Source organism: Camarhynchus parvulus, chromosome 1, assembly GCF_901933205.1.
Source record: "Camarhynchus parvulus chromosome 1, STF_HiC, whole genome shotgun sequence".
NCBI classification, from domain to species: Eukaryota; Metazoa; Chordata; class Aves; order Passeriformes; family Thraupidae; genus Camarhynchus; species Camarhynchus parvulus.
The window spans coordinates 16,049,874-16,306,654 of NC_044571.1; the positions used below are offsets into that span (position 1 = coordinate 16,049,874).

The 256,781-nt window shown below is 39.8% G+C and overlaps 4 protein-coding genes and 1 non-coding gene across 8 annotated transcripts; 3 read left to right on the forward strand and 2 right to left on the reverse strand.

The window, feature by feature from the left end:
• Positions 1–277: 277 nt before the first annotated feature.
• On the forward strand, positions 278–43,687 carry PHKA2 (phosphorylase kinase regulatory subunit alpha 2). Of its 4 annotated transcripts, XM_030946085.1 has the most exons (32): positions 278–429; positions 4,590–4,748; positions 6,083–6,130; positions 6,616–6,784; positions 7,610–7,692; positions 8,270–8,350; positions 9,380–9,478; positions 9,795–9,941; positions 10,154–10,207; positions 10,776–10,898; positions 13,202–13,297; positions 14,669–14,776; positions 15,471–15,549; positions 16,990–17,124; positions 18,905–19,014; positions 21,434–21,578; positions 22,035–22,113; positions 23,576–23,739; positions 24,405–24,578; positions 25,708–25,796; positions 26,912–27,045; positions 28,584–28,740; positions 30,213–30,292; positions 30,503–30,581; positions 30,703–30,832; positions 31,420–31,521; positions 32,147–32,265; positions 34,480–34,527; positions 36,025–36,192; positions 37,679–37,732; positions 39,109–39,309; positions 39,832–43,687. In XM_030946085.1, the coding sequence occupies exons 1-32, from the start codon at positions 352–354 to the stop codon at positions 40,003–40,005; spliced, it is 3,666 nt and encodes a 1,221-aa protein (XP_030801945.1). In that variant the 5' UTR covers positions 278–351; the 3' UTR covers positions 40,006–43,687. The 4 variants fall into 4 exon arrangements, with proteins under 4 accessions (XP_030801945.1, XP_030801920.1, XP_030801935.1 ...); XM_030946060.1 differs by lacking the exon at positions 34,480–34,527; XM_030946067.1 differs by lacking the exons at positions 278–429; positions 34,480–34,527 and having other exon boundaries at positions 4,667–4,748; positions 6,620–6,784.
• A 1,236-nt stretch (positions 43,688–44,923) lies between these two features.
• PPEF1 (protein phosphatase with EF-hand domain 1) lies at positions 44,924–73,629 on the reverse strand. The gene is made up of 17 exons (XM_030950921.1): positions 73,587–73,629; positions 70,448–70,575; positions 69,531–69,632; positions 65,400–65,427; positions 63,678–63,787; positions 61,903–62,017; positions 60,093–60,139; positions 56,011–56,177; positions 54,245–54,281; positions 53,634–53,783; positions 51,228–51,428; positions 49,703–49,888; positions 48,936–49,078; positions 48,194–48,300; positions 47,036–47,199; positions 46,111–46,195; positions 44,924–45,648 (listed from the first exon to the last, which is right to left on the reverse strand). The coding sequence occupies exons 1-17, from the start codon at positions 73,627–73,629 to the stop codon at positions 45,455–45,457; spliced, it is 2,007 nt and encodes a 668-aa protein (XP_030806781.1). The 3' UTR covers positions 44,924–45,454.
• Positions 73,630–84,010: 10,381 nt separating this feature from the next.
• TRNAV-UAC lies at positions 84,011–84,083 on the forward strand. Its single transcript has one exon. It is a non-coding gene; the product is annotated as a tRNA-Val (tRNA).
• Positions 84,084–88,768: 4,685 nt separating this feature from the next.
• RS1 (retinoschisin 1) lies at positions 88,769–101,979 on the forward strand. Its single transcript, XM_030956688.1, has 6 exons — positions 88,769–88,836; positions 97,178–97,203; positions 97,520–97,625; positions 100,267–100,408; positions 100,536–100,731; positions 101,827–101,979. Exons 1-6 carry the CDS (start codon positions 88,785–88,787, stop codon positions 101,977–101,979), a joined length of 675 nt encoding a protein of 224 aa, XP_030812548.1. The 5' UTR covers positions 88,769–88,784.
• Positions 101,980–113,249: 11,270 nt separating this feature from the next.
• Positions 113,250–237,550, reverse strand: CDKL5 (cyclin dependent kinase like 5). Its single transcript, XM_030957525.1, has 18 exons — positions 237,500–237,550; positions 188,952–189,182; positions 188,393–188,427; positions 161,955–162,000; positions 158,815–158,951; positions 155,739–155,859; positions 154,565–154,624; positions 149,083–149,173; positions 144,689–144,878; positions 141,465–141,545; positions 137,018–137,178; positions 133,736–134,759; positions 130,249–130,354; positions 128,120–128,243; positions 120,731–120,833; positions 116,931–117,053; positions 115,714–115,833; positions 113,250–114,467 (listed from the first exon to the last, which is right to left on the reverse strand). Exons 2-18 carry the CDS (start codon positions 189,013–189,015, stop codon positions 114,084–114,086), a joined length of 2,970 nt encoding a protein of 989 aa, XP_030813385.1. The 5' UTR covers positions 189,016–189,182; positions 237,500–237,550; the 3' UTR covers positions 113,250–114,083.
• Positions 237,551–256,781: the final 19,231 nt, after the last annotated feature.

The following is a 256,781-nucleotide window of genomic DNA, read 5'->3' on the forward strand; positions in this document are numbered from 1 at the left end:
GCTTTCATTCGATCAGATCTCAAAACGGTGGGGTTTTTTTAAGGCTGGGGGAAAGAAAAGCTTCCAACAAATATTTTGGTATTCTAAGCTTTTTTAAACGAACTTACGAAGAGGTTCTGTAAAATCAACACTATTTTTTACAAACGCAGCCGAGCTTTTGTCACGCCAGGCGGCCCCCCCTCCGCTCGGTCCTTGAGCAGTGCTGTCCCCGCGTCCCCGCAGTGCCTGAGGGCGGAGGCCGCTGCCGCCCCGCCCCGCTCCGCCGTGAGGGCGGGGAGAGGCCGCCGCCATCTCCGGGTGCAGCCGCCCCGAGCGCGGCCGGGCCGGGTTAGCCGGGCCCGCCGTGGGGCCATGAGGAGCCGCAGCAACTCGGGGGTGCGCCTGGACGGCTACGCCCGCCTGGTCCAGCGGACCATCCTCTGCCACCAGGTGAGCAGCAGCCGCCGCTTTGGGACGCCTGCTCGGGGCTGGGGGCGCCGGGCGCGGTGGGGCCGTGCCGGGGGCGTGGGGCGGCTGCCGGGGCCGGGGGCTGCGGGAGGGACACGAACATCCCTGCTCCGGCGGCCTCCTGTCCGCGCGTCCTGCCCCCGCCTGCGGAACAGCGCGGGGAATGCTGAGGCGGTGCGGATCCTGGGGGTGCTCGTGTAAGTGCACCTTGGAAATCGTGTGGAAAACACAGAGAGTCTGGGCTTGTAAATAATGATAGTATTGTGTATACAATGTCTTTATGGCCGTATGGTACACACCCAGCCGTTGTGCACACTTTATCTATCTAGGTAGACAGATGGATACGCACTGCATACTATGTATATGTGTGTATATATATGTATATATCTATATATATATATATTGTACATATATACGCACACACGTTAACAGCAGCATTCCGCCCTGGTGACATGAGAGCCCCGAGCAGGACTTTGTGCCGCGCCTGTCAGCGCAGCGCGGTGCGGGTCCTGTGCGCTCCCCCAGCCCGTGTGTGCGGCGGGGCACGTCCCAGAGCTTCCAGTCTGTTCTCCCGCTGTCCGCACTGCTGAGCCTCTGGAGCGTCAGGCGGGGCTGCCTGCACAGGCGAGCAGCGAAAGAAAGAAAATAACAGCGGTGGTTCCGGGAGGTTGTTGTGCACCTTGTGTTTTTTGGTCAGCACAGTGCTCTCTGCTAAGTGTGCTTGCTTTACCCAGGTGGGCACTGAGGACTCAGAAGGTGTTCACCAGTGTCATGCTTGGGTTTAAACAATCCAGTGTATAAAGATGAGCAGCAGGGTTTTCTGCACAGATCGGTTACCAGATATGCTTTGTTGATGAGAGTTGAAAGAAACTGGTGAGCAGTGAAAGAAGAGGCTGGGCCCCAAATGTGCTTTGGTCAGTAAGATTTTTGTCACATTGTTTTGAACACAGGGTTGAAACACCTGTGAATTGTTGTTTGTGTACTAATTATTGTAGACTCAGTAGAAACAAATGCAAGAGCATGAGAATATAATTTTTGGCTCTTCCTGTGCTGGGGCGCAGGAGAAGCTTTTAGTTGTGTTCCCATCTCTGCCTATTGTCAGCAAGATGACCTTGGGTAAGTCACTTTGGCTTACAGTGCCTGCTTTGATTTCCTTGTTTATAAGATAAGGATGCTGATAATAGCTTCCATTAGGGGAGATATGGAGTCTCTAAGATCCTGAGCTCGAGCATGCCCCATGAAAGCCTTGATGATATTAATATTTAACAATAGGAAAAAACATAAGTAAATGGTAATATAGGGGTTCATACTGGTGACCAAAATTTTTGTAATTGCTATTTAAAGCAATAGGATGAATGTTCATGACTGTGCCTTTTCCACTGAGGGCTCAGTGTCTGGGAGAATTCAGAGGTGGGGAAAGGAGGTTTTCTTTGTGAGGAAAGCAATTTGCAGGCTAGCAGCAAGGCAGAGGATCAGTGGTATCTCAAGAGGACCCAGAGAAATGCTAGAGGCAAGTTTCTAGATTTTAAAAAAATATTTCTTTATAGTCTTCCTGGTTTTTTCACTGCAATAGTTTGAAAATACTGTGTTCAGCCAGGTGAAGAGAGGCAGTGCTTGGGCAAGTTAGGAAGGTTGTCTTTGGGCCACATGCAACTGTGTCTTTCTTGTGAGCAGAAAGTCTGTGGCTGAATGGGCTTGGATGCTGCTGCTTCACTGCTGCTGGTGCCTTCTTAGTGCCTCTCAGGAAGGAGCCAGGGGCCAGGGAAGTGAGTTTTAGCCATGGAGCAGCCTGGCAGAAGAACCAGAAGGTGTTTAAAATGCTTCTGAGGTGCCACTGCTCAGCAGGGGCTGATGTGTGACTGTGACCCTGCACCTCACGTCCTCAGCTGAACCTCACTGGTTTTGTGCCTGTCCTGCTGAAGTTCTTATTGACACTTGCTGCCCTGTAGGAACTGGTGTGTGTTTTGGTTTGGGTTGTTGGGGGTGCCTTTTTCTCTCCAGATTGATGGATAGATTTAAAAATAGGTTTGGGCATGATACAGCAGTTTAAAGTCTTAGTCCAGCAATCAGCTTTCTGTTCAGTGCTCTCAGCTGGCAGCCCATGGTGCTGATAAAATTCTTTGCTCCGTGGATCTTCTGAGCAGTGTGATTTGCAGGATGAGACCTGCTAGTCTGATTAGCCATCACTGCATAGATGGAATGCTTGAAGTACTAGCTAAGCTAAAATCCCTTTGACATCAGGGAGATTAAGTGCCCTCAATGTTTCTGTGGGTTCTTTAGCACCTTGTAAACATTGTAGTTTTCATATGGTGTCAGCAGGTAACAAAAAAAAGTAATTGTAGTTTTTAATAGAAAACACTTCTAAAAAGCTGAAACAAAGCCACTTAAAATATTAATTAGTATATTGCATTGTTCTGCTAACATTCTGAATGTGCATAAGGAAAGACATTAATGTGTTTTCAGTTCATGAGAGCCAGCCCCAGTGCACCCCAAAAGCTGGGACCAACTTGTAGAGGAGTCAAAGGTGGTGAAATGGTGATAGCTACCCATGGATGTGCTTAATACAACCTCTTGAGCTAGACAAGTCCCTCCCTGGGAGCTGAATAGTCTTTTAAAGTCTTGGATGGGCCATTTCTCTGGGATTCCAATTTGATACACAGAGACATTTTTATTTTTCAAGTGGCAGCTAGCCAGCATGGAGAGTAGGGAAAAGAAACCAAAAGGAGCATTTTTTTCGACAGCAGAGTGATCTCTATCAAGGCAGGGCTGCAGGTGAGTAGATGTTTGTTGTCCTGCATTGGAGGGAGGGAAACAAAGTGTCCTCTGTGAATGTTGGGAGTATGTGGTCTGCCTTTTGGGACCCTGAGTTTTGTCATGTGGGCACAGTGCTGAACTGGGACTTCTGTTACTCCCTGTTTGACTTCTCAAGATCAAAGAGAAGTTTTTTAAGCTGTTTGCATTCATATGTGCTACTTTCCCCATCAGACAGGTGAGTAGGGGTCCTTCAGCTGTTACTTGGTTTATGAAGACCTTGCTGAGGCAGGGCTGTTGCAACAGAACTTCATTTCTACTCTGAGGGCGTCACTAAACAGTGCTGTATTAATCCATAACAAAACATGTGCCAGGTCATGTCTGTCAGGCTGTCACCCATGTGCTGCTCACATGCAGAGACCAGGAAATTGTAACTAAATCCCCTCCCCCTCAAGCCAGCTTTTTAAAAAGTAGAGTTGAGTGAACCAGTGTATGAGAGAAATGAAAAATTGGTGGATGTATCCTTTTAAATTTTACTTTTGTAAAAGTAGTCTTTACTATTGTAATCTTTGCCCCTTGTCACACCAGCCCCACCAATTGGTCTTCATTCACTGAAATTTTCTTTAAAGGCTTGATTTGATTGAAAATTCTATTGACTTTTGCCTCTTTGTCTCATTTCTTTGTTAGTCAAGAAGGTACAGCCAAGAAAGATGGTCTAAAAAAATTAAGGATAGTGAAGTGATGGGAATTAATGATGCAATTAAAAATTTAATGGAATATTTGGGATACAGGAGACTACTCAGTGCTCTGCTTTTCAGACAGTACTGCTTTTCAACACCTTCACATTTTTTTTCCTGTACATTTTCCAAAGGAGGATATAAAAAGGCTTTACATTCATTTAGCTGTCATAAACCCAGTGGGCAGATGTATAGAAATACTTTTTTAATCTCCTTGAAGATCACTAGTGGTTTTTTACTTTCTAAAGATTAGGCCACAGAGCACTTACATAGAGAAGCATATATCCCACACTTAATTTCTAGTGTTAACTCAGTACCTTCTTTTCCTCATAAATATGTAAAATTTAAATTTCCATTTCCTTGGTGTATTCTGCATTTCACTCAGTGACTTAGCTACTAATCCTGAGTGGATGAAGATGCCCAGCTGGATGCTGTAAACTTTGCAGCCTGAAGTGTTCAAATAAATTTTGTATTTCACTTGTGTGAGTTTGGGAAAGAAGGATGGGATCTCACTTGTGTTGTGAATTCATGAGCAGCCGCAGTGTGCACTTAGCGTGAAATCATCTTTAGTTTGTTACCCTTTCATACAGAAAGAAGCAATGGGGCTTGAGGTGGTGATGTTTGTGTGTTCTTTATTCCTTCTGCCATGGTTAGAACCCAGTGACGGGGCTGCTTTCAGCCGGGGCCGACCATAAGGATGCCTGGGTACGGGACAACGTCTACAGCATCCTGGCCGTGTGGGGGCTGGGGATGGCCTATCGGAAGAACGCGGACCGGGATGAGGATAAAGCTAAAGCCTACGAGCTCGAGCAGGTGCGTCAAGGCTCGGCATGAGCTCGTTCCACTGTTTGGGTTTTCTTACTGGTGTGGTTTTGGAGAGTGCATTCGCACTGCTGCTGTGTCTAGAATCTGGCAGGGTTTTCCCAGCTTGGAGTAAGTATTCCAAAGACAGCAGCATCCATGCAGTGTGTGGTGTGCAGTATCCCTGGCAAATTTCTGGCAAGGAGGATTTGAGGAACGGGATTGCAGAGAGGCTAACATCTGAATTTAAATACAAACAAAACAAAAATATGTAAAGTCAAACTTCCATCGGTTGGCTGATTGTTGAAAATTAGGCTTCTGAGAGGTTTTGTGCCCCAATTTACAAGGCTCTCTCTGATTAAACCTTGAGGCCCTTCATGAGGTGTGTTATGGTGCAGAAAATCAGGCCTAGGCTGCTTGATCTTCCAGCAATTTGTCTGCAAGACCTTTCTTCACTGTAAAGAGAAGCATGCCATTTAAAGTAGAAGTCTTTGGAATGAGCATGGAGGTTGTACGTGGTGTGTAGGCATGTTTGATCATAGCAGAGAAGGTATCAATCTCCAGACTGATGAGATCTGTGCTGGAGAATTGGAAGGGGACATAACTCACACAGTTAAATACTAAAGTCTGCAGCTGGGAATGTGAGTATCAGAAATGAGAATGTAAACAGAAGTGGGTTAAATGTGAAGTGAGGGACTGTTCGTGTCCTGCTGTTGTTTTGGAGTCACTGGGTAAATTTTTTGCTGGTATGTCCTACTTGAACCAGGGAGGTCCATGGTAACGCAATAAGCTTGACTCAGTTTGCATGATCATATTTTGAGGCTATATTTTTGGGGTGAAAAGATAGGGTTGATTATATAATGCACAAGCTTGCACTTCTCTACATTCCCACTTACGGCCCTTTCTCTACAAGTCACTTGATTTTTGCTGTACTGTATAAAGAATGGAAGAAACTCTGCAGGTTTTGCAGCCACATCAATGTCTTGGTGTCACCTACCAGTGTTCCCTAGATCTGTCATTCAAAAATTTTATTGTTAGTATTAATATTCTTACAAGACATAGCATTCTTCTTACTTTCTTTAGCTGGATAGAAGGACCATGGAGAGTTGTTCCACTGTTTAGAGAGGACCTTTGGGAAAAGAGTTCTCCTAGATAGGAATGAAGGAATGAAATCTGATCAGTGTATTTAAAAAAAAAAACAAACATGCAAAACATTTTGGGCAAATACACGTTCTTTTTTACCTTTGGCAGGACATTAGTAGAGGGTATGAACTTTACCACTTTTGAATGTTGTTTGTAAGAGGTGATGAGGCTGGAAGTGTCACTGGTCTGTTTTGTTCCTGCAGAATGTTGTGAAGCTGATGCGGGGACTCTTGCAGTGCATGATGAGACAGGTAATGCCATAGAATTGAGTTGCATCAGTAGATGTTGTATTTACAAAGCATTTCATTGAAATGTGTGGTTCTTGTCTCTTCTGTGGAGTGATTTAATCTGTGTGAGTGCCAGTGATGGTGTGGGACTCTTCTTAAAACTCTTGAGCAAAACTAACCTTGCTTCCACTTACTGTCCAAGTAATGTTTTGAGACTGTGCTTGTAGCAAGTCAGAGTTTTACCTGTGCAAAGCAATTTTCACCAAGATGGATAGTTTAGATCTGAACTCAACAAGGTGATTTAATCGTATTCTTTCCTGTAGAGGTATGGATTTAACTGGAGTCTAAAGTCAGAGTTGTGTTTAAACCCTCTGATCAATCAAAACTGAGTGTGGTAACAGGATTAAGACCTCAATATTCTCCTCACCTTAGAAAAGTTGTTAATTTTGAAATAGTTTGGAGAGTTTCTTCCAAAATGTTTCAGATTTGAGATTTGTGATGTTTTTTAGGTAGATAAGGTAGAGAAGTTCAAGCGCACTCAGAGTACCAAAGACTGCCTCCATGCCAAGTATAACTCTGCAACTTGTGCCACGGTGGTTGGGGACGACCAGTGGGGGCATCTACAAGTGGATGCAACTTCCCTCTACCTGCTCTTCTTGGCACAGATGACTGCATCAGGTAAGCAGAAGATATTTTTGCCTTTTGTTGCAGCCTTTTCTATTCCAGCTTTTATTTTAAAAGGAAAAAAAAGAGCTAGTAATCAGCTTCAAAGGTCTTTACATAATTATTACTCAGAAGCAAGTCATGTTTCTCTGGAAAAGAGATATGCCTTACATGGAATATAGTAATTGGCAGTGTCTATGCCCTTAATCAAGGCATCAAATACATGAGATATTTAGAAACATGTCAGAGAAGTCTCATGTTTAAAGACTTCATAGGGGACAACCACGTTTCTTCAGAGAGTGGCAACATCAAGTCAGGTGCACTTGTGCCATCAGTGTTTCTTCTCTTACTGGTGCTGTTTTATCTTGTGTTCTTCATAATCATACTCTTCCTGTGAGGATAAGCATTTGTTTCCTTACATGTTTTTCTGTCCTTGAAGCCCCTTGCAATTGATCCCTGCAGAGCAGGCGCCTGTTTGTCTTGAAGGTTCCTAGGTAGAGCACTGAGCAGGCAGAGGGCTGGGGAGCTGCAGGAATTGGTATGCACTGTTCTGGAGAGCCAGAGCTGGCTCAGGTGCCTCTGCTTTTTACCCATGGTCTGGGTGTCACCCTCACAGTTTTGGTTGGTCTTTGAAACAGTCTATATTGGTGGGGTTTGAAGTATTTTGTCAGTAGCAAGTATTGAGGCTTGCTGCCTGACCTTTGGAAATCAGTATGAGTTTTTCCTTTGATTTCAGTGGGCAGGGGTTGGTAGCAAATAAACAAAAGCATGAAACTCAGTGAAGAGTAGCTATTGCAGTTCTGATACAATATAATTATTCTCTTTCCTTCTTTTCATCAGGGCTACGTATTATCTTCACCCTTGATGAAGTTACCTTTATCCAGAATCTTGTTTTTTACATAGAAGCTGCCTACAAAGTTGCTGTAAGTAGTTATTTATATGTAAATGATCTGAACACTCCTCAAGTGTGGGTGGAAAATTATTTATTGCTGGAGAAGTTAAATAGGGACTTGTTTTTTCCACGAGAAAATATCAGAACCTGTCAGGATTTTACAGTGCAAGCAGCATCTTTGGAGATGTTGGGAGGGCTGTGGAGGATTTACTGCTGTGTGGGTGAGGTATACTTGTTCTATCATAATAATAGGAGGGTTTATTGATAATTAGTAATATTTCCTGATGTCTAATTATAAGTCTTCTAGGCCTTTCTGGAAAGGGCAGGTTGTTAGCAAACCAAGTTGAAGGGACATGGGGAGAAACATGCACAGGAGGGATAAAGGGCTTTGTGTGTTCTGTGAAGGCAGTGATTTGTGATTGTACACATGGCCCTGCTGGGGTGTATTTTTATGTGTTGCTTTTCAAACATGAGCAGGGTCTCTTTTGAAACTTGGAGCCCCTTTTTTTTTCCTTTTTTTTAAGGGAAATAATAAACTAATTTAATGTAGGGGGCAAAACATTGCTTTTGTATATAATCATGCCATTTTTTTCTTGATGATATTGCAGGATTATGGAATTTGGGAACGTGGTGATAAGACAAACCAAGGAATCCCTGAACTAAATGCGAGCTCCGTGGGAATGGCCAAAGTGAGAATGTCTTCCTGACACCTCCTTCATGGCTGCTGTGTTAAGTTTGAGGGCTCTGACAAACCTGATGGCTTCCTTTGTATGGTCTTCTTGACCACTGCAATAGTTAGTTGATTGTATAAGAACTTTTGTTTAGGTGTAAGTATTTTCTAGTGTAAAATTTTTGAGATAATGGCTCTCATTGAAGGACCTCAGCACAGTTGTCCCAGGGATTGCAAGAAGGGTACCAGATTAACTGAACCATGAATCTGACAGATTCAGTGAGATGCAATCTTATAAAGTGTCCTCTTGGTTTTTTTCCCTCCTCCTTCATTCTTCAGCCTCAGTGTCATATATATTGTCATTATAAGACCAAGTCAAATGTAAATTCAAAAAAACAGCAGAATATCAGTTTAAGAAATTTTATACAAGTAGTTTAAAGAGAAAAATAAATGAAGATATACTTAAAAGAAGGTGGATAATTCTGGTTCCCTCATAGCACAAGGTCACAGAGATACTAAATGAAGCTCAGAAGGCCATAATGTAAATGTGTAATTGACAACTACCCCATTACATGGTGTCTGAAGGACAGACAGAAGACAAATATCATTAAGGTTAAAGGTGTATTTGCCTTTCAGCAGGATTTGTAAGATCTTGTGTGCACTGCAAGAGGGAGAGACTGCTGGTGTTGGCCCCACACTGATACAGGAGGCTATTTTGAAATGTAGGGCAGGACAAGCATTTTTTACTAAGTACGTCAGTGTTTAGATGATGTCTCTCTGGAAACCCATCTCCCATTTTTTTTGCATTGCCCTTAAATTATAGGAAGGATCACCACTACATCAATGCTCTGTCGTACTAGTTGAAAACCAGAAATAGTTACTTTTTCTAAAATGTTGCCAAGCTTCCCTTTAAAGATGAAAAAAGTATTGGTGGGGCAAATTGCTGTCTCACGTAATTTCCTTCAGAGGGTAAATACAGGTGCTAGGGTACATACTTGGTTTAAAAGGTATTTATTGATTTTGAGTTGTGGTTTGGTTTTCTTTGAAGGCTGCTTTGGAAGCAATTGATGAACTAGATCTTTTTGGAGCTCATGGAGGACACAAATCAGTGATTCATGTTCTTCCTGATGAAGTGGAACACTGTCAGGTAAAAATTAGTCTCCTCTTTGCTTTACTAGGGGAAAACCTAACACCCTCTCCCCTTTGTTTTTAAATGAAATGTTGATTTACTAAGCCAAGAATGTAACGTAATAAGGATGGCTTCAGGCTATGCTGCTCATCCTGTTTCTCGTAGATCATGTGAAACTGAATAGAGTGAAACATTCTCATTCTAACTCAGTTAAAAATAACTGCCCAGACTTCTCTGTCAGTTTGCAAATAGTGTAGTCTCATTTGCATTTGACATAGCTTTTGAAGTAGGCAAATTGTTTTACATCCCTCTCTCCTGTTCTTGTTTTGCTCAGTCTATTCTGTACTCCATGTTGCCAAGGGCATCCACGTCCAAGGAGATAGATGCTGGCCTTCTGTCTGTTATTTCTTACCCAGCTTTTGCAGTGGAGGATGTAAACCTTGTTAATGTAACCAAGAGTGAAATCATATCCAAACTGCAGGTAAGGATTCACTTTTGTTTTCCAAAGAGAGAAGCAGAACTTCTTGCTAAACCAAAAATCCTAATTAAACAAGAGTTGCCAGGTTGGTTCATGTGTGCATGAGGAGAGAGAGGAAGATCCCTAATAAAACTCAGCACACACCTTAATGCTGATATTAGTCTGTGAGGAAGAAGTGTATGGGAAATTTCCTACAATGTTGTCTGTTTTTGCAGGGCCGCTATGGCTGCTGTCGCTTTCTCCGAGATGGTTACAAGACACCCAGAGAGGTACTTCTGATGTATATTTATGATGTATATTTTCAGTAAGCACATGGGAAGAATTTTATCTCTTCTTTATAGACATATTTTGTTTTATTTACATGAAGGGGTGAAGATCTCCATCACTGCTAAGACATCTTAGTGGATTTGGGGGTAATCCGGGTATCCACCCTGGAAAGGACACATATTTGAGGGAGGCTAAGGGTTTAAAAAACAGTTATTAAGGACAGAATTTAATTCATAATTTTGTAAACAATTAACCCTTAGATATGCTTATGGTGTCTAAGAGGAAGTGGTATCTCTGAAACATCCCAAAATATCTTTGAACTGAGGCACAGCCACGATCATTTGGGAGACACTTAGATCCTGAGACTAGGAAGGATGGATTTGTCTAGAGAACCATTAAATGAGTTTGAGAGTGAATGTGACAAAGAAGTCAAGAGACTGCATGGAAACTGTTTCTGATGGGTTTATTGGTTTCTGTGTTATAATCTGTATTAAATAGGCTGCCATTATGATTGGAATATGAGTGACTAATTTAGCACTGTGATTAAATGAGTGTGGTTGAATTTTTTAGGATCCAAGCAGGCTGCACTATGATCCTGCTGAGCTCAAGCTCTTTGAGAATATTGAATGTGAGTGGCCAGTATTCTGGACATACTTCCTAATTGATGGAATATTTAATGAGGACAAAATCCAGGTGAGGAAAGAAGAAATTGCTTTCAAATTGCAAAACCATTTACCCACAGTATTTTGTAATTGTGTTCCATGTTTGTTTTGGATATTATTTAGATACACCATTAGCAGAGTGGAATAGTCTTCAGCCAGTTTCACCTTCCTGGGGAGTTCATGGTGTGGTAAAGGCAGCAGGGTTGTGCACACTGGGGCCTGGTTTCCCTCTCCCTACCAGGTTGAATGGCTCTGTTAGCTGGGGTGGTAAAACAGGGCTAAACAGGGTTTATTTTGCTGGTTTTGTCTTATCACCAATCTTGATGCCCCTTTCACAATTTCTTCAGGATGCAATAAGCTTCTTTTTCCCCAGCCTGTCTGGCTTGGCTGCTGAGAACAAGATTCATAGTACTTTCAGTCTTTTTGTACATTCAAAGAGATTTGGGATTGGCTTATGTGGGGCAATTTCATTTTCACTAGTTCCCCAAGTCACTTCATGCTATTACTGTGCCAGACATCCAGTTGTCAGTAGAGCTAAATTGATTGTAGCCCTCCAAAGGTTATGGTGGCCCCTGGGGAGTACTGGTGATATAAAGAGCAGCAAGTAACCAGGACATTCATACGAGAACTTCTGCAGATCGGTAGCTTGAAAGAAATTTAAAATTTATGTGATTTAAAATTGCCTGATATGCAGAGGGATAGGAGATTGCTGAGCTCCTTTAAAAATTGAAATGACATCAGAAACTATTCAGAGAATTTCAGACCAAAAAGCCCTCTTTCTGTATCAGTTGTGCAAATCAAGTGAAATTCCTCCCACACTAGACACATAAAATATTTTCCTGAACACAGTAAAAGTAGTCTGATGAAGAGAGAAATGGCATTATTTCACGAGGGGGAAAATCAGAAAGTTTACTGAAACTTCAGTCCTGCCAATAAAATACCACTTCCTGAAGCAGGCTCTAGGCCTTAGTTGGATTATCTGGGACATTTTGTACCTGCTTGTTTTTTTTTGTTTTTTTTTTTTGGTGTGCAGATGGACTGTTCTAGGGCATGGTCAGGGCAATTGCTCCCAGTCTCCACTGTTCAAACAGAGTTGAATGAGTCACTGAGACGCTCAGGTGAGTGTCTAGTCCCCAGTTACTGCTGCAAACAAATGGTTTTGCTAGAAAAATAAGCACCCTGAGGACTCAAAAAAAGTGGAGTGGGACAGGATACTGAAAATGTCAGTGTATGTGAACCTGTGAGTACCATACTTTGAGTGATCCACTTTATTCAGGAATAGCAGAAAAAAGGATTTCTGTGGCAGATGCTGGTAGTGCTTGAAAAGTTTCCCTCTAAGTATACATCAGACTCTTTTTCCCTGTAACTTGTTGAAAGTATGGGGAGATAGTGTTCAAATTGTAGATATGAGCAAAGGCCTCTATGCTAAAGTAAGCAAATACTGAAGTAGCTGTGATCCCATGAGAAGTTTGAACAGAGAGAGAGAAGAGTGATGAAGATCCTTTGTGCCAGGGAAAGAAGAAGACTTCTGTTCTCAGAGACGAAGATGAAGATGATCTCAGAGATAGATAAAGAGAACCTTTGCTCTTGAACAGCTCATCCTTAAACTAATACCCCATAAGTTGACGTGGCCCATAAACACAGCTGTTGGAACTGTTGTGAAAAATGGGAGGGACTTCAAGATTGCAGATTTCTGGGCAGCTGCTGTTTGTGGAAATTAAAAGCCACAAGAGAACTTTCTTGTGGAGGAGTCTCCATAAATTGACAAGAGGGACTCCTCTCCCTAAGTGAACGGAAGAAAGACTATTCTAGAAGTGATAAACTGGCTGAATTGGTTCTGTACATTGTTAATGAGAAAAAAAAAGTTGTAGGGAGAGAAGTGTTCTAAAGGTTTTATTCTGATTCTTATTATTCTTTCTTTTAGTTACTGTTAATAAAGTTTTCTTTATACACTTTTAAAGTTTTGAGCCTGCTTTGCCTTCCTCCTAATCCTGTCTCACAGCAGGAAATGAGTAAGTATATTCTAAAGGGTGTACTGTTGTTTGGTCAGCACTAGACCCACCACACTTCTCAGTAGGAATATATTGGAAGTTTTGTAGCAATGTGTAACAATTTGAAGACAAGTGTTCATGTTCTCATAACACTGGGATGCTGGAGGAGTCTCTGATAATTTGAACCCTGTTCTTTCATCAGCAAGTCATGATTCCTCCACCCCTTTTTTTCTTTTTTAAATATATTAACTTTCAGTAAAAAAGTACTGTTTAAAAGTACTTTGTTGTTTCAGTTTTGCTGACTGTAATGTGAATTTTCACTCTCTTTTAAAAATAATTCCAGGTACAAGAGTACAGAGAGGCTCTGGAAGGAATACTTATTAGAGAGAAGAATGGATTAGTGCTAATGCCTGAACTGTACGCAGTCCCTCCAGAAAAGGTATTGTGAAAATGCAGTGTCCACTTCAGTATGCAAAGTAGAGAGAGCAAGAGGAATGTCAGTCTCATAGTTTTTCTGTGTCTAATGAATCTACACCAACAATAAAAAAGACTATTGCACATTATTTTAAAAAGTAAGAGACTTCTCACAGCTCCTGCTGAGAAATGGTAAACTTCAGGCTTCCAGATGGTCACGTTTTTCACTTGTAAATTTGATTGTCTGTGGAAATATCACAGCAGGTCTAAAGTTTTACATCTTTAGAGCAAGACATATATTTAAGAAGTCTTGATACTGGCTTAGGAACTGAAGCTCAAAGACGAAATAAAGCATAGACTGTCCTACTTGTCTTGTCTATTGACTGATTGTGCTGCCCTTTTCCAGAGCATGTATGGGAGACAGGTTTCAAGTGGATTAGGGTTTGGGCTGGGATTTTGGTTTGGGTATTTTCTTTTCCCCCATCTTCGCTGTTACTGTTTATCTCATTCTCCCGTTGTGACAGAGAAATTCAGACGAGCTTATGTGCTCTTCCATGCTATTTGCCTTTGTATCCCTCCCTGCCAACTTCTTCTCCCACTCCAGACTTCTCAGCCCTCACTCACTAAGGGTGTGGAGCCTCCTGGGTTGGTCTGAGTTGCTCAGCTGATGCCTTGCTCGCAGATCTGAGGTGGAAACTGAATTGCCTTCCTAGTGGGAACAAGCGTGTAAGAGTCCAGAGCCTTCTTGTGAATTTTGATATAATGATAATGATCTGAAAAAACATGCCCCATCAACAGGGTAGATTTTGTCTCTCTGTAAAAGAAGTATGAAATGGCTGCCTGAAGATGTAATCTGGGAGGGTTTTTGCCCTGCCCTCAATAGATCTGTATACTGCAAAACTAAGGCAGTTTTTCTAAATTAATAAGTCTACTCCTAATTTTTCTATTGACCATCCTTGCTAACGCAGGAAAAGTGGAATAATCTTAATATTGGAAAGCAGCTTTGCTTCAGAAAGCTGGGTAGACATCAGTGAATTTAAAGTGTCATCTTGGAAGGGGTTGGAAAGCAGACACCCAGTTACCTATGCTCAGCCCAGAGGGAAGGCAGCAAAGGCATGGTGAGAAGAAAGTGGAAGAGCTAATACCAAAGCTATAATTGCATGCACAGTCCCCATTCATCCTCCAGCTTTGAAGGGTGGGAAGAGGTACAAAAAGGAAGTGTAGTTCTTGTCCCTGAAAATGCATAGCCTTAGAAGTGAAACCATTACATCTCTGTGTCAGTAGTAAGGGCAGTTGAAAGGGTTGATGTTAGACTGTATATCTCAAGTACTTACATGTTATTGATTGTTCTTCACAACTTTTGGGTAATTTTTCTTGCTTATGTATTTGCTTTCAGGTGGACGAGGAGTATGAAAATCCTCACTCCGTGGATCGTGTCCCAATGGGAAAGTTGCCCCATCTTTGGGGGCAATCATTGTATGTCCTGAGCTGCCTGTTAGCAGAGGTCATTATTCCTTGCATAGTAGATAAACTTGTATTTCATTTTGTTTGAGATGTCTTGGGCTTTAAGTACAGTTTGGTTGACAGGTAGAGGCCAGTGTGTTTTACAGTAGAAACATGTACATGAACCATGAAAGGCTGACTCTAAACTTGCAGGACCTTTTTTTTTAATATAGCTAAGCAATTGTCTAATTGTTTCTAATCAAGCTGAGTAAGTTTTCACATGGTCTGGAATATGGTTAGAATAGAGGAGTAAGCCCAAGCTGATTTGGCTGTTCCAGAGCCAGCATTTTGGGCCATTTCAGCTTTACTAGGCTATTCCTTGCTCTGTGGCATGATGTATCTACTAGTCAGACACATTAAAATCAGACTAGTTAAAAGAAGCACAAATATCTCAGTGGAGCTACAAAAAAAATCACTTTCTTGGTAAAATTATGTCAGTTGCTGTAACTCTGAAATAGGAATTCTGAATGCAGATTGTGTCAGTCAGAAGCATTTTCTTGTTGTTCCAAAAAATTATTGCAGCCATTGTTTTTATTGAATGTCCTACTTTGTGGACATGGTAGACAAACCAGGCTTTAAATTCTGCTGTCCTGAAAAATATGAAAATTGGTTAGGATTTATTCCATATGTCAGAAGCCTTTTGCTTAAATTCTGTTTGTTTCCTTATTTTTTTCTTTCTTTTGCATTTGTTCTAGGGATTTCTTGCTGCAGGTGAAATTGATCCCTTAAACAGGAGATTTTCCACGGGATTTAAACCTGATGTTGTGGTACAAGGTGAGGGAATTTCTGTGAACATTCTGTCTGAATTGAATCATGTGGTGGCAAAGTCCCTGTGTACAGGAGAGGTGAAAGATGTGTTTAAAAATAATGTGGATTTTTTTTTTTTGCATGGGATATAGATACTTTGACGACACTGTGAGAAGGAGAAAGAGTTGTTTGCTCAGCTGCCTTTTTCCAGGAAGGAAGATCAGGTTTAAGGCACTTTAAAAAAATTGTTAAAAATTTAAGACTTGTCTAGAATTGGAGAGTGGCAAACTTAATCTTGTAGTGAAAAGGAAAATCTTGGTAGTTTCTAGAGAGAAGAAGCAGAACTGACAGGAGATGGATCAGGTTAATCAGGTTTCATGTAGCCCCTTTTCAGAGAAACCAGAGAGCACTGAGTGAGGAGCATCCCTGTACACAGAGGTGAGGCAGCCAGAGTTACCAGCTTTTGGCTGCTGCAGGGAGTGGTCTCTTTAGTTTGTGCAAGAACAGCCAAAACCAGAAATTAAGTAGAGAGCAAACACCAGCAGATCAGGTCTTAAAGACTTTTCCAGTGCCTGGGCCACACTGAAAGAGCAACCAGCTCATTTATCAGGAGCAGCCTTTGTCAAGGATCCTGTGACCTGGGCTGGTGCTTGTTTACCCACTGTTGGTGCCTCATGGGAGTAGCATTTCATTATTCCAAAGTGCTTAATTTCCAACAGAAATAAAAGTGCTTGCTTATTTTTAGCATTCTTTGGCAAGTATTCACAATACAAAGAAGAATACTGCATTATTAGTCCCAAATCAATAAGCCACTTATCGTGGGCAAAACCTCAAGTGGGACAAGAGATGGGTTCTGGGCCTGGATTGTAAATTCCTCTATTAGGGAATTTTTTTTCTTCCCTACCTCTGCCATTTTGTGTCCTCTGAAATATCTATTGCTGCACAAGTGACAGCACCTGCTCCCCAGTGACTTGGCTGCATTGTTATGGTGTGCTGTGTTAAAAGAACAAAGATTTTCAAGTCATCTTTCCCTCTGTTCTATGGGGGGAAAGCACTAAAATATACTCTTTTCTAAAAGAGACTGTGTGATCCAAACTAGTGGTACTCAAAGAAATCAGAAGCAACTGATTAAGTCCCCAGGAACGTGCTTTAACCTCAGCTTTGACCCTGCTTTGAGTGGGAGGTTTGAGTAGAGACCTCAGAGGACTCTTCTGACCCTTCTGACCACCACTGTTGTCCAAAGTGGACAGGAATGGCAAGAAATACTGAGAAACAGAGAATTAAAATCTGTCAGGTGCCCTATTATAATCCCTTTTGATTTAATGAATCCATAAATTAAGAAAAAAGTGAGGTCTTCATGCCTTTTTAGTTAGCTAAATGCATTTGTTGAGAGGTGACAGTAGAGACAGTCAGTTAAAAAGAGTAGAACATTGGTTTTTACTTGTGTTTTTGTTTTCTGTTACACAGTAACTGTTTTGGCAGAATCTAATCAAATTAAGAATCTGTTGCAAGACCGTGGAATCAATGTTCAGAGCATTGCTGATATCCATCCCCTCAGGGTGCAGCCAGCTCGCATCCTCAGCAACCTCTACACCATGTTGGGTAAGTATTTCAACATGGAAGTCTCTCTGCTGCCAGGCAAATATTTTAAGAAGCTTAACCAACTTAGAACTTCTGTCTTAAATAAGGGACTCAAAGAGGTGGAAAAATTACCTCATTAGAAATGGTGGAGAAAATACAAATTTTCCTGTGCCCTTGGAGTTAGACAAAAACTGACTCTTCATTTGTCCTCCAGAAACTACTTCCACAGAGAAACTGGTTTTTGAAAAAATGCCTGGTAAAACACAGAAGAAAAAAATCAAGTATTTTTCCTTTGAGAAGTCATTTGAGTGTGGAAACTGGGAAGTATGATTTTCATTTTCTGAGCAGGCAGTCTGGGAACTTTTCTGCTCCAAATCAGGGAAGCTGTGCTGCTATCAGAGCGTCATTGGGCTGTCAGGTTCTTGCTAAAGTTCCTTCCAACCCAGAGCTGAGATAAGCTGTTGAAGCTCTCTGTCTCTGTTGCAAGCCCAGAAGCCTTTAGGGCTTTTCTAAACACAGGACTTTAAATACATTCCAGTTCCTCAGCAGTGGCTCTCAAGTCCTGTTTTCCTCAGAGCCTGAATTGACTTAAATAAATGCTCCAAAGCTCTGACTGGTTCTAGTTGTTAAGTCTTTTTATAAATCCTTGATGGAATTATTTGGGTCTTGGTGGAAAGTTTGTTACATGTATTCCTAATTTAACTTAGTTTTACTTCATCAGGCATGCCAGCAACTCATGACTCAAAACTGTGGATACTGCTATAAAATAAAATTGAGATGGGGTGACTCAGCACCGGTAGATTCCTTTGCTGTCTGGACAAGGGGAGCTGTATCCTGCTTCTCTGGCAGTCTGGAGCACGTTCCCATGGCAATTTGGTTACAGATAATGCTGAGGCTGCTCATGGGGTGAATTTTTTTTGTTGTGGTGGTTTTTGTTTGTAAGCTTGTTTTTTTATTTTAACAAGAAGCTTTTTTTGGAATCATTCAAAGTAATGGGGCCTCCAGATAAATTTTAGAAAGCATGCCTTTTACACAGAGAAATTGTATATGTTGCTTCTGCAAAAGAATCTGCCTCTTCATCTCAAAAGTTCTTTAAAAAAAATGAAACATTTGCAAGGCTTTGCTGAGGCTTACATTAATTTGATTATAACCCGTAGTAGCTTTCTTTCACTAGTGGGGGAGTGTGAGTAGGATGATTTGATACATTGTTTTTAACAGTGACTTCCTTGGGAATGTTCACAATAGTGTTTTTTCAGGCACGTGGTTGTTTGGTTTTTGTCAGAAAGATTCAAGACAGCTCCTGGCTGCTGGTGCCGAGGCTGTAGTGTGGATCATTGCTAATAAGCTCTACTGAGAAAAGTGAAGCTTACTAAAGCTTGATGAAAATCTTTTGTTGTATTTGGATGTACTTTGTATGTTGATTTAGCCTGCAGGCATGAGCCTGCAGGTCCTATATTTGAAAGCACTGGAATTTCTGGGTTATATTGATGGCCTTTTTTTTTTGTAATATCACATCTTCACCTTCTTGGTGGGGAAGCTTTGGGTGCTGAGCGATTACTGTAATTATAAGACCAAATCCATGGCCAGTGTAGCCAAAATTTTAATTTTTAATCAGGCCTTTGAAGGACTCTAGTTATTATATTGCTGCTTGCTACAAAACCAGTTTGTAGCCTCACACTCTGTTACTGGTTTTCTACCTTACTGGTATTAGTGGAGTAAATTTTCCTGTCTAAAGTGGTTATTTTGGAAAACAACACAGGAGATGTTAGTTGAGATTCTTTTCTTTCCCTTCCCTTTCCAGGCCGGAACAAGAACATGAAATTAAGTGGCCGACCGCACCGGCACATAGGAGTGTTGGGCACCTCCAAGCTCTACGTGATAAGAAATCAAATATTTGCTTTTACCCCTCAGGTAAGCATATAAAGCTGGCAGGAAAATCACTCCTTTCTTAATGGTGAATCATTAGTGAAGCACTTTGCTTTTCCCTGCTGTCATTGTACCTTAGGTGGAACAGGGCTGAAACCGCACATGGGCTTTACTTTGTCGGGTTTTTAAGAGCCTGGGATGATCAGCATGGTAGAACTGCTGATAAATCTCTTTTCAGTCATACAGAGTCTGGTTTCTTTGGCTTCTGGCTTAGGAGAACACAGTGAATCAATAGTACAGAGTTGTTACTGATCTCTGCCCACACCAACATTCTAATCAATGAAAGAGTTTCTGCAGAAATACATCACTTATATCTTTCTACCAATTGCTTTGATGAAAAATTTAGTACCACATAAGTGTGCCAAATACTGTAACCCCTAGGAAGTGAAGGTGTGATCTTTTCATTATGTTGTTGAAAGGGAAGTAGTGCTGAGAAATGGATGTTCTGTCTTTTTTTTCTCTTTAGTGTGTTTTTTCAATGTTGCTGAAAGTTTGGATCCTCATATAATCAATGGCTCCTATTGATACATTTAATGAAATGCAACACACTTATTTCAATAGAATTATTCCACCTAGATGGCCAGGGAGTCCCCTGCTCCAAGCATGTACAACTGATGCAGGGTAAAGAATGAATCCACCCTTCTAAACAGATGTTTGACTAATGAAGTCTTTAAACTTCAGCTGAAGGCATTCAGTGGACTCTGTAGAAGGCTTCTGTAGTGCTTCATAATGTCCAAACAAATCAGATTTACTGCAAAAAATGTAGATCCTTTCTCATTCTTCCCCATGTCAGTTGATCACAAGCAGCTTTATAAAATGTTAGTTGTTGTGTTACTTCCCTGTACCAATTTTCACTTTTGCAAATAAGGGAAAAATTCCTTAGAGATGTGATTTTTTGTTTTCAAAATGCCTCTTAGCTCACATCTTACTATGTAAGTAGGACCAAATATTCCTGCTAAAATCTTGTCATGTATCAAATCAGGACATACTTACTAGGATATTCCAAAATGGCATTTATCTTTACATTAGCAACACAGTAACAATTCCTGCTTATTCTAAATTTTACTAAAACCTCCATAACATTTTCCATTGTACTTTGAAGCCAGATACTTCCCCTGACTTTTTTTCTTTTTTTGAGGTGGATGGAGTTAATGTTTAATGTCACCTTCCTAAGATTAACAATTAAATCATCTTGTTGATCTTGACTAGTGTCCACAAAATTTGTGATTTTGTCATTTGTATTTCATTCTCTTTTCTAGTGAAAACATTGATTAGGTGTGGGGCAAAGGCTGACTTCATTCAGATACAGTAATTCTGAAAAAACAGTTAATAACTACCTTCTGAGAACAATTTTAAAAGTAGTTCTGCTTCCTAGGAATTTTTTTCAGCTCACTAGTGTGAGCTGAATTTTGCAGAAGCTGGCAGGTGTCAGCCACTTTCTTATACTTACCATCTGGCTGCTCCAAAGAAGGAAACTGGACTAATCTGCTGAGATTGGTTTTTGACCATCTTACTTTATAATTTTGTAATTATCTTGTCTGTCTCAAATTGGCTTTGTTTTCCTTTGCTTCCACGCACTGGAATTGGCCTGACTTTTTGAATGGCTCTTCTTTTTTAAAGATGGGCAATGTATTTCCTTGTCTCTGGATTTCTGGGACTTTTTCTTCCTGAATTACCAAAATTAACTGTGAGTGGCTCAAGGATTGTTTTGGCTAGTTCCTAATTCCTTCTGTGAAAAAATTTCTCAGAACTTCCATGTTCTTTATGCACTTACCCCTCCTCAAAGCTTATGGGTTTGCTGAACTTTTGTTGTGGCTGCTTTGACATACTTTCCATTATTTGTCCAGCTTCTTTGGTTCCAGCTCCTGAAGTAGCCACAGTAGTCTCTTACTGTGGTTCTTGGCTTCCTGCTGCAGTGGGAACAGCACTTTGCCATTGCACATTTCATGTGCCTTTTTTCCTCAGCAACTGCCAGCTTTTCTGTGTTCTGCCTGACTTTCAAATGGTTCCCAAGAGACCTACAGTTACTGGCTCCCCAGTGTGCACTTAAGCCTGTTAATTGTTACTATTGTTAGTTTTTTTCCACATTTAGAGTACTTCCATCTTCCAGATCATAGGTCAGTGTAGTTGGTCAGTGGGAAGGTTCTGCTTCATGGCTGTGATTGCCCAGGTCATGTTTGTACAGCTTACTTTGATGGTCAGCCTACAGGTGTAAGGAAATGGACTCTTGCACAAGCATGGATTTCTTTGTGACAGTCTGAGGCCTTGTTAGGTTAATTCAGGTCATTTGTGTTGTGGTCAGGAGAAGCTCATATGGCTTTTGTGAGTGATTTAAGAAAGGAAAAAAAAAAAAAAAAGGAAAGCACTAACAACTACCCCTATGTTGTGTTTTTCTCCTCTCTAGTTTACTGACCAGCATCACTTCTATCTGGCTCTAGACAATCAGATGATTGTGGAGATGCTCAAGACAGAGCTGGCTTACCTCACTTCTTGCTGGAGGATGACAGGGAGACCAACCTTGACGTTTCCCATCACCCACACAATGCTTGGTAAACTTAATTTTCTGTTTCAAGCAGTTTACTGCAGGAGGATAGAATGGATGTTGGTTTGAGAGGAGACAGGTAGCAGGGCTTCTAACATCAGAAGTACAGTTTAATTTTCTCATGTGTATGCTGAATTTGGATTTCATGGTAATATTTAATTTTGGTTTTATTCCCTCTTCATATGCTTCCATCACTAACCATTTCCATGTTATTTCTGTCTAAAGAAATTTCATAGAAATCCCTTTGGAACTTGTCTTGAGCGGGTTGGTGTTTGCCTTTAGAACTTCTCCAGGGGTTGTGTTTTGTTTGCTTGTTTGAATAAGCTAGTATTGATAGCAGTTGTGAGTTCTGCTTAAAATTTGCCTTTTACATTGTAGACAACACCCAGTAATACACTGTATTTGGATGAGATAATTTAAGAATGTGTTGATGAGCTTCAATTCTTCCATTATTCTTTTTTAGTTGATGATGGTACTGACATTCATCCAGCAGTTCTTGCCACAATAAGAAAGTTGGAAGATGGTTATTTTGGAGGTGCAAGGTAATGTCAAAATAGCCAAATTATTATCTCCATGATTTTTTACATTAAATCCTGTAAAAGTCTCAGTTTTGAACTTGTGATAGTGCACAGACTTTGTACTAGAATACTGCAGAGAAGGAAGTTTCAGCTTTAATTATTATGTGGCAATCAAATGGTTGCTCAGCCTCAGGTGCAATGGAAAAGATCTGTCTCCTAAAAGTGTACCATCTCTGACTGCCATTCATGGATAAAGAAAACAGACATCAAATCTTTGGAAACATGAAGTCTTGAAATATGAAATCTTTGAAATGTGAATCAGGCTGGCCTTCTATTACTAAAAAGTAAATTACTTTCACAGTTACTGGACATGTTTTAAACATTGATTGCATGTAGTACTTGTAAGATGGAATGTTCCATTCATCTGTGTGTAAAATATGATGCCACAGTATCTCTCTATTCTTTTTCTGCTTTCCCTCTCAATCAGTATCTTCCTTTGACAATCAAATATTGTCATGGTTTAACTCCAGTCAACAACTCAGCCCCACATGGCCACTCACCCACGCTCCCCTTAGTGGGACGGGGGAGAGAACTGGAAGAATACAAGTGAGAAAACGCACGAGTTGTGATAAAGAGAGTTTAGTAAGTAGAGCAAAAACCACATATGGAGGCAAAGCAAAATGGGAAATTCATTCACCACTTTCCATGGGCAGTTGTTCAGCCATCTTCAGGAAAGCTGTACTCCATCAAATGTAACTGTGGTTTGGGAAGACAAACTTCTGTATCCCTGAGCATCCTCCCCATTATCCTTTTTCCCCCAGCTTTATAAGCTGAACATGGCACCCTATGGTATGGATATCCCTGTGGTCAGCAGGGGTCAGCTGTCTGGCTGTGTCCCCTCCCAGCTCCTTGTGCACCCCCAGCCTGTGCTGGTGGGGTGAGGTGAGAAGCAGGAAAGGCTGGGATGTTGTGTAAGCCCTGCTTAGCAGTAACTAATACATCCCTGTGTTACAGCACTGTTTCCAGCACAAATCCAAAGCACAGCCCCATCATTCAGTCTTATCCCTAAAACCAGCACAGATGGTTTAGCAGCCTCCAGTTCTGTGAAAAGACATATTTATGGGGCCTTCTCAGCCCCAGTTTCTTATCCTTGGAGCATTATCCTTGGAGCTCAGGTCCTTGGAGTTCAGGGTCTCTCTTCATATGAACATACAGCACCCTGCATAATTAGTCTTTGAGTTAGGCCTATTACCATAGCACAGTTAAAATCAATTAGTACCTAGAGCAGTAAGTACCCAGCTGGATGTGCAACTGTTGTTTTCTTTTTTTACTTTTCCATGTCAGTTTCTGTGACTGTACAGGTGCCAAAGGTGGATTGAACAGTAGGTTTCATAGCTTTCAACAGCTCCTCCAAAATTTAAGTGAGCATTAATCAGTATCAGAATGGTGGATGTTAATGCTCTTTGGCATGTGTCCCCTTTTGCAGGGTGAAGATAGGCAAGCTATCAGAATTTCTTACCACCTCTTTTCATACATATCTGAGCTTCCTGGATCCAGATTGTGACCTAAAACTGTTTGATGACCATAATGACAACTGTAATAGTCCTGACAGTGAATATGGAGACTACCCAGCAGATTTCTGTGAAAAAGGTAGTAGTGTTCTTTCACTTGGTATTTTTTTCTCTGTCGAGTTCTATCAGCAGAGTCTGGGTTTGCCTGCAGTGCAGAGTCTGTTCAGTGCACAGCTGATAGTCATTTGGTTTTCTTGTGCATCCATCTGGGGACAGGACCTGCATGACTCAGTTTGGAGAATGAATTCATGTGTGTTCTTCCTGCATTTGTGGTATGGCATTGACTGGCAACTGCTACAGCAAAGCTGAGTCTGGAGAGTCAGCAGGTGGGGAGGTGTGGAAGAGGTTAGAGGGAAAAGGACTCTGAAGAATTGTGGACAAGAGCTTGTGTGGAAGAGATGATAGAGTCCTAGAATCATACAAGTTGGAAGAGACTTTTACAATCATCAAGTCCAGCTGTGTTTTATGATCTACCAGCAAAATAAAACCCCTTTTGATTCCTTTCACAGGCAAAGCTAGCTTCTAAATCTGTTTTCAGTGTCAAAAATGGGTTTTTTCTTTTGTTTCCAATTTTTTTTTGCTTAAAAAATCTCTTCCTTGCACTATTTTTGCATATTTGAGTGCCCTACTAAATAAGCAATAATATAGTGATGTGTTTGAGTAAGAAAGTGATAAAAGCGATAATGATAAATAGTGATATTTTACCTTTAGGAAACCTTTATTTTTTTATGTATGTTACACTAGATAGCCAGGATGAGCTGGATCAGTATATAAATGATGTCCTGCAGAGCACAGCCCTGAAGTCATACCTTCCTCCAACTTCAAAGACAACAAGTGAACCACCTGTGTTCAGTGCAAATCATTCCACAGAAGAGATACTGTCCATAATGGCCAAGACAAAGGGCTTGGAAGTTCCAGGTATTTCTCCCTATTGTTTATTTAGTGAAATAATTAAAAAACCTGGTTTGGCTGCTACAAGGGGTAAGTTCAAGTATTTAAAAATGATACCTTTTGGCATACTTGTGCCACTAGTTCTTTCCTTATAGAGAAGAAATAAGAAATTCCTTAACAAGTAAGAGTGACTGAAGTTGTTGCTGTCATGTTCCCGCTGTATCCCATGTCATGGTGTACACACAGAAAACCCGCAATGAAATGTAACATTTAATCAAAATTAATGTTATGGAAGCTGCTACAACTTCCTAGTTGGATAGAATTTTAGAACCCAAATCAGTTAATTAATTGTTTTGTCTTTGCTTGTATAAAGACAGACAAAATGTACTTTTTAATTTTAATAAAGTTGCTATGAAATGAAATGTTTCAATACTAGAAAAACATAAATATTCACATGTACTTTCTAAATTTGTAAGAACAAATAGAGTAGAGAGGGATCACAGTCTTTCTAACTATGCTGCATTTCTGATAGCCTGATTGGAGGATATATACCAAAATAAGATTTGGCTGAATTTGTAACTAGATTCCATGTGCATTGTTTTATATATAGATATGTAGTATTCAACACCCTGGTCAATGAAACTTAACTTCAGTGTAAATTAATAACTTCCAAGCTTTTCTGTTAGTTTTTTCTGCTATCTTTCATGTGCCACACCATCTGATCCTTCATTTAATTCAGCATAGGAAGTTAACAGAGCATTAACCTGCGTTTAGCATTATAATTTTAATTATGAAATCTTACCAGTTAGGCCATTTTCTCCACTCATTTCCTGTTGAAATTTTTAAAACACTTGGCAGGGTCAGGTCATTGGGCTGCAGGATTTTGGAGTCACAGGCCAAGTAAGAGGTATCAGTTGAGCATGTAGCCCCTGAGTCTCTGGCAAGCTGAAATCAGAAGCTCTCAGAGCAAACCTGCAAGGAGAGAAAGTTCAGAACATGAGCTTGTCTCAGTTCCATGCACAGCATCTCAGAAGCACTGCCTCTGTATTTTGACTCTTGGAGATATTTTTGTTGTTTTTACCTAGTCAAGCTGCTTCATGTAGGTGTTTTTGATTTTCATGTTACTGAAACAATCATTTTTTTCATTGCTTTCCAGCTGTGTCTATGTCTCTTCCCACTAAAGTTCTGAACACACACCGAAAGTCTCTGAATCTTGTTGATAATCCTCATTTCTTTGGGACAAAGGTAAAGTGTGGGAATTTTTATGCTGTTTGTGGATTTAGGATGCAATGCTGTAGCCTTTCCTCGTGTTTTCCTTCCAAACCCTATGCCAGGTCTCATTTTTCTTCACAGACAAGCCATTCTGTCCAAGGCACTCCCTTGTTTTGGAAATTATTTTTTTGGCTGGATGAAGGTTTTTTAGTCAAATAGACACTATCAAGTGGAAAGTTTTTAATTGAATGTGCAAAACAGAAAAGAACATAATGATTGCTTTATTTTTAAAAGCCAAAAATTAAGTCATTGTCTTTAGTTCTAGCTGAACACAAGGGGAAGGACAGGACGTTCACAGGCTTTAGAGATGTTTTCCAAGAAATGCTGCTTATAGGAACATCTGGGCAAGAGGGAATGTGTGAATGTCATTAAGGCACCAGCCAAATCCCTCAAGGCATGAAGATGGGGTTGTGCTGGGCACTTGTTTTGTCTTGGTAGATGTGACCAGCTGCTAAGAATGGCTAAAAGAGGGATCTCCCTGAGGAATTCTGCTCTGCACAAGGTTCTATTTGTGGAAATGGTATTTTAGGATTATATAAAGTGCTGAACAGCTTGTTAAACAGCTTGTTAAACAAAACTTCTTTTCATCCAAGAATTCGCCATAAGATTACATCATCTGATTGGTTATCATTTTACTTTGATAAGCTTGGAAAACTTAAAATGGCAATATTTGCATTCATAAAGTGCCACTTATATACAGGTTGGAGATGGAACTCAAAAAGCTCTAAATTATTTCAACCAAAAAAAGGATGGTATCTCTCTGCTTTTCTCTTTACAAGTAACATAAGATGACAGGAAAAGTAAGCAGATAAAAGTATGCAGTATCCAGATTTCTTTGTTTTGTCAAAAAAGAAAAATAGATACAAGGTTCCATTCTAGGGATTAGGTTTCTTGGGGTTAGTCTCCTTTCTGTGCCTGCAGTACCCTGGCAAGAACTAAGTGATGTGTCAATATTCTAAGTGCAGAGCTTTGTTGCAAGTCTGTTGTGATTTTTTTAATGCCATTTTAATTGAAGTTACAGGAAGTTACAGATCTGCTACTTTTTTCAAGGCCATGTCTTGTGATTTTTCATCCATCTTTGTTATCAGGACCATGAAAATGTTTTGCACTTACCTAAAGATGCTCATGGTGATTTGGATTGCAGGAAGCTTGTTGATCAGCTGAAGGAATGTCCAACACTCCATGATCAAGCAGATATCTTGTACATCTTGCATATACTCAAGTAAGTTGCCTGAGTATGAACTGTAGCATTTTTAAGTTTGGTCACAGCTATCTGATTATTCTTGTGCAAAAGGTTTCCACTGTTCAGGTTGTGTTTTGAGGGGACAGTGGAAATATTTTGTGCTTTAACAAGCGTATTTTCAGTTAGTTTGATTACAGAAATTATTTGGATATAAAAGAAGACTTGTGCATATTCTAGAGTTTATTGGTTCACAGTTACAAATACATAAAGTCTCCAGGCCTCACAAATTAGATGCACAAATCCTTTCCATGAGTGAGAACACACCCTGCTATATTTGTGGTACTCCATTTGAAGTTCACAAAGATTTGGTGTGATTTTCATACACAAGAATGAAAGTGGAGGGAAAATTCATCTTGTCATTTTCTAACTAAAGGGAAAATGCAATTTTAATGAGTGTTCACTATTTTTCCTCTAATCCCTTTTCATATTTAAGTTTACAACTGGCTAAACTTTGGTACTTTTTAAAACATTCTTAGAAGCAGTCTGGGCCCATCTGCTGGAGTTAGTAAACACCTGCTATTTAATTGGTTTGATGGGAACAAAGTGCAAATAGAAACAACAGAATCATCTTCTGAAGTGTGTTTATTGAGCTTGGGTTTTTTTCCTGTGCAGGAGAATACTGCTGGAACCTGTCAGGTAGTTAGCTTTTGGTGCAAAGACAAGTATGTGTTAATCACAGATGGTCTTCCCTACTGCTACAAAGACTGCATTTTGTTTATTTTAGTCTGTCTCCTGTGTGGACATCTTCTTTGATCTTCTTGATTTCCCAAGCAAAATGTTTAGCATCCTCTCTTAAAGAGTAAAGGAAATCCTATAAAAAATATGTTTTGTTGTTTAACTGCATGTAACACCAGTAATTTCATCAAGGGAGACTCTGTTGAGCAGGCAGATGGACCTTTGGTGGACTCTGTCAGCAGGAGTTGAAAAGTCATTCTGTGACAGTTCAAAACATTACCAAAGAGAAGCCATAATGTAGTGAATTTCAAAAGTGAATTTCAAAGGAGAGGAAGAGAAATCTCCTTTGCTTTTTTCAGTAATGGCATAAGCAAGACAGAAGTTTAGTTAATGGCTAAGAAAGAGGAATGGCTAAAAAATTCCCCTGAAGAATCTGGAAAATGGGTGTAGTCTTCAGCAGCACTTAAGATATTGTTGAATTCTGTTGAATATTGTTGAATTCTGTTGAATATTGTTGAATTCTGCTCTGACAAAGCACTACATGGAGTGTTCCTCCAGCAAACTGTCCATGTGAATGCTCAATTTAAAATCTAGTAGGAAATCCTTCAGGTGGTTCCTTTTCAAGATGCTGGCTCACAGCTGAGTGAGTGCTCAAGTTAGTGTGAAAGTTCCTGGTATCAAGAGGATTTTGTCCACATGTAGTCAGTCTGTGGTGAAGGCACAGATGTCCCATTTGGTATTTAATTCTGTCACCACCATGAGCAAGGCAGTCAAAATCCAGCCATGTGGTAAAGTTCAGTGTTGTGCCTGATGACAATTCCCTCCTGTTTGTTTTGTGGCAGAGGTGCTGACTGGGACACAGAGCTGGATGGACAGTATGGGGTCACTGTTCACTGCCTCCTCAATGAGCTCTACAGAAAGGCAGGCCTCAATCAGGAATGGGGCTTAATCCGTTACATTTCTGGCATACTCAAAAAGAGAGTTGAAGTCCTGGCTGAGGTATGAAATACAAATAATCCTGCTTCAGCTTCCTGCCTGGGAACAGAGATAAAACTACCAGTTTGCTGTTGGGGTTTGTGCTTGCCCTTCTTCTGGTTTTACTTTACAGCATACATATTGCAGCATTTTAAATTAAATATTTGTTGTTTTTCTGATCTAGAGTCTTACTACATCTTTATCTTTCATCTGTACTGCAAACTGTGCTAATGTTGGCATGGACTGAGAATGCCACACTGTAAATAGTTGTGAAGGCTTAATTTCATCTCTGTTCATTGGAGAAGCTTAATTGTGTGCTTTGAATGCTGCAGTTGTCACTGGTAATTGTCTATTGCTGTTGTGATGGTATGAACACTTTAGGAGCACTGCTATGTCAGGGTGCTAGTGATGACACAAAAACATGTTCTGCCCATTTCCATCCCCTTGGGTCAACAGTCTGCCTTGTGAATGGATGTTTGGAACCATTTAAATATCCATGACTATTAAGTGGTAACAAGAAAAATCCACTGTTAAGAGTACAGATATGATTTTGATCATTACAAAAAGGTTTCCTCACAAGTATTCTGAAAGTATTTGTTTAATTTTCTAGTAATCCCTTGCATATTTCTGAGAAGCTTTTTCTGTAATTCCTGACCATTTTCAAGGCTCTGTGTCATATCTAGGATGCCTTATTTTAGTGACAGTCCTGCCTGTGGGGAGCAGTTTGTGATAATCACTGTGCATGGTGCTTTATTAAACACAGAACTTTTTGCCTTCTCAAGACAAGGATGAGCAGTACAGACATGCTCACAAAAAGCCATGTATGTTAACTTGAGAAGGTATTGGCAAAGAATTGGGGAGGAGGAATAGAGATTATCTGTTTTCTTTCATGTTAAGGGAGTGAAAATAGACTTCAAAATCAGAGGAACACTGCTCTGTGATGTTTTTTGATTCAGGATACTAAAACAGGTAAACTGAACATCCACTTTTAAAGGAGGTCAGTATGAAAGAGTAAACACTGTGGTACTGGGGAAAGTACCTATTTCAGACTGTATCAGGAATGTGATGCAGTATGCTGGGTGTTTGTTTTAGGAGATATGTTAGTACACAGGATTTTTTTAACTAATGCTGCCAAACTTTTCATTGATTAAAAATATGGTTGTCTTAAATAAAGAACAAAACTTCATCATATGATAAAGGATGAAAGCCTTTATTGATCTGTCAGCCCCACTAGAGTTCCTAATCTTATCATTATGCTGCTGATTTCACTGAGCAGGGAAACAGGCTACTTTCAAACTCTCATAACCCTGTTGACCTCAGGAGATCTTTGGCAGCTATTTTACAGCATTCTGCTGGATTTGCATGTCTGGTAATTAATAGAAATGCATTTAAATATTGCTAAAGAAATGTAATTAACTTGATTTGGTGAATTAAAAGCCATATCACTTTCACATGACACACAGAAAGGTCTCTTGCTTTTTGTCCCCTGATGACAGGCATGCACAGACCTTCTGTCACACCACAAGCAACTTACAGTGGGCCTGCCCCCAGAACCCCGTGAGAAAATCATCACCACGTAAGTTGGAGCTCTGCCTCGGGCACAGGCTGCCCGTCATCTTCCTGCTGGTACCTTTCTGCTGCTATTTTCTTCTTTCAAACCTTACTCCTTGCCCTCAAAGGGATTTGCAGCCACCTAGGTAGAATTGTAGGCACCTTTGTTCTGGGTGATTTGATGCCAGTGCTTGCTCAAGAATTTAATAACTGCTTGTGGTTTGACTTCTTGCAGCCCACTGCCCCCTGAGGAGCTCACAGATCTCATTTATGAAGCCAGTGGCCAAGACATCAGCATTGCAGTCCTGACACAGGTATGCAGCCTGTGCCAAAAGGCTTCTTGGACTGTGCCCAGTGCTGTGCCAGTTTGCTCTGAGGCAGAGAAAGCCATGAAGACCCACTCTGACAGGGGCCTTTCTGGATCTGTGCTTACAGGAGATAATTATGTACCTGGCCATGTACGTCCGCTCACAGCCCAGCCTTTTTGTGGAGATGCTCCGGCTCCGCATTGGTCTGATAATCCAGGTGATGGCCACTGAGCTGGCACGAAGTCTCAAATGCTCAGGTAGGAAGCAGCTTCATTGTAAGGGTACTTATGGTAGCATTTTTGCTTCACCCTTCATGGTTGATCTTTTCATTGATATGTGTTAAATCCTTCTATTAACCTCTTAGTTCATATGTGCAGTTACAAACCTTGAAAATCACTTTTTTATTATTTAAGGAAAGATTTCTCTCCCCCCAGCACCCAGTTATTCAAAGAATATCAGAGGATATTCTTTATGGAATAACTCTGTCTCTGGAATTTAGGTCCATGTGTCACCTGCTGTTGGGAGATGGCTGTCATACCTTTCCAAGGGATCTTGTTCTGTAAGGGAGCAACTGCTTTCTCATCATGAGCTTCAGTGAAATTTTGTACAAGCTAGGACATAATAAAGACTAATGTAAATAATGTTATTTCTGTGGAGCGTTTGTTGTTTAGTCCTGAAATATATTTTCTATGAAATGTGACTACATATTAATTTTTTAGAGGAAGGGCTAGCAAAAGAGTTAAATGTGATTGGACTTCATTCACACTTTCCTTAGCTGGCTTTATAGCTTGTTGTCTTCCCAGTGACATTTGTCATTTTGTTTTGCTTTATTTTGTTTAACTAGGTGAAGAAGCTTCAGAGAGCTTGATGAATCTAAGCCCCTTTGATATGAAAAGTCTCCTCCATCATATTCTCAGTGGGAAAGAGTTTGGAGTGGAAAGAAGCTGTAAGTTGTTCATTTTTATATGTTAAGTTAGATTGTCTTACAAGTGGGGATCTATTCTTTCTGCATCTGAAGTAAAGGCATAGGTAATGTATTAATCATGGGTGACCAGTACATGTGTGTGTCTGCTGGGAAATAAACAAAACACATATGGCGTTAAAGCAAAACACATATGGAAGCTATCCTGCACTGAAACAAGATTGTATCAAGTTTTCAGTAATAGGAAGGCAAACTTTTAAAATGAAGAAATTTTATGGAACCAGAACAAAAGCCATTAAAAATCATATCTAACCTGTCTTCAAGAGGCATGTCTTTGATGCCCACATATTCCTGACTGGCACATCAGCTGTCTCCTGGGCTCTTCTGTAGACCCTCAGAGACTCATTGCAATTCTGACTAAATTTACAATTGCTCACTGTCTTGGAAAATCAGTTTCTGGATATCCAAGAATGGATTGAGGCCCCTTGCTTGATACAATCAGATTTGAACTCTTGATGTGATTCTGTGAAAGGGTGCTGTCACCAAGAGCATTGCACATTTCTGAAATGATTTGTGTTTAACTTCTTAGATAGAATTTAATCTATTTTTCTACCCCTAGAATGTTAAAAATATCCATTTGCTTCTTTAGTGCGACCTGTAGATTCTTCTTCATCCAGCCCTGCAATTTCTATTCATGAGATGGGGCATTCTGGAGCAACCAAAACAGAAAGAAGTGGTATTACTAAATTGAAGAGTGAGATGAAGCAGGTGAGGGTTTTCTCTCAATGCTCATCAGAAAGTACAGCTGTTCTGGAACTGTGGTATGTCAGGTTTTATTCCTGCTAAATAACAGACATTTCCAAAGTTACTTTGATTTTAAAACTGATCATTAAATAGAAGGCAGTTAAGGGATGTTTCCTCCAAAAATGTTGTTCCTCTTTTGTTCTTGTTTCACATGCTGAATGTAGAAGAACTTGAACAAACTGTAATGCATTCATGGCGTCCACTGTAAAAACAGCTCTTCTATCATGTTTAGCTAAGGGAAAGTCAGATGAACAAAGAGAAGCTTTTATACAGTGTTTGTTCTTGTACTTGGCCCAAGTGGCAAAACTGGACCACATGCCTTTTGGAAAAGATCCATGGGGAAAAGGAAACTTGTTTTGTTTTCTTCAGGTTCTGTTTCTTCAGCAATGGAGGATGATTACTGCTAGAATTTATACATACATATTCAAGTCCAATAGTTTAAATTATACTTCAGCTGAGTATATGGAGAGATCACAGAAAACACAACCAAAATACTCTGAATGAATGTGACTGATGGCTTTATTATGAGTGGTTTGATTTCTCTATTTTGTGTCTCTATTAGTAATTTTCTTTTGCTTTAAATAAATAGGAAGGTAGTGGTCAAATAAAATACATTTGTAGGAATGGTGTTATTTTTCCTCATGGGTTATTCAAACTAGGGAGAGAAGGTTCCAAGAGACCTTATTGCAGCCTTGCAATATATAAAGGAGGCTTACAGGAAAGATGAAGAAATGCTTTTTGCCAAGGCCTGTAGTGACAGGATAAGGGGCAACAGTTTGAAACTGAAAGGGTGGGCTTAGATTAGATACAAGGACACTTTTTTAATGAAGGAGGAGAGGCAGTGGAACAGATTGCCCAATGAAGTTGTGGATACCTTGTCCCTGGGAATGTGTAAGGTCAGATTGGATGGGGTTTTGAGCAGCCTCATCTAAGGAAGTATTTGATGTTTTCCTTTGATTGATGAAACAGATTGAATAAACCTTCAGAAAGGAGTAGCATTTTTACATGGTCTTGACATGAAGCATTTGCTGGTGGCAGTAATGGGACATGGTCAGGCAGGGAAGCAGAGACCCCAGACCTGGTTGCTGTGTTTGAGCTGTGCCACTGCTGCAGCATCGTCGTGGATGTGGGGAGGCTGTGAAGGTGCTGCCAACTGTGCTGCACTGGCCCCGAGGTGGCCTTGGAGGTCAGTCTGAGCAGGGCTCCCAGTCAAACGGGGTGTCTGGAATCGGGGCCATTCCAGGACGAGGCACTAGATGGCAGCATTATTTTGTTTGAAACACAGAGGTGGGCCTGAGCTGCAGTACTTGGACCTCTCTTGACATTAGGAACACTGTTCTTTGTTGTTTTCACATTCCACGGAAACTTGGTATTTTGCACAGATGAGGAGTTGGCTGGGTTTATTTTTGTACCCCCCCTCTACTTTGCCTTTCCTGCTGCTTCCTGCCACATTCACTGCATTCTCTGAATAATTGACTAGCAGCTAATCGGCAGGGGGTGGGGTGGGGTGGTGCAGAATACTCCTTGTTATTACAAGGAGTATTTCAAGTACTTGTACTAACATCTCTGGAGTGTTGAGCAAATGCAGCTCCCTGTTTTGTGGCTGCTCTTTCTTCACTCAGAGCCATTAACACTGAATGTGAAGGCATGGCTTGGGGTGGGCAGTTAGAGGAAAGTGCTTATCTAAGGTGCTGCATCCACATTTCAGCAAAAAATTTGCCTTGCAGCTTTTTGTTTACTGCTGCCCATCCAGTTGGCAGCCTGCTGTCTCTCCAGCAAGATGACCTCATGCAAAGAGAAGCTGGTGGCATTGCAACAAATGGGGAATGGAAGTAGGGAGTCAGTTTTTACCTCAGCCCCAAGCCACAGGGAAGCTTTGGCTTGCATCTTAAACTGGTGGTTTGTGCTGGCCATGCTGGGAGCTCCATGGGTGGCATGGGCTGCCAGACAGGCTCCTGGCATGGTGGGCTCTGCCTCATGGTGGCCCTGGGAATCAGCAGCAGCTGCCCTGGTATCAGCTGAAGTGCAGCACTGCACAAGGCCAGGGGTTGCTGCAGTTTTTCTCTGAGTACCCGAGGTTATTCTGTATTTCTTGTCTTTGCACCTGTATGTTACCTGACCTTGTCTGTGTTCTGTTCTCCTGCCTGTCTGACGTTGGTGTCTGGTTTTGTTTTGTAGTTCTTTCATGAGGGGCACTCCATGTCCAGCAGCATGTTTGCTTCCACGGTAAAACACCATCTGTAGCTCTGCACCTGCTCTTCACCCTGTATGTGTCTGTGTGTAAGGGTCTTGGTTCCAGATACTTCCTCTGTCTTCTCCTGCCTAAAACCTTGTTTTCAAACCCTACCTCTTTGTCTTGTCTCCACTGGGAACCAATCCTTATTAGTAATGTTCTAATAGAAGTTGAGTCTCACATTTAGATCCACTTAGTTCTTTTGAAGCTTAAGCAGTTGTAGCAGATAAAGTACTATAGCAGATTTAGCTACTTGATAGTGGATTATTACAGGTGTCTTCAGCATGTAAAAGTAATGCAGTGTTGATAAATGCTGACAGCCTCTGCACAGTGGGGAGCCCAGAATAGCTTCCAGTTGCTGAGATAGGAGTTGCATGGGTATCTCTTCAAGAAGTCATCTTCTTCCAAGGCAGAGAACTGTAGCTCTTCTTAAGCTCTCACTGTCTGCATCTTCAGACTTACTGTCAGTGGCACACCTCCCAAATGCCCTAAAAACACAGCTACAGGGAGTTCTGTGTGTCACGGTCAGTTTGCAGGGCAAAGGAACAGCAAACATTGGAACATCAAAGGAACACCACATGTGTCTCATGGACACTAGTAGCAGTGGAAATGGACTGTTTGCTGCTGGGGACTTTTTTGCAGAACTTGGCTATGTAGAGTCTATGAGCCTGCACTTTCCAAACATGCAGTTTGCAGTCATTCTCCTCCACTACATTGCTCAGGTAGCTTCTTATTTGGAGATAAGGGGATTTAAGATGGCACTTTCAGTGAAGTCCTTTCTGGGCTGAAAGTAGCAGGTATCAAAAAAGGAAGGAGAACACAGAAGAGTACAGTTTCTGGGAATGCAAGGAATGGGCGGGCTGTGTGTGTGAAAATCACAATGGCAATTTGGTGGTATTGCCCCAACTTTGAAAATTATCTGCTGCCTAACTTAGTGTTCAGACCTGGTAGAGTGAAATAATAGAGCAACAAGGGCAATAAAGGAAACAAGGCTAATACTTACAGAGAGGCAGGCATGATGATTTTGTGGCCTCATTAAATCAATTTTTAATCTGCTTACTTTAATGGAGCTTTTGCATGAGGGCCTCTCTTGCTGGACTCATGAACCCTTTGATGCTTTTACAGCACTGAGCCCCATGTCCAAGTGAATAGGACATACCTGCAGATCCTCTCACCTTGCACACCAGTGACACTGCCCTGGAGGCAGCTTGGGCCTGTTAAAATAGTCAGATGTTGCGTTAAACCAAGCAGTGAAGTTGACTGGGTTATGCCATGTTGAAGTGCTTGCCTGTTTTGTTGAGAAATGATGGAAATACTGGAGAAATGAAGCTTGTTGCAAAGGGGAGAGATGGGGAGAGATCATCCTGTGTGACACCAAGGCCTGTATTTTTTCCCTGGTTCTGAGGTAGCATTATAACAGAAATGTATTGGCCAGGAATGGCACTTGGGATGGTAGAAAGCAACTAACCAAAGCTTTAATGTCCTTACAGAGGGGCAGTACTCCATCCTCTCCCACCAGTTCTTCTCCGACTGGCTCCAGCGGGGACATGAGCTGGGGTGACAGAAAAGGGCAGTGGCTGCGCAGAAGGAGGCTGGATGGTGCTATTAACAGAGTTCCTGTTGGCTTTTATGAGAAAGTGTGGAAGATCCTTCAGAAGGTAAGCTGAATGCTGTGGAGGAAGCAAGCAAGCTGTAACCTGGGAAGGTGGTATCCAGGGGTGGCATCTTGTTACGAGTGGAAGTTGGTTGACAGGTGGAAACCAGAGTCACTGGTAGAAGGCTGTCTCTTGAGCATGAAAGGGCTCCATTAACACAAGCTCATGTATTTCTTTGAAAGTTTGTTTTTCTCTGAAACCACGAATGCTGAATTTTGGCTGAATGACTCTGTTCCATCGCTGCCTGTTGTGCATGCCCTGGCCTAATGCACATTGTCAGTGCACCTAAAGGGCACTGCAGTGCAATGCAGCTCTGTGCTCCAGGCCAGAAAGGCTGTGAGAAATGAAGCAGGAAACTGCTCTAACTCTTCCAGAATATACTGAGACCTGTTGCTAGATCTTCTGAGCTGTATGGCATTCTTAATGGTTTTTGTTAGTTTGGTTTTAAATGAAAAGTCCTTGCCCGCAGCTTGGATATCAGGGGTATAGAAAATAAATGCAACTCTCCAGGAAGAAGGAGAAGGGAATTACAAATTTTAACTTATTTCAAAGTGATTATGCACCTGCTTTTCTGCTTTGCTGGATTCAGGCCAGCATTTGGCACCTTGCAGCCCTGAGCTGTTCATGCTTGCTTAGTTGGGAAAAGAGTGCACCACCAATTTAGGTTGGTTTGTCCTTCTAAAATCCCTTGCACTGAAGCTGTTAGTGTTGATGTCAGCCAAGACAAATCATATATGACCTCTTGGCTATTTACTAATAGGATCTTCCAGCAGAGTGAGCATCACTTCTGACCTGATGTAATAGCTGGAAGTAATTGTATGTTTTTTCTGGCTGTTAAAATGAATTGTGCTTATCTTCAGTATTTCATTCTTAAAATCTTTTTTATTTTAAAATCTGTCTCCTCTTCTTGGTATGTTTCTATTCTATACCTCACATAGCCAGATGTGTCCCTCTTTAACCTGCCTTTTCACCATTAAGGTTTTATCATTGTTTCCTTTATACCGCTTGTTATTTCTCTCCCCCAGTGGTTACATCCTGAGGTGTGGTGTCCTGGATCTGAAACACATAACTAAATGTTGTTCTAGTGAAAATGAAAAAAGGTTCTTGCTTTTGTGGTCTGTTGTCTTGCTCTTGTGTTATCTTTTATTTCCAAACCCCTTCCAGCAGAATGCTCCCATTGATTTGTTCCCTCCTTTGTGTGCCTTTGCTGTAGTGGCTCCTGAAGTGCTCTGCTTCGTTAGCTGGGCTGGAGCACAGCATGCTCTGGTGTGTCATGTCAGGCTATTTCTAATCTTTGCCAGTTACATAATAACTTCTTCAGGAAGGATAAAATAATATTTTTGAACAGGGCTTTTTGTGTCATTTGGGTTTTTTTGCTTTCTTTTTTTTTTTTTCCTAACTGAAAATTGTTACATATTGGCTTAGAACAGAGAACCCTCAGATTGACTTGCAAGAACTGTAATTTTTGTTCACTCTTGAAATGTTTCAGTGCCATGGTCTGTCCATTGATGGGTATGTCCTTCCTTCTTCAACCACCAGAGAGGTACAGTAAAATGCCCATGATTTTCTAGCCACATGTCTAAATACTTGGATTGACAGTGTAAGATGCAGCAGGGCCTCTGTTACAGATCCTTGGTTTTACTTTTAGAACATCTGGACATTCCTCCAGCACCTGTGCCAGCTTCTCTGGGTGTGTGCAGGTGAATTCCTGCCAGGCAGGCCTGGGAGGAGGCTTGTGACAGGTTTTCCCTTTGCTGAACCTGCCTTTTCACACCCTCACTGTCCCCCTGTGCCCACTGGGAGGCTCCAGAGAGGGTGGCTGACCCAGCCCTTAGGGGGGAAGGTGAGGCAGCACGGACTTGCTGGAATAAAGAGGACATGTTACTTGCCACTTATTTTTTTTTATATGCTGCAACAGCAGGCAGTGTATTTTGGCTTCACAGTCTCAGAAGTAAATACCAGTTAAGGATGATTGTTTCTAACCAAAGCTTTAGCTTTTTAAATCCATAATATTTCCTTGCATTTTTTTCTTAGCTGGATTCTGTCTTTAGGTGCTCTGGCAAATTTTGAATTCACATCTATAAAACAAACTCTTGTGAATAGGAATCCATCAGTGCAAGAGTGCTGCTTTGTGTGCCCAAGACTGTTTTCCTGAGTGTTTCCCTCAGATTTGTCTCTGGCTTCCTTCTTTTCTGAGGAACTGTGGTAACAGTGGTAACAGCTGAAGAGAGGAGCTGAAATCTTCTGCCAAATTTAAATGGTGGGGTTTGTGGCTTTTTTTTCAGAAAGGAGAGCTTTATTTATCCCTATTGTGTAGATAAAGAGCCTTCTATTTTTAGCCTGTCAGACCTGGACAGTATCTAATTTTGCTGTTTAAAGCAATTGAATAAAATAAGCACAAGCTTCCTAAGGCAACATAACATCCACAGAGCTATGCCAGTGCAAATTAAGCTGCTCTGCAAACACAATAGTGATATTCCTGCACGGCAAAGCGCAGGGGTTATTTAAAAATCACTCCTCTAAGCAGGTGGTTGTTTTTAAAACTCAGTGCTAAGTTTGCTTTTGCAACTCACCTGCAATGCCAGAAAGATATGTGCAAGGCAGAGTGTGTGAGATCACAGCCTGAGGAGCAAAGAGTTAATGTGCCAGCTAAGCCTCAGCAGCACTGAGTGCAAGTGAGATGTGTGTGATGGGTGCAGGGCTGGAGCAGGCTCTGGACATTGTGTAACTGTTTGCAGAATCAGGTCTAGCGACACGAAAACTTTCTGTAAGTGCTAAAGCTGCACAAACACTTTGTTCGCTTCAGTCAGTCTGCCCCCATGTGCAGAGAGGAGCATATGTTCCAGTGCTTGCAGGAGGTGAGGAGCTAGTCTTTTGGATTTGTCAGTTTGTCTTTCCATTTCCACTCAAACTTGCCAGATGACCCCGTGTGAAATCAAGTTTGCAGTGCACGTGGAGTCGGTGCTGAACCACGTCCCCCAGCCCGAGTACAGGCAGCTGCTGGTGGAGGCCATTCTGGTCCTGACGTTCCTGTCGGACATCGAGGTGAACAGCATCGGGGGCATCATCCACGTGGACAGAATCGTGCACATGGCCAATGACCTCTTTCTGCAGGAGCTGGTGAGCTCAAAGGGCAGTGGGGGGAAACCTCCCCCTTTCAAAATTATCCCCTGCTCTTTTTTTAATGTGTGTGATGAACTTGATTTTGTCCTGGCTCTTCCTCCTACAAAGGCAGACCAAATCACTTAAGTATCTTCTGGAAATATATTTGGGAAAATTAATGTAAGAATCAGGGGAGATTTAAAGGGAATAAATTTGCAGTGGCTAACAAGCTCTGAAGTACAAGGGTAGATTGAAGTGAAGTCCTGCTTTATCAAGGCATTACTATTACCAATATTTGAGTAATCCCACCCATTCCCCCCAAAGGACAAAAATCCATGAAGTTATATGTTCTTCATTTACTTGCACTGATCCAACTAAGTCATGTGGGTCCTATTGTAATCCTGATTAGGGTTTTCATGAGGGGAAAGAGAATTGCCTTCAGTATTCAGCACAAATCAAAAATCATAATGTGGTGGGGTTTTTTCCCAATAAATAAGCATGCATGCCTAACTTGCTCTATTTTTGCTTGTGTCTTTACAGAAATCATTTGGAGCTACTGGCAGTATCTTGGAGAAAGACGCAGCCACAGGAATTTGCCACTTTTTTTATGATAGTGCTCCCAGCGGAGCCTATGGCACCATGACTTACCTAACAAAAGCCATAATAATTTATTTACACGATTTCCTGCCTAGCACAGGCTGTGCAATGCAGTAAGTGAAGCCTCACATGGGAGGAAAGGCTCAGAGGTTCTTCCTCCCCCGTTCCCTGTCACAACCCTCTTGGCTGCTGCCTGTGTGTGTGCCATGCACTCACTCAGCATTTGGCACTGCTGGGGATGCTCTGTGCACACCTGCTGCTGGGGACAGGGAGCTGGAATTTGGCCTGGTTTTAGGAGAGTGTGTGAGAAATAACAAATAGTGAGGCTTATTCTGCCCAAAGTGCATAAATGTAATTCGTATTAAATTAGCAAGAATTATACAGTTCTGCCAAGGGGAAAACAGATTACTCTGTGGAGATCAAAAGGCATAATAAAACAAGGGAACTGCATCTCAGGCATAGAGTCTCACAAATAAGGGAAGTGATGGAATTCATTAATTTTTCTCCTGCTGTGTGTAAATGTACATCGTTGTGAATCACTAATGCAAAGTGTGAAACATCCAGGGAAATGTAAATTAGAGGAGTAAGAGTAACTTGAAATAACGTGGTGATATTTCTAATACACTTTTATCCTGATTCTCTTCTCATTTGCACCTAGTCAGTGCAGGGCTAATGCCAGCAGGGACAAACATCCTACAATATCCACTAATTTGGGAGGATAGCCTATGTCAGGAAGCTGCATCTGTCTTTAATCTGAATAGCTTCCTTCCCTGCTTCCCCAGGACTTTGGAGGCAAAATCTCAAGACTCTAGCTTCTCCAGTGTGACACTTTTATGCCTGTAATCCTTTCCTCTGAATGGAGCAAGATAAACCCCATCCACTTGAGCGCCCTTTCCAAGTCTCCTGATCATTTCCCTCACAAACAGCCTCAGAGTTAAGAATGGCATAATTGTGGCTTTTCCAGTGTAGTATTAGTTTATGGAAGGCTTTGATGTTTCTCTTTGTTTTTGTGTGTTTCTTTTTTCCTTTTTTTTTATTTCCTTTGCCATTTTTTCTTTCTTCTTTTTAGTTTGAAGTCACATTGGTCTCATGTAATTAGGGGTTGGGCTGCCTGCAAGTCGCCCTGCAGACAGTTCGCAGGTTAATGCTGTCAGCTGGAAGCTCTGAGGTGCTGCAGGGAGTAGGTGCATCCTGCATGGAAATGACTCCATGGCCATTTAAACTGAAAACAGAGTTTGGCAGCCTCTGGAGAGGGAAACCCTGCCTTACCCCAGGCACTGGCTGTGGTTTTCCTTGTGCCTGTGCTGCTGGCTTTGCCACCAGCCACATGTCAGCATCTGGCTAACAGCTTAGGAAAGTGGCAGTAGCTTCAGCATCCCATGGCCACAGACAGGCTCCCTCAGTAGCACTGCAGCCATATGAGCAGAAAGGATCAGAGCAATTCTGTCTTGCCAGGTAGAGGTGAAAGGAGCAGATAGGCCTGTAAAGATAAGTACTTTCTGAGCTATATAAGCCTGGCAGCCTGCCTGCTGTCCCTCTACACAGTCACTGCTGCTATAGCAGCACCTGGGAACTGACTCAAGAGAGTGGAGGTGTAGGAGGCCTCAGTGTGAGGGGATTTAATGTTTTTTCAGAGACCAGAGGAGTTTGGTAGTCCAGAGGACCAGGAGTCCTGTGTTAGCCACCATGGGAACCATGGGCCTGTGCAGGGGCCAGTATAAAGTGACAGTTCAGGTACAATTAGCACTTGGGTGTGGAAGTTATTTTATTGGCGTGGTGCCTGTTTTGTAAGGGTTTGCCTTTGTTATTATTTGGTGTGGGTTTTTTAACTTTTTATATGTATTGTGAGAGCTCACTTGGCTCTTTCCCAGTGAAAGGAAGTAAAATCCTTTGTCTTGTTTAAGCAGACAGTGCAGAGCAAAAGCACAACAAGAGCAAGGTGATGTTTTTTTATTTTACCCGGTATCATACAAAAAGTAGTAGCAGTTATTTTTGCTTTTCTTCTTGAATCCTAGATTGAGAGAGATGCAAGATGATTTTTTGCTCAGATTTCTATTTGATTTTTTTTAACCTACTGTGTGAATTTGTTTTCAGAAGAAGGCTGATGTTTTCCATGCAGCTACATTGAAGTCTAAAGCAATGAAATGTATGGCCTAACATACCTAGACACCCCTTAACACTTCTTTGTTTTTAAATGGGAGTGTCATTGGTGTCTTTACCATCAAATTCACAGTATGACCTAGGTTATGGTATATTCATGATGATCACAATAAATTACCTCATGGAATGCAGGCAATTGGAAAGTATTTATACTCTTCAAATTTGAAGAGTTTAGGTATCTGTCTGGTGGTGAAGGGTGGTACTCAAACACAAGGCCAGTGGAAGGCAAACTTAGGTTACTTGCAGGGTCAGGCACAGCTGCACAGGAGCTGGCAGAATAAGGACCTGTGTCCAGCTCAGAGCTCACACCACATGCTGGCCCCAGGCCAGTGTCCCCCCTGCTCACACCATTGCCTTCCCCCTGCTGCTGACAGGGACGTGGGTTTGTCAAACTAAACAGATCAAAAGTGCCATTGATCTCCCTGAGCTGCTGGTCCCACAGGTTACTGTGAAAGCTGAATGGGTGGAGTACAAAGTTTGTCTGGCTTCTCTCCTGCTAATTGTACTCTCCTTTCTCAGGAAAAGTCCTGCTTGTTCCTGGAAGGTGCAGGTGAGCCACACAGTCCTTGGCTGCCCTGCAAAGGGGCAGCCACTTTCTGTGGGGTAGTGAAACACCTGGCCTGCCCCATGTGGTACGGGACACTGCAGGAATGTGTCCCCCCTCTGGCAGCAGCCAGGCCCTTGAGTGAAGTGAGAGCTTCACTGAGACAGTCCAAGTCCAACCTTGGGCACTTTTTGGAGTGGTTGGCAGGTAGGAGCAGAGTTGGCCAGAAAGCAGGAGAGAGATGCTGCCAGTGGTGGCAGCTGTAGCTGTAGGGTGAGAGCTTGGCACTCATCTGCAGGCTGATTCAGGCACTGCTTAAAGGACCACTCACATCTGGAATATTAAGTGGCTGCTGCACAGAATCATGACTAAAAAGAAGGGATTGAGGATGTGGGTTATAGAAGAAGAGCTTCTGCTCAAACAGTTTGGATTTAAGTACAAGCAGCAGGGCTTTTTCCCCACTCCCAGTTTCAGTCGCAAGTGGCATTTATTCCCAGCGTTAGATGTTTCACAGTTACTCCCCATGCCACTCCCCTTCTGTCAGGGGCCAGGGGCCCTTTGTGCCACCAGCAGCTGACAGGACAGGCTTTCTGGTTTGGCTCAGTGATTCAGTTCCTCTCATACCTCAGTCCTGCATCCCCAAAAGGCTCTCACTGCCTGCTGAGTGAAGCTGTGCTGCGACTGTAGCTTGGCATCCCCTCTCAGGAAGTAGTCCCTCGAGGCCAGTCCTCTTCATGCCAGGTTCAGGAATGTGTCCTTAGTGGGGGACATCCACACTGGAGGCTGCCAGCCATCCTTCAGAGCTCCTGTGTCTCACTGTACAGCCTGGCTTTGTCCTCTTTACTGGGGCAGGTGGCAAAGGGGGACTCCGGAGCTGCAGTGTCCAGTCCCACCTTGTCACTTCACACCCACTGCATGGAAGCCAACAGTGGGAAGCAAGATCCCACCACACACAGAGGTGTTTGCCCATTGTAAGTGGAGCCATTTTGTAACTCCACTGGAATAAGGTGGGACTGATCATCACAGTGCATAGATCAGAATGCTAAAAATATACATTGTGTATTACCAACACCATTAAAGTTTCAATGTAAATTTTGTTTGTACTATTAAAGATTTTTCTTTCCCCTCCTCCAAGGCAGTAGAAATAAGTGTGTACATGTTTGTTCATTCATCTGTCAAGTTACAAAATACTTCTGGAGAAGTGTTCTGTATTTAATAGTAGAAAATAAGATTTAAGAGAGACAGCAGTGCCTTAAGCTGGGGCTGCTGTTACATTCTGGGATGATAAACTTGGAAGGATGCTTTTTTTGTACTTTCAACACTTCTATTAAATGAAACCGAGCTGCTTTACTTAGCTCATCTTTAGCTATTAAATTTTAAAGAGGGACTAGGTTGGAACTTTTTCCTACCCAAAAAGCACTTTATGTGCTTTGGATTTATTGAGGCTGAATGAGGTAATACAGTTGCCAAAAAGCTCCTGACCTGATGTTGCTTTCAGAGTGTAAGATGCAAGAGAATTAGGTCCTGATCTCCTGACTTCTCCCCCTTGGGAACTGACAGGGTGGTATTGGCAGGAATGGGAATATTGACTTGCAGTCAGGGAATGGAGACAGGAATGTGAGTGCAAGGGTCTTCAATCTTGCTGCCTCCCAAAAACTCAATTTCAGATTTCTCAGTTTCCTTTTCTTGGTCAAGAATTTATGTTTAACCATGTGCAAGAATATTTAGATTGGGTAGTATCAAAATATGTTTACTCTTGTGTTCTTACTCATTTCTGCTTTTAAGAAACCCAGTTCATCTTCAGGAAGAGTGTTCTATGGTGATTGGGGCAGGCTACAAAACACAGGCAGAGACACCCCCCTTAGGCATTGCTCAGAAAGCTGAAGCTTTATTCTGTGATCTATCATGTGTTGCATTAACATGCTGTGGATTTAGCCTTCATCAAGGTCATGAGTTAGCACAGAATCACCAAATCCCAGAATGGGTCATGCTGGAAGAGACCACAATGAATCATCTGGTCCAACCTCCCTGCTCAGACAGGTCATCCCATAACACAGAGCACAGGACTACATCCAGATGGTTCTGGAATATCTCCAGTGAGGGAGACTCCACACCTTCTCTGGGCATTCTGTTCCTGTGCATCAGTTTCTGCCCATTGTCTCTTGTCCTGCTGCTCAGCACTACTGTGAAGAGCCTGGCTCCATCTCAGAAACAGTTATTATTGTTTCAGAGCTCCAAATCCCAACAAATATGGTGAAAAGTAACCAGAGGCAAGAGGAAATCTAGTGCAAGTGTAAACATCTTTCAACCAAGATCCTCTAAGTTGTGCCTGTAAACTTTTAGAAGGATAAGAGATTGACCTGGAATAATTTAATTTTTCTGCATCATGCAAAGAGCAAGATTAAATGCAGAACTATCCATTTTAACCAGATGCTTCCTCCCTGTTTTCCTCTCCTGCAATGGACACCCCACAGCCAGCTCTCTCGTGCCTGTTCCATCACCAGGGTGGCTCTGATATGTTCCTTGTGGTTATTAGCTCTCAGCTAAGGACTGCTGGCAGACACTTACCAAAGCCTCTCTCCCTACACAGCTGCAGGCATGACCTTGGCAATGTTCAGGGATTAGATTGATGGGGGAGATGCCAAGAGGAGGGGATGAATTGTAAGGTCCTGGCAGTGTGTGGCAGTGACACAGTAATACTGTAAGTGTGGGTTTTCATCTCCTCTATCCCATTATTAGCAGGTACAGATCATCCAGGAAGGGCTAAATAAAGGCTTGCACTGTGACCCTATCAAGCAGCCCTTTTATGACTAATGACAGCAAGCTGAGCTTCCAAGACAACCCACAAGAAGTTCTGCCTTTTCAAGAGGTTGCCTTTTTCTCAAGTCTGTGAACAACATGAAAGGCCTCTAAAAATTCATTGAAGTCAATGTGGCCATCTTTGTTGTAGTCTATGCTGAGGACTAACTTGTCAATGGAGTCATCCTGTATATCAATGCCCAGGTGAGAAGTGAACAGTCTCCATGTCTGGCTGAATTCCTCAAGAGAAATCAAACCTAAAGGAGACAGACAAGAGGTTACTTTTGACAGTGCTGTTTTCCCTTCCTGTATAAACACACACATGCACTCCACTGCAAGAAAGTTACCTGCCTGCCATGCTGGGGCTAGTGCTTTCATTATTGAAGCACATTTTTACTTTAGGTAATGATTGAATGCTTTTGACAGTGGAATTGAGAAAGCAGTAAAGAGTAAGACTTGAGTGGAAGGGAGAAAAAGCCCCCAAAAGAGTGAAGCCAATACTGGAGCTGGGGTATGTGAGAACCTTTTCTTGTTAGGCTCTGTGCACTGTCCCTTATATGACTGCAGCCTGACTGCTTAAAGTAGGTTCCACCAAACTGGAGAAATGATATCACCTCTGGTTCCTCTATATTTAGAAGCCTTAAGGAGGAAACACAGTGGGGGAAAGATAACTGGTATAGGCTCCCTAGAGCTGACACAGTGAAGATACCTGGACTTACCTGAGTGATCTTTGTCAATGATGTTAAAGATGATCTCCAGATCCTTTCTGTATCTGCACAGTGTTTCTGCCAAAGCTGGCTGAGCCTGATTTTGAAATCACAGACAAGAAGCTATTCAGACCTTGGTTTGAGTTAATTTAACCAACAGAATATCTACTATGCAATTTCCATTTTCCCAGTTTAACTTGTCAAATGTAAAAAACAAAATCTTTATGCTTGAGTTCTCTGGAATGACACTTTTGTGTCTTACCCTGAGGAATAATCAGACGAAACCCATCACTTTCAGATGGTAGGGCAAGGGGGAAAGGAGCCCTTCACATCTCCTACCTGCAGTAGTTATTTGTGGAAATAATCTTGGTTAATCTAGGGAAGATGGTGTAGACCATACATCATACAAAGCACTCACTGCACAGATGTGAATGGATCCTGCTGTTTAGGAAAATTATGGTGATACCTCTGTTCCAAAGCACTGTGCAGCATTTGGTAACAACTGGGCTCTGTAGAAGTGACCTCAGATACCACAATATACATCTAAAAGTCCATCTATAAATGTGACTCCCAGAGGGGCCTGAACTGCCTCTGGAGCTTGTTTGAAATGCTCATTTCAAAGAGCGAGGGTTGAGTGCTCTGGGCAGGATTTGTCACATCTCCTCAGCTCCGTTATCTAAACGCCCTCGAGAGCCAAGAGAAAGTAAGAAGCAGTTCTAGCATGTGATTCATCCAACCTATTTTAAGCATCTACCTTAGCAGGGAATGATGATTCGTACCCTAGCAGTGCTCATTTTCCTCCAGTGACTATAAAAGGAAGCTCAGCAACTAGTTCAGCTGTGGATGTCTATTTGTTGGGCCAAACAACTGTCTTGTGCTTCAATTTGCACCCAAAGTTGTTCCTCCAAGAATTGCAAGGAGGTGTTTTCCTCTTTACCTCTTTTATAGGTTGACCCATTTTCAAATCATAAAAACAAGATATGAAGTCAACTTCTCCATCTGGGTTCATCTGTGCTAGCTGAGACCGCAGCATCCTCCAGGGCAGTTCCAGCTGTAGGACAGACTCCATCGCTGCAGCCCAGTCGTTGACAGAAATCCTGCCTGCCAGAAGGGGTCAGGTCATGGTTAAAAGTACAGAACACAGCCCACATCAGTCACCAGCACAAAGGGTTACAAAACACAAGGATTTTCTCTGAACCCTGGGATAAAAACCCTCACAGCAAAGAAGCAGTGGGATTGGACTAGGCATTTCCACAGGTCCCTTCCAGCCACGAAGTTGTGATGCTGTTATGATGTTCAGCATGTTTTAACACATTTTGAGAAAGCCAGATTATGCCATGAAGAGTACTTCAGGTTTCAGCTGAGCTGCAGTTAGAGTGACATGTGGCTGAAAACTCAACCACACAGACATATGTGAAACAGCTGTTCAGTGGCCAAAGAAACAACATCATGTTATTGAGTGCCCTTGTAAGGGCACTGTCAAGTGAGAAGCCATCACAAGGAAAACTTGTATTTGTGGCAGAAATCAACTTCTTGCTTCTGCATAAAAGGTTCATCTATTAACTTAGCAGTGACTTTTCTTCAGCTGAGAGGTGAATGTGTGTCTGCTAGAGGCAGAGGCAGGCTGTGTGTCTGCTGGAGACATGGGCAGGCACCTTTCCTCAGATACCTCCCAGACTCAAAAGGAGACCCATTCCACATCCCCCCAGTTCCCTGAGACCCCTGATACATTCCTTCCATTCCATGTAGGAGAAGACACTCCTACATGAAGGTGGTGGTGACCTTTAAGCTTCTGGAACTGGATTTGCCTGCCCAAGCTATCCAACAGCAAACATAATTTCTTTATTTGCCCATGTCTTTCAGTTTTCTTTTTCCTCCTTCAAGCTTCATCCCCTCAAGCTGTTTGGGCTAAGCCCTTCCCAACGCCTTCCCTCCTCTGTGGTCATGAAAAACAAGGTCAACCAGCCTCTGCTGCCCTCAGCCTGACAGTGGCAGGCAGGCAGGACTCCTCTCCATGGGGCTTGTCCCCTCTGCCTCCCACACACATGGAAGCTGTTTTCCTCATGGTGGCAACTGGACAGAGAGGGAGTAGTACCTGTGCCATTGAGGTCGTATTGTGCAAAAGCACTGATCAGTTCAGACCTGTGTGCATAAATCTTCTCTCGTAAGGACTTTAAGGCAGATGATTCAATTGTACCTACCCTAGGAAGAAAAAAATAGCAGATTATTAAAGGATTAAACTCCTCTTGCATGTTATACTTTTCAACACTCCTTACAAAATTCTTACATCCTTTACCAAGTATGTTTAGGGTCTAGCATGTTTAAGCAGGATGACCCAAAACACACAGCATTCAGCAGGGGGAAACCCCAAACGAAACAAAACCAACAATGCTCCATAAGAATAAACTGAGTTTATGAGATAATTGAGTTTATGCAGGTAATTCTAAGCTGCTTTCCTTTAGTAATCTGACCACACTACTAGGCATGGCAAAGCTGTCATGATAAACTTATGAGACTCAAGTCATAACAGGATTTGTCCAGATTAACACTGCAGCCTTAAAGCAGACAGGTGCAGGCCATTTATGAGTCCCTGACAATTGTCTGTTCTAACTGCTTACCTCACCTAATTACCTCTGGGAAATTTTCTCAGGAAACCAAGTTAAGCAGCCAGAACATGTTTTGTCTACTGTATTAATTTTTAAATTGTAAAACAGAAAACCAGTGAGAATCAAGGAAAATGGATGCCTATTCAGTTATTCAGTGAAGCTCTAAATTGGTGGCAGGTACAGTTACTGTGAGGTGAGTCCATGCTCACTGCATGCAACACAGAGCTTTACCTCTCCTGGAGATTCTGCCTGCGCGTGAGCTTGCTGACCTGGTACTGCACAAAGCGCGGGGTCAGCTCGGGATTCAGCTTGATGTAAGCGCCCCGGTTACTGCCCTCTTCATAATAGTTAGAGGCAGAGAATATGGTGATAACCTGACATAGGAAACACAGAAACTGGATTGGCCTGAACAGCTCTTCTGGACACTTATTTCTGAAAGTGATCTGAGAAAAAATTCCAGGTTACAAAATTATGTGTCTACATATATAAAACTCTGTCATTCACCAAATTGCTTTTGGTGAATGAGTCAGAGCTCTGGGCCTTTATTTTTGACCTGTCAAACTTCAGAGAGCAGTGAGATATAACATGCTGTTTAAGAGAAACCTCATTCTAAGAGAGACCTGATTTTCAGGATTCTTGTTGGCCTCCCAATGCAGCATGGTAGAAAGCAGGACCAGAAGAGAAATCAGTAAGTTAAAGGCTTCTAGAGACTTAGAGCATGTCTTGAACTGTATTTACACACAACTAATGTTGGGGATTTTGTTGGTGTCCATTTGTTTTCATGTAAGTAATAAATTGGTCTTCACTCCCTAAAGATGTAAAGAATTTTGTTACTCGGAACTCAGTAATTTGTGGTAACATCTATCTAGGACAAATTTCCCCAAACCCAGTTTAACAAAGTGACTGTCTTTTTTTAAAATAAATTTTGGAGAAAAACCTACTGTGGATGTTCCTGTGAAATTCACAGGAGTATTCTACTTTACATGGAAGCATCTTACCTTCCCATCATGACTGATCTCATAACCTTCTGGCTTAAATTCATGAGACCTGATGAGCATCTTCAGATTATATCTCTCAAACAGCTTGGCAGTGACATCAGGACCAAAGTAACAGCCTCCTCCTCGACACTTGTTTGGTGTACAGCCATTTTGGCTCCTTGGATCACTCCACAGAATGTCAAGGATCTATAAATAGCAAACTCAAGCAAGTGAGGACTGATAGTAGGGGAAGACTAACAGGGTATGGCTGTCTAAAGTCGTGGCCACAGCAAAAGCCCCACAGTACAGGGAGAAAACACAAAGGTCTTGAGGTTTTTCCTTCCTTTCAGGAGTACATTCTTTTGGGCTGGGACTTTTGTTCCACTTTTTAAGAAACATTATCTAGATTTTAGATTAACTTTTTTGTTTCAGGAGAAATATCATTTCAGCAATGTACCTCCTTTCACAGCTGAGGTTTTCAGATTTGGGCAGGGGCACCAGAAACTTTACCTGGGCTAATTCAAAGAGAAGAAAAGCTGCCTTCTTCACAGGTCAGTAGGACAGGCAATTTCTATTTCCCAGCACAGACTGGACAACCACATTGGTCAGTGGTTTTACCTTGGGAGTACCTGCTCTAAACATGAAAAGAGTTGCCTTTGGCTTTGTTGTCTTCAGTTAGCTCATATTTCAAACTGACATTTTACATATTAGTATTTTAGCAGGGTTCAGACACGAAGATGAATTATCATGGTTTCATTCTAGTCAGTAGCAAACATTATTCAAAATGTGCTTGTTGAAACTTTTTTGGGCAAGGTTTGTACTAACACATTGCACTTCACGTTTGTGAGCATGGCTTAGTGGATGCTTGATTAGCTGGGGGAGTGCCAGATTTGGGGAGAAAGGGGAGCCTTGCTTGTGCTTATTATGTTAGTTTGTAGGTCAGATAGGTATCTTGGGAAATCAGATTTTCAGAAAAATTAAGCTTTCCATATTGTCACAATTTATTAAATTACAGTATAACAAAAGCTCTATATTTGCTCTGATATTCAAGATGAAATGAACAGCCAAAGGACAAAAACTTCCCACTTCTGAGTAATCTGCCTGTATGTCTCAGGAGCTGGGTGGGTTTTTTTGGGCTATATCAGCATTCAACTGCCAAAAGCACAGCCAAAAAAAGGTGCTTTATCTCACCAACAATTGCAGTCTGACCCGTTTCAACCAACAACAAATTTTGTACAAACAGATCCAACCACATGAGGGCAGGCAAACCCATTTCCTACTGAACAGTTTCCTCCTCCTAACGGCTATGAAAAGAAAATATTGGGTGAATTTTACTTGTAAGGGATAAAATCCCTTTTTAGCTTTTATTACCAGGTCTACAAAAAGCATCAAAAAAAGCTAATAGGTATCTAATATATTCCTTAGAATGACTGTTTTCCTGTTGAGAGGCAGTTCACTCAGACGCATGAACACACTGCTGGAACAGAACACCGGCTGAGTTTGTGCGGGAGGGGTTTGGTATCAGAGAGTTTTTGGTTTCACCTACTTGTTTCCATTCCTTCAGGGCGGGGTCTGGAGGCAAATTTGAACCTGAAGTCTCAGTGAAGCCCGATGAAGAGATGTGCTGTGTCTTCCCTGCAACATGCTGGTTGGCAATGTGTTTACTGAGTTTGGTCGTGGGAATTATCTTCTTCACTTGGTCCTGTCTGTTTCTCACTGACTTTGGTGGCCGCATCAAAGATTTCAACTTAAAAAAAAAAAAGTTCACAACAACAAAAGTTGATACAGAGAAGTTGGCTGCAAGGCACATCAGCTCATGTTTCCTGTACTCAGGAGAACTCCTTGAGGGTTCAACTAATGTTAACTCCCATAATGTTGTGATTTCACAGGTTTGGGAGAAGCTGCAGGTATTTGGCACTTGCAGAAATTTTGCTTTATACCTATCAGAAACCACGCTCTTCAGAGCTCCTTTCATATTTTTATCCAGACACACACACTCATTCCAAACACAGTAAATCTTAGGGTCTCACTATACAGCAAGTAGGACCTAGGCTCAGGGAAGACACTTCAGTGCACAGCTTCCCTGGAATATACATTCATATTGAATGGAAGGTGAAACTCCATTCACTTCTGCTCTGACACAGTACCATGCTGTTAGATTAATTTGGCTAAATTAAATGGAGTATCAGGAAGACAGTAGTGAAACTGATGGAATATTACACCACATGATACTGTTAAATCAAACCCCTCAAACATGCATGGGCGTTTGCTTTTCTGGAGTGCTGCACTATGGTTCCACAAATGATCATTAACATGGTTTCTCTCCAGGGAATGTCTTCTCATTTGAAATTCTCTCATAGTAGGTTATTTCTAGAACAAAGCCAAAATAAACCCCAAAACCAAACCAACCAACCAACCCAAAAAACCCAAAGCAAAACAAAAAATCCCAAACAAAAAAAAAACACCCCCACCAATAAAACATATACAGTCAGCAGACCCCTGGATTTTACTCTCTAACAAAGAAAAGGACTAATTCAAAACAAATGCACAACACAGGGTTATTCACCAGTGCACTGACTAGTATTTGAAACCTGTCAGCTGCCAGCTGTACCAATTTAAATACATCACTTGGCCTAGACTGACACTGCCCTGGGTTGTGGCCCACACATGTCTCATTAGCAACACTCTCCTGTGGCAGCTACTTTGACCTGTTAATTCTGCATCTCACAGATACTGCATTTCACAGAAACATGCAGAGCTGAGCCCTGGTGAAAGTATGAGCAGAACTCAACTGATGGTTAGGACACCTCTATCTGTAGTTAGGCACCCAGTTTTAGGGCACAGTGGTGCAGCCAATGGAGCCTAGACTCCAATGATCAGAAGTATTCATGCCTTTTTTCATATCTTTAAAAAAGAGACACAACTGACTGTCCTGCAAAGCATTTATTTCTGCTTTAGAAAATATGAGGATGACAAAAACAGCTCTAGATTTCACAGACATTGATGCCAGGGTACATTAAGTTGCTCAAACATTGGTCTCCTACGCCATCTGAGATGCTCCAGTATGGCTGTGAATTAGTGTGAGGGGGGCAGACACAAATCTGGCCTAAAAGGGGACTGGCGGAGGGGACCTACAGAGAAGACTTTCTTCAGAGGCAGGCTAAGGCCAAAGGGGACATCCCTAGCCAATGGGGCACTTCCTTGAATAGCACTGGAGACATGTGCCTAAGTAATGATCTCCACCAAATCTCCTGGATCTCCATTGACTATAAGGAGTCTCAGCACCCTGATCACAAGCAGACATCTTGATTTAGTGGTTCAAATTGAGACCAAATCCCCCACCATTTTCAGCTGATTTGAAGGGTCTGTGTTTGCTCATAATTTCAGAAAATAAAACATGAACATTTTTGGCTTCTAAATCCCTGAAAAGCAGTGGATTCTGTTTTATCAAGGTTCTTGAATTTTGATCCTTCTGGAAAGGCTCTCCCACATGTACAATGTTCAGCTGCTGCCAAGGGAGTGCCTCACAGGTGGAGAACTTCCCCCACACAACAGATGGCAGAAGCACAGCCCCAGGAAAAAAGGCAGTGCTGGAAATATGTGGCTGAATTGATTTCTAGAAGTGTTTGAAGGAAATGTCCAAGAATCAAGTAGTTTTCATACTTTCTGGCTAATATGTCATCATTGCAGGAGGAGGCATCTAAAGTGGCTTTAGCTATTTTAAGGTCAAAAGACCCATATTATGTGGAGAGCCAGACAACTGGCTCTCAACACCTACTGCAACCTGCCTTCCTAAGCCCTGATTTTGAAGAAAAATTGGACTATTATTTTTCTTACATGCCGTATACTGCTGCCATTTCCTTTCCTAATGCAAATGACCTGATCCTAGCATTCATACCACAAAATTTTTAAAAGAAAACAAAATTACCCTCACATGAATATGATCTCTTACCTTATTTCTCTCAAGTGCATTCAGGAAATCCAAATCTGTGGTGTCTGAAATCCCCCCATGTAGGATAAGAACTTTGCTATCAATTATAGTGGCAAGGGGAAGCCAGCTAAAAACATCTCGCAGAAGACTCAAAATCTGTTTCCAATGGTCCTGTAAAATATACTCTTACATTAGATTCTATTTCTGGCAGATTCTGTTGCCTCTAAGTTCAAGATTTTGCTGAAGTGCCTGCTACAGTTTATATGATCAGTTTTGTTCAGGTGATATCCTGAAGTGCAACCCTGACAAACATGTTCTGACATTTACTTTAGGGCCATTTGATTGTCTCTGTAGTGTTTAGTTTTTTCTTTTATGTTCGCCTCTTTTTTTGTGCTCTTGATTGTTCTTATGGATGGTACTTATTTAATCCCATAGATCTCTCTTTTAATAGACAAGCACTTAAAATTGTTTTGTTAGTTATTCCACTGATAGGCCAAAATAATTTCATCTACATCACTAAAGTAATGCTCTGCTACACCTAAATAGTGTATGACTTTTTCTTGTTTACACAGCTTTCATTTTACATGAGCAAGACTACAAAAAAAATATAGAGGAAGGAGGAGGAATCTTACCTTGTACTTCTTTGAAACTTCTTTTGTGAATCCATATCTGAAAACAGGACAGCATCATGAACTGGTTTTCAGTATGCCCCTTCTGCATGGTTTCCTGTGCTATGGTGTTTTACTGGAGTTTTCTAGCCCCCTTTCTCATCTGCCATTCCATCTCACCTCAGCTGAAATTTGCTTTCCTCCACTCTGTCTTGAGATTGAGTTAAACTTATTTCTTGTGTGGAACAGAGGTTGGGAACAGAATCCGGCCTAGTAATTATTAAGAGGTCTTTTTGCCAGCTCTACCTTTTAGATACCAGAGAGAAATTCCAAAGGAACTGATGATGGGCAAAAATTCCCACAAAACCTTCAGAGAACTTTTGTCTTAAATATCATATATTCATGGAATCATATCACAGAATGGTTTGGGTTGGAAGGGGCCTTAAAGATCATCTCATTCCAACCCTCTGCCATGGGCAAGGGACACTTTCCACCAGACCAGATTGCTCAGAGCTTCATCCAACTGTCATGTCTTTTCCCCCAAAAGGGACAAGGATTTTGATACCTAATTCTTTTAACACCAAGATATCCTTCATCAAGGGGCATTTTCACAATACTCAGCTTTCAAATTTACCAATGTGCAGCACTGCTAATCAAAACGCACAGCAAAGACACATCTGTGCGCTCCATACCATCACAGACTTAGTTAATATTTTTTTGCTATTTTGGGGAGGAATTTTCCTACCTTGTAGATTAAGTAACTGATCTTGGTTTATGTTGCTTTTTGGAGTGTTTTCAATTATGTGCTGAAAAAGTAACTGTCATGGGAAACTGATTCCCTTTTGTGGATCTTTAGTAGGACTTGCCTATGGGCCTCTGACCCAGGTGCTAACACAGAGGCCTGTGTTAAAACAGCAATACATTCTGTGTGCCACATCAAATGATCCAAGGGCTACAGCAGGTAGTCAACCAAAGGCTTTCTGGGGCAGTTTAGAATTGTAGGGAGTAGGACTGAGGAGTTCTCACATTTCGGAGACACTTTTTGTCTCCAAGTCACACTTTAACTACAGCCAGAGCCACTGGCTGTGCTCACTCCCTTGGCTGCACTGCACAGCTGAGTGCAAATGTCTGTGTTAGAAAACAGCATCAGCTTTCCTGCACTGACACCTCCAACTGGTGAAGCTCCTCTGAGTAGAGGGTGTTTTATTGCACTGAATAGTTATTTAGTTATTTGCACTGGGTGTTTGGTAATTTGCACTGTACACATGATTTGTATCCTATCACTACACGGTGCTCCCCTTTTCCCCCATCAGTGTTAGCAGCCTCTTCCTGGTTTTCCCCTCCCCTTGCCCCTCCTCACTTGTATCCCATTGACTGTTGCCCTTTTCTTCTTACCTGCCCCTTGTATTAGAGACCTGAAATCTTAGTTCAAAGTTAACTGAAATATGTTCTTTAATGTGCTTTAACTAATGTGCTTTAATGTGCTTTAACTAAAACATCATCCTTTCATCCATCCTTCCCCAATTTTGATACTCTGGAAGCTGCACTAAGCCCTCTGACTTCAATGGATTATGATTAGATCAAAGACAGGACATGACTGCCATTCAAATGTCTGTGTGTAGCAAGTATGTTCTTTTCCCACACATATGCTGAAAAGGCCAAGCTCCACCTGATTACTTAATAAAACATTATTTCAGTTTTAGGGTGTCACAGTGGTTAAAGTAGCATTCAAATGCTCAAATATTTCTAGTGACAGGCCAGATATTACCTGCCCCACCCCCAAAATCTACCTCAGGTTCATGATGTAGTCTTCATGGTTTCCTCTATTCAAGTGTAAATCATTGGGATAGATAAGAAGAAATGCAAATAGGATTATAAGTATTTCCATAGAATTTTTCCCTCTGTCGACAAAATCACCATTAAAGACATAGGGGTTTTGTTCTGAAGGCAGACCATTCTGCAAAAAGAAAAAAAAAGGGGGCATTTAGAGAGGCTGCTATGCTAGTGTAATAGAGGAAATAGCATTTAAATGAAATCCCATTGCTAGAAATTCTGAAAAAAATCCTGCATAATATAGAGATCTAAAAAGCAGCACTTCTTTATTTCCACTGTTTAGAATAAAAACCTTCATATCAGGCAACCTGAGCCATTAGAGTAGAGAGGACCTGTCTGGCTGTTCTTACAATGCCATCTCTAATCCTTTCTTCTACCTATTAAATTAAATTGAAAGGGACCAAAAGAAACATCAGTCTTGTAGTAAAATATACATTTTTGTTAATGCAACTGTTGCCAGGAAATGCAAACAGAAGGGAGTCATTCAGTTTGAATGGAAGATAAGAAACATGAAAAATTATCTTCTGATGTAGATTTGAATGGATTTCATATATTTACATTGTTTGTGGTGTATGCTTCCAAAACTCCTGAGAAGGACTATAGTCCAGAGGATATAAAATTTTAAGACAGATCTTAAGACTTGAAGAGTTTGATTTCAGTTGCTTTAATCCTGAAAGCACTGCTTGAATTTTACTCATGAGAGCCAAGATATACTTGAAAGCACACAAACATGAGAGGTTGTATATACAGGTATTTCTTACCTTATTTTTTTCGTGAAGATACAGAGAAATGCTTTATTATAAATGGTGACTTAGTAAAGACAAGTATTTTGAACTGATGGCTTGTTTTATTAGATAAATTACCAACACATCAATGGGTGCCATCAGCTTACAGAAAATACAGCACCACATATATGTAGCTTCATCATTTCCAGTCATCAGTATCAGAAATAGTATTTCAGCTTTGACTTGCCAGAAAAGGGAAACCTCTGTTTTCTCAATTGATATGCACAAGAAATACCAATAGAACATCTATAACATTACATTATAACTGTGGAAGCCAATCTTAAAAGTTCTGGCAGCATTGCAAGACATCCCACTTCTTGAATATATCTATGGTGTCAGTGTTTCTTGTGTTCCTATGGCATTACTGGTATTCTGCCTTAGTGGGTTTATTGCAGGATGTGTACTGTGGCCAGGGACTCAATGTAATGTGTAATTTGAATTCTTATGAGAATATATATTTTTTTATCCCAATCAGTGTTCTGTGCTTTCATGTTAGGTTGCAGTAGTGAACCCTGGTCTCTCCATCCTGGCTGCTGTAAATTCAGCTCCCTTGGATTTTGCTATAGCCTGTCCTGAGCCCTTTCCAAGTTAACTTAGAAGGGGCCTGTGCTTGCTCTGTGCTCAGAGGCGTGGCAATGTATGAGGCTCTTCTAGTGCAGTGGTTGAAGTGATTTTAGAAAGGAGAGGATGGATTTCAGGAGTGGAACAGACAGCAGAAACTCAGCAGCAGTTCTAGAAAGATAGATAAATAATAAATAAATAAAAGCTTTGCCTTAAAACCAATAGGCATGTGGATCCACCAGCAGATTGTGAGTATACCCACAACCACTCTAACTGCAGTCCTCGTGGAAAGACACATCTACTGGAGCACTCTCCAGACACTATCACCCTTCTTTTGGAAAAGATTACACACAGTTTGAGTTTTAAACAAGTTTGGTTTGGACTTCCAACTTAAATGTGACATTTTAATTTTGTTCCACACTCATGCACTTTCCTTTTCTGTGGATTCAACCAACAATGAGAACAAAACTAAATTAAAGGCTGTTGCAGCCTCTGACATGTTAGAGAGGCAAACAAGGCCCTCTAATGATTAGCAACTTGCTGCTGGGCATCATTACTGTTTCTCCTGGGTTAGTGATTAATTAACTTCCGTTTGTTGTTGGCATTTTCTACCCCTTCAGGCCATTTCTATCTATAGCATCCCTTTAACAATCTAACTTAGCAATATGTAATTTAAAATTCAAGTTTCAAGGAATATCAGGAAATGCTGTAATTTAATGAAGATTAATGCAGGGTTTGAATGAACCTTACAAAGTGGTTATTGAGGAAAAAAGAGTAAGTGTCTTAGCTTCAGCCAAACCAGGTGTAAGGATTATACACCATCTGCAGCATTGTATCAATATGCTGTAGATTGCCAGCTCTGTGTGTTTGCTGGGGGTGGTCTGTGGAAGTGACAAGCCTGGTCTGCATGCAGGCCTCCAGAATCCATTGCAGCTCTGCACAGCCCTGTGCAGACCAAGATCACTCCCATGGCATTGTTTAGGATTGCACCCTCTTGTTTAAGGTAGTTTGTACCAGCTTGGAGGATGAAATCCCTTCCAGCTGAAACAGAGTTTAGGAAGGATTAAAATGGATCCCAGAAGCCAACTGGGTTCACTGCTCATCTGAGTAAACTGCTCAGAGGGGACAGAAAACAGTGTGATTTAATTTGCTTCTAAAAAACTAATCAGCTATATCATATGCTCTCTATATTCTCCACTACTTTAAAATGACAAAACATTTGCCCATTTTATTTGGTTTGATGGAAGGGACTTCCCTAGAAATTTAACAGAGAACAACTGAGTGTTATCTCTAGTCTGAAGTCAGTGGGAGTTTTGGCTCTGAATTTACTGAAGTCAGGATGAGAGTTGCTTTTTTTTTTCTCTTTATAGCATCCATTAGAGGGGGGGGAAGAATTGGCATCTGTTTACTCCAAAAAAATAAAATGCAGGCTGATTGCAGTTGTAAATATAATTATATCTGAGCATTTATCTCCAAAATATTTCCCAATTCCAGGTTCTGTGTATGAAACCAATATGTATCATACTTATTCCAGTTTTAAAAAGAGAGCTTAACAACCAAAAGACTGCAAGCCAAGGACCAGCTAAAGATGGTTGATTAGTAAGAAAAGCAGGACTCTGTAGAAAGGTGTGATTATATTTTAACTATACTTCAACAGTCTTCAGGTGTGCACTTGGGCAAAACAACCACATTTACGTTGAACAAGTCTCAGATGAAGTGTACCAAAGCTGGAATCAGGGGGAGAATGACATTGAAACACCTGGTTTAGCTCACTGCAGTCTCCATTCAGTGCAGATGAACGTGTAAGGATCTGACACAAACCCTTCCCCCCTGCCCCGGAAAGCTCAAATCAAAGAGAGTACCTGCTCAATCAAAGGTGGTGATTCATCCTGAAGATAAATGTGAAACTAAATACACAACATTTCCTGCATCTTCAGTTAAACACACAATCCTGCAAAAGCTAGCCTAGAGCTTAATTTGTCTTACACATCAGTAAAACAGAGCTATGCATTTTTAGCAAGATAAAAAAGGATATGTAAAGGGTGCACAAAGCACTTCTATTTTGTGCAGACCGTATGATTGCTTCCAAGGCTTAAACAGCTTTTAAACACCACACTTTCTTGTTTCCTGATAAAAACAAAAACACCCCCTCCCAAAAAAACCCCAACAACAATAAAAAACCTGACAAATCCAAGAAACCAAACCAAACCAAAAAAATACCCAACCAAACAACAAAAACCCCCAAACCGACCCAAAAGCAAACAAAAAACCTGCAGGTATCAGTGGAAAGCCTAAATGAAAGCTTCTGCATTTTTTCTTGAATGTTAAAATTATCCATGGTGTAGTGTTACATCAGGAACTCAGCTCCTGATTTTAGCAGACTTCAGTCAATATGGAATTTAAAACAGCGGCAGAACTTTGGAGACTGTGCAAGGTGTCCTCTTATGTTTTGGTTCATGCTGCAGTTCAGCATTCAGGAAAATAATAATCTCCTCAATCTCCTTCACAGTGAGCAGGAGGATATGAAGAAGGAAAAGCTCTGACAAAGACACTAAATTGTTCCAGGATTTGTGTGTGTGGTGTATGGACACCACATGAGCAGTTCTAATGGTGATAAATCTGTCACATACAAATATCTGTTCTTAATAACAAGCCATAAAGTGAAAACGCTACATCTCAGAGTACCTACTTACCTTGTAGAATATCAGCAAAAGATCATCCAGGTTTCCATGCAAATCTCCTACAGGAAACAAAAACTTTTTTTAAAAAAATTTTCTCCCAGAGGAGGAAGAAACTGAAATTAGTTGGATCTAATACCTTTTTATACTGCACAATAGAACCTGTTTCAGGGACAGGTTTTGATTACTACCAGCAGGAAATGATGGAGAGTGTCAAGAACTGTCCATGCCTGTGTGCCTCAGTGCTAAGGCCACAGGAATGACAGATTGGGCCCTTTTTGAGAGGTAGGTTTGGTCTGCCTCAGGAACAGGCAAGGAGGATTTGACCCCAACACAAAGCATCACTGCAGCACAGATCCCCTGTGCATCTGACTGCATTTCATGCTCACAAAGCCAACTTTCTCATGTCTGTGACTCACCACCACAAAGCTGCAGAACAGTTTCAAAACATATCTTGTGATAATATGCTTTTACCACCAATAATTAGGAAAAGAGAAGTGACATTTTTATGTGTATATGTTTTCTGTGCTCTTGATTAATTATGAGCCTGCTGAATTTGTTCTAAGTCATCTTTCAAGCTATGATAGATATTTATCACATATGTGGATTCAAACATTTCAGGTATATATTTAATCTGCATTATTAATTTGAAATTATAAGGAATTGAGATGATACCTTAAGGAAATCAACATTTTGGACTGATTATGTTTAAAAAATGGGTTATCTGTCTTCTGCAGAGGCTCTTTCTGTTGACAAAAGCTTTTCGTTTCAGTACAGGAGAGGGATCCCTTTTGGTGCTGCTTACATAGTGCAAATGCAATAGAAACATGAAGAGGAATGTTTATTTAGGGAGAACATGTATTGTGAACAAGCATGAATCTGTGTTTCCTTGGTTTGAAAAAGGGTCTTGATGGCTTGGTTAATAAATTATTGTTTATACAAAACCTCATTTAAACAAACCCCTTCCTGGCAATCAAAGTAGGTCCATAACCACATCTTAAAAAATATTATTTATTTTGTATGTCTCACAATACCTCCCTTATACCTCTTTACTACTACAAACAGCACACACTGATAGATGTCAAGAGTTATGTCACCATTATTGTTCTGTTTTGCAGCTACTGCATTCTGTATCAAGTCAGGATACTGCATCCCATTATCCATAATTTACAAAAATGTAACAAAATAGATGGGCAAAGAGCTCTTAGTTCCTTAGTACTGTGTGACACATCATTCTGTGAGACTAAATTGTTGGTTGTAAAAAGACTTATCCATCCTCTTGGGTCTCCTTAGAAATGAGGGGTTATTATAGTTTCAATTTATTCTAGATAGTTATGCTGTTGCTGAAAGGTCTTTTTTGCCACCCATATTAAACCCTCATTAAAATCATTACCGAGTAAATTATGATTAAAATCATTAAAATCATTACTGAGTAAGGTTTTTTCTCAGTGAGAGGAGAAAGAGGTGAGACTTACAGCCAGTGATCAAAATACTTGGTGGCAATTTAAAGGTGGAAGTGCAGGAGTATTTAAGCTGCACTGCAGTGTTAGCTGATTTAATACTGACTCATTCAGAAATGTTAAGAACAGGAAAGAGGAGGTGAGGGAATTTCCTAAAATATACTTTATGACTCAGGAACTTTATTTTTTTTTATTTGTTTGCTCCAATTTATGCATTTGTGGGGAAAAATAAATAAAAAGAAATAATTTTTTAGGGCATTGAGAACTTTGTTCTAATGGCAAAATTTGGAAATGTCAGTATCATTGTCTAACCACTTAGAATATCAACCCATAGCCCAAAGCAGTTTTCTTCTCTGGCACCTTACCACAGACAGTTATCTCCTTGGAGTAGGAAGTTGAAAGATGGGTGATATTTGGCATCTCCTTGAGAACCCTCCTAGTTTCACTGAGCAGCTGCAGCACATAGCGGGCATGAAGCAGCTGTTAGAAGAAAAAGCAGGTAGAAAAGGAAGACTTATTTGAATTAGCAATAGGTCTGTCTGCTTTATTAATATCAGACATGAACTGCCAAGGTTATTTATGTGCAGACCTCCAGACATGAGTACAGGCTGTCTGGCCTAGTGCTGGGAATTAGGAGCGTTCATAGCTTTGCATTTGCTTCCCGGTGAGTGGATATGGAGCCCTTACTGAACTTGTTTTACAGATTTTCCCACTTTATTTATACTGTACTGTTTCTATTCTTCCTGTCTGTCAGAACAGATAAGACTTATAGAGCACTCAAAATCACTGCGTAAGGCCATCTGTTTAAAGTAACTGGGAAAAAATTGAAAATCATGTCATTCTAGATGTGAATAAAAAACAAACAAAAAAATCTCACAACCTCCAAAACACAAGCCAACAAAAAAAAAACCCCAAAGGCCATAAATGATATTTCAGCAAATTGCAAAAACAATGACAAGAAAACTCCAGTAAGGGCTGCCTTGGCATGGGTTATCTTCCTGTTCACAGTGAAGAAATGATAACAGTGCAACATTGAAGCTTCTGGTCTTCTCTCCTGAAGTTTTTTATGAAAATTTTGTCGGTTGGTGATTTTTAAAGTTTTTAATTTCAACAGAGTAGTAGAGGAGATAGATGAGCTACAGAATGACCTTTCAAGATTCATGTCTTTAAGCAATCAAAAAGGCCAAATACATATGACCATTTCCTTAATAAAATGCCAGCCATAGTAAGAGAAGGGAGAGTGGACAGTAAGGTGAAGTCTGGGTTGGCTCATTTATCATATGCTTTATATTTGATATTTTACAATCAGCCTCCACAGAAAATTACTAGAGAAAAATATTCTTATTAGTAAATTAAAAAGCATGATAGACCCTTGCAGCTTTTATACAGCATATTATTAAGCACAAATAATTACAAGTTCCAAGAAAGCTGTCCTGTTTAATGCCTCCCTGCTCCACCCTCACCTTGTGGGCAACAAAAGGGCTTGCTCAGGAATATAGAAAATGAGGAACAGCCTCCTCAGTGCCTTGGAAGCTGCAGCCTGAGCTCCAGACATTTGTGCTATCACTCTGTTCTGCTACATTACTAATGCTTTATAGTCACTCCACTGTTATGGTGGAGGCTTGCACCCTGCAATGAGGTGATTAACCCTTACACCTCAATTCCTCTAAAAGAATGAGGTGGGGGACAAAAGACAGAGGAACATACAGTGAACACTTTTAACCCATAAAAAGATGATAGTTAGTTTCTATTTTAGCTTAGGACACCTTCCCCAGTCACTGAGAACCCCTGCCTTGCAGCTGCTAAGGGTTGCCATTCCATTTCACCAGTCCCTGCCTCCTCCCCAGGGCTGGGCCTGGTGATCATGCAGCAAAGTAGTGAATCAAATGTGGGAACTCATCTGCCTGAGAACTGTCTGCTTTTGATTTTATTGTGTTAGCTTACAGCCAGCTCAATTTCCCAAGGCAGCTTACCATGCACATTTATGATCACATTGGCCTAGCAGGAAAAAGTAATGAGATGTAAAAGAAGGGTGAAATATCTCTTTGGGCACCAGTTTAGCTTTACATTGGATTGTGGAACTACAACCTGACAGATGTAAAATAAGTTAAAAAAAGAAAACAAGGTAGTTGCAAATTACCTGTTCATTCCTGAAAGCATGAAGGAGAGCATTGGCATCTTCAACAGTAAGGGGGAATGAGAGTCGTGGTCCATAATAGGAGTCTGGAACATCAATCTCCTTTTCAAATTCTTTTAAAGATAAGTCTTCATCCACCACCTGAGAAGCACTAGGGCTGGTGAAAATTTGAGAAACTGGAACAAGATAGAAGGAAAACAAAAATGTAGAAACTCCACCAGCCCCCCACAGAGCTGTAACAGCATGGCCAGAACTGGTTGAACACAACAGCTTTAACTGCTGCAGTATTACAGTGGCTGACTCCTGCCTCCTTATTGTGGAAAAGCTCCAGGCCTCCCCAGATTGTCTCACAATACTAAAACCAACCAACCAATCAACCACAACAAGGGAAAAAAGACCAAACCAAAGTTAAAAACAGGCAAAAACTCTTTTCCAACTGCTAGTAACTGTGGTCAGGGTGCAAAACATTTTGCACTGAAGTTGTGGAGTAGTCTGCTCACAGGTAAAGAGAACCATCACCTGGTACAAACTTCCTTCTCCTTCCCCCTGATGCAAGAAGACACAAAAATCATGGCTGATCATTTAATGACCATCATCTTTTTAAAGTTCAATATTACACTTTTAATACAGGTTATGAAGATTCCCCTCTATTGCTTTTATTTTCTACTTAAAATTTTTAGGCGCAATACCAGCAGGTCACAGTGATTATTTTAAAAGTCATCAACAAAATTATATTTATTCACAGCAGATTGCAAATCACTTCTTTCTGGTACAGCTAGGAAACAATGCCAGCTTTTGGTCAGTTGCCATAAAACTATTGGATGAAACAAAGTAAACAAAAGCAGAGTGGTGAAAGTAGAGCACAGCTTCTAATTTTCCTGGAACATGAAGGAAGCAGGAATGCTGTTAATTGCTTCAATCCAATATTTTTCTTGACATAACCTTGAAATATAACTAACTGTTCAGCAGATTTCAGAGTTTTTTCCTTGCAGATTGTCTTGGTCACATATTATTCTAAAAGAGAGAACCAGTCCCTAAATGAAAGTGTTCTAGCAGATGTTGTTGCAGAGAGATGATTGTTGCTCTTGTGACATGATTGTTGTAAACACTTTTTGCTGGGCTACAGTTAAGTTTTCTGTAACCTTGATTTCCTGCAACTGCAAATAAAAATGTATTATTTACAGCTGTGTAGCTGCATTATTTATTGCTGATTTACAGCTGACCTTTAGCTGTGACTCAAAACTCACAGTAGCCAAAACCAGAATGTGGCTCATAAATTATGAGATTCATAAAGGCAAACTTGTCTTGCAACTGGATAAAATCAATATTAAAGAAATAAATAGATAAACATGTAATCTGGATTTTTAAAAGTCCCCTTTTACTATCAGCACTTCAGCTGTGAGCTGATTAGCACTTTCAGTGCTAGTGCAATGTTATACTCAGCCATTTAAATGGATTAAGGCATCAAGTAACAGCAAGGTGCTCAGGGTTCACCATTTTCACCAAGTGCAGTTTGATTTGCAGTCCTCCACCACAGTTACAGCTTTGTCTGGCTGGACACCAGAATGTCACCATGGACTGAAATTGCTGATTTTTCTCATAGTGATCAGCCAAGCCCATTTGCACCAATTCTTGCTCCAGCTCTAGCAGCAGGCCTCTGGACATGTATCTCCCTCTGCACCCCACTTCCCAAGAAGTGGGTACTACAGAACCAACTCCTCAGACCACCCAAATGCCTCATTTCTTGCCTGTTCTAACCAGCTGTCCTCCTCTGACTTGACTCCTTCAGAGTCAGTGATCTCCTCAGCATTTCAAGCCAGGCAGACATCTGCCCAAGCCTGCTCCTACTCTTGTCTTCCCTTCCAAGCACACAGTAGGCCATCCATCCATCCATCCATCCATCCATCCATCCATCCATCCATCCATCCATCCATCCATCCATCCATCCATCCATCCATCCCTCACTTTACCTCTGAATATGAACTTGCCTTCCTCACAGACTCACCTCTATTTTGGCACATGCTCAGGCTGGGAAACTCAACCCTTCCCTGTAGGGCATATCTCTGCAAAGTGTACCCCATTTTCCATCTGGAAGACTTGTCAAAAGCCAGCCATGGTCATTACCCTTAGAGTGTGCTTATGGCTCCTCAGGCTGTCTTTCAGCTGGATTTTAAGGCTTCTTCCTGCACAGCATGGCTGTCCCATCTCTGAACAGTCAGTAATGGATGACCTAATGCAGCCTGGGGAACCACCACACTGTCCAGCAAGCACCCCAGCTCACCACATGCCCCATGTAGGACTAATTCTGAAGGGTTCAGCATCCTTCACATTCTGCTGTTCTAGTCAAAACTGTCAAGGCTCTTTCAGTTCATACTGAAAGACTGGGATGAAAAGTCTTGGCATGCCTGGTTCAGGCACACATGTCAAGACAGAATGAAACATTCTCTATCAGCATCTGCATCTCTCCACTGACGAGAGGGAGCACAGGCAATGACCTATTTTGTACTCTGACCCAAGAGTTTAGCCCAGGCTCAGAGAGTTGAGCCTTCACTATTAACAAAACACAAACAACTACAGCCATATTCCATGTTAAACACAAATGCCCAGAGCTAAGTGGAGTCAATTTGGCCACAGAAAGCCCAAATACCTGATTTTCCTGACTAGATCACCTTGCCATGGGAGTTTTTCAAGGCAAGTCAAAGCTGCCACTGCCAAGGATGTACTCACTATCAGGGTAACCAGGAATCAGCTACTTCTGCAGCTCTGAAATCACTTCTCTGTTCTGCCACCATCTGTGTGCCTTCAGCCTGACCGTTGGGATACTTGAGAGCACCTCTGACTCCTGAGAAGTGCTCTTACATAAGCCAGATACTGATCCACAGCTCTCAGGTCAAAGCCAAATGGACACTGAGCCTACAAAGAGGAAGGAGATTTCTAAAATGCTTCAAACATTTCTTCCTTCACACCATTCCTGGTGCTACAAACTGCAAGCAGCTATAACTTATTCCCCACTGCAAGAATCACTCTGTGTAAAACATCTTAGAAGGGTGTTAAAGCTGTAAGGGAGGCATCATGGGGAGTGAAGCTGCAGAAAACAACACTTTTTTTTTGTTTCCCTTTGAAGGAAGGCTCCTGGGGGTGCCCTGGTGACCTTGAGAGGAACAGGTTTAGATTCCCAGTCCCACCGTTTTTCTCAGGATGCATCTGCAGTCTTCTCACCCTCAATGTACCCATAAAAGAGTGAGTAAATGGGTCACCTTTTGCTGGAAAGGCAGCTTCCAGCTTTCTCTGACCAGAGAGCTTTCCATTGAAAGCTGAGAAAGTAGGAAGATTTTTTTCAGGAAATGAGGGATAAAAGTGTAAGGTAGAAATGGGTTTAATTCTTATTTTCCACAAACCCTTGCAAAATAGCCTTTAATAAGAAGCAGAACAAGACACTCAGCTATGTAATATTCCAATCACAAACTACACTAGCATCTTAAGGAGAATGAGAGGATGAAAAAAGCTTTAGGGTATAACAGATAAACAATCACTTCAAAAGCACTACCCTGTTAATGAGATGGCAGCTGCTTGCTTTCTTTGAAAAACATAATCTGAAAAAAACAGATTAAAAAGAGGAAAATAACAAGATTAATGGGGGGGGGCTGAGTAGTTTATAATGTAAGGAAAACCACAGACCACAAAATTTTCTGGTAACTTTCTTATCATATGCTGAGAAGAACAGGCAACCCATTCTTTGGTAAGAATATTACATATTGTCTTTTGGAGACAGCATTTGAAGCATATGCTATCACTCTAATTTAAGTGAGCACACATTGATGAAAAAGATAAAAAGCCAGAGAATTGCAGGTTTTAGAAAGTGCCTGAGAATAACAAAGTCAATTTGAAGCCTCTCTCGTTGTTATGTTTACATTCACTCTGGTTCACATCTTAAGATGGTGATTCAGCAGAAGTGGAAGAAGTTCTTTAAGAATCCCTCTATTCAGCACTGATTTTGCTTACACCAGTGGGGCTGGCATGAGTGCTGCAAAGGTCACTTCCAGGGGCAAGCAATCAAGAGCTTAAAGCAAAGAATGCACACAGCCAGCAGTTGGAAAAATAACCACAACCCACGTAATACACATTTTGTATGCAATTAAAAAAAAAAATCTAAGCTCCTTTGCACAGGCAGCCTTGGCCATCTCTTTATTAAACATACACCAGATTTTTTCTGTTTTGTTTTGGGTTGTGGTATCTGTAACACACAATGTTAGAAAGGGGGAACAAACCAAGACAAAAATTAAGCCTTTGGAGAAGTTATCAAGTCTTAACAATGTCAGTCCTAAAAGATGGAAGTTTTAAGCCAGGAAGACAAAGGGATGCTTTACTATAAACCATATACACTTTATCATGTGTTTCAGCCTTAACCACATCTGCAATTCCCAATATCTACAAGACCAAGAAACAGGTCACCTGTGCAGTGATGATGAGGTGCAGCCCACAGGACCTTCCATCTCCCTCCCTGTGCACAGGTGAGGCTTGGATCTCCACCTGCACATGAACAGCCCATGCATGTAGCAGCGTGCTCTGCCATGTCCTGAGCCCTAGCAAGTCATCTGTGACACCTCACCTTTATTGCTTCTGTCAGTAGACACAGTTAATAAAGGTGGATAAATCATATCTACAACAAGCAGCTGTAAAATTCCATTTTAATATTATAATAAAAATAGAGATTAACAATATTTTGCCAAATCTCAGACCTAGCACTACTGTTTTCTTTCCCATTCAAGTGGAAAAGCTGAACAGAGGTGCATCATCAGCATGAAGAAGTACATGAAGTGAGCAGTATCTGTTTTTCTTCAAGTTTGCCAATTCCTTCCCAGGAAGTTAAATGACTAAAGCAGATTTTTTTTCACAGAATATGGCAGTAATGGGAAAAAAATCAAAGGGAGGACTGTTGAATCATCTGCCTTGCCTTTGGAGCAAGGCTCAAATGTAATTTATTTTTCTGCAGAGCACAGAGAGCATTAGGCACTCTAAAGTATTTAAGAGAGAAAAATTGCAATTTCTACCGGTTGTCATTAGAACACTGAACCACTTAAGGTTTTGATGGTGGTTTTCTCCTGCTATCAAAGTATCTTGTGCAAATTTTAATTGGAATAACCCGTGGCTAGACCAGATGAAAGAGAAAGGGCATTTTCTTTTAATGCAGTAAGAAGGGGACAGCCTCATTTTTAACTCCACTGAGATTAGATCTATTCTGAATTTGTTCAGGGAAGTCATATTTGTTTTCTGGACTTAAGAATCACTTTCAGTCTGTCCTTCTGTTGAGCTTGACCTCAAAAGTAAGTTATGTCCAAGGATCCCAAAATACTTCAAAAATTAAAGGTTATTCCTTGAATAACTGAAGCTTAATTGAGATGGTTTCTAACGATTTATCTCCAGCAGTTTAAATTTATTTCTATTTTTATCATTCACATACTGATATGTGTTTCAGTGAAATCTAGAACAAATTAAATTAAAACAGCAGAGAAAGAGCAACCTCTTTGATTATACCTGCCTTAAACCAACTGAACACAATCTTTCTGAATAATCACATCTCATAATTTAAGAAAACATGAACAGAAAGCTGTGAAAATTGGATTCTGTAGGATGGGTAGTAACACATAAGAAAGCACTCTGAACACCTCTGAATATTCTCATAAGGACCACAGACACCTGTTCTGACTTACTGACTGCTTTGACTCACTAAGTAGATAGTGAGCAGTGTCAACACTTAGAGGATCAAATTCATATTACAGTATTTAGGATATCAAACCTCAACCCCAGCACATGCCATATGCTGTAAATATCACATTGGAAATTAACTTTCCTCACATCAAGTTTTTCAAATACAATCTCCACATTACTTTTATTTTTATTGTTACCTGAATCAGGATGAGTACAATGATCCAGCATGAATGTAAAAAAGTTGGATAGCTGAATATGAAAAAGAAAAGAACAAACACACTGATCAGTTTAGGGGATCCAACAAGCATTAATATCTTTCTTACTCAATTACTTGCAATTTCCCATTTAGGGGGATATAAGTCACTACTGTATATTCCCATAGTACCAGCCTGCAACAATGACACAATTTGTGTCCTACTACAAAAATAGCTCCCTTTCCTTTTTTTGCCATGAATTCGCCACTGACACTTCATGAATACATAAAATGTTTCAGGGCTGTTTCAGTGCTGCTGATGCTTCTAGGTGTTATTCATCTTGCCCACCACCCAGACTATTTGCTTAGACTTCCTTCAGAATCAACAGAAACAACTGCTACAATGCAGTGAACTGAATTTAGACACAGATGCTGGGATGAACACAAGGGCCTGTAAGTTCCAAATGTCCTATACTGACCCTAAAGGAAGCCTGGGGTGATACTGATACTGACACTGGGCTGAAACACTGATATCTCTGTTGCACATATATTGCCTCACAGACAGTTAAGATCACCCATAGTGATCTGTAAATGACCTGCAATCCCTGGCTAACAGAGCTGCTATACAGGAACTTATACCCTAGATATGCTGTATGGGCAGAATGGTGTCCTGATGCCCATGTAGTTACATTCGTCTGTATGTCTGTGTATGTATACACACAACTTAATTCATGTGTCAGGCAGGGAAACAGTTTTATTAATCAAGATCCAGCATTGTAAAAGAAATCACCTACACAACCATTTTGTTTGTGCAGCCACAGTGCTGGGGACAACATAACTGCTTGAATAGGAAGAATGGAAGATCACAAACCTGCAGCTGATCCTGCTCATCGGCATATTCGATTGACTGAAAGATGCTGAGGGAATAGCGGCGCCTCATCTCCAGGCGGGCCATGGTGAGGCGGTACCACTTCTGGATGAGGATTGCAGCTCTAATGACTGTCAAAACAGAAACACTGCAGTACACATGGATGCAAGGAAATCTACAAGGAAAATATGCATGCTGCCTTTGCAGAATTTTGCAATCAGATGAGAAATTCTGTCCATTGTGCATAGTCAACAATAAGATGAAACCCAGTAAAAGTGAGACTGAAAAAATACATGATGCCTTTACTGTTTCTTCCAACACAGATCCCAGCTGACTGGCTCAGACCTAAGTAGTCAGTAACCTTTCCCATTTAGTTGTCTTGAAGACCAGGTCACTTTCAGCTGATGGGTGCTATAGGGGTTTCGGGAAGGTGAAAGAAGAACAGTTTGCCCTATCAACAATGTATTTCTATATCAAGCTGCAGTAAAAATCTTTGATTTTGCAAGCTGTGACATGAACAATGATCTAATGACAGTATTTGCAATAGCCTCTTCTACCAGAAAGTTTTGCCTGCAGAGCTGCATCAGCAAGGCAGTAAAATTCAAATCCTAGGATAAAAAGTTAACAAATGGTATTGAAGGGTAGAATATGTTGCTTAAATAGACAAGCCAAAAGGCAATGAGGTACAGTTTTAGCTAGATTGGTTAACAAAACACTCACCCCAAAGTCAATGGAACATGCCACACGACCATTTTTGACTATGTGCTGAATATGCATTTCACTCAGCACTTTAAGAAGTTGTGTCTACCATGGTCTCAGTCTGGAAAACTGCTGGAAGCTTCACTGAAGGACAATCATCAAGACTGCAACCTGGAAGAAAGAGCCTGCTGCCTTCAGGCCTCATTCATGCCACAAAGAGATCACATTCCTTTAACTGCTCAGATAAAAATTTATTAAGCAGAGAAACATCTGGTGGCAGAAAGAGATCCTGGAGTGGGCACTGTCCTGCACTGCAAAACAGTAAAGAAAAGCTCTGTACTAGAGGGACAACAGTTTACACCAGTCAATTATTGTAACTGATCATAAATACCAGGAAGTTCTATACTAGGATGAGTAGAATCTGAATGAGAATGTTTTTTTCTTACTGTTAGTTATGCAGGTAAGGACAAATATTGATGGGAAAGTGATTCTATTAAGAGTATAACATAAAGGAAACATTTTTATAAAAATGCTTACAGATGCTATAACAACATGTTGTTTGCTTATTTTACCATTAATGAGTACACATTATAGTTAAAATGGTAAAATTTTCTAGTCTAGACAAGAGCAAAATCCAGAAAGACTCCCATCCTGTAGATATTGCATACATGCTAGAAAAATCCTTCTGCCTGAAGGAAATGTGATCCTTATATGACTAAGAGCATCCTTCAGACCCTACATAAACTCTGAGATCTCTCTTTTCTGTCCTTTCTGGAAGTCCCCACCACTACAGACCTGAAAGCCTGACACATTACAGCAAGGCTGTCACCAACATTTCTGTTTAGAAGAGTTCCTAAGGGGCAAAGCACAATCACCAGCACAGAAACAGATTTCCAGCATCGGAGCCATTAAACTTCCCATTAAAGCCCCCTGGGTTGCTTAATGGTCCAGAGCACTTAACATGGCACAGTTCCATTGCTATCACATAAGACAGATACATGTCAATCACTGTGGTTAATGTTGCAAATCTAACAGAATGTTTCCTGTCTTTTTTTTTTTAATTGTACTTATTACAGCACTGTTACTCTCAGGACTGAATCAGAACATGATTTTCACACTAGGCTAAGCTGCATCTCTAAACGAAATTGTTATCAGTTGCAGAAGGTCTCTATACCAACAAATATCTGTTAAATTCATGTTATTAATGCATTAGAGAAATGTACAGCCTCAGGCTGCAGATAGAATGATGGTTCAGCATCACTTGACTACTGTTGAAGAGCAGAAAGGAAACCATCCAGCAGCTCCAGAAGACAAAACACAATCCAGGAAGCATACAAAATCCTAAGCCCCACATTAATGTGTGTTGATGGTTGTTGATCAAGAAAGAATACAGCTCCTCATGCCCACTCCAAGCTTTTATAGAAATATTCCCAAGTAGCACATCCCTAAGGTCTTGCAAGGCACATGTAGGCAGAGCATGCAAACCCAAAGAGGAAGAGCTGCCTCACAGTTACAGGTAGGTCTGGGATTCTGGATGATTCCATTCTACTTTCACTACTGTGATACAGCACTGATGCTGCTTTGTAGTAGCACACACAAAGCTGAGGGCTGCTCTCAAACCAGTCAGCTGGGATCCCTGTAGCCATGACAAAGTGCTCCTGCTTCTTAGGCACAATCAGCATAATAACGTCCTAAACTATGCACAGTATCATGTAACATGGCTCTCTGCTGACCAAAAAATTCTGCTTTAATGAAAAATATTGAAAGAGAACACAGAGGGTCTGAAAAAAGGTCTGAGTTAATCCTGGAACACACCTGCCTGTGCAAAAACTGCTGAGTTCATACCAAGGTGGGGTATGATTAAAAGGAGGGTGATAATCCATTAGTTTAATTAAACATTTAACCAGGTCCTGTGGAGACTTTCATCTGACAGCCTCACTAATTGTCAGGGAGAATGTCAGGCCAGGCACTTGGTAGGCCAGAAAACTGATTTTGAAGTCATTGTAATAGCCCTGCTTTATTACACTTGTTTCATAATTGGGGTCACACAACCGCAGGGAAATTGGGGCGGTTTGCCCAGGAATCCTGTGGTGTGAAAAGCCATAAAAGGTCCCACTCAATACCCCACCCTCTAAGCTTTGCCAGTGACAGAGCAAGCACAGGCACCTCTGAAATTCAGCTTCTGTCCCAGATGCTGTGAACCTTTTACAACCCAATCTGTCAATGTTAGAGGTGGCCTAAAGCTGCTTCCTGACCTCAGCCAGCATCTAAAAGCTATGCACAGTTTTAAAAAGAAAATCATTAGAAAATAATTTTCCCTAAGCAAATATTTTGACAACAGGACTGGGCAGGGGTTGTGGAGGAGAGGAACATAATCTTGCAATCCTCTACTGGTGTTAGAGAGAGAACAACCACCTGCCCTGAAGACAAAGGCAACACTCACCATTCTCTGACCTTCTGTCAGCTACAGAACTGCTGCACCCCATGGTTCCAATGATGCTGCCCATCCGTTTAATTGCCGCTGATATGAAGCATGTTTCTCTCAGCTGTTAGCATTATACACATTTCCTGTGTTGTTTCTTCAGGGATGAGGGTTATACTCCTTAAGGCTCCTGGGCTCTTCCCAGTACTCCTAACAGGGATGAGATTGGGAAGGAGGGATAGGGAGAAAAAAAATGGTGCTTGACAAGACAGAATCGGAAGTACCTTCAGCCCATAACAAATTATTGTACAGCACATCCTACCTAAACTGGACCACGCCAGGGATTTTTTTTCCCCAGATCTGATTACTGTCAACTTGTAGTCAAGAGAAATTAACTTAGTAATAATACAGTTTACTCCTTACATATTAGCTTAATGTTAATGTGCAGCAGAGGTTTCTTATATGAAGAATAGCTATTTAAAGCCTTACTACTAGGGACAAGGGACTATGGAGACACATTACTCTTCATTCTTATGATTTGAAAATTGGAACAGCAGAATTGTAAAGATTTTAAATTACATGTGATAATACTGCTAAAAAACCCCAATCCTCCTAACACTCCATTGATTTGAAAGGTTGACTTACCACCCCATTTATCATTTTATCGCTCAGTGTTACCACTACCAAATTTACCAGGACAGACAGTACCATAGCAAATCACTTCATTATCAGATTTCATTTAAATAAAATATCCCGTTTTCTGTTGCACTTCTACTGAAAACAATCCAAGGAAAATATTTTTTTCATTAAATAGATAGAACAAAATAGAACAAAATATATTTTGAAGTGAAGTCTTTTGGGTTTTCTCCTGGCACTTGCTCAGTTCTTCACTAAATAGTATCACTCACTAATGCAATACACTCTCTAATCAACAAATTCAAATGAATACAATTCCTCTGAGATACAAAATGGATCAATTTCTAAGCAACAAGAAATTCACTGATGCTCTTAGATACTGAACTTTGTTTTAGCTAAAGATTTCTTATATGATCACACTGACCCCTCTCTCTCTGTCTCCAGGGATACATGTGACATCTAAATTATTTTATCTGTTGTTTTGTTTCATTTATATTCCTTTTCTTTTAACTTGAGTTTTAAAACAAAGAAGAAATTCATCAGCATAAAATGAAAGCTTAGCTACTATTTTCCTTTGGCTTTACTAGCAGAAATCAAAATAAAAGAAGGATACAAAAGAAAAAAACCATAAATCCATAACTAGGTGATTTTCAATTTCAATAATTAGACAACACTTATATTTGTGTGTTGGTATGACCAGATTTCAACATTTATTATTATATATGATATCCTGTCCTGTCATGTTAATATAACACAACTCTTTGTAGTTCTGGGGCTTTTATTCAGGGTCCCACAAAACAAGGGTCTCCTACACTTGAGCTGGGTCTGACTCCTTATGAGTCAGTAATTAATTCAGAAAATAAGGATTTTAAGGTTTTTTCCCACAAATGAACTGCTTTATTTCCCTCAGAAGGAGCTATCATGAAAGCAAAAAAAAGTGCTCTTACATTAATTTTGAACCCATCAATGGCTTTGGCATCATCACATGCAGCACTGATATTGCTAATAGCTGAAATTTGTCTTCTCTCCAAAAAATTCTTGCTCTCCTGGTTACCATCTCCTCACTTACCCTCTTAAAAGAATCTCAAGCCTTCATTACTCCATCTCAAACAAGCCAGCCATGACTTGAATTGTGATCTGAAGACTGGCACCAAGGGCACCAAGAATAGACCTTACAATCTAAGTTCTACTTAGACTCTTGATTAAAGGGCAGGTCAGCCTGTGCCCAGCAAGGGGCAATAGGAGCCCTAAACAGAACCATCACACCTCTCAGGACTCCCTCCGAACCACAGCAAGCAATGGGCTGACCCAAGAAATGGGGGGCTGAATTGTGATCATAACCTCTTTCAATTACTTCAGCTTTCCTCCCAGTCATCACCACTCTCCTCCACATACACCTAAACTCATGGACTTCTAGAACCTCCTTGAGCAAAAAAATTAAAAGATAGAGGCATAGGGACAGAAATTTTATTGTGACAGCAGCGAACGAAGACTCAAACATACACTCAGAGCTTGGAGGAAAACTTGCCCAGATATATTCTGTCATTAAACCTCCTAAAAAGGCCAAATCTGGCCATCAAAGGGCTAGTCCAGGGTAATAACCACCACCTTCAGTCCCAAACATCTGCATTCTAAAATGGACGGGGTGAACATTCAACTGCCTTTTCATGACAACTTCCCAAGTGGCTACGGAACCATCCTCACTGCCAACCTGCACAGCCAGACTCCAGGCCAGGAGAGTAATTTCTGTGAGCTACTGACTACACACAGTGTAGCAGTGTCTGGTGAAAAATCATTTGTCATTACAAAATTCCCCCCAAATGCTGGCTAGGCTTTTTACCAAGGTATTGCAAGAGACACAAGGTAGCTAGAGGAGAATTTGAAATATAACGCTGTGTTAATATTCTGGATATTATACCACTGATTTACCTTTAAGAGAGAATCTGTCATGTTGACTAAAAAGCAAGCATTCAATTTCTACAAGTCAGTAATCTGCCCCACTTTTGGACATAATTCAAAAAATTGCTAGATTTCTGTCAGTTTAGCAAAAAAGCCAGTTTTTGTGATAGACAGGCACTAAAAGCACAACCCATCCACTGAAGCAAAACAAAATGTCTTTGCAATCATGCCTTTAGACATGCACAAAGCTAAGCCAGAGTGGCACATGCTGCTCTTTCCTGGACAGGAGTCACTGAAGGTTACACACAGCAAGTACTCCAAAATCTGGGGTTGAGAACCCGAGCTGTTGAGAGCCTGATTTACAGAGAATATGGCTCAGCATCATTTGGTCTGGATGTAATAAGTGCTGCCACAATTCAATCATGCCTCCAGTTTGTCAGTCACATAAAGACCAGGCTGCCTCAGCCTCAAGGAAATGGAAATCCTGTAAAGATTTATAGCTGACTTTCGATGAAATCAGACAGCAGGGTCTTTGGGCAGAGAGACATCCTTTAAAGCACACCTTATCTTTTAAAATTATTTGAGCTGCTCTCCTGGCACACAAGTGTAAACTAGGTTAAACCTGAGGATATGGGAGCCATACAAATAAGAGCCACTAGGATTTAAGTTCTTACTCTTCTGTCTTTTCATTTGTTTCTTACCTTTGAAAAACAAAAATGAAAGGCTCCTCCTTTTATTTTTGTTGAGATGGGGCTTTCATAATTATGCTACTTCCCCTAGAAGTTGTTTCAACAGTTGTCTCCAGCAATATGCCTCCTTTCACTACTCACCCCTTTTCTCAATCACATTTTTGAAGAGGTAGCTAGGATCTCCTCCCATAACATGTCTTAGGAGGTACATGTACATGGAAAGGTGATAAGATATAGACAGTTTTCTGCATAAAGATCAGATGGATGGATGGATGCTTCTAATGACAGAGGCTTTCCATTGATGCTATCTTGTATAAGTTTTTTATTTTACTGTGACTCACAGATTTCCTTTAGAATTGTTTTCCTTTGGAAACTAGGACTGCAGAGAATGAAGAAATGACATAATATGGTTTTGTGATGGATTTGCTTCTGTGCATTGCTGAGGGAATGAAGCTGGAAAGACTAAAATACCCTAGAGAAGAGAACCAAGACATTAAATCACAACACTCAGGTCAGAACCTGCAGAAGAACAGGTCTCCAAAACTGTCTTGTTGCGATTGTCAAGGATGAGAATCTGGAGATGAGTTGAAGATCTCATTAGCTAAAAGACCCACCCTGCAGAAAGTAGGATGAAGCAGTCACAGTCAGCTAGCAGAGTAAAATGGAACCTGGCTATGGCACAGGAGCTGTAATTTTGAGACCAACCCCTAATTTGATCTGCCAAGGGGTAGATATGAGAACATCAAACATAAATCAATTCGTGATTAGGTCTCCATCATTTTACATCCATGGAATAATCTAACATTTCTGATAAGTGATTTTCAGTGATTATAAAGAGGTGAAAGATAGAACTGAGAAAGGCTTTTTGTTAACAGATAATTTCCTCTGCCTGCTCAGAGAAGCAAGGCTAAGCTCAATATAGACTTGATGGAAAGATTGCTGTAAGTGGCCATGTTGACAGACCTCAGTGTTGGGGCCAGGAATCAATACGGAATGGGATGCATGTGGTGGCTTGAGCATTGGCCAAATGTTAGTAAGATACCAGGAAGCCAGCAAAGCCTGGGAGAGAATAGGATGAAGAATAGGATGAAGTTTTAAGGTGGACTCATATTCCTGAGCCAAAAAATGCACTGCAAAAAGAAATAAAAGCAGGAGTAGCAAAGGTGTGAACATGCAGATAATTCAAGCAATCCCTGAGCTCAGGAACTGCATGCAAACCCAAAGGGAATATGTAGAAAAAAATGGTGGGAAAATACCAGTTCATGTTACTTATAATCAATAAGGGTACATTTACTTTTGGTTTTTCTTTTGTTTTTTGGGGGGGCAGAAAATAAACAAAGCAAGCAGCCTCATTTTTTTGTACAGCAAGGCTTTAGACAGATTTTGTTTTAAAAAGAGGAGGAACAGCAAATACAAGGGGACAAATGTGGTACAAATTCTTCTTCACCTTGAATAAGCAAACCCATCATATCACTTTCCAGAAATGTTAAACACCTCTAGGGGGAGATTGCTTTAGGCAACAAGGGGAAAACTGAAAATTCTGAAGCAAATTTGGTTCTAGTAAACTGAACCCAACTGGAGCATAAAAGTTAACACCCTTTAAGCAAAAAGCTGGATCACATACTGTTCTGAAGTTAATGAGTTGGTTCACATACTATCCTGCACTTGATGAGCAGGGTCTTAATGACATCCTGAAAAAGCAAATCTTCGGAATAAACATGTGTTGAAATTTGAGCCAGTTTAAAAATTAAATTTGTGCTTCAGCATGGTTTTCATAAAATTTAAATTAAGCATCAGAATAAAGTTCAAAATAGAATAAAATTATTTTTCCTAAAACAAAAATTACATTAAATACAGTAGTCTCAAAGCTATTTGATTTCATCTGTACTCAGAAGTTCTGGATAACTGATTCTGTCCAGGTCAAACTATAGTTTCAAGCACAGTGATTTTTCTTATGGTAAAATCATAAATAATGCGACATACATCTTTCATTTTGTCAATTTGCTCTTTAAAAGTGAGCTAAATATATATCTATATATACCCCACCCAAAGATATTACCTTTTTTTCTTTCTGCTTCAGCAATACCGAGATTTTTTTGCACAAGAGTACCTTTAGAAGATTCTTTTTTTAAAAGAAAGCAACCCCTGAGGAGCGCAGCTCTGCAGAACAGGTGCTCCAATTCTCTCTGGGGCTCTGGAGCTCAGGAGCTGCAATGCACTTGCTTTCCACCTACTTACACAGCTTTCCGAGAGGAAATTTCTTGAATGCTGCTCTTCAGAAACAGTCAGGGGAAAATGTTGTTTTCATTGTCCAACTTGATGTGAAAGCTCATGGCTGCAGCCCTCCAGCTGTGCTGTTTCCGTGTTGAAAAGCTGTTTTGTCACCATGCCTCCTGAATCTCAGGCAGAGAAAGGGATGGGCTGAAGTTATCTGCCTCGCATCTGAAGTCACATGATCTCTTTCGGCCTTTCTGCTGTGTTGAGGCAATGATTTGCATTTTAGCTGATCTAGCACACTGGAAAAAAACATAAGGCTATCCAGGTTATTTGGCTATCTGATGTGACTGGCACAGTTATGAAAGCCCTTAAGGAAAGCAATACTGAATTTACCACAAGGCATTGCACCTGCATGCAAGTGATATATATGTGTGTTCTCCAAATCACTCAGTCATACCCAGATAATGCACAAGTATGAAGCACTCAGATCTTGTGTCTCTCACTGTTCAAATACCAAATTCAAAACTGTGAATACCACAGGGACCCACTGTGCTAATGCCTTCAGTTAATTTCTTCATGCATGCACATGTTCTCACCATAAATGTGTGACTGGAATTCTGTGGACTCAGTTCATGTTTTGGCTCATCTTCTCCTTGTGTGACGGCTGGGAAGGGATTGGAGAAGCTGAGAACAGCCCAGCCTTGCTCTGGTCAGAAAGCCACGATTTGAAATCCAACCCTGACCCCTGGCAGCACGTCCCACATCTCTGACCCAGATCCTGACCATGCTGACCCCTGACTCACAGTAACTGCACAGGGTCCCTAGGGAAGGGCAGAGCCATCATGGTGATTTGTTACTGCCCACTGCTCACACAACAGCCCCTGAGGAATCTGCTCCACTGGCAGTGCATGGATAGCATGGGGACACTGTGATTACAAACACGTATCCCACCAAACCACTCAAAACTAGGAGATGTCTATAGAAGCATGGTAGTGTACTATCACCACTAGTCTTGGGCCCAGTCCTCATCAGCATTTATGCTCATCAGGATACCACTGCCCCACTCCAAAAGCCAGGGAGGGGTTGCTTGCTGCTGTGCAGTGATGGAACCATTTCTGTGGGGTCAGGGTGGGGCCTGTGGGTCCAAAGAGGACCACAGGTTATAAAGCATGCTGTGGTGGGAGAAAGCTCCATGTGCACGGCACAAGATGAAGACCACTGTGCCCTTGCTCTGAAGCCTCTTCAGGTGATGGAGCCCCACCAGGACTGGATAGAAACAAAAGATTTCTGAGAATACAGGCAAAGTAATATCTTCATCCTGTGCCCTGCTCCACAGGTCTAATAATACCATAAGATGCTATTTTCAGAAATTTTTTTGTCATCAGTATGGTGCAATTCTAAAGGCATCAACCACCACTCTGAAGGACAGAGTGATCAAATCCCCTTTTGAAACAGACTTTTATTAAGGTGCAAAAGATATTTAAAATGCCAAACCAGCAAAGCAGAAGGCATTTGATTGACTGAGCTAGTCCTCTGAGGTTCTGGAGTCCCAGACATAAGGTTCCACTTTCAAAGCTGTTCCTCTCCTGTGAGACAAGACAGTAAATGGAAAGCATACCAAGCGCAATAATTCTGCATGACCCAGAAGAGTTTTGATGTTTGTTTTTTCTGGCAGGATGTACTTTCCCTGATCTGAGTTACAGCAGCTAATCTTTTATGTATGATCACGCTGCTCTGCCAAAATGCATGCAAGCAAAAATACATCACAACCTCTTTCCACTGTACTCTTGGGATACACATTATTTATAAACATTTACTGTACCTGATAAGTTCATCTCTATTGGCATTTACCAAGTTCACTGCATAATGAGAGGTTTGCTCCAATTGCCAATAAATCCATCAGAAACATTTCATCCAAGATCAGTGGGAGAGGGATAACCTTAGCAGTTAGGTTCTTTAGGACATGTTTTCTTTTGTTTCTCTTTGTCCTCTGTCTCAGTGATCTGACATGACAAAGCAACCTGATAAAGAGTCAGTGTTGCTGGACTGAGCCACCTCTCCAGTTACTTGTGGGGATCACAATAACATGCAACTTGAGGAAACACAAATGTCCTTTCCAAATTAACCTTTCCAGTTCAAGTCCAGGGAGACAACACCATTTTCCTTTCTACAAAGGGCAAAGAGAACATACCAGTCCCATCAACAAGGTCACACATACTACTGCTTTTTTGCTCAGCAGTCATGTATCACACACACACACTTAATATGCTGAGTAGACTTTTAGCATCAACAGCTGCAACAGTAAGTAGGCCAAAAACTCTGACAGTGTATGACTGAGCAGTCTAGCATGACAAGAAAAAACCCAGTCATGGTGCAAGTGTAGAAATCAGGGCATCCCTCTAAAAGCAGCCCTTCTTGATGTAATTGCACCTATTCTGTTTTCCAAATACTTTAGAAACATTAACCTCCTGAGCAAGGCTTCATGCAGGCATTCTACATACATAATTCAAATTCTGCTTCAGGCTTATTTCTCAGAAGCACCCACTACAAAGTGATGTAACCGATATTTCTCAAAAAGGATGAAGATAATCACAGTTGAAGGGAGTGTGCTCCTTTTAAGCTCTGACCATGGTTTCCCTCTTCTTGCCCTACCAAGCTTAAAAAAGTATTTTATGTGACCCAGCAAAGTATTTTAGAGTACTAGCCAGGGAAGAAGTTCCTGACTGAGAAACCTGGATGCCTGGAGACAGAAAGGAAAAAAACCTAATAAAAAATGGAGAAATTAATGTCCAGAACAAATTTAAAGTCTGACTCAGTCAGTGAGATGACAGAAATCTGTGCTCACACATTAGAAAAAGTAGGTTAATTTGTGTGAACACAAAAAGAAATGTTCCCCCACTGACAGTTCTGGGTGAGAAGGTGAATAAAAGACATCAAAACTAGCATCCTTGGCAAAAAGCACACCAAATCAGAAATGGGAAAGAAAGGCAGTGGTAGGGCCTCAAAGCTCCTGAAGACCAAGAAACTAGACCAGAACACTATGAAACCATCAGGATACCCTCTGCAAAAAATGGGAACAATTTTTTTTTTTTAAGAAAGTTTCCCAAATTATCAGATGAATGCAGATTATTCTGGGAAGCAATGACTAATGACCCAATTTGCACAATTCTACCTCCCTGACGTTAGCTTCAACCTCCACTTAGAGCTTATAGAAATGATAGCTAGCTATCTACAGCACTCAGGGTTTGACAGATCCTAGTAAAGCAGCATGAGGAAAAATAAGTGGACCTAAGAATTGCCTAACAAAAGCTTGATGTGCATTTTGTTGGTCTGGTGAACCAGAAGCTCCACACACAGTGCAAACCCTACATCCTGATGCCCTCAGGCCTGTCAGGCTGTCTCTTTTCCAAAGGGGCAAAGCCTTTAAATCAGGCTCTCCAGGTCAAATCAGGTTCTCCAGGTCAGGAGAGCACACAGATTTGACTCCCACACTAATGATCAGTATGTAAAAGGATTAAAAAAAATATTTTAAATTGTTTTTTAAAGAATGGAATCTACCAACTAATAAATGCAACCACATACAGGGTAAGGGGTCATCAAGTCTATGAAAATAATTGTCCTTATCTCTATTTTCATCTAATGCTTATTAAACTGCTTTTAATGAAACATTTTCTACTTTGTTAGAGTAAATAAATCTGCTGCTTCAGCAAAACATTATTAATTTCAAAAGTCATGTCAACTATGCTATTTAGCCACAAACAATATCTGTTTTGCTTACAAGCACCACACTTCCGAAAACTCCCCAACTTACCTTTTATATTCCAAATAATAATTTCTATCTGGAACTTTTGACCTGTAAACATAGTACAGGTGCCTTGATTTGTGCTCCTACAAGCCACTCTCTTTGAGATGTGGAGGCGAGGCGCAGTGTGGTGAGGACTGAGGTAGTGCAAGTAGTGCAAAACAGCGGGTAAAACATAACAGACGGAAGACGACGATTATTGTGGGGTGTGAGGGGTGACAAGAAGGTCCATGGATGGATGGATGGACGGAAGGATGGATGGACAGACGGATGGATACCCAAACACCCCCTCACGGACGCGTTTCCCGCACAGGCCCCGGGCCCGAGCGGGGCCTGGGGCGGTGGGCGAGCGCGGGGCGCCCCCTGCCGGAGGCGCGGGCCGCCGCGGGAGCCGCCCCTGGGCGGCCACACACGGTGGAAAACTCTCCGTCCTCTCCGGGGGATTGGAAAGAGACGGGCGGTCCTGCCCCTCGCTTCCTTTTGTGTTTTAAACAGCCTCATGTGCCGAGGAAATCACGTCCCTCCGCCGCCGAGAAGAGAGCTAGAGGGCCCCGCAGTAAGCAGCGAGGCGCTTCCCATGGCCGGTTTAGAGGAAATCCCGCAGCCGGGCTCCCCCGGAGCAGCCGTGGTGTTGCTGCAGCTCTCCCGGAGCTCAAGCCGCCCTTCCCGCACTTGGGCCAACCTGACGTGACAATGCAGCCCAATTCGGGGCGAGCAGAGCAGCTGAGCAAATGCCAGGAGCAGCGGGATGCGCAGGAAGGCTGCCAGCCCTTCCCGAAGCGGGGCTGGTGGCAATGGCGTTGGGAGCACATACCGAAGGCAAAGATTTAGCGAACACGTTCGGTATGCGTGCGCCGAATACATGCAGGGGAAGGGAGCGCTGCCTGCAGCGTGGCCCGCACGCCCCAGGGTCGTTACCTGCTCCTGAGCGCCCTGTGCGGCCGGGCAGAGCGGGGCCCGCCGCTGCCCCCGGCACGCAGCAACACAGGAGCCTCACCGGGAGCTGATTCACCCGCGTCACTGCCCCTCTGTAGCTATCAGAAGGGCAGAAAACGCATTAGGGTAATTTTTAACGTCTACATTTGTTTTGAATCAACCAGCAATTAAAGAGAAAATGCCAGACTTGCGTCATCAACCAGGGAAGGAGGTGTGCCCAGAATGTCGTCGATAGGGGCACTGCTGTAAGAGCTAACGTACGTGGTGGTTCCATAGTGTAGTGGTTATCACGTCTGCTTTACACGCAGAAGGTCCTGGGTTCGAGCCCCAGTGGAACCAGCGCCAAGGCGCGACTTGTTTTTTCTTGCTTCACTCTTGAGTTTTGCATAATTTCTTTTCACGCGGTGAGTTTCGGTTTAGCTGTTTTCTCCACAAGATGGGGAACCTCATAAGCAGTTAAAGAGGGCGCGGGCCCTGCGTGCGGCAGAGGCGGAGCAGCTTCCTGGGGAGCAGAGAGGCGCCTCAAGGGAAGCCCTGCCGCAGGGGATCCCTGTAGGGGAGCCTTTCCCTGCCAGCGCGGGAGGGGTATCCCCACACCGGACCATGGTCCCTCGGAGGGGCACCCGAGGAGAGCACAGAGAGCAGAGGCAGTGGGGAAAGCAGCAGCCTGTGCCTGCTCCCCAGCAGCGAGGGGCAAAGGCAGTGGCGAAGTCTGCAGCCCCATGGGTCCCCAAGGCGTCTCACCGGGACTCACTGGATCCCTGGTCCTTTCGTCTCTGTGCTTGGAGACATGTTTGAGCGCTAGGGAAAGGCTGTGGGTTTTCACAGCACACATCTAGCAAGCACAGTTATCTCCATCCTTGTTTTCCCCTGTACTGTGCATATCGTTTTTATTAACTGGGAAAGAAAGAGCCATCTCAGCTTGCCTCGGAGCAGTTTAATATTTAAATTATAACATGTTGTCTCGTTTTGCACATGCAAGGCTTTAGAAAAGGGTAACCTCTGGGCATGGGTGCTGGCAGAGCATCTGTGCGTGGGAGCCCTATCAAGTGCTGGGGCTAAGACATCTCTGCAGGAGGAGGAGAAGAGTCCTTGAGCTCCACTGACCTGGAATCAGCTCTTGAGTATCTTTGAAGGATCAGAGTGGGAGGGTGTGATTTACCTATCTTAAAGATTAAAGAGAAAAAAATTGGCTTAACTTACTTTAATCAGAGACTTATTAAGAAACTTACCTTAATCATCATCATATGGAGAAAACTATTAACCTTTGTCAGTGCTTGTTCTCACTAAACAAACACTGTGGGGTATGGGCAAACTGCAGTTAGAGATTGCAGACCAATGCAAGGATAACTGGGCCAGGCTACAAGCGCTTTTTTGGGCGGGAAGCAGCTGTACATCCCGTAGTGAGACCTGGCCGGCTAAAGTTGTAACATTAATATCATACTGATGCTAAGGGCCTGTGCATCCCACAACCTGAAAGTGCAGAAGTATTCAGGTCTGGCTTTCCTCTGCCTATTTGCTCAGCAGTGTGTGCACAGCCCACAGGAGGTGAAGCCAAAGCAATGTGGTCCCCCTGTGGGGTAAACCATCTTCCACAGACTGGCTGCTTCCAGGATGCAGGCTCAAAGCTGAGGCAGACATAGCTAGACTTCTCCTGATGTAGGATATGCAAGCCTTTGGTGTAGGTACATCCCATCTAATAGGATGGTGATTCCATGGTGCCCATCCTGCTGTCGACAGCCACAGCACCCCCAAGTGCATGAGTTACAGGGAATGGGCCTGGTGGTCAGCACTGGGTAATTATCTGCCTTGTGTTTTCTTACATTTAGAAAAAGGTCTTCTTTTCAGAAGATGACTTAAGTTTACACTTCAGACTTGTAAAAGGAATGTTTTATTCTGAGAGCCATGTCTTTAGTGTGTGTAGGCCACTGTAGCTCCATCCATGTGAAGGGGATCCAGCTCCTGACTCAGGCTCTAAAAGCTCGACAGTCTTGCCCTCTCCACACATCAGTGTCCTTCTTCTGAGAGATGTCCGTGGTTCACACCCACATGTATAAATGTGTGCTTTGTGCATTCCCTTACTGTGCTAAAACAAAAGTGTGCCGCTCACACATTTTTTGCTGAGACACTGCTCATTGTGTGCATTCAGCTTCCAGACTCATGGATCTGTGTGTGCTGCTCCGACTGAGCCGTCTGGCACTCTGCCTTGGGGAGAAACGTGACACGGCTATGTGGCGTTCCACTTCTCTCTCACACACGAGTACTTTTGCCTCCTGATTCCCCTCTGAGGTCACACACACATGCTGCCAGTTGGACTAAAAGCATCTCCATGGAGCAGGGTGATCTCTGTGGTTTTTCCCAAAATTTGGCAGAGGATTTCTGGGGGCTATGCAAACATAGCAACAAGTCTTAGGGCCAATGGGACATGGGCTAGAGCTGGAGAAGATGTATGGACAAAAGAGTGAACCTGCCCAGGCAGTTCCTATTTTATATAGCAGTGGGAATGTTACCAAACTGTCTTAATTTGGGCCATTTGTACTAGTCTCAGTTTTGTTCTGTAATCAATGCCAGACTAATCTTTATCCTTTTTGAAATTGTATTTTTCTTTTTTATACAGGGCAAATGTAGCCATTTCTGGTGCTATGTTATGTACTGGCCATTAAACTTTTTCTGCCTTCTGTACCTGAAAATATTTCTATGCTTGCTAGGAATTAACTACATGATTCATTTAGCAATGCTGTCTGCAGTGGCAGCATGGTTTTGCTCTTTATAGTTATTAAAATGAAGGACTATCAACACCATTAGACACCAACTGCCTGAACTGCATACTATTTATATAGACTTTAATTTAAATGCTCTTCTAATCTTCATGTGAAACAGTTTGGTTTTTTGAATGCTATAGACCATTTTTTAAAAACAAAGGCTGCCTTTCCTTCTGTGTGGAGGGAGCTTTACAACTGGGCAGCCACCAGTCCTAAAAGTATCCCTTTGGACGGAATGTTCTTTGATAAGAGCTGTGCTGTTTCTGAGCACGTTCCCTGAGCTACTGTGTATTTCTTACACAAAAATGTATTTGAAGGGTGGGGTTGACCATAAACCAAGCTGATTTAAAACTGCATGTGATGATAGGAGATAATTTGGTTTGGCTTTTCTTTAAAACCTGGTAGGTGATTTCTCTTTGTGTGAGTAGCTCTCCTTCTGTGTGACCTGTCCTTATGAGACCATAAGGTGAGAGGCTGAAGCTCAGATCTGGTTTTCCAAGAGATATGTGGATGAAGGTATTTAGGGATTTTTAAGCTGGGATTTTCAAACCCATGAGATTTAGACACCAACTGCTCATCAGTGCTGAGAGGGAATGGATATCTGAGTGTCTTCAGCAGCTCTGAAAAATCTCTGTCTCTGTGGCAGCCCATTTTAGACTCAACCATATAAAGGATACTGTGTAGAGCCTGAAGTGAGATGCTGTACTGCATCAGATGCCCAGAGCCTGCCTTTGTACCCTCAGTGGCTCTCATATTTCTTTAACTCCTGGCTTGACCTTCTGGTGTGTCTCACTGCCCCAGGACAGGAACAGCGTATGTGCATGAGGCATGAGGCCTCTGGCAAAAAAAATCAGGAGCAGCCCTGTGCCCTTAGAAAAATGACCAGGCACCAGAAAAATCCCACCTGGTGCCTGGGATGAGCTGCCCCTCCTGCTTGCCTTGCCATGCTTTGATTCTCCCCCAGTGTTTGGGGTGAGCTGGCCCAGGTCCATGAAGCAGAGTGGCCATGTCTGTGCCTGTGGCCATGTCTGTGCCACAGGGCTCTGCCTGTGGCAACCCTCCTCTCCGTGGAGGAAGAGTAAAGTGGGAGAAGTGTTGGGCTGAGGAAATTAAATTCCTTGAGGCTGAGCAAAGCAGTGAGATCCTTGGTAGGAGACTCCTCCCGTCCATGTCACATACCCTGGTGAGTCTGGGGTGTGCTGATGCTGGAGGTGTGACTGCAGTGGGATGCTGTACCTAACAACAATTTTACAGGGCATTCCAAATTCCAATTCCAAATTCCAGGGTATCTAAAGGCAAGTGAAGTGAATCCTGCGCAGAAGACTGTTTTTGAAAAGCCAGCATCCTTGTTTGCACAGCATTTTTAAATGAATACAAACCAGAAGTGTAGAGACACAGCTGGCTTAACTCAACTGCAACCTATGTGATCTAAACAGTGCCTTAATCTATTCCCAGTGCATATAATCTGAGATCTCTTGCAACAAAGCAAGCTGCTTCTGAAGCAATTGTTTTCAAAAACCTCCATTAAAAATTCACTGCTAATTTCATATAATCAACAGAGATTTGAGGAACAGGTACAAGATCCACTGGAATCACTAGCAGTCTGTTTTTATCTTGAATCAGTCATTCTAAAATCACATCTTTGGTGTAGGCTGGTTGAGAGAATACTGTAAGTAGAAATGTTAGCAAAGAGAGGTTTACATTTTTGGTTAGAGATTTTTGCAGCCTAGCAAGTAAACAACCGAAAACCACTATTTTTGTTTGATCTACAAATTGCAGTTTTCAGCCCTGTGCAATTAGGTGACTGGAAGAGCAGTAAGGCCAGGGCAGATTTCTACACACAACTATTGCTAGGAGAGACATTGCTAGTGTAGAGGTAAATAATTGGGGTGGAAGATAATGAATACAGGCTATATACAACAGACAATATATACTATACATCTCTGAGCATTAGGCATCTGCATTTCTTTAGGGTGTATATGTGGTTGATGCATAGGTATATCCTGGTTTATTTGGACATATGTCTGCATGTACAATCAGATTCACACTCAAGAGTGTCAGTACCTCAGCACTTGTTGCCTTTTAAAAACCATTACAGATGGCACAGCCTCTAGGATGGAGTTTGACAGTAACAGTTGTGTGGTTGGCTTGATGGTGCTTGATAAAACCATGGGAATGGAGGAGAGTAAGGTGCTTAGGCAACGCTTAAGTTAATCTCATGCCTTCCCATCAAGCCAAGCAGTGCACTAAGGAGCTATTCACAAGAGAGGAAGGAAAGATGCCGTTCAAGATGGGGAGCGTCCTGCTGTCTCTTCTTTTCTGGTACAAAGGTACGCACTTTGCCTCCTAAGAGGCCCTTTCAGATATCCCTCTTTGTGTTTCCTGTTCCAGCCACGCTTTCTTCTGCCAGGGGCTGTGGGGTACAGAGCAAGCCCTTCTCTGCATTCTCATGGAAACATAATAATTCGGGGAAAGGCAAAATGTGGAGATGTGTAATTTATGTACATGAGTGAGCAGCATTCTTACAGCTCTATGAATATTCAGTAGTAAAACTCAGTTTCAAAAAATAATTGCAGTGTAAAAAATTTGCCATATAATTTGTCAAAATATGAATTTGCAAAGAAAATTGTAGTGCAGCTGAGCCAGTGTGTAAATAATAATGCTGATTTGAAAAATGAGGTACAGTATAACATGAAGGACTGGTCCTTCATTAATCAAAACTCTTGATTAATCAAAAACTGATCATTTTCTCTAGCAGCAAGACATTGCTGATGAAGATTGCCCATTTTTAAGGCCTTTCAAGGTATTTTGGCTGGAAAAGACTTCCAAAGATACTTTTAGAACAAAAAGCAATTCCTAAGTCTAGAAAATAGGAAAGGTATTTATCAATTTTGAGGCTTTCTCATATTCATTTTTCAGAAAAGTATCAACAAACGTAGGTAAGGGGGAGCTAGAAGGAGACAGAAAATTTAGGGTGACAACTCCTTCCATTTTAATTTACCCAGCTGTGGAGAACAAGGAGATAATTTCCTAGTTCATATTTAAATTTCTGACTTCATCAAAGCCAATGGCAAAGCTATTTTTTTCTTAAATGAGGCTGAGGGCTGCTCTTGGTAAGTGGTGGGCAGTGTCTACCAACATGAATGTGTGATACAAGTATGATCTGTCAGGGTGAGGAACAGATTAATCAGACAGCCCAACTTTTCTCATGTGGGTGTTGAATTCCCAGTGTTTTGGTATGTCTGTTTTTTTCTCTCTTTCTGTGTTTCTGTTGAATATTTTGCTCTACCAAATATCATGAGTAGGAAAATAAGTGCTTCTCAACTAGCCATGCCTTCGTTTCGTCTTGTTATGTTTGGCTGTACCCAGCTCTGCCTAATTAATAGGTCTTTCTTTTAATCTCCCAGCAAATATTTGTACATTCTCCTCGTACCTTATCTTGTCACTCTCCTTTGTTTCACTTGGGAAGGTTACTGGTGCCTGAGCTTCTAGGAAGAGTGTTTTTATACAGACTCCAGCATTTTTTTCCCTATGGGTGGCATAACTGCAATTACTCCTTGGAATAAGTTCATATACCTTGCTCTGAATTCCAGACACAGCTTGCTTTTAATAGACACCCACACATCAGGATATTTTTGGAGAGCCTGCAGTGAAAAATAAGGTGCAAGATCATTTTCCAGGCATCACTCCTTTGGTATTTAACTTATTTTCTTAATTTATTGTATTTCTTAATTTACTGGTTTTCCCTGCTTCGCTAAGTGTCCTCTCGTGGCTAAAAAGAGCAGCCCAGGTGCCCCTCACACCCTGGCTCTCCCAGCACGGAGGTGCCGCTAGGTCAGCGCTCGGAGCTACGTGCGCTGATGCCATGATAAGCTGCTTAGCTGATTTTCCCTGGCAGAGCAAGTGGCTTAGAGGAGCACCCGCGCCTCGGCTGGGCTTGTGTTCGCTGGGGACACAGCAAAGCAGCAGCAGCAGCAGCAGCAGCAGCAGCATATGGTGGGTGCAGCAGGAGGGTCCCGCGGCGGCTGCAGGCGCCCGCCCCGCGCTGCTCCATCCATCCACCCGCGCTCCCTGCGCCTGCAGAACAAGCACACCTCGGCAATTCAAGGGAGGAGATTTCTCTCTTTTCACCTCTGGTTTTTGTAGCTTTGAAAAACAAACAAACAAACAAACAAACAAAACAAAACAAAAAACCCAAACCAACACAAGAACCTCCCCCCCACAAAAAAATAAAGGCTCAAACATGCTTTTTGGATCACTTGGATGTAAATAACATTTTTACATGTGGATGTAAATAACGTTTTTAATAGAGCCGCCCTTTGGCGTAATCAGTGCATCTAATGAAATTACAATGCAGGCAATGTTCTGCGTAGTTCCAAACAGGAAGGAACAAACATGTCAATAAGGTCAGAAAATGCTGAACATTTCTAAGAAACACTTTGAGGAAAAAAAGATAATTAATTGTACATCTCTTAAGAAAAAGGGAGGAAAGGTAGATTTTTTTAAAAACTAGTTTAGCTTTTTTCAAATATTGTCACAACATTTAAAAAATTTAGTGGAAACATTATGGGAAAAGGGAAATTAATATGAATTAAATAGATGTAATTGTGATTACTTAAATATGTTTTTTATTGCCTTCAAATAAATACCAGTAAATATTAAATGAACTGCAATAAAAATGAATGAAAAAGAAAACCTAATGAAAATCATTCAAATAAAGAAAATGAAAGGGAAATTAAAATAATACAAGTGTGAAGAATCCCCGCAAAACGAAGGAGGAAAAGAATAGCCTGGTTTAAATAGCTTGAGAGAGAAGCTTAACACAAAGAATGAGACCTCCCCTTTGCAGGCAGATGTCCTCTTCCCCTGGGTTTGTAGCTCTGGCCGGGCCTGCGGCGGTCAGCAGAGATCAGAGCTCGGTGTGTGCGGGTGCTGGAGCCCAGCAGGGATCAGAGCTCGGTGTGTGCGGGTGCTGGAGCCCAGCAGGGATCAGAGCTCGGTGTGTGCGGATGCTGGAGCCCAGCAGAGATCAGGGCTCGGTGTGTGCGGGTGTTGGAGCCCAGCAGGGATCAGGGCTCGGTGTGTGCAGGATGCTGGAGCCCAGCAGAGATCAGGGCTCGGTGTGTGCGGGTGTTGGAGCCCAGCAGGGATCAGGGCTCGGTGTGTGCAGGATGCTGGAGCCCAGCAGAAATCAGGGCTCGGTGTGTGCGGGTGTTGGAGCCCAGCAGGGATCAGGGCTCGGTGTGTGCAGGATGCTGGAGCCCAGCAGAGATCAGGGCTCGGTGTGTGCAGGATGCTGGAGCCCAGCAGGGATCAGGGCTCGGTGTGTGCGGGGTGTTGGAGCCCTGCTGGCCCTGCTGGGGCCGCAATGTCACCTGCAGGAGAAACAGGCTGAGCATTCGGCCCAGCGCAGCTTTAGGTGCCAGAGTCCCTGGATGGGCACCGCGCTGTTTGTCCCCAGGCCGGGCTGTCTGTCCCCAGGCCAGCCTGGCTGCCGGTGTCTGAGGGTGGACACAGACGTGCGGGTGTCCCGGCGGTGCTTGCCTGCTGGCACAGCTCCCGCGGGCCATTTAAGGCCTGTTAGAGATAAAGGCGCTGTTTGCACAGCACCGGGTCCCGTGGGGCCTGCCCAGCGTGGCGATGGAAAAAGCCCCGGGGGAAAATCAACAAAAGCAATCACGAAGCGTGTTGTGGGCAGGGGGGCTCTGCTTGCCGAGGGGACCTGGGGACCGGCCATAGCTGCAGCAGGGCCACCACTGCCCCCGGCACAGGGGCAAGGAGCGATGGGGAGAACACCACGGATGTGGCAGCTTCCCCAAATGCTCCTCCTTACGGAGGCTGGTGCAACCTGATGTGAGTCACCTCAGCCGCCTGGCACGATTTTCAGGGCTGGGATGTAAAAATAGCTTCAGTTAATAATATAGCAAGGTACAAACGAGCACCCGATGGGCACAGAGGCGCTGCAATGCTTTTTCCAATGTTTCGACCCTCTGTATTGCTCACAGGCTGTTACCTAATTCTGCTCCTGATGCTGTCTAATGCGGTGCTCAGGGAAAAGAAGGCCTTTCAGAAAGCGTGATAAAGCCAGTGCCACCCGTTCCAGCCATGCCTTTCATTTTTGTGACTTTTTGGGGCTATTCTGCGGCTCCAGCCTTATTTTTCTGGGGGGTTAAGATATTTTCCTTTCCTCTACCCCATAACTCACAGGTGCAGATGGGAAGCATGTGACTATCTGTGCAAAAGGAGCCATTGTGCCCAGAAAGCACTGCTGCATCATGGGGACATTGCTCTCTGCTGGGAGGAGAGAAAATAATTTTACCTCTCTAAGCACCATTAAACTGAGATGTTGCTTACAGAGATGAGACAAAAAATCAACTATTTTCCAGGTGAAGCTTCTAGGACACCTATATAATAAAGTAAATAAATAAAAAGATTTAACATTTTCCACATACATTTCCTGTAATGATAAGTTTGTGCAAACTTATTCCAGTAAATGGAATGACTGACATTTATTCTGTGTTATATATTTTTTTTTCATATTTATAATGTGCTTTCTCATGCTTGTATACATGTCATTAATTCCCACACTAAAAAATGACTTGTTTCTCTGACTTTATGGTCAGGATAGTGAATGTAATTCCTCAGAGTTACTGTATTGAACATAGACTTTGGCAGTGTTACTTCTGCCCACGCTTATCTGCCTCCTGTCTTTCTCTTGTTTAACCACATTCCTAATGATTACAATTTTTCTGAGAAACACAGTTACCTGTTCCTGTCATTAAAATGCCAGCAGCTGGGTTTCTTTGCTATTGATTGCCCCTTTTCCCAAGTATCCTTAAGCTGTGACTGCTGCTTTTTCCGACTTCCATCTCAGGAAACCCCATCCTGGCACCCCAGGCTACCTCTGCCAGCTCTTTTCTTTCTGTCCCAAACCTGGACTAGTTCCTGGAGTATCATTCCCCTTCATCCTGCTCAGCAGCAGGTGCCAAGTGGAGACATCTCAGGACCTGGGCTCCAGCCCAGCCTCACCAGCACAGGTTCCCTGGCACAAAATCATGCCCTGGATCTTGTCCCAAGCCCTGGTCCCTAAATCCTGTGCTGTGGGACACCATTTGTGCATGGCAGTGCTCTGGACACACCACACATCAGGGTGGGATGAAGGGATGGGAAAGGCACATGCCTTATCTCTCTGCCTCACACAAACACAGATAATAATTTATTTCACTGAACTGATGGTTTGCTGAAGGTCCTAGGGGGCAGTAAATAGAACTCTTTCCTTTTTACTGTTTTGGGGTTTTTGTCAGTCCTGTGCTTTTAAAACAACAGCCCCTGGCAGCTGTGCAGGCCTTATGACTGTCCCTTGAATTGCAGCAATTGGTTCTGTCTGACCTACAATTACCAATTATCTTTGTAACCTTCCTTGAAGGCAAACATGCTTGCTATAAAAGCATACTGCCCATCACATTTTTAGACTATTGGCAGCCAGCTTTCCTCTTCATTTCCTTTGTAGGACAGGGCCTGTCACAGCTGTAAACACACCAATATATCAATTACTATGTTTTGAGGCCAACTGCAGGCAAGGGCATCTTTCATTTGCCCTCCTCTCCCAAGGCCAGGGGTTATCAGGCTGCACTGCCCAGGCAGGGCATTTGGTTGTCCACTGCTGTGCTTACTTCATACCAAGTTTGCTGCTCTCCTGTGCCATGGTTGGGTGGCTGAGCCCCTTTGGGAGTGAGCCCGTAGCAGTTAACCTCTCCTAGCTGAAAAAGGGGAAGCTGAACTCCTGTTTGAGGGGTTTAAATCAGCAGGTTATGCAGTGAGGAGTGGAGGGGGCTGGGACAGCTAGAGGGGCAGCATTCCAGCACCTGTGCCTTGGCACTGCCTTTGCACTGCTGTGTGTTGCGGGACCGACCCAATAAAACATTGGAAAAAGTTTGTCATTGCATTGAAAAAAAAGGGCTTTTGTGCTTGAAATTCCCACCCTTGCTTGATTTGCAGTGGTGTCCCCTAGCAGATGAGGCTAAAAGCCCTCAAAGCCACTCTTGTAGCTCAGGAGCAGGCACCACTGGCTGAGTGCTGCCACCCACAAAAGGCTGGGTCACCTGGGGAGGAGGATTTATTCTGGGTGCTTGAATTGATGCTACCATACACCCACCCACCTGAAATCTATTCCATTTGTGCCCGTTGTTCACTCACAGGGGTTGAGTTTCCAGCTGCATGTGTCAATGGCATATTCAATTTTGATCTTGGCTCTCAAAGGGGGGGACTGAGGAGGCCTATTGAAGGGCTCAGCATGGTCACACAGCAATATCCTACACCATCCTGGTAACTCACATCCCCTTTCCCCACCCCAGGCATGCAGTGCTTAAGAACAGGCCTCACTCACCACACCAGTCATGGAACATAACTTAGGTTAATGACTCCATGATCCAGAAAAAGCGTTTTCCAACCCCTTTTCCAGGCTAAAGTACATTAAACCACCATAAGAAAAACCAAAAAAACCACAAAAGTTTTCTCCTCAAAAATCAGTCTTTTAAAGATGAAAATCAAGTGGTTAAGCGGATGGGAGGAGCTGAGCCTGTAGCCCTGTGAGCCAGGGATTGCTGGGCAATGGGAACACACAGCAGGCTGTGATGGCTGGGCAGCCTTCCTGGATCTCAGGGTAAGGAAGTTATTGCAGCTGGTGCTCCTGGAGCACCTGTCCTGCTTGGAAAGGACACCCCTCTGTGGGCCAGGGGGGCAGGAGAGGCACCTGCCAGCCTGGATCTCATGCCCCAGGTACCAGTGGCTCTCCTGCACTGGCATCCAACAGCACAGGGCAGGCAGGAGAGGCAAGCACTGCATTACTTTATTGGCGAATATGGTCCAGTTTTGGTAGGTGACAAAATTCGGGTTTCTCTTGTATTGACAGACAGCATTAACATCAATCACTTTCACACAGGTTTAAGTCAAACCTCTTTGCCTCATGTGGCACAGCACAGGGGTGGCTCTGGATTTGCCCCTCTGCCTTGGTTTTCTGACTGCTCGGTGGAGTCCCAGGGCTTGGCTTGGTAACATTTGTGCTGGGGCAGGTGTAGTGCAGTGCAGTGCTGTGTGGGACCCCCAGCCTACACTTTCCAAGATCTCTGGAGATGTACAAGCATGTTTTTCTCATGAGCATGCTGGGCTGTGGGTGATCCCTGCCTCCTTCTTGGGCCTGACTAGAAGCCACAACTTTTGATTGTAGACTGGCGTTTACTTCTTCTGCCAGGGCCAGTGCCAGTGCCATGGGTTAATGTGGTAAGTTCCTGATGCCAGAAATGCCACTCTGGGACACTGAAGCACAGGAGACCATGCCTGTGTTAGAGAAAGGAATTTTTAAAAATTTATCATTTTGCTTTTGAAGGTCTTTCTTTTAGACTCTGGATACATTTAGACTCATTTTGACACCCAAGGAGCAGTTGCATTTCAGTAATAAACCAAGCTTTGTATACAGTTTATATTTCAGCTGATTATAATTGCTCTGTGTTTGTGAGTCTTTTGAGATGAAACTTGCTATAGTAATGTAGGATGTAAATTCCCAGCATTAGCTGCAGCTTCCTAGGTTCAGCAAAGTGACAGTGTATGAATGAATAAATCATAACTAGATTTCAGTGAATAATTCAGAGTCTAATTCATTTGGTGAAAAAAAGTCGTCTTTTCATATTCACAGTACTTCTGGAGATGGCAGGTTTCTCATGGCTCCTGTATGCAAGCTTTTACCTGCTCAATCACTTTTTCCTTACTGGCTTGTAGATTGTCTACATCTCTGAAAAGCTGATGTTTGACATTTGATTTGTGTTGATGAGTTATCAGAAGTCATGGGATTATTTTTTTAAATGATTTTATTTTCATAGCTGTTTGGGAAATATCCTACCAGTCTAAAAGCTATTAACATACTCTGCTTTGGACTTCACTGTGAAGCAAGAAGAGCCATTTCAGTAAGGAAAAAGCCTCATAAAAAAGCCATTGCTCAGTAAGAGGCAGGAGATAAAACAGGTCAGATGTTGCAAAAATAGCAGTCTCTTCCTCCACAGCCACAATTACTGGTTTTCCCTAAGAAAGGAAAAAAAGGTAGTCTTGTCTGTAAAACGGATTAGGAAGGCCTATTTACATTTCTTTTTTCTCCATCACATCCAGAGGAAGTGATCTCAGACCAGCACCTTGTGAGATACCCTATCTCCTCCAAAGACCTTTGGGATCTGCAGTGGCACCAGGGTAGGATTTGACCCTTGAAGCCCATCAGCTTAAACATTTAAGGGGAAAATGTGACAGGAAAAGTGTGGAGCAGAAAGACAGAAAAAATGGATATGAGCAAAATTAGCTGTGAAACAGAGACTGAGGGGTCCAGCATGTGTTTGCCTCAGGGTGATTCAGGTGTAACTGATCAGGAAGAGGAGATGCCAAAGGCATCTGAAGGAAAACCCTATGGAGGAGTAGCGCAGACATGAGCACATGCAGTGCCCTGCTCCTTCCCATGTTCTCTTGCCTTCTCCTGGCAATCAGCTTGGGGAAATGTGGTAGATCCATCAGTCCTTCCTCTATTTATTTGTCTCTATCTCAGGAGTAAATGTTTATTGTATTTTCTGATGTTTGCTTACAGCATTTTTGTTTCTGATCTCTCTCTTTCTTCCCTCCACGCCCACTCCCCAGCTGTGATGGCCCTCTCCCCAGGAGAGGTAAGTCTCTCTGGATGGTTCAGCTGCCAGGTGAATGCTGGGGGTCTGACACTGCCCAGCCCTGGTGCCTTGGGGCAGAAGGAAGGTTGGCACCTGGGCCTCCAAGCTCAGGCACATGCTCTGACCTCTGAAGCCAAGGGGATCCAAGTTGTTCTGTGCTTTGGGTTGAGCTGGCAGCAGGAAAGGGTCTCAGACAAGGTGCAGCAGTCCAGACAGGCACAAGCATTTATCTAAGGTTCAGAATTCAGATATGGCCTTGTGACACTATTGTTGATGACTGTGTAGATTTATTACTTGTTTTTTACCTTTCATTTAGGATGAGAGACTGGAGCTGTGGCACAGCAAGGCTTGCAAATGTGACTGCCAAGGAGGCCCCAACTCGGTGTGGTCCAGCGGGACTAACGGCTTGGAGTGCATGCCAGGTAACAGAGGGACCCTGCAGCTGTGCTTGGTGCCCTCAGCAGCTTCCCCTTGGCACCTGGCATTGCAGAGCTGGCACCTTCCAAATCCAGCTGCCAATGAGGTGGTGGAGCTGAACCACTGTGAGATGAGGGGTGACCCTGCACCATCAGGCAGAGGCAGCCCCCATGCCTGGGCCTTGGGAGGTCACCCTGCTGGCCCATGCTGACCAGGGACAGTGGGCATTTGTCTTTGTCCCTCTGGAGCCCTTGGTGCTGGTGCTTCCAGAAGCCAGCTGGGGCAGCTCCTGCCATGTGTAGGATTTGCTGTAGGAAACCTTTTGTACCATGTAGGCTCATTCTCCCATGCTGCAGTTTAGCTTGTGAAATCTTCTAGACTCTCCAGGGATCAAGAAAAACAGTTTATTCCTTCTTTGCAGCATATTTTTAAATAGGGAAGGGAAGGGAAGGGAAGGGAAGGGAAGGGAAGGGAAGGGAAGGGAAGGGAAGGGAAGGGAAGGGAAGGGAAGGGAAGGGAAGGGAAGGGAAGGGAAGGGAAGGGAAGGGAAGGGAAGGGAAGGGAAGGGAAGGGAAGGGAAGGGAAGGGAAGGGAAGGGAAGGGAAGGTGGCAGGTTTGGTTGATCTGTTCATGGCCAAGGAACATATGGGCAAGGAGCTGAGCTGGGTTTCCTGGCCAGGCCAGGTGTGAGGGGGTGTTTCTCACATTAGCATTATGTAGCTGAGTAATGAAGGCATTTCCCTTGTTTTCCTGAATGAGGAACGTTTCCACTGTAACTTCCAGCTGTCACTGCCCCCAGAGAGGGGCTCTGCATTCTCCTTGCCCAGCCCAGCTCAGCCCAGCCCAGCCAGTGTGATGTGGCCTGGTGTTCCCTGCTGCCCAGGGACAGTTTGCAGAGCAGCCATGCAGAGCTGCCTCTGGCATGGCTGAAGGGAGCAGACAGCCTCACAAACACTGCATGACTTTTCTCTGGCTTGGCAGAACAGTGTTCAATGGTTCAGCTGCTTTGGCTGGGCAGGCACCAGGCATCTGTTTTGGCAGGTCCCTGTGCATGGCACAAATGGACTCAGCAGAAGGTGACCTGCTAATTGCATTACAGTTGTGTGGTTGTGGATTAGTGTTGCTAAAAGTAAAGTTGGGTGGTGTTCGAGATAAGCCTGACGAGTAGTAAACACACAGGCCACCCTCTTGCACAAGGGGAGCAAGGCTTTTAACATGGTGGAAAAGCATGATGTTTCCATGCCTGGAGGAAGGTGGCACAGTGGCTATATGTTTTCATGGAGCAAAACATGTTAATGAGGTTCCAACTGAGCAAGATATGTTAATGAGCTATTGAGGCATGCAATATTGATCTAGTAGAGCTTGCTAATGAGACATCGACCCCGTCTCATTCACAGCAGTGCTGGGGAGTTGCACCGGGGAGGCCACAGTCATGCTGGGCTCTGGGCACCCACTGATGCTCCCCACATGTTGATTGCTTTTGGCACAGGGCACCACGGTGGTTGTTGAGGCACTGATAAGGCAAGGAAACCTCTCACCCCCAAGTGAACTGCACAGAGCTTTGCTTGCTTCTTTTTGCTGAGACCCGTGAAACAGACTATGCTAAACTGGAGAAAGGGACAGAATTACTTCAGGGGACTCCAGAGGCTCCACAGGCTGCAAAATCAGAAAATGCTGCCCATAATATAGATGGTTGCCTAGGAAGTCCCTATGTGACACTTGAGTGCCTTCATTCTGTGTATCTTGATACACAATGATAACCTGATCACATAAAAAAAGATCATAACAAAAACCCCTGCAGCTAGGTCCAGGTAGCATGCAGGTGCTCAGCCTCACTAAAGTCTTGCCTTCCAGAGTACTGTGTGGTGACCCACCACAGAAAGTTTTAATGAGGAGTGAGTATTTCTTTCTCCAGTTGTTTTGTAGCCAGTGGTAGTCATGTTGAATTTCTCACTATTGCAGAAGACAGTTGTGGGGGCAGGATTGTTACCCTGAAGATCTGCAGTCAAACACTGAGATGGAAATCCCTGAGCCAGGGATGATCCCTCAGCAGGGCTGAGCATGACACCTCGCTGGCACCAGAGCACCTGCAAGTTTTCCACAAGCCAAGGCCACCTCCAGATGCAGAGAAATGCAGATCTGAGGGTGCTTGTGGAGGAATGACCTGAGCTGGCTCAGCAATTTTGCCATGCAAGTAGAGCCATAAATCAGACAGTCATTGGAGGAGCAGAAGGAGGTAAAGCCCAGCAAGAAAAGTGCCCAGCATTACTGAAGGCAAAAAGCTGACAGCCTGGAGGCTGGACCCAGGTTGATGCAACCAATCAGGCTCTTCTTCCACATGCTTACAAGAGGGAGATTCAGACTGCAACATCTGAATAAAACCTTTCCTCCAAAGTGTTGCAGTCAGAACAAGTCTAGTAAGTTTGAGGCAGAAAGAACAGCTAGAAATTAACACGAGTGAAGGTTAGAAATGAAAACCCTGTGGCCCCAGGGCAGGTTGTGGTGTAGGATAAGAGCATTCCCAGCATTCTAATCAGGGAGAAGAGAGAGCAATGAAGCCCCAGGAGGTGTTCCCAATATGTGTGCAAACACACCCAGAAAACAGAGCCACTTCTGTCCCTTTAGTGTTTTTCCCTTGTTCTGCAGAGTGTCCCTACCACAAGCCCCTGGGCTTTGAGTCTGGTGCCGTCACCCCAGACCAGATCAGCTGCTCCAACCCCGAGCAGTACACGGGCTGGTACTCCTCCTGGACAGCCAACAAGGCCCGCCTCAACGGCCAAGGCTTTGGGTGAGTTCAGAAATGCCCCCCTGAGGGGTCCTGGGGCTGTGGGGGCTGGGGAGCCATGGCTGTGTGGGACAGGAGGCTCTGCCTGGGAGGGCATGGTGAAGGACAGAGCAGGGTGGTGTCCCCCCAGGTGTGCGTGGCTCTCCAAGTACCAGGACACTGCACAGTGGCTGCAGATCGACCTCAAGGAGGTGAAGGTGATTTCGGGGATCCTGACCCAAGGGCGCTGTGATGCTGACGAGTGGATGACCAAGTACAGCGTGCAGTACCGCACAGACGAGAACCTCAACTGGGTCTACTACAAGGACCAGACCGGGAACAACCGGGTCAGTGACCTTGGCTCTTTGGCCACTGGTGGAAGGGTGGCATGCTTGGTGACAACAGGTCTCAGAGGAAGGTGCATCAAAAGGGGATCCTGTGGGAGCAGCAGGGTGGGTCTCGGTGCTCACTCTGCATCAGGGAGCAGCACAGAGAGGGGCCTGAAGTGAGAGTGTGTCATGCTGACCAGTGCAGAAGGACAAAATACATTATTTATGTTTGCTAATGATCATACTGGAGTCCAGATTAAGCTCAGAGGCATTAACTGGCCTTGCAGAGGAGGCAGCAACTCCATGATAAAACCCCTTTCTCAGCTGTGGCCGCACAACCCAGCCATGCTTCAGCACTGCACAGGGACTTCTGTTATTGCCACGTCCAGGTAATGTGTGTCATCCTGGTGCAGAAAAAGCCCTCAGACAAATCTGCAACTAGTCAAGTCATGACCTACCAAACCATTCTCACGCTGCACTTCTTACTGGTTGACTTGAAACAAAAAACTGCAATGGGGAGATATTAGAGTTGCCTCTGATCCCTGTGCAGTCCAGCTGGGTTGGGGAATGCCACAGCTGCTGCCTCCCAGGTGTCCTCAATGCCCATCTATGGGAATGGCCCTGTCCTAGCATAAGAGGCTTTGCTGGCTTTGCTGAAGCTCCTGCCGCCCTGGGGAGATGCTGAGCTTTCCCAAAACACAGGTCATGGCAGCAGATGTGACACCCAGGCCAAGGAATGGGGAAAGGGACCTCACATATATTTTTTTGTCTATAATGGTTTGTGTAGGAGCCTGGCTCATGAACTCCAAAGAGCCAAAGTCAATCATGCTCACTCCAAACAAGCAAGGCGTTGTCCAAGGAAGACAAATGAGAAAGAATGGGATGAGATTTTCTGGCCTAACTGTAAAAAGTGCAGGACTGATGGGGGAAAACGGCCTACTAAGAAAACTGAATCAGTGTGACAAACACTGTCCACATCAGGCTATTTTTAAATTCTTTTGTTTTGAGGGTGGAGGGGAAGGAGCCTCCTCCTCCTCCTCTGCTCTGCACAGGCACCCCAAAGTCACGAGACAGGATTTCCAGCCCCCTAACCACCCACCCCTGCCTTGACAGGTTTTCTATGGCAACTCGGACCGCTCGTCCTCGGTGCAGAACCTGCTGCGGCCGCCCATCGTGGCGCGCTACATCCGCCTGATCCCGCTGGGCTGGCACGTGCGCATCGCCATCCGCATGGAGCTCCTCGAGTGCCTGGGCAAGTGTGGCTGAGCGACGGCGGGGGCTCCAGGGGCGTCTGCCTGCCCTGCCCTGCCCAGCCCCTCTCCTGTGTGTAAACACCCAGCCTGCAAGGGAAGGGCTGTCTTGAATAAAATGTTACTTCACACCCTGCCTGGTGATAGAGCTGATGGGGGTTGTGGGACACACACTGGGGAAGGGAAAGGTTCAGGGCCATAGCTTGGATCCTGTGAGATGCAAGCGAGATCCTGTGAGATGCAGTGCTTCTGGCCCTGGGTGTTAGGCTGGCTGGGGAAATGATCATCACAATGTGCTATGAACACTGGAATACATGCAGATGAGGTCCACAGGCAGGGCTTGGATTCTCTTCGGGATGTATTGTTGTATGCCAGGACAGACATCTCACCCTCATCCCTGAGACGGGGCTGGGGCCTCATCTGGCCTATCCCTGGTACGAGGGCCCCCATCTGAATATCACACTCTCAAATCACCTCATGTTTGCCTGTATCAGGAGCCCTCTGGCCTGAGCTGCTGTGCCTGGTTTTGGGACAGACATCGGTGCCTTGAGGACCAGCTGGACAAACCCTCTCTGTGTTCTCTCTGGTTTTGCACTGGCACATCTTGCAGACCCCAGCACTTTGCTCCCTGTGGATGTTTGGGCACAGATACAGGGACTCACTCTTCTTAACTGTTTGATCTCCATAGCCCAATCTCCAGCGGGTGTTTAGCATCCAAGGAATTTGGGGCATGTGGATAATGAACCCACCTCCTGAGGTGACAGCCCAATCACTAAGGTTCATGTCCCTGCCTCAGCCCAACACAGCCCAGGTGGGACCTGCAGCCCCCACAGCTCCCATGAGGGAGGGTTGTGGGGAGCTCTGGCGTGACAGCTTTGGTTTGCCTTCCCACACACCTGCAGCTCAAGCCTGGCAGGCACCAGAGGCCTTTTCCCTATTTTCCAACAATCTGTGCATCCATCCCAAAGACCCACAGCAACAGAACCTGAACTGTGTCAGGGAAGAGAGGAGAGGCATGAAGACAGTGGCACTGAGGCAGCCTGTCTGCCTCTCCTGTCCTCTCCTTATCCCTATGGACAGAGAAGTGAATGCTCAGTGTGTAGGGTAGGAGTACAGATATGACTAAAACCAAATGACATGTGACCAAAAACATGAGAAAAGCTTTTGGATGGCTGTCCAATTCATCACATTCATTTGTGAGAGCAGATATTTCTGCCTTGTTTTATTCCTATATGTAGAGGCAAATAATAGTTCTCAGGGAAATAAGCTCTTCTGGCAAGTCTGAAAGCTGCTCCACTAACCAACAGTATGAAGTCTATAGAGATGTAAAAAAGACCAATTCCCATCTGCTGAGATGATTGCTATACACCAGCACTCCCTTGCTTCCCTCCCACCTCCTCATCCATGGGTGGGATTTTTGCCTATCCACAAATTGGTCTAGGGACACATTTTCTCAGTAAGAAATCACCATGTGGGTCCCTTAGTGCTGAACAGTCAAGGCAAGCTCTGCTGAGAGGATCCACTGAGCTCGTGGCACTTCCTCAGCAGCCAAGCTGTGGGACCAGCATGGTGTAGCAGCCTCCCTGGAGGCACTGCACATCCAGCACCAGGGAGACAAGGGCTCCCCAAGCAGCTATCACAGCTCTTGTCTTCCTAACATCAACACTGAAAGCTGAAGCATTTCCAGGCCCTGAAGGCAGTTGCCAACATGTTAAGACAGAGCTCTCCCTGCCCTAAAAGCAGCACAGGCAGCTCTGCTCTGTGATGGATGGTGATGGGGGAAGGAGCCTTGGTGCTGATGTTTTCCTGCATGACTGAAGAGTGGAGGGGGGCTGCGAGGGGCAGAAGGACAAGCAGGTGAGTATTTGTATCACCCCAAAGCTTGACTGTAGCTAGTTAAAGCCTTGTCTGTGACTGGCCTCTGACAAGCTCCTGTGCACAGTCCAGAGTTTTTAACTTGTCTGGTTTTGGAAATGCACCCGATGGCAAAGGCCAGAAGCTCCTGTGAGATTTGGAAGAGCTGGCAGGCTTAATGCGCAGCCTGAATGGATGGACCACATACCATTATACACCAAGGCACCACTCTAAATTATGTATCTTCACATGACTGAGCCTACAGAGAGGATATAATAAAACCTTGGAGGAAAAAAAAATTTCTAGGTAGAAAGGACCTGTGCTATCACTCTTCCAGCCTCCCATCTTCAAAGAAATCACTAGACCTTTGTCTAGATTGAAATGTATGGCAATATGTAAGATGGAACATAGTGCATTTCACAGTTCATTTGCCTCTTGCCTTGCCCTGTCCTTTGTCTGCAGTTCACCTCTCCACTTGCACAGGGAAGGGACTTTTGACTTACAACTAAATGGCTCCTGCTAAAGCAGGAGTTTCTGTTCTGATCCTTGCCATGCAGCTCACTTGCTAATTGACCTCTAGAAATTCACTTAACCTCTGCCTCTTATATAAAGAGTGCTGAGAGGCTTAATTAATTAAGTGGTCCTAAAATGCTTTTAGAATTGCATTTGACTTCTGCATAAATTCAGCATGTTGGAGTAACGGTGTGACTGAGACCATCATGAAAGTGAGACAGTGCCAGCTGAAGTATAATTACATAAATACAAAAGCTTTTCCTCATAATCATAGAATCACAGAATGGTTTGGGTTGGAAGGAACCTTAAATATCATTTAGTTCCTATCTCCCTGCCATGGGCAGGGGCATCTTCCACTAGATCAGGTTTCTCAGAGCCCCATCCAACCTGGTCTTGAACACCTCCAGGGATGGGGAGTCCACAACTTCTCTGGGCATTTTGTCCCAGTGCCTCACCACCCTCACAGTAAAGAATTTCTTCGTAATATCTAATCTAAAGCTGCCCTCCTTTAGCTTAGAGCCAATCCCCCTTGTCCTATAACTACATGTGCTTGTGAAAGTCCCTCTCCAGCCCTATTGCAGCCTCCTGTAGGTTCTGGAAGGTGCTATAAGATCTCACCAGGGCCTTCTCTTCCAGGCCTAAATCTCTCAGCCTGTTTTCATAGGGGAGGTGTGCCAGCCCTGTGAACATATTAGTGACCCTCCTCTGGACATGCTCCAATAGGTTCCCATCTTTCTTGCATTGGGGGCCCCAGACCTGGGCACAGTACTCCAGGTGGAGTCTCACTAGAGCAGAGCAGAGCAGAGCAGAGCAGAGCAGAGCAGAGCAGAGGGAATCCCCTCCCTCACTCTGCTGCCCACACTGCTTTCGATACAGCCCAGGACACAATCGGCCTTCTGGGCTGGAGTTACACTTTGTTGTCTCATGCTGAACTTTTCATCCACCAGCAGCCCCAAGTCCTTCCCCTCAGGAGTGCTCTTGCTCTGTCCCTCCTCCAATCTGTATTTCTTGTGACTTTCTTGACCCACATGCAGGATCTCGCACTTGGCTTTGTTGAACTTCATGGGGTTTGCACAGGCCCAGCTCCCTGCTCAGCTCCCTCTGGATGGGTTTCCTTCCCTCCTGCATGTCAACCACACAACAGGGGCTGGTGAGAGCACACCCAATCCCACTGCCAAAGATGTTAAACAATCCTGCAGAGATAGGGAGACCAATGTATGGCTTTGCAGCCGCATAAAACACAAGGGGTTTGAAACAGGAAGTAGGACCAAGCACGGCTTTCAGCTTTATGGCCTGGATTTTTAGGATGGGATGTGTAGAGAGAAGTGAGGGAACAAACGGTGCTGAGAAGTTTGTACCCAATCTAAGGTACCTGATCAGAGACTGCCTCAGGCCTCCAGACCAGCCATTTAATTTGTAAGTCAACAGTCCCTTTATCTTAATGGAATGCAGGAATTATCCCTTCACTTCCATCCAGAGAAAAATGTCCACTCTGCCCTCCATCCCAAGGGGGTTTAAAACTGACTACACTGGGGATACCACATCAAGGTGCTCAACCTCTTCAAGGAGATGGCCACTCCAGTTTCTAGGGCTCTTCAGGGAGTACAGAAAAGGGGTTACTAAACTAGATTGTTGGAAGAGTAAGAGCCAAGTAAGGTTTTAAGAGTTAAGCTAAGTCCCCAGAGCACTGGACACCTCAAGGAAATGCATTTCAACCCCATTTCTGGATGGAAATATCAAAATGGTGGACTGCTTTTCCTGGTGGAAGTTGAAGCCATTAGCTCAGGCTGGAAGTTTCCCTCTTGGGGAGGTGATGGGCACAGCTCAGTGCAGGCACTGGCAGCAGCCTGGTCTCACCAAGCCTGTGGTTGCTGCACAACCCATCAGGCAGCTGTTTCAGAGGGATCTAACAGACTGCGAGTCCTGGCTTTCAGCAAATCTTGCTGGAGCTCAGAGGGAAAGAAGGGAGACCCAGGAAAAATGGTTCCTATTTAGTTTGTTTCCAATTATCGCAAAAAATGAGAGACTAGCAGGGAAATATTTAAAGTTTTTTTAAAGCTGCACACAGTAACAAAAAAACCTCATAGCCAGGATACATTAAAGAGGAAGCCATCAAAAACTCTTATTGCTGACACCTCAACTCCTCAACATTTGCCTAGAAATGTCTCAGTTTACATGTCACAATGACAAAATGTCATCATGACACTTCTCCTGTGTTGAAGACTCTGGGCTGGAAACTTTCAGGGCCTTTTAATTTCTGGTGGTGCCTGCTAAGGGGCTTGGTGGGTTGGTACTGTTCAAAAAAGAGAACAGCAGACATTCTTGCCCTGAAAGGAAGAATCCATCCTGCAATGAGATTAGAGGAATGGTGGGCAACAAGGTGCTTCAGAGACGTTGCCCTGTGTAGGAAACATCAGGCTTGTGGACAGACACAAGTGGCCTCTCAGACTGGGGAGTCAGCCAGGACCTGGCAGTGACCCACTGGGCACAGGAGTTCTGGTTCTGGTCCATTCCACTCACATGAGCCAAGCTAACATAGGGAGAGGTGCTCTCGAAGAGACGTGTCAGGAATAACATCAGCTGTTGAACAGTGCCAGGGTTCTAGTGCAAAATCTGCATTTTTATTAAAGACATATTTTGGAAGGCCCATTCAAAAATACATTGTGCTCAGTAAAAATTAACCATTTCCATGCTGATAATTAAGGTTACCACAGGATTTTTTTTTTCTCTTTTAGAATATTTACAGCAACAATAGAAATTGTACAGAAGTAAAGAATGGAATACATGCTCAAAAAAAATTTGGTAAGGTGTACCAACAACATGATACAAAGGGTTGTATACAAACACTTTACAAATGGTTTATTAACTTGCATGAAGTCATCCTTAAATATTCAACACATTTTAAAATCAATTTGTATTTCAGGATTAAAAAGGCTAACACCACAACATATCCCTTCCACAACAGAAAGCACGGTAGATTTAAAAGTTTGTGCGCTTTAGATTTCTAAAAGCTGTTAAGAACATCAGGGAATCTTATCCATAAATTTATACGTTTTGAAAGCTGCCTCCCCAGCCTGTTAATCTGTACTGGCAGATAGTGAAAAAAAATCCTAAATTTATTTTTTTTTTCTTCCAAATGTCACAAATTTAAAATGAAACATTCCACAGTGGAGACCTAAGCAGTCCTGGAATTCCTTATCAGATTAACCAGATTTTAAGATGCCTGCATAGAATTTCCAAAAAAAAAATTATGGTTTCTGGAAAGATTTTAGTTTATTGGTCCATATAATCCAAATATAAACTTACTTCTTTCAATTAGTCAAATCCTTCAGTAGTATAAGATGTGCACTATCAAAAAAAAAAAAAAAAAAAAGGAAGGTCGAGAGAGTTCCCTATGCTTAAAGTTTTGCCTTGTAACTACAGACTTAAAAACTGCCACTGGATTTACATGTCAGGAGTTTACACCCAGAGGTTCATATCCTATAGGAAAATTGAACAGCAGCTTCCACCTTGTGCTATGAACATGCTTTATCTTTATGCTAATGGAAAGCTCTGACAACAGCTACTTCACAACACAGCATTTCCACGCCTGTACAATTAAGATGCCACCTTGCATTTCTCAGAACAGATCCAGAGAAACAACGCCCTGTGAAAACAGAGACCTGGTGGAAGGAAAAGCCTGGTAGGCAGTGAGTTTTGGTGGGGGCACAATGAGGTAAGGTATCTCACCCAGATGTAATGGAAAATTAAAATGAAGGAAATCCTGAGCAAGTCTAAGGATAGCTGTTTGAGTAAAACAGCAAATAGGGTGGAGTAGTAGATAAGGCCTCTAACTCCCTGAAAATCTGCACTAGAGAAACAACAAAGAACAAGGCAACTGCAATATTTGAGAACCACAAGGGGAAGGCCAAGGGAAGACTGCAAAGCAGTGCAAAGGATGGCACTAGGATCTAGAGAGAGAGAGCTCAGATGGCTTGGAGGTTTCAGAAGTATTTCAGATGAAGGCCCAACAATATTTTATTACATGGTTGCTAACAGTACCTAGAGGAAGAATCTTTTTAGATGTCTCTTCCAAATTTGGAGTCAACAATAAGCTCAGAATAAACAAACTCAACCTTAACCACATTCTGCAAGAGAGAGGAGGTAGATTGACTTGCAGAGAAGACAAGAGATGTGTAGTCATTCTTAGACTAAGACACAAATTCCATGTTCAGGCTCATGGACCATGGTTCAAGAGTCACTTTTGCCCAGCTGCACATTTTGTTATGTTCTAAAAGAGCCTAAGAAGCAATCTGATTTGGTGGAATGAAAGCATCCAAACATAGTGGGGCCAGTTCCTCTCATACTTCACATGCATCTTCCACAAACCCCAGCTTTTGCACCAAACAACTGGTGCACACAAGGTCACAAATCTGTATCCAAGCAGAACTCAGAACAAGTAAAATGCAGACCTAATCCGTCAGATATACCTGTGCTGTCTCATGTGGTAGTTGTTAAGACACTCCACTGAGAGAACAGATGACCTAATGCAGCTTTTTTCTTACAGCTGAAAGAGGATCTCCTATAAAATCTGCTTTGCTAATTTTAATGGAATTTGCTTTGTGGTAGCAAAATGAGGAATCTTCTGTTTCAGTACAACATTCAGTACAGCACAAGCCTTCACTTGCCTGCTGAGCCTGAGCATTGATGCACTGCTGCTGCTTGACCATTTGAAAAAGGTGCCAACATCTAGAACTTCCAAGTTTTGTTATATTAAAAGGGTTTACTCAAATCACCCCTTTTAAAAAAAGGCCAGAATTTAAATGGCTTTTTTCCTCATTCATTACAAACCCAGTTAAGGAATGGTTAATATCATGATACCATTAGAAAGAGCCGTGTTGGGAAAGGCACCTGTTCTTAAATAGTGTCTTGATTTGAAGGTTATTCAAAAATGGTTACATAGGGCACACCACCTTTCCAACCATCTCCTGTGGCACTCCTCTTTCAAATGGTGGGCCTACTAACATGAACAACAGCCTAGATGCATTGTTTGTGATATTACTCTATTAACAGATGTAGTATGCATGCTAGCTGGAATGGAAAAAGTAAACATTCATTGCCACCCCACAATTTGCAGTATATCATATATGGCTATCCTTTTCACACTCTTTGTGTGACTGGGATGCAAATATTCTCCCAGCTCTACTCTGACAGTGATCAACACATACAGAATTAATTACATGCAAGCATTTTGAAGCATGTCTCACTAACAAATCATTACAAGACAACAAAAAAAAAGAAACATGAATAAAACCCCCAGTACTTCTAGAGCACAGCTCCTCTTTAAAGTGGCTAGGTTTTGCCTTAGCTACCTAGGTCACAACAGTGCTTTCAGAGCTGTATAATCTGTATTCCCATAGGTTCCCTGTGTTCTTATATGGAGATCTGCAGAATTGTTAAGGATTCATAGTTTTTTCTGAGTGAACCTAGGAGTCTACTCAGCTAACACTTCATCTTTTTTGAAGAAAAAAAGAAAAGGCTGGTATGTAGCTTTTTAAACAAGTGAGACTGATCTCCTGAGAGATCTAACTGCAATGACAAGGAAGGGGAAGAGCCTACCACAGGCCACTGTTTCCTGAAGAGTCTTGGTCCCAGAAACAAGTTGGTGTGGTAGAGAGAAAGGTGACAAGCCAAAAGATGATCTGAGGATGCCTCATGAACTTGGAAGTTTGAAGCCTGCTTTAATATTGACCTAAAAGAACAAGTGGTGTTTGGGGAATGTTTTAGGAGACAAATCTGAGATCATTGACTTCCTGCCAAGAACTCTGCCCAGTGCTCTCCTGCAACCTCTCAGAGGGGCAACGAAGCTTGGACTGCCATAAACAGAGCAAAAAGCAGAGAATAGGTCAAAGGGACTGCTCTCTGTGGCCAGGTCTGTTGAAAACAGATGTTGTTCTAAGTAAATACATTTACATTGAAGTTTAAAACAACAGCTTAGACACTTACACAATTTCAGTTAGGATGACCTTAAGGTGCTTTTTTTCAGTTAAAAAGAGCTCAAGAGCTATAACTAAAACATACAGACAAGTTTAGGCAGCTTGATTTCTGCAAAATTACTACAGTTAATTTCTGAAACATAGTTTCTTTTTTATTCACATCATCAGTGATGCCATAAGGCAAAAGATTGCCAAAGAATAAAATACAGTTAAACTAGGATCGTTTATACTAAATAAATCTATAGAGCATGTAGTACAGGACTCACAGACCAGTGCAAAGGAAAGCTCACGCTTACAAGAGAGTTTGTTCTGTAATTCTCTTCCTCTTTATTAAGTCAGAACATCAAGACTCCTTTGAAAATCTCAACAAAATTACATTAGCCATATTCTAAATATTGGGAAGCTAGACCAAGTTAAAAATACAGAATTCATCCCAGCATCAGCTGGCCGAGCTACTGGAACTTCTTTCCAACAGAAGAAAGAATATACTACATACATTCAACACAATTTAGTATTCAACTGAAAGATACTACAGTTTGTTGAATTCAAGAGGAAAATGCAGTATGAAGTAGAAACAAGTTTCTGTAAATAATGGGCCACCAAATACTCAAACATTCCTTGGGTCACCTTTGAAGATTTGCTAACTACTTTAAACAGCTATATGTACAGTCAGGGATCACCCTGATTTAACTTAATGGGTACAGAGAAAAAAAAATCCTTTAGAAACATTTTTCCTCGCTAGAAATCGTAACAACCACATATAGCCCAGTACCATCATCCCCAGCATGAAGATCTTACCAGCAAGCTAAAAACCTTGCAGAGGCAAAAGGATACATATCCACAAAGCACAGGAGAGTCTAGCCTGAACGTTCCCTGTGAGACTGAATGCACAATCATCAAGGTTGGAAGAAATCTTTAGGATCATCCAGTCCAACCATCAACCACCCCAGTCACCTCTAAACCACATCCCCAAGTGCCACATCCAGATGCTCTCAAACACTTCCAGAGTCGGTGACTGCACCGCATCCCTGGACAACTTATTCCAATGCCTGAACACTCTTTCAGTGATCTTTTTTTCCCTAATATCCAATTTGAATCTCTCCTGGCACAACAGAAGGTAATTGCCTCTCATCCTTTCACTTGAGACATGTGAGAAGAGGCTGATCCCCACCTGGCTACACCTTCCTTCCAGGGGGTTGTAGAGAGCAGTGAGGTCCCTCTGAGATTCCCTTTTCCAGACCAAACAGCCCCAGCTCCCTCAGCCACTCTCGTAAGACTTGTGCTCCAGGCCCTTCCCCAGCTCTGTTGCTATAAAAGAGACATTCAAACTGCACTGCCTAGAGCCCCACTCTCTCAGGCAGTGCTTTTGTGAGGGATTTCAGTGGCATCAGCCCATTTCAAAGCAGGGCTAAAAGGGCTCACGTAGCTGTGACCAAGCAATGAATCTAACAGAGACTGCTAAAATAAGCTGCTAAACTCTGACAGGGACAACAAGTAAATATCACAATATCTTTCCTGGATGCCCACTGAACTTAAAAAAAACTGAATACCCTTTCATGTCTATTGTATTTATATATGCTATATATATGATATATCAATACAGTGCATATATCATATATAAAGAGATATTATGTATCATATCTAGCTATAGAAAAATCACATGCATATTTCTTGCAGGCAATTGACAAAGGAAGAATTCCTATTTTTTAATTTTTCAAATTTAGTAGACTTATTTTTAGTCCTGAACAAAACTGATATAACATCCTTCCACACTGTTCTTTCTGACAACAATTTTTACAGTAGTGGTGCCGAATTTGCTGTTGTTAGAACTTTGGTATGACTCGAGGTACTGAACAGCATGTCCAGTTTGCATTGTTATCCAAGTTGGAAGTTCAGCTTTTACTGCCTGGCTGCTTCTGTTAACTTCATTTATGGCGAAATCATTCCATTTACATTCAGGTTAATCTCTTTTTGGAAAAGACAGTGTATTTGCAAGTACAGGTGTCTTACAAAGACAGCATCTAGAAAACAAAGTATGCTGCAGAGTAATGAGGGAGTGGAACTAATGTGTTTAAAAAGGAAAGATTGTATTGTTCTGACACTACAGGCCTGGCTCTCCTCTTATTGCACAAAGTTTAGACTGGCATAACTCTTTTGACTCCTGCTGGCTCACCTCTGATTTACTTTACTGGTAGCAACAGAGGAATCAGGGTGTGTATTTGCTACACGTGACATTCACCAAGGTAAAGGCAGTTTTAACTGTGTTGTACAGGAGACTGGAGCCCAAGATCTAGTATTTTGCTGAGACTGGTAGCTGAACTGGGTATGGGAATATTTGGATAGTAAGACCTAAGGAGAAGTCAAGTTGCATGGCAACCTTCTCCCTCAATATCCAAATATCAGATTTGTAGCTTTAAATATATCCTGAAATGTAATAAAAAGTGCAAGAGTAGTTTAAATTCTAATACAGTGTTTATCTTATTAGTTAATAGATTGCTAGAGATGTAAAATACACATATGCATAAAAGCTTATACCATGATCTGCAGTGCCATGCTATGCTTAAGTGTCAAAGTTTTGCATTTCACTTGCAATTCATGCTGTGTTTCTTTGGTTTTCACCCCTGCTATTAAGTGGAAGAGCACCTGCTTTTGCTTGTAGTAATGGGGCACTTTATCTCTTTAGAAGAAACAAAAATTTGGTACTGGGGCTCTGTGCTCTTGATGCAGATGCAGAAATCCCATTAATATTACTAGGAAAGCTAAGGACAGGGGAGAACATACCACATTTAGATTACTGTACAGTTCTGCAGTCTCTTACATTTAGCCAATACTTCCAACAAAACAGCCCATAATAAAGCTTGGAATCAAATTTTGTCTTTTGTTTGTTATCAATAATGCCTATAATACTGGGCTCTCATAGCCAAGCAAGATCCATACTGTTACAGTCACGTTTATATCCACATTCAGCTTCCTTTTATTAGAAGTATAATACTGCACTTTATATCACAAATGTATAAAAAATATGGCAGATAGTGTCATAACAATACTTTTCTTTTAAATGAGTATATTTAAAAAACAGACAGTTATTTTCCATTTATATATATATATTTATATATAGAATAAAATACTCCTGATGCAATATATAAATGTTACTGTTAGTTTTTTATAGAAACTACTGTAGCTGTTGCACTGCTTCACAATGTTTCAAACAGCTCAAAATAACTTTACATTATAACATAAAAGATATGATTATAACAGTACGATATTAGGTCATCATAAATAAATATTACAAATCCTATCAAATATGGAAGTTTAAAAAACAAATTTAAGACATACAATTTAACTTTAAACCCTTAACAGGGATACACTTTTATCACATAAACCCCACTGTTTTAACTAGGCAGCAAAAAATGTAGTAAGGGCATAGGCCTAGACAATGTTTTCACCCTTTTAAGTGCCAATACATACCAGAAGTCTCCCAGCTTTCAGACAGAGATGTGCACTAAGCTGGAATGTAAATGAGAGAAAATGACAACGCATTTTTCTCCCTGACCGGCACACTCTGCCTGGCGTCCAGTGACATTTCTGATGACTGGAAATTCATAGTTCCACTCGTGCTCCTGTAAATCCCTGACTCTCTCGTGGTGCTGAACAGCATCGCTCCACACGCACATATTGCACACCTGTATACAGCTGAAAATGCAGTCTTACCATCACCAGAGCACCACCGCTCCCCTATGCTGATCTCACCCCTACGCTGGTCTCTTTGTGGGTGCCCCTACAAGGCCGTCTCTTTGAGATCGTTCAGGTTGGGCATGCGCGCGCGGTTGGCGCGGCCGTAGCTGTGCCCGTTCTGGCCGCCCTTGGCCGGCAGCTGGTCCGAGTAGGGGGGCCCGTCGCTCCCGGCCCGGTTCACGGGGGACACGTGCCAGGTGGGCTCCAGCTGGCTGGGGATCTGCAGCGTGGGCCGGCTCTTCGCCGGCGCCTCTGGCCGCACGCTGCTGCTGCCGCTGCTGGAGCTCTGGCTCATGGGATGGATCCGCACTTCGGGAAAAGAGGCTTTGGCTGGCTGGCTGGGTAAGGGCTGGAAGCGGGGCTCGCCAGCCACAGGGTGGTTTGAAGAGAGGTGTAAGAGCTTCCGAAGAGATTTTAAGGGCTGGCTCTGAAAGACACGCAGAAAAACTGCATCACACCAGACCTCCCATGAAAAAGCTGCACTATCCTAAACTGAACATCTTAAACTTTATGGGATTTCTTCACTTTTAGTTCATATTTGTTTGATATATTTCATTCCAAGCTATGACTACACACCTGAGAAAATGTCTTCTCATCACAGTCCAATCTATCAGCTACCTGAAAAGATGGAACCTTTTCTCCCTCAGAAAAAAACTGCTCCTGTCAATGATTTTATCCTTGTTTCATTTGAAAATGCAGGCATAGACAACTGCATTAGCTGTCCATCTGTCTGCTATTAACTTAAGAACCTCAGCCACATTTTATGAGGAACAGATTTCAGAAATACAAGTCCTTAAAAATGTTGTGAACATAAATTAGGGGTTGGAGTGAGTCTTGAGTAACCATCTGCACTGAAAGGAGGTCTGGCAGAACTCAGAAGTTACATATTTTGTTTGCTGGCAGCTGGGTGATAGGCAGCTCCAGTCTCCCACAGCTCCTTTCACTGGTGCGCAGGTTGAAGGTGAATGGTGATAAGGGGTTACTGAAAATGGGTAGCAAAAGCTGGGGAAGTCTGAGTTCACAAAGTAGTATGAAAGCAGTCTTGTTAAATTCCACAGCTCACACAGCAACTTGTTTCTTCAAACACTGCAGCTGCAACAAACCCTCTTCAGTTTCCAATGTGACAACAATGGAGCATGGCACTGACACTCCCTCCCAAACACTGCCCACTGAGCTGGTTTTAGAACTGGAGAAAATGAAGTTGCACTAATGCAGTGCTCTGCTCCAAAAATGTAGCCTGCTGAAACTGCAGTCTGTGCCAGCCACACTGTAACATGGTCTGGATGCTTTGGTGACCACATCAAGTATCAAACTCTGCTGAGCAGCAGCCAACCCTCAAGAGTCACCATTCCTTACAGAGCTGACTTGAGGGCTTTTGTACAGCACTGCATCGCTACCATGGACATGCACTGAAACACTGTTTGCCTATAATACAAAAACATGAGCAATATTTCAAAGGGCTCAAAGACTGACACAGGACATTTAATCTCTCTTTTCCTTGTCATTCATGTCCATATTTTAAAAAAATTATGCAGGACTGCAGGTACATCCAGTGAGCAAGGAACTAGAAAGCTGGGAAATAATGTCAAATGCAATTCTTCTATTCACCAGAGAAAAAAATGTCAAGATGTATCAGTGATATTAATATATAGGGAATTGATAAGGCCACTTACATGAGGCTGGATTTCTGTCATCTTCTCAGGATGCCAATCCTTCTGCCTGCTGCTCTGGTGATTGGAAGAATGAATGGCTTTCTGTAATGCTAAGAGATCCTGACCTTCCGTATTAGGCATCTGCAACAAAATATTAAATACTGGTCTCCTAGCATTTTCTTAAGAATAGCTGTAAATAATTTCCCACAGTTAATTACAGAAAAAAGTGAAGCCCATTACTGCAGCAGAATTGCAATGACCTCTCAATTATTCTCCCCATAGTAAGAGCAAGTGGCTGTGGACATCATGCAGATTTGCTCTACCCTTAGCCCTTAAAGCATTCACATGCTGTTAGTGTTATTTGCTGTAAGAAAGAGCAGTTAAACAAGGCATCAAAAATAAAATTTAAACCAAAATATTGTTGAGCCTGATCTTCATTTAAAAAGCATTCCATACTGCAGTTAAGACCATGGATCAGTTCCATAAATTTGCTCCAGAGTGAAGCAGACCAAAATCCCTCTAAACTGATCTCTTGACTGACATCACAAAACCAAGAGCTTTCTCTATTCGCATCTTCTCCTCCACAAGTATCCCAAACTAAAGCAAAAATTTAAGAAACAGCTGAAACTTTATGGCAGAAAGATAATTTAAAACTTAGATGTAGCTTTTTATCTCATTTCAAGAATTCTAAGTAAAAAGAGGACAGCCAAAATGTAATCTATTTTTAATGCAAGCTGTCTTTTATCATGAACAATTAGGACAAACAAAAATACAACAGACACATGAGCTAAAGTTCTTTCCAGATAATCCATTGTTAGTATTTGATTTATTTAAATTTATATATAAAGGAGTGGTTTGTAAAAAATTATGTATTTACAATATAGTTATAAACCAAACCAGGTTAATTTTTTTCCTGAATGAAACATAATGAGACAGTTTAATTTTAAACATACACAATTTCACAACTATTTCCCTTCCTTAGTCTTACTCCCAAGGCTCATTCTCTCTGGAACTGTGTATGTTACATTTTCACTATATCAAATACTACCAAAATTTTTTCTAGGCACAATCTGTTTCAACAAAACTGCTGATTTTACTTAAATTTATTGAACTGGCCCAAGATACTTAACTGGCATGAAGAGGAAGTGATACCATGAAAATAAACCACATGCTGCTGTAGTCAGTAAAACAAATTTACTGGAGCATTTTACAGTGTTACTGTACTTAAAAATTAATACCATTGGTAGAGTGACTACAGGAAGTTTTTTCAAAGAAGAACTATGCTTTAAATTATTCTTTGAATTAAAAAGAGGAAAGAGGGATTTCTTGATGCTTGGATTCTCGCCGTTGGTTGAGTCTGTCTGCAATATAAGACACAAAAACTAAATGCATAATATTTCAATCCAAGAGATCTGCCCCTTACTAAATTAACTTTTTTTTTGGTAATTCAACAATACATGTTATCAGGCCTATAATTTGCTTTTGGAAAATACAATAATGATTGAAAAAAGCCTATGGAACAAATTCAAGCAATTCAGTGCATAGAAAGCATGTAAAAAAAAGATCAGAACACCTATTTTTATATCCATGTTCATTAGGAATACAGAATGAGTTTATTTTAAAGGCTTTTGGAAATATCTGGTAGCTCTTGTTGACTTTACTGAGCTTTGAATTAAATCCTGTAACTCTGGCAATCATTTGTATTTCTGATAATGACTTAAAGCACGACATTTCTTATTTTTATATAAAGAATTAAAGATCCACTAACAATAATAGGAGATGGTTTCAGAATGAGCAGTTGATAGTTACATTTGGGGAAAAAAAAGCCTTCTATTTTTAACTTGCAATAAGAGCTAAGGCTCCAAGATGAATTATTTCAGTTCTAACATAAATGTGCCATTAGCAGCTTCACGTATAGCTACAAGTACACTGGCTGGTTTATTTTAATTTATGGAGCACAACCACAGAGCTTACCCGTAGATGAATAAACAACAAACAGAACTATAAGGTACTAGAATTATAAATGGGTCTATTTCTCCCCTGCTCAGGTGCAAACAAGCATAGGACACATATATAGTGCCTTGCATTTTCCTGTCTATCAGAAGAAATATTTATTATGGAATAGAATTATTATATGACTAAATACAATGACAACTGCACTACCAAAAGCACGGGCTTTCAAACAGCTTTCCCAGCTTCTAGATTCCATCCAAGTTAATGAGAATCAATAATTAGCATAGCTTATGTCCAGGAACTTTATGGTCAGAAGCATTTCCTGTTTCAAACTCAGTAAATTAAAAGGGAATGAAAGCACTGCTAAGAGAAATGCTCACCTGAAACTGCTTTTTCCAAAGCAGGTAATTTCTTCAGACCCATAGCTTGAATTAAGTGCCAAAATCTGCAAAGCTCAGGCTCCTCTGAAGATAGTGCCTACTGACACTGTGCATAACCCTCATGGATATCAAATTGTTTGGTGGCAAATGACATAAAACTGTGATTCTAACAATCCTCAAAACCTTTTGCTACACTACTAAAACACTTCAAATGATGAAAAGGAGAATGGATAAGAACAGTTTTGCAAAAACAATACTGCAAAGAATTCCCATAACAGGCAGTAACAATTGCTAACCCACGAGGTACTGCACCTGGAGAACTCTAGGGAGAATGATTCATGGGAGCAACCTGCAGGAAGAAGTGTCAGGAACTGGGATCAATTCTAGGCTGTTAGATATTTTGAGAATGATATTACTAAGATGTCATCAATCCAATTTCAGGTATCTTTTACAACTTCTGTGATGATGATCACCAGCAAAATGGGAATTGCCCAAGGATATCAGAAGTAAATCACAGCTAGCTACCATGTGCTTCCTAGCTCTGTGACAGTCCCCAGGTCTAATTTGTTATTTCTTGCTAAAAGTCTGTATTTGAGCTAATAACTGGAATTTCATACTTGTAGGACTCTACATGAATTGTAGGTCTCAGAAAAAAACCCTTGGGTAGTAACAAGCTGTCTATTAAGACTTTTAATAGGAATTCATAGAAAACATTGTATGTGTAATTGAAGAGCTAATACTACAGTGCTGTGAACAACTTTTACTACTAACACCAAATCTGGTGCTGAATTGAAGGCAGTAATTTTGTTTTGTGCTGGAAGATCCTCAAGACTGTCCCAGTGTTTGTCAGGTAGATGTCTTCAACTAAGAGATGAAGAGCAACAAAGACCAGAGTCTGAGCCAGACACTTTTACACACTTGCAGCCTATGCCTAGATACTGTCCTGGCACTCAGATGTAAACAGAAATGAAAGGAGGTTTTTCTGGCTCTGGTTTGATCCAAAACTCAGGTTGATCTCAGCAAGTTTCTACCTGAGGGTGAAAGAGTTGTATCACTATATTATTTCACTAATTTATTCATCTTTTTGTGAGATTCCACCTCTAAGTAGCAAACGCAGTTTTTTCCCTTCTCTCTCTCTCTTCTATTCCTCTCTACCCCTCTTTTTAGAAGTGAGAAGAAACAGGAATAAGGATTTATATATAAATCTGCGTTAGCTTGTAATCAGTGATGGTTTTGGTAGCTATAGATCAAGGAGTTTTTGATTTAGGTGTTTTGTAAATGCCAGATTTTGAGAGGCAACACAATCCAGTATGTATTTCTTTCACACAGTTTGATGTGGAGGTAATCAATACACCATCTTTCAGCTGAGCTATTGCAGTGTTGTCTGCCACTATGTCTGCATGGCTGGAATCAGAGTAGAGTACAGCAATGAAAATTTAACATGTTTTTTTTTTCCCTTGGAAATGCATCACTGGAACCAATGGCCTTAGGTGTTATCCTCACATGGACATTTTGGTATCAAACAGTCCCAGAGCTGTAATGTAGACATTTATTTCAGTTGTTTAATACAAATTATCATATTTGAGCTGCATACAGGTATGAGGGTGAACAAGTTCAGAAGGAGAGGTAGATGTCATTGCTGTAAATCCCACCCAGCAGGAAGGTGAGGTGCATTTCTGAGTGCTAATTAATACACAGATGTACATGTTCCACACAGTTCAAAGAAATTTTAAAAAACCCAAAACAACAAAAAGCCTGATAATCACTCCTCTCTCCAAATTTTCAACAGATCAGCCCTCTACCAACTCTCAATCCTATCACCTCACACCTTGACAATAAATATTTTCATTAAGTCATCCCCTTTGCCAGGAGTAAGCATGATTTACTCAATTCTGAGAATCTTCAAAACTCTAACTACATTTACACTTACAGGAACATTACAATTTTAAATGTTTTACTGTTTCCAGAGCTGTCATTTAAGAATGAGATTATGTTTAGGTTACTTCAGTTATTAGGGATATCTTTATTATAAATACTTGTGAAATGTTAGTATACCACTACTTTCTGATAAAAGAAAGTCCTTTCTCCCTCCCCAAAACTTTATGAAAATGTAAAAAAGTATGAGACACCAAAGACTTATAGCTACAATCCATTTCCTCAGCAAAACATGAAACACTTAAGAATGGTTAAGACTCATCATCCTTATTCCAGTCATGGAATGCAGCAGGAAGACAGAGGCTGTTACCAAGGCACTTGCATGAAAAAGACTGGAAAGAATTCTCATTTGTTACAGTCTCATTTTCTCTGTATGGGTGCCTGAAACTATTCAAGCTCTGGGGACACACAACAATGAAGTTACTATTCTTGGAATGGTATCACCATATCCTGAAAAAGAATTTGTTGCAATATCATCTTAAAACTTGCCTCAAAACTGGCTCTCAAAGGGTCTGAATGAAAACAAAGGTGTAAGTTTGGATTTCTTCACTTTCTAGTCCTAATAAGGGAAGAAATATCTGAAAAGGCAGAAAAATCAACCCTGAACAAAAGAAGAATCTGATTTTCATATAGTGAGGAGAGAAAGTAAAAGAAGTGAATATACATGTAATAATAAATAATACAAAGGCATTGTACTAATCTAGCATACTAAAATGGTATAATTCAAAATGAATAAAAGAATACTTCTACTAGAAATGCTGCATACTTACATTTTGAGATTTCTTCTTTTTCTTTTTTATTGCCCTGAAAAAACCTTGCTTTTCTTTCTCCTTGAGCTGTTCTGAGTGACTGTTAAGGTTTTCAGGACTTTTCCTAAATATGAAATAAGGTATTGTAAGAGAAATTTTATTATGGTATTACTTTGTAAATTCTGTGTAATACTGAGATCTGATGCCAAAGAATGTAAATTATTGATTAAAGTAAAAAAATACTTAAAGTTTTAGCATTCATTGGTTCCAGGGTTACTACACAAATACCAGATAAGAGTTATTACAAGGGATAGGAGGTACACAGTGTTAGGGTAAAATGATTAGTTCAAACCAATGAATAGTTTTATTTAGGGAAAAGGAAAGCATGCATGTGTTCTTTTAAGCCAGAATTTAATACTCAAATCAAAATATCACACATGAGGTCTTTTAGGAAAATGAAAAGCATATCTGAGAGAACATACAAATCAAAGCACAGGTCCAGTTTATCCATTGCTTGCTGGAGAAGCAGGAGTTGCAAAGTTGGCCAGAGAGAACCACTTTCAACTGCACTTCCTGACCCTTGCTGACACGGCTCCAAATCTATCATCAGGGAAGCTGGGGATCTACTGTTGTCCATTTCAACTTAAAACCTTCCATTAGTTTGCTATGCATGAGGCAGTGCTGGCAAAAGGAGGTGACCCAAAAATGGAACAGGTGACTTGCCTGAAGACTGAATTTCTGCCTTTTAACTCTTAACTTACATGTCAGAAGCAACTACAGCTGATAAATAACACATTACTTTCAATATACACAGTATACCATGTATGCAAAGTACTTATATAGGGTAAAAAGATGGTTTACAAGGACAGTGGTGAGACATAACTGATTGCACTTCTAGTGCCCTTTAAAATAGCTTGAAAATTGAAAATGGTGCAGGAAAGCATCACAGAAATATTTTCAGAGATTTCAATCTCTTTAGTGTGTTAAAAAACACACCCAAACCAGCTCAAATATTTTGTTTTCTTGATCATGACGCACAGCTACATATCCAGAAAGAAATTACAGAATACTAGAAAATCTTGGAACTAACAGGCAAAGATATTACAAGAACAAGTAGGTGGATGATGTAGCCTAAGTCATATTAGAAATAAGGCACTGATTTTCACAATAACATCATTAACTGCCAGAACAAGCTCCTTAGTGAAGTGCATTTCCCATCTTTGACATTTCAAATCAGGACCTAATACTTATCTGGGAGAAACACAGCCAACAGGCCTGGATCCCAGAGGATGGACAACACTTCATAGCAACTAACATACAGAAATTCATACTGGGTCATTTAATAGTCCTTTTTCACACTTAAATTGCATTTAAAAAAAGAAAAAAGATTCCACTGTCTTGATGGAAAACCTAAAGCAAAGCCACTGTTTTAAGGGCTCTGCATGACAAACAGGAGCAGCTTTTCTTGGAGCAACTGTAATGTAGCAACATTTAACTGTCTAATATAGTTGTCACTGGCTTCTAATTCTGGCTTTAAATGCTATGCTATCAGCTGGTGATTCAGCTGCTACTACATGCCAGGCTGACTTTTTTTTCCCCCAAATAAATGTGAAAAACATAATTGGGGTAGGATTCACTGGAGTCATCCTCCTTGTTGATAAAACCATCTTCACTCTGATAGGTGGTATCAGTTCTTCAATTTCTACACAAAACCACCTCAAGCTTGAAATGTTACCTGGCTCTAAATATAAATGCATGCAGTGTATAAATCCTGTAATAAAGTGCAACTATTCATTAAGAGAATGGTCTTCGCAAAAAGATTCATAGGCAGAAAGTATGGTAGAAATTTTCCTAATTTAAATTTTTGAGAACTTATATCTAGATGCAGGAATTACATTCAGGTGTATGACAATATATATTTCATGTGGACATTACAACACCACTACAGGGAAAAAAACTTTGGTTTAATGTAATTTTTATACTTATAACAGGTATTTTAAATATACTGGATTGCTAAGGCCTGTTGCTATCACATCCCTGTATTTGGTACTACTGTAAGTAGTGTGACAGGTGTAAGGCATTGTTATACAAGTCACTTAAAGCACCAAGGAGAAAGCCAAAGAGTAAAGACTACTTATTACATTCAGTGAACTCAGGAGTCTGACATAACACAGAACACCTGCTGAATTATTTACTAAATGATTTTTACTTGATTTGTTGGAAAAGTTGGAGAAAACCATATACCCCAAGTATCCTGCTTGTACTCAGTCATGTAAATGGGGTTAAGAATCTGAGCCTTTCCCCAAAGGAGCTCCTGTGCATCCACAGCTGCAAGCATATCCCAAACCATAGTCCCAATGCAAATTATCAACCCAATGATTGCTGTCCACTGTGGAACCAGTGTCAGATCATAAGCAAGATCACAGGAGCTTATTTTATCCTTTAAAATTTTTCAATGTCTTGCTATAGCTTTTCTATTACAAAGTCTATTCCAAATGGAGATGCTGTATTTTAACAGGTGAAGTTAATCTTCAGAGCGAAGCCTGGAACAATTTTTGCCATACTTTTAGACAGAGATTCACTCAAGCGTGATTCTTTTCTTTGGCCCAGTGAACCTGGATGAGAAAACTGCTCTCCACAGCAGCTGAGCATAGAGGAGAGAAATGAAATTCTGCACCATCATTTCCTCTTTATGGCTACAGTGACCAGAGAGAATTGGAAAATAAGGGGCTAAGAACTGCTCATTTTCAATTGCTGCTTACCCAAAAGCCAGTGGTTTTATACTGAATGGTTTATGTCATTAACTCCTATGACTCATATTGCAGTACAGTTGTCTGAAAAAGCATTGACCTTGAAAAGCAACTGCTTCAAAACACATGCTCATTATGTGAAGAGAGTGAACATATATAGCATTATAGCAGGAAGCTTCAACACCAGGATTTTGTACTGAGTAAAAATAGAGCAGAACATTTTGATCGATGATGAAACACTGGGATAATTTAGGCATCCCAAAAGATGATTTTCAGATAATGGACAGTGCAGGAAAAAAATTAGGATTATCAAAAAAATCTGTAGAGTCACACAACACTAAACTCTTACAACATACTGCAATTATCTTGTTATTTTGCATAAAGCTTCAGCTCTTGAAAGCAAACACTTCCACCAGAGTCTTCTTTGTGCTGTCTGTTTTAGGAACAAGTAGGAGTAGCCCTGGAGAAGAGCCTCCACTCAGAGAGCTCATTCTCAAGCAGAAACCAAAGGCAAAATGTGCTGTGCTTTGTTATTTTATCTTTGTGTACCTTTTGCATGCTTAGGACATATAATGCAGAACACATTGTTTATTCTGGTCTGAAACACTTGGAAAAGGCATAAGTACAAACAGAAATTCTGTGATTATCACTTCTATTTATTACCCCTGGTAGGAAAGGTATCCAGCTTCATGCAGGTGCAATGAGGTGCAGCAGCAAACATGCATGTGGCAAGCAAGCTGAGGTGCTTTCACATTAGCTAAAAAGAAAAAATAGGAAGCATGTTGCATTCATGCTGCCATAGAGAGATTTGTATTGCAGACAGCTCTTTTCGGGAGGCAATTGCTCATGCTTGTTTTAGTTATTCTTCAGCAACCCTAATCTCAGCAGGCACCTGGCTTGGAAAGTCTCATGTACTACTCCCTTTACGGATCCAAACACAATTAGTGAGTAAGGTTTTTGTCTAATGAAGGAGTTACTGACATAGCAGAACTTTTCTTTGAAGATAAATGACAAACACTAACTCTCCAAGTTACCTTTTAGTTTTAGTCAAAGTAACACCCTTAAGGGGCAGTCACACAGTTACCATTCAGCAAAGGCAAGAAAATGTCAGAAACAAATGAAAACAATTCAAATAGATAGTTCAAGATAAGAATCTCAATCCCACAAACTGAAACCCACAGTAAAAGGTCATGGTCTAAAAGTCTGGCATTGAAAGCTTAAAATCAAAAGATCAAATCTGAACTCTGTTTGGAGCTGCAATTTTTTTATCATGCGGAAAAGGAGGATTTATTAATTGGAATAAACACCAGATCTATTATCTCATATACAGAATACCATTCAGAATTTGCAATTTCCTGATTTTTTTTACAAATTCCATTAAAGAACTGGAAAATATTTGTAATGCAGCAACAGTCATGCTGCACACACTGCTGAACATGCCCTAAGTAATTTGCTCAGATGCTGGTAACCTTTTACTTTCAGGAATAGGAAGTATGACTATAATGTTACACTGACACTGACACAGCAATATAAAAGTCAGTCATGTCCTGTTTACAAAAAACCTTATTCTGGAACCATGAAACTTGATAGTGGATAAAGTTTTAAGTTTTTTACCCTTGTAAGAATGATTTTTTTTTCTTTTCTTGAATGACAGAGATTTTGTGTATGTTTATATATATAATATACATATAAAAATAGTAATATTATTAATAGAGTTCCTCTTTTTTATTATTTTTGCAGAAATGTATCACTTATGCTTGAGAAGATATGACAAGCTACTTGTCATAGCATGACTACATTTGTATGGACATAAAAGGTCTAAACAAAAATGCTTTCCTGAAGCCCCCAGATATCTTGTAAGCAGTCAATGCAAACACTTCCAATATGATGTGAGATACACTACTGCATGTTGGAATTAATCCTAAAGAGATATTTAGAACTATGACAGTGGTAAAGATAATTCAGGCCAATGTTCTGGACCACTGGCAGAGTAAAATTAAATATCTTGCCTATAACTACTGAATTTGCCCAGCTCAGGACAAAGCTTGTATGAGTAGAAGAGAATAAAACATTTATTCTTGTATCAATAAAAAAATTGAGCAAGTTCAAGGTCATTTACAGGAAATTAAACTGTAGCAAAGAAAAGAATTTCTAGAAGGATAAAAAATTTGCCTTTTTTCAAATCAAGTTGCCGGAAGTTCAGAAATGATCTAGTAATTTAAGAGTAAAATCTGATGACAAAAGTCAAGTTTATAATATCTTTATTTTAAAAGGCAGGACAGTGGGGACAGAGCAGAAAAATGCACACAAAGACAGGGGAACATCTGTGACAATTCAGTCTAGCAAACATTCACAGAATCTTTGACAGAAGAAAGGCAACACAGAGCAATAGTATGAGAAGCAATATTTTACAGTAGTGGCAAGTCCAGGTGGAATACATGTCACTCATAATTCGAGATGAATTGTCATGTACCAGTTAGGTATGTTATTTAAACATCAAATATTTACTTCATCATAAAATTGATGTAAGCAGAATCACATTCCATTAGAGCTTTCAACATTTTCATAAGCATTTACACAACTTCTATACAGAAAATTAGAGGAACACAGACTCTTCACTACTCAGGAATTGGGTTAAGCTGCATTTATGGCACAGAACAATTTTGCAACATTAGACCATTGCCAGGACAACTTGAACAGAGTTAGCAGGTAGAGCTGGGCAGGAAACATTTCAGGAAAATAGGGAGTAGGAAAAGAAAAGATAATGGTAAGCATATGCCAAAATAGCAGTAACTTGGTGTTGCAGCTACTGCTATTTCTTCCATTTCATAAGAAGAAATGCTTATTCTTCTGTGGATTCTTCTCTCAAAGGAGCTGTTCCACTTTGTGAAAATATTTGAGTACTTTGGAGCAAGGACTTAAATCTAACTGTCTCAAAGTTAATGAAGGGCCTTTTTCACAAGGCCATATTCAGCACCTCTGTGGTCCTTTCACTGTTTTAACAAGATGAAACAGCTTCAAGAGAATACATTGAGGGAACCAGACAATGTCCTTCATAATAACCTCTAACTTCTGGTTTAGGGCATTCACTTGTTAGATCTAAGATCTTGGTTCAAGCCTCTGGTTTAAATAACAAAGACCCTGCACTCAAGTTCTTCACATTCTAAAAAATAATGCTGCCTCCAAAATATTTGTTATTTTGAGAGTATCTCTGGTTTTGACTGGCAATTCCATCCTGGAGGTGAAGAATCTTCACAATAAAAGGTTAGTGGTTATCAGTCACTCCCCTCAAAAAGTTTTGGTTTTTGGTAATTTGGCATTATAAACAAAAAAAGTACTTCATAAAAAATATTCCCAACCAGCTCTAATAACACACACTATTTTTTTCAGTTCAGAGTTAAAATAACATTATATTGCTGAATGATATATAAAGCAAAACAAGATTCCAGGTGTCTTATGTTATATGCAAGATAGAAAGATCCAGGTATGAAGGAAAATGTAAAATGGTAAAAGGGTTCAAGAGCAGGAATAAATACCTTCTTTAGCCACACAAGTCACAACATAAGTACCACCGTTTTATATAAATGACCGCTTTCCTCAGCTAATTCCAGAAAATGGATGTAGGTGGAGCTACTGAAGGACAGGAAGCAGACTCTAGTGAATCAGAGCAGGTGAGAAGGGTTCTGGAGTAAACATCTTCTATTACTGACATAGGTATAACACCTGAACACAAGCTGTCCACCACCCACCACCCCCCTTTCTCTTTAAGTACATAATTCTCTGGTTATTTGTGTGAAAACACATTAAGTCAACAAACCACTGAAACAGTTTAGATAGCATGACTTCATGGCCTTTTCAGAGAGAAGTGTTTCAGAGAGTGGTATAAAGCATAGCTGAACCATGCAAATGTATGCAGCCCATTCCTCTCACCAATCCTGTGAGCTCCATCTGCTTATTTTTATTCAATATTCTTTATTGTGATTTTAAAAAGTATAAGACTAAGAGTATTCTAAGCCAAACTCTTTTAAGAGAAACAAAACTATTTCCCTTTGAGTCCTGCAAAGCTATGTATATGCTGTCATTTTATTAGCATAATTAAGGTGCTCTATGTTATATAATGGAGCCATGTGATGCTTTTAATCTTTTAAAATCAATATACACCATTAAGATGTCACTTAATCCATTTTCCCATAGAATGTATTAATTTCCTTCTGTGTATAAACAAAGTGAGCAGCGGTACCCATTGTAGGGTGAAAATATTCTTCATTAATATAGTACTTTATATATGGAAACATGCATTTTGATATTTTTTCCACCTGTATAACAATTCATGCTTCTGGAATCCACAAATTTCTATATATACTACACACACAAGCACTTTGTACTATCTTTACCTAAAGACTAATAGCGGGAAAAAATTGTGAAGGATTGGACAAAACTATATCAACTTTAATGCATTCATGTTATGGGTGCAATGCAGGATTCCTTGCTGCTCAACAGGGGACAGAAAACATGCCATGCTCTGCTGCTATAGCTGGAGGAAGCAACTAAGCACATGGACAATTGCAAATCTTGAGAAAAGCGTGAGGTTTTTGTCCCTCCTGTTAAAACCACATTTTTTCCTGCCATTCTCTACACACGTGTGCACATTACAACTCACCAGGTGTCAAAGGTGGTTTGTCTCTTGGGGTGGTTTGTCACCGTGGTGCTGTCTGCTGGTAACACCGAGGCTCTGTTGGACACATTGTTTTCTATGTAGGTACTCTCTGGACGTGGAGATGGAACTGAACAGGGGAACAGCAAACAATGTACACTGAGCTCTGCCAAAAATCCCAGCTCCCACTTCTCTGCTCCCTCTCTGCCTCTTACAGTGGCAGGAGAGCAAAGACACAGTTGTGTTTTGTGTATGATTGAAAAGAAAGCTGATTTTTGTGATCCTTGTAGGGTAATATTGGTTACAAAATGAGGCCATCATCAGAACTTGGGTAAATTGTTATTAGGTTTGAGAACACTTCTATTGGTAGGGAGCTCTAAGTGTGATTGATATTTAAAAATAGGAAAGAGAATAAGATGTTGCAATCCTGTTACTAAAGACATGAAATACTACAGTTTACATTTGGTCTTCACTTTAGACCTTAAAAAAAGTAGCACCCATCTTGAAAAAAAAATTTGATTTTTGATGTAACTAAGAGATAATGCACTAAAAATTAAAACATCAAAATTAGATATTACGTATTTTTCAAACAGACTTACTGTGCTTTTGAAAATACACAACTATATACAGATCTAGAACATAAATTTATTAGAATTATGAATATTACTAGAAATACCTGCACTGGATTAAAAATTGACCAGACACTAGTTGGAACATTAATGCAGCGTCACATTACACAATTTATCAAAAGAGCATCTGTAAGGTTTTGTTTTGTTCAAGCTGTAACACAAAAGTATATGCTAATAAATACTGCTCTAATACAAAGGTTAAATTTATATAAATAAGGATTTACCCATTTCACAGTAACTTGCATATACTACTATCACCAGTTTTGCATATACTATTATCAAAGTATTATTTTAAATATAATATCATCTTCCCAAAGCAATAATTAAGTCCATTTAAAATATATTTGTTTGATAAAGTTGAAGAGGAAAACCCCTCTTTTTTTATAACAAGGAATTGAATAAATCCCAGCTCTGCAGTTTCTTTAGCACATGACTTATGAAAGTCATTCTTCTTTGAACTTTTGTTTCACTATATATAAAAAAAGAAGGATAACCCATGTACATTTTTAGGAGCTTTTTATGGATTAATGAAGGCAATTCAGGACTGAGACTTCTCAAGCATCCTCTGTTGCATTTGCAACACAAACACTCAAAAGCATCACTCAAAACAGTACAAGCTTTAATTCTGCTCACAGGTTTTAATATTGCAGTGGGACACTGGCAAGGATTGTCAGATTTTAATGTGTCCAAATCAGGTCATCAGCCAAGTGATCAACCTGAAGAGGATCAGAGGGAGATTTGTGACTCTGCTTACGGTTATTAAGTGACTCATAAGCGAATTTCAGCTGATTGGGACTTCTTAAGGTTCAGGGGAGCCCCACAAGCCTCCTAACACTTGCAGGGCAGTAATTAGCCTCTTATCATCTTTTCAAAACAATTACCCAGGTTTAGCCATGAGGCAGCTGCTCAGAAACCACCATCTTTTGTGTGCCATAACAGAACAGTATCTATTTGTGGGTGTCCATACACAGACCTGTTTTATTACTTATTCTGAACTGGAATTATCTAAGTGTGCTCTTGGCTTGTAGGAAACCCTGATCTTTAGTAAGTCTTAACAAAAGAAATGCCACAGGTTTCAAGCCATAAAAGCTAGAGTTACACTTCCATGTAACACAGTGTCTGAAACACATCAGTAAGTATGTCTATGTGCTACAGGTGCATAGGTATAAATAGAGTCTTTATAAGAATTGAAAATAGAAATTTAAAATATTAATTGCCTACTTTGGTAATATAAATTTTGTTCATTTTGCCCTGATAAATTATATTCTGCTTTACAAGGTACTGCAGTGGATGTACTTTCCAATTAAAGGGAGCTATCATTTACAAATAAACAATAGGGTACCAATGCAGTTCCTGCAAACTCACCCTCTGAAAGCTGAGTAACAATTATTTTTCCAATAAGCCTTTGTAGTTGTTCATGTTAATTCTCTGTATCAATTTCTAGTACTTAATTTATATTCCATGCTAAAATTCTGGATTAAATTGGAAGATCCACCATGAAATTACCTCTGTAAAAGCTGCCAACTCTTCTCGGAACAGGGTCATTATACAGAATTCTATTCTCCTTAGTAGATGCTCCATCTTCTGTGTGTGGATCATGATATGCTCCACCCTATGCAAAAGAACAATAATCTTTTTAAAATGAAAGACTGTAAACTGGTTTTCAGTTTTTAACCAATATACATGAGCAAGAAAACTCCAAATTCACCATACAATTTTCCTTTCATATTATTAATAAGTGCAAATATCAAATCACAGACAATGTAATCAATAATTACTTGGTTTTGCTGCTTGCTTGCTTCTTTCCAAAATGACAAAAATGGCATTAACAAAATTTCACCTCTAAGTTGTAATTTTAAAGACATGAATCTGATTTCAGGCCCTCAGAATTTCAACCTGAATGAAACACAGCTGTAACACCTCTGGAGGAATCTTTTACTGGAGGCTTGTTAAATTAATTTCTGATGGAATCTGGTCACTCTGCTACTGGCAAACATTAAAAAGCAGATAGGAATGCATCTAATTTGAGATAATTGCAATACCAAAGCACTATCATAGCATATCATATCATATCATCTCTTGTCTCTTAATATCATTACCTACAGGTACCAATAATCACAAAATCTACTGTATGCAAAATAATAGAAAGTCTCTGAACTAAGAAATCTGTAGGCAAATTTCTTCAGTCACCCAGGATAGCTAAAAGCATTTCATTACCTCTAATTTATTCTATTTTCCTGAAAACAGTACTGGAAGTACTTCAAGTAACAGTTAGTGAGCCAGTAGAAACATTATGCACATAATTAGCCACCAAATATGACTTAACCCCACTCTTAAATGAATCAGAAACTACAATTTTTCCCTCAGTATGGACTGACCACATGAAACTTAATGCTCTCTCAAAGTCCCCTTAGGAAACTACTGAAACCCCTGTACTAACTGAAATCTAGAATGTACAAGAAGGACAAAGGTTAAAAAGCAAAGCCACAAAAAAACCTAATCAAAACTAAAAACTGGGATTTCAATTCCCTGCACAAGTGATTTCCAAAATCTACTTTGCTTTTTGTGGATGAAGTTCTGGTCTCACTCTCTCAGAGAAAACAAACCTTGAAACTGAAGCCAGAACTGCAGCTAAAACAATGCTTCAAATCCCAGCTGGATTCTTCTAAAATTTACCAGAGGCTGAAGCATTTGACTAAATTACTACTTGTATTAGATACCCTTTTTTAATCAGCAGTTAAGTTTCAAATATGAGACAGTAATAGCAACTTGCATTTGATTTTTTTCTGCTTAACCCTTTCCGTGTACATTTAATTTAAATGTAAAAAAAAACAAACCCTTAAAACAAAACTGTTGTGTTGAGACTTGAAAAGTCCTAAAACTAAGACTAGATGAGAGTTTTTTCTTGATTTTTTTCTAAAATAAGATTTAAAGCTTGGCAAAAAAAGAATGTTTTTCTGCAAAAAGCCTTGGTAGAGCTAAAAAGAAAATCAATGAGAAACTAGAAACATGGAAGTGAGGAAACTTCACCAAAGATGAGCAGAGAAAAAAAACCTAGGGGAACTGATCAGAAAAAATAAATATGAAAACAGTAAAGAATCTATGAGAATACACATTATTAATGAGTTTTTAGTTCACTAATCCTGAAGGGAGCGAAGTTTTCTGACTCCTGATGCACAAAGTAGAAAAGGGGGGGGAAATGAGGATAGGAAGAAGCCAAAGAATGACTTCTTTGTGAAAATGCCTTCATGAGGCATAAGAAGATTGACAATTTGATTTGTTACTGAGAGGCGTATAAACAAATAAAAACCAGCTCTGTGAATTCACAGACTTAGCATCCATTTCAGAAAAGTCATTTTCCTTTCATACTTCTAATGGTTGAAATACAGATTTAAAAGCATTAAGTGAAGGCTGAAGTTTTAAAAATACTGACCATAAGAGATAAAGTTCTTTATCTTGAATGAACAGACTTTCCAAAGCAAATGAAAATGAACAAAAACATAAGCATTACAATACATATCGATTTTCCTAATTAAAATAAAAATCTGTCAACCCATTTTCAATGACAAAGAATGATCCAATAAAAACAACTGGCCTCTAAATAGTACGAAATAAAATTAAAATGACTTCAAATTACTATCTGCTGCATAATGCAGAAAATGAACTGAAGAATACAAGGCAGTGTGACCTTTTATTATCAAAAACAGAAACACTGATATTACTGCCCTTCCAAATAATATCCTGAAGAATAAGTAACATTTAATTTGACTGAAATGAGAGAGACAGAAAAATAAGAACACAGGAAAAAACTGTTTTTGAAATGGAGCTGCTGTAATCTCTTCTAGGTAGCTTTTTAAAAATTATTATTCCATTGCACTTCTATTTTGATATTTTCTCATGTTTGATATACATAATCTTGAATGGAGGAGATGTGCAATGGATGAAAAAACATATTATGTCTTTTTTTCTCTGCCGGACTGAGGAGACAACCACTACCTGAAACTCTTCTTTTTATGGTACTCGTAGACTCCTATTAGGTCAGCTACACATATTTTTTAGTGAGCAGAGTATTTTAGTTTCTCATAGTAAACCATAATCTTTGGACATTAAATATTATTTGCAGCTTTTTAACTTTCTTCAAGTTGTCAACAAATCTGAACTAGATGTTCTCTCCTTAGAAGTCAGTTTATCACAGTGTAGGCATAGAGAAACAAACACTCATTTTTGTATTTGTCTCTTTTGTTAATAGAGAAATTTAAAGCTCTGAGAACAAATACAGTCATCTTTATATATCTGATGTGTAAAACATGAGATAATTCAGAAGTGTTGTGTAACAAATGTAAATCAACACCAGAACCAGCCTGTCCTCTCTCTTTAATTAATGCTCACAGAAAAACACAACCAGGTATCCACTGACAGTTACCACTGTGAGGAGTCAATTTACCAGTGGCCACTACAACATTAGATCTCTAGATTACACCAGCTACTTATCATACCAATCTAAAGAAATATTGCTAGTCTTGATATTTCTCTAGTAAATTAGGGTATTTCAGGAATAATAGCCTGCTATACCTGAATGAAACACTGGCTTCAAAAATTAACAACAGCATTTGTAACAGAAATACATATAGGAAAAGCTAAATAAAAACACAAATGAGAAAGATAATTAAGCAAAATGATACAGTAAAAATTACATCAGACCATGTAACCAAGGACTAAAAACAACTAATGAAATTTTAACTTTGGAGACGATTTTTCCATTCTCACATTTCAGTACTTTAAGATAATGGTTTTCATAGCCCATTTTTTAAAAGTACCTTGAAATATTCAGCCCTTCTGAAAAAAAGCCCCCAACAACATCTCCGTATTATACAAGACAAATAAATTAATAACTGCAAAGAAACAAACAGAAGACAGAAAGCAGGCCACTGCCCCACATGAGTTAAAAAGAGAAAGGTAAACCTTCAAGTAAGAGGCAATATTTTGGACTAACCCTATTAGAATCTTCTGTACAGTCTTCTCGTGATGAGCCAACAGACCTGGTGAGTGACTTATGCTGCACCTGTGGAGATAACAGTTGCAGGCTGTTTGCTCTGGCTGCCATCCCTTGCCCTACGCTTAAGCCACCCTCTGAGCCCTTTGACCTCACTCTGTCCCGGCTCACATACATAGAGTGTCTATGAGGGCGCTGCTGGGAAGAAAAAGGACTGGTATAACCTAGACCATAGGAAAAAGATTCATGTGGAGCAGACAGAGAGTGGGAATGGCTTCCATCCATGTGATCTGGCAGTTTTAACTCCTCCATTGTTTTGGAGTGTCTGGTTGGTGGCCTTCGGGTGTCCAGGGTGCCCTCGCTGCGGTTGTTCCTGGCCGATGGACTGAGCATAGTTCTGTTATCGCTGTGCCGGGGAGCGCTCGGACTGGTAGGAGAGTTCAGGTCCATACAGCTGGATGGAAAATACCTACTGGTGTTTGGTTCTGCAGCTTGGGCCCTGGCCTCAGAAAGGTTGCCCACGGATTTAGAGTCTGTCAGAACTCCATGGCTCTTGGATTTTGTCCGATAGGAGGGACTCTTAGAAGACTGTGGGATGGTGTCGATGTAGCTGTGGCGACTGTGCTTGTCGCCAGGCTGCAGCGTCCCAGTTTTGCTTTGAGAAGTTTCCATAAAGGAATGCCGGTTCTGCTGAGATCTGGTGTTAGACTTCAGGTACTTTGTGCCTGAACCATCAGAACTTTTGGTGTCCACATTAAAATCAAACTCTGTTTTTCCCTTTGGTTCCTTGGGGCTGAGAAGATGTGGCATGTTATTATTGGCTATATCCTTGTTGCCAGATCCAGGTGTGTTGCTTGGTTTTTTTGCGTGCATTGGACTAGGTGCAGGTCCAGGAAGGTTTCCATTTAAAAAGCTTTCATTTGCTGGAAGCCCCTCTTCTCTTGGCCCGCCAGCCCCTAGTGGCATATCCTTGCTGTTTGATCTGTGGTGTGACTGCAAAGCAGAACTTTTGCTGGCTTGATTTCTATATTAAAATGCATAAAGAAGCATTAATATATCAGATTACTTATTCATGTATTAATAACTTCAAAAAAGTACACCCATTTCAGTTGCCATTTAAAACCAAAAATTTAACTGCAGTAAGATCAAATATTGCCAACTAAGGCAGCAGAAGGTTCACTAAAATAACAGATTTGCAAGTGTTCGTACATAGTTGTTTCTGGTTATAATCTGATGGCAAACTCTGCTTTGGTTAATGATTTTGCTGACAAAAACCCTGAAGATATCAAATCTAATAATAGAAGTTCCATCATATATTTGCCCATTTATGCATGTGTGTATGATGTGAGTACATCGCTAAGTGAAGCACTGCATTATAAAAATTAGCTGCATATCAATGGAAAAAATCTTAAATACACCTGGTATATCAAAGGAAGGTAGAACAATCATGTATGTCAGCACTGTCAAAAAGCCCTGATACAATCAATGCTCCAGGCTATCTTGTGTATTCCTGGTTTGGAGGAGGAGGGGAGAGGAAAGGAGGGGAAAAGATGGGGTGAGCCTGAGCTAGCCCTGGAACACCAAACCCAAAGCCAGGTCTACCACAGGAAGACAGTTTTTGTGGAACTTGGCACTATCACAGCTTTTGGTACATTAACTCATTCCAAAGCTGCAGCTGAAAGGCTCTGCAACCAGACTGACTTGGTGCAGAGCTACTTGGTTGTGTCCTTATCCTCTACTCTATTTCCTAGCTCTTCTGGTTTTGGGACTACAGGACTGAGATATGAGTTGGCTCTGCAATACCCAAGACTGATTTTTTTTGAGCAGGATTTATTATCTCAGGTTTTCTGGCATTAAACCAGTTCAGCTTCTGGATTTAGGCTGGCACTGCAATAGCCAAGACTGAACAGTACTGGAGCTGTGTTTGTTTGCCTTCATGGACCTAGGCAGGCTATGAGCAATTAACTTATTTCTGCAATTAACTTATTTCTATGATGTAACTCAGATATATTACTGAGGGTTGAAGTGAGAGCTCACTGTACTTTTGTTGATCTTTTTGTTAATTATAATTGGATAATGCTAGCTGTTTATATACCTAGGATTTTTGTATTAATCACTTCCAGTGGTCTCAATCTATTTCATTACACTTCCTAAAACTCAAACAATTTTAATGCTGGTTTAAAATATTTTTCTGTTAACAGCAAGTACATTTTTGAAAACTTCAGAGATAGAGGAACCTAGTATTTTCACTAGGCAAGCCTTTTGGACAAGTTTCCAGTGGATGTAGGTCTTTCTTTCTGCTGCCATATGTCTAATGGTAAAACTTCTACTCTAAGCATCTGTAAAGGCAGCTAAAACTTTTTGGTGTCTATCTTTGCAAAGTATAGATTGTGAATGTCATCCCAAGTCTTAAAATAGAGGAGCAATTTTTTGAATCTCACAGGATAAGCTAAAGAAAAACATGGCCAGGATTAAAAGCCTGCATATAGAATATTAAAATATTCTGCATACTTCAGAGGGTGACCTTTATGAATGCATTTATCAGAGCAATAACAAGAAGCTTTTTGTACTGAAGTATTTCATCTGGCAGTAAACCTGGTTCACTGAGGTATGAAAATTATGTGGCTTCTCTCAAGCTATGTGGGTCCAGCAAGGGAGTCACTGAGCAAACATATCCTGCTATGAGTCTGAGGACAAATAGACGAGACATGATCCACAACTGCAACTGTAGACAAAATTCTGTTCATCTCCAATTTGGAATGTGATCAATGTGCACAATTTTCAGGACATTTAGCTGCTACAAGTCTGTGTGAACTTTAAGCTTTTAAATATCAAAATCTTGGACAGATTTGTACATATACAGCAGTGGTAGCATTCCAAAGAAAAGAGCATTCCTTTGGAATCTTGGGCACCTTCCAAGCCATAAAATTCCTATTGTTCAAGAAAAAGGCTAACATTTTTTTAAGGTGGATCAGCCAATTATTTTTCTTTGTCATACACAGAAATGGCTTCAACATTGTCTCTTTTTTTTTTAAGACACATGAAGCCTGATGCAGAAAGTAAGCAAAAATTTCAGCTTGTGTAGCTGTAAATACTCTGTCTGCTTCCTTTACTCAGTGAGGCAACACAGAACACAACTGCAACACAGAACAGCATACATGTCTCAGTGTGCCTAAGCTGTCAAACAACCACTTTTCTTGTAGGTGATGCTGCATGTGAGCAGGACAACTCACTCACTGGCAGAGCAAATGACAGTGGTAACAGTGACAAGACTACATTTACCTGTTAGATAAAGTGTTGCTGTCTGCATGGTAGGGTTTTCTCTTAGCTGACCGTGAAGGTGAACTTCCACAGCGATCCAAGAGTCTTTGGGTTTGAAACGAAGGGTGGTTCAAACATTGTTCTGTCAAATATCTATCTGCTGGATCCAACTTCAGTAAGTTCTTCGAAAAACAAATGCCAAAATTTAAATGTTAGTATCTGTATTTACAGTAGCAAAAACCCCGCAGAAACCTAAAACAAAAAACCAAAACCAAACCAAACCGAAACAAAAAAACCCACAACAAAATAAAGAACATTAATGGGTAATTTTTTGATCTCCAGAGTTTCTGTGATTAGATGTCACTGCTAGAATAATTTCATGATGCATTAAACTACATATGATACAAAATAAACACATGTGTTTATTTATATAATGCCATATGTGTTATATGTATATAATTATATGCACACATATGTGATAGTATATTTAAAATACAAAGATATCTAAAACATTTAAAATATGTTTTATATCTATCTATATACGTTTCAAATATTTGTATTTTAAACATATTTTTCAGGATAAACATTACAACATTGTTTTGAATCAAAAATATTAAATTTACCAGTAATAAAATGCTGCAATGAAACAGGCTTTACAAACAAACAAAACAACTATATGGGAACATTCTTATTCAAAAACAAACATTATTTTAACATTTAGTATTTTTTAAAATACACAAATATAAGAGTTCTGTTCTTAGCTTATAGAGTTCTAGTCCACCCATATTTTCAAAGAATTCTCTAAACTGTTTACAATGTATTCAGAATAACACTTGCCTTATAATTCTGTTAGACCAGTTGTGATTCTAAATAAAGACACTTCCTGACACGTAGAAAATATTTAATCACAAAACTTGAAAACAGGAGCTTGAGTATTTTGGGAAGTTTGAAAGGTTTCTTGCAGGAAAAGAGCAATACAGAGTTTACACTGGAATATTCAAACAAGCATGACTGTTAGCAAGCTTAAAAGTTTGAATGGCTATTAAGTAGAAAAACCAGCTACTTCTTAAGGGTTGTATATATTTAAGAGAGAAGAAATCAATGTGTGTCTATACTTACACACGCATAAACACACACACACACACACACTGCATTAACACCATATTCAGCCACTCGACCACAAACTGGCTTTCCCTTCACAGGATCCCTGCACTTCAAAATGGAAAATGCTCAGGAAACAAAGCAAGTGGCAAACCAAACTCCTATGCAGTTTGGTCATACAGTATGCAGCATCTTTCTTTCTCAAGGGACACACTGAGATGTATGACATGCTGAATGATTAACAACTTCTTTCCCCCTTTTTTTCTGGTGCTCATCACTACAGTGGCTCAAAAGGCTGAAGAAACATGAGGAGGAGGCCACATTCCCCCTCAGGAGAGAGGATGTCCAGAGGCTTCTCTCAAGTGCCTGTACACTACATTACACAGGCGGGATGACAAGCAAGGAGAACTGGAAGTCCATAAGTTATCACAAGGCTGGGAATCTGCTTGGAGTCACAGAGAGGTAGTGGGACAGGCTTCATGGCTGAGGCATGGTCACTGATGGGTACAACTGGTCTCAGATGGAAGGGGATGGACAGGGAGAGGAGTTACACTCCACAAAATTGACTTCCTGGATCATATCCAATGTCAGCATGGAACAAAAGATTTATCCATGGACCTTCTCTAGGTCAGGATTAGAAGGGAAAGCAACATTTGGCATGTTATGATGGGATTTTGTTACCAACAATGCATTGAAGAGCATGAAGGTGATGAAGAGGAAAACTCTCTATAACAAGAAAAAAAAGCCTCCTGGTCCAAGATCCTCATCCTCACAGCAGACTTCAGCTATCCTGACACCCAACCTGTGTACATGCTCCAGGAGATTTCTAGACTCAGTTGGTGGAAATTTCCTAATGTAGATGCTGGAGAGGCAAATTAACCAAGGAGGAGACTTCAGTTCACTTAAGCTGCTGCTCAACAACAGTAAAGTACTGGTGAGAAATCTGATGAGAGAAGACACTCTGAGCTGTAACAACCATGAGATGATTACAGTTAGGACTGAAAGAAGAGGTGGGAAGGTTAACATCAGGGATAAGACCCAGGACTTCAGGAAAGCAAATTCCATTTTCTATACAAAATTACCAGGCATGATCTCCTGAAAAACTACCATAAGAGGAAAGATGTCCAGGACAGCCACTGATTTTTATGGAAAATTTATCTGGAGTTCAGGAGCAAAGCATCTTACTGTGTAGAAGACCAAAATCTTTTTCATAGGTTCAGGCTGGCTAAACAGGGAATTTCCTAATAAACAAAAATGCAAGGAGTGGGTGAGAACCAGAGTGAAGGACAGGATACAAAGATGGACTATAAAAGCAGTGTATTAGCACAAAGGTTAGGCCACTCTTCAGAAGGCTGAAGTCCAACTGAGGCAAGTGAAAAAACCAAGGGCAAAAAGAAAGGGTTCTACAAGTATTCTCTTTAGCAAACAGCTCAGAGGAAATGCATGTCTGGTGCTGAATGGCAGAGACAACTGAATGGCCAAGTCATAACATGCAAAACCAGTTCCTAACTCCCTAATACTTGCAAACCAGCATGACTTGTGAAGGAGAAAAGAGGTCTGGAGCAACAACAAAGCAACAAGGTCAAATTGGTGCCTCATCATTAATCTAGTCCAGAAGTGCTCTCTAAATAGATATATGTTAATAACTCCCTACTTCAGCTGGCATAAATTGAAGTGTGCGTTATTCAGTAATCTAGTAATCTGACCTGAGGTCCCTGGGAATGCAGATAATGAGGAGCACAAGTGTGGACATGTGTCAGACTGTCCCTTGTCTGCAGAAGAGACAGGCACACAGCAAAGTATGTGCAGCATTTGCAACTTAACCACAAGTCCCTTCTGTTCTCTCCTTGTAGGCGTCTGCACATCGCTTAACAAGGTTCCAATTCTTGAATTAAGAAATGCAGATCAAACACAAAATAACCCCTCTACAGAATTCCTGACCTTTCTCACCTTGTAGGTAGAAATGTCAACAGAAAAGATGAAAATAATGAAATTATTTAGAAACCTGTGCTTCTCTAAAACTCAAGTGCTTCATTTCACAACTTTGCAACTTTTAAATCATATCAAAAGAACCTAAAAGACACTGAAATATTACATAAAACTTAGGATAAAATGAAAATAAACCCTCTCCCAGTACATACAACAATGGCCTTAAGACTGATCTTGACATTTCTGTTCTGCAATATATGCTACCAGATCTTGAGCTGCAGCTAACTATGAAAAAAAATTTACATGAATTAGAAAATAGAGGAGAAAGTATAATACCAAAACAAGTAATTATATGCACTGGAGTGTATCATATGGCAGACTCCTTGAAACCAAGATAAAAGCCATGCTGACTCTCTTCATAAGGCAAGGAGATCAAAGGGATTTGAACTGGCTGTGTTGAAGAAGCGTAGAGCAAATTTCGTGGATTTCTGCTGGCTACAGCAATACTACTAAAAGCAAGTAAACACCCAAGTATTTCCCAAAGCATCTCTGTTTTCCATGACAACTGGTGCAGAGGGGTTTGGGATCATACAATTCATTCAGAGTTGATTAGCCATATCCACACTTCATGTGTGTCCCATATTGCCTTTAATTCTTCGGTGGTTCTATGATTATAAACCTAATTTTGGATACTATGGCTTCTTTCTTCAGCCCACTGGGGATGAAATGATGTGAGGGTTGTACTGCAGTTTACCATGGGAGTATTTCTATAGTACAGTAGTAAGGACAACAACATGTGTTCCACACCAGGAACACAGCACAAATGCAAAGCACAATGTTTTTGTGGGGAATGAGCTTCTCCTGATCCCACATAAAAAGAACTCTCAGGACTATAACCTAGTTTGGCCATGTGTGACTAGCTTACTTGCTCCAAAACAGGACTGAAGAGTAAACTAACATATACACTATGTACAGGTGACAGCAAGCAGATTAAGAGTTTGGATAAAAACCCAGAACTCCTGTGTGTCAACTTTGTTTTTGACAACTGTCCTCACACTTACCCAACAACAAATGGAAAACAACTCAGGTTAGCCCAATACTCTGTGGATGTATCTAAACATGATCACACTCCAGCAGTCAGTGCATGGATGTCAGTATGAATGCACAACCCTGCAAAGGATGGTGATGATGCCTTGTCTGGGCTACATATTCTTTATCAAATCAGTTAAAATTGAACAGACTCTCCTGGCATTTGCAAGGGATATTTTCCTGATTTCTAGGAAATACCAAGTCTTACTACAAACAATGGTGGAATCAAAGTATCTCAAAAGGGAGGCCTCAAAGTCCTTCTAAGATGCATTATGTAAGAAAAAAGGTAAAAAGTTACTTATATATATTCCTACATATCACAGACAGAGAAAAAAAGACATTTTCCTACCTTCATAAGATCAAGCAATACACCACTTAAAATTCCCAAGTATCTTCTCTCTAGAGATTGTGGATGATTGACTGCTGGAAACTGTAAAAAATACACTGTAAATATACTGATCATGAAAACAACGTAATGCATTAATAAAATGTTTAAAAAATAGAAACTAGTGAATCAAGACATGTAATTAATGGCAGTCCTAAGCACTGAAAAATTCAGTTGTTTATGAAAACTGTAAAATATTATAGTGAAACAAATAACTCTAGATGTGTGGTAAGCATCTAGTCAATCAAGGAAAGTATTCTTGATTCTTAGGGCAGCCAATAAATCATTCTCAAGTGAGAAATAATCAACCTAACTTTTTTTTGTGGCACTATGATTGACAGGAGGTTTAAAATAGATTCAGAACTAACATAAGTAACATATTTATTTTAAAAAAAGGTTAAAAATAGCTCAGAGATAATTTGAGAGTGCAAATACAGTACTACTCATTAATAATACTTAACATTAAACTAAACATACTAAATAATACAAAACATTAACATAATACTAAACATTAACGAATAATTCCCAAGTATTTTTAGTGAAAAAAGGCAAAAGCTCAAGGATTTGAGTTTCACGGTAACTGCTGTGGTCATGCTGCTGGCAACACCATGAGAAGCAGTGCACACTGCTGGGGGCATCCATTAGTTGTACTAGTGTTACTTTTCATAAATTACATTTCGTGAACTTCGAAGAAAAATGGAAGAACATTAGTTTGAATGCTTTTATTCCTAAATAGTCTCTGTATTTTTCTTTTGACTTTGCTTTATTTTGAAGTGGTTTATTAATAATTGAGAATTTTTTACAGCCCAAGTCTGCTATATTGATCCTCAACAGTAGCTTAGGTAAAACAAGGCTTCCACGCTTCCTCCAATTTTAACATAAACCAAATTGTAAAATGTTTGTGTCTTCCTGTGGAGTGACAATCATAAAGAAGCTTTTATATCTATAATGATCAGGGAAACAGGAAAATGTGCCAAAGCCATGCAAAGCACCAGTGGCTTGTCACTGTAATTGTTCACATTCTTCATGTAACTTATTGGTAGAACAAATATTTATAGCCCTACATTGCCACTCACACTTTTCTGTAAAGTCATGAGCCTATTGGTAGTTTCTGATCCCGTATTATTTTATTTCCTTATGTCTTCAACATACCCTGGATGTTTTCTTCCTCAAAAGAATTGAAGAGAGATCACTAAATACTCCCTAAATCTCATGAGCAAGGAAAAGTGTGTTATATACATGTATATGGAGGGTATGAGTAGAAAAAAAAGACAAGTTTGCAAATGTGCATCTGCATCCATGCTGGAGTGTTTGAAGAGAATTTTTTAAATCCTATTTTACTATAGGGTAGTATTCACTTAGGATAATGTAGAAATTCACAAAGTCTAAGCATTTGGACAAAAAATTTCACATCCTGGGCCAGTTTCTACCTTGAGATTATCCAGCACCAAATCCAGCTTGTAAGTAATAATTGGCTTGCCAATATGTAAGTAAGAAACAGCATACCTACTATCTGCTCTGCAACAGGAAATCTTTCACTATAAGCGCAACATTCAGAAAATTAAGCTACATTCAGAAAAAATGTACTTTTAAGGCTGTCTTATAGCACAGGATAATTTTTTCCCACGAATTAACTAATGAATATAATATTTCAAACAAATAATTTTTGTATTTTTTTTAATATATTTAGGCCTTTATTCAGACTTTACTTCAATTCTAAAAAGTACTCTCTATGAGGAGCCATCTGGCCCTGTCCACATCAGCAATATCCTGACTTTACAGATGGGACTAAGAAGGCAGGAACATGTCTGAGGCCAAGCACTAAACCACTGATCCGGGATGAGAACAGAGACTCATAACTCTGAACCTTGTGCTAATCACATTAGGTCTGTGCTGTCTTCTTGAATTATTGTATTTTAAAGCTACAAAACAAAGATATTTCATCTTAAGACATCACAGAGCATTTATCCAAACAAGATTACACTGCACCATCAGAAATGCTGTAAAATGATGCTGAAGAGGCAGTAATTTATTTTGCTTACAATTTTTAAAACATTGTTTTCCTGAGAAGAGGTTATAAATTTCTCATACAAAAACACCATCCAACCCACTGTTTTAAACAGGATGAAATACAAACAGGACCTTGCAAGAAATGCTTGTCTAATAATTTTTTTAAACCCTCCACTCTTGAAGAGTCTACAAACGTCAACAAAATCTCTTCAGAATTACTTATTCTTATACCTAAAATAAATACCCTAACACCTTAAGCCAACTCTTTTCTTATCACTGTTAGCTAAAACAAATTTGTGGCAACTTTGAACATGCTTTAAGAGAACTAGGTCCCCATTCCTTCCCTTTCACATTCTCACGTTTTCTCTTTCTCAGAGTAAAACCCACATCTTGAGTCTTTAGCACAGATCAGGTCTCCTAAAACCTTCCTGTGTCTCTTTATATGATTTACACTGCCGATTTCAGAATATTATCAAGATCATAAACTCACCTTTCCAAACAACATTCAACAATAAAGAAAGGACAACCAAAACTGAATTACAAGGAAACATGAGTACAATCACTGACCAGGTACTGTTAAAAGCAACAGAGCTATTACTTATTTATTGATTCTGGTATTTTGCCATATTGCATATCCCAGCTTGGGTAGAACTTCACACTAGTAAGTCTCTGTGATTGTATTATATTGGCAAACCCTTGAAGAGAATGATGCTGTCAGTAGGAAGAGCTTTTTTACTCAAGAGACTTACATAAACTCCCCAGGAATGTAAGTGAAAAGGCAGAAAGTTCTTCTGTCATGATAGTAGCATCTACAGCTACAATTTTCCACTAAACATGGAAACTAAACTGGAACATTTAGAGCTTTGCCACTAAATGTTCCAGTGCAAACCCGGCAAGGCAATGTTAGATTGGGTACAGGAGGTAAATTGCATGCCAAAAATATCAAAGAAATGAAAGAAAATCTTTCAACAACTTTTAACAAGAAAACAAATGTACTTAAAATATTGACTTCTGGTGTAATCAGAATTTGATTTATGAATGCCTTATAATCTCTACATCCTATACTTACCCAGAAACGTAGGCAGCAGATAACGCACAATGCAAACGTAAAGAACCTTTGCAGCACTTCACACAAGTAAATAAGAAAAATGAGAAAAAAGAACAAAGCTTTCCCTTACCCGCAAGCCATGGAAGCGTGGGTTGCTGTAGAAGAGCTTCATCTGCTCGGCTGGCAACGGGCCCAGCACCTTCTGAATGGTGAAGAGCTGGTCAATCTCACTCTCGCCAGGGAACAGCGGCTGCCCGTCGCTCAGCTCCCCCAGGATGCAGCCTACAGACCACATATCCACAGCCTTGCCATAAGGGGCTCTGCCAAGCAAAAAGAAAATGTTTGTCACCCACTGCCACTGCCTTCTTACTGAGCCGCTTCAATTCATTGGCCGTATTTCCCATGGCACTCCTCCTCACAACACAGAAAAACAAACTTCGTTATTAAGCAAACTACCTCAAAAACCAAGCCCTCTGTTTCTGCCCTAGATTTCCTGATGTATCTATCGCTGCTTGAAAAGGTAGGAGATGGATTCTCAAGTGCCCCCAGGGATCTTGTTCTTTCTGGAAAGTCTTATATACAAGAATAATCTTTTTGACTACAAAGCGTATTAAACTACCACTAACTTCCCTTCTCTCTAGAGTTCATGCCTGCACTCTGTTCCTGCATTACATCTCTTGTTTGATTGTACTTAATAGGTGGATGGGCATGCTGGGTCTGGCCACTGGGAGAACAGAAGGTATAAGAAATCTTTATTTCAGCATTTATACACAAAAATTTTAATTAGCAAGAAAACAGAGTTCTCCTGAAAACTATTTGATAGAAAAAACAAGTAAGGAAGCAATGAAAGCATTATAAAGTAATTCCTGTTTGGGAGCAAAGCCACAGGCTGGGGTTTGGGGAGAGCTCTTTTTTATACAACCAAATTCTTGCTTGTTGAATTTGTAAAAAAAATTTGTAAACACCCATATTATTCCAATAATGTCTTTCAAATGTTTAGATTTTGAATAAAATGACTGGGGAATGCTTTTCATGTCAAAAAAAGGCATATAAAACAAAAAAGACTGGAACAAAGATTGAACTGAAAACATATTTCACTGAGTCTCTTCTTTTTGAAACTTGTAATTCAGTAACTGAAACTCTGTTTCAAGAGATTTAAGTTACAGCTGGCTAGCCTTTTTCTGGAATAAAACAGCACCAAGAGCTGCAGGTGACAAATCCTATCCTAAATCTGTGTCATTCACTCCTTCCTTATACTGCTGATTAATGATGTTTAGAGAAAGAACATCCTCAAACTAAAAAAAAAAAAACCAAAAAATTTGACTCTTCCCCACTGATTACTCATGATTATTTACTTCACTTGTGGGGAGTGTGGGAAGGACACTTGGCCAGAGGAACAGTAAACCCTTTAGGTGAAGGTGAGAAAGCATTTCTAGCTGGACAATAGCCCAAGTGAAACTGCTGCAGGACTCTATGGCAGCTGGGAGAGCTGAAGTAAGGCAACAAAATTTTAAGAACCACTTGCCTTAGAGAATGTGCCATGAGACAGTGTACTCTTCTCACAACAACCATCCCAAGATCAAAGGTTTGCCCCACTGGAAGAGACTGCGACAGAGAACCACCAGAGGCAAAGCAGGCCATGTCACAATTCCTCAACACCACTACTGCTCAGTGGGGTTCATCATTTGCTTGGGATTCATAATCCTGCACAGTGGCTCCCTGTGGATTTGCTGAGACTCAGTGTTTGACCCTTCTAGGGTGCTGCTAGTCCAACCCACCCATTAGGTCAGAATGACTGAAAGCAAGGCCCAGTTTGTCTTCTCAGTGCACAAGACAACACAGGCAAAAAATGGACTCCAAAGCCAAGGCTCTGTAGGCAAAACAGTGAGAGTATAGGTAGAAATCTTCCCCTTTTATTATGACAAAAACCCAAATACATCTTTGTTTGCAACTCCTTTAATATACGGTTTTCTCCACTAAAATATGAACTGGGGAAAAGGTTGCTGTAGACTGGGGTACTGTAGAACAAGCTAGGGTTACAACTGAGGGATGGGCTAAAACTTCCTTGAGGCATGGACCATTACCTTTCCTTGCTCTCCAGAATAAAGGAAGCTGAACTACAGTTAAGAACTTTTCACTCTTTAGTCTGTAGTCAAACAAACAAATGAGAAAACAGCCATTTCTTAAGGCAGCACAACCTGCAACATTGTTATTCGAAAAGGCAAACTCGAGACTTCTTTTCTGCTGATTGTCAGGATCAGTCTGGTCAGATCACAACTCGAAAAAATGCAATAGTGACATGGCTGGACAAATGAAAATAACTCCTATAGCACAGACAGACCATACTTGAGAAGCACTACAGTCTATGCCTGAACATATTAGATTCTCCAAAACATGTTTTCACCTAGTAATTTAGCATGCTTTAAAATCTACTGGCTTTTAGCAATATTTTGTCATCAAAGGGTACAGTGTACTCCACTAACAGCACTTACCTAAGGCTCTCCAAAATGAGTAGATTTTAGATGTTCTGTGAATAATTATGGACCAATTTCTTTCGTCTCCTGAAATTTAAGTCTTGAATGTTATCACTAAACAAAAACCTCTCTGGGACACATTTTCAAAATTGAAAAAGTAAAACTGTATTTGTTAAACTGAATGTAGTTAATGAATTTTTGAATATTAGATGCTTATAAAAATTTGGTAAATGTAAGGAAAGGGGGAATGGGAAAGCTGAATGCCTGGGAAATAGAACAGGACTGCCAAGAAACAGGCATCACTTTGCCAGAAAAGCTTGGCTTTAAAAACATACACCAGCACAATTGAAACATTAAATACACAAATGCCCTCCCTTTCTCTACAAGCTAATCAAACAGATTTAGTCACCTACAAACAGACATAATTCCTGCTAAATTTCCTCTGCCAACAAAACAGTTTCAGAAAATGCAGGTCAGACTAATACTATGTCTGTCAAGCTTTTCATGTCTTTCCTCCTAAATCCTCATTACTACTAGAGACAGAAAAAAAAATGGTTTGTATCTAAAAAGGTCAAAATTTATCCTATTTTTCCAAGTCTTTTATTTATACTTATAAATATAGGTACACACTTCACTGGAAGCTTTACTGTTTTCTCCAAAACATGAAAAATTGAGCTTAGAGTTTTTAATAGCGACTTTAAGATACTATTATTCACATAAGAAAACAACTGCCAACAAATTTGATTAAGATTAGCACAGCTCTGGGAACACTGGGATGACTTTATTGACAGAGTAATTATTACTTAATTATTCACCTGTTCAAAAAATATCTAGCTCAGTGTTAATCAAATGTTCCAATAAAGGCTTGTTTCCCAGGAGCACTTAACATGGTGCTTAAAGACTCTTAGGAGTGGCCAGAAATGTTTTGAGTCATCCTGTGGCTAACAGTTCCTTGTTTTAAGAATATGTATATATAAATACACATGCACTGTATATTGGAATTGTATTCTAGGAGAGCGTTCATGTAGTTTAGATTAATGCTCTGTTAAACTTGACTGTAATGGGAAGATCACGTATCACAGATCTCCAGGCTTTTTCTTCTTCTTCCTTGGCCCTTGAATTTGTTCATTTAGTATCTCATGAATTTGTTCACTTAGTATCTCATAAATCTGTTGATTTGGTATCTCAAAATCTGCTTTACCTTATGAGGTAGTAAAATGCTCATTTTATGGATGAATAAAGGAGCAATAGTAAATTTTCTGGCTGAGGCTACTCATGTAACTAATACTTTTGCAGTCAATGCAATGCTAACATGATTTATACAGCCTCCTTCAATAAATTCTTCCTAACTAGTAAAAAATCTAGCACCTTCATTTTGAGAGACTTCAGCAGTGCTGGCAAAGGGTAACTACAAAAGAAAATCAAAGCACAGAATCATAGAAAGTTTTAGGTTGGAAGGGACCTTTGAAGATCATTCATTCCAATCCCCCTCACCTGGGCAGGGTCACTTTCCACCAGATCAGGACGCTCAGAGCCTCATTCAACGTGGCCTTACACTGCCAGGGATGGGGCACCCACAGCTTCTCTAGGCAACCTGTTCAGAACCTCACCACCTCTGAGCAAACAATTTTTTTCCTAATATAGTTCTGACACAAAGGATGATGATAACAAGGAATGTTGCATTGTGAAAGCTGTCCTGCCATTGCTATGTGATGTCCACACAGGGCTGATGGAACATTCCAGGCTAGAGCACTACCATGGAATCCTCTTCTGAAAGAACTGGGGATGGGGTGCAGGAGCTGGACATACATCTTTTATAATTCAGCCTAATATTCTGATCAGTTAAACACTGCTCAGCTCAAGACAGGCCAATATGTTGATGATTCATACTGACTTACTGGAAATGAACAAAAATTAATGAAAATCTGGAAGCTCTTGAAACCTTGCCTTTAAATCAAACTCAGTTCTCCACAGGCAAAGCTTACAAAAGGTACTGAAAACTGATACAGTCAGTAGAGGTTTATTATGGCAGCTCTCAAAGTGTTCTTACCCAAGCAGGAGTTCAGGTGAGCGGTACCATCTGGTAGCCACATATTCTGTATAGTTGGCATTGCTTCCTTCAGAGAGATTCCGAGCAAAGCCTGTCAGAGAGACAGTGAGAAAGACTGTATCCCATTTTAAAAACGATACCTGCATCACCACTGATTTTGGCAGGAAGAGGTCATGTTATTTATACAGAAGCAAATTGTTTACAACCCCTGCTGCAGAATGATGTCTCCAACAACTGCCTGTCTGCTGAAATGCAAGCTTTTATTGATACAACAGTGAAAGTCAGCATGTCTGCTTTATTGACTCCCTTGCTTGTGTACTATCTCACAAGTCAGTGGGGCTTTGCTATTACTCTGCATGCTATTATGTAATCAAAACAGACTGATAAAAGTTAACTGTCAGTATGCCATGTCAGCCATTGAAATATTACACTAAATCTCACTGAGGTGCTGTTTGCAGAAGAAGATTCGTAACTTTAGAAACATTACACACGCATGTGTACTACACTCTTCTGGTCATTGATCCTAACTACTACTGTCTTTGATTTTTTAAACTGGTCCAAAAAATGACCTATTATTCTCATCTAAGGACATTCCCTCCTGGGCTTGGCAAGGAAAATGGCCATGTCCTCAAAAGTGTAAAATGCAGGAGTCTAGGAAAACCATCAATACTGTTTGTATCTCCACTTGGCTCACTCCACAGGTTTTGGCTTCCCAACTGCTTTAGCATCACATTCACAACAAGATTCTTCATGAACTAGGATGAGAAAGCATGTCCAAAGTAACTTCTTTATCTACATAATTTTGTTAAGAATTAAAAAAAAAATTAAAATGTATACTTATTTGCAATTGTACCAAAACTTCCCTACTGTCCTAAGGTGTACAATTATGACCACTGGCTGACAGACAAGTGTCTGGAAAATCTGTTTGTGGGAATAATTTTAACTTTTATTTTCATTCTCCTCCATTCATTAAAAGTCAGCCAAGCACCACAATAATGTTACTGAATTTTTCATGTAGAAGTACTCCAGGACAGATATTGGCACTACTTCCAAAAAGTATCAAGTCTTACTGTTTTCAAATAAATAATTAACAATTAGGTGAGACAGGACAGACAGATCTCAGCAGCAAGGCTCCACATAGGTCAGCTCCTCACTAAAGCTCAAAGTGAGACAAACTTTTGGGACTGAAATGCAGAAGCAGCATTTCCAAGATGCTTTCTTATTGGGATGTGGCATTAAAACACAGTTCAAAATTCCCTTCAATTAAATCACTCTAAATCTTTCCATTATTGCATGAACAATGAAGAAATAGTAAAAATTCCAAAGTGTTGCAGAAGAATAAGGCATAACTTTATTTACTGACTCAGTAAGTCCTACTTAAATGTGATAGATGTTTTTCTTTATATCCGAGTTCCTCTGCAGAAGCTGCCAAAATTGCCTTTTCCATTCACCTATGCTTTGTAAGGTCATAATTTAAAAAGTTTTAAAATTCTTTTTAGTATTCTGAAAGTGTAAAGCTGAGCGTGAAGAAGCCCAATTCCACTCACCCCTGTGGGATACCAGTTTACTACAAGATGAAGTAAAAATTTGGATGCAGATTATTATTATCATTAGACTAGTGATGATAGAAAACAATTATAAATTTGTTAATGACATAGGTTACAGCTATTACTTTTTACAAGATACCTCTGACTTCAAGTGTTAGTAAACTAAAAGATGGGATGAGTATGATGAGAAATGGATATTTCAAAGCTATTCAAACATAAGAATTCATATCTGTTCCCATAAAGTCCAATGACCATAACTGGTGCGGCTGCAGAAAAGCTGGAATGGATTTTTTTCAACTTCTAACATGGGGATTGATTGAATTTTGAAATATTACTATACTTAGAACTGCTTAGGCAGCCCCATTTCTGTTTCAAATTACAAGCTATCTGATTAATCTTGGAAGTGGAAAATCTTTCATTTATGTGTTTAAAGAACAGAGGGAAGATAATCAGGAGCTACACCAAAGAAATGGGACAGTCAAAATGTGGGAAACCCCAGGCTGAAAGGGGGAGGGGAAGAAAGGAAAAAAGTTGTCACATAATGGAAATAAATACATGTGCTGATGTAACACATGAATCTGGTAGCACATGAGCTCCTGTGCATCAGAAGAATAAACAGGTGAAAGTTTCATCCTCCTCCTTCCAGGCCAGTCTGTCTGAACTTGGTCACAGACAGGAGCTATTATGTCCAGAAACAGCTAATGTAGCCTGAAAAATCAACCCCTAAATTTACAGGCCAGGTGCAGCATGGATTTGATGTGGCAAGACAGAAAGCAAAGTTATCATCGTGACCTTCAGTGTCATCTCTTTACTGTCAGGTGATGCCGTTTATAGATGAAATTTGCTCTGACCCCATGACACCATGCAGAAAGATGATGGACAGAACTAACAGTTCAGGAAAACACATCTTTCTATGGGAACAATTATTTCTGGTTATGATGGAGTTTGCTTATTTCTCCTTCTCCTCAATTGTGCTGAGGTATCAGGAATATAGAAATAAGAGAAGGAAGCTAGGGAGATTAGATCAACTCTAAACAGTAAGCAGGAACAGATTAGAAGATGAAGATAGGAGGAGATTTGGCTGAGAGCAACTAGGAAAACAATAGCATTTGCAAAGGCATCACACTGCAGAAAGAAAAAAGCAAAATCAGAAATTTCAGGAAAGGACTTTAAACAACTCAGAACATGGTAGGAGAGATGTCAAGGAAAAAGATGTAAGAAAAAAAAAGGAAGAGGTCACTTTCTTACAGAGAAACAAGGTACATTTAAGTTAGATATAAGGTAAAGCATTCAAATCTTAATGACATCTAAGTACTTTAATAGATGCCTAGGAACACTAGGGGACCTCTATTATTCAGAATTTTAAGAATATACTAAGCAAACACCTGTCAAGAATGACACAGACATTCTTAATCCTTTCTTTGAGTAGGTGGAAAAACTAGAGGATTTCTTGAGGTCTTTTCCAGTCCCTTGTTTCACGATTTCTATGCTTACACACCATAGAGAAATTAAGAGGTTGCTAAAACAAGCAATTTTGAAGCCCTGGTGTTGAAAAAGCAAAACACACTAGTCAGAAAACTGAATTATTTCCAACAGTCAGATGCATCTCCTGTAATCAGCACTTTGTACTGTTCTCTTTTTCCACTTCTATGGGCAGAAATGACACCCACACAACATGTGTCCAGGCAAACACAACAACCAATCTCAATTTTATTTAGCACGGTATGTACAGAACACATGGCACAAGGATTATGAAGAATTATCTCATTAAAAATTTATTATCTTTTCTGTTCAAACTGGTGTTGTCCACTGGGCTATTGCAAAGGGATGCATTATCCTATTCTTTGTATTTGTAATCACATGAGGAATGCGACACTGTATGTAGCACAAATGTGACAGTGTATATGTTCCAAAACATGAATGAAGCAAGGTAGTCAGACAGCATATCATGTCATGCTACAAGGCAAATTCTTATATCCTAATCTCTGCATGTTTAGGAAACACTTGTGGTTAACACCATTCTGACATGTACTTTACAGTAATAGCTTAACCTACTAGCAATTATGTCAATTAGTAATAACACTAAAAAATTAAAACCGATTCCATCTTACAAGAGTTCCTCAGAATTTTAAATTCAACTAAAACTGAAAGGCCAATTAAAATTAAAACTAACCCACATGAACATTAAGAACCACAGAAAAACCCATAACAGTTTGCCTGCCTTGATATTGTGCTGATCACTCTGAGTACACTGTGACTGCACATCTTTTCCAGCAGCAAAAAGAGAATGTGGCTGGAGCACACAGCATGAGCAAGCCAACAGACCACACAGAACAACACTGCTGGCAGAATTCACATCATCTCTATCTGGTGCAAAAACTGAAGTCCAAAACATGACCATACCATTTGTCTGGCTTTTTATTTTCCTTCAATTCTGCTGCACAGTGGATGTTGACACAAGTTCTGTCAGCTGATGTCATGTGACAACTCCAATGGCATTACTTTGAAGCAGGGACATCCCTCACCCAAAAAAAAAGGAGGGAAGGAGGGCATGGGGTGCACAGCTCCCACAAAGACCCACTCCTGCCCCTTACTCCCACTGGCTGCTCCTGCTTGTGCTGAGGTTAGCCCAGACTGGGGTGCGCACTGTGCAGGGCACAGCCTGTGCTGGTTGCTCAGCCCTGTACAGGGCAGTGGGTTCGTTCCTCAGTGAGGTTTGCTTGGCAGGGGCAACACCCTGATAATCAGTGTAAGGTGAGGGAGGGCAACCACAGCAGACAGGAGGCCTGTGGGTGCCAGAAAGGCAAAGGCACCAAGGGCACCACAAAGAGTATCCTGATGTTCTGTCAGATCTGGGCAGTACCTCCTTACACTGCAGAATAAATGGCACAGAATTCAAAGAACTTATGGACCAAATATTCTAAGGTTTTTCCTAGAATGGCTATTGTTTCTGAATGTTTAAGTAAAAATGCCTGTAGGATTAAAAGAAATAAGCAGCACTGCAAATGACAAACACCTTTCTTGTCTTCCTTAAAAACCATTTTGATTTATTTTGTTAGTGGCTCCTCTTTTCATTCAAAATTGCAGAGGTTTGAAATGACAGCTTTCAAACTGTTCTTACTGAAAAGTGCCCTTGGTGTAACACTATGGAATTGGCTTTTATTTACCAAGCCAAACTGTAGGCTTTTCAGAGGGAACAATATTTTATTCTGTGTTTATGTAGCATTTAGAATAAAAATACAGATTGTTGGAACATTCTGCCCTGTTGTCTTCTTGGATTACTCACGTGGGCAAAGTTAGCCTTGTACTTGGGTGATGATTCTTCAAAGCCTTAAAGCTGACATTAAACAGGCATTGGTAGGTCAGAAAACATCAGAGTTAACCTAACATGTACAGCTGTGACTCTGACCTCCAGTTATTCTGTCATTAATCACAGCTGGACATATGACTCCTTAGTTAGGGTAACAAAAAAATCTACAACTACACACATAACATTCCACAAAAGCCAATGGTTCAAAAATACATAGAAAGTACAAGTTTACTGTGTCTTTACTAAACAAGTAATAATTATCTTTTCTTTTAATACGCAGGCCAGGTAAACCTATAGTTTTGCCAGCCTCCTGATCAGCTCATCATCTGTGCTCCTCTCAGCGGAGCCTCAGCAATGTCAGAAGCAGAAACCTTGTCTAATACAGGAAGAGAGAAATGCAGTGTTTCTCTAGACATGTTAACACAGGTATTTCACAGTGTATGCAAATTACGACCAGAATTCTTTCAAATTAAAATACTAGCCCCAAACCTGAAGCAGTAATCAGTTTTGACTGCTAGAAGACTTTTAAACAGTACATACTGTAGAACTCTTACAAAATAAGGCAAAATTGCACTGCGAGAGATTGTCTTTAAAAAGGTAAGTAACAGGTATCTTCCAAACTTACCAAAGTCACACAACTTCAGAACATCATTGTGGCTTATTAAGAGATTCTCTGGCTTGATATCTGAAGTATCAGAGTGGGCGGAAAGAGAAAAAAGCTATTAACTTCTCTCAATTTTGGACTTTGTCAACAAATATTATTTCATTATAACTTATTTAGAGATATTCATGCAATCATAAATGAAGCATTACAAGAGCAACTGCTGAAACAGCTTCCAGCAATTCAGTTTGTGAACAGGCAGAATTAATTTTCTGCCTTTTGAAGTCTTCTAAAGTGTTTCCCAACAAAATATGGAAAGATAAAATGTGCTTACAGATATTCCTGGGCAGAAAACCAATATCCATCTTTCATATTGCAAAATAAAAGAAAGGACTGATATTCAACTACCCAGTTAACCAATAAAATATTAAGTATGTTGTGCTCAACATTTTCAGTTTTAATGACCATTTGATCACCTCTTGTAATTTCTTTAGAAAAAGTGTCTTGCCCAGTTTTAAGCCCTTTTTTCATTCCTCTACTATACATATGGTACATTTTTCAAATTACACTTTAAAAATATTTTCAGAATGATGCTGGTCTTAAATATAAAAAGCACACTATGTGAGGATTTTATCTTATTGGAAATACTAATTAAAAATGTTACTCTTGCAAAGTCACAAAGCAAAATACAATTTTACTGAATCAGGATAAAGTACATAAAACTAGATGAAGTAATTCATCAAGATGTGTATTCTAAGTGCTTGAAGCTTAGGGAGAAAGTAAATATGCAGAGCTGAAACTCAAGGGAGCTGGGAGGAACTGCCTCAAGAAGTAAAACATGATTTTAGTTTTAGGTTATTTTTCTTCTAATATCCTATTATCAGATTCAAATGTGAAATGACTGAGTGCCATGAAATGTTAAAAAAAAATCCTTTTTCTTAGACAATGTCTGTTCCTGCAGTTACAGTTTGCTGTGCTTATCACTTCCCAAAGACAGTGGACAGCAAACTTTTTATGTAGATTAATTTCATTTTAAAACAATCTGGAGCCATGCAGCAGACTTAAGACCCAGCCAAATTTAATTTTTTTTTCTGTTGATAGAAAGCAATTGCTTATATTTATGGTAAATGCAAATTACTTCAAGCTGTAACATGTTTCCCTTTAGAAAGAGCCTTATTCCACGTGGAGAAGTACTCACCTCTATGAACAATATCATTCTTATGGCACCAATGAATTGCTTTAATCAGCTGGTAGATGTAGCTTTTCACTTTTTCTGGTGGAACTCCATTTGGCATTTCTTCTAGCAATTCAAGCATATTCTAAACATTTAAAAGACACATCATTTAAAAGAGCTAAACTCTAGCTGATGGAAGATAACAAGCTTTCAGCCTTCTGAAGCAACATATTTGGGCTAAAGAGCTCAGCTATGGACAATCAGTAGTTTAACATTCAGGGAGTGAATTTTAATCATAAGCACTAATCATAAGCTGTTTTCATTCTGAAGAAAACACTTGTGAAGACAATAATCCTAAAAGGTGAACCACAAATATACCATAAGTCCTTAAAAGACTGCCAGCAAACCACTTTACCTGAAACACCTGAAGAGTCATTGAGCTACAAAACATTGCTTAAACAGAAACACCAGGTCAGGTGTGAGGCCATACAAAAAGTTTAGCAAATCAAAGCATTTTGTAAATATTCAACAAGGGTTTAAAACATTGCTCTCTTCATTAGGTTAATTCTGCCACTTTGACACTATGCAGGGCCACCATGAATCACCATCTGTATCTGTATATGGATGGGTGTAAAACAACACAAGCCTCTTAGTGCAAATGAAGTAACAGATATAAAAATGCCTCACAGGGGCATAAATAGAAACCTAGGGAGTATCCTATAGCTACAGATCAGTTATAGTGATCTTGGACATCTTGGCACTACAGCAACTACGGCCATATCAACTATTTTGTGGATATAAATAAGAAATTAAACTTACTGTTTATACTAGTAAATTTCCTCTTTGAAAAAGAACATTTAGATTCCCATTATGTTAACAGTTGTCTCTAATTTTGCACAATTAGAAGTACAATGAAGTTTGTATGCTGATTTCTGAAATAACAATGGGCAGCAGCAGCCCACTTGAAGAGAGGGAAAAAAGCCTTATTTACTGAACACTGAAATAGGAGTATTTTGGCTATATTGCCTTACACAACTCATTGAATTATGGATCTGAGCATTTGTAGATTTTTCATTAAAAGTAAATTTACCTTGTCTTTGACAAATATTTTCTTTAGCTGTAAAGTAAAAATTTTTGAGGTTTCTCTTGAAAGATGTTTTAATGAACAGTAAAGATTTTGATGATATTTGAAAACATTTCTAACTTTTGCAGTTTGGGAGTAAATATGGTTTGGAACTTGTGCGCTTGAGCATGAGTTTTCTTACAAACACACTTCAGATCTGAGGGAAGGAATTTTCTGTTAAGAAACCATATTGATTTTAGTTAGATTCTTGTCCACACAGAAGGCTGTGGATCTGGATAAGTAAGTCAAGAAGTTAGTGTTACAAATACAAAACAAAATAATAGCATCAACACAGGAAGATATAATCCCACATGAAGACATTAACTAAGGGGATGATGAATAAAGGAGATTAGACTAAATGTGAATTTAAGTAATCTGGATTTCAGTATTGCAGAGTTAACATGCCCTGAAGGACACATAGTGCTCATTACCAGTTAAACAAAAAATTAGTCTACTCTACCACATTTTATTTAATTCTTTCTACTTTTCCCTCATACAAAGAATTCAGAAACATCCTGGTCTTCAAAGAAACTATGGGTGACACTACTTAAGATACCTGAAAATAAGAAATGTTCATTTATTTCAAAGTTTAACTGAAAAGAAAGGTGAACATTAACACAGAAATGACATTATGTACAAAATAGACATGGTGCCTATCTTTATTGCAAAATTCTTTTATTCTGAGGTAAATAATGATAGATATTGCAGCCTGGTGTTTTTACTGATATTAACTGGTTTTTTAATATATACCCCTTATCAGATCAATTAAATATCTTTTATTTATGCTGCTCTTTCAACCCACTTCTCCAGATAGCTTAGTCAAGTCAACTACAACAGAAAATTAAATATATGCTCTAAGTTGGTGCGTGATCAAAGACATTTCATGTGTATGGAACAATTACAATGAACATGGGTGAAACAAGTTAAACTTTGAATGTTAGATCCAAGTAAGATTCACCACATTAGAAGTTTCTCATCTGCTGGTGAAAACCAAAACTGATTTCTGCCAAATTGTGGGCTAATATAGGTCACCTCACATTATGTAGTTAAGTTATACCACAAAAAAGGTTGTCAACTTGATGTAAAAGAGACACCATTTTAGGGTGAGAAATTTTTAGATGAGAAAAAATTGACTGCAGAGGACTAGCACTCAGCTAGACTGCAACACCACACTGGCAGGAAATTAAATGAAAGTTTCAGTCAAAAGAACAGTATCTCATGAAGCCTATAGATGTATTTAAACCTGCATTTTCTTTTACTCTGTGTATCTGAATACCATCTAAGTGTTTCTATGAAGAAAAAATGGTTAGAATTCAGAGGGAAGGTCTACCTTCATCAGGAAGGTTGCAAAAATGACAAAAGACCAATCTGTTCTAGGTTGTTTCTCCCTGGAAACAGATCAGGATGCTTGGCAGCAGTAGGCCAATCTAAAGAAATTTTGGACTTGTTTCAAAATGAGGTCAGGACTGGAGTTAATGACAGTGGTCTTTGCCAAATCCCTCTAAGCAACTATTGATAGTGGCCTTGTTACAGAAATACACAAACAAATCCTATTTTTAACAGGGAAGGGTGGAGAAAGTTGAAAGAGATTCCAAGGTCAAAAGTCTGTGATCTTGTTTTAAAAGACTACGTCAAGACTCATTACACAACATAACAGGACAGTTATCCAGCTTTACAATTAAACTGGATTAAAGAGTTCAGATGGAAATTTTTCATCAAATCATATGTATTCCAGTCTGCATAATTTTTAACATGTTGGCATTCACAAATGGAAGAATTTTTAAAAATAAATACCAAGACATGACATAAAACCACCAGTAATCAGTGTTGCCGTCTCACAACATATTGTATTAAAGTTTCTGCTGCTTCTCTTTAGTGATTAGGATAACTTAATTTTTTTTAAAAAAAGCAATTTTAAAGACATTTTTAGTAAGCTGATAATATAACTGCGGCAAGGATACTACAAACTCAACTCACTTTTTCCACATATTCAAACACTAAGTATAATTTTCCTCTTCTTCTGAAGGCTTCCTTCAGCTCCACAATGTTCTCCTGTTTCAAAGTGCGAAGCATTTTAAGCTCTCGTAAAGTGGTTTCTTTGACTTCTTCATTTTCTAGAGTGTGAAGTAAAAGTGACAGAGTAAGCTGATTAAAAAACAAAACAAACCCTCCAAGTAAAAAGTGTTATAAAGATTTATTTTGAACCACTGATTAAATTCTCTGGTTTTAGACACTACTGGGAAAAAAAAGCTTATTTTCCAGTGTGGACTCTCTGTTTGCATACTTCTGCATTGGAAGAGAGGTAAATGATGACTGTGCTTATTATACAACCCTCACAGATTTCTCATCACTACCATAAAGGTTTTCTGTGGCTGAGAAAGTCATAAGAAACTTCTTTGCATTTCTATCTTTTTTTATTATGAAGGGAAGTAATATGCTTAAAAAAACCATTCATGTGTGTGCACATGCACAGACCCCACAAATACACAACACACACATTAACTACTGGGAAGGCTGTCCTCAGCAGAAACATGGGAATGCAAAGCTCATCTTTGACCAATACCAAATAAATGCATTTGATTCTGAAATAATTTTATTTTCCAAAAGCCATGACAAATTTTAAGACTAAAGATCTTTAAGTTCTGTACGTTCCCCACGTGGCTGTCAAAGAAAATTCAGCAATGCCAGACCGGTGTAGCAGCCACAGGAGGCAGTAGAGTAAGTATTGATGCAACAAAGTCTTGAATCTAATTCAAAGGAGTCAAGAAATCTACATGTTTTGTTAATTTAATTTAATTTTAATTTAACTGATTTGACAATTTAATTGTCTGAAAGGTGTTCAAGAAAGGAGGAGTGCTTCACTAATGCTTCACACACTGCTTATCATTAAGGAGCTCTGAACTAAATAGGTTCTAAAGGATACTAACAATGATATGTGAAGCAAACCTGACTATTAGGTTTTATTTTTCATTTAGTAAAATGAAATCCATTCATTCAGTAAATTTGCTCATGCACATAGAAACAGCCAACTTAATCACATAGGACTGTTATCTACAACAGAGTTACTAAATGGGAAATGCTTGTTTTGAATAAATTCAAAACTAAATCACATTTGCAGGTTGTGTACCACAAAGACAGTTAGAGACAGAGGAAGAAGAAACAAGAAATTGTTTTCCCAAGGCAAAAGGCCAGAAGGTGTTTGCAGCGGAGAGCCAATAACACTGGTCAGGCAAACACACTAATCATCATCAGAAGAGAGAGGGGGAAAATAAAAAATTGAAGTGCAGCAGGAGGGAAAAGGAAAACAAAATACTATAATCACAAATGTTTTGATTAAAAAATATATAATTTAGAGCAATCTAAATCTTTTCATTTTAAAACTGAGTGCTTGATGTTGGCTTGCATCAGCCTGATTGCATAATCTCATCTATAAAGAAGACAGTCACTTTCCAGCACATTTAGTATTCATATGTCAAACAATGGCAAAAATTCAGTGAAACAAAAATGTCAATAGAAACAATTACAGTATATTCAAACTTCTAATGAACGACCATATTAACAAGACAGATGTGAAATGGGCTGAATCAAACCCATCAAAAGAACTTCTGTCATATTTCCAGAAACTCGTAAACAACTAGCTACAAATCTGAAAAGCAGTCATCAGTCATGTAAACTGATATTATGTAACACCCTTGGAAAGCCAGACCTAATGGCAATGCTGTGGTTTTTGTTTTCATTTTTTGGTAGACATGCTAATACAATAATCTTGTTTAGGGCTTAATACTGAGATTGACTTCCTAGGATCTGTACTGAATAGCCACAACAAGTTCCAAAAAGCAATTCTGAGATACTCTTGTGACCTGGTAAAGATGGTCACCACAATTAAACTATCTTCTACATCCCTGACAGGGATTTAAACCAGATATCTGAACAGCAGAGCTAAAACATTTATCAAGTATACTCTTCAAGTGTCTGGGAAAATGACACGCCAAGCAGAGATTGCACTGTGCAAAACAAGATGCAAATCAGACTTTGCTGCATCTGACTGACTGAAAAATATAGCCCTTGTAACCAACACCACCTTCGTGGCCACCAGCAATCCTGTAGGATAGCAAAACCAGAAAGTTTGCTAAAATAAAGTGTCTGCTGTTTCTTTAAACACCATTGCTAACTTTTGGCTAAAGCCTCGGTACACAGCAAACCACAGCAGCATCACCTCACACCAGGATCACTCCTCTCACACCTCACACTTCTGTTTGTGCAGGTCTCTGGGACTCAAGGCTGACTTTTAATGCACACAAGGCACACAGCTGTTCTCATGGCTGACTGCCAGTGCAGCCTATGGATAGAGGATATGGATATGGTGATTCCCTGACCCCAGCAAGCACAGGTCAGAGAACCAGCATGGTCTTGTACAGTCCTTTGGGTTTGTTACTGTTGGGTGAGGAATGTGTGCGTGGAGCACTCCGAGTAATTTCTGTGTGTCCTGCCTTCCCTCTCTGCCAGCAACACTAATCCTTGCAGAAATAATCTCAGCAAACTCAGCAACGCTGCAGAGTACTCAGGGTCTGCTGTGAAGGGGCAAAGAGCAAGTTCCTGAGGAGAGTGAAGCCCACTGAAGTGAGGACACAGCTGCTGCCTCACCACCCAGCTCCCTCCATGGATCCTTGAGAGCTCCCAGATTTATCTTCCTGTGACTGAACTTTTCAACAACTTCTTTCAGTCTCCTCCATTTACAACTTCAAGTTACCCTAGCATTTAGATCCCCTCTCACAGATGAAGGGTGATAAAGTCCAAGGACTCTGCAAGTCACAAGAGGACTTTTCACATTTTCAGGTCACATCCAATCTCCAAATGGCGCATCTTACTACCATGTACAACACCACAATCTCATCCACATTAAGGCAGATGAATCAAATGTAGTTATCTAATTAGAGTGTATAATGCAGTCTCTAGGAAGGTATGAAAGATCAAGTGCCTTGAATATTTACAGAGCTAATAAATCATTATCTTTTAAAAATAATTTCTTGTTACATGAGACTTTTCATTTTAACTAAAAAAATAGATATTAACAATGTAGTTACTGACATTAAAGATCATGCAGCAGAAAATATTACCTTCACTGTCTTTGAATTTCTTGATAGCCACAATTTCATGTGTCTCCTGTAAAATAAAAGCAAATAAATGGAAATGAGCAAGACTTTTTGTGCATTTTCTCTTGCCTTTTTTTCCCCTGAGAATCAGAGGAAGGAATAAAGAAGCATCCAAAAGAAATTTCACAACACAAAGAAATTAATTTAAAATCTGGAAAATACCTCAGTGATCAGGCCAAGTGCAATACAAACCCACACACAGCAGATATGTCACAATTAGGATCCCCAGTACAAAAGCAATAGAGTTAAATGGCAAAAGTTCATATTTGAACACTTTGTGATATATAGCAGAGAAATATTCAGAAGTGTTTTTCCTGTGACTCTTGTTTCTTAGTTATTCTGAAGCTCTAGCAATCCTTTATCTAACCACAGTAAGAATATGGGTGCTTATCTTTATGAGGTGAACTGAAAATACTGTGCCAGTATAAGACTTATAGTTAGACCTGTGATTTTGGCTGCCAAAAGTTTTTGGGCTTCAAAGTTCAAACATTCACAAAAAATACAGTATTAGGAAAGTAGCTCCTCTGTGCCTCCTTTTAAAAATTTGTCACCTTAAGGGAAATCTATCCAAAATGGAAATCAGTAATTGCATGTGGCAGTGTTCAACCATGCTTACTGAACAGTCATAAGGGATAACTTCCTGATGTCCACCTGCCTTTGCATTCCTCTAGCATTCTCTACTCACTAAAACATTTTTCTGTTTCTCTCCTGTGTGAGCAGGAATGCATTTAGCACACGGACAAAAGGCAGCCAACAAATGTAGCCTAGTTCAGGTCTGTTCAGGAGGCTACCTGAGTACTTGATGTGCTAGATCTACCTTACACACCTTTACATCACAGTTTTTAAAAAAACAAACAGCAATATCCCACTATTTATAGCATACAAAGGCCAGACTGGAGGACAGTAATAAAAATGAAGCCATTCTAGAATACCTGAAGACATGTGCATAACCAGTTATGTACGTTTGTGTTACCAGTTGAGTAACACAAATATTTACTCCATTTTTCATTTCATATCATTGTGACACATGAACCTGTAAAATACCCGATCCCAATTAAAATAAAAGCACATGGAAAGAATGGTCTGAAATAAACTGAAAAACTTATTTTACTAATTATATTTCTACTACTGAGTTATAGTATTGTTATATTTATTAATTCCAGTTCTAGCAATAGTAGTAACAGTTACTAGGACTATGAAGGAACATTAAGAGGGTGAGAAAATTTAGTTTATTTGACTTCTGGTATCTACTGATAGGTGGTCTAGCTAATTAAGCCACTGAAAGATTTTTCAGACAAGGAACACTGTAGATGCCCTAAAAAGTCTCTGCTGACTGTATTATGCCTATGCTTAGACAGCCTGCATACCCCACTTTGCAGATGAACCAAATTTATCCATTACTATTACATGTCTATTTCACATGAGGTAAAAGAAAAATTTCTAGATGTTTCAGCTACCACAAAAAGGCTGTGTTTTCATTGTCAAAGTAATAACTGAGTCCACTGAAAGAAATATAGGAGTTGAAACATGTATCTTCACACAGACAGCAATTCTGATTCATTCAAGAAAACCAGTCCACGTGACTTCTCTGCCATATCCTAACATGGAATGTGATTACTTTGGAAATTAAGTTTTAAAAGATCTTGGGTCAAGGTCTTTCAAAGACTTGGGTAAGATATGCTATCAAACATCCTGGACGATTCTAACTATTTACAGTACTTAAAGCATGAGTGGTTCTAGGAACAAAAAGAACAGAACGACCTCAATAACAAGGATGAAAAAGTTACCCAAACAGTTAAAAAAAAAATCTAACATTTAAGAAATTTTCATTTACAAAGCTTAAACCAGTGAAATGATCATTAATGGTGTCATAAACAATTAAGAAGTTGTATGTGACACTTCCCCCGTCTTTAAAAAAACCCCAACAAATAATATTTAAATAACCTGAAGTGAAACAACAGCAAAACGAGACAAGACAATAGGTGCCTTAAGGAGCTGCCCTAGTAACAATATATTCCATCTTATCAAGGAACATTCTTGTCTAGGTTTCTTGGAGAATATCATCCTATGTAAATTATATTCTCTAGGAAAGTGCTACTGGTGAAGCAGTCAAGCCAAGGCTAAAATGGACACAAGGACACTGAAGATTAATATCCATAGATTTTAAAAGACATTGCACCTGCTTGATGAAAAGTCTGTAACCTCCCTATGATGCAGAACACCTCCAGAAGAGCTGGGGTGCTGCATCAGACAGAAGAGAAAATTGCAGCCAAGTGCACATTTCTCAGTTCTTGCTCATGTGCTTTAAAACAACTAAATGGTTTATATGAAGCGGCATAAAAAACAGGCACTCCTGAAAATTTTAAACTAGTTTCAAATGAAAGAACCCATCTGAAATGCCCTGTTCCTCTATTTCCATTACTCCTGCTAATTTTGAACTAGATGTCTGGTTTCCACCAAATTTTAAAAAAGAAATGTAAGAAATAAAAAGCAGAAATTAAAAAAAAATTGTCTCAAATTTGTCATCTAGAATATCCTTCCTTGGGGAAAGGAACCAGCAAGAACTCAGTCTTGTGTACCCTGTATGATTTTGCAGGTTAATAGCACATGTAGACTGTGCAACAGATTCAGCCATTGCACATAATTTTCCTTAACATAAGCTAATACAGAATTGAAAACATGGAATAAATTTTGTATATGGATGAATACAGTAGGCATATAATAGAGGTGGTAAAAATACCCTTCCTGGATTAGGAGAGACAGGCTGGTCAGACACAGGCCAAACCTGAAGTTTCAAACAAATACTGACAGGCACTTGGTGAAAAGTTAACAGACACCACATTGCTTAGCCCTGAGAAGATGGACAGAACAGAGGAATGAAGAGGAATGAAGAAATTCAATAGTGATAATTCAGATTTCTGGGCAAATCTGAAGGGTTCTTTACAGATTGAATTTAGACTTTGTTACTTAAATGTCTACTTACGAGACATCTTGGAGATCTGAACTCTTTTGTGGATCTGGTTTTCTGCTCTTCAAAAACAGGCTAAATTGGAATTCTCCAAAATAGAATTGTCATTCACTAAAGTATATTTTTTTGCATTTGAAGGGGTGTTCTTCCAAGATTGTGCTATGAAACAGAACGCTACTGAAAATAATGTTCAGCCTGATTGTGGAAACCTACTTATACAATAGCTCAGTATCCAACTCCTAGCATGAAAATTGTCATTGAAAATTCAATGTATCACCTAGGTAGATAAGCTGGTACTAGTTGATTCCATGTTTCATTTCAATGAATGCCAAAGAAAGAAAAAACTCATATAATCCTTTCTGATCTCTACTACTTACTACTACCAGCTTATATCATGAAGTAGGAAAGTTTGAGTTTGCTTAGCTGTAATTTTGCTTCACTCAGCTACATCTATTACTAAGCACCTCATTACCATATTCTAATAAAAAAAATATGGCCTCAATATTTGACTTTACAACAACAGCAAATTTGCAAACACAGAAGTCAAATCTCTCTTAACACTGGTATTACCTCTGATTATTGAGCATGTATATTATAAACATGCTGTGTTATAAAACTATAGGAAGAACAGTTTTAAAATTAAACATACAACAACAGATTGGTATTGCTGAAAAGACTTTGTGTAAAAGTTAAGGATGTACAGGAACTGGTTATTCAGACTACATGATAACATGCGTCTAAAATGGGGCAAAATATGTCTCTTCATATTTTGTACAAACCTGCAAATGTCTTTTAATGAGACTAAGACAAAAATTTCTGTTCCATTTTCTCCATATATAAATATAGTGATAGAGAGGAGGAAGGAGATACCTGCTCATGGGAAAAGGGTACCTCCAGCCCTGGAAAGAGGAATCACTTCATATTAAGGTTCAGTCCTTTCCTAGACCTCAAAATATCTGTGGGAATTGCCTCTGGAGAAAGGACATGCCTTACTCTCTGCCCATTTAACCACAGAGGGAGTATGGCTATGAGAGCTGAGCATTTTCACTGTTGTGCTCCTTGCCACCCACAAGTTTCTCTCCGAGGTTTCCTCACAAGATTGTCATAGTTGATGTTTCCTGTCATCACTATCAAACTAGAAGAGTTCCTAATTCAAAACCATTTAATTTTATCTCATTTAAAGGACAGAGGTCCCCTATTTTTCCACTGTCTCTACAAAATTTATATGACAGAAATCACTTTTATTATATGTAATTATATATAGCACAAGACACAAGTGTTAGAAGAGCAGAGTAATGTATCTCTGTTGTTTTCTTGAAAGATCCTTGATGGGAGTACTCAAGGAAAAAGATGCTGCTTAGCATAAATCAACATCTTAGAACTAGAACCACTATTGTCTGGAAGGAGGAAGCATATCCTATTCTTGAAAATGTCATGTTACAAAAAGAAATTCTAAATGACTGCCCTTATTTTATTTCAAAGTTTCTGTAACAGGACTTTTCTTCCTTTTTCTTTTGCAAATCATGGAAAATCTGACACATAGCACAGGTACACAATAAGATTGTTGAAAAACAGGTAAGACTCCAACCTTCTGAAAGTTACATTGTTCACCTCTAATTTTACTGTCTCACCCTGTATGAGTACAAGAATTTCTCAAGCATGGATTTTTTAAGCAACTGAAAGAACAAATGTTTATAAGTATCAACAAATGTGAGCAGAGATAGCAGCACTCAATGCTGAGCACATGCCATGCACAAGCTGCATATTGCTGCCTTTACTCAGGGGGTGCTGCTCAAACCCTATTTAGTACTTCACACCAGGATTTTACACAGGATTTTTACAGGATGTATTAAGTGAAACAATAAAATATGATATGGCAAGTTCTGTGGTTGGCTCATCATTTCCATCTGTACAAGTGTGAGGCTGTTTAGGCCCAAAATCAACTTCAGTTAGAAAAAGTTAAATCAATTGTATTCTCTAATCACAGAGAGCATTCACATGTCAGAAAAATTATTTAGAAGTGAGCAATAACCTGGTTTGACCCTCATTGATCCATTATCACATTTGTACAATTTAGTTTGCCACAACAAAGACACACATTAAAAAAAATCAACAAAAATTCAACCAAACATATCCAATGGCTAATTTCTTTTCATAACAAAGTAGTACAATTTTACTCTGACTTGCATAAACATTGCATAATATGTTCTACAACATTAAAGTATGTAGAACAGATTTTTCAATGATCTTGATTTTGCAAAATCCCAGAACATTAAGCAGTCAGCCACAAGGCAACAAAAGACCAAAAAACCATTACAAAATAGTAAAGTATTTTTCATCAGTTGCTTAAAATGAAGCTTAAAATAAAAAACAAACAACCAAATATTTTTTCAAATTTACTCTCAAAACAGGAACAGAAAATATTAGCATTTTAGTCAGATCAATGTATCATAAATGTGACATCTGTTATAGAAAAGTTTTTAAACTAAGTCAGGAAATGAATGTTCTGAGAGGTCACAGGCATCATTATCTGCAATTATGCCAGGTCCTTAAGTCACTGCCCAGACACTGTCCTGACTCCATCTCCATTCTGCCTTACACCACCACCACTTTCCTGCTGTCTCAACACTTTTGCTGGCAATTACTTTCAAAATCTAGTGGAGTGCATTAAAATATTCTCTAGAGGGAAAGATGTGCAAGATGATGCAATTTCTTTTTTCAAACAGTTTGACAATATGAAGTCACAGCATACTGTGTCTTCTTCTACACATAAAAAACTTTAGAGAACTTCCCTCAAGAGATGCTTCACTGTTTCAACCTTCTGTTTCTCCCTTGAGAAAATTGCAATTCTTCTGTTTATCAGCTAAAACCCTCACACTTGGTTTATCTAAGCAATATAACTCTTAGCATAGGAGAATTTTCAGGAAATTACTTTCTAACCTAAAAGTCCTATTTATTTTTAGGAAGAGACAGAGTCTTTCACAAATAATGACAGAACTGTATGTCTGAGTTATCACAATGCCTTTATTTACTGGAAAATCGCTTAGAATTTTTCCAACACATATATGTTAGAGTTTACTTGAGAAGAAGCACCTAGAGTGAATCACCACAAATCAATTTTTTATCTCTTGAAAGCAGAATGTTATTTACTAACCATCTAAGTGCAGGAGAGGACTCCTAATGGAACAAAGAGTTCTATATTTGATGTGCTACTTTAGGGAAGATGGCCACACTGTCTACTCAGGAAGAACAAGAGGACTAGGGAAAGCTTAAACCACTCTAAAAGATTTTCAAGGGGAACAGCCATATAAGCTCAGCTATTCCACTGGGGAAAGAAGCACAAGAAAAAGTCAGAACCTTGAGCTACAAGTCTGACAGGAAATTACCAGTAAGTGCAGGTAATGATGGAAAGAGACTTTAAAAAAAAAAATCATGCACATTGAAACAGTTTCTCTGATTTCTTTATCTATGTCCTTCAGAAAAACTTGCAACAACTTTACTGTTTGTTCAGATGCCACGAGCAAATGCTTGCATTACCAATCTTACTTATTTGTTTTAAATCAGGTGTGGTATAACAGAGTCATAAACAGCAGGCTTGTCTCATCCATTTATCACATGAATCCATAAGCCAAATGAGGAGCTCATCTGTGTCCTTGGACTCCCAGACTGGGGCTCCAGCCCCAGGGGCAGGCTCAGGTGACAAAGGTGCTGCTGCCAGGTGCTCTCCAGACTGCAGGAATTTACAGGCTCACAGGACAGACAGCTGGGGCTGGAAGGCACTTCTGCTGATTTTGAATGTCGCCATTTGTAGGGATATCCTGAACAGCCTTCAAGGCATTCAAAATCCACCAGGATGAGATCTGGAGCAACGTGCTGGAGCTGATTCTGCTTTGAGCAGTTGTGAAGAGGCACACCTGAATCCTAAGGAGTCACTACAAAGCATGCATTTTACATTCTTCAAGAACTTGCAGTCTACTAATTTATGGTGTACATACTACCCTGAAAAGAACACTTGAAAGCAAGTGAACCCACTCAGTATTTTCTACCAACTATTGGGATGATGATAGTGGTTAGCATCAGAACTTCCATTTTTCCAAGCATATTTTTCATATTCATTCACTATTTTCTCCAACCAAGAAAGTAAATATGCATCTCCAAAGAATGTGCACAATAATGTAATGAAAAGGATCTGGAATAAAAAACAGCTTTAAACACTATAAATGTAGCTATTCTAGCTTTTCATTATAAACTAGTATTATTTTAGCAATTTTAAAAATAATCTGTGTTTCACTTCATTCTGTTGTAGCACAAATCCATATAATTTTAAAATTTGACAGTATTGTTTAATCCAAACCATGGATGCAAAACAGAAACCAAATTCAGTACATGTCTATAAAATTCTTCCAATGCAGAAATGTCAGTAATAGTAATTTCAGTTTCAAACCTCAGTCTTCTCCAAGTTCTATTTGTTTGCAGGTTTTGGGTTTTTTTTTTGGTCTGTTAACACTGGAAATTGTGAAAAGGAAAGCTATTTATAAACAGCATAATACTGCATTGACAGATACCAGCATTATTTAATTACTTTTTATAGCATAATCTTGACACTTGTAATACAAGTGATAACAAAGTAGAAAATGCAGCAAGGCAAACTGTACTTGCTTCATGGCTTCCTTTAAGATATCACTGACTCCACAGACTCAGAGGTCAACAAGACATTTATAATTACATTGTATTTCCTAAATTTTTTTTTGTTATTATAATGCAATGCTCCTTTCCTGGGCACCTTGTAAACCAAGAGTAGGTAGAACTTATTAGAAAATAGTTACTTTGGTTGATTGGTTATTAAAAAATATATCATTGCCAAAGTCCTCAGTGTCAGAGTCAAAACAGTATCCTAAGACTCAGAGTCAAAATAGTTCCAGCATGATTGGCTGAAATTCTGAAGTTTATCACATCTCAAGCTTTAGTTTTGAAATCTTTATTTCTGCAGTGGATACAATTTAGTTTTTATCTGGTACTTTCACATTTAAAATTTTTGGGGCTTGTCTTTTTTCTCATCAACAATCTAACAGGCATTTTCTTTAAACTATAAAACAAGACCTACTGTGAACCAAAGGCAAACTTACCAAGCAGGTTCCTGAGGCTGAAACTCTTCAGATGAAATTCAGTTTCAGATTAAGATATCCATATTCAGATCCCTGTATGTGAGTTGTGTGCTCAAACTTCTAAGAGCTCTACATTGATCAGTCACTCCAGTCACGATTCAGTAGCCTAAACATAGGCATCTAGAAGCATTTAAGATTGCTGAGGTATCTACACCCCTCAGATGGGAATGTCAGAGAGGCCTTTTAGAGCTGCCTCCCTTGAAATCTCCACCTGTCAGTTTTTTGAATACTCTCTATTCAAGGTCTGTACTTTCTAACATATTCTCCTCAATGTACTCATGATCTTGAGCTCCACTATTATGCAAACACTGTAGCCAATTATTCTAATAATCTGGTTGGCCTTTCCATGCATCAAGAAATTTCCCTGATGCCCTCCAGAAATCTCTGGGACTGCTTACATCCCACCACACTGCCTGTCCAGGAAATGCCAGGGAAGTTAAAATAACCCCTGAAAACAAGGGTCTGAGTTCCCCCCCTGAAAAACAAGTGCAGAAACATCATCGGCTGCGTAAAAAAGGCTTTGCCCATTTTTTCACTTTGATCAGGTGGTCTACAGCAAAGACCCAAAATAATGCCACAGTTTCTAGTCTCACCTCTAACTCTGAACCACAGGGTCTCAACCACAGTATCATCCAGCTGCTATGACCCACTTTTCCCTTAAGAGTGGGTCATCACACCATCCCAGAAAATACCACCATACATCTGAGACACTCTTTCTCACAAAGGGAAACTTCATTCCCCTTTCTCTCGAGCTCATCTTTTCTGAAATATCTGTACTCTCCATCCATCCATCCATCCATCCATCCATCCATCCATCCATCCATCCATCCATCCATCCATCCATCCATCCATCCATCCATCCATCCATCATAAAGTACCACTATTAATTCTATGTTAACAATTTTTATATACCAACTAAATTTTTGTTTTAGTGTGCAAGCTACAACAGGATTTCTCAAACTTGGATAACTCAGCTTAGCACTATCTTAGAAAAAAATTGGCTCTCAGTGCTGAAAGAAAAACACCTAAACATAGCAGCAGCTACTGTCATTTCCTTGCTGCACAAGGAGACACAAGGTTTGCCCTAACTTTAACACCTCTCAAGTGCAAATGGCAGCAACAACTCGTCTGTATTCTGCAGTGGGCCTTAAAGAACCAGAGGTGGCAATTGCCTATTCAGATACCAAGCAGCCATTCCAGATCTGTTCTGGAGGAAAAGCAAGAGCCAAGGTGGAGGTTATTTTTGGTTTTAACACGTTAATTAGTTAGTAATGGTAAGCACTCCACTTAGGCTTGGGGGAAAAACCTAAGCTACATTGATCTTCCTGTCCAGAATTCAACTTTCATGTTTATTGCCTCAAATTAAAAATAAAATAAAATATAAAGTTTTAAACTGAAAACTTTTTCTCCTCACATTTTGGGCACACAAATTAGTGTACCACTGTAACCCTGTCTTCTTCATGCAATTTGGTATGTAAAAGGTGTTACCTAATGTAACCATCACTGTTGGTATTTTGATATCAGCTCATTGTTAGGTCTGGCTATGGAACATTTAATAGGTGCCTGCATTAACCCTAGGAATCTGTCATTCCCTTTCACTTATTCCAGATCTTTAATGAGAATATTTTTTGTGTTGTTCTCCAGGGAATGATAAATTTGAACAGGAAATGCCACTTGTATTTTCAAGCTTCAGTTCACATTAGACAACAGCATTACAGAAAGAAAACAATACCCTCCTCTGCCTGTAATGATTTTGTGGCATTTACAAGACATCTTTTTGCTCTCTAGGTCTCTTCCATCAAGAAATATTTTTGTTGACATTACGCTCATACCAAAGCAAATTAAATTTTAGAAGTTTTTTCCAATCTGTATATTGATGGGTAATTAAGTGGAGACCCTAATTTCTTCTCAAAGTTTCTACATTCAGGTTTGCACAGAAAAAAAAAGACTTTTCTTGTCTGGGATTATATAGACAGTGCACTCTCTGGAAAATAAGAGAGAAATTCTTGCCTTCTAAGAAAACTGCAGTTTTTCTCTGTGAAGCATCTAAAAGTGCATTCCTTTTAGAGATTTTCTCTTCTTCATAGAATAGCATTAAGATTAAAATTTATTCTAAAGTGCTAAAAGAAAGACAGCAGGCAAAATTCATAACTCAAACACCCCCTGATCACTGCTGCAGAGGTCAGAGGAACAGGAGGGCTGCCTCTACACAAGACGCATGATAATTTAGCTAACTTGAGAAGCCATCCATACATGTGGAAATAAAGGAATCTGCAGGAAGATTTCTGCTACTACTAACAGATGAAGAAGAAATGGCAGCTAAGTTTTCATAAAAATAGCATTTTCTGCAGATGAAATTTCAACTTAGGAGCTAAATCAAGAAAGAGAGTTTGTGGACTTATTTCAGACAGTTTCTTCAGCATCTGAAAAGTTGTGGCCAGATCAGTGTATCTTCCCTTATATTTCAATAAGGAGAAAAAGAGTCTAAACATCACAGAAATTCTGGGAAGACTAAAAAAAGCTCTTCTAAGAAAAACTGCCCCTACGAGTAAGACCAACATGCTGCCCTTTTACATCTTACACACAACACGTACTTCTGATCCAGGAGAAAAAAAAAAGGATAACCACACAAAATTTAAGTTCACTGTGAAAGTTTGCCCAAGACGACAAACAAATACTTCTTGGAAAAAGGGGAAGGAAAAGTGACCTGATCTCACCAAGTTTATTATCACAAACACTGGAAACACTATGTGGGGAGAAAGGATAAAAAAGTGCAGAGGGAACAGCTAAGGGCCAGGGAATACATGGGCTAAAGAAACTGGGAAAAGAAGGCAGAAAAATGCAGCCTGAGAACAGATTGGAAAAGAGAACTGGGGTAAGGCACCTCGACTGAGAAGTTAGTGCTAAAACCAGCATAACAAATAAATGAATCTGTGAACATTAAAATTTTAGTGGAACCCGATTTAACTGAAAGCAGAGGAACAGTGAGAATTCAGAAATAGCTGCAAACCCACTAAAAGCACAGATGAGTCTCATTCCACAGTGTTCTGGTATGCATGGGGGATGAAGGCAACAGGTTACTAGCTATGCCATCTCAAATACTAGAAGCTGACAGCTGTGTGACAACTGCGTGGGTATCCATATGGTGTTCCATGATGAATTTTGTATTTGAGAAGTCTAGAAAATTATGGGGAAAAAAAAAGTACGTTTATCATAGTATATATAAGCAAGGCAGCATTTGAGGGGAAAAGGCAGCATTCTTTCATTAGAAATACTGGTGTATGCAAAAGAAACTGAAGCCCTTCTCCAGGCCTAAAATAGAAACAGCAACCTCCAAGGCTAAATTAAACTGAGAACAATTATATTCTGTGTTTTAAAAGACTCAATGAATCTACATAAAAGGCCAGATATTTCATAAGGTAGAGCCCATCTCATTTAGCTTTAGCCAGCTAAGAGTTAGATATTCCACGTGAATTGTCATGGCTTTCCCCACAGTCAGTAAAAGCAGGGGAGGGAGAGAAGATCTGGCCAGAAGGTTACTGGTTTTAATAATTTCCAGATGGTAAGAGCTGCTTTTTGGATTTTGGACTCTCTCAACTTATATAAACGAGGGAGATTGGTTATGCAAGACCTAAGCACTGAAACAGTGGGTGAGATTAATTCCACCCAAGTAACTTAACTTTGCAGCCCTTCTGTCTGTATATTTTATTTTTGCATGCACAAACTTACATGCATGCATGTGTTTTTAAGGTAGATTTCCAAATCTTATCAAGACTAGTAACCTCAGGGATATTACTTTCTCTGGATCATTATTCTTTGAGTTGCATTGCTACATTAAGATCATCACAGTTCATTGGATTGTACTTGTAATTAACATGCTAGAAACACAAAGTATTCCAAACTGTGCTACTGAAGTAAGAACATCTCCATTGCCAACGTAACTGCAGCGTCAATTCTCACATCCCACAAAGCAATCTGGCATTAACTAGCAGCAAGACCAGAATTTCTGAAGCTCATCCTTCTTCTTTCACCTGCATATTAGAGAATAAAGTAAATGTTCACTGGTGAGGATCTTCATGAAGCTATAAATATCCCTGCTATGAGCTTTGCATTTCCTTTTCTGGTATAATTAAAGGTACTACCTGAGATCAATAAAACTTTAAATAACTTGCAAATAAGGCCCCATTACAAGCTTCCAGAAGAATGCTTTAGATCAGATCCTTGAGCAAGAGCTCAAATATTTAACTTGAGAGGTTTTCATAAGAAAATTCTGAATTTAGAATGCATGTTGTATATTGACCTCCTAGAGCCCCACTTCTCTCAGTTCTAAGGCATTATAAATATTCATTTAAAAAGAGGTGAAAGAAAAAGTGAACAAATGGAAAAGCTTTATGATTCTTTGTGGAGTAAAGGTTTTGAACCTTTTACTTAGCAAAATTTCTCATTAATGTTCAGTAACAGGACTCCTACTTCAGATTCGATTTAAGATTACTCCAAAAATCCAAAAGCTAAACCTGCGCAAGTAAACTTGGAGCTTCATTGCAGCACTCGGTCTAAACTAGATGCAGATATGGAAAACAAAGCTTCCCCAGAGGAAGGGTGCCTTCTGTCCTCTGTAAACTGATATAGTAGCAAGCCTTCTGGTGGTACAGAGAGTAAACAATAGTTCTAACAGCAGTTTGTTGACTAGCATTTGTGCTTGAATGTGCTAAATCTGACTTGGTTTCATCATAACATGATTCTGGGTGTGATTTCTTTTTTTTTTTTTAAATCCACAATATTGCAGTATAAGATTATATAGCAATGGCTCTGGATATGTAGCAATAAATAAAAAAGTTAGCAAATGAGAAAATTTGTTACTTTAAATGCAGTTGAAATCTTCATAGAAAAGAAAAAAAGAATTAGTCTCATCACACAGGTTTCATTCAGGTAGTACTGTTTGAATAGTAAATTATCATCACCTCTTCAAAAAATGAAGAGGTGGCCTTGAAGAACATTAATTGTTAACCTATCCCAGTCTAAAAATCAAGATAAAAACCTCAAACAAATCCATAGATAAGAGATCCTATACCTAATTATTCCTTTACTTTTGTCTTTCCACATATTTGTTCTTTGCAAGAATAAACTATGCCCTCATAATTTGATTCCTAGCCAGATTTGTTCAGGAAGGGCATGTTCTCCCACTGAAAAATTCTAGGTCTTATTGTTTACTGTAGATACAGAGCTATAAAAATAAACAGAGCTTTCATTTCCATTTTTCTTTTAGTAGCTCCGAAGTGCTAAAAGATGGTCTTTGTTCACACAAACATATTCAGGAAAAAACACAAGACACTTTAACAATAAGGATGAATTTTCAGAAAGTTCTTGAAACACAGTCTTCCGATGAAGAGACAGGTGAAAGCTGAGAAAATATAATCACAAGACTTGGGCTGTGAAATTTTTATTCATATTTCCGTTAAAGCCTTGTACATGCCTGTTCTATACTTTGATAAAAGAAGAGATTTATTGCCATTCATATTTTATACTGAGACACAAGTGTTCAGTTCTCCTTACATCCATAAAAATGAAAAGTGCAACAGTGTGCTAACCAGTACATACAAATACCTTTGCAGAAGCTACAGAAGGAACAGGCTAGTAGCATTTTCTGAAACTGACCAGAAGAGACCACTATGCTGTAACTCATTAATTAAACAAATATGCATATGTGTGTGTGTATGCACACCTGGGCACAGCTCTGTACGTGTGCACACGTGTAATTGGAAGGATGCTGGTAAAGGAAGAGCTCATCTACAACAATACATATTAAACATTATCCATTTCAATGAGAACCCTACTAAATAGAACCAAGAACACTATAGACAGGCTGATCATCCTTGATCTGCTTCTCTGATCCTGCCATCATCTAGACATCTACTCTGCATTCTCTTTTATGTTTTCTGAGGAATATGGATGAAGGGAGCACTATACCCCAGAATTTCTGAGGAGAAATGCCATTCCGTCACTTTTTATTTTTTTTAAACCTGCTAGAGCCCATGGGATGGACATTCTTTGACCTAGGTTTAGCCTTTCTAAAAGACAATGGGGAAGCTTCTACTGATTCTCTTTTACTCCCCAAATAATTCCTTAGCACTGCAACAACATTTATAGCAGTGGAAGCAGGAAGGACTTACAAAATTAGAACAGGTTCAGAGCCCAGGGTGCAAGTCCATCAGATAGTATCTTGTATGTTTCTTAACACCATTCGTCACTAGCTGATGCTTTGAGGGAGAAAAAATGGTAGGCACCACTTGGATGAGTTTTTCACACAAACAGTCACAGAAAACTTGATCCTGTAGAAGCAGCAGCTAGTCAGCTCTGCTCTGCAGATGGCATTGCCTGCAACATATTTCTGTGCATAAACATGGCATTACTCTATCTCTGTTGGAAATGTTAATTGATTTCAAGAAGATAGCTTGCCTCCTGGTCAAGATGCATACTGTCAAAAGAAGAGGTAGGTGGAACCAGTAAAGTTTTTTAAGTCCTACAGAATTTCATCTTTCCACATCTCAGTGCATTATCACACTTAAAAATATCACCTATCACTGTCATACCTCAAAACCACGTTTCTTTAAAAGCCCATCTATAACCTAAAGGAAAATCAATAATGATGATAATCCTGTTCAGCCAAAGTTAAGTCTAAGAAAACTGTTTTGCAAACAATTTTCAGCACACTGGAATCTGTGGTAATCTTCTGTTCTTAGAACTGTATGAAAAATATACTTCATAATATGCAATTGGGAAGGAGTTCTCAGTGTTGCAAGGATTCTTTCTTGACTGAAAGATTAGGAGAGCTGTTTAATAAGGCAGCACACTTCTATGCCAAAAACTGAACAAAGAACAACCACCCTTTCAGAGACATAGGTATCTTGTTTCTGCTGCAGGAGTGTGTAATAGATCAAGGTATGAATAGGATACTGGAGGAAGAACTGAGTGCATGCACAAGCATGCACGAGCATGAGAAGGAACTGCACAGGGTTTCAAGAAAAAACACTGTTGATAATCAAGAATATTGTTCATGGCATGGTGCTTCAAAAGTAAAATTGAGTAAAACATTATGCCAAGCCCAGAAGGTTGCAGCACAGCTGATTCACAAGCAGACCACGCATCCCCCAACAGGAGGATGGCCACAAGGTTGCAGCTTATGACATATGAGCCCATCTTCTGTTGGCCCATCAAGGATTATGAACATACTTGTCAAACTCCAAACAAGGAAAAGCAGAAAACAGACCCATGGAAGTTGAAGAAAGCAAGACTGAAGCTAAGGAATATCCCATAAAAACAGGCAACATCCAAACATTACACATACACAAAAGATGTAAGAACTAGTTTGTCATCAATACCCAGAGAAACTTCAGAGATGAAGTGGGGACATGAGAGCTCCTTACCCTTGTCCTCCATCCTGCATGCTGGAGATACTGCCCAAATCAGACACCTCTCTCTAGCACACACACGTCCCTTTATACTTCCAAGTGTGTGGGTACAAGGGTACAAGAGAATGAAACCATGAAGAAATGGGCATCCATGAGTACAATCAGTTCACTTCAAGACCTGCAAATATTCCCTTTATGCAAGACTGACACTGAACTTCATTATACTGATCTTTGTACACCCAGTACTGTACAGAAATTAGTCTTGAGGAAGAAACAGAAGATGCCTTATCAAAGCTTTTAAGGTGCAAGCAACTATAAATTGGAGAGCAATGCTGGTGGTATCTGTTTCCAAAAAAGAGTTACCTGTTCTGTTCAGAAACAAATCCTCTCTTTGCTACATGTCTGAAAAAGTGAAAATAAAATTGCATAAAATGTGTGATTTCTCATAATGAGCAAAGTAAAGCCATTATGTTCTACGGTGTTAGGGCTTAAAAGGGACTTGTATAAAGATTGATCTAATTTAGCAATTTAAACAAAAATGAATCAGGGATAGCAAAAATGCAAATAGTCTATAAAGCCAGACAGTGTTTTCGTTTTTATCTTAAATAAGAAAATCATAAATAGATATACTTTAGAAAACGAGAAACTAGCATGCAATTGGACTATTCTTGAAAAAAAGCAAGCAGCAGACTCATCGAGCTTCATTGTCCAGGTGCAGGTGCAGCTACACACAGCAAAAAGAAGTGTTTTGAAGAGTTTCAGAATTGTAATATGTGTATAAGGCATAGAGCTCATAAAGAATGACTCCAGTTCTCTGCAAACATTTAACAACTGCTGTTGGTGCAAAAAAGAGCAGAAAGCAGTCTTAGCAAAAGTGGTCCCTATTCAAGAGCTCAGCCTGCCTTCCCACTGTATCCAAAATCTCTTTATCACCACACTCTGATGTCAGGTTTGTCTAGTCCCTTACTTAGGCTTTTAGCTATGATCAAACCACACATTAAAAGTACAATTATTAGGTCCTCTGCACAAGAACTTACAAGTTTGTACAAATTTTAACAGCTGTAATGGTATAAAAGGAAACCACTTTCCTTTTTCCCCATTTATTGTTATCCAGGCTTTGAATGAGAAGTAAATACCACTATACTTCAAAAGAAGTTAAAAAATCCAAGAATTTTTATTCAAAAATAATAAAAAGGGGTTTTTTTTATTTTAGGAGGGTATTCCATGAGTTAGGAATTACGCAGAAGTGAGTAATCAAGGAAATATAAATTGCTTGAACCAGGACATTCAGAGGGACATCTTACTATTTAAAAACACACTGTAATCTTTACTGATGAAAAAACGGAGTGCCAAGAAGAGCCTACAGTTTTCAGAAAAAAAAAGGAGATTATAGGAAAGTTTTCACTGTTATTGTGAATGTTTTACATACACTCTCAAAGCTCATTTTGCAAGACTCCTGAGTTTTAAATAAAAGGACTTTAAATTCACAAAAAAATTTAGGAAAATAAGGTAATGTGAATGGCATATTCAAGACACTTTAGTGTATTTAAATTTTAGATCAACTTGGTTAATATAAATAATTTTTAAAGACAGACAGATGATCCAGACCCATTTTTACTATGGTACATTTAATAATATACATGAATGATCTTCTGAAACACTGAGTTATGCTCTCAGCGGCCTTTGTTTAAATACAGTGTGTCCAGAAATCAATTATTAACCTAGTGCTCTTAGAGCTGCTCATGTGTCCTAAAAAAGTTTAAAAACTCTTCAAGAATCCCTCAGAGGAAAACAATTAGCCTAAAATTTAGAAATACCATTTTGTTTGCATCAATTATGCTACACAGTAATTTGCAATTTGATGACAAGACCAGATTGTAATCCAATATTCAACCAAGTTCATACTATTACAGATGTAGTCCTATAATTAGCCATATGCTGTTCCCTCTCCCATATAATAATGTGCATTAACCGTAAATTCCCTCGCTTGCACCACTACTTTCCTAATGATCCAAAAGTCTACATCAGGTCTCTAAAACTCATCTGTTTAAATTTCTTCTGCTATTGCTTCTAAGAAATATTGTAGTCATGTTCTTAAACTTTAATTATCAGCATAAGATTTTAAACTTTTTGCAAGAAAAAATTATTTGTACATATAGCCTTGCTTGGGGTGCTCATCACATCCACACTTAAAAATAAGATTTCACTTACAAGGACCTTAAAATGAGATACAGCTCTACAAGCTGTTTGCAATTAAGAGCCATTAAGGGCAGCCACAGAACACACTGCTGCAGGTCTGAATATGATTCCTGTATTATTACAAGTGTAATGATATATAATCCCTCTGCAGATGGATTTTGCAGCAACTACTAGGGGGCTTGTTTATTGACTGGCAATCTTCCAAGCAAAGTTCTTAGTTGTGGCATAAGCAGTAACCTTTCACTCAGCAACACCAGCAGCCACAGCAATAACTCATATAAAAGATTATATAAAATAGTATCAGAAATACATATAATTTGTTTAAGAAACAAAAGAAAAAGGGCAAAAGATGTTTGGTTTATCCAGAGATCTTAGCATGACCAACTGGAAGAAACTGTCTGATTAAAAGAAATACTGATCTGAGATACTGTGACTGCAACAAATTGCTTGTCTTTGACTTAATTTAAATTGAAAACCATCAGTAATACATTTTACATATTCTTCCAAAGCAAGATGAATCACTCTTGTTATTTTTAACTCAGGCTTCTATGCTTCTTTCACCTACCTCCATTACTAAAGTACAAGGGTGATTCCCTGTTTGTCTCCCTCACCCTTCTTGTTTTGAAGATCTTCAACATCAGGTGCCTCTGCACCCCAGCTTTGTACTGCATGAAAAGTTATAATGGACAAGCCAACCTAAGCCATCGTAATTTGTGGTACTGAGAGCAAACACTGTACTGCTTTAAACTGAACACATCTGAAAAAAAAAAAATTTAGTATCCCCTTCCACAGAAGTTAATTTCTCCCCTCTGAAAGCTCTGTCTCTTATCTTTGCCCTGCACCTTCCATTTCTAAATATTAGCCATGCGGAGCAAAGGAGGGATGGAATGAGAATTTTTATTACTGAATACCATCCATATCTGAGCAGGGTTCATAACATGACAAGCACAAAGGAGGAAGTATGGGAAAGGAGTATCCTACAAGGGAACTTTCAAACACCAGTCTGGATTGTTAGAAAGGACTCAAAGGGAAACAACACAGCACAACTGTAGACATCAAAGCAGCATCATTCTATCGATATGGCTACAAAGTGACTGATGTTATTAACAAAAAACATTAACTTTCACAAAATCATTGAATATCCTTAGCTGGAAATGACCCACAAGGATCCTGGAATCCAACTCCTGGCCATGCACAGGACACGCCAGGAATCACACCACGTTCCTGAGAGTATTGTCCAAATACCTGTGGAACTCTGTCAGGCTCAGTGCTGTGACCACCTCCCTGGAGAGCCTGTTCCAGAGCCCAGCCAGCCTCTGGGTGAAGAACCTTTTCCTGATATGCAACCTAAACCTCCCTTACCATTCCCTCTGGGAACTTAATGCACTTAAAAATGCATTCAGGCCCACTTTGTTGAACTCTGGCCAGGTCCTCTTATAGAAATCACTGTATGTGATTGATAAGGATAGCAAGGGTTTATATAAGATCAAATTAAATAAAACCCTGAAACAGAGCATATCTTAGCAACATATAGCAGAAGCAACAGACAGAAAACAATAAAAGAAATGAAAGGAAGATCTGGAACTACCTTACTTCATCCCCTCATCCTACATAGCCTTACAAGTGTGAATCCAAATGTTTACTTCAGTTAATCCCAGGACTCAGACTTTGGGAAAATTAGGATAACATCAAAGATCTTTTTTTTTTTTCAGTAGTGTAGGTAAGTCATTTTAGAATCTGATAGTTTCCTCAAAATTAGTGCTTCAATGGTTTTTATTAAGAAATGTATTATGAAAAAACTATTTAAAAATAATTGAAGAACAAGAGAGACTTGGGAATAAGATTTTGAGGAAAAGAAATAAAAGGCAGCAGTATTGTGATATAGAGAATGTTATAGCCCACCTTGGGAGAGAGAGAGAAAACTGAATTAATAGTGGTCTGCTCGAGCTGTGGGAACTCAGCAAGTTCAGTTTCTATGCTCCATTCTGCAAAACTATCTGATCTTTGCAGCACTAACAGTACACACATGAAACTTCCACTTCCTTGAATGTAAATCAGCACTTTATTGACATCAATCATATTAAAAACCACATTGATATAATGCCATCTGATTGTCTGTTTTCCCCTGCCACAGGGGACTGAGAGGACTATGGAAGAGGTTCAGGTGAAAACAAATGTCACAATGCAGCAATGAAAAATGAAAGCTCTACAAACTGCCAATAGCAGATTCACATCTTCAGGCAATGCCTGAAGTGAATCAGCACTAATCAGGTTTGCCTCTCACCGCTGCACTCAAGGAAATGCCATGGAAGTAGAGTTTGGAAGTCCACAAAACAAATATTCTGTATCTAACATTTCACACCAGAATTCTGTAAGGAATTCAAAAGGTAATTCACTGCCTCATAGTGAAGTTGAAGCAAGTGGTTATTAAACAGTTACTATGACTCTCAGCACTATCACTTGCCTAATAGCTCTATTTTCCTCAAGTAATACTTAGGACAGATCTCAACTCTGACTACTGCAAGCATTTAATATTGGCAAACTATTTATCCAGAAGGTCCAAGAAGTCTCATATTCATTGTATGTGTTTCACACAAGTTTTGGCACAAAAAACTAACAGTGATATGATGCTTTAGCCCAAGGAACAACAGCATTAATGGAATAATCTTCCATAGGTAAGCTGCCATTACCGAAAGAAAACAGTATGCTGCACAGAGATTTTACCCTGGCAACAATTAAAACCAAAAATCTTGCCAAAAAGTCAAACCAAATTTCATTAATTAATTGAGAAAATTAGCATATTGCTTTTAATTACATACAAAAAAAAAGAAAAAAAAACCAAAAAATTTGAGGATGAGGGAAAAAACACGGGCAGCAATCTGGTCTCATTTTGAGAACTCAGATTTTTCATTTACTCATCATTTAATTTCTCAATCAACCAAACAGGAACTACTGTCAAATCAGTCACATCCAAAGTAAGACAAAAAAGAGCTGTACCCATTTCAGTACAAAAGATTATACCATAAAAGTTAAACTGCAATGACTGTATTCTTCAGTCCAAGTATTTGACTTAACACAGGCTGGGGAGCTGAGGAACCTTGAGAGCCAAATCTAAAGAAAGTACATGAAAAAATACAACACACTGAAAAAACCTGCAACTTTTACAAACAAGTACACTTATCTTTTAACACTAAAGGGGAACTCAGCAACATAAAAATGGTTAGCAGATTTGAAGTGTGAAGGTATTAATAACATCAGCAGACACAAGAGCTGGAAAAGGGATTCTAACATCCACCAGGGAAATTCAGAACTCTGCTTTTATGACAATATTAGAGAAAACCCAAATGTTCTCATTTGCTCTATTTAAGCAGCATGACCAGATTCCTGGTGCCTGTACATAAAATTTCTGAGAAAAGACCAGGAGAAACTAGGAATGAGTGCACAGTTCTAGAAACATGCATTATCTGAACTACCTGTCATCCTAGATGATGGAACCACTCTTTAGGGGTACAGAAAACATAGTGGAATAGCTTGTGTGATAAGAGCTCTGCCACAACAGACACAGCTCATCTTCTGTTAAATATCCTACAAAGGCAAGGACATCCTTGCAGAGGAGAAGGGGGCTTGAATGCATGTACATTTGCTTTCAAATAGCTGAGATAAAAGTCAAAAGTTCTTGCTCAAGAGTTGGAAGACAGAACAACACAGGTTACATTAGGGGCAACACCTGCTTCAAAGCACCTTGTGAGGAGAGCAAAATAGAGAAAGCCTTTTTAAGGGAAGCCTTACAATAAAGTCCAGTTTTCACAGAGGACTTGGAGCACTCCAACATTTGCTGCTAGGGTAATACAGCATGATGGAGACAATCAGACTTTTGGAAAACAGAGAAGGCAACTGCTTGACACTGATCAATGAACCAACAGGAACATGAAGGCTGATGATAACTTCAGAGGCAAGTGTGTGTGCAGCCTGACAGAAGACCACTGTACAAGGAGGAATTAGTGATGCACATCAGAGCTCACCTGAGCTGGCCCAGACTCAGCTGCCTGGACTGCAGGACAAACTCAGCCAGGTCACTGTAGCAGAGGAGCCTCACTCAGCATCTGAGCTACATAACCTGCGTGGCCTTGCCTTTATCCAGGGATGTAGCAAGAAGTTCTCCTGAGAACATCTTTCTGTTTGACAACAGAATTGCTTAGGAGTTTTCTTTTAAAAGAATTCTGCAATAGCTTGAATAATGAAAATAGTGAAGAAACCCTTCTTACAGACTGGTCTTCACAGTATGCTGCACTCTGATCAGAGGCCATTTTGATGCTGCACAACTGAAGATTCCCAGAATCTGAAGGGATATAAGATGACCTGCTTCATTTTTACTTTATTAGAGTGAAGTTAATACTCACTGAAGAAGCAGTACTTTAAATTACAATTTACAGAGCCTGTGTTCCTTTCTTATAGGTATTACAGCAGACCAGCATCTCCACCATGACAGTGGAATTTAAGATTTTGAAATAATTGAGAGGGGGAATAGAAATACAATCCTGGACTTTCAAAAGAACAGATTTCACCTTGTTCTAGGATCTGCTTGGAGACAGCCCTGAAGAGCAAGGGAGTCTATGAGAGGTGGTTGTTCTACAAGAATTACCTCCTCTAAGCACAGTGATGGCCATGGGAAAATTTTCTCAAGTTGGCCAGCATTGGTAAAAGGGGAATTCCTGACTCTGCTCAAACACAAACAAATAGTGTGACGTGTGAAGAAGTGGGTTACCTGTAGAAACATTAAAAAACCAAAAAGTTTTCAAAGGAAAACTAAGAAAACCATGGCCCTGGCTAGTCCATAGGGATTCTAATAATAAAAGACATGAAAAAGACTGAGATACTCAAAAGAAATGTAATGATTCTGCTACATATGCATATTCACTATACTTTCTAATGAGTAAAATGTACCTTTCTTTAAGGGGTCAGCAAATATTTCTTTCATGTATTCTGAGGCAGACAAACAACTTACCAGAACACAATGCAAAAGTATTACAGAAGTCTCAAACAAGACAAAATTAAATATTAGGCTAAGAAGACATTGCCTGGAAGTATTAAACCTATTCCAGAGGTTATTCTTCATTATTCTTCAATGCACTGACGTGCCAAATAATTCTAACTAACATTTCTTTTTGTTTCTTTTTAATATGGGAACTGAGTTGTGTTTATCTCAAAGAAAAAGGTGTAAAAATGCCTCATGCTATTAACAACCACCAAAACCAGACATATTCCTGAAATAAAAGACAAAAAACCCCTTCTCATTAGGCAGGAGATCCTGGACTTATAAGAACAACAGGCACCAAACTTCCAAATCATTAAACTGTATACCCTCAGGCTCCAGACCTTTGGTAACACACAGCACACTGCAAGAGAAGGAGAAGTCAAGGAGAGTTCATCCATTTCAACTATGCTTTTAGAGAAACTGCATCACCACACACCTTCCTGCACACCTGGCTATCCTAAAAAACCACCATCAATTTATACACACAAATATATGGATACAGGCATAGAATCATAGAATGTCCTGAGAAGAATCACCAAAGTCCAACTCCTGGCCCTGCACATGACACCCCAAGAATCAGAGCATTTGCCTGAGAGCCTTGTCCAAATGCCTCTCATGGTCTGAATGCCTGCTCATAGAACCCATCTTCCTCTCCAGCCTGGCTGTGTGGTGAGCTCTGCCTCATCCTAAGGAACAACCCCTGTTCCAGCATCATCATCTTCTCCACTCACCTCAGGCATCTAAGGATGTATTTACCTCATTTCTATAAACTCTACTTGCAGCTGCAATTGCCAGCGCTCCTCCTACAAACACAGTTTATTATCTCACAGTGCAACATTTCCTTTTCACACTGGTTTTTGGCTAATTTTTTTTCTTTAGGCTTCCTTCTCCGTGTGCCCATCTTTGGAGACCTATGGCTTTGCCACAGCATCTTCCTATCTTATTACTGCCCAACAACTCTGCATGAAGCAGGAAGACCACTTTGTAAAGTAAAAGGGATATTGGTTTTATTTAAAGGGCAAACATTTGACAAGTCTTAAACATTAGCAAAGATTCTTTTCCTCAGCCATGATCTCTGACACTACTGAACTGTTCAAGTGGCTGCTGTTTTCAGAAAACAACCAAAATACAAACAAGCCAAGACAGCCTTTTTAAATAGTTTGTAACTATCAAATGTATTTCCAGTATTTTCAAACACAATGCACTTCAGTGTATTTCCTTAGGAAACATCCTCTGACTAAATGAAAAAATAGGAAGAAGCTTTTCAGAGCACCATCTCTGCTTTTTTCAACATTATTTGCATTAGCTTAGCATCAGAAAAAAAACCCTCAGACAAACAAGTAATCTTTATGCACAAACCACAATTAGCAATGAAGGATTTTGGATAAAAACAGTCTGTATAATAATGTAAACACAGTCATCCTAGAGGACCTAGTTTAGCTTTTCTGGTAATGTTCCTTTACCAAAGGAAAAACACATATAATAATGACAAGGTATTTGTTCCTTATGCCATTCTCTCCTACTTAAATCTATATACATATGCCAGTGAAATGCACTGAGGTAAAAAGCTATATATTTACTGAAGCACTAGTGGATTATATGTTGGAAAATTGCTGCAATTAAGGGCTGGCTCCTCATTTCACACAAAATTTACCCTCTCAACAATACAGTGGAGATATATTGACTTAAAATAGCTGAGAATTTGATCCTGGCATATTACCACTATTTATAAACATTAATATAAATACCTCTATATTCAAAAGTATGCTCACTAAAAAATTAAAAAAAAAAATTAAAAAAAAGCAAAAACAACAACCGAAATAAAACCCAAAACCCACACAAAAAAACAAACAAAAAACCCCCAAAACCCCCAAAAACCACCAAAACCCCCAAAAAAGCAACAAAAAACCCCAAACCATACATCTTTGCATTTCCAGGTAAATCTGTTAAGACTCTATGAAAGTTTATTTCATCTTTGTATTCCTATACAAGTAGGAAAGGCCAACATTTAACTTTTAGACAGTTACTCTTTTTTTGGTAAAATAGCTTCTAAACTCATGTGCTCTGAGAAGCTTGGTGCAGTTTATTTTAAGTGAGAATCATAAATTAGTTACATGAAAACAGCAACATGCCTCACCTTTTCTTTAGATCTCCAAAAACTGGAAACCCTAGGTCTTAGTAACCCACCTGCTAGAAGCTTAAAGCAATACCACTTTGTTTTAAACCTTTAGCACAGCTGTTTCCATTAAGACAAAGCTGCAGAAAAAAATGGTGTGACCACCAAAAAATTTAGATGCTCACAAGGAAGGCAGCAGTCTTACACAGGCTGTTGGAACATTTTCCTCTCCTAAAGGAAAGACTTTCCTTTCTAGATATCTGGTGTGCTGCAAGGTATTCTCATAGGAACCTGGGCAACAGATTACCCTGCCAATATACCACACTTTTAGAGTACTCAACTCTTCTGCATGACTGTGAATAGACATGCACAGCTTAAATATCACTCAGCAATGCAGGAAATCTGAGAAACTTACTGAGTCTGGGTGAGGTTACTTTCCACAAAGAATAGAGATGCCTAGTACAAACTGCATCATCACTACCCAGGTATTCTCTAACTACTCACCCTGAACTTTCATACCATAAATATCTAAAAAGACCCAATTTACCTAAGTCACTCTACTGACTGCTATACAGCCCCAAGCCCAACAAGGCTTCAGCTAGAGAGATCTTAAGTTCCAACTTATTTTTCCTTTTTTAAGTCAGTACAACAGTGTAAGACACACCAGATAGAACCACACACTGTGCAAAAGCCCTTCGTGCGTACACGCTAAAAGCCACCCTGGGAACATAAACCCTCTGCACAGTCCTAACTTTTTCCAGAAAAAAGGTATGAAGTACATAAAAAGACTTGTATATATTCTTGGATCACTACAATTCTGTGATTCAGAAATGTTTTGCTTCAGAGAAGTTATTTTGTTAAATGACTACACTGCAGCTTCAAAGACAGCAAAGTAGTTTGTTTGTGTCAAATCTGTGTCGATGAGCAGCAAGTTCAGATACATCCAACTTACATACTAGTTAAAATAGTGTAGACAGGTTGTCAGACTTAATTTTTGTATCAAACAGTGGTTTTTCTTTCCTTCTTAACTTCTTCCCTTTCCAAATTAAAATCAACAACCAAAAAAGTCACTGCTTTCTCATTGCTACTTGATCATCCTACAGATGTCAAAATCCCTTGTGGACTCCCCTTTCTCTCCCCTGCCCCTTCCAAGACAGCCAACTGCTTCTACAGCAGCATCTGGCAAATAGTTTGGCATTCTAAGACTGTTTGAGCAAAACTATGATCCAAAATATTTTTGGTCTCTTTTCTTAAAAACTCTCTAAGTTGAAATGAATTAAATATTAGTAATATTTCAGACAAATATTAAACACAAAAAATTGAGATCTGGTACTAGATATAGCCATTTCCCCTGAAACTTCCAGTTAAGATTGCTTTAAGTAACTTAGTGCAAGAAAAAGTCCACTACAGATGCCATGTCTCATACATATTAACATGTTAGCTCTCATCAAAAGTCACTGCTTCACTCAAACACCAACATTTCCCTCTGACTTAAAAGGAATTCACTTACCTTGTGTCTGCATTTAAGTACAACGCCATAGGCTCCTGAAACAGAGAAGATGAGAGATAAGCCATCTCAAAGCAGAAAAAAATTAAAAGTGGCAAGATAAAATAGTGTTCAGCAACTTCCTAACTACAGAAGTAACATTGTTCCCAGTATTATTATTCAGAACTTACATATATAGGTTCTAAATCTCTGTACACTGAAACAATTCCATAAAAATTGCTCAAAATTAAACGGATTTTAAAACATTGAAATTATTTTTTTTAAAAATACACTTGCATGTAAGTTTGATAACTTGCATCTCTCTAGTACCACTAATGAGAAATCAACACATTAAACTTTTAAAAGGAAAAAAAACCAAAACCACAAAAAACCCCAAGCCTCCACAAAACTGTTCTATTTCTCTTCCCTTCCTTTCAGCTTCCAAACTCCTTCATCCATCTGACAAGGAAATAAGCAGAAGCTCTAGATAATAAACACATACAGGAAAAATTTTGCAGTTGGTATTATCATCTAACTCAAATCTACAAAATTCTAATTAATCTTTTATTAAGATACTACTTACCTTCACCTACAACCCCAAGGATCTCAAATTTATTCATCACATTACCAATGTTAGGAATCTTCATCAAGACAAATTCCTCTTACGGTGAGAGCCACAAATCATGGCACAAATGGGACCCTCTGAAGATTTTGCAAAAGGCAGTTGTGAAAAAGCTCTTGGGGAAAAAAACTTCCACTTTGATCAATCAGACTTCTCTCACCCTCTTTTAATTTCTAGGCAATCAATAGCTTCCTGGGGAAAGAACAGAAAATAACATCATTAGTACTTTGATTTATTTCAGTAAGAGAAAGCAATGGTACACAGACATTACACCAATATAGTCTAACAATTTTAACAGACAATTAATTTACTTCTACATTTGATGATCAGGAGAGCTTTGCAGCAGTTATAATGGACAGAACCCACTGACACCATACATCTCAAACAACAGCTGGTCTTGTAATCCCATACACAGGATGTCTATTACAATAATAACTAACTGGCATAAAGTAATTTTCTACAGAACCAAGGCAAACAAAAATGTTGTCAAGAACTACCTCAGTAAGCAAAAATAAACTTGTAATTATTTATGGTCTGCTTGGTGTATGTTGATATCTAGGTATAGAAACAAATTTTGTTTAGTTATTTTCTCATTTGTCCACTGTAATGATAAAAAGGAAACGGCAGAAAGAACACTCTACAGGAGAAAATAGCTTTCTACTACTATTTTCTATGATTATTAAGAAAAGAAATGAAAGGAAATTTGCTAGACTAACTAGGAATGGGATTTTAAAATTATTTCCATTATCAGCTTATTTAAGAAATAATTCAGAAAAGATAATGTCTTCAAAGGGTTTTTTCCATGTTCCCCAAACACTGAAGTAGTTTTTCAAATTAAGCAACTATACATAGGGTAAAGAATGAAGTTTTTTGGCTGTTTTCAGCTTACCACTTCTCTGCTGTCCTATTAGAAGTTTGATTTTACTAATTCACACTGCATTTGTTCCCTTAATATTAAAGGCACATATCCCACATTCAAAAACGGGGAAAGAAAAACACTCAGTTGGTTTCACCATGAACTGGAAATACACCATCTTCACAATTCAGTGACTCAAGGACAGAACTACTCATGAAGAACAGGATGGCAGGATGGAAGTGAATACATTTAATTAAGTTATGTGTAATGGGTGAGTGTGACCCAATAATGCTGGGTTCAGCTCACACAAATGGGATGTCACTGTAAGCCAGGGGTGCTGGCCAAAAGCCCAGTTTTGACATGGTCATACACAACAAAAGGACAGCCCAAGGGTGGAGGGGAATCACAATGACATTTGCTTCAGCAAGACACAGGCAGATCATGTGGGGAGGGGTTGTTAGTTTAGAAGCAACTCCACAGTTAATCAACCACAGTGATTTGAAAATAAAGCAGTGAGTTCCAAATTAAAGGGATAGTTAGGTTTTTCTGGTTTGCTTTTGTTTTTTAAAAAAAGCTGCCCAGTCCTTTATTAATTATTTCAGTGGTTTAATTTACTGTTTTAATTAATCAGTTTTTTCTTCACTGGTGAATTGTACAAAATACTCTTTCCTTTCCCTTCCATATGTTCTCCTCCTATTTCATTTGGCATCTCCTCACAAAAGCCTTTTTGCTGTTTGTCCAGACTTTCTGGTTCACTAACGAACTTAAAAAAATGAGGTCCTGGAAAAACAGGAGCATCTGCTCAGCTGCACCCATCAACGTGAGAACAGAGCCCACACTGAGCTGCTTCAGCTTTCTACTGAAACAGGCTGGTGCCAGGCACAGGGTGCAGCTGACTGTCCCCACGCTGCAGCTGAGTGACAGAAATACTGCTACAGAGACCTTGAAACAACCACTGATGCCACTATAATGTAAGTGAGACACAACAAAACTGGTCAGCCAAGCTCAGAACAGCAAAATTACTTGCCAGAAAGAAAGGAAAAGTCAGAAAACATGTATTGTTTTCTATCAGCACTATTCAGTAACATCACCAAATCTGGTACTCCAACATTATTCACTGACAAGTCCTACCAGAAATTAGTTTGTGATAAATTGATTACTTATCTGCTAATATTATCACTGTACACTTTCATTCTGCCTAATAGTGTGCACAATACTTCCTAGATATATGATGAAACAGTAAAGAAACTTATGAGATAGTGTACCAAAAGCTCAAGAAGAAATTAAGATGCAGTTTCCTTTGTCCCTCATCCATAATTTCTAAATTTCTCATAAACTACTTAAAGCTATACAGGCCTGCAGCTTGTGATCCACTATTTTTATTTTCAGTTCTGCAAGTTTATTCAGTAAGAATTCTAGTTTTTTACTGGGAACAAAGGTTAGACTTGCAAGCAGCTCATCTTCCTTTCTGAAATTCCCCAGCTGGGGAGATTGTGGATGCCCAACCCCAGCAGTGCTAAAGGCCAGGCTGGATAAGGCCTTGAGCATCCTGTCTAGTGGGAGGTGCTCCTGCACATGGCAGGGTTGGGAGAAGATGATCTTTAAGGTCCCTTCTAACTCTTAAAATTCTATGGTTCTATGAAATTCAATGCTGTATATCTTCTCCCCACTGATCACATACCACCTTCCCTTTTCACTTCATTAGAGGAGCCACAGAAAGCTGATCCCCTGCTACCCCTGAATTCATGGCACCTAGAGAAACTTTTGCAATTCCTTAAAGATAAAATCCTGCCAACCCACTTAGTGATTTTCACTCACCATTAGTGACACACTTCAGCTGGCCCAAAGAACCACACAAAGCAGCTTCTCTGATTCTCCCTAAAGTGCATCAGGAGTGACTGACACGACAGGGAACACAGGGGGGCTCCCAAAAGCAAACTGCACCCAAGTGAGCCCCTCTTTTACACTAGCTCCAGGCAGCTCTGTGCCCAATTCTCCTGAGGGCACTTCATGAGAACTTAATCTTGAAATTAAAAGGAAAGCTAGTGAAAGATGACTAGTGGCACCCAGCAGTAGTATGGATTCATACCCAAACACTTTTTGCCCCAACTCTTTTGCCTCAAACTGGGCTATAATTCAAACATTAGTGAAGTCAGACGAGTCAGACCCATTTAATCTCTAGACAAAATTTATATGCTTATTTGAGATCTTTGTCTTCAAAAGCTGCTGAAAGATTAAAATCAAGCTGCTAAAATATTTGCCCAGTGGCAGTACCCACTATTTGGGATTCTTCTGTTTTTCAAAATGCACTGGTCTTGTTAAGATTGTTTTGAAAATCACTGATTCTTGCAGGGAATCTGGGACCATGAACTCAAAACTCCATGAATGACACAGAGTCTTAATGAATGTCAGAGTGAGTAGCTGTAATAACAAAAACAAGGAAAAACACCTAGGAGTTTAAACAAAAGCTTAAGCAAAACAGAAGCTTAAACAAAAAAGTAACTTCAAGAAAGTTATCCATAGCAAGAACTACTTTATTCTGTAACTTAGGACAGGCTGGATTCTTTCAAGCTGAACACTGGAAATAGCAAGGAAAACCTCAGCTAATAGCAAGGAAAGCCTAATAGCTGCCACAATTTCATTCTTTGCACTGAGTGCCACACTGGTCTGTTTTCCTAAGTTGCTTGCTGTCTAGAATAACCCTTGCAGAAGTGGAAATAAGGCCATCATTTACCTCTCAAAGGCTCTCAGTATGGAAATAGAAGTCATTCTCCTAATGTCCCTTTCTAAGGCAGCCAGATTCACAGCACATCAACAATTTATGAATTAAACCAACAGATCTTTGAGACGCTCTCAACATTACCATGATATTCTACAAAAACCAGTGCCAACTCAGCAAACTGAACTGTCGTGAGATGAACACAAAAAAAATTAGTTTTATTTAATCCAGAACTGTAACAGTGTGAGACTTTAATACAAAAGTAGCTGTTTTGCAATAGCATGTAAGGCTTATATGTAAATCCCAGAAAACATACAAACATGTTCAAAATGAACATACAGAATACTACAGCATTATGGTACCTGATCATTTGAATTGAAATTAAAGCAGTGGGGAAAAACCCCAGCTTTTTTATTTTTCCCTTCAGGACCATTAAGAATTCTAGTGCATCACCCAAAAGCATCAGACTTAACCACTCAACCCAAAGCCTCAATGGTAAGTAGAAATGCTATTTTTCATTTCATAATCATCAATATCTATGTGGAGAGAGAAGCACTTTTTACAAAGATTTTAGTAGAGACAGTGAGAATAATGAAACATGTGAGGTAGATGTTTGGCTTCACAAAATGTAGAGAAGTAAAACTATTCTAGAAATACAGTTAAATTTGTATATCTATATCTTGAAAATCAAGTGTTCAGTTAATTTCACTTATAATGACAGAAAGAATGCAATCTGCATCCGGCTGAACTTAGTTACAAACTTCTACCTGACTTCAAAGCCATCCATGAGCTTTTAAACAAGCTTCCTGCCAGCAGATAATACACCCCTCTTGCTCTTCTAAAAAAGAAGTAAACCTAATCTGTTTTATTTATTATGTTTACCAACTAAGAGGCCACAACTAGGAATTTCTAGAGGCTGATTTACATTTTCCTCTGTGCATTAGCAAAACAGCAGGTGCCTACACAAATGTAAAGAACTTACACCATACCATCTTTGATGGTTATGCATTAATACACACCCTGGCATGTCTTCTGTCAAACAAGGTACATGGATGGAAGAGGAATTAACCACTTCTGTCAGCAGTGATGCATCATTCAGCACCTTTACTCCTCCTCCCCAATATACATGTAGCTCTATTCATTGAGGTTTTCCAGGAAAACCCTAGTTAGACTTACAAGCACCCAATTCGGTGTTATAGCAGTAAATACAAGTGACAGGGTAAAGAAAATAGGTGAGATTTTTTTTTTCTGGATTTATTGATCCAGAGGAATGTGTCAGGTTTATTATGAGGAATTACTGATCAGGAAGAAAAAAAAAATCAGTATATGAAAAGCTGTAAGGAGGAAGCCAGCAGTAACATTCTGACTTAAGGAATGGAGAGAAAAATAATCCAATCATACTCCTAGTGACATTGTACCAATCTCACTCCATAATTTGGAAAAAAAGCTACCACTTTATTTTTCTGTTTCATGGAGGAACAGTAGACCTTCTAAATGAGATAAGATTCTGGAGAAAGAGCCATCAAGATTTCACAATATGAAGAAATCCACAACAAGGAAGATGAAAAAAAGAAAAAGCTAAGGAGATAAAAATCAACAATAACTTAACAATTATAGCAAGCCATTTTTCATACTCAAAACTTCAATCTATCCTCCTCTGCTCATAAGAAAAAATTAGGAATGAAAAGAACAGCTGGTGAAAATAAATACAAAATTTAGAAAGCTGTCAAAGTTGAATGAATTATGTAAAAGCAAAACACCAAGGTTCCTTGCACAGGCTCACAGATTTTAAAATTCAGTTCCAGAAAGCTTTTCTTGACATTGCTAATATCAGCATTGGACCCTGACTTCACCATTGCTGGTTTTCGGAGAATTTGCTTGGGGTTTTTTGGTTTTGGGGTTTTTAATAGCTGTTGATACACTGAAACCTGCAAATGCATCTGAATGCTTACACATCAGTGGAAGGCATCATCACTTGCATGGCCTAAAGGCAGCAGCTCTCCATGGCCACAGGGCCAGGAGTGCATGGGGGAAGAACCTGAACAAAGTTCCCATCCTGCAGCAAACAAACAACTAGAAAAAGGGTGAATCAGTTCCCAACTATTCAAGATACCTGTTTGGTTAAATTCCTAATGGAAAACTGATCTTGAAGACCAGGGAAGAAATAATGATTTGGTTTGGTTTATCTTGTTCTATGAGTACTCTTTTTTTTTTTGTATCCAAGTACAGATTCAAAAATAAATTCAGCTCATCCTGGATATATGAACTAAATTCACTTTTTTGAGTTAAAACACAGGATTCACGATCTTCCCTAACAGCTGTGGCCAACTCAAAAAGAGTGGGTGCTTAGCAGGATGCTTCTAAGACCATACTGACAAATAAGCAGACTGATTATGAAAGCACTGAGCACAAAAGCAGCTCCCATGAGTCATAACAGGAGGACAGGAAAGACAATTTTGCTTCCATTTTAGTCTTGCTCTCCGGCAAGAACCTTAACAAGAAAGTCTATTGTGGGTGTGACAGCTTCTTACGCACTTGATGCCGGTCTCGGCGCACGCTGGGTGGGCCTCACTGTACCTGTGGCAGCTCTGAAGGAAAATCATCAGTGTGCACAGGATAAAACTCCCAACAGCAACCTGTGAAACCCAAAGCCTTTGCAGTTTCTTCTGGCACAAGGTGCCTGACACTTTACACTCTCTTTTCTATGCAATACAAGTGCCCAACATTTGTAGCTGAAGTAAAAGCACACTTTGGCTTAGTGATATATTTTTAGGCAAAGAGAAGGATTTTTTTTTTAGATAATAGGAGGTTTTATTTTGTAACAGAATAGCTTGCTGTGGAAGAAGCTAATATTTTTTTATCTGACACAATATTTATAGTGGTCTCCTTGGAAGTTGGTTCTTGATTTTAATCTCTCCTTCTCTCTTCTCAGAACACCAGTCTCCAGTAATATCCTATATTAATTTGTCATGTTGCCTATGATTTAGTCCCATATTATTTTTGACAATCTGCCATGGACTTTAAATCCTCAATATAACATTACAAAATAATATTACAGACATTTTTTCATCTTTAGAAGCACCAAAAAAAAAGCTGCTATTTTCAGTTACACATCAGGACTCACTTTTCAGCTAATTCCAATGTTTAAAGATACATTCTTAGGAATAAAAAGGGGAAAAAAAAGCACAAGGGCAGAGGGTGTTCCTGTCCAAGAAAAGTACAATATATTCTCTTGAAGGGGATGTGCTAGAAGCAGCCGGTCAGCTGGAGGTCTGCTCTGAAGTCTGAGCTCAGCAGGGCAGCTGTGGAAAGAATGGAGCTCCTGAGTGTGCCCACCACGCTCCAGGTCCCTGGCATCCTCTGGCATCCTCTGGCACCGCCAGCTTCCTCTGCACAAGGACAGGACCCAGCCCTGCACTGCTGCACTGCCATGCTGGCTGCAGACAAAACAACACATGCACAAGTGCTGGCCGCTTCAGAAAAAGTCCTCTGATGCATTCTTAACTGGATCAGCCACTGAATCTTTCGTAGGTGCACACACAAAGCATGCTCGTGATTTAGTGAGACTGAAATTCTGCTAATCTGACAAAGTTTCCCCCTCCTTCCAACCCAGTTTTGTCTTCATTGTTCTAAAAATAACTCCCATTCACATTCTAAAAGTCAGATGTTCCTCTCTGCACTGTATTTGGCTGAGATGGATCTTTCTCATAAGAGTACAGAAAAGTAAAGGTGAATAAAAAGTATTTATAAATAGCAAACAAGTGCCAAAACTAAATTCTGTGTGCATTGTAATGCAGATCAAAACAACTGTAATGACTACTCTTCTTGTAATCTTCAAGCATATAATTAAATATAGATGACTGGTTCACTATCTGAACCAAACAGGAAAAAAAGCCAACCCAAGAAATCCCTTTTTCATTGAAAAGGGCATGCCAAATAGAACAAACAAAATTATGAGGTGGGAGCCTCCCAAAACTTAGTATTAAATTAATAATAAAATACAATACATACAAATGAACAAAACTACATACTATAAAATGATTTATCATTGCTTCTTCATGAATTTTCCAAGCAAATAATTAGAAACATTTTATTTAAATAATAATGATCCACCGTATACAACGTTAACCCTGAAAAGAATGCCATCAAAAGTTTTAAAAAACAGACAAAAAGAAGCCACTCAACAACTAATGGTCCTAAGACAGGTCATTTCAAGAATAAATTCATATTACTATGCAGGCATATGTGGAGAAGCACATTGAAAGAAACAACTCAAAGATTTATCATAGGGTCTTCTGTCACTGAAGTCATTACGAGTGATTAAAACACGTGGTGGACAAATGGCGTACAGTGGGGTTTTTGTCGGGAGTGCTGGAGGATTTTGTAATAATTTTGTTCAGGTTTGACTTACTTTTTAATTCCATCAATTCTTCTCTAATTCCATCAATCCCAAAGCAGATTGGTTAAAAAACCCCAAAGAAATTAAAACCTATAGAAACATCTCTCCATATGAAGTTTCATCTGAATTTGAAGATATTGCTACAATTTCAATGTGTGAAACTCTATACAAGGTATTTGCTCCAGTTTTACCAGCCAGGAATTGAACAGAGTATGATTAATACTAGAAGTGTAAAAGTGTACTAAATGTGCTTATTTTACACTCCATAGTTGGGGCTTTTTTAAGATGTCTATTATCAGAAAAACTGAACACTAACCATGTTTAAATTCAAGGTGAGTTTTGCTATGCTTTCTAGTTGGGAAAAAGCCCATTAAACTTACACAGGTGAATAAATCAATTAAGTAAAACCCAAGTCAAGAAGACTAATCTCCAAAGTGGCTCAGACTGCATTAAGAGGTTATGACCATCACAATAAGATGAAGTTCAATAAAAAAGAATCACATTCCAGATGATGAAGAAAAAAAAACTTAACCAACTAACAATTCCTCTAAATTGACATTATTTCTTAATTGTTAACTGTTATTAACATCACAACTTATTAACATAAGCTTCCTTGAAGCAGAGGATAAAAGCTTAGTGTGTTCTGGAATGTCTCACCACAGAAACAGCAGCAGCAATGTATCATGGACCAAAGACAATTTGAGGGAGGACTCTGAACATTAAATGGAAAACTCTGAAGTAAAGTTTGTGTTCAATGCAAATCCACTGCAGAGAAAGTGCAGTAACAGTGTTGACTCGTGCTGTCAGGACAGATGTCCCCATGCTGAGCCACCTAGAACACCTTCAGGTAGGGGAACTTCAATTTGCTAAATTACTGCAAACATTTTTGGAAGATATATTAAGGTGACCCACTCAATTTGCAATATGTGCAAGCAATTTTCCAGTAGAGAAAAAAAAAAAAAGGCAGAGAAACAAAAGCACAAATTTAATGTGGTGATCTCATCCAAAGGCAGCAAAAAATAAATATTCATTAGAATATCTCTCCCCTGTCCAGCCAAGAACACAGGTAGGGAATTGGCTGGCTGGAGGCAGCCAGTGGTCAATGGCTGCATGTTCCAGTTGGAAGCTGGTGATGAGTGGTGTTCCTCAGGGCTCTGCGTTGAGTCCAGTGCACTTTAGTGCCCTTATCACTGACACAGTCAGTGAGATAGAGTGCACCTCGGCAAGCTCACAGATTACAGAAGCTGAGTGGTACAGCTGACACAACAGAAGGACAAGACAGCATCCAGAGGGACCTGGAAAAACTTAAAGTGTGGGCCCATAAGAACCTCATGAAGTTCAACAAGTCCAAGGACAAGGTGCTGCACCTGGGTCAGGGCAAACCCAGACAGGAATACAGGGCTGTGAGAAGTCATTGAGAGCAGCCCTGCAGAGGACAGGGGGGTTCCTGTGGATGAAGAGCTACATAGGAGCCAACTGCAGCAAAAGCAGCCCAGCCAGCAGGTCACGGGAGGGGACTCTGCCACTCTGGTCTGCCCTTGTGAGACCCCAGCTGTGCAGCTGTGTCCAGCACAAGAGAAACGTGAACATACCAGAGCAGGTACAGAGGAGGCTGCACACAAAGATGTTCAGAGAGCTGGAGCACGTTTCCTACAGACAAGCTGAGAGAGCTGGGGCTGTTCAGCATTGAGAAGACTCTGGGGAGGGGGGGTTGGAACAAGATAGGCACTGAGGTCCCTTCCAACCCAAGCCCTTCATGATGCTCTGAGGAGCTGAGTAGACAGTGATTTTGGTGACAGTGGATGGCCAAGGTCAACCCCCCAGAGATTCCTAGTTGTAAAGACATAATCATGATCATGTTGTCTTTTCCTCTCCTGCCTATTTCAACTGTTAGTTGCATTCTTAGGTCTTGTGTTTGATTAGATGTTAAGTTCTTTGATGAGGAAACTTTTTGCTATGTTGAAAGCCTCTGGTGCTGTTATAAAATAACTAAGATATAATGTTTGAAACCATGCTATGGTAACAGCTCTTTGCATGAACAGCATGCTGTGGTAAAATATGAGTCTTAAGGTAAGTCTTACCAGAAAACTCAGGAAAAAACTTCAAAAAAACTAGGAGAAAATTTGATTCATTTCTTGAAACAGGATGTGGTAATTTTTTAATTTTTTAAAAATTAAACAATGTCTTTTCAATGCCAGCTTCTATAATCACTTCAAAAGAGGAACTATTACTTCACTTATTTTTTTAATTTCAGCCTAGTGGTTTTTACTTTGTAGTTAAAAGAAAGAAATGGGAAATATTCTAAATCTCACACAACACAAAAACTATCCTCATAATTAAAAGTACAAACATTCAGACTAACTTTCTTAATACAAATGCAGTCTGTACTTGCTCTATACCTTCATCAACCATCATTAATACACTGGTAAAACATTCATATCCAATGAATTTTGCTTAACTAGTATTTTTGTCCACACTATTAATCTGACAAAAATGTCTCTAAAGTAAATCAAGAAGTTTACTACTGAAGGCATGAACTACCACCCCCCCACCCCCGAAAATAAATAAAAGGTAAAAGGATATTATTTACACCTTAGTCTAAAGAGAAGAATCATCCAGATTAGAAGCTTAGGTAACAATGGAAAAATATTGAAACATAAATAGGAAATGGCAGATCCACGGCCTTTCTCCCACAGAGAAAGGCAAGGCAAGCAGAGTGTCTCCTGCTATGCTGACAGCTTCTTGCTTGAGAGATTCCCATGACAGCAAAAGCATGTCTGGATATGTAAGTGACCCGAAAGAGGACCTGAAAAACAGGTCGTGAGAAAAAGGACATACATCTAAACAGTAAATAATGCTGGCAGACCTATGAGAAGAAAGGTAATAAAAAAACCTCATAATCCTAATTTTCATCCTTCATTTGTTTTTCTATCCTTTGAGTCTTCCAAGTTTAATTATGGAGTGTGGAAGGTGGGAGGAGGAGAAGGGAAAAAAGAGGGAAGGCAATGCTCCTGGCAAAGGACAAGAAGGGTGGTGAGGGAGGAAGAGAAGGGAAACTACTGCAGGGAGTCACAAGAGAAGACAGTAAAAGACTGGCATATGGAGAAGTGCTGAAATGAAAGATGAAAACAAAATTCTAAGGACAAGATGCTTCAGGCATGAGCAATGAGTTCATCATGATATTTGAGATTTATATTAGTTTATAAAAAATACAGACTTGCAGTATCCAAAAGTCAATATTTGCATAACTGACTTTCTTGTTTCTTATAACTGACTTTCTTGTTTCTTATCTATCTAGTTACTTCTTGAACAAACAGGCTTCTAATAGTCAGGGAAATAAAAGTAACTTGGGAGACATGAATGCAGAAAAATAAACCCAGAAAAATACTGTCATTTATTTCCTGCAAAGGAAAAATAAAAACTACTAAGAAAATAAGGACTGGCAACAATATAGGGCATACCATGTCTCAGAGGGTTAAAGAGAACTTCCCAAAGTTCAGTTACACCTATTGACAAAGGCTGCTAGGGAGATGCTGAAGTGAAAGACTCTAAACCAAAGATGAAACAGTTGTCTTTTGCTTGAAGGTAAGCTGTACAGAACCATATACATATATTGACAGGCTTGAACATTGGTCATCAGGGAACTAGATGGATGCATAGCAAGACATCTCCTCAGTCACCATGGGCAGCAATCACAGAGCAGCAGCACACTGAGCCCAGGCCTAACCCAGCACATCCAGCCCCAGCAGCCACTGCTCAGCAGGCAGGGAGCCGAGGCAAAGATTACAGTTTTAACCACACCAAATCACTCCTTTCCACTAATGTTCTCTTTGTGCCTTTCTAACATTAGAAGAATCATCTCCACCTTCCTTTGGAATCCAGATAGAATGGGTGATATGCTATTTGCTCAGACAAAAAGTCAGAAATAATGCATGTAATCTCCTTTGGATTATATCACTTTCTCTGTTGCTGAGGCTGCATATGAAATCAATTTAAATGCAAGTTTAACACTTAGGCCTTTTTATGGTGCTAAATATGCATTTTATGTTCCCCTCCACTAAGATGTCAAAAAGCCCAACTAAACACAACCCACCAAAACACCAGTTTACAGAGCTGAACACCTACTGCTGGAGAGAGATTTTTCTAATATATGGGAGTCATCCCCGCACAGGTGCAATGAAGAGAGCTAAAAGCCAATAAAGTAACGTAAAGAGTCTCCCTCCTGAGCAGAAATTTCAAATGTAGATGTTAAATGAATTTCACAGTCTATTTGCATCCATTTTTCAACTGATCAAAATACTTCATAGTTCAGAATAACTATTTCTCTGCTTGTATGGTCAGATATCTTTTAAAAAGAAATTACTTTCAAAGTAATTTGCAAAACATTTTGCAACAAAATGCAGCTCAAGTACTTCTTCCCACTGTAAGGTATTTACTAGACTGCAGTAATTCTCTTAACACTTTTAAAGCTTGAAACACACCTTCGTTGAATGCTATGAGTCAGTTTTAATGACAGTGTTATGTTCTATTGCTCTGTAGCTTATGCAAGAGAAGGAATTTGCATTAAGTACCCAACTTTAGAAGCCACCTTCTCTTCTCCTTTGTTAATACTGAATAAAGGTAAAAAAAGGGCTATATTCTCTGCCTGCTTCTTATTGTTTTAAAGGAATAAATCTAGTTAGCTGCCTGTAGTGTAAAATGGACATAAAATTTGTTATTGTCACTCTATGAACATGGAAGGGGGGGTGTTTGGGGGAGGGGTGTTGTTATTAGTGTCGTTTGGGGTTTTTTTTTCAGAAAGCCAGAATACAGAAAAAAAGAGTGAAAATTTTCTAATTTTGTAGTATTTCAGAAGTTTAAACTACTTTTTCTGCATGGAAACTAACAGTTAACTTCAGAAGAAGGAAAATAAAACAGTCTAAAATGCTAATTCAAAGGAGGGGGGAAAATGAGGGAGCAAAAAGACTATCATTAGGGTGAGGGTGTGCAATACCTTTGTCTTCTTTAAGAAATTCATCAAGAAAAAGCTGTAGCACATCTCTTTCCACTATGGGTGTTTTAGTCCAGACAATGGTCCAGGTTTATTATGATTTTCTTTCATTTGCTTTGTCCTCTCATTTAAAGTTCCCCAACTCCTCCCCCCTCCCAGCACAGTACCTCATACTTATGTTGGGGTATTTTGGGGAAGTTTTTTGGGTTTTTTTGGGTTTTTCAAACAAGATTACACTTCTCTCAGCTCAACAAAATGAGGGTTTGGCCAATTTTGCCAGAGATAAGACTGGCAAATTTTGAACTGGTTCTCATGCAAACTGATGCCCAAAATTCCTTGCAAATACCCTTGCTGTACAGACATACAAGGTCAAACATTTTTTTTCTTATCTCTGCAGGTTATATATATACACACACACAGAGAGAAATGTACATATGCATGCACCTACTTCTAACAACAGGGAACAAAGTCTACCTTCCAGAAAATGTAATTTCTTAGAAGTTCAACTAAATGACCACCTTTCTTGTCTTTATTGAAAGTATTTGGGAATTAAATGGATTATCTTTTCTACTCTTTCTGCTTTCTAGAAATGAATCATACTTAAGCCAAAAGCTTCACTGAAATCATAACTTACTCTCTTTTTAGCACTTTTAAACAGATCCTAGATTCCCAAGCAAGAAAAAGGTAATCTACTTCCTACTTTTAGTCTAAGTTCATAAGGTAAACTCTACAAAAATGAAGAAATGGTCTGATGGACATCTTCCTCCATGGCTGGAAGATCTCCTATAAAAGGCTATGCTATTACAGTAACAAATGAGATTTTTGCATTGCAGAAAAAGCACCAAGAAAATCACATTTCTCGTATACCAGTGGACTGAAAGACTGCTACAGACCACTGCTTTCTGAAAGCTCTACACAGAAAACACTTGTAAAATAAAGCAACTCTTTGGATTGAAGAAATTATACGCTTTACAAACCTGTAGAGACAGCAGCTGATGAATTAACAAAGGACCGTCACCCACACGAGGGTAAAACAGATCCGTGGATCACGCTTTGCCCAGCACATTGGAGAACAATATTCACTTTTATGAAACAACTGTAAGGAAAATGTCAACTGTCTCCAGCACTAAGAGAGTCAATTTCTCAAAATAGAAGGTCTGTCATTATTGCCATGAGATGTGAACACAAATTATACTGCCATCTTTATTAATTTGCAAGTAAAAACAGAGAGAGGCAAAATCTAATACCATTCTGATCTTGTTTGGGGGTGTGAGGAGGAGGTATCAGCCCTCTTCTTTTACTTATGTAAAAGCAAACCTTTTTTTTTCCTTCTCTTAGAACTTCTCCATATAGTACTTGAATCTGCTCCAATAACAAGCTCTCAATTCATTTCAGAAATATATTCTAGCTCTTGAAGTTCAATTAATTGGGGGGAAGGGGGGAGGAATCCATCATCACATTTTCCAACTATTAGAAACTTGTTTCTTGGCAAGCTGAGAACTTGGCCAACTGAGAACTTAAATAATTTTGTACCCTTAACTCCAGTGGCAGTGAAATGCAATGATCTTACTTCCAGTTCAGCCTCTAAGCAGCAGCAGCAGCAGCTAAGTAACACCAGAAATAGACCTCGCAATGCAGCTAACTTCAGGCATTTTGAAAGTCTCCTCAGCACACATTTACACATCAAGCAAGATAAAGGTTAATGAAATATGCACAGATATTCACACTGCAAACAAAAGCAACTATTTTAAGCCTGATGAAAGTGTTGATGGACTTTCTCTAAGTAAGAGTGTGGTAATTTATGTTCAGTGTATAGTTTTATTAATAATTAAAAGCTATAATGTCAAATGCAATTATTAGGAAGACAAATACATTTGCATCAAACACCTGAATCAATGAGATCTTCCAACACTTGATTCCAAAAACAGAAATAAGACTTCTTATCTCCACACAGTTTTTAAATGCAGCATGCCATCAAAAATAGTTTGCATCCTCTTCTTTCATATGAGAAAAGGGAAATCCCCTCCCAAGACACAGTACACAAGCAAGACCTCAGCAAAGCTGCTTGAAAACTTGTGTCTACTTAGAGGAAAATACTGAAATAAATGTTTAGTAAAAAGAAGAAATACTATTTAACCCCATCTGAAGTTTCCAATTAAAGTGGGAGAACATTCAAACTTTCAGAGTTCAAGAATATAGGCGACTAGAGGTTTAAGCATACTAAACACTTCTTTTACTTGTAACAGAGGCACTGTCAAGTGCCCACTAAGCAAATGTAATTCATTCTAAAACCCAGGGCTAATTTATTCGGTGTCCTTTTAGCAGTTCTTTGCCCAATTTATATTTATCCTGCTTAGTTTATGTAAACTGTTTGGACACTGAATGTGCCAGCTTGAATTTGGCAAGGAAAACATGCTTTTACTATGTAGAGCCTTATTTATTTTCATTTCTATCTCATGAGTTAAAAATAAGTGTTGTGATGGGAGATTTATGCTAAACGAAAAATCAAGACTTTCACCAGTAACATTTATACCATGTTTGAAGGAATCAAGAGTATTTTTTAAAAGTCTCCTGCCATGAGAAGTCACATTTGTCTAGTACTAAAACAATTATAGTAAGTGTATTATGCTTTACAGGAAGATTATGTAAACTACTTAGAAGAAGTGTACAAACCAAAGCCACCCCAATACAAAGCACCAGCCACTGGCGGTGTGTTCCAATCAATTCACAGGCATTCGATACAGAATTCCAACCCTCAGTACAGTAAGGATCCCAGCATCTACTCCCTATCAAAGTACATTACCATGCTGTCCTTACTCACAGCGATTCAACAACTGAAGGAAAACAAAAGAAAAAAATCCACAACAACCAATAAAAAAACCACACACACACATAAAAACCAAACGAAAACCAACCAACCAAAAAAAAACCCTCCAAGACTACTTCAGTTTTTCTTCTGGATATAACCCAAATCAACTTTGGACGTGATAAAAATTTTTCACCCTCAAAGAAATCTTGACACAATGAGTGTCACGTACTCTGCACATAAATCATCCAGAGACCACTGAGGATTGCCAGCAAAAGACCACTGAGGAGCAAAGGACTGCTGTGTCACTCTGTTTATTAAATTCACACACGAATGAAGCCAAAACCTTGACAAGCCTTCAATTAACACCAACCAATTAACTTTCACATAGCAACTCAAGAAAACAGGAAATAAGAACACAAGGCTTTGTCTCTCTGCATTGCCTTCCCAGCCCCAGGTCCTACCTTATATATAACCTCCTTTTTTTTTCCTGCAGTAAAGAAAAACAGCTTCCAAAACCTGGCTCAGAGGAGCCATATAATCTTACTACTCCCTCCAGAAAGTTACCTTAAAAGAGAAATATAAACAGAAGTTTTGGGTAGTGGGAATACAACAGTGGTAGTCTTACAGCACCTTTAGAGATACTGTCCAATCTAATCTCGTGTCATCCCTACACAACAGGTAACAATCTATCATTTCAGTAAAATAAGCAACGCACATTTTCCCCATGGCAAACCAGGAAATTCTTTCTACATCTGGCAGTGAGATCACACCAGAGAAATGTCAATGTGCCAAGGACATCTTCACCAGGAGTAAAACAATTACCTACACTCATGCCTGTAACCACAATACTGAGCTTCAAGAGCTCACCTGAACCGAAAAGAGAAGAAAACTCAGATAAGAGATTTTACAGCTGAAAGGAACAAAGGAATCAACATTTGCTAAAGGTTCAGCTTCCAGCAAAGCTACACCTCCACTGAGCTGCTCTTCCAACAACAGCTTTCTTTTCAACACTCATGGGTTATATATGTAAACCAGTCACAACCAAACATACTACCTTAATCAAAAATCCTCACCTTTATAATACATAATTTGACTCACTGGAAAGCACTAACCAATTTATTTACCAGCTTCTAAACACTCATATATGAAATTGCAAGTATCAGCTTTCATACAATAAACTCTTGACACCCTACAACCTATCAGGCAGTAGAAGCAAAGATGTAAGAAGCTCCAGATACATCAACGGAGTATCAGCAGCCAGAAACACACCGTTTTGTATATATACAGTGTATATTTTTATACACTTACATATATATATATTTATAAAGATATATACATACTATATTGCATACACAGTAGGAAGAAAAGATAATATGAGAGAAAATGTTAAGAAGCATTTATTTTTGAATGTCTCCATTGCAGACCTATAACCACACCCAGACTGTGAAAAAACCTGGTTTCCAGAAGCGAGCAGCAGAGCTATGAAGAAGGAGATGCACAAGATTAGAACTACAGAAGATGTGGCTGGAAGGGAGTAGAAGAACACACAAGCTGCTCTGCTCTAGTTCAAAATGGGACAAAGCCATTCAGCCAGACTGCTCAGGACTCAGGCTATAATCCTTATTATGTTTGTGAAGCATTTCGAACAAGACGAACTAGAACAACATGATGACAGATGTGCTTTCATTGCAGTATCCAGAGCAAAAAAAAAACCCACCAGAAATAACTGAACAACAACAACAGAACCTGTATCACATTTACAGCACAAATCAGCAATGACAAGAAAACAATTCACACAACACCCAAATCAAATCAACAACTTTAAGAGTGCAAGGATGAGCAGATAAAATTCAACAGTCTCAAGGGAGCTTCTGTACTAAACATGATTTAACACAAACATTCAACTGCCCAAAGTTTGCTACTTTTTGCTGGTTGGATTTTTTTAGTTGTAGGCACTGCCTCCCAATATCAAACCAACCTACTATAATATGCCTATATTAACAAAACTGAAGTCTACAGAAGTACTTCTAAGTTTCATTCCATTTCATCCTCTTAACTGCTTGTCTAATGGCACACAATTAGTTTTGAAAAATCTCTAAAGAAAAATCAAGGGCTTTTCCTCTTCATTAAATTGGAGTCTCATCTATTTTCTTCAGTGTCATGCTGGCTTATTAGCTTCTTTTTTTGCACTCAGGTAAGACCTCAGTAGTCAATTGGGAACCTCCTGAAATCTGCAAATTGAGATACAGAAATTATCATTCTAAAAGTCCTGTGCTTTCTTAGTTTCTCCTGCTTAAATGAGGTCAGTACACAAAAAATATGTTCTAGAAGGAGAAGCTAGGGTCCAGGTGAGTTGAATAATCAAAAAAAGATCAATAGAGATTGTGAGATGCATTCTCAGGTGTTGCCCCATTGCTAGCAAGACTTCCAAAGAACTTGCAGCTCAACCCATCTGATTAACCCACAACAGAAATGGATGACTGGAAACTCTGCATGCCAGATTTTTAAAGCCTGTGCTTTCTACAGGCCCAAGAAAAATAATCTGCCTTCAGTATTTTCGTGTTGATCTATCCAAAAGAAAAAAAAAAAGAATTATGTTCTAAAATAACTTCATCAATAGCCAGAACGACAACTGTACTGAGGGACTACAGTCAACTAAATTCATAGGTACACTAAGCAAAAGGCAATGACAAAGTTTCATTTCAAGAGAACAGATGATATTTTGCAAGACATATGGTATTTATTTTTATACATTAGTCATACAATAATACTACAGGCCTAATTTTTCTTTAAAATAGCACAGCATTTTTTTGTTGAGGTGTACTGCTGATATTAATTTTGTACAGTTTACCATTTATTTTTGCAGTTACAAAATGACTGACTGCAATTTTCAAATAATGATCATCCTCTTTATGGAAAGGAGCATTCAGAATACATACAGGTGCATACAGCACCTTTCAAAAAAGAACAAGCCTTGACAAAAACTGCTACTGAATTCGGAGAAGGAAAAAAAAATCCAAATGCAAACATATGCCAGTTTTTGAGTATCTCTTCTCTTTTCAATCAAATCTCCCAAAAATCTCATTATACATGAAATAGCAACAAATAACTAGCTTTGGATTGCTGCAGTGACTGTAAGGTCAGTACACTGTAGGCAAAAAGGCACTCAGTAATATCTGAACTGTAATATATCCCTGTTGACTTCAACTAAGAGAAAAGTGTTCAAAGACCCTACTATTTTTAATATTTAGTTTTTTAATATGAGCAAATGTGATAGAACATATCCGCTTTCTCAGTTTATGCAGGTTTTGATTGAAACCTACACGTTATTCTAGCAGTAATTTAAAGGACATTTATTTGTTCATTGAAATTAATATTAACTCTCAAGTTAATTCAACAGATTTTTTTGGGAGAGGGTGTTTCCTCTATGTAAATTTTCTGTAAGTTTTTTCATGTCTTACCCTTTGTTAATTGCCCTCCTCTTTCTCCAACATATTTTCCAGTTAAAGTTCTTCAGGGCATCACTATATGAAAACTTCCAAGTATCATCAAAAATAACAATGGAAAAAGATTATATATTCCTTAAAGGAAAAATAAAAATAAATGTCCTTTTAAAAAGACCTTATCCTGACTCAAGGCAGAAAAATCTAATAAAAATTTATGAACCTTGCAGATGCAGAAAACAGAGTTTCTTGGTTTGTGAAACCAACTCCTTGCTCTTGCAAGGGTCAGCCCACTCTGAGAGAAGACAAGAGAACTTGGCTGAGGCCTCACCACTAACAAGTGGCGTCTTTCATGGCAGGCCCAGCATGTTTTTAAAGAGTAAAACACCCTAATATTATTTTTTGGTGTTTGAGCATGGATTTGTTGTTATCCTTAGTGTTAAAGAAGCCTGTGAAGTACACCACAGGTTTGGCATTCACAGAACACCACTGAATAGAAAATCAAGGCTAACAAAAATAAGTGTCCACAAATATTTGCAAGACAATACTGAAATATTTCAGGATACGACCAGATGCTCAATTCTAGCTGCTCCTGATTCAGATAAAGTTGTCTGGAAATCCAACCATCCACAGTCGATCACAAATCCATATTTCTACCACCTCTACTAGTCCAGGGTCAAAAACCAGTTCTAGTTTAAAAGTTTTTAGACAAATCTATTTTATGTGTTTACATATAACTTTTTTTTTAAAGAAGAAATCCCCACACACCTCTTTAGCTTTCTTCTTTGAAATTAGATAGTACCTCCAAAAACCTTTGCAATAAACCGACTATATTCTTTTTTAGTACAGAAGATTTCACACAACGAGAATAGAGAGCAGAGGGGTTTTTTCCAAAAAAATTCTGCTCTCCCTTTAGGCCATTGTCACAGCAGGCTCAAGGGGACACTCTGGAGTAGCTTTGCCATCTGGATTCCAGGTTGCCAAATTATTAATGCTCTTTCAAACAATGACTCCAAGCAAAGACAACAGACCTTTTACAGAATCCTGCCACTGTTTTCTCTTGCTGGATAACAATTCCAGCCTCATGTCAGCAAAGACAATCCACAGATCAAGCTACCTAGAATACATGGATTCTCACACATCTCTTCTTACCCTAGCCTAGGTTAACATTTTAAGATTTCACACTACAAATTCAAGATTGTCTTCCAACTCTGTATCTAACACAGGTGACTAAGTCCTGTAGTCCTGTATCACTAACAGATTAGCAGCATGACAAACTTTTTTTCATAGCACGGCAATCACAATGGTAAAAGTTTTCTCTGTTGTGTAAACAAAAAGAAAAATTCACTGCTTGTTTTCCAATGCAACAGTGATCAGCTTGAATAAAGACTGAGAAAGACAGAAGCTCTTTTAAAAAGCAGTAAATCCACCTAGTTTTCTTAACAAATGTGTTTGCCATGTCACAGACTTAAGTCTGGGTATATCATTAACCTGTACTGCTTAATTCAATGCCTACAGATATTAAACATAGATCATTAAGTTACAGTGATGAGGGAACTGGAACAAACAAAAAGAAAGCACAACAACTGATCAGCATCCCCACAAAAATATACAAGAATGTATGTCTACAATGTCATTATCCATCCCTCCCTTCCTAGTGTAAAGGATAACAGTATTGTAATACTTGAGGTAGAATATTCCTATGTTAAGTTCAATATTTAAGATTTGTAGGATGACATAAATACACTGAAGCATTATGAATCATCCTGAGAAAATAAATATAACATTTTCTTTTCTTAAAAACCCTACAGCATTCAAAAAAGTAGATAATTATCTTTTCTTCATTTAACCATATGAAAAACCTGTATTGGGACCCCCATTCATTCAGGGAAAAAAAAAAAAAGATTAAACCAACCTTATTAAGGTGCAGCCAAATTTCCTGAATATCATCTAAGAAAAATTAGATTATTTCTACTCTCCAACTAATTAAATATACCCTCTAATAAACAAAGGAAATCAGTACAAATAAGCCAGTTGCGTGGCCAGGAAGTTTCTGGAATTAAGTTCAAGAAGTTCTAGCACACGACAAACAAGTCAATAAATTTAATTATTTCCAAATGGAAATACACTGAAACCCCACAAAACATGTGTTACCAAAAAAGCCTGTACAGCATGGAAAGATTCTTCTGTCATTCTACACTGGGTTCCCATCTTGATAGCTTAAGCAGGATTTTCCAACCATGTACAACACTCAAGGCTACAATCAGTTTCAAGAAGAATAAAAAGCTGAAGCACAAAATGAAACGCTAAAAACTAAACTACCTAAAATAAGATGCTAAACACAAAAACATATTTTAAACATTGTATGCACTTAAGTCACCTTTCCAAGCAGAACACAAAATCACAGAGCCGTACCAAGCACTTGTACCCTACAGTGATCAGGACACAGAGCCTTTGAGAAAGCAAACAAGTTTCCTTTCCTATCAGTGCTCAAACAAATACTGTTTTCTTTTTTATTTTGTTCACACTGCAAAATGTATAATGCTTATTTAATAATCAGTTATTCCATATTTCATTTTTTAACTCCTGTTTCTTGTGGGTATGCAATCACGTGATTTTTGATATCATATGAGCAAATACAGGCCACAAATTAGGAAGACTCAGACACCCTAATTTTTTTCTCTTTTATTCTATTTCAACACAGGAATATTTTTAACAATTTGCCTATGTGGACACATTCATACACCTCTGTGTAGGTTCTCCAGGTGGTGTGTATGGAGTGGAGGAGCAGATTAACTCATTCTGCACAATGCCCATAGAGAGTTGAAAAGCCAGGCAGAACCCGGACTGCCCCAGACCTATCCTGTCATTCAAACACTGCTCCCACTGAAATCTCAGGTTCCACAAGAAGTTTTCCAGTAGTGCTCAGCAGGAGGACCAGAGGAAATGGCCTCAAACTGAAAAGCACAAGGTTCCCTCTGAACCACTGGAAACCACTGTGAAGGTGACTGAGCCCTAGAACAGGTTTCTCCACAGAGGTTGCAGAGTGTCCACCTGTGAGGAGACCCAAAGTCACCTGGACACGGATCTGGGCAGCTGACTCTCGGGTGTCCCTGCTGGAGCATGGGGGTTGGACTGGATCACTTGAAGAATCCCCTTCCAACCTCAACCACTCGTGATTCTGTGATCAGATCCCCAGAAAGGTATAAGAGACACAGCTTGCCACCAAGCCTCACAGCAGAGAAAGAAGAAGAAAGTCCCTTTCAAAAAGCTGGCATTAGACTCCCTTTGCTCTCAGCTTTGGTCTCTTATATCCCCTCCTCAATAACTGATCTTTACCTTCTCCTCAAACACCATCTTTCTTCTCCTTCCCACACCATTATCTTGTATCTTGAGCTCAGTCACTCTAATAAGTTAAATCAATTTCCTAGTGTACTTGGGCTTTTCATCTTTGGCTCTCAGTAACTTCTAAATTTCAAACAGCAATAAGCACATTCAAACAAGAATTTTTAATTTTTTTAATGCATGAAACCTGGACAAGTTTTTATCATTATTTGTGAAATCTTGAGTATAACCATGAGAAGGTGACTCTTCCATCCCTTATTAGATATTCTAACAGCACTCTAAATAAGACTTTGATTTTTTACTTCTGAAGTAGCTTCTTTTTCAACAATTAGCTGTTTTGGCTTGAATTAAATAAGAGTCAGAACTAAACCACATGAAAATCCATAAAATAATAATGAGGTAGTCATCCAGTATAGAGAGGGTGGAGGGAAGAAAAAAAAAATAGCCCAGATGCATTTGGCAAAACTTATAAGCAATTTAAAAGTAGGATCCAAAGGGGAAGCTTTGGAAACCTTAATTATAGAGAGTTCCAGACCTGTGTACTAGAAAAAAACCCAACCCAAGAAACCCTAAAACATCCAAAGAGCTAGCAAGACCAGATGTTTCAATTTATTCTTTTTGCATCCTTGTTAAATAAACATCACTTTTTAAAAATAAGCTTAGAAACTCCCATATATATATCAACATCTATTCTAAACCAAAAAATCTCACTTTTTATCTCCAGATCTGTATATACCATCGAATATGAATACTGTTACAGTATTCAGTTCTCAAATTTACAAATTTCAAGCTGACAACCATGATGTTCATGAAGGCTTCATTCCATTTAGGGATGATTCAGTATATATATCTATAGTGTGCAACTGGTGTTGATCTCTCTTTCAGTAATAAATAAAATTGGCACTGCAAGATAAACAAAAGACTAAATTTAATTTAATTTTTAAAAATGACTGAAAATGAGTCTAAGGATTGTAGGCAGTGGTCTTGAAGGAAAAAAACAACAAAAAATCCCCACACCTTGCACAAATGCTAAACCAGGATCTTTTTGTTTGGATATTTTTGTTTGTGGGGTTTGGTTGTTTGGGTTTTTTTGATAAATTCCTTAAACTGTTGTCTGTCCACAAGTTTAAGGCTGTACCAATTAGCCCATTTCAGTTACCCAAGCATTTCTTTCCTGCAAAATACCACTTCTTCAGAAGTTTCACTTAGTGAAATAAAATAAAGTAGATTAAACCAAAAGATCAGTTCATGCAATATGGATATACCAGACTTTTTCTAGTTTTAATAAGGAAGAGAGGTCTGCAATCAATTGGTTGTTTCTAGCTCAACAGGAAAGACTGAAATGAAGGAGAACTGTAAACAAACAAAAACCCAACAACAGAAAAAAGAGGGAAATATAATGAGCTGTAAAATAAACAGCAGTTACCCAAGGAAAGTGTTTCAAATCCTACATATGGGTGTGGGAACCACTCCCTTCTGAAGTACTGCAATTCATTAGGTATTGCATGGTGTAATTTCTTTACCACAAAACTTAGATCAGCAAAGTGATACAGACTTAAAACAGATGTGAATGTAATTTAACTTGAAGACTGCCAGTTGCTTACTTGGTAGGACATTTGCAGGATTACCTGAAGGGAGCAGAAGTTTCAGAAGTAAAATTGGTATCGGGATAAGCCCCCAGAAACCCTAGCCTTTTATATATGCCTTTAGCACAGATTCCTGGACTTTCTGAAATATTTTACATTAACGAGGTTTTCTTCTGTCGCAAGAAAAATAAAACTACAGCTCGAGAAGAAACACTTAATATTGTTTTGTACTAATCAGAGACTTGGCACATTCTCCCACCAGAGCCTTCAAAACTCATTTCTGGGTGATGCTATGTTGCCTTTCATGACCCTGAAAAGCACTAACCAATTCTGCTTCATGGATTAACACTGCAGATTAATATTGATAATTGGATTTGTGTATCTGCCAAGAAAATGCAATGCAGTGTTCATCTACAATACTTATTTCTCTTAAAGTTTAGCATCACTCTCTATTAGCATGATCAGGAGGGATCACATAAGAATATCTCTACAGGAAATTACAAAAGCAAAATACTTGTGACTGCACATTTTCCTAATAAAATTTAGAAATTCTGCTTGTAATTATGTAATTAAAAGTTACCAGATTCAATTTTGGAATTACCTTTGTGTTCCTGTGAAAAGGGAAATGCTACGCAACCATTTAAAGAATGGTATTTGGGACCGGCATCCTCAGCTGTTCAAAAATTGCTTAAATATAGATCATGGAACCTGTTCAGCAGCTTAGTTAAATTTAAACTTGAAATATAAGCCTTGGAAAAAAGAAAAAGATATTTGATCATCTACACCACTTAAATACCAGCAATACTGTTTTTCATTAATCCAGATTTCAGCAAAATCCTGAGTTATATTTGTATCTCAATCTGTACTGCATTGATATCTCTCTTAGTTCCTATCTCCTTGGACCACTACAACTTGATAGGCAAAACAGTTTGCATCAGAGCACACAAGGAAATTGGTACTAAGGCTGCATTCCATCCAGGTATTGGTTTTTACAGAAGATTCTTCAGCACTAATATTTTTCTCTACACAGCTTTATCCTGAAAAAATATATAAATTGAGGGATCCAAATAATCACCTATCTTGTTCAAAATAACTACAAATTGCCCCTTTTTGGCATGATGTATACCTTTAAAACCCAGCATATAATAATAATCAATCACCTCAATGATTTCAGTACAGTAATTACTAATTTTACAGGTCAAACTATAAACTTCACAGGGAAGACATTAAGGGCTTGTTAACTTGGATAGCATTCGTTTTAAGAAAGAAAACCAAAGTTAAAAGTCTTATGTTTCTACCACACGTGCTGAGCTTGTCTATACAGAGCAATAACAATGAACTTTATGATAGATATTATTCCCCACAGCAACTCTAGCACAGCCTCTCAAGTCTAATTCATTGCTTCTATATATAGTAAGTATTTTTACTGTATTAATTCCCCTTCCATATGATCCAGTTCCATATACCTTTAAACCCTACTTTAGGGATTAAACAGCAGAGTATTGCATGAATAAATGGACATCAAGCAGATTAAACCAATGCTGCAGTCAGAGTAATATGAATTACTTCTTTCTGTACCAACAGCAACAACTGATAAACAGATGAGTGTACTACTCCACACTAATAAATACACCATGATTTGTAGAAACTGACATTATGCCTTGCATGTCAGTCTCAGTAATTAAAAGCAAATTTCAATGACAGCATAATTCAAGAGTTCTTGGACCAATTGCTATAGCAGAAGGAGGAGATAAAAAAATGCTCAACTGAGTGTAAAGAGTTTTTCTCATGTTCCCTTCATGCTACTTGGCTTGTGTGCACTTTAGAGGTACAGGAGAAATGGCCAAGAAGGTCAACTGGTAAAAAAATCATCATTGAGAAACTCCACAATTCCAGCAATGGCTATAAAGTCCTGTGATAAAAATCAAGACACTGGTAGAAGACTCCAGAGGTTTCCCAGCTACTTGGACAAGCTCCAGGCACCTGCAAACTAACAACACTCCATAAGCTCAAACAGGAGCAACCAAGAGTTGGCCAATTCCACCCTGTCAGAATAGCACTGGGGCTACTGTGCTCCCTCCCTCTGCAGTTTTACCCACAGGAGAATGGTGCTGGCAAGACACAAAAAATCCTGACAGCTTCAGATTAATGGGAGTTCCCAAATTCCCTTTTTCTTCTCAGCTCATAAATTGGGAAAAGGTATTTATTTCTTCAGTGTGCTTCACAACCCACCTGATCACCATGGTAATCTCACAAAAAATAACATGGCTTGTTCATGACTTAGAATCTTTAGCAACTCACATGTGTGAGATGAAAAACCAGCAGTCTGCTATCATGGACTCTCATTCACTTCCATCATCATGAACAAATCAGTAAGATTCTGATATACTTCTTTTCATTTTGTTAATTCAGAAGATTAATCCATGGAAACAGAAAATAAGCAGAAAGTTACCAATGAATTAGAGTGGAACTGCTTACAAGATAATTAACCAACTGCAGGCTGAACAATGCATTCATGAGACTGAAAAGGATAGGTACTGTGTTTGATCAGATTAGGAACTGCTGAGCAACGTTGTTTGTAACTGCACCAGCAACATCTGCGAACTTCACTCAAGGCTGAGGGAGGGAAAAAAATACTCAAAATTCTCCTCAGTTATCCAAAGCACTTGCAGAATCCAAGCAAAATTAGCAGGGTTCATCTCAAGTTGTAGATCAGAAATTTTCTTCTCCTTTGAATTTGAAAAGCAAATGAAGTACAGCAACCAGTTTAGTGATGTATAGATGCAGATAACTTTTCAAGGTTATTTGAAGAGAGTTTTGGGATTCTGTGAGGTACTCAAATAACAAATATCTTGAACTTCTGCTTTTAAAATACCTTTACTTTGTAAAGATACAAAACATAATAATGAGCTTTTATTTTTTTAATTGCTCTAAGAATCAAAATAGTCAAAGTTTTTGAATGGAAACCCTGAGAGGCAGCAGCTCCAGGAATGCTGGAGCTGTGTTCAGGGTGGTCTCATGAGTCAGCAGGTACTGCCACTTTCCATCACCCTACACTAGGGTGTCAAGGACTTCAGACAGGTGACCTGATGGGGATCTTCTCAGTGTTTAAGCGTCTGACACGAGGGTGTGAAGAAGATAAACCCAGGTTCTTCTTGAAGGTGTCCCTGAAAGGGCAAGCAGGAGTGGCGTGGCCTGCCCCAAAGGCAGCTCTGTCTGAGGCAGCACTGGGGCAGCGAGGAGGGCTCTGACCAGGATCAGGCTGCTCCAGGGGCTGCAGAGCCTCATGCCAGAGACACTCAAAACGTGGGTAGAACATGGTCCTTGGGCAGTCTGCCCAGTGTGCCCCTGTTGGACAGGGGGGTTTGGCTTTCCACAGGTGCCTTCCAGCCTCAGCTACTCTGTGCATGTTAGACACCTTTGGAGTTACCTCAAACTATAGTGCATGATGTGTCTGAGGGTATTACACAACAACAGAAAGTAACTGCCCAAATTCAAGACAAGAGTGCAAAATTTTTTTATCCCTTGCTTGTTCTATAGTGTCTGTGTTTAATGCCTACATTTTAATTTGCCACAATCCTCTTCAGTCCTGAGATATTCCCTCACTCCTGCCCACACTTCAAGGCAGCTAGCAGTTTTCTAATAATTATGTTATCCATACATAGTCCCTTCAGATGTGCCTAAATTAAGACAGTTCTTAAACTTTGTATTGCTAATCTTGGCTCACATGCCTGTTTTGCAAAATGTGAATTGCGTGCTCCCTCTTTCAACGCAACATGAAGAGTTTCCTGAATTTTCAGATGTCTTAATAGCTTTCTAATAAAAAAGAATTATAAAGAAAAAAATACATAACTTTATTCTTTATTCCCCACACTTTGCTACATTAAATTAACCAATTTGTTATGTCATGCAGCAGTTACTTTAGCGAACAGAAATACAAAAATGTCTGAGATTTTAAGAGATAGATCAGCAATTGTAACTTTTGTTTTGAAATAGTTTCAATGACGCATCACCAAAATGCTAATAATACTAAAGCAATAGGCCATTCACTTAAAATCCCTATCAGAGGCCCCAGGAATGAAATTATTTTACCAGGCTAGCTTTCGTTATTGGAAAAAGCAGTATGAGCTGTGTCATCTTCCTTCAGGACAATGAAATGAAACAGAGATACAAGATGAATTTTAACTCCCCTTGAAGAAATTGCATACAGCCTGAAATTACTCTTCAAGACATTCTAGGTTACCTGTGTTTACTTCAGCAGTGGATTACTCCTCATTTGTGGTTTCATTTGTACAGCAAATTATTGATTACCTGCTTATCCTCTACATCGTATTACAAAAAAAACCCTGTCAAGTCTAAAAAGCCAAGACAGAACAATGTGTGGAGTGTAACTAGGAGAATACAGCGATATAATGCAAAAACATCTCAGACCTACAAGTAGGAAAATCACACCTAGAACCAAACATAAAAATGCATCACTGACTCAGGTTCTCCATAGGATGTTAGCCTTAATTTCTGTGAAGACACAGAATGGATGTGGAAACAGAACATCAAAGAAAAGGTTTCAGTGAGAAGTTACTGAAAAGGACCAGAATATGTATTTCCATTCCCACAGGAAGGTTTTAGCCTTTTCATTGCTTGCTTAACTCTAACCATACTTATGATTTCTCTGGAATATACAAGTATACTAAGCAATAGCTGTTGAAATCAGAAAGGTTGATCTCCTATAATCAAAGAAGAAAGACTGGATTCTGTTCTCTCTCCTACTCACCACAGCGCATAAGACGAGACTCCAGGGAAAACTCTTTGCTTAGAAGGTCCCTTCCAATATCCCTCTCCCATTTCAGCATACAGGCACAGCCAGGCCTAGCATAGTAAAAAACACAGCCCTAATAAGATTAATTTTAAGGTTTTTAACTGTTTGAAAACTGATGCCTGTACTACTTACCTTTTACAATTAGACTGACATGGTACAATTCAAAGGCTCCCTAATTACATCCACATATCAAAGAACTGCTCAACAGCTTGTCCTCACACACGCTTGGGGAGGAAGAAGCCCTAGTACAAGCAGGTCCACTTGGAGGTACCATGTGTCTATTATAACATTTAATATTATATCAAATAAAACAATATAAATCATAGGAGACAGATAATACTTGCAGTCTTTTCCCCAGGTACATAATTGAGTACAACTGGCATTGAAACAATTGCCTCTGACCTGCTTACGGTTCTTCCATCACAATGATTTAATTCATCATAATGAATTTTAAAAATGTTCTCTCTTTCTCAGAGTTCCTGAGGTTTTCAGGAGCCTCAAATTCCCCCACTGTATTAAAACAATGGGATCTACTTATGGCATCTGCTAGGCGCTGACAGACAGGATGGTGTGTAAAGAATTACTTCAGTGCACCACAGTACCAATAGAAAATTGTGCAAGATCAGGTAGAAGCAACAGTAAAAAACCTCTTCACATGATCATCTGCCCATATTTTATGAATCTGTCCAAAACACATTGCATAAGTCCATGTTATAAATGCAGTATGCATAAAACTCATTTAAGAGTCAAACAACCTCAGTTAGGAAACTCCCTCTTCTAGAATTCCTCGAGGATTTTTTAAGGCAAATACACTATTCACCATTAGAAAATGGAAAGTACTTTGCTATCACACTCAGTCATTCAAAGATTTGGGAGAGATGAGAACAAACACCTAAATCTTCCCATTTAAAACAAAGCCATCAATAACCCAGTAATTCACATAGTGAACAGCATGAGACTCACAGCCTAAGCAAAGGCTAACATTAGTACTTGCAAATATCTCAATAAAAAATAAATAAAGCCAAATGGCTATTTATTAGCCATTTTCCAGTTAATGAGTAGGGAAATATACTATTACTCTTTCTCCTCTATTTGCTCCTAGTACTGGTTCTCCTACTTCCCCTGAGTTTCACCTTGTGCTTTACACAAGGCAAAAAGTTCCTTGCAGATACCAATGCGGATTCTAAATGAAGAAATTAAAAACCCTAATCTAAAAATGACACTAAAAAATGTACTTGCTAAATATGGAATCAGAGTACGTATCAACACATCTAGGTTACCAAATCCTTCTTCTGAAAATCTCTCTCTGCTGAGAAAGAACACGGGCAATGTCTTCAAAATAATTCTTATGCACTTTTCGTTAACTTGGAATCTGTTTCTTTAAAAGAAGGGGTGGAGGCTACCTATCTTTAGATACTCTTTATCTCTTTAAACCAAAAGTAAATCATTAACACCAGTAAGACCTGCAGACCATAGGTATTTCAAATATTTGTGGCACTGTTGACTGATCGTACGACTCTATATGAAGTATTGTCCAAAAAACGGAGCTTTACTATGATCCAATCTTCCAAGAACAGTAAAAAAGTTACACTTGACTAACCACAAGTCTACCAAATCCAGCATGTGGTTTCTCTAAACATCCAGGAGGTAATAACAAGGATAGCAAAGAACACTACAAGCAGGAAAGGACAACCCTTAATATTCTCCCAAAGACTCTCCCCATATAGACACAGCCCCCAAACACAGAATTGTTCTCACTGTCTTCGAGTGAGATCATCACTTTCTCAGATCTAGATTTCAGTACAGCCCTGTTTTGTACATTTTGACAAAACAATATTTAACAAAATACCTCAGAAACTAAAAGGAGCATAATATCATGCCATGTTGACAACAAGACAGTTGTAACAAGAAGAGTAATTTAATACAAGAATAATCTACCAAATACAGATTTGCTAGTAAAACCTAGTTTAGCTCAAACTTGATGTTATGATCCTTACACATAAATTTCTGGATAGATCATAAACTGATTTGTGAGAGACTAAAGCAGTTCATTAGAGTAGTTACTCAAGGTCTTAAAAACCTATTAGCTTTACTCGACAGTAAAAAGAGTATCACACCACAGAAGAGAACAGCTAAAAAACAAACTGCTTTAGCTAACCAAAAGTCACAACAGTTCACTGAAAATGACTGAGTAATAAATCAGCCATATGTTAAAAATATTTTTTTTCTAAAAATGTCACATTCATTACTGAAAGGGCACAAAGCATGTACCTTATTTGAAGAACCTAAAGTGGGTACTTGTCAACAGAAAAGGTTAGAGTACCAGAACAACTAATACAGGCTAAAGGATTTTTCACCCACAATAGTTCACATGAAGTGCAGAACAATTAAAGCATTCCATTCTAACCATCTTCAGACAGCTTTCACCGAATATTGAAAACACTGCTAGATGGTACCTGTCTGCTAGAACACAGGAACCCAGAAATTTCAAAAATTATTAAGTTATAGCTGTATTTGCAACTTGTCTGTGTTCTTATGACTTCATCTAGTCAGGAGTGATTATTCTCATTTTACCAGAGTGCTGTTTAAGTGTAGCAATCCAGCTATAATGACAAATTTGAACTGTGAGGGCAGAAGAGGGCAGGTAGGGAAGGGAAAATAGCCAGCTTAGTGCACTTCTATTCAAGGTATACAAAGTGAGCTCGCCCATGAGAACTGGGAGGAGCTGTTGACTTCTGAAGGCAGAGACGCCCTGCAGAGAGACCTGTGCAAATCAGAGAGCTGGGCAGCCACCAACCCTGTGAAGTTTAACAAGGGCAAGTGCCAGGTTCTGTACCTGGCCCAGGTGGGGCAATGCTGTGTGGGGAGATTTAGATTAGATATTAGGGAAAAGGTTCTTCACCCAGAGGGTGGTTGGGCACTGGAACAGCTCCCCAGGGAAGTGGGCACAGCACCAAGTCTGAGAGAGCTTGGGAAGTGTTTGGATACTCTCAGTCACAACGTGCGATTCTTGAGGTGTGCTGTGCAGGGCCAGGAGTTAGACTCTATGATCCTTGTGGGTCCCTTCCAACTCAGGACATTTTATGATTCTAATAATTCCCTCTCTTCCTTTCAATTGCTTCAAAAATCAACAGCTTTTAATGTTGTGAAATTCTCATTTAAGTTTACTAGCAGAAACAGAACATCCACTATCTGCTTACGCCTTCAAATAATTCATCTGCCTTTTTCTTTTTTTCAGATTTCTAACATCAAAAAAACCCTATTACTTTTGACATTAGTCTTTTAAAATAAGCTTCTGTAAAACTGATCTAATAGTTATTACGTGTAATTTTATCAGTTTAAATTGAACTAGAATGGAAATTGAATAGGGTGTTTTCAGTAGTTTAAGAAGTGCAGATTACTTGATTCATTCATCTCAACATTCATTAAGGGTTACAATTAAATTGTTTTAATATGGAAGTCTTCCTGAGAAGGCAAAGACATTTATTTCTGGTTTGAGAGCATTTCTTTATCTGACACAAAAGCATAGAACAACGTGGAACTACCACTCTCAGAATTCCTGATCTCCTTCAATTTATTTCCACTGATTAGCACACAAACATGATTAACAACAGAATCCTACACTCACCACCAACTAAAATGCCTTGTAAAAAGAACTGATTCTAAATGATATATTTTCTTTAATACAGCAGTCTTAAATACGCAGCGTGAACAAGTATTACACAGACCCAGTTGTAGAAAACATAGACAAAAGATTAATATTGAAGACACTGTCACATGATCTTCTGCTGCAAAATAAACCCTACAGGCAGTAACAGTGACTTTTCATTCTCAGGCAAGTAATGGAAAGCACGAGTTCACGTGTGTATGATTTCCACCTATGACATATACCTTTACAAAAACCAATAAGCTTTAAAACCTGCTGATGCTGATCTCATTAATTCCACCATGTATTAATTAAGATGCTAGCCACTGGGAAGTGCAGCAGAACAACAGTAGAACTTTCATATGCAGAAGATGACTTAACAAAATAGAACTTCCTACACCTCCTACCCACCAGCAGAGCCTAACAAATAGTGTCAGTTTTACATACAGGTATCAGTCTTCTAGAGAGGAATGATTTCCTGCCTGTTCCCTTCTTTCAGAGTACCTGATCAATGCATTATTGTCTCATCTGAAACAAGCACTTGAGCATCAGCATCTTCAGTTAATTTGGGATAGACACCTTGCACTGTTCTGTTTTCTGGGATATTTGACAGGAAATAAGACTTTGGGGAATAGTTATAGTTCAGTATTTCATTTTATTACTGTCACCATTATGGATAAGCTATCATAGGCACATCTTTCAACAAAAATACCAAGGCTAGAGTTTTTTAGTCTTAAAACTGTGACTGTATTGCAAATATCTAAAGGTAAGTGTTAGAACATCAGCTGGAATAAAAGACAGTTAGCTAATTAGTTTCAGTCCTTTTTTATTTTCTTTTGTTCAATTGATAAGACATAGTCCCCTATAAATTTCAAATGATGCTTTCTTAATACTTCAACTGAAGAGCTTCAAAACCCTATTTGAGGAATAAAACTAGGCAGAGAAAGAAAAAACCAAAAATTTTAAAACCCCACGTGGCATGCAAAAGAATTCTCTTAAGATCATCTTACATTTACAAACCATATGCACAGTATTTCTCTAACATACAGGCAGACTATTTATAAGAATGCAATGCTGTTTGAGGAAAAAATTAAGAGGTGGGCTTCACTTCAGGGTTACACAGGGCTTGAAACTTCAGAGAAACAGAAATTGACTGAATTGAGTTTACACTTTTGTTTTCCTCTAGTGAAAATGAACATAAATGAAGTGCAGACAGACTTTTTTCTATTTGATACAGCACACAGCTGGCATCTAAACATTAAGTTCTTAATTGGTAAAAAAAACACAGAAGTGTAGATCTTGATATTTTACCAGGATTTTTTTTCCAACCATATTTTTTTTCCTTCCTCTCTCTAAGCTCCTACAACATTTGCAGAAGTTCCCCCTAAAAATTTCAGAACTGTAGAAGCCTATCAAACAGAATAATCCATGCTGGAAAACCCAAGAACTACAGAGATCAAGTTGTCTGCAAAACAGAGTGGAAGAGCAGATCTCATTAAAGGTGTATTTCCCACTACTGAAAAAGCAAATTAGCCTGCTGTTTCTGCATTACAGTATTTTTAAATGTGTTTATAGATGTACTACAGCGACACACTTCCCCCTCCTCCCCCAGTCCCAAAAGAAATGCTTCAATGCTTCCTCTCTTGGTACTTCCACATCCTATCACCTCATTCATCAATTACTGCTTTGCTTTTTATTTTCTTTATTTTGCATAAGTACAACTGAACTGCAAAGCCAGGAATGTAAAGTTTATGCAATTATGACTTAATTACTACCAGATCTTTAGTCTTCAAGAGAAAAATACTGAAATCATAGTGGGGTTTTGTGTCCCAGTTAGAAGAGCAAATGCATTATGCAGTTGAATAGCTTTAATTTCTTTAATACAAATGGACAAAACAGTGAAGGACATTACTGGAACGTTAGGGAGAAATTACAATTATCACTGAATAAAAGAGCTCAGCATACCTCAGTATTCTATCTTAAAAGCAGTCAACAACCTAGGGAGACTTTTTAGGTTTCGTTTCTATTCAGTATTCTTAAATGCTGAACCAAGAACTCCATTATCAAAAAGGAGAAAATTAAGGAGTTCCAAACAACTTCCTGTGTGTAGAGATAGGAGCAGGGACACTGAGCAGTGCTCAGAACATCCCATCTTATGCCACTGACAAAGCTGCAAAATCTATCTAAAATGTCTTCTCAGTATAGACACCAGCAAAACTCATTTCCATTTAACCTCAACCTTCTGAAACAAGTAGAATAGATAAAAACTACTGCTGTTCACATCCTTCAGCTCTGATTCCATTAAGCTGTGCCTCTGCTGCAACAAATACTTACAATAGAGGGACAGTTAATAGCATTACCAGATAACTGGGGAAAATTATATTGTTTATTTTGCAAAAGGACTACTTGATTATTATACTGCTTAACTAAAAGAATCATTAAAAATAAGTGCCAAAGAAAATACTGACCACTTTTTAACCTTAGAATTGTATAAGCAACAGCATATGAACAGTGGGGAATAAAAGACTAAAGGTGCCACCCTTTAGATCAGAGCCAAGCAACAAAGGTGAAAACCACATAGCAACTTCAGATACAGCCCATAATGTTCACAGTTTATACCAAGAAGCATAAGCATGCTACAGATTTCTGTTTTCTCAAGGTTTGCTCCAGTTTGTATTTCTCCACCTTCTTTCACGAATCTCTTAAAGGAACACATGCAAAACAAGGCAATTAAATAAGCCCATTCATGGAAACCAAAGTATATTTTCAGGTCATGCTCAGCACAACTCCTTATACAGCACAGATTTTTTTTTTTTTCCCACTCTTTGAAAATTTAAAATATTTTATTTACACCCTTATTACTTTGAACAATTGGTCAGTCATTTATACCATGGTGCATAACGCTTTATTACCTAAACTCCTTGAAGGCACAGGGGCAGTGTATTCTATTCAATTCTAGAAGACTTCAAACAAAAAGCTTAGAGTACTAGTTTGGAAACAGGGACTCTCAAAAATGTGATAGAAAATACACAGTTTTTATGAGAGATCAAATGCAGGTAAGTAACTCCTATTTATCCAACACTTTAAATCTACTTCTCACTACCAAAGGACAAATTCCTGTTTTCATATAATTCTTCTGTTGTGAAAGGGAAGGGTCATAAGGACGTATGTTTAACAGTGTTTAGAGTTCAATTCAGGTATGCTGGGTTCACAGTATTTTAGGAAAATAGTAATGAACCAAAGTAAGCCTTAGTCAATGGCTGCACCCTAGAACTTACTCACCTGGAATTGAGTCAAGTTGCTACCTTGACTTATATTCCACCTTTTTTTAGCACTCCACTCACAGCTGTACCATAAATAGCTAGCACTGGCACATGCACAGTTTTCTGTCCCCCCACTACTGACATATTAACTTGAAATCAATTTGAAAACTTATATGTTTCTTCTTCAGAAGCATTACATTATTTCTCTTAGGTACTGCAGTGCAATTGATCAACCCCTGCTTTCATCTCTTTTTTTTTTTTTTTAGATTAGTTTGGGCTGTTTCTCCTCTTCTGTTCATTTTGCTTCTAATTAAATGGCAGTATTGTTTTCCTCAGATGGAAATATTAGAAAGCATCTTGAGTTATAATAAAAGTGATAAACACAACATCCATTACTTTATTGTGTATTGTTAAGGAACAATATTTTAAAGAGAATGTCTACTTGTCTTCATCTAATCAGAGAAAATGGGAAAAGACTTATCAAATTGAAGTATTTCAGTATGTACATATTCCAGATGACTTTCTTGAACACTATTTAAAAACAATTCTTCATGTTCCAGTAATCCATATACCTTTTGAACAATGTCTCTTCAGCTCATGTACTCTGGAGGTGTTTTTAAAAAACAATAACAACAAAAACCAAGCAAAAAAACAAAAAAAAATTACCAGGAGAAAATAAGCTCTTAGCATGGTATTATTTGTAACTTAAATATTCCATTAAGGCATTCTGTAATTTAAAATCTGATTTTTGTAACAAACAATTTAATAGCTTGATTTATAATAAAATTGAAGAGCATTAATGGTGTATTTTGTAGATTTTTGTATTCATAAAGTCAGCCTTAAAGCACACATCACAGGACATTATCTAGCTTGCAGATATTTAGGTGATCAGCACCATTTACTGTTCCACCAGTAACCCTACAGAACCTAAATGTGAGCACACACTACACTGCAGTAATATCCTCGTCTTTTTGCTTGCAAGATGTAACTGGACAAAAGCAGGGTTATCAAACATTGAAAAAGATCTCAGCTTTCATTATTTTCCTTCCAAATTGAAACTTCAGGTTAAAGCATACTATGATGTCACTTCTGCTGTGGTACAGTGCCAAAAATCTGTTCTGTGTAACTACCAGGCACTTGCAGACATTAAGCAATTCACATCACGTTCAGAATTATTTCTGATTTACAGCAGAGAACTTCACCACCACAGTCAGCCATATGTAATTTAATCTGTCCTGCAGTTCCTCAATAAAATGGCAAAGTCTATTAGAGAAGGAAAAGGAAGTTTGGAAAAAATTTACCATGTATCACACAAATGTAATTGATCCTAGAGGTCCATTTTAATCTTTATCTATCATTGCACCTCAAATAAGATCCAATTATTTCAGCTTCACAGGTAGACTGGCTTTTCATCCCAAGAGATATGAATGAGCCAGGAAGTGATTTAAAAAAATTTAAATTAACATTGCAAAAATATATATGCTACATACCAAGCTGTCAAATCCCACACTTTAAACATCAAACTGAATCTGCAGCTCCCCAGTTTAAATCTTTAGCACAACATATTCTCTCTAACATTAGCAACACAGCCCAAGGACTGCTACCCACAGTATAATGCCACACTTGAGCAGGACAGCTCACCTGGTGTTCCACCTCGAGCAGGAACACTCCAGGCCAGTGGGAGCCTTATCAACAGGGGCAGCTTCTCCCCACAGCCTTGTACCAGACCCTTCTGATCACATGGCCCAGAACAGTGCACACAGTCTTCCAGATCACCCAACACATGGCTTGCTCAATGTCAGGGCTCCACAGCAGAAGAAAAATCTCTAAATATGCTCAACAGAATAGTCTCACTTTCATCCCTGCTTCCATTTCACTACTGCAATTCAGCTTCCACTATTTCATTCTCAGCATTGTATGCAAAACCAGCTTTAAGGGTAGGAAATACACCTATTTTCCTAAGTATTAGCAACATTCCCAACAGGTTGTAGAAAGTGGAAGTGGTCAGGTCATTCATCTGTACAGCAACTTCCAGAAGCACAAATTAGGCTGGGGGTCCCATCATACAGCCCTTACCTTTGAGATTCAACCATGTAAAAACACATTCTTATTTTCATCCATTCATAACGTTACTTCCATGCCCTACACCATCAACCTTGTATATTCAATACCAGCAGTTATTCCCCAAATTTGGGGATTTGAATGGTTTTAGACTGCTAGAAGTGCATGGGACTTGGTAATTTGGGCCATTTGGTGGGAGCTGATATGTTGTAACTATTTCTGCATCTCACAAGTTACAAAGAGATTTAAATAGTCATTAAAATATCAGAAAGTGAGCAAGAAAAATTCCAAAATACTTTGATAGTCACAAAGTGAAAGTTACTACTGTTATTAATAAATTCTTTTAAAAACTGAGCTATTAAAAAGAAGAACTAGGTGTAAGAACTAGGTTTTTTTAAAATTACCCATTGATTTTAAAGTGGGAAAGTAAATTTGTGAGTGTAAACAGTTTATTTATTTTTTCAATAACTGCACAATCTCTTCTCACTAGCATTGAAGCTTTATGTAGACTAATTCTTTAAGGACAGCATACATCCTCTTGGTTAATTTCTTTGAAGAGCAGCGAGATAACAAGCTTGATCTGCCTTCCATTCTCTGTGAAATAGCCAACAATAGCTCAAATGTTATTTTAAGTGACTATAACTGGAACAGTCAAACAAAAGGTCACCCATTTTACTGGTATGGAAAAATACAGGATTGGCCTCCAAGGCTCCCAGGGCTGTTCAGTAGTTTGTATGATCAAAGGCGGGCAGACCCTGACCTTAATACAAATATCTTCCTGTCACCCCTCATCCATACATATTATTTGCAATACAATTTTAATCACTGTACTTTACAGTGATTTATATAAGCAAATGTGATTTATCTCAGAAAAAAAAACAACACAAAAATCTTCAAGCATCCAAACTTATAGTTAAAACAATCTTAAGTTTCAAATACATTAATTACAAATATTCATTGATTTTTTTTTCTGTGAGTTACATCACATAATATTGAGTCAGCAGAAGCAACTGAAAAACAACTAGGTTAATAGATGGAAGGCCATGCCTTTTTTTTTTTGCAGATATGTTGTTCACTCACAGAGCTTTAGGCAACTAAAATGTCAATGTGTACAGAATTTACTGAAACAAATTTAATGATCTCCAAATGACAGGAATAGCTATTTGCTTGGGAAAAGCAGAGTCACAGTTCACCTTCTGAAAATACTGTTTTGTTACTGTTATTGTGGGCATCCCACACTGTCACCTTCATGCTGAAATCTGTTTTTATTTATACCAGTAGTAAAGATTTTGAAGAGAGTCAAGCAACATATTTGCTATACTGAAGCTACAGATTTTTTAAAATCCTAAGCGGGAAAAAAAAACCAACATTTGAGCCCTTCAGTTTTTTCAATAAATATTTCAATTATTTCAATTTGATTTGTTGTGCTACAGCACCTCAATTCTCTCTAATCCCCCTCATTTCTATATATGAGGTTCTCTGTTTGAAGTTCCTCCTGGCTGGCTGACAGTCTTCTTCCTCCATCAAGTTCATGTTTTTGTCACTGACTTTACAGGATATGCACCTCCTCTTACCCACATACATCAGATGATGTTTTCTATGCCACCTATTCCTCCTTGCTCCTGATGACGGGTCTAAGCCCAGCAGGTCCTTCTTCAACTCCCTTAGAGACACAAAATTCATTAAAAACCTAGGCTAGACCATCAAACAGGTCTCCCACAGTAACTCTGGGTCCCATGACCACCCATGAGAATAGCCTTGCCTCCCACCTACAGTAACACCCCCAAATTATCACCCCTGTAACTTCCCTCCCATCCTGCACATGCAATCACCTACTGCAGCAGCATCACGGCTCTCCCGCTTTCCATCTGACCTTCCCTATGCGCACTGGCCTAGCGGAAGGCAGCAAATGCCGTGGTGGCTATTACTACAGGCCAGCCACAGACACACAGACTGGGGTTCCCCTTTTCTTGCCCAATCTCTTCTCCAACCACCTGCCTGTTTCTGTCAGACCTGAATATGCAACAGGCCTGGAGAACATGGCCCCTCTGCCAAAGTTGACTAGGAATTGGGCAAGCAGTTCAGAAGTTACTGGCAGGGTGGGAGGACAGGCTAATGGACAGATGGATGGACAGATGGCACAATTGCATAAGCAACCTTCCCTCAAACTAAAATAAAACTTTGAAGTCCCACCTGTTCCACAAAGCATTTCATCAGCACTAGCCACTCCCCACTTCAAGGTTTTCTGTTTTATAATAGGCTATACAGCATAAAGTAGTAGCTTTAGTTTGTAGACTTAGCAGATCAACACGTTCCTGACTGTACATCACGATGTACAGCCACAGCTCTCCATAAATAACTGCCTTTAAACACAAGCTGTACACAAACAAGATTTCACAGTTAAGGAGAAAAAGAATGGTTGCATAAAAACATTATAATGGCATGTAATTTGAAACATCCTTTATAGTAATAATGCCAGCAATGAAAAGAGAAAAAAAAAAAGCTCGAGCTTTTGGGGTGGTCTTATTTTCAGGTTCATTTCTTTTTCTTTTTTTTTCTTTTGGGGGGTGTGTGTGTGTGTGTTTTGTTTTTCAAGAAATACGAAAAGAAGTAGAGAAGCAAAAATAAAGACTACTACCAATTAAAGGATCTGCAAAGGCGTCTTGCATCTCAACAGCCCAAGATTGTGTGAAGGGATAGAGAAGAAGCTGTGCTAGATGAACAGATGGATCAGGAAAGTGTGAAGAGGTCCATAAGGTAGACTAAAGTTTTAAAGCATGAAACTTCTGAAGCCAGCACAGATTCTTGTAGGTGTTTTCATAAAAGGATTAGTTAAGGTGAGGCAAGTTGGGGGTTTCTTTGGGTTTTTGAAAAAGCTTATAGGTGTAGGTAGATAACAGCACACTATGTGTATACGTCTGGAGTGGTGAATTTGGGAATACTCCATCCTTGTCCAACATGCAAGGCAAGAAAGACTGGAAGCATTTTTGCAGAGGTTAAGCAAACAACCTGACGGCAACATTGTGGATGCCACAGATCCAGAGTAGAAACAAAAATAGAGGCAGATCAGAGCCAAGAGAAAAGGAAGGGAAAAAGCCTGCTTGCACCGAAGACATTAGCTTTGTTTTAGTTAGAATTCCTTTTTCAAGTGCTCAAAAGAAAATATAGCAACAGCGTCATTATGATGAGCTGAGCAGGGAAGTGTGTTCATTCCCCAGAAAAAGAAGAATTTAGTTTTACACAACTTCTTCCTACTGACATTTTAGGAATAAACATACTTCTAGGAAAACACTGCTTTTGAGCAGAAGGTCTACCTCAAAAACCTCCTGAGGGCCCTTTTCCATCACTGATGTTAATTATCACTTCAAAATACCCTATGCAATCCCAGTAAAAACAGCAGTAGAAAGTTAGAGAGGGAGTATTCTATATTTATTAATAGATATAGCCTCATTTCAGTAAACAGTCATCTTGCAATAAAAAAAGGTTATAATTAAAAGTAGTGTACATTCTGAGGTTCACAATTGAAAATTAGTAACAGCTACTGTCACTGCTATGACAATTGTCTAGTTTTTGAATAACAAACAGCTTTAACTTTTGGATGAATAATCCTATCTATAAATAACCCATAAACATAACAAACCATTTTTCATCTCAAATGGTATATAACATTAAAAGCAAACTTGCCTTAATGTATTATAAACCTATGCCCATCTCCTGCTCATCATCATTACATTTATATTTACACAACACAGGAAACACTGAAGAGCTTCCAGTATGCCTACCAACTATTTTGAACATCAACCTGAAATATCAATTAAGATATGTTAAAACCAGTTCCATATCCTATATAAGATGCTGTATGTTTTGACAACTTTAAGATTTCTTCACCTCTGAAAGGGGTCACAAAGTCAGATGGGCCTTAATCCTGCAGACACTCCTTTATAAGCAATGCAACTAAAGCCAAACACATGCTGAACTCACCATGTGCACAAATATTTGTAGAGAGGGTTTAAGTGACTCCAGGGAAAAAACAAGATGCTGCCAAGTGTTCAAAATCAAAAACCGAAAAGGAAACTTTTCCTGCAATTTATTTTTAGCTACTGGAAACTTTTATTGAACACAAGAGGTTAACAGGAATTTAGAACAAGTGTAATAGATCTGACAAGAAGAGCTCTAGCAACAGCTGACTACAACATGCCCTCACCTTCCATGCACCTCGGTTTTGCTATTAATATTTCAGGTAACAGCTAAAAATGCAGCCTAAAAACAAACACAAAACCAACCAATGCCAAAAACAAAACAAACCAAAAAAAAACCCCACTCTCACCATCTTGAAAGAAGCAGAATGACCAAACTACACTACATTTATTCACTGAAAATGCCTGTGACAAACCTGCCATTAACATGATACGCTGCAACACGCAAGATGCAACAAATCTCAGTGTGCCTGGTAAGACAAGAGCCAGCAGAGGGTAATACCCAAATCCTTCCAGCAGCCTTCCGAAGTTTGTCTACCACAGATCTCCCACCAGAACACCACCCTCTTCACCATCACCTAGAAATGCATCCAGATGAAAAGAGAGAGGAAAGAAGAGCAGCACACACCACCAAGCATCATGAGCCCCCAACACTCAGGGCACACTGGACCTTCTGCTCTACACCAGCACAGCGCTAGTGTATGCTGAGGCAAACACTGGGAGCTTTTGAGATGTAAATTACATTAAAAAATACACAAAAAATAAATATGACCTTCTTAAGATTAGGAAATATAGCAGCAAGTAGAAAGCTTATAAACAAAAATTTACTATGTTAACAAGTTAATTCAAAAGATTCTGTGCTTTAAAAACAAATCTATAGAAGTACAAAGTCCCACTTGCTAGTACAAAGCTTCAAAAGCTGGCAGTTACTTTGCAGCCATGAAATCAGATTGGTTTAACAAGTTAAAATATCACCCAGAATACCACATACAGGCCAAACAGAAGGATCTACCCTCTCAAAGTCAGGAAGTGATGAAACTGAAAAGCCCTCAATGATGTACACTGACTTACTTTGCATATAAAGTGGGACTTCACAGCTGAGAACTTTACAGCTCACTTCAGAAGCACTAACTCAAAGCAAACTAAACACACTGAAAAACTCTGGATGCTTCTACACCAGAGGAGATCCCAGAGAATAATGAATTTAGTAAGGACTTAAAAAAAAAATCAATTTTAGAATCCCAGTTTCTCTGAATGTGATGATATACTTTTACACAGCAATTATATTAAGTGTAAGCTGTTTCTCCAAATTCACTAAGAAATGTACAGGATGACTTTTAAACACTGACACCTAACTATGAAGAGGAGAAAGGAATGAAAAAAGTTTTGGTTTCATACTTGAGCTCCAAGAAAGATTTTTTTGATATTTAATAGTTGAATAAATATTTTATGCTACTGAACCTTGCAGCCACATGCTCCCCTTCCTTCAGGAAGACAGCAGCGTGTTACCATCAACATCTGTACTACTACAGCATCTGTAAGAACACATTAACAGAGACAGTGATACAATTTACCAAAACAATGGAGCTCTATGTGGCTGGCATAACGAAGATTCAGTTAAAAACTGATTCACACTTTGGGTTTTTCTCTCCCCTCCTTTTTTTTTTTTTTTTTTAATAATATTGCCAGGCAAGTATTTCTTGTAAGTGCCAACTACATCACCACGGTAACATTATATTCTTTTCTCCAAATAAGTGTCAGTGTTAAATTAAGTTATGTTATTATTATAAATAAATAACTAACTAAATTTCAAGACACTAGTATGCAATTCCAACACTAAAAGGCTGCATTAAGAATTCAAATTTGAAGCCAGGCTGGGACACAAAAACATGTCTCCTGAAGTGATGTTAGAAAAATAAATCTAATTACATAAAGCTAGAATTAAAAGCTTCTGGGGATCTAACAGTTCAGTATCACAGAAAGTCATCATATAATAACTATAGCTATTTCACATGCACTTTCCTCATTTTAAAACACAGCAATAGAATATTTTTACTCCACATCAGCTAAACGTATCTTACATCTCAAACTTCACATGACTGAGAAGAGGAACACAACTTGAGAGCTCATACATTCATTTCTAAAAGTTACTCTGCCTAAAGGAAACAGGCATGGAAGGTCTCTAAAGCTAACCTATTTCCAATGAAATTCTCACAGTTGCTTCACTGAAGGGAGGAAAAAAATGCAATATTTCTATAGCAACACAGTTTAAGACATGCAGCACCTTTTATATTTATTTTGTTCTTTCTTTGTGACTTAGTCAAGATATTTAACACAACTATTTCTGCCATGCTAAAATGTCTTCATTAACAGCGACAAAGAACTATATTACCATGTTCTAAATTTAAAAAATAGTTAAGCTGAATACATTGGTCTTGTGAACATTCAGAACTGTAACATTTTTCCTTAATCCACATTTAACATTATGAAACTGCATAGACTCAGCAATAGGGCTGATGTTGTATTGCTGATTTCCTCCATTTACGTACTGTTTTAATGTTTGTTTTAATTTATATGATAAAATTAATGCTTACTGCTCCTGATGCAGAAAGCTGTTATAATCATTCACAAACAAATCTTAATCTAGATAGTAAAGTATCAGAGTTAAAACACAGAATTTGGAACCAGGAAATGAAGTCTATTATTCATTATATTACAAACATTCATCATTCTCATGTTAGAAATAACATCAGAATGTTCTGAAGTAAAAATCAAGATAATACTCTAGAGTTTATAGGTTTAGCTCATGGGTAATACTAAAATTCTTTAAAATTCTCAAATAGAAATTATGACAAATATAAGGCATTCTTGTTCTTTTCACATGATGAGCACACAGTTCACAATGACACATTTATCCTCCATGTCAACACATTTCCAGGGTGGTTCTCTCTCATTATTGTTTCATGACCCATGTTCATGCTTCACACACAATAAGCATATAACCAAAAAAGGATTTCATAAATAAGAACTCATGTCCTAGTCAGAAGTTAAATAGTACCTAGGAAAAACTCTTGGTTAGGTCCTTTCTGTCCAGATTCCTACTGCTGTTATATGTTAGAGAGAGAGTGAAAGCCAGTGCTTGCTTACATGTGAGCAGTTCTCAAGAGCTTCCATATATAGTCAGTATTACAAATAGTTATTTTTATAGCAGCACTGAACTGACTTTTCAATATATACAGAGAGGGTGTCTTCTGCTTACAGAAATTATTCTGTTATTCTACCTTGTACTTCCAGTCTTAGCTCTCCTCCCACTCATGGTCTTGCCCCACACAACAACAGAAAGAGCCCCTGCTAGTATAAGGCCAGCCTGGGACTACAGTTCACAGAATACCAGGTTGGAAGGGACTCCAAGGATCATTTGGCCCAGCCTTTCCTGGGAAAACCACAATCTAGACAAGATGGCCCAGGACCCGCTCCAGCTATCTCTTGCATGTATCCAGCATTGGGGAAACCAACAGTTTCCTGGGAAGATTGGTTATTCCTTCAGCTGATTGCTCCTGTTGTGAAAAATGTTCCTCTCATGTCCCATTGGAACATCCCCAGGAATAACTGGTACCCATCACGTCTCATCTTTTCCAAAGGACTCCTTGCAAAAGGGAGTCTCCATCTTCTTTGTAGCCCCACTAAATACTGCAACATGATGTTAATTAGATCAGTGCTCCAGTAACAGCTTCCACCAAACTAACCCAAACCTCTGTTTTATAAGGAGGCTTTTATACTGATCACGCAGTTTTTTACACTTCCCTGTAGCTGCTTCATTGGTAAAGAAGGCTTATGAAATGTATAATCTCAAGGGTTTAGTTAGGAACATACAGCTAGAGCATGCATTTCAGTACTCAAATCTCCAAGTGTATTTATTCCCCCATTATTATTAAAATAAACTGATAGGATCTATGAGAATATTAAAAAGGATCTGAAATTTCTTTGTTTCAACACCAATTTTTGAAAACTAAGCCATGGCACATCAGCTACATTAACAGGTTTATTGTAATTCTCATTTTAAAGTCAGACAAAAGGAAACAAAAGGAATCAAAACAATATCAAGTTTCAGCTTCCATAAAATTCCAATCTAAAATGGTTAAAAAAAAAACTTTAACATAAACCAACCATGGATTATATATCAGGTTCACTAAAACTGTCCACATTAAGTTAAAGTTTAAAAATTAGCATAATGCAAATATTTTTACATGTGTATTTTTAAAGATAAATTCTTTCAACAGTAGGGAATGGCAAATCCAACACCCACTGGAGTTAATTCTAAAATATCTAAAACAAAGTATAGCATTTGCTCCTTGCAAGGTTTGATTTCTACAGCTTTAGATTTTTCCCTGCTCCTATAAAAGATGGTCTTTCACCAGTTGTAATGTGCCATCCAGTTCTTCTGCATGCGAGAAAAATCTAAGGAGCTAAATCAAGGCAACCAAGACTTTCACACAATTCTGATGTTATTATCTAAATACTACATTTTTAGGTAACCACTGGGAAACGAGGCCATATTCCTGAGAGTTATTCAATGCAGAGGCTTCTTGAGGCAAGAGATCTCTCCTTGAAGAACATCTTGCCAGAAGTACAAAGGGGGAGATTTTCTTTCCTATTGCCAGATGAGCAAAATGAGAGAAATTCTGAACACCCACACAACTAGAGGTAGTATTTAAGTCTGCCCAATAGAAAAGGCCAATACTTTTCTTATTCAATCCACCTATTAAAAATGGCACTTCGTGCTTCTACTACACACACATATATTTTATAAAAAGCTTGGGTTTTTTTTTACCAACTGCAGATCTTTTTGTTATTAAAAGCACACATGCTAAGACAGGAACAGTCTTAATGATCACACTGTTTTAGGCAAACCCAAAAGACAATTGAACTGCTAAATTTTCACACACACCGCATCTGGGAACTAAATAGTTAAGTGTACACATAGATAGTAAAATAAAGTGGGACTTGTAGATTGTACTAGCCAAGGAGCCAGAATCAGCTGGCCACATACAACTTGATCTTTCATTACACTGAAAGCTGGTGATGCTTAACAATTCTCTGAAAAACAGCAGAGAGGCATGAGGAAAACAAAAGAAACTAAGAGGACAATTTTAAACTTCCCTCATGCAGTACTGCAGAGGCACTTATGATCTGCGTTTACCAGTGTGCCAGTGGATTTTCCCAGCCCTCCTCTGTCGTACATTCTCTTACAGCCTGTTTGAGACCTTGCAAAGCTTTACTAGATAAACACCTATTAGTAATAAATGATTCTCCCAGATGTGACCGTGACTAATGTATTACCATCCTGACAAGCCTACTGAGTACAAGGCAGGTAATAGCTTCCCTCGCCCGAGGCACAGCACCAGGAATATGCACAATCATTACTAATTTCACCACGGCAGTGGCAGGCTGTTGCTGCCTCTCACAGCTACCTGCCGCAGCCATGCTCGGCTCTGCACGATACAGACAGCAGGAGGATCTCTGCCAGCAAGGCTGGAGTAGTTCAGCATCAGCAACAGCGTGCAGAGCCCTCACATTCACAGAGAGAACCGAATAGGAGCTGAGCTTCTTGCTCCTCCAGCCCTAGAAAAGGCATTGCTGCAGACACACAAAACCCTGCTTGAAAAAAATCCTTTCGCCTTCCGTATACTCCAAGCAGCCGAGGTTTCCCTGCTCACTCGCCAATATAAAAGATGAAAGCTGAGAACAGAAGCAAGGAAGAGCCCAGCGATGGGAATCCCGGCATCCCTCATCTTCCTAGCGGCAAGAGGTGAGGAGCAGCCTTCTCTCTCTCCTGGGTGTTGTCCCCTCTGACGCTCTCCATCACCACCACCTGCCTACCTCCGAACAACTGGTACGTCTCCTCACAACTGGCACCGACAATGCATAAGCCCAGCAACAGGGTGACTGATTAAAAAAAAAAAGCCAAAAAAAAAAAACCTCCCCAATACCACACACACAAAAAAACCCCAAATCCACCCAACAGCGAAACAGTGCCTCCGCCAAATCATAAAAACCTAAGGAGCATCTTTTTTAGAAAAAGCCCTAAGCGCTTCCAGTGCGACGGAATAAGGTATCGGGGAGGAAGCGGAGAGAGCTCGCCAAGACGAGGCACACGGGCGGAATCCCGCGGGCGGCATCCCGCGGGCGGCGCTCCCCGCACCGCGGCACCACCGGCGGGACCGAGCGAGGGCCGCGCCCGCCGGCTCTGCCCCCTCCCGAGAGGGGCGGCCGCGGACCCGCGACCCGCCGGACCCCGCCGGGCACCGCAGCCTCGCCCCCAGGCCCTTCCCGGCCCCTCGGGCGCACCTGGGCTGGGAGCGGAGCCGGGCGCAGACACCGACCGGCCCCAGCGGGATGGGAGGAGGGCGGCAGGCGGCCGCCAGCGGCGGTTGGGGAATCGCGGCTGGCCGAGAAGGAGAGGGACGGACAGGGAGCCGAGGGAAGGGGGTGAGGCGCGGGGCTGCCTCGCCGCAGCAGCGGCAGGAGCCCGGCAGCCGGGCGGTGACAGGTGAGGGCGGCGAGGGGCACGGGGCGAGCCCCCAGCGCGGCTCCCCTACCTGCGCTCCGGCGCCGCCGCTGCTCTCGGTGCGCCCGCTGGCGCTTCCCCGCCCGCCGCCGCCGCCGCCCCCTCGCTGCGCTCCCCCGCCCGCCGCGCACAGCCCACCCCGCTGGCCGCAGGCCCCGCCCCCGGCCCGCACTGACGTCTCAGCCCACCAATAGCAGAGGATTGAGGTGTCCTAGGCCACGCCCACATTCGCATCGGCCAATAGCAGGTCGCCGTGGGTCCATCTCCCCGCCCCTGGCACCGCCTCCCATCACCGCCCCGGCCGGGGCCGGCTCGGTTGAGGCGCAGCGGGCGCGGAGGGCGGCGGGGCCACGGGGCCACGGTCCCGGGGGTCGCGCCGGGCGGTCCCGGGGACAGGCCCGGTCATGGGGGACGGGGGGACACCTCCGCAGGGGGAGGGGCAGGGCACGGCTGTGAGGGATGTGTCCCTCGCTAACAGGGAGGGGGGAGGGGGCTTTTCGTGCGGGGGATTCCGCGGAACGGATGGGCTTCCTCTTTTTATTTTTTTAATTTCTTTTTTTGGCATGGAAACCGGTCCCCGCCTCCGGCGCGCAGAGCCGTTTGTCACCGGCTGCGGGGCGGCGAGGTGGGAGAAGCGCCGGAGGAGCTCTGCTGCTTGTGCTGGAGGGGTGGAGAGAGGGAGAGCGGCTGGAGAGAAGGGGATGTTAAAATTCAGTATCTCCGGTGAAAATGCCTCCAGCCCTTAAGCGTTTCTCCATCCGTTTCTTACAAAACTCTCATCTGGGCTTTCAGAATCCGTGGCTGGCGCCTGTAAGGCTTTCACCTTTTAGCTTTGCTCACACATAATAACAGTTTTAAAGTAAAAGCCACTTTCCAGCCGACATCGAATATCAGATGCATCACGGCAAAATGTAGCTCTGCTAGTTATGGATGCTCGAACTCGACTCCCATTTTCTTGGTATGCTTCAATGGTTATTTAAATTAGAAAAATATTATGAAGCCCAATGGACATAATGTGCTGCAGAATTCAGCAATGGTTGAGTATTGCAACCAAAACAATATTTCTTCTTTAAGAATATATACCCTAGAAAGATCTGCACAGACAGATAGCAGAATTTAAGGCATTGCAGTGCATAAAAATCAGGCATCTCATTTTCATTTGTTGTTCCACACAGACTGCTTCATGAGCCTTGGGGCACTGAAGTGTTTTAGTTTGGATCAGAGATGCACTTTTGAAGTAAATGCTGTCATCATCTCTGCTAGCAGTGCTGTAATTCAGAGTGTGGAGTGGTGCTGGAGTGCATGAAATAGTTCCCTTTTGTATAAAGCTAAACTAATGCATTCCAGCCACAAATGAGCCCTGGGTAGGACTCAAAGTGAACTAGTCAAACATCAGGAATCCCTGAGGTGAGCACAGCCTGAAGATCAGGCCCTCAGCACCAAGGGCTGCACTCCGCAGCTCTTAGAGCTTGGTGCTTGCCAGTGGAGTTGGAGATTTGGAGCTTTGTAGTTCAGAAGGAAGGTCCCAGGGGATCTCTAGTGTAACATCTGAAAGTAACATCTGATTCCTGGTTCACAGCTGGCAGCCAACCAATACCTAAAAACTTTGATGCTTAAAACTCTGCCAGAACTCCCAGTTCGTGTATGGATCATCCCATATTCTTGTGTCAGGAGTACATCACACCATCCACAGCTATAAGGATGACTTGAACTGAAGTAAAAAATGTGCTACCACTGCTGCTGATCCAGATATTGTCAGTGGCTTTTGTGGTCCTTATTAATCTCCCTACACCTGCAACAGATTCCAGGATAGAAGGCAGTGGTGGTACAAGTTTAAAATGAAGATAAATGACTGGGGAGTGGTTTAATGATTAAAAATAATTGAATGAACTTCCAATAACATATGTTAGCAATGAAAACATTTTTTTCTAACAGTGTGTCTTGTCTTTTAATATGAGGCCAGATTGTAAGAAATGTAGCACACAAAGTTTTTGTAAGAAAGCCTACAGAGAACCACTGTGGTAGCAAAATCAGAGCTGATTTTTTTCTTACAACATACACAAAATAAATTTCTTTTTCTTACAGTGCTTCTCACAGACAACCAGTTTGATGCACTAGCCTGATGTAGTTACTCCTTTTACTGAGATCTGTCTACTTTTGGAAGGTGTGTGTGAGAGAAATATCTTATTTGGTAGATAAGATAAAACACTTTCTTATAAACTTTAATCTTGAGGAGTTTGACTACAGACAGCCATCCATAATTTTACATGTCTGAAATCAAACATCATAGCTCACTTGTCTTCTAGGTTACTTCCATATTCATCATCATATTTTTTGCCCTCATCTTGTGGTTGTAACAGAAATGTTAGAATATAACAGATCTTTGTTTACTGTCTCCAAAAGTATAATTTAACTCAGTTATAAAGATGGAATTTTCTAATGTGAACCCTTCAAATCAGGCATGATGTGGAGGCCAAACCCTTTTTTACTGACATTCACATCTATTATAAAGATTTTCTTTTGGCAAGCTAGACTACATTTCACAAAGTCACTGAAACAAAATATAGGGAAAGATATAGGCAGGTGAAGCAATCACATATGACTCTGAATACAAATAAGCAGGTCCCATTCATAACAAGATATCTTTTTTTAGACAAACTTCCTGTTAAAAAAAGGGGAAACACCCAAGTTTCCTAAGAGCCACCTAAGTGTTTTCTCCAGGAACTCCTAAAGGAATTGTGGAGTGATGAAGGCCAGAGGCAAACACCTGAAGGCAGCAGCCAGATTGTCTTGACTTCCCTTTTTGGTCCCAGACACAAGCTGGCTCAGTGGCAGGCTGGCCCTCCAGTGCAGATTCGAGCAGTCTGATCTGTTCTGCTGGAATTGGTGAGAAGTGCCAAGTCCTACACATGTCCTACTTCTCTGGAGCACCTGTGAGTCACCCCTTCAGCTGGGTGCAAAGGCAGCTCCTGGTTTGGTGGCCAACCCATGTCATAGAGCCTGGAGAGAGACCTGCTTACCCACTGCATCCCTATTTTCCCTGATACTAAGAGCCAAGTAGGAATAATTGAGTAATGAGCATTAGTTTAGTGAGGTGTGAATGTATATAAATGGGCCAAGATATTATTCTGGCATTAGAAGAGCCTTTAAAAGGGCAAAAATCAATGGGAGTTTTTCTTAGCTGAAAAGTGCAGAAATTGGCACATGGATAGTAGCAGAATATTAATTTCTTCTTTCCTGCAATGACATTTCATTACACACAAAAGAAAGAAAAACCATGAAATAGTCAATAGATATTGTTTCTTTCCTAAGGTCTTAGAGAAAACAGTGTAACAAAAGGGAGTGATGCTGGGTTTGTTATTGTTCTCAACAAACTGGCTGTTGCTTTCCTGGGAACCAAGCTGTCAGTTGAGCAATCAGTACTTTTACAATAATTTTATCGTGAATTTCCTATACAGTGTTGCACTTTTAATACATGCAATAGTCACAATTCTCAGGTGGCAGAGTCTGCACTGACATCCTTTTACAAAACTTTTCCTAAAATGTATATTTCAAAATGTGTAATTTGGAAGTATTGCTCTTGATAGTTTCATTTTGAAGATTAGGCTCATGATCAAAGAGCTATGGCTTTATTCCTGCCTGCAATCATTTCTGTGCAAGGATGACAAATCAATTCTTTCTTCCTTCATTTGGTGGGCAATGCAATCAAAATGGCAAGTGGTTCACTCCACAAGATTTTCCTGGTGTGGGTGTGGTGTGTGTGCTGGTAGGGATGAGGGGTTTCTGCACATCCCTGAGACAGAAATACAAGCAGCTCTACTCAGCACTTCTAAGCTAGATGAAGTCCCTCCAAGAGCAGGAAAGTGACAGAAGAAATGGTACTTGGTCTTTAAGAAATAGTCTTACTGTCTTCTTTACCAAGACTTGTTTAGGCTATGAAAAGTACCAGTGATCTAGAGCTTACCTACTCTCTGCCTCTTAGTTTAAAAATAGGTTTTCTGTGCTGCTTAACCACCTGCTGTACTCTCCCCCTATGCATTAGCACTGCCCTTTCTGCTGGCTCCCTAAACATACGTGGGTAGATCGCGAGATGCACATTCTGCTTTTACAGAGGCAGGACTCAGCCTAATTATAACCTGCAAGATCAGAATGTGACTGTTTTGACTTGCAGAAGCAAAGATGAATAACTGAGTTGTTGGCATTTAATTTTAGATATTCTGAACTCAGTCCTCTTTTTACTGGAATTTATTGTACTTATGACAGTGGTAATACCTGAAGAAAATTACCTATATGTGCAAGTGATCATTTGCATTGTACTTTCCAATGAAGTAAATTGACTTTTAGCAAAGTAAAAACACTTTTGCTGTTCTTTTCTAATCTAAAATCAGTGTGGTTTTGTTATTTGTCTATGATGAGAAAATAATGGACAGAATAAAGTTTAAAAATATTTTTACCAGACTACAGTAAATTAAACAATCTGACATTTCAAGATCTTTATTTCAATATTAATGACTAGTTGTGGTTAATGGATTTCATTCATCCTAATATCTCTTACTGTGTGTAATAGGCACCTTCAGTGTTTACATAGGTAGCTTTGCCCATGATGTATTTCATCCTTGAGCATAATTTATAGTTCTATGTCAGCATTTGGTTGGAACAGACAGGGGTAAGATGACATGATTGCAGGGTGGTTTTCTGCTGAGGTAGTCTGTGTGTAAAGCTCTTGAGGGCAATTCCTGGTTGTCTAGACCCTTCAATGCTGCAGTGCTCACCTTCATCTCAGAACAATGGTACTGACATATATCATTACAGACTAGCACATCACTTTGTTTTCCACCTATTTTTCACCCATGGAGCTCTGCTGTCCCTAGCAGTGATGTCAGAATGAGTGTCCCTGGGGTGTCTCTAGCAATGATGACAGATTAGATGGGATAGCTCACATATTTTTGTAGTGATTATTTTCTTAAAATCCATCCCATTTTCAGAACATTTGTAGCTTTACGTAAACACTTTCCCAAAGCATGTCCCTTTCATTATATTTAAATACTTTACTTTCCTTCGGTGTCTGACTTCTCCTTCTTACTCCTTTCTCTCTTGATTGCATTTAAACTATGTAGTTACTATTGTTTTCATACCAGCAGTATCCCTCATTTGGGGGCTCATTTGACCTAATTTTTAAGAGACAATGTTTCCATATAAAAGAAGAATCACCCTTCCTTCTATAAGAAATATAATTTGTTAATTGTCTTTCTAAGCCAAGGCTCATGGAGAGTCCACACATTTAGTGTCTGTATACACAATCAAAAAACTTCACCTAATATATTAAATACTGCACCTAGGCTGATGTACCACTAAATGTACTCCCCAATTAAATCAAAAATACAACTTTGTTTAAATGTATTTTTAGTAAGGGGAAAGATGTGTATGTGTTTGTGTAGCCTGACATACAAAAGGTTATGTTCTGAAATCTGAATGTAAATATAGCAAAGAAAAAGGGGTTGGACAACAGTATGAATGCAGTTGAGATGTTTCAGTTTTTATTTATTGTAACATGTATTATCATCACAATTTTTCTTAAATAGAGTCTTACTCTTGGACAAAATTCTTATGTAGATGGATCAGGTTTCATACAAACACAAAATAAGAGAATCATCCTTGCTTCCCCTGCCTTATAATTCAAGGGTTCATAGTGAGAGACCATTGGAAAAGGATGAAGTAGTTCACACACATGATAGACAATTGGCTGAATGTATCCAAATTTGTAGCATTGTGGCAGAGGTTTTTGAGGAAAACACTGAAATGGCTTTCCTGATGTTTGCGAGGAACTCAGCAGGAACACATAGGAGCACACAGGAGATAACATGGGTGTGCATTCCTGAATTTTTAACACCCATCCATCCTGGGCAGGGTGAATGTGAGAGCTTGAGAGATGACATAGTGGGGACAAACTGTATATGGACTTCCAAATGAAGACAGTGTATCCAGTGCTGTACAGATGGAAGGAACAAAGAGAGGGTTGAAGGAGAGGAATATTTAGAACTTGCCATTTCCCATAGTAATGATGAATTATTAAGGTAGTTGGTGTCAAGGGTAAGAAAACAGATGTTGCAGCAATAAATGTGTGGCATAATGAAAATCTGGATGAGTTTTAAGTATGCATATAAATGCAAAAACCCTTCTACTGGAAATGTTAGGGGAAAGTCTTGTTAGGATTTCAGCATAATTTGGCTACGAAAAAAAGATGGAGGTAGAAAGTGCAGATAAGTGGCAGGCTAGATATGATTTGTCATGGTGATTGCAAAGGAGATGCAATTGAATCTGCTGTTTTAAACACATCATTCTTGAGGTCATGTCCCTGGAGAACAAACCTGAGCCAAATTTTCTGAGGTTTTCCTTTGAATAAAAACAGTCAGATCTGCAGTGAAGAGATGAATATTCAAAATAATAACTAAATCATCATAGGGTCACATTGTCATGAATACTGGAGGTGGGTCTTGAAAGAACGCCAAGTGACATGAAGTGGTAATGGGTAGATGCACAGAGAGAAAACAACAAAAAAAGAAAAATAATGGAAACTTAAGGAGGACAAGGTTTCAGTAATGGATTATTATTTTTCAACTTTATCTCAGTTCAAAATCAGTAACAGTCAAAGGTAAAAGCAGATTATGTTGTGTCTAAGGGTAGAAACCTAGTTTACAGAGGTTCTGGAATGAAACTGGAGAAGAGGTAAATTTAATGAGCTTGGAGATGGGAATGAGGAGCAGAGCAGTTTGTAGCTGGTGAGAAAAGGGGATCAGAAAAAGAATATTTTTGGTGGGAGCGTGAGAACTGAAGGAGGAGTGAACAACAGTTTGCTCAGGACGGAAGAACTGGAGGAGTTGGAAAAGAGAAATTCTCAAGATGTGACATGGAAGAAGGAAAGGAGTTACAGATAGGGAAGTGATGGAAAGCACATGCCTTCATGTAGAAGACATTGGTGAGATCCCAATGTGGAGAGTGAAGGAGATGCAGAGTAGAGAGGAGCAGAGTAAAAGGGAGGATGATTCAGGGTAGCTAAAATCCTACTTGAGATGACAGATGTTCCCCAACTGGAAAATGGAGAGTTACCTAACCAGGAAACAGGAAGAAATATAGAAGCATAAAAAAAGCATGCAATGGTGAAAAGGGGTGACGTGAAGGACGTAGAAAATTAACAACAATCCTTGGGATAAAAAGAGAAAGGAGAAATGAAGAAATCTGGGAAAAAGAGAAGGGAGAGAAATACTGAGAATTCCTGATCATCTGAAAATTGTGGAAGGATTGACTGACAAGGCTTGAGGGAGAAGATGACCTCAAGTATGAGGGTGCAAGGTATATGATCATTGTTTAAAAGGGAGGAACACAGCATCAGAGATTCAAGAATATGGCTGATGAAAATCAGTGCAAGGCTGTAAGCCTTGGTATAGGCTGAACTGAGGGAGGAATGAAGACAGAGGGAGACATGGCACTCTTCAGCCAAGTCTCAGGTGAATTGGTGAAGACTTACCTGGAATACAATGAAAATAAAATAATGCCTTGAGCAGAAATAAAAGGACAAGGCTGAAGATGGAGAGCAGACAGAAAGAAAATTATAGGGGGAAGTGAGTAGAGTCATATTTAATACCACTAATAATGGAGAAAGAGTAAAAGGGATGTAGCCTGGGAGGAGTATGGACAGGGAAAGAGCAAAAGTCCAGTGTGACTGCCATGAAATGTATCTGGGGAGATAGAAATGAATGGAAAAGAGAAACTTCTGAAAGAGAGGGAAGATAAAAAAAGACTTGGTGAGGGTGAAAGGAACGACATATGAAAAAGTCATGGATGACAGGGGTTTTTTACAGAGACAAAGAAAGTGGGAGGAAAGAAGGGTGTAGGTGTGAAATTTGAAGCTGCAAAAGAAGACAGGTAGAAGCAGTAAGAAAGGAAGATGTAGCATAAAGACAAAATTTTCAAACTTGGATGGTAAAAATAATGATCTTAAATTCTGTTTAGCTATCTTAGTAGAAGGTGGCTTTAAAGCAGAGTCCCTCAAAATATTTTTCTTTTTTCTTTCCAGACATCATCTGCAAATAGTTACTCAGATGTGTAGGCTTTTCTCTGGAGAGAGCAGTGGGAAATGAACTATGGATTCCTACTCTGTCATCTTCAGTGTGTGCATTAGGTGGTGGTGGTGGAAAGGCTGACAGAAACTATATTTAATAAAGTATCAGGTGATTCATTTGGCTGAGAGAAGGAATAGATGTTAATAGTGCCGTTCCTAAACAAGTGTAGATCTTTCTGTTTCATCACATTTGGCAGGTCTGTTTGGATGATGCCTAATACAGACTTCAGCCTGAATGCAACCTAAATGGCTGAGACCAGGTTCATTTCAGCACTCTGCACTGGTGGGCCCTGCTGCTTGATAATAATGTTGGCTTCTGTCTCAGGGACTTTCCTGTTTCTGCAGCTGCTTCTGCTTTGTTTGGAAGTGCACTTTTTTTTTTCTTGGACATGGGACTTGCTGTGCTTCTGTCACCTGGAGCTTGTGTTTCTGCAGAGAACAGTCCATAAGACCATGCATCAAAAAGGAGCTTTCCCATGTGAGCACAGAACACCCACTGGCTGAGTGAATTCCTCCTAATGCTGCTGGCAGGCAGCTTTGGCTCCTGTGAAATTCAGTGTGTGTTTTTACATGCAAAGCTGTGGGACGGGATCCATCTTGCTGGAATGCACCGCTCAGTCCCTGGGATGGCTCAGCAGCTGGGGCTCTTTGCTGAGGGGGTTCTGTTCTCACCTGTCCTGGGGAAAGAAAGGTCTGCTGGTCTCATGTCCTGCAGGCTCACCATGGTGCTCTGCACCAGCATTTGTATTTCAGTCATGATGCCCACAAAAAGCCTGCTTCCAAGAGAAGCTTTCTCCTTCCTGTTTTTGAGAAGGGATTTGGTTGTTAAGCCTGGGAGCTGCAGCAGACTGTGGTTCTGATTTGTTTTCTAGGAATGACTAAGAGAGGAGGAGTTTGTACTCTCTGACTAAATTCTGATGACTCTGTTAGCAACCACATTGCTTTAACTGTACATGAGCATGCTGAAGTATGTTTTTAATATTGCAAAACCCTCCTCAGTTTCTGATATTGCTTCTCACATACATGATGTTATTTTCCATTTTTGGCTTCAATCCTTCTGTGTTTGGCATAGAGGATTTTCCAGAAATATTTTCAAATGGATTTTCTCAACTTAGTAAACCAATTACTTTCATATATTTTCATTGTTGGCTAATGTCTGAAGATTTCTTATTTTGAGTAAAACCCCTTGACCCTGGTTAAAAACAACGTTTTATTTTACTATATAAGCATCTTAAAAGTAAAATATATTAAATCAGAAAAATTAAGAACTAGTACGGTGGAGATTTTGCTTTCAAGTTATAGCAAAGAATGCAGAGAAAAAAGTTCAAGTCTTGATCAGAATAATGGGATGTGGAATTAATGACTTGGTTGGAAGCTGCATCAGAAAAAAGGTGGTGATTTGAATCCTCAGAGGCAAAATGCATGAATTACACAGTAGCTGGTTTTGGTTCAGAATGATGGTTGTCCCAGATTAGATTCCCTGGTATCATTTTAACAGTATCCAACTGCAACAGTGAATAGTTTCTTGTGTTTAGTCCCCAACCAGGAAAAAAAATGTCTAAGAAAAAAATCTGGATGTGCAGCCTGATACTCACTGTTGAAAATCTGAAAACATAAGGCTGCAGTTCTCCATTGTGGACCACTCCCTGGTGAAACTAATATATTTTTCTCCAAAACTGTGTTGGAACTGGTTATCCTGTACTGCAGTGACATCTACTGAAGGAAAGCAAAAAAAGTCTTGGGAAAGCAGTCTTTGCCTTTCTAAAACATAATACAAACATCAGGGATTTAATATATTATTGAACACTGAGAGGTTTAACATTTTTCCCTTTGTCAATTTCAGAGCTATTATTGTCTGGTTTTTAGGAAGCACCCATCACCACTATGTTCGCAGACTTTAAACACATAACTAATGTATTCTGTGACCTGTTTTGTATGCAAATACTTAATTCCTGAAAGATTGTGGTTTAGTTTTAGTTCGTTCTCCATTTGAGAATGGAAGTAAAGGGACTTTTTTCCTCACTGAAGGAGGGTAGAGATTAGAATTTCGGGGGCTGGCAAGCATAGATATTGTTCAGACAGAGCTGGCTGCTGTGTGCCACAGCAGGCAGAAAGGACAAGAGAATTGTCACTTCTGCTACTAAGGTGAACTGCTTGTATTTTTATTAGCTTTAGGTAGAGAATATTTGAATATGTGCTTTCTTTATGCTCTCCTCTTGCAGCAAGCAAGAAATTAATTAATGAATTGCAGAAGACTAATGGATTGCATTGTGTACAGCTGCTTGTAGGGGAGACCTGCCTCATTTGCTGGCAAAGCTTTGTGGTCTGTAGCTGCCTCATCCAGATACTTCCATCTCTTTCTTCCGGGGAACTGGATTATGGGATCTAATCTTCTTGCCGTTGGCAGCAGTATATGCAGGTCTCTGGATGAGGAGAAAAATGGGATTCATGCCTGCACTTCCATCCCTCAGAAGCAGACAACATCTTGTCATTTTAGTTGCAAGATCCTCCTTGAAGGGATACCTCCAAGCAGAAGAAATCCCACCACTGTATGCGTGTGACAAATTATCAATAAAGTATAAAAAAACCCATAATGTAGCAATTCAAAATACTGTTTGATTGAGATTACTGTTGTTTAAAAAAGACCTGAAAATACCAGCAGGAAGGGTTTATGGTTCTGCTCCCTTCTGCATTTTTTTTCTGGTCTTCCATCATGCAACACTTACAGCCTATAATTAAACCAGCTTGCTGCTATTTGCATTTTCATGAAAGGGGCCTCTCCTAACATACCTCTCTTAAATCTCCTATTTGATATCGAGTGAAATTTAATTTCAAGGCTTTACTCTTTGCAGATCATTTAACTCTTAATGGCTTTTCATCCTAAATCTATCTCTGCTTCTGTCTGAGCATATGTGTCTCCCTCCTCATCTCTCTGTCTTTCTTCCTCATTATTTGTTCACCTTTAAGCCATTCCGGAGCTATTGGAAAGACAGATTGCAAAGACAGAAGCCTGAATTTTGCTATTATGCTCTACAACTCTGGCATAAGTTCCTACACATTCCTATCAGAAATATTTCTGGAACTGAAAACCCAGCGAGGGAAAAAATGAGCTCTAGGCTGCTTATTAGTTAAATAGTTCTGTATGGCACTATTTGCACATGGGAGTCATATTTATGGATTTAGCTGAACAGTCAAAGAATAGTGCTTTGCACAATATTCTTGGAAGTGCTTAACTTAAGGTCATATATAAAACTAAAATACAGTTTATATGCTCAATTCTAGGTCCTTTGTGTAAGGCATCCCTTAGAAAAGTAATAGCCAGTAGCAAAGCACGTCTAGCAAGTGGAATTTTCTGTTGATTCTCTCATTCCCTTCCCTATCTTTCCTTTTCCTGACAGAAACAGATGGAATTTTATTTTCTCACAATTACTATGAACTGAGACTAACAACTCTTAAATTAGCAGTGAGGGGGTGGAAAGGTGTGGAAAGCAATAAAAACATGCAAACCCTCTGTAACAGTCTGAACAGTGAAATGTAGAAATAAATCTTGTCAATCAATAAATCATAACTGCCCGGTGGCTTGTGGATTACACCCAATACATGTAATGATCCCTCAGTCCTTCATATAATTTGTGTATATTAAATAATAAAAAAATTATCTTGATTAGACCTTCCAAGCTTCTGTGTAAATAAGGAGGACTGACATTTTATTTACCTACTGATAAAGTCTGCAAAGGATTTTTTTTCAGCTTGGAAGTTGTTTAAGCATGGAAGCCTTTGACTTTCTGAGAACATTTCCTTTAGGTTCTTTGCCCCTTTTAATCTTTTTTTTTGCTCAGTTTCCTCTCTTCCAGAATTTGGTATTTTCTTTTTGTGACCACTATTTTATTTTTTAATTGTAGTATTTAATCACAAGAGATGGCACAATGGTAATAAGCTCAGTTTAAATCCTACTCCAGTTACCACATGGACATCATCTGAGAAAGCAGCCACTTGACTTTCTTGTAGGCTGGTTCTGGAGTGGGTCTGGATGTGCTGCAGGTACTGGCCACAACATGATTGCCTGACACATGCCCCAGGAGTCACACGAAGACTCCCTGTGCTACAGCCATGTTTAATTTTGAGAAAGAAGACTTTCTAAATGAACAGGTTAAATCACCCTCTAAGCAGGCTATATGGAAAGATGAGGAAATGGACATTCAGAGAAGTAGATGCTGCTGAGATGTCATTTTCTAAGCCCTGACTGAGGTGTGCAGGAGGAAGGCCTGATGCAATTCTCAGTTTTGTTCCTGATGAGGATCTCCTGGTGGAAAATGCACATCACTTGAGCTGGAGTGAGGGGTCCCCTTCAGCACCAACAAGGTGGGGATGTCCTTTCAGGCAAAGAGAAGTAAAGGAAGAAATTCTCAGTGAGGGAAAGAAAACACCTAAAGGTGAGGTATATTTCAAGCTCAGTTTTGTCTTTGCTACAGAATCATGCTGGTCCGAGTATGGGTTGTGGGCTGCTCTAAGATCAGTAAATTCCTTTTGGGTATGAAGGACTTTGCCATACTGATATTGCTGATACTGACCTGTTAGTTTGAGAACAGCAGGTCACTACATTCTTGGTAGTGTTTCTATTGACCATAACCCTTTCTAGAATTGATTACCAATGCCAGGTGATGAGGATTGCTGCCTCTGGTCTGCAATATGTGTATCCCTTCTTCTCTGCTCCCACACATGCATGATTGAGGCTGCTGTGTAAAACAATAGCCCAGAGGCTGTCAGGGATTCCTTCCTATCCCTGAGGAAGCTGAAATACAGAGGTTGCTCCCAGTTACACCCCTGCAGCTTAAGCAGAGTTTCCATGAAGATGACTCTGATGCATGGGATGAAAGATGTTCAGCACACTAAAATTATTCAGCTACATATTTTCTGCCAAGTAGACCCTGAAAGATCTGGGAGAAATGCCAAAGCAATGCTGGTAGATGAATTCTTCTAAGCCATCATGTCCTTGACTGCAGGAAGACAAAAATGTTCGATCAGGACTTTTTTTAAGGTTACCTTCTCTTTGTTTTGTTTTTCTTTGTATGGACCACCTAAATACCAGCTAAAAAATGGCATACTCATTTGATGATGCCCATTTTCTCATGGAAAACCATAAGTTAGATATAGCTTTTAACAATTTAGTTTCCATAGATTCCACTTTATTTATTTTACAGTTACCTCCTACCAGTATCCTACGCATTTTCCTGGGTTTTCTGGGTTTGCATTGTTTTGCTGATTCACTGCATACAGCACATTGAAAATTCTTGATAATCTTGCAAACAAAATCAGCCTGATTCAAATTCCTTATACTGTGTGCTCATTTCATGGAAGATCCAACTTCACTCTCCCTCAGCATATACAGCTGGGAAAGGTTTGACTTAAGTCAGATCTAAAATCTCCTTCTTGAACATTTGTTTAACAGGATTCTGCACTACATATTGTTTTGTATTTTGGACTTTTTTACCTGTGCCTAAAGGCAGGGGCTATTGACATTTCTGCCATAGTGGCCCATTCATACAGAACTTTTCTCTGAAATATGGCTTGGTTAGTTCACTGAACTACTTTTCTTCATCTGAAAAAAATTCAAAAATTACTGCCACGGCTATATCAATATTGTTTTAAATAAATTCTTTGCTCCTGCTAATTTTCATGAGATTCAAGTGTTTCTAGATAATGATGTATGTTTACTAAGCCTTTTCAGCACCTCAAATCCCTGGTATTATTTAACAATATAAGTATTACTACAGTTCTATGGTTTTCTTTTATTGATATGGAGAAATTTTCATTTTTGGTCTGACATTTTTTCCTACATTGTAACAGGAAGATATCTTTCTATTTTACTTCAATCATACACCAACTGATGTTTCTGATGCTCCCTTTCATGCCTTATTTTTAGTAATTGTGCTTATGCCTTCAATGGAACATTCATTTCACATTAGCTTCTTGTACTCTGGTGAGATTTTGTAGTCATGTAGAAAAATAGTATAGAAGCCTTTAAAGAAAGATTGTTGAAAATTAATTTTTTTAAAATAATTTTTGAAGAATTTTCTAATTTTTGACTCCTCTGAGAACTTGAGTAGCCAAATCCAGTATATACTAAAATAATAAGCATTTTTATTCTGTAATATATTTCCATGTGAACAGAGGGAAGAAAGGAGCTGAGCACATAAGTGTTCAGGAGGTGGTGGGTACATAAGGGTCAGTCAGCCTGTAGTAATAAATGTCCCATTTAATCTGCACAGTGCTGGATTTAAAGGCATGGTTAAGAATTCTGGATTACAAAGGATATGAACAGCTCTGAACAGGTATATCTTTGTCTGGGATTTGGGGATTTATTTGATTATGCTGCATATGGTCATATGTTCATGGCAACAGGGATGTGCAAAGAGCCTCTGTAAACCAGAAAAGACAGAACTATTCCTGTAATCAATGACTGGTGTAATTGGCTTTGCTACCAGTGGAAATAGCCAACAAAGTTCCAAGGAAGCCATGAAGTGTCTCGATAAATATAATAAAAGTATCAATATCTACAAAAATCTACTACAGCACATAAACTTCAAATGCAGCTAAAGATAAATAAAAAGAAAAATAAAAAAAGCAAAACCACATATAAAGGTTTCTTTTTCTTCATGGGCTTAGAATGAAGGTAGACTAAAGGTGGTGTCATCCAGACCTGTAGCATCATGCGTGCCAGGACTAATATTATGTGGAAGTTGTTCAGAGCAATGTAATTCACATTTAGTGTTATTTTAGGCAATGTTAACATAGTCCTGACTCACAAGAGAGAGAAAATTAATTTGGTCTGGATCCCATTAGTCTCCCTGAGAATAAATCTTAGTTGAAATATGTTTATTTATCAAATTCAGTATCTGATTTTCAGAAGCTACTTTACAGTCAGATTTACAGATTTGCAGTCCTAGTTTGCCTCCTATTTTTATCAAAACTAGGGCTTTGGAGGGGCTAAGCTAAAGCTGGGGGGCTTTCCAAAGTTGCAAAACAAATCAATTGTTCCTTTTGTTTCTGTTCAGTCTGCTGCTTTTTCCACCTGCTGGAGCATTGACCATCTCACAAGAGCTTGTAGCCCAATCTTTGGATTTGGTCTTTACCTTCCCGTTTCCTGCATTACTACTTTGCCCTTTTGGAGTAAGGCAGTTTTATGTCCTACTGCTATATTTTCCTTAGATCACTGTTTCCTAAAGTTATTGAAACACTGAAAATGCCCACAAGGACGGATTTCATTAAAGGGCAGTACACGGGTTTAATTGTAACTGAAATAAGAGAAATTGACCCTTCTTTTGTCATCTCTATGCAGTAGTCATTTCTCCAAATGCCTTGGGCATCCCGGACTGTCAGTTTGTTCAACTTGACTCAACAAAGAATTCTAGGGCACTATTTTGCAAACTATGTTTTATTAGTGAGTTGGCATCAAGAGTCATAAAATATAAAGGTTCCCAACTTTGTGTATTAAAATAAACTGAATTTGTAGGTTCTTCAGTAGTGAAAATTTCCAATTTTCAAAAGCAGTTCCCTATGATCAGGACTGGATAGAGCAGTGATACAAGGATGGGGATAGTGCAATGGCATTTCTGTTTTCTCATCCCATGATATCAGAAGTACTATTTGGGTGTTACAGCTCTCTTCTTGTCCTTCAACATCCCTACATTGGATCAGAAAAGTCAACCAGACAAATCACAACCATTTGCTATTCCATGGTGAGCACTTTTGAGCTGGAGGCATAAAATACCTCAAAGTGTTCATGTCTCTGGCCAACAAGAAAAATTGGTCATAGTCCCCATGGTTTCTAGGGCTTAATGCCCTGGCACAGTTCCAGCATGTGTGGGATTTTGCAAATGTATTCAAGGAACAGCTTTCAGCCAAAGGTTATGAAGGAAGAGGGTCCTGTAACTTCTCTGCTGTCATGGTGTGTCTGAACAGAACCAGCACCACCGCAGCCATCACCATAGCCAGCTGGCCAAGAGAGGCAGATGGAATAAATATAGCAATGCTGCCATGAACTGCAGTTTTGAACACAGGTCAGGGGCATAGAAGGCCCTATTCTGCACATGGAACCAGGCCACTTTGTAAATTAAAAACAAATTAAAAAGTGGGGATTTTCTAACCTTCAAATTATTTAGGTGATCATATGCATTCACTAATTATCACATGACTGGTGGTAGGGCACTAGGATGAAGTAGAGAGGTTTTAAAGTAACAATATTTTAAAATAATCATCTGTCTTTTAAATAATAAAAATAATCTTTATGTTAAATAATAATTTTTAAAAAATAAAAAATTACTAAGGTTTTTCCTTGTTGCTAAGTAATTTTAAGTAGGACATTAGTAACTTGCTGTTTGTTTACAATAGTAGTCTGATAGATAACTAGCTCAACTAAGAGAATACAAAAACCTCCCAAAACCAATCCTTAAATAGTCTATCCATACATTAGGTAAATAATCCATGTCCTCCCAGCATTACCTCAACCTGTTCTTCACTTGTCAGAGGTAGTAAAACAGGTCTTTGTCTTGTGCAAATAAAAAGACATTTGAGCATTTCTAAGTAAAACTTTGAGAGAAAAAATATTTGCTTAAGACAAACAACTGTTTCACGACAGACCTATTTTGGGTGAAAAGAATGTAAAAATCTTAGCAATGTGTCTCTGGTGTATAAATAAATGTCCTGTAATTGTCTTTGCTAAAAGTGGAGGTAATGGTGTTGAAACAATGGCCTCCATTGAAAAAATGAAATCCTGTAAAGTGATAAATGTGTAAGGTCAGCTGAACTATTTGAAGGTAAATCACTTTTCTTTCCTTAGCTTCTGACATCTTTAATCTGAGAAAGAAGATGTCCAGAAATTAACTCTGTGTGTTCCCCAGAGGTAGGAAAAGACCTATAACAGATATAGGATCACACCTGCCACTTCACTTAGCAGGAACCCCTCCATTACCCTGCCTCTTCCCTGGATTAGACAATTCCTAGCAGAAAAATCTCCAAACTGTGTTCAGACATGCTCAGCTCCTGCTCAGACTGCTTCACACAGATTGCTGGCAAGACTGATGAGGCTGATGCATTTCTGGCCAGCCTGTGGCCAAGGGGCTAATGCTTCACATTCCTCCTGAGGGGCTGGGGTCCCTTAAACAGGTAATGGGCAGAACTCCACCTGTATACACAAAGAACTGCCATATCAGTGGGCCCAAATCATACTTAGAAGTTCCATCTGGAGAGGAGAGGGCTGACCAGGAGGTAGTTGAGGGGTGCTTTGACTACTTGTACAGCTCACACAGATTTGCCGTAACAGGCAACAGGAAACACACATCAGGTAACATCACCAGGAGTGGAGAACATTTAGCACTGCAGAAACTAGTACCTTATTTCATACCAGTTTACACAATGTACTCATGCCATACTTTCTCCATTTCTCAGTTTCCATTGTACCTTCCAGCCATTCCTAATTCGGATGTCTCGCAGCTCCCTCCAGTTTTAGATGTACTTTACATATTGTTATATTGTGTGTGTGTATATATATATGTTATATTGCGTGTATATATAGCTGATATGTACATATCTATACAGCACTGCTGCTGTCCCAGCAGCAGCAGTATCCTGCTGTAAAGAATTCTCTCAAGGAGAGGAGAATGCACTTAAGTCAGCAGTTGAAGGATCCTTATTGCACGTGTAGAAACAATGTGTTTGTGATGGGAACATCAACCTCTGCACCAGTGACTGGGTGCAAGCATAGAGGGTTTAGTTTGAGAGGGTTTTGACTCTGGCTCTGTGCTTATATCCTCTTTCCTTTGAAGACATGAGAATTTTTCATTAGAGCTTACTTTGTGGAGTTATTTTGGGAAAAACCTCACAAGAAATGGAACAACAATAAATATATAAACACTGGAATAAAGAAAAAGCTGATAATGCCAAGTGTGTAAGAAATTACATCCCTGGCAAAAAAAAAAGAACTACTAGAATGAAAAAACATTATGTTCTGATAATTCCCATATGCATTTTCTTTACATCTCTGGTCCTTCCATTAGAAATATGATTCTCCTTCCCTGTGTCCTGCTCAGCTGGTATTTTGGTTGTGACAGCTTTTCATTTTTAAGAACAAAGGAATTATTTTTGGAAAGGAAACAGAGATTTATGAAGTCCCATTATTTTTCTCTGAAAATGACAACATAAACGATTGTATAAAAAGTACAAGCAATTGTTACAGGCAAAAAAAGAGTTTTCTTTCTTACCCTCAGCATCTGCCAGCTACAAAAGAAAAACCCAAAGGGATGTTCTCTATTTAAAATTATCTCTATTATTATCATCATAAGACAGTCAGAACTACTTCAGCCTTTACAGGTCTATCTCTTTGTGATATCCTGTTAGCTGTTGGTAACAACAGTGTTATATTGTGTTGAGGAGTCTCACAGGTTTTTCTATTTTAGCTCATCACATTTTCTGACATTCAAGTTAAGTGTACATTCTTATGTTTGTCTGTGAGTTTACATTATTTGCATTTTTCTTTTTTGAAAGTATTTATTTGTTGTCCCTCACTCATCTCTACATTAAACAGCCCCACATATACAATGTCTCCTTGCATAAAAGTCTCAAGAGAATTTTTAATTTGTTTCATCATCTGTTTTTGAAATAATTTTGTTTGCATTTTTTTGAGATGGAGAGAACAAAATAAAACACAATAGAAAATATAACTCTGATTTAAATCGTGCTTGGATATTGTGAGAGTTATTTTCACTGTTGCTTACAGACACCTTTCTTGATAAAGATCCTTTTATGCAGAGGCTTCCTAAGTGTGGCCTTAGGATTTGCCTTAGGGACCATGAGCATCTTTGACCCTTTCTTGTGGCTGAGGCAGAGAAAGTATTCCTAACAAGTTCCTGAGAAGTATCTCTTTGTCTGCCTAAGAGTGAGTGTGTATTATTTTAGCAGTTCCATGATTTATTTTAAAACTCTCTGAATGTACTGTTTAACCTGAGGACTTGTCCTTCACCTCATCCTGTTGTTTCAACAACTCTCCCTCTGATTCCTCAATCTCCAGTCTGGAGGTAGAACAGAAATGGTGTATAGGGCTATTCTGGCATTTTCTTACTGTTTCTATCCTCTTCTTATATCCTCATATTTTTATCAAAGAACATTTATATACTTTTTAAAAGAAGTAGGATATACA

Excerpts from the sequence above, each read along its gene's own strand:
- CDKL5 (XM_030957525.1), bottom strand. The coding sequence starts at position 189,015 with ATGAAGATTCCTAACATTGGTAATGTGATGAATAAATTTGAGATCCTT. Across the intron at positions 130,355-133,735 it reads GTACAGAAGATTCTAATAGG|GGTGGAGCATATCATGATCC; the intron begins GTTAGTCCAAAA and ends TCTTTTGCATAG. Across the intron at positions 128,244-130,248 it reads AGTTGGCAGCTTTTACAGAG|TTCCATCTCCACGTCCAGAG; the intron begins GTAATTTCATGG and ends TCCCCTGTTCAG.
- PHKA2 (XM_030946085.1), top strand. The coding sequence starts at position 352 with ATGAGGAGCCGCAGCAACTCGGGGGTGCGCCTGGACGGCTACGCCCGC. Across the intron at positions 13,298-14,668 it reads ACGCAGTCCCTCCAGAAAAG|GTGGACGAGGAGTATGAAAA; the intron begins GTATTGTGAAAA and ends ATTTGCTTTCAG. Across the intron at positions 27,046-28,583 it reads TACATCTTGCATATACTCAA|AGGTGCTGACTGGGACACAG; the intron begins GTAAGTTGCCTG and ends GTTTTGTGGCAG.
- RS1 (XM_030956688.1), top strand. The coding sequence starts at position 88,785 with ATGCCGTTCAAGATGGGGAGCGTCCTGCTGTCTCTTCTTTTCTGGTAC. Across the intron at positions 88,837-97,177 it reads TCTTCTTTTCTGGTACAAAG|CTGTGATGGCCCTCTCCCCA; the intron begins GTACGCACTTTG and ends CCCACTCCCCAG. Across the intron at positions 100,732-101,826 it reads ACCAGACCGGGAACAACCGG|GTTTTCTATGGCAACTCGGA; the intron begins GTCAGTGACCTT and ends CTGCCTTGACAG.
- PPEF1 (XM_030950921.1), bottom strand. The coding sequence starts at position 73,629 with ATGGGGTGCAGCAGTTCTGTAGCTGACAGAAGGTCAGAGAATG. Across the intron at positions 69,633-70,447 it reads ATGAGCAGGATCAGCTGCAG|CTATCCAACTTTTTTACATT; the intron begins GTTTGTGATCTT and ends TTTCATATTCAG. Across the intron at positions 46,196-47,035 it reads TGGGTCAACCTATAAAAGAG|GCTCAGCCAGCTTTGGCAGA; the intron begins GTAAAGAGGAAA and ends TTTCAAAATCAG.